This window comes from Macaca mulatta, chromosome 1, assembly GCF_049350105.2.
Source record: "Macaca mulatta isolate MMU2019108-1 chromosome 1, T2T-MMU8v2.0, whole genome shotgun sequence".
In the NCBI taxonomy this organism is placed as follows: Eukaryota; Metazoa; Chordata; class Mammalia; order Primates; family Cercopithecidae; genus Macaca; species Macaca mulatta.
In genome coordinates this window covers 120,141,866-120,430,223 of record NC_133406.1, presented here as the reverse complement: position 1 = coordinate 120,430,223, position 288,358 = coordinate 120,141,866, and the positions used below count along the sequence as shown (strand labels likewise).

The 288,358-nt window shown below is 40.6% G+C and overlaps 2 protein-coding genes, 2 long non-coding RNA genes and 1 pseudogene across 5 annotated transcripts; 2 read left to right on the top strand and 3 right to left on the bottom strand.

The window, feature by feature from the left end:
• Positions 1-33,954: 33,954 nt before the first annotated feature.
• ADAM30 (ADAM metallopeptidase domain 30) lies at positions 33,955-36,384 on the bottom strand. Its single transcript, XM_001114229.5, has one exon. The coding sequence runs from the start codon at positions 36,382-36,384 to the stop codon at positions 33,955-33,957; it is 2,430 nt and encodes an 809-aa protein (XP_001114229.3).
• Positions 36,385-51,978: 15,594 nt separating this feature from the next.
• NOTCH2 (notch receptor 2) lies at positions 51,979-241,610 on the bottom strand. 2 transcript variants are annotated; one of them, XM_015147334.3, is made up of 34 exons: positions 241,296-241,610; positions 169,990-170,071; positions 145,095-145,354; positions 137,373-137,708; positions 127,278-127,400; positions 109,610-109,843; positions 107,865-108,020; positions 107,226-107,414; positions 106,170-106,283; positions 105,230-105,343; positions 103,353-103,586; positions 98,943-99,053; positions 94,609-94,801; positions 93,115-93,260; positions 90,273-90,386; positions 88,550-88,669; positions 87,958-88,110; positions 81,564-81,792; positions 80,593-80,794; positions 77,886-78,039; positions 77,311-77,495; positions 75,533-75,665; positions 69,123-69,359; positions 66,656-66,768; positions 65,452-65,957; positions 63,768-64,115; positions 62,765-62,907; positions 62,364-62,574; positions 61,837-61,933; positions 60,098-60,266; positions 59,170-59,471; positions 58,262-58,409; positions 57,509-57,606; positions 51,979-56,596 (listed from the first exon to the last, which is right to left on the bottom strand). In XM_015147334.3, exons 2-34 carry the CDS (start codon positions 170,025-170,027, stop codon positions 55,208-55,210), a joined length of 7,299 nt encoding a protein of 2,432 aa, XP_015002820.3. In that variant the 5' UTR covers positions 170,028-170,071; positions 241,296-241,610; the 3' UTR covers positions 51,979-55,207.
• On the top strand, positions 210,727-268,083 carry LOC144331827 (uncharacterized). The gene is made up of 3 exons (XR_013399354.1): positions 210,727-210,896; positions 262,249-262,407; positions 266,944-268,083. It is a non-coding gene; the product is annotated as an uncharacterized LOC144331827 (long non-coding RNA).
• LOC114677582 (uncharacterized) lies at positions 261,295-267,345 on the bottom strand. The gene is made up of 2 exons (XR_003728936.2): positions 267,267-267,345; positions 261,295-265,992 (listed from the first exon to the last, which is right to left on the bottom strand). It is a non-coding gene; the product is annotated as an uncharacterized LOC114677582 (long non-coding RNA).
• A 1,165-nt stretch (positions 268,084-269,248) lies between the features above and the next one.
• On the top strand, positions 269,249-269,347 carry LOC114674923 (U6 spliceosomal RNA; annotated as a pseudogene).
• The last annotated feature ends 19,011 nt before the right edge of the window (positions 269,348-288,358 follow it).

The window sequence follows — 288,358 nt, the reverse complement described above, 5'->3', positions numbered from 1 at the left end:
ATCATAAAAAGCAGCAATCAATGAAATAGAAATCAGATAAACAATGAAAAATTAAAGCCAAAGGGTGTGTTTTAAAAGATTAATAAAACTGATAAATACCTACAAAGACAAAGAAAAGGAAAGAAAATGCAAATTATCTTTTTATCAGGAATTAAAAAGGTGATATCCATGGATTCTACAGACATTAAAGGGATAATAAAAGATCATGGTAAACAACTTTATGTCCATAAAAGCAATAACTCAGATAAAATGGGCAAATCTCTTGGAAAGTACAATTCACCTGAAATGACAAGAAGAAATAGCAAGAATATCCCTCCACCTATGAAAGAAATTGCATTTATAATTTAAAAATCTGACACTAGGCAAAATCTAAGCCCAGATGCTTTCAAGTAGAATTCTTTCCTTTATCTACGAATGACATGATATGAATATTAAATAAATTTTTTCAGAATTTAGAAGAAGAAACTTTTCAAAGTTTTTGAGGCAAGCATAACCCTGATGCCAAAACCAAAGCAAGTATAATGCTGCTATCAGAAGATTTTATAAGAAAAAAATTATACACCACTCTTTCTCATAAACATAGATTCAAGAAATCCTACAAAATATTAACAAATCAAACCCAAATATATAACAGGTATAATAAATCCTGACCAAGTCTAGTTTATCCCAGGAATATAAAGTTTCTTCAACATTTGTAAATCAATTAATGTAATTCAGCCCATTAACAGAACAAAGAAAAAAATTATACAATTATTTCAATAAATGCAGAAAAAGTATTTGACAAGATTGAAACTCATTCATGATTTTCAAAAGAAAACAAAACATGTGGCACACTAAGAATAGAAGAAATTTTCTTTAACTTGCAAAATGCATCTATGAAGAACATAGAGCTAATATCTTGGTTAATCGTGAAATGCTGAATGCTTTCCATCTCAGACAGGGAATAAGGGAATGATGTCAGCTATTCCAACATTTATTCACTAACATCCTGGAGGTCTTAGGATGGTCTTGCTGAATAGAATTCCATTCCACAGATACACTACATTTTGTCTATCCATTTAGCAGCTGATGGACATTGAGATACTTCCAGTTTTTCACTCTTGTGAATAATGCTGCTGTGAACATTCCAGAACAAATCTTGTGTAGACATATGTTTTGATTTTTCTTGGATAGATTTCTAGGTGTGAACTTGTTGGATCATATGGTAACCATATGCTTAACTTTTTAAAAAACTGTCAAAGTGGTTTCCAAAGTGATTATTATTTGACCTTCCCACAGGCAATATTAGAGGATTCCAGTTTTCCCACATAATCAGCGAGGCTTGGTATTCTCTGTCTTTTAAAGCATAATCATATTCATGAGTGTATGCAGTATATTAGTGTGGTTTAAATTTGCATCTACCTAAAGACTGATGACACTGAGTACCCTGTTATATGCTTTTTAGCCATTTATATTTCTTCTTTAGTAAAATTGCATCTATACCCTTTTGCTGATTTTTAAAATTAGGTTGCTTCTTATTGAGTTAAAAGAGTTCTTTATATATTGTGAATTCAAGTCCTTTGTAGGATGTATGATTAGCAAACATTTTCCTCCAGTCTATGACTATTTTCTTTGTAAAGGTCTCTTTCGAAGCAGAAAGGTTTTTAATTTTAAGAAAGTCCATTTTATTAATGGTTTCTATTATGGCTTGTGCTTCTGGTATATTATCTTAGAACTCTTTGCTTAACCCAAATTCACAAAGTTATTGTCCTATGAATTCCTTCTGAACTTTTATATTTTAGCTCTTACAACTAGGTCTATATCCATTTTGAGTTAATTGCTGTGTATGTGTTATGTCAAGCAAAGTGCTATCCCGGCCCGCGGGATAGTCGAAGCAGGCCCTGGAGGAGGGGGTGGGAATTTGGGGAACAAGAGATACGAGAAATGGAGACAAGACAGTGCTCTGATCAAGTCTCGTTTAATGGCAGTAATGCAGTGCCTTATATACACTTGGAGGGGAAGGGGTTGGGCCAAGGCAAAAATGATCTCATAGTGGAGGCGTGGCCAGATAGGTATTGGTTTCTCTGGTCGAACGTCATGTTGCACCTGCGCTGTCAGGTAGTAATTTTCACGGGCGCGGGAAAAATGGGTGAAGAAGAAGCAGGAAGAGTGCCATCTTTTATGAGGTATTAATACAGGGAAAAAGGTAAATCTAGGGAGGAGGTAGAAGGTGGAAATGAATAGAGCTCAGGCGTTTTTAATCGTCAGTTATTATTCGCTATGGCCGGGGCGTGCAGCTCCGGACAGGTCCCCCTTTTAATTATTTTATGATGAGAAAACGACCCCTCGGGAACTGCGCCTGTCTTAGGTTGGGTCAACTCATCCCCACCTTCTAGGCCCATCATGGGATAAGGCAGCAGCAAGGGCGGCCCTCCTGTCTTAGGCTCCGATGGAGATAGTGTCCTCTTACCCGTCATTGACTGTCCAGTTCAGCACACAGGGGAGGTGGTCTTATTAAGGGAAATAAGACTCACCATTTTCAGTCATCTCAAGGCGATGATAATGGACCTGTATAGGTTTGGCCTGGAAGGCCTCGATTTGTTGTCTGACGAATGCCATAAGCTTATTAAAGATTATAGGCCCGAGAGTGAGAAAGAGTAGAAGAGTAAGTAAAGGACCAAGAAATGGCAGGAGATAGGGGAGAAGTCCATCGAGTCCAGTCCGCAAGGGATTAGCGACCAGACCTTTTCTGCGCTCTTCTAGTTCTTCCTGTAAAGTCTTTATCTTATCTCTGACGATTCCGGATTTGTTGGCGTAAAAACAGCACTTTTCATTTCCATGACTGGTCTGGCATTAGGTAAGCTGTCTTGCCCGAGCAAGTCACCTGGGTGATTCTGTCTGATGGAGGTTCAGATACCTGTCCCCCTCTGCAATCACAAGGCTGGCCGTATTGTTTTCGTAATAATTCTCTTGCCTTACGAGGGTCACCAAAACCTGCATAGACTGTCACTATGTTATATAGAGCGATTATTCTCCAAAGGAATCTCATGTTAGGCTTCATTTTCTGAAAAACAAAAAGGAAAGAACTTCTCAGGGAGATTTATCTTCCCTGGACTGACAATGGTTATGATTTATTTGTCTTACCAATCTTTCAGGCAGCCATCTGGCTGCATCATTTTTTTGTGAGAAGATGCATACTGAGCCTCTTCCCCAAATTAAAACTGGATCGGGGCCATGCCATGAATTATCAAGTGGATCTTTCCATTTTACCATTGCAAACTGTTTTTGAGATTCAGGATGCCAGAAACGATCGGCAGCCAATTTTCCATGACTGTCCAAATTTTAAAAATTAAGGATAAACAGGGCATGATTGAGTATGTTTCTAGGGGTACCCTTCACGGGGTACCAGCTCCCCCCTTTTAATTTTGTGATAACAGTTTTTAAAGACAGATGAGCTCTTTCTACTATACCTTGTCCTTGGGGATTGTAGGGAATACCTGTGGTATGTTTAATTTGTAGGGTATTACAGAATTGTAAAAAGGTTTTGGCTATATAACCAGGGCCATTGTCTGTTTTGATTTGTTTGGGTATTCCTAAAATAGAAAAGCAATGCAATAAATGAGCTATGACATGTTTGGTGGCCTCTCCCGTTTGGAGAGTTGCACTGACGAATCCACTATAGGTGTCTATGCATACATGGATATATTTTAGCTGACCGAATTCTAAGTGGTGAGTAACGTCCATTTGCCAAATTTCGTTGGGGATGAGTCCTCGGGGGTTAACTCCTAGATAGGGAACAGGCAAATACGTTATGCAGTTGGCGCATTGTTTAACTATTTGTCGAGCTTGTTCTCTGGTAAGTTTAAACATGAGTCTTAAGGTTTGGGCGTTTAAATGATGCAAGGCATGTGCTTTTTGTGCTTGTTGCAAATTGTCTGTAGTGACTGTGGCTATGATTTTTGTTGCCGCGTCAGCTGTTGCGTTACCTTGTGTTAAAGGTCCCGGTAATCCTGAATGTGCTCTAATATGCCCAAGAAAAAAGGGAGTAGTCCTTTTTCGGATAAGTTGTTGACATTGTAAAAATAGGTCAGCTGTGTCTGAAATATGTTTAATTTGAGGCACGGTCTCTAAGAGGGGTATTGAATGAGCCAGGTAGGTGCTGTCTGTGTAAATGTTAAGTGGCTGACAAGGAAAAGCTGATAGTGCTGCAATTATAGCTTGCAATTCGACCAGCTGAGCTGATGTATAAGTGGTCTGGAATTTAACGACTACATTATTGTAAGTGTAAGCGGCAAGTCCTGTGGAAGATCCATCAGTGAAAATTAATAATGCGTCATTGAGAGGTTCTTTGCTGGTAATATGGGGAAACACAAACGCATGAAGTTTACAAAATTGAATAAGTTTGTTAGGTGGGTAATGGTTGTCAATTGAGCCAGTGTAAGAAGCACAAGCAATTGGCCAGGCTTCCGTATTTTGTAATAGCCAATGAATGTGTGATTGAGTGTAGGGCTGTATAATGGTAGAGGGTTCTATTCCAAAGTATTTTCTACTGTTTTCTCTTCCCAAGATAATTAGATCAGCTATGGCATCATAATAAGGCAACAAAACCTTTTTAGGGGAGGAGGGCAGGTGTACCCACATAATGGGATTGTTCTGCCAAAATAGGCCAGTAGGGGTTATTGTTGTGTTAAAAATAAGGAATATTAATGGCTGAGAATAATCAATACTGGTAACAAATTGTGTTGCAATGGCATGTTCTACCTGTTGGAGTACCATTAATGCTTCTTTAGTAATGGACCTGGGAGATTTTGGATTAGAGTCTCCTTTTAATATATTGAAAAGAGGTTTTAACTCTCCTGTAGTGAGTTTTAAGTACGGCCGAAGCCAATTTATGTCTCCCAGTAATTTTTGGAAATCATTTAAAGTTTTTAAATGATCACGACGTATAACGGCCTTTTGATTAATGATTTTGGGTCCATTAATTTGAAAACCAAGATAGGTGTATGGATCTTGTAATTGTACCTTTTCTGGGGCTATTTGTAGTCCAGCTGCTGCTAACTCTTGTTTGAGTTGAGCAAAGCACTGTAAGACTTGTTCGCCAATTTCTCCTGCTATTAAAATATCATCCATATAATGTATAATATACATTTGTGCCCACGTTTTTCTGACTGGCTCTATAGCAGCAGCTACATGTTTTTGACACAAGGTAGGACTATTAGCCATACCCTGAGGTAAGACTTTCCATTGATAGTGTTTCATTGGTTGTTTAAAATTTGTAGATGGAAGACTAAAGGCAAATCTTTTTTGGTCAGCAGGATGAAGGGGAATTGTAAAAAAGCAATCTTTAAGGTCAATAATGATTTTAAAATATTTTTGAGGAATCGCAACCGGTGAAGGTAATCCTGGTTGTAAGGCACCCATAAGGATCATAGTGATATTTACTGCTCTTAAATCTTGTAAACGCAAAGCATGCCTACAAGACCAAAAACCTCATCACCTGGGTACATGGTAGATAAGTAAATAATGGTCTGCACCCCAGACGCAGCAAATCAGAAACTTGGAGGGCAGAGCTCTGCAAGCTGTGATTGAACAAGCCTCCCAAGTGAGTTTCATGCACACTGAAGGCTGAAACTCAATGAGAACCATTGTTTTAACCAATTAAAATACAATCTTCAGGTGGTTCATATACACTGCCAAAATTGAGAAAGCTTGAGAATCACTGAATAGTAATAATTATTTTCAGATGGTACTCGACAAATTTACAAAAACTGCAAACATGCAAGACCCGCCCAGCCATCCGCACATCCACTGGGATCCACTCCCACGATTACCCTCGAGGGAAATGAGACCCTCCTCCGTATCCCATGGAGGCTTTGCAAGGTTAGAACGGGAGCTCACCTTTAAAATATGCTCTGTCTGAGCGACCGCAGCCATGACTTGCGGATCGACCTCCTTCCTATCTATTAAATCTCTAATGAGGTTCCAATAAGAGAAAACGGTCACAGGAATTTTTTCTGGCCCAAAAGTATTATAATAGTCCTGAAGACAATCCCCTACTCTACGCCATATTTTGATATCAATAGTTCCTTCCTGTGGGAACCAAGGGCAAGTATCTTTTACAAAATCAAAAAATTTAAACAAGTCATTACCTTTAACCTTTACTCCTCGTATCTTTAAAGCCTCTTTTAATTGTCCTACATATATTTGATGTTGACTTAATTCTTGTCCCATTTCGGATGCGTCACTTACCTTCGATTCAGACGCGGCAGGTTCCCGCGGTGATCGGTTTAATTCCTTTTGTCTTTGTTAGCGGTTGACCGTCCTTTGGCGTCCTCTTCCTCACGGAGTCCCTCGTTTCCAGGTCCCTGTTCGGGCGCCATGTATCCCAGCCCGCGGGATAGTCGAAGCAGGCCCTGGAGGAGGGGGTGGGAATTTGGGGAACAAGAGATACGAGAAATGGAGACAAGACAGTGCTCTGATCAAGTCTCATTTAATGGCAGTAATGCAGTGCCTTATATACACTTGGAGGGGAAGGGGTTGGGCCAAGGCAAAAATGATCTCATAGTGGAGGCGTGGCCAGATAGGTATTGGTTTCTCTGGTCGAACGTCATGTTGCACCTGCGCTGTCAGGTAGTAATTTTCGCGGGCGCGGGAAAAATGGGTGAAGAAGAAGCAGGAAGAGCGCCATCTTTTATGAGGTATTAATACAGGGAAAAAGGTAAATCTAGGGAGGAGGTAGAAGGTGGAAATGAATAGAGCTCAGGCGTTTTTAATCATCAGTTATTATTCGCTATGGCCGGGGCGTGCAGCTCCGGACAAAGTGCCACGAGGGAGCTTTGTCTGGATAGCAGCAGGGGAACTTGGAGTTAAGTTATGTTTAGAAGTTATCCTTCCCCAGCCCATGAAACTGAGATTTCCTGCTGCATCTGTTAGTGATTGGCTAATGCCTCAAGGGAAGAGAGATAAGTGGGATATATGGATTATACACTCCCATATACGTCCTGTTTGGGGAGACTGGGTGCAAAATGGTTACAGTAGCCCAAGGATAGTCCTACTAGAAGAATCCTTAGGAGCAAAAATGCACCAAAGGCAGGGAAGGATTGTACAGAGGGGCTAACAGGGATCTCAGGTGATGGAGGTTGGGTTCCTAGGAAGTCTCCTCCTGAGATGGATGCAAAGGGGAACTTGCACGTATCAGGGAGTCAGTAAACATGTGTCTTGGGAGTTAGGAGCAGATTGAAGGTATTTCTCAGTTTGTAAACATTTTTGTCAACATGAAAATGGCAGGCATCTAGACTTATAATCTCCTAAAGAAAAGATAGAGAAAGTTGACAACCAAGGGTTCCATCCATTTAAGAACCAGTGATCTCTGAGAGAATCCTAAGTGTTAGCTGATATTACCCTATCCCAGCCCACAGACCCCACACTTTTAAGATTTGTTGGGTTTCCTGTGTGTGGCCAAAGGAACACTAGCCCAGTGAAATTGACACTGTGAGTAAATACATAGTTCAGGGAATGTATTACTTACCACTCTCACTGCAGTAGCCTTTCTGAAAATGAAAAATGAAACCCTTGATAGTCAACTGAAACACATGGTAGTCAAAACAGGGGAGATGGACAAAATTGGAAAGGCTGGGTTTGTAGTTAAAATTATTGTGTCCTCAGCTTGAACGAGGGTACGTAAAGTGCAGATCCCACTGGAATGTCTTCTAGATTTGTGAAGTGAAATGAGGGGTAAAGGGAGAATGCAATTATATAGCTTAGTATAACAAAATCTCTTTCCCACCTCAGAATTTTTTTTAATTTTGTCTGATCTCAGGGTTCCAGGCCCAAGTCTGGCACCAATGCCTAAGCATGGCAGGGAAGAATCGACTTCCCAGGTACCTTCACGTATTTGGGGGCCTGTAAAGGTGGAGATTCTCAAAGGTAGGATTGCTGGCATGTCCTAGATGTCTCAGAGGCTTTTGGACAGGAAATGCCCAAGTGTGCAGGTGAGGGGATGGTCGCCTTTAACAAAGTCCAGCAACGTAACTTCTGAGAGCACATCCTGTACCAAGAACTTTGTTGTTCTGTTTTGTTTTTGAGACGGAATCTCGCTCCGTCGCCCAGGCTGGAGTGCAGTGGTGTGATCTCTGCTCACTGCAAGGTCTGCCTCCCAGGTTCAACCATTCTCCTGCCTCAGCCTCCCCGGTAGCTGGGACTACAGGCATCCGCCAGCATGCCCAGCTAATTTTTTGTATTGTTAGCCAGGATGGTCTTGATCTCCTGACATCGTGATCCGCCCGCCTTGGCCTCCCAAAGTGCTGGGATTGCAGGCCTAGAACTTTGGTACCCATCCCAAAGATACCATATCTATACATTTGAATTTGGAATGTGTATTCCTAACAGTATTTTAGGGTGGAATTTAACTTCACATCATGTAACCTTATGGAAGCCAACTTGGTATGCAACTCAATTACAGGCTTGGTCAGGCTATTTCTTGGCCCCATCCCCAAGTCATACAGTACCTCTAAACCGGTTTCACCACTGGGAAAATGATGTGTGTCCAGGATACAATAAAAAGCATTAGAGACAGATTATTGCACACCATAGGGGTGTTCTTAAGTGTGTAATGATTCCAGATAGGATTGCTATCATGCTATTTCTAAGAATAATACTCTGAACTAATTCTCTGAGATCTGGCACTGACTAATGGCCAATGCTGGAAGGAATCATTGTTCCTTTTCTTAGACAAGGAAATTTGAACTCCTGCTGATTTGGCTAAAATCTCCACAAAATTATTTGGAGAAAAGACACAAAGGACTGTTTATTCCAGTTGCTATGATCTCCCTTTACTGAAGGATAGCCTGGGAAAGGAAAAAAGGTAACCCAGTCAATTTTCATTGTAAACAAATAATGACAGACTGCTTGGTAAATACACCAACGGTCCTTACCATTGGAAACCTTCTTACATGTGGAATGCTTTTAGTAAGATGTGTCATATCTATGTAGGTAATCATGGTAGTCAAACCTGGAATCTGTAGATTTACTTGCTTTTGTTCCTTGGAAATTGTCACATAATCTATGCGACTATCAGCTTTATCAAATGGAGATGACCAAAAATGGCTCCATATTTATGTAAGTTACAATCTCGCACATCACTTACAGAGCTCTTATGTTACATCTGGGCTACATCATTTCCTAATATGGAAGGGAGGCTCTTTGGGGAGTGATGGTGGTGCTCTCACACTTGTGCTTGATTTGTGTGTGTCTTATAATCAGTTTTCTTCTTAAGTACGACAATATAAATTAATAAAATTTGATACTAGGTATGGTTTATGATTCTCATAAGGTTTATTTGCAATCCGATCTTTTGTGTTTTCTCCATTTCAGGTGGATATTCTCTTATGCAATTCCCTGACCTTTCTTAAAATAGAGGTCATGTCCTTTGCAGGAACATGGATGGAGCTGGAGGCCATTATCCTTAGTAAACCAACTCAGAAACAGTAAACCAATACTGCAGGTTGTCACTTATAAGTGGGAGCTAAATGATGTGAGCACACAGACACAAAGAGGGAAACAGCAGACACTGGGGCTTGCCTGAGGGCAGAGGTTGGGAGGAGGGAGAGGAGCAGAAAAAATAACTATTGGATACCAGGTTTAGTACCTGGGTGAGGAAATAGCGTATAGAATATGAGCTTATATAACAAACCTGAACATATACTCCTTAACCTAAAATAAAAGTTAAAAAAATAGTGACCGTTGGCCAAAGTCAAACCAGAGTAATCAGTGTGTAGGGTCATGGTTAGCTTATGGATCAAATACTCAGTGGCCTTTAGGTCCCTATTAAACTAAATACGTTGCCGAAGTTCCTTCCCAAACCATATATTCTTTTGTATGTGCCCATTTGCGACTCCAGAAGCATGATGCCATTTTTCACTGCTGTCTTATGATCTTTGTTTTGGACTCCAGTAATCTTAACTTACAAATTGAAGCTTTCTGTTTTATTACATGGACTGAGAGGTCAAGATAAGTACAGCTTATTGAAGTGCATAAAGAGACTCTTGTTTCTCTGCAGAACAATGGAGTTGAGCAGCACTCTTTGTTCTTAATGAATTATCTTTTATATTTATCCGGAAAGTGGGTGATTTTTATATTTATTATTACAAGTTTTATACAGAGTTATTTATACTGCCCCTATTTATCCTATTGAGAAATGAGTTCATATTGTACCAGTAACTCAAAGAAAATTCATCACTCTGAAAATGTACTTTTGCCCACTGAGCAATTATAGGCTAGGACGCCAATGGATCTTAATAAGCTTGGTACATAATTGCTCAATATATGGTAAGTGATAAGCTTAATTTTATTAGCACTCCTGATAAATCATCATAATGTGATTTTCAGAGGGTAGCCAAATCACTTGGAGCTCTGGCATACTGAACTTTGTGGTCAACAGCTCTACGGTGATGTGGGGTCTTCTGAGGTTTCCTGATAGATGAGAGGTATCTCAGGGGACTCTATTTCAACAGGGAGATAATCACAGCTTCCTCATTCCCAGCATAATTTAAAACACCTTTGTTCTCAATCATTTTATTCACTGTTTCTTTTTCTTCTCACACACTCTTGGGATCCCGCACCTCCCCCTCAAGGCTGTCTCTCTCCTTCTCTCCCATGCACAACAGTCTCCCGGCCCATGGGACTGAGGAAGTAGTTGTCTGGTGGTGGCGCTGAGTTTTTCACTTACAAGCTGCCCTAGTGCTGCCATGTCCCACTGAGGCCTCTTTGGTGATTTGACTTTCTTAAACCATTATTTCACTTCAGCTCATCCACGTAGGTTGGAAGAAAATCGGGCCATTTATAAAATGCGTAAGGCAATTCTTCCTCGTGTCTCCTAACACAGGTAGCAACTGTGACCTTCAAGAAAACTCTTGCCCTGAGCTCCGAAATCCTCCAGTATGAAAAAGAGAAAAGATAAACTGAGGCTGAACTGCAAGGCTGGACTCTGGGCCTTCCAGATAGGACCCCTCCCTGGAGGAGGGAAGTTCCTTGCTAGAGGTCACCAAGGACAAAGGACTTGCACTACACCTGCTGATTCCTTCTATTTGCCTCTGATTTTAAAACAAATTAAAACATGCGCAGGTGCCTACTGTATATTAATTTACAATATAAATTAATAAAATTTGATTTAAAGAATAAGTTGGTCTTCCAGGTTAGCACTGCTTCTAGGGCCAGGAGGATCCCTAGGGCTCTCTGTTTGCAGTCCCCACGGGGGCCACAAGAGTGCGCCATGGTGCTTTCCCTTGGAACTCTGCTGGTTTCAGTTCCGGGGAGACTGTGGCAAATATTAGCCCTACGTATCCAGAGGTTCCTGACTTTTGGTCACACCATTCCAGGGAGCGGCCTAAGGTCTGCACTGCCCAGTCCTCGGGAGTTGGCTGTGGAGGCTCAGAGCGTCAGGTGAAGCAATCTTGCTTGATTTCCTCGAAAACAGACCCTGACCGGAGAAAGATGCATTCATGCTGCTTCTGCTGGTGGAAAATATTCCCTCGTATTTCTCTCAGACTGGGCAAACCTTCCAGTGGTCCGGGGCCTCCTGCTGTGTGCTTTGAGGGGATTCAATTGGGAGAGTGGAGGAGGAGCAGTAACAAGATAGGAGGAGAATGGCAAGAATGGGGAGGTGGAGACATGAGAAAAGGGCCAGAGAGACACATGTGGAAGAGTGGTTGGAGGCGGGGGGTGGGCGAGCTATCAAGGTGTTCTCTTGTCATCCCCAGAAGGGCAGACCCTTTCTCTGGAATGCCCCCCGCCCTACTCTGTGCCCACGCATCCTACCCTGGTCGAGCATCCCCTAGCCGCCTTTCTTTCTACAAAACAGCTTCTCATCCCTTTTCCTTTCCCCTGATTATGGGGACTCTTTCATTTTCCTTTTTTTTTTTTTTTTTTTTTTTTTTTTTTTTTTTTTTTTTTTAGAATCAGGGTCTTATTCTGTCTTCCAGCTCTGTCTTCCAGGCTGGAATGCAATGATGTGATCATAGCTCACTGCAGCCTTGAACTTCGGGGCTCAAGCAATCTTCCCACCTTAGCCTTCTGAGTAGCTAGGACTATAGGCGTGTGCCACTATGCCCAGCCCAATTTTTTTCTTAACCTTTTTCTTAACCTCAAAAAGGCTTAGATTAGTGAAACACAGGGCCTGGAATTCCATTCCGTGTGTGTAACCCAGAGACATTGGTGCTCCCATGCCCCGGACACCGTTGCATGAACAGCCACAAACTGGAAACAGCCCAGATGCCCATCATCAAGCGTATGCATAAACAGATTACAGTATATTTTGTTAGCAATGAAAGTGGGTGAATCAGTGATGACTATTAAATCCGTAACATTTAGTTAAAAAAAAACCCAGGCATAAGGGAATACACGTGTATGATTACAGGTTAAAACCTAGACCCATTAGGAGGGCGTGAGAAGCAGAAAATTGTAAAGAACCAAACATCGTGAAAATCAGGTAATGGTCATTGCTAAAGGTAGGAGAGGCGCTGTGGTGAGAAAGGGGCATGTGGGAAGATTCCGGAAGCTAGTATTTAGTTCTGGCTAGTGCTTGCATGTTAACATATGCAAGAATTTATACCTGTGTTTTATTCAACTTCTGTATATTGCATTACACAATTAAAGAAAAAATATTATTTCTTGTCAGTACATATCCTAATAGCTAATATTAGCAGAGCTTTTACCAGGAACCATACTGTGCTAAGTGTGTATTTGGGTTATTTCAATCGGCACAGCGTACTGAGCTGTGGGTACTATTATGTCCATATGACACACAGGGAAAGGACAGGAGGTAACCCTGGTCCCAGCCAGGCCAGCGATGTCACCAGGACTCCAGGAGGCCCTCTGTGTAGAGATGGTGCTGGCAACCACAGGCCATACCTAATGTCACAGAGCAACGGCAGTGCTTCGGAGGAGCCTGGAGCCCTTTGCATTCTAAAGCCTTGGACTGTGGTGCCAAGTGCTTTCCAGGGGGGAAAGGCTTGTCCTGACTCCTGGGACCTCTCAAAGCAGGAAGTGTGGAAACTGGCACAGCAGAGCACAGCCAAGTTACCCGCAGGTATTTTGTGAGCCCAGAGGATAGAGTTCCTTGAGGACAGGGTTGTCGGAGTGTTCCAGATATCTTAGAGGCATTTAGACTGGATGTCTAAAGGCAGAAGCAAGGGTTGGTAGTCTCCAACAGAGTCCAGAAAATTTGGAGAGAATGGACTGCAGAGATGAGACAGAGCCTACAAGATATAGCATAAGATTCCCACATGTACTTCTTATGTGCTCCTGAAAGATCATTCCTGATAGAAACATGTGGAAGCATGCTTGCATGCACACGTATGCACACACACACACACACAGAGAGCAACAACAAAATGAAAAATAGAAGCTGGCAGCAATGGTGCAGTAACCGTGCTGCAGCCTTTTACTTGAGCCTGATGGCACAGGGAAATGTCCTGACAGAAAGGGCAGGTGGTTTATAAGCCCCAGTGAGATGATGTTCTAGAGATATTCCTGGATACCTGGATGTTCCTTAGGAAATGAAAGTAGTCCTGAGGGTTGGATACAGATGAAGCACTTTATTGAACTGTATTTGGCCTCAGGCCATCTTATCAGAGAATTTCTGCTCTGGTAGATATCCACACAAGAAAGAAAGAGGTTTTAAAGACCCCAAAACTTATTAGAGCAGTGTAGATTAATGTTTTGTCTACATAGATTGTTATCTGATTTTTTTAAAAGGTTCATTTCCTCCAGAATTAAAGTTGACCCTTAGCTCAGCTCACAAATTCCTCTCTGTGGCTGCTTTTGACTTTGGGCTCACTTCTGGGGCAGATGTGATTTATTTTCTTGTGCTTGTTATTAATCCAGAAATGTAATTTCAGCGTGGGCTTGGAATAGTGCTCTGGGACATGAAGCAGAAGTGAACAATGGAAGTTAGGTGGATATGAGTCAAAGAAAACTGACCACACTTTCTCTCAGCTCTCCTTTAGAGCATGATGAGCCTCAAGAGCTGGGGGAGGTTTCCATTGCTGTCGGTGCTCCCATTTCAGTAAAAATGTTTGGCGTGAGTTGCAAGTACATTCGCCAGAGGTGGCGCATCAGCTCCTCGTGTCTGGGAATGGAGACTTTCCTCATGGTGCTCTTATTCTGAGCTGGATGTTCCTGTCTCAGTCCAGCCTCTAGCTGGGGTGAGTTATTCTCTAGAGTGAGGCTTTTCTCACAACCATTTTTCTACTTTGTTTAAGACTGTAGGGATGGAGCTTTTTGATTGAGAGACTAAACTACTTAAATCTGGGACTGGAAAGGTATTCTCATTTGTATTCTGCGTGGAGGAATGGGAAAAAGGTCTCATATTTCAATTTCTCTGCTGTCAACTTGATTGTGAGGACTCTATAATAAGCGTGTTCTCTGAATTCTACCTCCTCACTCCAAATTCAATTTCCTATCAGTTGGGCAGACTGCCACAGTGCTAACCTGAAGCACCCTTGCCCCAGATGTCCCAGAGTTGATTAGTGGCACTGTTGGCGGAAACAGGGATAGTCTAGCCCCACATGCAGGAGGTGAGACTGCAGGATCTTTCCTGCCCTGCAGTCCATGACTCAGGGTGTAGCCTTGGCTATGTTACAGGCATGATCCAGTTTAACTTCGTGGCTCTTTAAGCCCCCATGGAATGATTGTAAGTAGGTTCAATAACAGATATTTATTGAACAACTACTACATAGATTATATTATGCTACAGGCTGTAAGAGACACAAAGAAAAAATTAATTCCTATTTTAAGAGTAGTAAAATTCACTAGGGAGAAATAAGAAAGTCTACACATAGTCACACTAAGAAGTAGAAGATATGTGTGTATGTTAATTTCTATTTTTTAAAATTTTTATTATATTTAAGTTCAGGGATACATGTGTAGAATATACAGGTTTGTTACATAGGTATACATATCCCATGGTGGTCTGCTGCACCTATCAACCTGTCAACCTGTCAACCTGTCATCTACATTAGGTATTTCTCCTAATGCTATCCCTCCCCTAGCTCCCCACCCCCTAACAGGCCCCAGTGTGTGATGTTCCCTGTGTCCATGTGTTCTCATTGTTCAGCTCACACTTATGAGTGAGAACGTGTGGTGTTTGGTTTTCTGTTCCTGTGTTAGTTTACTGAGAATGATGGTTTCCAGCTTCATCCACATCCCTGCAAAGGACATGAACTCGTCCTTTTATATGGCTGCCTAGTATTCCATGTTGTATATGTGCCACATTTTCTTTATCCAGTTTAAAGCTGGAGGCATCATGCTACCTGAACTTCGAACTACACTACAAGGCTACAGTAACCAAAACAGCATGGTACTGGTACCAAAACAGACATATAGACCAATGGAACAGAACAGAGTCCTCAGAAATAAAGCCACACATCTATGACCATCTGATCTTTGACAAACCTGACAAAAACAAGCTATGGTGAAAGGATTCCCTATTTAATAAATGGTGTTGGGAAAACAGGCTAGCCACATGCAGAAAACTGAAACTGGACCCTTTCCTTACACCTTATATAAAAATTAACTTCACATGGATTAAAGACTTAAACGTAAGCCCTAAAATTATAAAAACTCTAGAAGAAAACTTAGGCAATACCATTCAGGACATAGGCATGGGGAAAGACTTCATGACTAAAACACCAAAAGCAATGGCAACAAAAGCCAAAATACACAAATGGGATCTAATTAAACTAAAGAGCTTCTACACAGCAAAAGAAACTGTCATCAGAGTCAACAGGCAACCTACAGAATGGGAGAAAATTTTTGCAATCTATCCTTCTGACAAAGGGCTAATATCCAGAATCTAGAAAGAACTTAAACAAATTTACAAGAAAAACACAAACAAACCCATCAAAAAGTGGGAGGAGGATATGAACAGATATTTCTCAAAAGAAGGCATTTATGCAGCCAACAAACATATGAAAAAAAGCTCATCATCACTGGTCATTAAAGAAATGCAAATCAAAACCACAATGAGATACCATCTCACATCAGTTAGAATGGCGTTCATTAAAAAGTCAGGAAACAACAGATGCTGGAGAGGAAGAAATAGGAAAGCTTTTACACTGTTGGTGGGAGTGTAAATTAGTTCAATGATTGTGGAGGACAGTGTGGCGATTCCTCAAGGATCTAGAAGCAGAAATACCATTTGACCCAGCAATCCCATTACTGGTGTATACCCAAAGGATTAAAAATCATTCTACTATAAAGACACGTGCACACGTATGTTTATTGCAGCACTGTTAACAATAGTAATGTGAATTTCAAAGAAGCAATGGTAGGAACTGGGAAGCATCTAAGTACTTGGTGGGGTAAGGAAGGTGATTGAAAGGAGTGAACTTCTGTTTTAAGTCTGAGTAATGGGAGAATGTGGGAACTATTGACAGAGATAGAGAAATAGGGTAGAGATGATGGTAAGTTGAACATGAGTTTTCCAAGTGAAAAACATGGAGCAGTAATACGCAGGAGCTCAGGATACAAAATCTGAGAGACTAAGATTTTGAATCTTTTTTTGGTTATCATGGAATGTGTCAAGTCTGTGAGGGAAATTGGGTGGAGTGATAAGAACAGAGGATTTGGACCCGAAGTATGAGAAACATCCACCCTTCAGAAAACTGGATGAGGAAAGGGATCCGAAGAAGGAAAGTGAGAAAAGGGGAGGTTTGAGAGGTGGGAAGAGAGCTCAGCCATGATAGCATCATTGAGTCAAAGGGTGCAGCCTTAGAAGCTTGCCCTGAACTCAACTCTAAACGCCTCGGTGGCAGTTCCTGTAATATTTTACTACTCTTACTGGGTTATGTGCTCAGCTTGCCTAAGAGACTATCAGCCTCTGGAAGGCAGGAAACTGCTCTTACTTATTTTGACATTCCCAAGACTGATTTTAACAAACCATGGTTATTAGTAAGTCACAGCCAGGAGACTCAAATACTAGTGATAACTGCAAAATGTTCATCAGAATTTTTGAGTCATTAGAAATCTTCTGAAATGCAATTTTAATACAAAGGAGATAAAGAAGTTGGATTACAGAAAGTTAAAGACAAAAGTAGGCTTGGGGAAGGAGGAAGAGGCAAAATGGGTTTAGATCACTATGTGAAATTTTGCACAACTGAAAAAGAAGAGAGCGAGAAAGAGAGAGACAAGGCAGGGCTATAGGAAGTAGAAACTTTATTCATCTCATTGACCATAGAGCTCAGCTACACTAAGAGCTAAGGCAGCTCAAAGGGCATTGGCTAATGAAGTGGATTATTGGGAGGGGTTTACTCTTACAGGTTTTAGTGGGGAACACATTAGGTAAGATGTCTGTTGGGAATGGGAAACGAAGAAGATGTGAAAGTTATAGTCAGAGAGTGGAAGTACCAAGTTTGAGATCTTTGAGGAGAACAATGAGTGTCTTGTAACGGAGTGCAGAATGTGAGTGTGCCTGTGATATGGAGTGGATGCGGAGGTCTGTAAGGTTGAGAAAAGTAAAACTCCTGACTCAGATGACCTTACTGGTCCTCAACCCAGATGTTGAATTTCATGAGAGACAGGAGAGGAAAGAGCGAGAACATAAGCCACGTGCTTGTCATTCTAGGAAGAGAAAATTGGTTCACAAGAACAAGAGACCACGTTGTGATCATTTAAATTGTACTATGTCATGTGTTTTTTATTTTTAAAGAAGACATGTTTAGAAAAGTTTGAACTTGAATTAATTTCTCTATTTGAGTAAAAAATGAAAGTATGTGTATTGATTCCCTTCTATGTAAAATGCAAAACTAGCATAGGCTTATTTCTCCTTCTCTGTTTTTGCTTCACTCCCCCATATTTTGTTTATATATATGGAATTTAAACATTTATTTTATAGTATTACTATTATGATTGAGTTTGAAAATCTCATACATCTTTTTAAATTTTTTTTTTTAAGATGGAGTCTTGCTCTGCCACCCAGGCTGGAGTGCAGTGGTGCCATCTCAGCTTACTGCAACCTCCACCTCCTGGGTTCAAGCAATTCTCCTGCCCCACCCTCCTGAGTAGCTGGGATTACAGGCGTGTGCCACCATGCCCAGCTAATTTTTGTATTTTTAGTATAGACGGGGTTTCACTGTGTTAGCCAGGATGGTCTCAATCTCCTGACCTTGTGATCTGCCCACCTCGGCTGCCCAAAGTGCTGGGATTACAGGCATTAGCCACCGTGCCCGGCCTTTTAAAATTATTTTTGATATTCATAATGTTTTATAACTCAATTTATAATGGTTTGGATTTAGTTCAGTATGTATTTGGTTTGTCTTAACCATCATTACATTTATGTGACAACTTTTTCATTCCTAAGTTCTTTGATCATTGTTTTTCCATCAAATGATCATACCTTTGAGTAATTTTTGTTTTCCAGGAAGGGCACTTGTTGGCATATTTTCAGAGCTCTTGGATATTTAAACAATCTCTTTTGATCTAGTTGCTTTCATACACAAATGGCATATGCATAATGGCCCGCTTTGGCTACATTCCAGGCAAGATCCAGTTTCACTTCATAGCTTTTCACATTCCCACAGAATGGTCACAAGTAGCTTCAATAAAAAATAATTTTGGAACTACAATTTCATCTAATATACTGTTCTAGATGCTATGAAAGACATAAAGAAGAAAAGATTCCATTTCTTCCCAGGCACTGAATTCTTGGGTGAGAAATTAATCCCATGAAGCTCCTAGACAATTCCTTAACTTCAGGTGGAGAATATTATGGGGACGCCCAATGTCAGACTGGGGTCTTTTCTTTCTTGGTAGGTACCCTGGCTTCCCCACTTTCTCTCTCTCGTTAAAAAAAAGTATTCAACTTTCAACTAATATTTGTCTAAGTATATTGTCTTTTATCATTTTTCTCCTAGTACTGGATTTACCAACTTAGATCTATCCTCAACCTAGAGAAGAGTGCATTCACGGTGTGTTTTCATGCCTTCAGGAACATCTACTACCTTTTCATTGAGTCTTCACTCATTCTTCCCCACAGCCCAAATGTTCTCTTTCAATATTTTAACCTGTTTGTTTTTCCCGTTGTATTTACAAGAGCTTCTTAGCTTTTCATTTCTTGCATTATTTTTTTTTTTTGCATTGACGATTTTGCACTTTATAGCTTCAAATCCTGATTTTTTGTTTAAATTGCATTCTTCTTTTCTTTAATATTTACTCATCTCATCTAGGTCCTCTGGCTCTTAGCTCTCCCTCTTTTCCTCAAAGTCTTATACCCTATATTATTTTTTATTTCTTTATAAACCCTATATACTTCTAAATGTCTTGAGAGTATAGAACTAGTTCTTTCTAAAATGTATTAGCTCCTGGAAGTGAATAATTTTCCCGATATGCTTTTCATCAACATCTTAAGTGCTATGTTCTCCACGTTTTATGTTGTAGAATCTTTTAATAGGTGCCATGTTGTTTTTTTCCATTTTATTCATTCTGAGCAGAGGAACTGCCTGCCCATAGACAGGGGAGGTGGGTACTGTTTGTATCTCCTCACTCTCAACCTGGCTGCAGCTAGTTTTTCCTCCTGGTGCAGCGAGGGGCTTTTATGTAAACTGGCTCAATAACCCAGCAGCCTAAGGAAGTGGGGAGAGCCAGAGAGTGGGGCCTCCCAGCAGGAGACAGAAGCTTGACACCACTTTATTCTCTGTGGCGGGGGTCAGCTTTCTGAATGCCCCGCACTGGCCCAGCCTCCGTGGCAATCCACACAGTGGCTGAGCCTGGATGCTTTTCAGTGCTCCTGCCTCTGGAATCTGCCCCTAGATGCACCGCAAACTTTTTTGTTGCTATAGTGGCCACAGGAGCCTGGACTCTGCAGTGCTTGAAGTTTTTGTTGATCTGGAGGGGTGAGGTGGAGTTCAGTCCATTCTCCTCACTGCAGCAGAGTGAACTTTCTGAAACACGCATTGGATTGAGTCATTTCTTTGCTGGAAACACTTCAGTGGGTCCTCCTTGTCTTTAGATCAAGCTATGCATGTAACTGCCTCTCCAGCCACATCGCTCTGCACTCCCTTAATGCATGCCTTGTAATTCAACTACATGGATATTTTTTCATTGCCTCAAGTGAGCCATGTTCTCTCCTCAATTCAAGTTTATGCACATCACTTCCATCTGTCTGAAATGTCCCCCATCCTACCCCCTTCCCTCAGACGTCCCCACACATTTCCACACTCTCACACAACCTGGCACACTCCTCCTGTGTGCCCTACAGGCTTTCCCCTAAAAGTTCCTCTCTCTAGTTCTTCTCTCTTCTCCCTCCTCTGTGCTCCGAAGGCCACAGGGATCTCTGAGAGCGCCTATCACTCTGGGTCATCCCTGCTTGTTTGTTGGAATCTGCCATCTGTAACTTCTGCAGGGTAGAAGCCATGGCTGTTTATTGTAATAATCCCAGTGTGTGTACGTCAGGGCCTGGCACATGGCGTGTTCGTATTTGTTTAAAAAAACAAATGCACGAATGACTGTGGGTATCAAATTTCCAGTTCTTCCTGGACCTAACTCCTCCCTCCAAATTCAGGCGGTTAACTAAGGTCTGTCAGAGTCTCTTCTTACTTCCCTGAAGTACTTTAGTATCTGTCTTTAGTATGGACCAGGTCTCTACTACATTTGCAAAAGTGGACTAATCCTAGGTGAGGATTATATTTGACAATTGAGGCAAAGCACTTATCACCATGCCTGGAACCCAGAAATAAATAAATAAATAAATAAATAAATTTTTATATAAATAAATCAATATTATACATTCTATTATATACATATATATATAGAGAGAGAGACAGACCTGGAATTCAGTTGTGAAGATTTGAAGATGATTTAGTTTCAAAGGAGGAGCAGAGAGAGGGTGTCCTGATGGAAGTGGCATTGGGTAATAAAGAGAAAACCTGCTGTTTCCCCCCTAGTTTCTTCTTGGTGGCAGTGTTTGAAAGAGGAGGACTGCAGGAGCTCTACCGCAGAGGGCTGACTGGACTGGTGCCTTTAGGGAAAACTCAGGTTTCAGTCAAAGAAGGAAGTTGTGCACCTTAATGTAGAGTTGCCCTTGAGGTGTAGTTGAAGGATTAGTGTGCAAAGGCAAGGTGAATCTGGGTGTGGTATACGAATGAGATGGAGTTTAGTGACACAGGAAGGGGACTGGGATGAGGGGTTTCTGTGTAGATTGGTGGTGTAGACAAGGGTGACAGTCGCTTGGGGTAGGAACAGAATAGAGACACTGTTTGTTGCTATGAGAGGGGTGAGTTGAAAGATGAATATTATTTTGGGATTAGGGTAACTTAAATAAGAGAACTTTGAGCAGATAAACATTCATTTAAGGAATATTTATTTAAGCTTGGGACTGTGTTGCATGCTGGGGATTCAGTGATGAGGGAAACAGCTCCCCCCGTTTCTTCATGGCACTGACAGTCCAGTGAGAAACACAGGCATAGACAATATAGTTCTCCGTAAAATTTTGAACTGTACTAAATGCCTTGCAGGAAACATAGAATGTATCTGGAGAGCATATTAACAAGCAGAACTAATTGTGTTTAGTGACAGGCAAGTAAGGTCTCTTTGAGAAGGTAACATTTTCGACATAGACAATGAGTAGGAGTTGGGGAGAGAGAGGATAAGACTATCCCAGGCACAAGGAATAACATGTGCTAGTCACTGAGGAGGGAAAGAATGTGATCATTTTGAGAAATGAAAAAAGCCCAGAGTGGCTGGAGCTAGTGGTATTTCGTGGTTAGAGCTTAAAGAGATAGGCAGAAAACACAGAGAGGTGTTAGAATTTTATTCTAAATGCAAAGAATTCATCAAAGGATTTGAACAAGTGAGCAGCACAGTCCACTTTACATGTTAAGATCATCCTGGCAGCTCATTAGAAAATACATTGGCCATGATGCAGGGAAACCAGGCCTTTGAGAAGTCCTGAAAAAGATGATGGTGTCTAGAATTAGCGGAGGAATTTCTTGCGTTTATTCTGTATGAGTATCCTTTCCACAACTACATTATCCCCTTAGTCACATCGATACTCCCAGACCATCCTCTCAGTAGGTAGGGCCTGTAGACAGCAGTGTTTATACAGAGTGTTTCACCCAACTTTATTCCCTGCAGGTGATGGGACTCTCAAGCTTGTTCTTTGTTCTTCATCTCCAACTTCAGCAGCGTGATAGAAAGTCTCCTGTGTATAGAGCTGAGGTTTTGTAGGATAGAAGTCACAAGAATGATCTTCTGTGATACAGAAAGAGATGAAACTCCAGAACTCAGGGGCTTGGGGGACTGCTGGTTGGAAGGGTATATTGGAGATGGAGCTCTCTTGACTCAGCCATAGAGGAGAAGGTAGCAGGGTCAGGGCAAGGGCCAGCCAAGCTCATTTTTTATTTGTTCCTCTTGTAGGGATTGTTTTACAATGAGAGTTAACCCTTAACAGGACCAGTGATGTGATCAAACTTTTTCTCATAGACTTCACTGTTGAGAGATGACCGGGAAGGTTGAGCACTGTGGCTCAGCAACCTTTCTTTTTTCAATTCCTTTCTCTTCTCTTCTTTCCTTTCTTTCCCTTTGTTGGCCTCCTCTCTTTCTTTGTAATCACTTGTTGTTCCGAGTCAAACTAGTGGTTTGTGGGTGAGGCCCTTGCCTTGAGAGAGCTGTAATGAGCTGTTTGTGTCCCCGCGTGTTACGGATCATAAATGCTGACTGTTCTGTGGTCCTTGGCTCACTTGGCTGAAGCGTGGTGCTAATGAGGCCCAGGCCATGGTGTCTATTTCAGCACAGACCTCTTAGGTTCGCCCTGTTATATTTACTGCCACAGGCTGTGTCCATAATCTTACTTCTTCACCCTGAAGCCCGAGGATGGAGCAACAAGAAAAGATCAGCATCCTCCTACAAAACCAAAACAGGATACTTCCTTTGCTAATGGTGGGTTGATAATGCCATGTTATCTTCACTTGTAGCACTCTGAGCTTCTTCCCCTTTCCCTATGTCCCTCAACAGTCAGCTTAGATTGGCCTTCTTTATTTTGAAAACTAACTTGATCTGCAGCAATCACACACCCCAAAAGCTTTTTCGTCACTTAACTATTTTCACTTCTAATTCTTTTGCCAGCTAACTGTGCAAAGTTGGACATGTTGCTATACCTCTCAGGTCCTAGTTTCCTCATCTGTGAAATGAGCATGTTAGATTCGATGCTGTCTAAGGTCAGTTTCACCACTGACACCAAGTGTCTAGTGCCGTGGCTGGCATAGATACCAAGGTGAATGGCAGACACTGTCCCTGTCCTCCTGGAGCTTATAGCAAAATGGGAAAGAGACTGTGAAGAGTAAATAAATATAAAATCACAGCTTGTGATACATTCCAGGATGGATTGAATGGAATGATGCAGTGGTGGAGAATCATGAGATGTGCATTTGTAGACCTACTCTATTGATAAGACAGGTACCTAGCCATGTGAATAAGCAGGGAAAAAATGTTTCAGGTGGACAGAGCAGCTTCTGCAGCAGCACTGAGGCAGGAAAGAACTTAATGTTCAAGGAACCAAGAGGAAATCATTGTGGCTAAAGTAAAAAGTATGAACGGGAGAGTGAGGCTAAATAAGATTGCAGAGAAAGAAGAGTCGGCATCATGCAGGATAATGTAAGTCCAGAAAAGTAGTTTGAATTTTAGTTGAAGGATTGGAAGTTTAAGTGGGAAAAAATATTATCTGATTTATATCTTTCAAATATTTTATGGCTGTTGAATGGATAATAGATTGAAGTAGGGCAGGATTAGAAGAGCGGAGGGTTTCTGATTTCCTAGACAAACGTGCTGGCATGTGAAACGGAAGGAGTTAGATTTGAAACATATTTAAGAGGCAGGAGTAAACAGTCAGAAAGCTATCAGTAGCTGATAGTATTTTAAGGTTAATGTATCAGCCAAGAACTGGGGAGGTTGACGTGTCATGCTAGGTTAGCCTAGACTCATTGTGGTATTAGAGAAGGAAATTTTTAAACACTAGCTGGTTTTCATTTTCTCTTTTGCATTTAGGAAGTGAGATGTATTAGCCCACTGCCATAGCCTGATGTTAAGTGATTCTAGCCTGCAATATCTGGCAGGTGGAAATTACTAAGAGGAATTATTGTTGCCTTTAAAAACATGCCTAGTTGAGCTTTGTAGAACATGTTTTGGGAGTTCACCAGCAAAGTTTGCGTGTCGACATATATGACAATTCATGCTCAGCCTTGTTGAACTGAAGATTTTGTAGCTTGGTAGAGCTGGGGAAAACATAGCTCTCTGTTTCCACCAGGCTTTTATATTTAGGTAACTCATCACTTAGTGCTCTCTCCTCCCTCTCTGCCTATTAACAGTCATTTGTCTTTAGTCTTTTCTATGTGCTACTGCCCAACTAACGTTCAAACACATCTTTGATCATATTTTCTGCCACCCATGCACCTATACTCTACTTAGCTTATTGTATCAAGTTCAGAATTGTACTTGACGTCAGATCTCCTAATGATCTCCAACCATTTTCTCCGGTTAAGCCCCTGGCTACCGCCATCAGTAAGCCTTCCTTCGCCAGCCCAGGCTGGTGCTTTCTTGCCATGGAGTAGTGGGATAAGCTCAATGATCTTAGAGCATACACTTAACACCTCTAGGTGATCGCCAAGAACTTTTACCACTCTAATATCTAGTGACCTTCTGCCTTTATTCCTCTGTAATACGAGTATTCCTTAACTGTCTTATGCACCTGTGCCTTCTCAGGGTGCTATAAGACCCTGGGATCAGGGACCTCATCTGTGGATTGTGTTGATCACATCCAGGGCTGAATACTCAACTCTGCTGCAGTCAAAGAGCATCAGATTTGCAGTCAGACCAATCTGGGTTTCAGTGCAGCACTCTCACTCACCAACCGTGTGAACTTGGGAAGATTTTGTTTTTTTAATTCCTGAGCCTGAAGTTTCTTATTTTTAGGCTTCTGCATTGGTTTTCTCCTGTGCCAGGAGGGTGGTGACATGAAGGAAATTGCTGAGTCGTAGCAGATGTTCCACTGGGGCTTTTAGAATAAGCAAGTACAATGACTGGCTGCTGTTTCCTCACTCTGAATTTTAGAACTGGTTGATAGAATTTTAATAGGGAGAAAAAAATCTGGCAGAAGTGAAGCTGGAAGGGAATGTGAATCTGAAGAAATGTGCCTGAACCTTAGAGAAGTGTGATCCATTCAGTAGATAATTACAAGCCAATATCTTCTTGAATCTCTAGGTTTTCTGTCTTTAACAAGCACTATCAAACAGACACATGTTCCAAAGGTGTTCAGCGAAAGTAGTTAATCTTCAAAATTCAGTCTCATTCAAAAACCAGCAAACTTTACCTAAAAATGCATTTCCCTTTTAGGCAGGAATTTGCAGTCACAAGTGTTTCCAGTAACCAGCTGTTTGAGTCATTATTTGAGTCCTCACCTCCTCCATCCCATCGACTTCCCCATGTCTGTGTGCCCTTGGGAAGCCCAAGACATGAAGAGATGGCTTGATATGGTCAGGTTCTCACCTCAGGTCTTTGTTCAGAATTTGAGAGTGAGGCAACCCCAGTTTAAATCCCAGCTCTCCTGCACTCACTGCCTCACACAAATACCTTGGGTGTAACTTAAACTCACACCCTTGCTCCTTGTCATGGGGACTGGGAGCCTTTGCCTTAGACCCCCATCCTTTGTCATTGTAGTGGCCTACCATATAAGCCCAGGTGATCTCACACTTTTCATCCTTCGATGTGCTCTTTTTTTCAGGCAGAGCCAACCTATCCTGTTACATTGTGTGGGCTTCCTGCGTCATATTGCATGAATCCACATCCCTGAAACTAGGGTGCATCTGGGTGAGCACAGTTTGCTCCAGTCTCATCATTCTTGGCTTTACCATTCACAGCAGTACTACACCAGGGCTTTGCATCTTTAATCATTTCTCTCTATCTTTACTTGCCCTAACAGTTAAAAAGTAAACTTCTTCTTCTGAGATAATTTTAGTTTAATGGGCAGTTATAAGAATACAGAGAGACATGCTGTTTATCAGAAGTTCAAATGCAACTGGACAGCCTCTATTTTATTTGCTAAATCTGGCACACTATCTGGAAGATCACTCCATTTTCCTGTCTCCGTCTTCCTATTTTCTGGCCTGTAGATGTCTCTGCCCTGAAGGAGAGGTCTAGCTGAGGGCTCAGGATCAGAGTCTAGGGTTGCAGCTAGGTACTTTGCTGGTAGCCAAGCATGTCCCCAGGGTAAGGTCAGGCAAAGCGGAAGTTGCCTATAAATCTCTATGTTGGTTTCTGAGGAACTGATCATGAGGTTTTCCCTCCTGGGTGAAAGAGAAAGCTCTTCCCCAAGTGAGAGACATTTTCTCTTAGTTCTCCTTTGCCCCACCCTGTGACAGGTCCCCTGTGTCATCTGGATGATGCATGCATCAGCAATCCTTGCCACAAGGGGGCACTGTGTGACACCAACCCCCTAAATGGGCAGTATATTTGCACTTGCCCAGAAGATGTGGACAAGTGTGTCATGGGGGAGTACTCAGAACCTTTCCTATTCCTTGGAGCGTCTGTCAAACTCAGCAAGTGTTTAAACAGAAGCACATTTACCGTTAGAGCAAGTTACACCCAAACCTCGGATTTCTCTTGCTACATCTCCAGTGTTTACAACTAACCTTTCAGCATAACCATAACTATATATTTCATGCTGGTGATTAAACATATGGAAGGTATGCATTTGATTCTTAATATAAAGCCCAACCTCAGTGATAGTTTGGGTAAAAGAATAGCAGAAATGCACCCCTCTCTCTCTCATACACACACACACCTACACACACACACAGCTACACACACACACACACACACACACTTCCCCTCTCTTCTAGTTAAAGGGTAGAATTGGAAATTAAGAATTAAGAATTAGATTATAAAAGGCCTGGCCACTTTGCCAAACTGATATTGATGACTGTTCCAGTACTTGTATCTGAATGGGGCAAAGTGTATCGATCACCCGAATGGCTATGAATGCCAGTGTGCCACAGGTAAGATTCTTCTCGCTCTTCATTCCCTTGTAGGTCCATTTGAACAAACACAGGGGGACCATCCTCTGCTAGCTACTCTACCAGTACCACTCCCAGGGGCTACTCTGTGTTTAGAGAGCTTCCTCCGGCAGATTTTTTGCTGCTCTCACTCTTTTCTTCTCCAACAGCTGCTTTCTTCTCCACCACAACGGTGGTCTGGCCCGGATACTTCCATTTAGTATCCATGTTTTTCTGCGACAAATTTTGGCAGCAATGAGTTTCCAGCTGGCTTGGTTTACTCCCTTGAAAAAGAGAAGATTCCAGTTGAAACGTGTTTTTCACCAGGGCTTCTCAACAAGAGGCCTCTCTCAAGAGGAAAGTGACTGAAAGAAGGCCCAGAAATTTAAGGGCAGAATATGTACAAGTGTAAAGTTTTTCTCTACAAAAGGTTTTGTCTTTCCCTGGACAGATTCTTCTTGTGAAGGATAAGCTTCACTGGAGAGAAATTAAAACCCTTGAATTCATGTTTAAAAGGGATGAAAGGTCAAATGAAGCCTTTTAGCAAAGGTTTAATGTTGATTTATTTAAGCCTTGAAGAAAGGACCTCTTATTTGTTTCTTTTCCTTCAAAATTATCATAACTGGGAGAAGTGAAAAATGGTAGTGGAAGTTCTCAACCCTTCTTCTCCTCACAAACATGATTCAGCAATAATTTATAGACAAGTTCTCTTTGTGAGATATCAGACACACATTGAAAGCATCTTGAGCCCTGGGAAAATACAAAATCAAACTTAATGAAGCTAATACGGAGATTCAGGACACTTTTCACAAGAGACCCTGTCCCCATTTCATCCGTTTACAGTCAGGAAGAGACCATCTAGTTCCCAGCTTCACCTAGGGGAGGGAGGGGGTTGGTGCCAACTTTTCTGAAAGGACTCCATAGAAAACTGGATTTCCACATACTGGTCTTGGAGATCTCATGGATCCAGTGCAGCACAGTCACCTGGAGGCAAACAGAGACAGTCACTTGGTCTAGTGGAAGCCACTGACCTACCCCCCTGCTCAGCACAGAGTGAGCAGGTAAAAACCCCAGCTCTAAGATTCTCCCTGGAGAAAGCATTGATCCATGTGTCCAGTGCTCCAACTTTTCCAAGGATGCTCAAAGACCTAGTATCTGTCACAACAGTCTTGAAATTCTAATGGTTTCAGCACTGTCTGTCTGCTGGGGAGAGAATAGAGATAGTGGCTTGAGCCCATAGGTGACATAGTTTCCCCCCTGGCTTAGCACACAGTGAAGAGCCAATAGCCACACCTATCTGCTTCTCTCTGGGATGGAAAGAGTTGGTAGAGGCCTCAAAAATCTCTGGCTGTGAAGATTGGTACAAACCTTCTCTTGTGTAAGGACAGCCCATAAAGACTGAGAAAGGTGCATGCCCTTTCTGATGTGTAGACATCAACACAGAGGTCAAGAAAGAAAAATTTTAGCAAGGATGTTCTGAATAAAGAAACAAGATAAATATCTAGAAACTGACCCTAATTAAACAGAGTTATATGGTTTATTTGACAGCAAATTAAAAATAATTCTCATAAAGATGCTCACCAAAGCCAAGAGAACAATAAATGAACAAAAGGAGAATTTCAACAAAGGATAGAAAATATTGAAAAGTACTAAATGGGAATCACGAAAGGGAAGAACACAATAACTGAACTGAAAAATTCACTAGAGGGATTTAACAGCACATAGATCAAGCAGAAGTAAGCATCAGTGAACTTGAAACAGGTCACCAAAAATAATTCAGTCAGAGTAACAAAAACAAAATTTAAAGAATAAAGAAAGATTAAGGGAATTATGTGAAACTATCAAATGGATCAATATACACATTATGGAAGTTCCAAAAGGAGAATAGAGAGAGAAAGGACCAAAAAGCTTATTGAAAGAAATAATGGCTGAAAGCTCCCCAAATCTGGGGAAAGAAACACACAGATCCAAGAAGCCCAAAGGACACCAAACAAAAGGAGCACACTGAGATACATTATAATCAAGTTGTCAAAAGTCAAAGACTGAGAATTTTGAAAGCAGCAAGACAAAAGTGATTTGTCACATAAAAGAAAACCTCCAGAATACTGTCAGAAGATTTTTCAGCAGACATCTTGCAGACTAGAAGGAATTGGGATGATATATCCAAGGTCCTGAAGGAAAAAATAATTCTGATAACCAAGAATGCTATAACTGTAAAAACTCTCCTTCAAATATACAAGATAAAGACTTTAACAGGCAAACAAAAGCTGAGAGAGTTCATCACCACTAGGCCTACCTTATAAGAAACACTAAAGGAAGTTTTTCAAGTTGAAATAAAATGACACAAAACAGCAACCTGATAGCATAAGAAAGAGTGAAACTAATTGGTAAAGGTAAATACACAGACAAATATAGGATACTGTATTATTATAACGGTGGTGGGTAAATAACTTTTTGTGTGTGTGTGAGGCGGAGTCTCACTCTGTAGCCCAGGCTGGAGTGCAGTGGCGCAATCTCGGCTCACTGCAAGCTCCGCCTCCAGGGTTCACATTATTCTCCTGCCTCAGCCTCCCAAGTAGCTGTGACTACAGGCGTCTGCCACCACGCCTGGCTAATTTTTTGTATTTTTAGTACAGACGGGGTTTCACCGTGTTAGCCAGGATGATCTCAATCTCCTGACCTCGTGATCCACCCGCCTTGGCCTCCCAAAGAGCTGAGATTACAGGGTAAATTACTTTTCACTCTAGTATAAAAGTTAATAGACAAAGTATTAAAAATAACTATCACTAAAAAATGTTAAGAGACTCACAGTATGAATAGATGTAAATTGTGACAATAATAACATAAAGTATGTGTTTGGGGGGATAATTGAAAGTGTAGTTTTTGTACACGATTAAATTTAAGTTGTTATCAGCTTAAACTGTAATAACAATAAGATGTTTTATTTAAGCCCAAGGTAATCACAAAAAAAGAAACCCCATAGAGGTTACATTAAAAAAGAGAAAGGAATCAAAGCACACTTATACCAAAAAAAAGAACAACAGCCCAACAAAATACAAAGGAAGAGACAAACAGAAGAAAAGACACTGAAAGGAATGGCAAGACTAACAGATAGCAACTTAAAAATGACAATAGTAAATCCTTCTCTATCAATAATAACTTTAAATGTAAATGGGTTAAAATCCTCCCCAGTCAAAAGACATAGAGTGGCTAGATGGATTTTTTTTAAAAAGCAAGGCCAGCCAGGCATGGTGGTTCATGCCTGTAATCCCAGCATTTCGGGAGGCTAAGGCAGGTGGGTAACTTGAGGTCAGGAGTTCAAGACCAGTCTGGCCAACATGGTGAGACCCTATCTCTACTGAAAATACAAAAATTAGCTGAGCGTGGTGATGGGCACCTGTAGTCCCAGCTACTCGGGAGGCTGAGGCAGAAGAATCACTTGAATCCGGAAGGTGGAGGTTGCAGTGAGCCGAGATCATGCCACTGCACTCCAGCTCAGTGACAGAACGAGACTCCATCTCAAATAGTAATAATAATAATAATTTAAAAAACCAAGACCCAACCTATGCTGTCTGTGACAAAGTCGTTTTAGATTTAATGAAACATATCAGCTGAAAGTAAAGGGGTGGAAAAAGAAATTACATGCAAATGTTAACAAAAAGAGACCAGGAGTGACTATATTTATATCAGACAAACTAAACTTTCAGTCAAAAACTGTCTCAAGAGACAAAAAAGGATTTTTACAATGATAAAATATCAATCCACCAGCAAGATACAACAGTCATAACTATGTATGCACCCAACATTAAAGCACCTAGATATATAAAGCAAACACTGACAAAACTGAAGGGAGAAATAGAAGAAATACCACAATAGTAGAAGATTCCAAAACTAAATATGGACATGCAAAAGAAAAAAGCACTTTACCCCACATACAAAAGTTAACTCACAATGGTTCAAAAGCCAAGCATGGTGGCTCATGCCTATAATCCCAACAATTTGGGAGGCTGAGTCATGAGGATTGCTTGAGCCCAGGAGTTAGAGACAACCTAAGCAACATGTGAAATTTCATCTCTGCAAAAAAAAAAAAAACCAGAAAAAAAAATAGCTGGGTGTGGTGGCACATGCCTGTAGTCCCAGCTACTTGGGAGGCTGAGGTGAAAGGATCAGATCACCTGAGCCCAGGAGGTTGAGGCTGCAGTGAACTGTGTTCACAGCACTGCAAACTCTAGCTTGGGTGACAGAACATGACCCCATCTCAAAAAAAAAAAAAAAAAAAGATCAAATACCTGTATGTAAGACCTAAAAGTGTAAAACACTTAGAGAAAAACATACAAATTAGCTGGGCATGGGGGTGCATGCCCTGTATTCCCAGCTACTTGGGAGGCTGAGGCAGGAGAATTGCTTGAGCCCAGGAGGCAGAGGTTGCAGTGAACAGAGATCATGCCACTGCACTCCAGCCTGGGTGAGAGAGCGAGATCCCATCTCAAAAAAAAAAAAAGAAAAGAAAAAAATACAGGAAAAAGTGTATTATGATACTGAATTTGGTTAACTGGATTTCTTAGATATGACACTGAAAAACGGGAAGCAAAAGTAAAACATAGATAAACTGTACTACATCAAAATTTAAAACTTCTGTGCATCAAAGCACAAAATCAACAGAGAGAAAAAGCAACTTACAGAATGGGAGAAAACATTTTCAAGTCATATATTTGGATACAGGGTTAATTTCCAGAATATCTAAGGAACTCCTACAGTTCAACAAAAAAGAAACCAAACAACTCAAACAATGGACAAAAGATTTGAATACACATTTCTCCAAAAAAAGATATCCTTATGGCCAATAAGCGCAAGAAAAGATGCACAATATCACTGATATTAGAGAAATGCAAATCATAACCACAATGAGACACCATGTTATACCCATTAAGACGGCTATTATCTGTAAAAACCAGAAAATACTAGTGTTGGGGAGGATGTAGAGAAATTGGAACCTTTGTACACTGCTAGTGGGAATATAAAAAGGTGCAGCTGTTATGGGAAACAGTATGGCATTCCTTAAAAAATTAAAAATAGAACTACCCCATGATCTAGCGATTTCACTTCTGGATTTATATCCAAAAGAATTGAAAGCAGAGACATGAACAGATGTTTGTATACCTATGTTCATGGCAGCCTTACTCACAATAGGCAAAAGGTAAAAGCAACCCAAGTGGCCCTCAGTGAAGAATGATTAGACACAATGTGGTACACAGAAATATCTAGCTACCATTCAGCCTTACAAAATAAGGAAATTCCAACACAAAATACTACAACATAGATGAACCCTAAAGACATTGTGCTAAGTGAAATAAGCCAATCACAAAAGAGCAAATACTATGAGATTCTATTTATATGAAGTACCTAGATTAGCCAAATTCACACAGATAGAAAGTAGGATGTTTGTTGGGAGGGGTAAAGGGATGGAAGAATGGAGAATTGTGGTTTAATGGGTATGGGGTTTCAGTTTTGCAAGATGAAAAGAGTTCTGGAGATTATTTGCACAACAATGTAAAATACTTAACACTGCTGAACCACACACATAAAAACCGTTAAGATGGTCAATATTATAGTATGTGTATTTTATTACATTCAAAGATTTTTTAAAATCCTAATGTGTAAATATCCTTATGATTTTTAAATAAATGATCTCAACTCAATTTTCTAATGTTCATGTAAAGTTTCCTTGAACAATGTCATTACTTATTAGCTGTGTAACTTCAGGCAGGTTATTTAACCTCGCAGTGCCTCAGTTTCTCTTCTGTAAAATGAGAAAATAATGACACCTATCTCATGGAACTGTTTTCAGCAGTATGCATGTTAGTAATACGCATGAAGCTCTTAGAAGGCTGCTGGCACATACGCTGAGAAAAAAACCGTCTGGGGACCAGCTTTCCCTGTGAGACTGCTGCAAGTTCATCTTTCATTAGAAATGTGACTAAGAAACAGGAGGCCGTGCACAGTGGCTCACGCCTGTAATCCCAGCACTTTGGGAGGCTGAGGTGGGCGGATCACGAGGTCAGCAGATGGAGACCATCCTGGCTAACATGGTGAAACCCTGTCTCTACTAAAAATACAAATAATTAGCCGGGCGTGGTGGCAGGCGCCTGTAGTCCCAGCTACTCCGGAGGCTGAGGCAGGAGAATGGCCTGAACCCCGGAGGCGGTGCTAAGTGAAATAAGCCAGTCACAAAAGGGCAAATACTACGAGATTCTATTTATATGAAGTAACTAGATTAGCCAAATTCACACAGATAAAAAGTAGGATGTTGGTTGGTAGGGGTAAAGGGATGGAAGAATGGAGAATTTTCTTAACAGCCTTGCCCCAGGACACCACCAAGGCCTGGCATCATCTTGTCATCATTGCACTGTGGTGCAATGCAAGAGTTAGGACAGATCGGTGTCATTAACCCACCTGAGATCACCCCAAATACTGAAAATGCTTCTAGAAGCATTTTTTTATTCATAAAATATGTTGTCGGCATTTATTGATCAGCATGGGTGCAGGTGTGGATGATCACATGGACCAAGTTGAGGGAAGAAGAGGGAGAGGCAGACAATTGCTTTGTTCCCTGGGATTCTGAGAAATAAGATTACACCTTGAATACAACAGTAATTCTAGGAAACTCGCTACTTTCAGAGCTTTAGTGTATGGAAAAGCCATTAGAGCAGGATTTTCAAAATACCCACAACTTGATCACAAACTGAGGGGCAAGTGAATACTAGAGAAGTAGAATGCACTGGTTTGTTTCCAAAACAAGAATGCCATTTATTTGCTGATTAAAACTTGTGGGAAAAATTAAAGTAAAAAAATATTGGGAGAAGAATGGAAAGCCTTTGGATAAATGCTTAGCTGGTTAAATAAATGAGCGTGTGTTACTGAATGAGTATGGATTAACTGGTTACTTTTTTTCTTTCTTGACACTCTTTGCTTTGGGTCCTTTACTTTCAGTTTTTGCTTTAGATGCTTCCTGTCCAGTTTTTGCTTTAGATGCTTCCTGTCCAGTTTTTGCTTTAGATGCTTCCTGTCCGGTTTTTGCTTTAGATGCTTCCTGTCCGGTTTTTGCTTTAGATGCTTCCTGTTCGGTTTTTGCTTTAGATGCTTCCTCTCCAGTTTTTGTTTTAGATTCTTCCTGTTCAGTTTCTGCTTTGGATGGTGGCATTTTTTCCTGTTTGGATTTTAAATAGTTTCCTATCTCTTGTCGGAAAAACACAAAAACCGCTGAAAGGATTAATAAAAAAAGGCGAAACATTATGATGGACACAATCCGAATTGACCGGGGAATCTCCCCTCTGAACAGTCCTGGAGGCCCACTGTCAATGCTTCCTCCATACCCCACCTCCTCACAGAATGGAGGTGCCCAGCCATACATGCAGTGGCAGTTTTTTCTGTTGTTGCAAACACCTCGGGTATTGCATTTCTCAGGCAAACAGTCAAACTGCAGGACTGAGCTATTGACGCAATTTTTGTTAAAACATACCCGGTCTTCTCCACAGGAGGTGCCATCATTTATCATACCCAGGTCAGGTATCCCCATGGGTTTCATGGATAGATGATAGCCTGTGCCCCAGCACATGAGATTTTCTACCCCTAAATGAGTAGAAATGATAGTCGTATGCTCTGGCAAATCAGGGATGGTTTTGACATTTATACACTGTAGCCTGCCACATATTGAATTTGCACTTTCACACTTTTTAAAATTTCGAATTCCTGTAATCTCACAGTTACCAAATTGATCACCTATTAAGTTAACTGCATCATAGCACTCACTAGGAGCCTCCACGGCATCAGGCCCAAAAATGCTTTGGCACTGCATGTATCTGGATCTGCACCCCTTCCTGATACAACGGCCTTTGTACTTGCAAGGGGTTCCATCCTGCTTGTAAACATCGTTTGGGCAGGAACTTGAATTCCCGTCACAGTACTCTGCAAGGTCACATTCATTTTCTTCCTGCCTACACATGTATCCAGATGGACGAAACCGACAACCATGACAGCAAAGTCCAGTGCTACAGTTGGCACCTGGTTGCAACTTACAATTTGATTGGCAACACCGATCTTTCTGACACTCCTCTGTGGAACCACAATCACATTCCTCATTGTCTTCCACAATTTTGTTTCCACATCTCTTAAACACATAACGTATTCCTGGGATATTATTTAGACATGTTGCTCCCGAAGAGATATGTTTAAAAAAAGAGATATAACTGCAGTTGCTAAACCCACTGCGTCCTGAGCCCATGATGCAATTAAGCCTACCCCTACATTGGCAGTATTGTTCATCATGTAACATCCCTACAGCATGACCCAGTTCATGAGCAGACCAGGTGGCAGGGGCAAGGATATTTGCATCTAGTAAAGTACTCACTGATCCAGCATATTCTAGAGAACACACTTTTCCAAAAGACCACGCAAGAGCATCATTATATTTTCTTTGAAGATATAAATGTGCCCAATCTGATGACAGTCGAGCATTTAATATACTTTTTTTATATATTACAAATCTGCCTAAAACGTCAGCTAACGCTGGATGTCCAAGGCGTATTTTGTTAAAATCTGTCCATACTTCAAGAGCCTTTAAGTGTATCCTCATACGAACGTCTTGAAAGTAGGTGTCCATAATCGCAGTCAAAATAATGCCATCATGTATGACTTGAGAAAGATTATTGTTCACAAAGCTATACCTACCGTGATCAAAGAGTAGGATCAATTCCAAGTACTTTGGGTGTTTATAGGATCCAGGATAATCCCTTAGCCTCGCCTTATTCTCATAAGGGGCCATCTGCCATTCTATTTCATCATCACTTAAGCCACAAACCTGATTCCCAAACTGCTCTTTCTTCAGGAGATAGACGACATGTTCAAAACTGGGAGAGGCCTTGAGGGGCTCAATTTGGTAATGTTTGGCATCAATGTTAAATACACCTCGGAGGCCCCCCATGCATGTGCTTATAGTAGCTTTAGAGTCCAGAGACTCTTCCACGGAGCCCATGTAGTTGCAGTCCTTGGGTATATAAGGATGATCCTCCAGCAGTTCCCCATGTTCTGTGAAGGAGAAAACGCGCAGATGTCGGGGCAACAGAAGTCTCTTGGGCCACAAATGGAGGACATGCTTCTTGCCTTTTAACCGCAGTAGGTAGGACACGGGAATGACCACACCCTGCACCTCTCCCCGGAAGCTCAGCTTCTCGGGAATGGTGATTTCAAACGAGTCAAACTCCCCTTGAGGGTGAAAAATTACATCTTCGCCAAGAGAGTTAAGAAGGAGCACTGTCGGAACCAGTACAAGGAGCAATCGGCATTGGGAGAGTAAGATCTGCGCTGACCTCATGGTCTGTTCCCTACTCAGCCTCAGTTTGCTATTCAGTCCTTGCAACTTGGGCCTCGCGAGTCAGACTTCTGGGGGCCGCCGCTAGAGGCGCCGGAGCGCAAAACCCGGCTCCCCTGGCAGGGTTTCTTGGGGATCCCCTTGCCTCCCAGGGCTCGGTCTAGCTGGCGTCCCCAGTGCGCGCGTGCCCTGTCCAACGCATCCAGTTCGTTTTCTGGGCCGTACCGTTGGGCGCAGATGGAAGAAAGGAGGGAAACCGTGGGCGAGAATGAAAGAGAAAAGTGGGACTGTTGGCACGTGGGATGGAGAGAGGGTAAAGAACACCATCGGAAATAGAGAAGAAATAGATAAATAGGAAGAACAAAGGAGAAAGTGTTAAAGGCTCACTATATCTTGTGCCTTTAGTCTGTGTCTTTACACCTTAGGACACAGGTTGGAATCCGATGTTTTCTGGGCCACTGTCCTAACTTCATTGTTGGACGTTTCCCAGTTTTCCACTAGGGTTGCTTGCCTCAAAAGAAAGGAGCATCAGAACCAGCAAGAGTGGAAACAGGCTGAGAGTATCAGTGTAGACTCCGCACCCCCCGCCCCACTCTGGGCAGTTCCTCTGGCTTCAGCTGCGGCTTCTTTTTAGAGAAGGCCCTGAGCCTCGGCTGTGGGCCCAGGCAACAGAAAGGCTCTGAGCTCATTTTGCCTGGGGGTGCTTTCTGCTGTTTGTCTTTGGGGTGCCAAGGGTCAGTGTAATTTTCATGTGTCCATGTGCAATAGTGGGGAGAATCTAGAAAAAGTGCCTGTGAGAAGAGCAAACCTAAGTGCTTTCTGAGAAAGGTAGAGAGCTGGTTATGTTCCTAGTCGAGTGATGAGGCTGACTCCACAAAGGAAGAAGCCTCTGGCTCAGAAAACGGAAGGGTTTATCGTCCATAAAAGGGCAAATCAGAAGGTCATGAGGTGATTCTGAGGGATTCTGATAGGAGAGGAATATTTTCAGTTTTGTTCCTGGGGTATTCAATCTGGCTGAATTACAAGGAAAGATTAAAAAGGACCAGGCTTGAGTCAGGGGGACTAGTTAAAAACTCTTGCACTAATCTATGTTGTCTGTTGGCAGAAAGCATGGCCTTAGGGCTGATAATAAACAGTGCTTATGGAAGACTGGCTTCTTCATGCTACACACCCTGCTATGCTCTGCATAAATCAGCCCATTAAATCTTCACAATGACCCTAGGTTGTAGGTACTACTATTATCACCCATACTTTGCACATGAGGACGTGAAAACTGTACCATGGTTCAGAAGGTGGTGTCGGCTGAAGCAATCCCTGTGAACATTTAGGCAACTCTACCCAGAACCTGTGTTATTTTCCAGTCAACTCTGTTGTCTCTTTGGGGAAGGACAGAAGTTGACAGCTTCAACAGATTTAAAACCACTTAGACTGTCCTGGACTTAATGCTTGAATGGATTCTCCCAGAATGAAAGAGGCAAAAATGAGAAAGAATGTTGATGTTTCTGGCTTAGGTGTATGTGTGTGTGTCATGGCTCTAACCACTCAAAGAAGAAAAACGTCAGAACAAATAGATTTAGATAAAGCAAAGAAATATGACAAGCTCTGCTTGCAAAATGTAGATTTCCAGGTGCCAGTAAAGGAGTACTGAAGAAGGGATTTCTCAACTGCAGTCAGATGAGTAGGCAGCTTCCTCTGGGCTGAGATGCCTGAGTTAGAGCTGAACTGGAGTCCTCTGCTCAGTGGTGCTGATTGAAGCCATGAAAGAAGATGATGACGCCTCATGGGATGGTGAGGAATGAGCAGAGAAAGACCAGGTTGGAGCGCTCAGAAATAGTAGGATTTAAGGTCAGGCTGAAGGAAAGAAGCTTGCAGTGACCTGTGAAGGAGTGGATATTGACATAAAAAGAAAGGCAGGATAACAGGTGATTGCAGAAGCACTTCATGAACGATGTCATGACCAACAGGTGAAACGCTGAGGAAAGTTCCAGAAACACTGCAATGAGCACAAAGGAGGCCATAGAAACTTTAGTGCACCCTGTTTCGGGGAACTGCTGATGAGCAAAGCCACATACCAGGAGGTTGGAATGTAAATTGGAGGTTAGAAAGAGGAGATCACAGACCTAGACTGCACTTTCAATAAATTGGGTGAAGGAGAGAGAAAAGGTAAGAAAGTAGCTTGGGAACCATGTGGTAGAAAGAGGGCTTGTTAGAGGAAAGAGTCCCTGCTGGAGCCTTGCTCAGCCTCCGGGAGAGGTTGGGTGATGACGCAGCGAGATCCTCCTTGGGGGCAGCAGAGCAGGAGGCAGGGGTGGAGCAGACAGCAGGGTAGCAGGCAGTGAAGCTATGAGTGCAGTGAGAAAATAAGGGAGAGCTAGTCAGAAGGCTTCGGCTTTCTCTGTGACGTCAGCTGCTGGGAGCGTAGGGGTGACAGAGCTGAAAGAGATGAAGAAGAGAGCTCAGGAGACAGCGGACTAGGGAAAAACAAAAGTATCACCAAGTGTGTTGAGGGCCTAATTCAGGTTGGAAACCAGAAATTGCAGTTTCCTATCTGTAAATTAATTTGATTTTCTCAAGCAACACCCAGCAGCCTAAATTGGGGAGGGCAATTGGAGTATATCTTCTGGATCTATTCTATTTAATCAAATCATCATTTTCATCTCTGTACCATTTTTCTTTGGGCTGTTATAGAATTTCTTGAAGAAAAACACTAATTGATCAATTCCCACTGCTACAATACAATCTGTGTGCTAAACACAGATGTGTAGCATCTGAATGTTGGACCCCAGGCCTTGTGTAAATAGCCTGCTTTGACATATTTCTCTTTATTTATGGAAATTATACATGTGTATCACAAAGGATATGAATAACCCTGAATGATAATAGAGTAACAAATGAAAGCCTCCATTATCCTCCAACCCTGCATGCTTGTCTAATACACTCCCCTCCGCAGATGTGACTACTAAATGTAATTCTTTCTCCATTTTTTGATATGTCTTTACAAGTATAGAAACTATGTAATATTTGAAGGCATTATGCCAAGTGAAATAAGCCATACCCAAAAGGATGAATACTGTATCATCTCACTTATATGTGGAATAAAATAGTCAAAGTCATAGAAGCAGAGAGTAGAATGGTAGTTTCCAGGTCCTGGGGGGAGGATGAAATGAGGTGGTGGTCAAAGGGTACAAAGTTTCAGTTGTGCAAGATAAACAACTTCTAGAGATCCATAATATAGTACAGTGCCTGCCGATAGCCAACAATACTGTACTGTATACTTAAAATTTACTAACAGGGTCAATTTATTGTATTCACACACACACACGCACACACACACACACACACACACCCCAATAATGATAAAGAGGGTGCAAGGAAACTTTGGAGATGATGGCTGTGTTCATGGCCTTGATAATGGTGATATGGTGATGGTTTCACAGGTATATATTTATCCCCAAATTCACTGAGATGTAAATACATTAAATATGTACAACTTTTTACATGTGAATCATACCTTAATAAAATGGTTCAAATAAATAAATAAGTATATACTATTCATATTATTTTACCCTTGTCTTTTGTAGTGAACAACATAGTGGGGACAGGAGTGGTGCCTCACACCTATAAACCCAGCACTTTGGGAAGTGAGGAGGGTGTATCACTTGAGCTCAGATGATCAAGACAAGCCTGGGTAACATAGTGAGACCCTGTCTCTATTTTTTTAAAAAAAGTGAACAACATATTGTAAGTAGTTCTCTGATTTAGGTTATTGCTTCCAATAGATGCATACTGTTCCATATTATGGAAGCAAATATTTATTTAACAATTTTCCTCATGTATGGATGATGTAATTATGTTGTTTAAAATATTATAATTATCTTGTTTATAAGGTTTTCTATATTTTGACGGTAAATATATTTACGACAATTTACACACACACACATAATAAATACACATACATTGTCTTTGCCCCTGAAAAGTATTTACATTGTGATAGAGTCCTAGAATTGAAAGTGTTAGATCCAAGCTAATACAACCTCCCTCTAAAAATCTTCTACTTCTTTGCAAACTATCTATAAAATAGTGCTTCCCAATAGAACTTTTTGTGATGGTGAAAATGTTAATATAGCCCAATACTGCAGCCACTAGCCACCTCTGACTATCGAGCACTTGAAATGTGGCTAGTGTGACTGAGCAATTGAACTTTATACTTTAAAATTTATTTAATTTAAATTTATTTATTTATTTATATTTATTGAGAGGGAGACTCGCTCTGTCACCAGGTTGCAGGGCAGTGGCGCGATCTCTGCTCACTGCAACCTCCACTTCTGGATTCCAGCCATTCTCCTGCCTCAGTCTCCCGAGTAGCTGGGACTACAGGCGCCCGCCACCATACCCAGGTAATTTTTGTATTTTTGGTAGAGACGGGATTTCACCATGTTGGTCAGGCTGGTCTCGATCTCTTGACCTCGTGATCTGCCCATCTTGGCCTCCCAAAGTGCTGGGATTACTGTCGTGAGCCACCGCGCTTGGCCTAATTTAAACTTAAATAACCATTTGTGACCAGTAGCTGCGGTGTTATACAGTGCAGGTATAGAAGGCCCATATTCTCGCAACATTTCCAGTAGTATATAATATCCAACTCTTTAACCTACACCTGCATTGTAAAAAGAAGGCAACTCACTATTTCAATTTGCATTCTCTGGTTATTAGTGAAGTTGAGCATATTTAGTAGCTGAAAACCAATCTACTTTTTTTATTCTTAAATTTGCCTGCTCATTCTTGTATTACATGGTTTGTTCTGCTTTTATGGATTTGTTGGAGCTATTTATATTTTGCAAATCTGTTCTTCCAGTCAGTTATTTGTCACTAACTTTTATAGTGTTTTTCACCATGCAGAACATTTTAAACCCACCCGGTTGCAGAGTTTCATGTCATTCCTCTATCTTTCTTCATTCTATGATTGTAAAATTGTCTGTCTAATATGTGCTTTGATAAATTTATGTTAGTATATCTCTGATTTTTCTTTTATATGGAATATAATTCTGTCTCCCGTCTAAGGTAGGAATCTGTCTTATTATTGGATCAAGATATTGAATAATCCTATAACTGACAAAGGATATTGTAAGTGACTCTGACAAGTCAATGAGAAAAAGACAGATAATCTAACAGAAAAATGAGCAAAAGAGTTTAACAAACACTTCACAAAAGAGAAAAATGTATATGGCCAGTAAACAATTGGAAAGGTTCTCAACCACATTACTAAACAGAATACTGCAAATTAAAGCTTCTATCGGATGTCCCTCAGGCTGAAAATGATTCAGGAAGCCGATTAACATGAGGTTTAGGTGAGGACGTAGAAAAGTAAGAACTCTTATATCCTTTGGTGGCAATGTAAATCAGTAAAAACACTTTAAAGCCCTGTTTAGCATTTCTTATGTATCTGAAAATATGAAGACCCTGTGATCCAGCAATTCCACTCTAGGTATATATCCTACAGAAATGTGTTTGTATGTACACCAGGATACATGGACATAACAATATTCTCCACACTGATAACAATCCAAATTTCTATCAATAGTGACTGTGGCAATGGAGATGATGAATCAGTTACATGCAACAACACGGAAGAATTTTACAAACATGGAGAAACAAAACATAATGAATATAAAGTTCAAAATCTGGCAAAATCTAACTCTGTTTTTAGAGTTTCAATCAGAAATTGGTATTGAGAATAGGCTGTCACTTTAACAAATAATACCTAAAATGTAAAAGTGGCTTTGGAACTGGGTAATGAGTAGAGGTTAGAAGAGTTTGGGGGTACATGATTTCTTTTTAAACTGTACATTGCCATTAATGAAGCATTAAGGATGATTCTGGTGAGGGCTTAGAAGAGAAGAGCTGTAGAGAAAGCCTCAGTCTTCAGAGATTACCTAAGTGGTCATGGTCAGAATGCTGGTGTTAAATAGACATGTGAATGGCAAAGGCTATTCTGATGAGGACATTGTATTAGATGGAAATGAGGAACGTGTTATTGAAAATGAGAGGAAAGACAATCCTTATTATAGAGTGGCACAAAACGTGGCTGAATTGTGTTTTGTGGAAGGTAGAACTTCTAGTGATGAAAGAGGATATTTGGCGGGAAGAAATCTCTAAGCAAAGTGTTGAGGCTTCTTGTGATTGCTTATGATAAAATATGAGAAGACAGAAATGAGCTAAAGACAGATAATCAAAAAGGGAAAAGAATGTAATAATATGGAAAATTCTCAGCCAGGTCATGTTCAGAAGAAAATACCACGGGCGTCACCAAGTCACTCTTTGATAAGGAGATCAACATCACTCAGCCCTGTGTCATTCATCAAGACAATGAAAGAATGACGCTGAACACAATGTGGAGATCTTTGGGACTGCCATTTCCATCACAGGTCCACGGTGGCAGAGCCACGAGGGCATAATGGTTTAAAAGGAGGAGCCCAGGACATATGTGGGGACTTTAACTCACTGTCCAGTGCCACTTCAAATCTCTGCTCTTTGATTCAAATGCAGCACTTCTTGGCCACCCCCGGTGTGGCTCCAGTGGGCCCAGTTGTGGTGCCAGCAGCAGTAGTTGGCCCTCCAGAGGTTGCGGGTAGTAAACCTTTGCAGCATTCACATGGTGCCAACTCTCCAGGCACTCAGAATGCAAGAACTGTGGGAGGATGGCCACCTCCACATAGATTTCAAAGGATACCCCAGAGAGCCTTGAAATCTAGGCTGAGAACTGCCACAGGGGAAGGGCCATCACAGAGAGCTCCCACTAGGGCATTGCTCACTGGAACTGTGGGAGTTGGGTCACCACAGAGAGTCCTCAGTAGGGCAATGTCTAATGGAGCCGTGGGAGCAGGGCTACCCCAAAACCCTGGAAGTGTAAAGCCTCCAGTGTGAAACGACAGACTGAGAGAGCCACAGGCACCTGATTCCAACCCCTGAAAGCTGCTGTGTGGCCTGTGCTCAGCAAAGCCATGGGGGTGAGGTCACCTGGAGCCTTGAGGTTCCAACCTCTGCGCCAGTATGTCCGGAAGGCAGGACATCAAGTCAAAGTTGATTGTCAAGACTTAAGATTTACTGTTGTTTACCTTGAAGGGTTTTGGTCTTACTTGAGACCAGTTAACTCTTTATTCCTTCCTATTTTTCCTTTTTGGAATAGAAACATTTGTCATATGCCTTCTCCTCCACTGTATTTTGGAAGCACATAAGTTTAATTAAACAGATTCACAACCAGAGGGCAATTTGCCTCAGGATGAATTCTAACTTGAGTCTCACTCATATCTGATTTAAATGATGTTTAGACAAGACTCTGGACTTTAGATTTCTGTATTGATGCTGAAATTATTTAAGAGTTTTGAGGTTATTGGGATGTAATGTGCATGTGAGAACAAAATAAATTTTGGGACACCAGAGGCAGAATGCTATAGTCTGAATGTTTATGTCTCCTCTAAGTTGAAATGTGAAAACTTAATCCCCAGTGTGGTGGTATTAAGAGGTAGGCTTTTGGGAGGTGATCAGCAGGGTTCCATGAGTTATGAATGGGATTAGTGCCCTTAAAAAGAAGCCTGAGGGGGCTTCTTTGCCCCTGCTGTCATGTGAGGACCCCGGAAGAAAGCACCGTCTTTGAAGCAAAGAGAGAAATAGTCCTCACCAGACACTACATTTGCTGTTGTCTTTATCTTGGATTTCTGAGCCTCCAGAACTGTAAGCAAGATCTGTCTTCTATTTATATATTACCCAGTGTGAAGTATCTTGTCATAGCAGCCCAGATAGTTGGTAAAATAAATTGAGGAAATTATTACTAAACCTGTCAGGGAGTTATTATTTCTAGGGTGAAAGGAAGGGGCTACACTCAGGAAAAGAAGGGAGGGAGGAAGAAGGGTATGCTTGGTGTAGCTTTTGCTGGGGTGTTGGCAATATATTTCTTGACCGCTAGGGTTTGCTGCACATATTTGTTAAAAATATTCCTGAAAGTTTTATCCTCGTTTCTTTATATGCTATATTTTACAATTATTAAAGAAAAACCTAAGACAGGTTAAATTTAACAAAGTTTGTGCAGGGAACAGGTTTTAGAACTGGGAAGCATTCTGAACCAAAAATTGTTCAGAATACCCCCACCTCCAACATGGTGAGCTATACTTAAAAATCAGAAAACAAGAAATGACATATAGGAGTTAAATGATTGGTACTGTTTGAGGTTTGTTTTATTTGGGCATGGTCTGGCAATTTAAAGCCTGAGATTTGCTGAGGGTTCAGCTACTATAACTGGCTGAGACTCAGTTGGTTTGTTACAAGGGTATACTCCTTGGTTAGTTTACGCATCAAGCTAGAATACTTTCACTATGTTTGAAGGCAACATATAGTTGGAGCATGTTTTATTTTGTTTTTTAATCCACTTAGCCAGTCTATATCTTTTACATGGAAAGTTTAATCTGCTTACATTTAAGATTATTATTGATATGTGAGGACTTATTCCTGTTTTTATTTTATCAATTGATTTCAAGATTTTTGTATATCCTTTGTTCCTTTCTTTCTCTTTTATCGTTTATTATTGTGGTTTGGTGATTTTCCTTAGTGGTAACATTTGAGTCCTTTCTTTTCTTTATTTGTGTGTTTGCTCTACCAGTGGGCTTTATACACTCATGTGTTTTAATGATGGTGGATATCATCCATTTGTTTCCAGGTATAGAACTTCCTTAATCATTTCTTGTAGAACTTGTCTAGTGGTGATGAATTCCCTCAGCATTTGCTTATTTGGGAAAGACTATTTCTCTTTCATTTATAAATAAGTTTTTGGGTATAGTATCTTTGGTTCGCATTTTTTTTTTCTTTCAACACTTTGAGTATATAATCTAATTATCTTCTGGTCTATAAGGTTTCTGCTGAGAAATGTGCTGTTAGTCTGATGGGGGTTCTCTTATAAGTGACTAAACACATTTCTCTTGCTGTTTTTAGAATTCTCTGTCTTTGACTTTCGGCGGTTTGACTATAATGGGCCATGGAGAAGACCTTTTTAAATTGTATCTATTTGGACATCTATGAGTTTCCTGTTATCTAGATGTCTAAATCTCTTGCTAGACTTGGAAAATTTCCAGCTATTGTTTTGTTAAATAGGTTTTCGATCTCTTATATTTTCTCTCACTTCTGAGACACCAAAAATTTAAACATTTGGTTGCTTAATAGTGTGCTATGTGTCATGTGGGCTTTCCTCATTCTTTTAAATTCTTTTTTCTTTATTTTTGTCTGGCTGGGTTATTCCAAAAGATCTGTCTTCAAGTTCTGAAATTCTTCTGCTTGATCTAGTCTATTATCGAAATTTTTGAATATATTTTTAAATTCCATTCAATGAGTTTTCCAGTTTCAGAATCTGTTTGGTTCTTTTATTTATGACCTCTATCTCTTTGGTAAATTTCTCATTCATACCCTGAATTGCTTTTCTGATTTCTTTGTATTGTTTACTTTGTTCTGCTGTATCTCACTAAGCTTTAAAACATCGTTATTTTGAATTCCTTTTTGGGATTTTGTAAGTTTCTTTTTTATGGGAATCTTTTGCTGGAGAATTATTGTGTTCCTTAGAAGATGCTATATTTCCTTGCTTTTTCATGTTTCTTGTGTCTTTACACTGATATCTGCACATCTGGTGTAACAATCACTTATTCCAATTTTGTGAATTTGATTTCATAAGGGAGGACATTTTTCTGAGGATGTATCTATGGTATTGGTTGTGTAGGGCACTTTGGCTTTGATTCCAGGTGCATGCAGTAGTGTAGTCTCTGTATGACTTCTTTGGCTGTAGCTAGCATCAATAGCAGCGGCTTAGGGTGTGGTTGTTAGTGGAGGCTGTGGTGACATTCTGCTAGGGATGGGGACACAAAATGGGCCAGTCCTTGTGTCCCAGTGGTGGCAGTGGTAGGCTGAGAATGCCTGTTGTTGAGCCCCAGGGAAATGTGCACTGGCACCAGTGTTAGCAGGTCTAGACAGGCTGGTTCTTGGGCCTCCAAATGGCTTGCTTTGGTGCTGGCAGTGGCAGTGGTGGGCTGGATAGGTTGATGGGTCTTTGGGCCCCTGCACAGTGAGCATGGCATAGATGATGGCAGTAGCAGTAGTGGGACAGCCTTCTTGTTTCCGAGCAGTCTGCACTGGGGTTGGCAGGGGCCGAAATTTGCTAGTTGGGCCAGTCCTGAAGCCCGTAGGTCACGCATGCAGGTGGGTGCCAGCTGTGGTGGTAGCAGCAGGTTGGATGGCCCATCCTTAGGCTCCTGGAAGGAGTGCTCACATGCCAAAAGTGGTGGATGAGGCAGGGTGATCCCCAGGCTCCTGGACAGTATGGTTGGGCACTGTGGGAAGAGGCACAGCTGGGCGAGGCAGGCCTGTCTTCAACACCCACTGGCAGTGTGTGCAGGCGCTAGCTGTGGTAGACAGGGGCACAGTGATCATGGATATGATGGTTAACATTGTCAACTTCATTGGATTGAAGGATGCAGAGTATTGTTTCTGGGTGTGTCTGTAAGAGTGTTGCCGGAGGAGATTAACATTCGAGTCAGTGGACTGGGAGAGGAAGACCCACCCTCAATCTAAGTGAGTACCATCCCATCAGCTGCTAGCACAGCTACAGAAAGCAGCTGGGAGAAAGGGGAAGAAGCTGACTTGCTGAGTCTTCTGGCTTTCATCTCTCTCTCCTGTGCTGGATGCTTTCTGCCCTTGAACATCAGGCTCCAGGTTCTTCGGCCTTTGGGCTCTTGGACTTACACCAGTGGTTTGCTGCAGACTCTCAGGCCTTTGACCCACAGGCTGAAGGCTGCAATGTCAGCTTCCCTGCTTTTGAGCTTTGGGACTCCGAGTGAGCCACTACTGGGTTCCTAACTCCTAAGCTTGAAGGCAGCCTATTGCGGGATTTCACTTTGTGATCGTGTGAATCAATTCTCCTTAATAAACTCCCTTTCATATATACATATATTCTATTAGTTCTGTCCCTCTGGAGAACTCTGACCAATATACCAGGTCCCTGGAAGAATGCTTGGGTGAGGGTGGCAGCAGATGCCCTGTGACCCTGCTGCTAGGGGGCAGGGTTGTTTTCAGTGGCAGCAACCATGGGCAGGTGGTTGGGGAGTGCATGCTTTGGTCCTAAGTGGAAGATGTGCATGAGGTAGCCTGTCCTTAGTTTGCTTGTAAATGTGTGGTGGCCAACTGCTGGGGGTGGGCAGTGTCACAGCCAATGGCTTACACTTTGGGCCTGGCAGTAGAATTGGGTGGAGGATGTCAACGGGGGACCCAGGATATGGAGATGCAGAGGCTTTTGGGCCTAATGACAGGTTTCAGTCTGCTGAGGGATGGACCCTCAAAATGGAACCTTGTAGTAGCTGCTTAGGATTTGCCAGGGGTGGTGTGTGCGGGACCCAGCGTGAGCTCCCCTCGTAGAGCAGTAGAGTTGTAGGGTCTTCAGGCAGCTTCCTATGTTAGTTTTAAGGTCCTCAAGGGTTGAGGAGATATCTCATGGTTAGGATTGCAAGAATCTGCAGTGGGAATGTGGACTGCTGGGGATCTCTCACTTACCCTTTCCCCACATTGGGGAGCCTCTCTGGGCTCCCAGCTAGTCATGGCTGAGCAGGCTGCCTCACTTCTCTCTTTCTTTGCCTTAGGTGTTTCCGGTCACTTTTCTGTTGAATTCCTGTGTTCTCTTTTAGATGATCTATTTTAAGTGTGATTATCTTCTTGCTATTTTTGTTCTTCTTTGTAGAAAACACAAGTACCAGATGCCTCTAGTTAGCTATCTTGAAGCCCCTCCACTGGGTTTGAATTTTTTTTAAGTTATTGGGGTGTGTGGCTGTGTGTGCGTGTGCACGTGTGCACTATTGTAAATGTGGTCTTCTTTTCAATTACATCCTCCAAATGGTTCTTCTGTGAATTGGTTTTACATCATTTTATTTACTGAATCCCTAATAGTTTATGGTAGTTCTGTTTTCTTCAGTTGTCCAGGTATATAGTCATATTAACCTCCTTTCTAATTATTATATGTAAAACCCTAGTTTTAATTGTAAAACCTAAGCACAGTAACACAGATTCCGATGTAACATGATTAGTGGTTTGAAAGTGGTCTTCAAATCCACTTTCTTAAACCTTTCCTAGGAGGCAAGGAAAAGGGGTCATGGAAGAGAGAAAAAGCAGAGAGACAGAGAAATGTGAGATAATTGCATGACAGAGGGACAGGACTGGGTCCCTACATCTCAGTGCTTGCCCAGCCTAAATTTTCTCAAATAGGCATGTGAAATAGACAGGTGATGTTTTACAATAAGGCTTTTGAAGCTCTTGGAATTCTCAGCCAGGTTACAAAGTCCAGAATCAATCCCACATATATTTATGCTGAGGCACACAAGTGCCACCAAGTGGTGCCAAATGGCAGCCATGACTCAGCTGAGTATGAATTACTCAGCTGGAGCCCACAACTCCTGCCTTGCAAGCTGACTCCATTGGCTTGTCTCACTCAGTCAATTAAATTCACAATTATGGAGTCCCACATTTTATACAATTGCATTTGAAAACAGACTTTTTTCATGGACCAACTATTGCAAATAACAATGTTTTCAAGAAGAAAATAATCCCCACAGACCAAATTTATACAAATAACTAACTGGGAAAGAGGAAGGAAAAAACAGGAAGAGAAATGGAATTAGAGGATGAAATATAGGAGTTTTAAGCCATAAGCATTATGCATCTTCAAAAATCTGAAATAAGTACAAAATATCAACATTTTATGAATTCTAATATTAGATGCTTGTACATTTCTTTAGGTTATTATAGATACATTTTATTGAAGTATAATTTACATAAGTCAAACGCATAAATATCAAGTTAAATTTTACGTGAAGTTTTATGTATGTATACACTCATGTAATCAATACCCAGGTCAAGATACTTTCAGACTCCAGAAAGATTCTTATTTCCCTCACTTCAGTCTAGACCTTTCTCCCAAAAAGTAGCCACTGTTCAGATTATCTATTTACTATTGGTTGGTTTTTCCTAAACTTATATAATGGAATCATACAGAATTACTTGTGTCTGGCTTATTTTGCTCAACATTATTTTGATGAATATACTTCGTGTTGTTGCAAGTTGCTCTTTTTCATTTATGCATAGCATTCATTTCAATGAATGTGCCAGAATTTATCCATCCCACTGCCGATGACTGTCTTCAGTTTGAATACTCAAAGCCAAAGTAGTGAAGAAACACACTACTAAATCAGAAAAAGAAGTCAGGATTCTAAATATATACTTTTTTTTAACTTTATGCTTTCTGCCTAGACACATCAGTAACAGGATACCAGTGGAAATTTCTCAGAAATATAGTTGGAGGGAGAATGTTATTTTAGATAGTGATATGTTTGCCCCTTCAAATTCACTCTTTCCTTCTCCACCAAGCTCTCAGCCAGAAAGTTGACTTACATTGATAGATTATAATCAACAGCTCCCATATTTGCAGGCTTCCACTTGGAGTCGGCAAACAGAAAGCCCAGTGAGGCGAATTAGATCAGGGTATTCATTCATTCCCTAGCTTCTTTCTGAGACGGCTTAAGGCCCACTATGTGCTTTGAAGGAAGTCACAGCTCTTCTTGAGGTAGCTTGCTCTACAGCAGCAGTCTCCAACCTTTTTGGCACCAGGAACCAGTTTTGTGGAAGACAGTATTTCCATGGACTGGGGCCAGGGAATGGTTTTGGGATGAAACTCTTCCATCTCAGATCATCAGATGTTAGATTATCGTGAGTGCGCAACCTAGATCCCTCACATATGCAGTTCACAATAGGGTTCGTGCTCCTATGAGAATCTAACACCACTGCTGATCTGACAGGAGGCAGAGCTCAGGCAGTAATGCTTGCTTGCCTGCCGCTCACCTCCTGCTGTGCAGCCCGGTTCCTAACGGTTCCTAATAGGCTAAGGTATCCAGTCAGTGGCCCGCAGGTTGGGGACCCCTGCTCTACAGGATTCTGCTTCCAGGTCCTAGTGACTTCTCTTGGTCTTTTGGGCCCAGAAGTGGAAATAGCTCTGCTGATGCTAAGGGTTTCTGCATTACTGTGTGTTGGTCCCTGACATTGCATACACTTTTGTAATTAATCCTTTGTAAATCACCCTCTTTGATGTATCCTAATTTGAGTGTGCCCAACTTTGTGGTTGGGACTTGACTGGTACAAATATTTTAAATGTCTTTTGCTAAGTGCTAAGTCAAAAGAAGGAAAAGTTGTATTCTCTTTCACACACACGACACACACACACACACTTCATATACCCTGTGGCTGAAAGGCATAGTGGCAGAGGCAGTAACGGGCTCGCAGTTCCCCCATTGCCCACATCCTGAAAAGCATGTGGGCATTAAGGAGGTTGTTCTGAGAAAGGAAGCAGCCCCTCTCCTTGGGTCGTGAAGCTTTTTAGTTGCATGAGTGAGGCACTAGCCCCTCTCCTGGCATGCTCATGGTCTAGTGTCCAAGCCTAGTGCTCCAGCTTTGTGATAGGGTGACACTTGGCTTCAGCACTACTCTCCTTTTTTGGCTTTCACATTTGGGAGTGTCCTGAGTTCTCCCCGCAAAATCAAAGGCTAGCATTCAAGACTTATAATTGCAGGGGCCGGATGTGGTCAGCCACCCAATGGCCTGCAGCCTGGATCCACTGAAGCAGGTTTTCATTGAGCAATTTAGTTCCCAAATAGTTTGCAAGTGGCAACTTGAGCTCTGAGTGGCCGGCCTGCACAGGTGATCATTCCTTAGCTCTCAAATTCATTTTATTCTTCCACCATTATAAAACCCAGTATGAAGACTTAAATATGTTTTATATAAAATTAAAACATTCTGAACATAATCAATTAATGCTAAATTACGTTAAAACCTTAAGTGTGCAGATCTTGAACAAGGCTCCTTTATCTGCTTAGCAGAAGCATATCCTAAGATTTCAAGTCATTTAAAAAAATACTGTTACCATTTATAATTATGCATGTGTGATTGATAAGTTTCTGCAAAATAATGGAAAATGGAAATAAGATGCTAGGGTCAATATGAGACTGCTAATGCCATACATATTATCAACATCAAGTATTCATGTTCAAATATCTGACTTTATAAATGTATGAATGTGAACTTATAACAAATTTATACACAAAATATTATTTTATAATCCTGTATATTAAGTTCTATGCAAAGTTCACTTAAGGAATATTACAAACCAATTGTTTACATAACAGCGTAATTAATATTATTACTTATATCCCAATTCCCAATTCTTGCTATAGCAACTACTTCACATTTCCGTTGGAAGGCACTTTGTCCCTGAGCAACTGTCTGTTTGTCACCAGCTATAGCTAGTGCACAGAAGAGTGCTCAGTTTTGTGATGTTTCCTATTTGACAGATGCTTTTTTCCCCAGGATCATTTATTTATGATCTAACTAAAGGAAGAAAAAAGGAAGTTTGATGCTAGGCTTTGTGGGATTCAGAAAGAAAAGAAAATTTGCTCTCTCAGCAAATTATGACATCATGAGGTAACACTGCCAGGCCAGGGATGCAGTACTGGAAAATAAAAAATACAACACCACTGAGCTTGGCAAACCTTTTTTATTTTGTGATAAAAATGCTTTCATATAAATTTCATCTTAACTACCTTTAGAATGAAACGGAAAAGTAAAAACAAAGTGTGCATTTTCCTTACTATGTTTAGTCAGGAATATGCGGTCATTTTATTGGTTATTGGGTTTCTCATACAAACAGATATAATATCACTTTTAAGAGAAATGTACACAAGGAAGTAACCATAGTACCAGTTATTAGTGGGGGCCTCTGGGTACATAAATGTATCCTCCCAAATAGTCATCATACATTCACTGTATTCGTTAGGGCCAAAATCCCTAACCACCTCTCAACAAAACATTATACCTTTGGTTCTTTATTATGCAAGAATTACAAATTGTCAAATTCAATAAGATGATACAATGGATTTCAGCAACACAGCCAATTGCTTATACTAAAATCTTTAATTCTCAGACTCTCTTTCCCTCATACCTCTGCCTCCCCCACCTAAGAAAATGATGCTTAAAACAAAACAGAGGAAGCAAATAAACAAACAAAAAACCTATCCCCAAAAGCAGGCAGAAGAGGAGTCAAAGAAAGAATGTATAAAAATAAAAATAAACCAAAAATAACAGGGGAGGATCTATACATGGCATAAAAGATGTATCTCATAAAAACCGAGTCTCCAATTCAGAACCCAAATCAGAAAGTGATTATCCATCTTACCTTCCCTTTTATTAGATACCACACAATTCAAGAGTTCTTAAAATCTAACAGATCAGTAAAATGTTTGAAAGGCAGTGTTGTCCTCCTCATCACTGAAACCTGTTGTCTGTAATGACAGCTTTCACATTCCCTTTCTCCAAACCCAAAGGATCCGAATTAAAGTATTCCAAGAAAAAGAAACAAGCAATTTGGTCTGACATCGTGCTTAGGGAAAAGGGAGGATATAAAATATCCAGTGGCTGGATCAGCAGCTGATATTTTCAGAAGTGGGGCTGGGGCAGGAGGGCAGGAAAGGGCAGGAATGCTGTGGTCCACAGAGGCCCATGCAGAAAGGTTTTCCTCATCTATGAATAATAAATGGGTCCAAGGACAGAGAGTCACCATTTAGAATGGTAAAATGTTTGCACACTCTGAAAGAGGCTGACAGGATGTTGCCACATGGAGAGAATAAAGCAGACAATGAACAAACTTAATCTGCTTATCTCAGGGCAGAACTAATTATTTTTGTTGGTTCAATAAATTTGGACAGGACTGAAAAAACCATTTGTAAACTATCATGCTAACAGACACACAGGGTTTCCATACGGGGCCACCAACAGACATATTAGGTAAGTGGGAAGCACTGATGTATACTTGCAGCCACAGAAGGAATGAGAACTGTCATTCAAACCAAGAGTCAGGAATTCACCTGTTAATAGCTACAAAATGCCCAGGCAGAACTTATTTTGCAGGTGTCATGGGCATCACAGTACCTGACAAAAGTGGCAGTGTAGCCATGGACCAATTATTAACCGGCCCAAGAAGAAGAGGAAGAAAACTATTATTTTTCTACTATTAACTAAAATGCTTCTGCCCTTAAAAGAGAGTCAAGGAAACTGCCAAGAGCATGAATACAAACAGTGGGTTCAGGTGAGGGGCAGTCACAGTGTGAACAATGAGCAAGTCTGTAGTTGTCCATTACCATCTAGAAGGTGACTCTAGGAAAGGAAAACGTTCTGTTGAGTTTCTATGTTAGTTGCCAAAGGGAATGCCATGGCCGCTTCAGAGGAAAAGAAATGGTAGCAGAAAACAGCTATATAGTTCCTCCTTTTCCAATCTTCTTATAGGGCTGTCTTGGACCATAGAAAACAAGTCCAACTTTCCATTTCCTGCACTTAAACACAAAGTCCACGTCTTCAGTGAGAACATACTGGGTATACCAGTAACTCAGACCACAAGTGTGAAAGAAAGATTGGTGAGCAGGTCTTTAAGCAGCAAGATAATCAGAAAGTTGAGACTGATCATCCGACAAAAGGAAGACAACTGTCAATGGGTCCCTTGGGCTAAGGAAAGTTCAGTCCTAAAGAGCAAGGGTACAACATTTGAGACAGTGTCTTCTGTGGAGATGAAAGGAAAAGCTCGACAGTTAAGACTAGTTTCATATGCTGGGTGAGTGAGTAAAACAGGCCTAGAGTGCTCAGATCTGGGACAAATATGTTCCATACACGCAGTCAATGGAATGCTTGGTAGGAAGTAGGGGACCTGTGGGTGGGTAGCCGGCTCTTGCACAAGTTAGCTTGTCGCTTGGTCATTCCAACATTCCAAACCTTTTTCTGGTTTTAAAAAAGTAGGGAGGGTCATAGTAACTAGACCATCAAGGATAAAACGTCACACTGACCAGGCCCATACACAGAAAAACAACAGACTCATACCCTTCCTCCTGGTAAAGTTTATATGAAGACCTGCACACAGACAAGAAAAATTAAGGTGTAGCCTCTTGAAGGGATCTCCTGCCCCCAAAATTTGTGGAAGAAAAATATTCTGCTCCCCTTCTCTCTCCAGGAATGATATATGCAGGAGAACATAATACAGTATGTCCATTTTCTAAAGAAACATACTTGAAAGGTTTATGCTGAGAACCATACCAAAGTAAACCTCGTGAGACTCCAAGAGATACTGGGAAGACAGGAGGGGAAAGGAGACCAAAGTTTCTTTCATGGGCCGGAATGATTAAAAACACAAAGGTCTTGCCCTATAACATGCTGGTAGGGCTACAATCATGGAGAGGTGCAAAATCGAAAGCACCAAATGAAGACAAAAGAATGTCCAAGGAGGAGAAGATGCATAGGTCAATTCAGGCAGAATTCCAGGGCACAATTCCCAACAGGACTCTAGTGTAGAATCTTCTCATGGATATGGCAGAAACCCGCAGGGCTTAAAACACAGTCAAGGCTGCAAGAATGTCTGGGCTTCAGTAAGCATCCATCTTATGCTCCAAATAGAAGAGAGTAAACATGGACTCAAGGCTTGTATTCATCTCGCATTTCCATAAGCTTGTCTTGATTATTATTAGAATAATCAATAAGCCTTGCAGATACCCAGTGAAACTGACAAATTGCTTCTCTTGCATTATCTGAATAAAAGCATCTTCTCTTTCCTACCTCTAGAAGCTGGCTCCAGAGATTTCTTCATTTCTCTCCCGGATGACCTTCATTTGTTCCTCAGCAGCATTTACAAAAGGCAGTTATGTCTCTACACTGGAGGTGGACTCTTTCACGCATAAACCTGCATGTTGTTGTGTGGTGGCTCAGACATGTGTGTCCCAGGTCCCCGCTGACCTCCTCCAGCACCCCCAGGGGTAGGGCTGGTGGTCACATCTGACCAGTCAGAAGCAGAGTGGGGTGATGAACTTGACCACTGGTCAGGAGACTCTGGGGATGGTGTCAGGTAGGGATGCTCACCCTGGAGGTGACCACTGTGACTGGGTGTTCGCTCAGCAGCATTTGAGGAAGCATAACTGTGCTGTGAAGGGGGTGTGGGGTACTTGCCCACAGAGGCTGGGAAAGGATGATAGGCTGGGAGAATGGTCTGAGCTACCTGCCCGTCCTGTTGGGGCATCATGGCAGTGGGGAAAGCCACACTGGGCAAACGGGCCATTTCTGGAATCTGGTACATGGTGGGCAGGGGGCCCGTAACAGCTGGAGGGCAGGTGGACTGAGGCTGGGGAGCCCCCGCTGGTTGGGCAATACTGCCTTTAGGGATGAGCTGGAAAGTCACAATGGGGGGCAAGGGCTCCCGAGGGGTGGTTATGTGCTTCCCTTCAGGTGGCCTGCTCTGGGGAGCTATGCTAGGGTGGGTGCCCTCAGCTGGAGCCAGGACCATACCAAACATCTCATTGTACTGGGTTTCATTCACCTCCATGCGGTTCATCCAGTCTGCTGGGACTGGGACTGGATGGAGCCTACTCAAGCTTCCAGCACTGCCACTGCTTGGGGGCACAATGTGGTGGTGGGATAGCAACTGGCTCACTGAGGGAAGCACAGTGCTGGCCCCATGAGCCAAAGGCTGCATTTCATGAAGGTTAGAAAAAGACAGTGCATGCTGGGCATGGACTGAGGCAGGAGGGGCGGCAGTGGCCAACATAGGGTTGGGTGAGGCCTGTAAGATCCCAGGGGATGTAATCATTGGAGAGGATGTGGTATCGGAAACGTATGTGTGAGGAGATTCTAGGGAATCAACAGGAGATAAAGTTACTGAACTCTCAGACAGTTGGACCTTCTCACTCAGAGACTTCTTCCTCCTACTACCCTTGGCATCCTTCGCCTCCTTGGCAAGGTTAGGGAGGCTAGTGGGCATGGTATTCTTGGCACTGGGCCGTCTAGACTTCTTGCCCATTGGTGTGTGCTTCAGGCTGAGGAAAGATCTGTTGGGCCCACAGATGACAGGTGAGAGAGCAGAAGTCAACACGGTGCCTGGAGGGCTTGGGGTCACATTGTATTCATCCAGGAGGCGCACAATGTCATGGTGCATGCGATCCCGAGCCACATCCCGGGGAAGACGATCCATATGGTCTGTGATGTCTCGATTGGCAAAATGGTCTAACAGGATCTTGGCTGCTTCATAGCTCCCCTCCCGGGCAGCAAGAAACAGCGGTGTCTCTTCCTACAGAAAAGGCCCATCACAGAACACGTTAACACTCTTGAGAATATAGCAGTTTTTCTCAGTCTTTCTTATTATCACCCCCTTAGACATGTTTTCCTAATTATCTCCCCGATGAAATATTAACATCACAGATAGGCTGTGCCTCTACCAGTGTACTGAATGTATATCTGTGATTTATACACAAAAAGAGTAAGATTATTTCACCTCTCCTCAAAAAACAATTTTGCACCTTAGGAGGAACATCTCTTTAGTTGGGAATTCATAAAATAAAGCATGCCCCTGAGCCAGAGACTCACTTAAAAGAGTACTGAGCTTATCAAAATAAGGTTCTAATAGGAAAAGGAGTTAGAAATAAGAAAGGTAGGAAGAGAAAAAACTAAGGCATGCACAGGACTGGGAAAAATAAGGGAAACAGTGAAAGAAAGAAGAGACAAAACGTGCAAGAAAGGACTAAGATGAGGAAAATGAAGAAAACTGAGAGAAGATGAATGACAGAAGGAAGCAGGACAAAAAACTCAGACGGAGAAAAATCAAACAGGAAAACATCAGGGTATCCAAGGATAGAAAAAGCAGCAGCAGGAGGGAAAAAAGAAAGAAAACAAGAGAAAAAGAAGTGACTATGAACAGAAGAGACAGCTGGAGAAAAGGAATGTCAGGGAGAGAAAAGGTTACACCAAGCTATCTATAGCCAGCCTACTGCAAGCTGAATACTGAGAGGGAAAAGAACTCCATCCTGACACATGCCTGGACAAGCCCTATATTCTCATCAAGCTCTCCAAACCCAGTGTCTGCCCAAACTGCTTCCATCTTTGTCTATACATATCACAAGAGAAGCTGTAAGGAGAAATGGGAAGGGGCTTATAACTGAGGCACTGCTATGAGCCTCCTTAAACTCAGAGCCACAAATTGTACCTTGTTGTCCTGCATGTCTCGGTTAGCCCCATTTTTCAACAGCAAAAGAGTCGCCTCCACATTATTGACAGCAGCTGCCCAGTGAAGGGCAGATTTTCCTGAAGGGGAGAAACATTTTTATAAACAGACATATCATACTCTTAGTAAAAAACACCATGACTTGTACAACGAAACTTTAAATTCCCCAGAGATCAGCAGGAAGCAGTTCTCTGTAGGGGTCTATAGGAAAAACCAAAGTAATCTCTTCCTTTTCCTCTGTTCTAGAAATACTTCAGTACAGGCTGCCTAGCCTGCAGAAGACCTCTAGGTGAAAGGATCACTTGTATGAGGTATTCATGTCCCCTACATGGCAGAATCTACCCTGTTACATACTGAAGACAAAAACCTATGTATTACATGTCAGAATTTATATTGAGAATATTCCACAACTCTCCTAGAGAAGTCAGCTCTCATAAATCCTCAAATCAAGAGTGGTATGCCTAGGAAACTACATGGGAACACCTTTCATGTATCTGCTCTGAGGTCCAAGAACCCTCATTAAAAATCCCTCATTTTAATTAGGGATCTCCTACTGGCTTGGATCTCTGAGTTCAGCATGTTAAAGGAAGAATGAATAAATGCATGAATGAAAGAATGAGTGAATCTCCCATGTATATGAATCTCAGACAGTTCTTTAAGGGTCATGTAACCATTCCCCCTCCTCAGAGGCATGCTTTGCAGGTAAGAATCCAAATCCCTGCCTTTCATCCCTACCATGGTCATCCACTGCATTCACATCTGCTTGGCAGTTGATCAGTTCTGCCACCATTCCCTCCACAGCCAGGCGGGCAGCCAGGATCAGGGGTGTAGTACCATCATTCATCCTGGCATCTAGATCAGTTACTCGGTTGCGAATCAGAATCTAGAAGAGGAGAAAATACAGAAAAGAGAGTCACCTGGATAAAGGAAAATAATGAAACTCAGTGAAGAAACAAGGGCATCAGAGCTGAGGCTACACTGTAGGTTCCCAGAGGGGAGGGAAAGTCTTGTTATCTTTGTGCCCAAGATTCTATCGTCATCAATCAATAAATAGTTGTTGATTGAATAAATAAACAAATACGTGCTCAATAAATAATGGCTGATGTAAAGTGAAGAGCCTTCTACTTCCTCAGGAAAGAAGAGGGATGTGGGGAAATATCACAACTTCAGTCAGTCTACAGTCTAAGGTGATTCAGAATGCTTCCGATTTCCTCGTAAGGATAAACAGGCATCAGGGAATATAATAGGAACTCAGGTCAAGAAAACTGCCAATGAGCAGCTGGAAGCCCATACAGTCAGGCCAATCCGTAAGCAGTAGTGGATACAAGTCAAAGGCTCCAGAACAGGTATCACTCTCATCTAATCTATGCATTTGGGAAGCATCTTGGCACAACAAATTATCACTAATAATCAGAAAGACTGCTGTTGTCTGCAGTTGGCTCTATCACTATCTTCCTATATAGAGCTGGGTCAGTTTGCCTGTCTCCCTTCCCACTTTCCCATCTAGCAGGCATGACTCTAATACCTGCCCTAATCTCTCAAATGATTGAATAAATTCAATGAGATATTAGTTCCTTAAAAAAGATAAAACTGTACAGAGCCATAGGAATTATTATTCAAGTGACTCTTCTCATGTTCTTTACCTGGAAGACACCTTGGGCATCAGCTGCCACTGCAGCATGGAGGGGGCAGCGGCCCATGTTGTCCTGGGCATTGGCATCTGCACCTGCATCCAGGAGACGCTTGGCAGCATCAGCCCGTGAGTAGCGGGCTGCAAGGTGCAGGGCCATCTCACCAGTCCGGTCCGTCTGGGCCTGGAGGCTGGCACCTTGGTAGACCAAGTCTGTGATGATGTTAGCAGAAGAGTCCTCTGCATCTTCATCTTCATCACTCAAATCTGAGCTGCCTCCTCGGAGAGAAGCCAACATTAATGGGGTGCAGCCATCTGTAGGAATGGAAAATTCCATAAAGTACTCAAGAAGGAGAAGGCAGTTAACCCTATCTTCAGCTTGAAACAGCTCTATTTTAGTTACTCTTAGGGGCAAAGAATTCCCTGCACTTCTTGTAGTAACTGGTTATTAGTTTCACATTTGCTACGTTTTCCTCTGATAACATCGTTTCTGTAAAGAATAATGGGAAAGTACAAGTCTTTTTAAGCTGGGGGTTCTTCTCTAAGTAAAACAAGTTTTTCTGTTCAAGTTTAAGTGATATGTTATTTTAATTGGACATTTAAAAATATGTAATATTAATAGAGCAATTGATATATTCATAAGGTATTAACTAACTATCCTCTGCTTTGGGATATTATTTTTCTATCCTACTACAATCTAACCCATTTTATCAGCCTGTTTAGTCTCAACACACTGTTCGTGAAGCAATGTGAAATCCTTCCCTTTCTGAGTTGATAATTTCTTCATGGCTACATTTCTTAAGCATTCATTTCCTCAAGCTGATTTACAGTCTGTGAAATTGGGAAGGGGTATATGGCTGGATGGGGCAAACACAGGGACAGCAATGTGGAACCATGGGCAGACACAGCCCAGTGAAGAGGGGAAGAGGCCGGGTGCTGACCTGGGCCCCGGACATTCACATCCAACACATCCACCTCCTGCTCTGCCTGAGGAGGGGTGAGGGCCAGCGATGGTGTCCTACGGATGTCTGCAGCTTCAAGGTGCTGCTGTGTCCATGGCCGTCGATCAATGGGGTCATCTTCTTCTGAGAGTAAGGCTTCATCTTCAGCCTGAAAGGTGAAAACAACGCTCCCTATCAATCTGGCCACCACCAGAAACTGCTAATGAGAAGCTGTCCAGAGCCTCCACCAACCCTGCTTATCTCCCATTGTTTTCTCTCTTCCTACTCCTCCACCTCTCCGGAGGATTACCTCAGCCTTGGTTTCCCACTGCTCTCGTGATGTGGCTCCTGCTTACTTTTCCTGCATCATCTAGGCAATTCCCTTCCCCCATCCCAAACTCTAGGCTTTAGCCTTTAGATCTCCAGAGCACCCAATTCTCACTTTTCCTACCCTCCACTAGAAAGTAAACTTTAATTCTTCTTGTTGGCCCTAAAAAGCATACTCTGCTCACCTCTGCTTAACTGATCTTGTTTTAAGTGCTTACATAGTATTACATGGCCATCTCCACCACCAGGCTGTAAGCTTCTCGAGAAGGCAAAATAAGCCTTGTTCAACATTGCTTCCTTGTACTCAACATAGCACCCAACATGTAGAAAGCACTCAGGAAAGACTATTCAATAATAATTATGATAATTTAAAAGCAGCTACCCTTTACTGAACACTTAGTACATGACAGGAAAGTAGATAAGGCACATATGCCAACACAACAACCCACAGAGGAAAGGGTTATTATTATCTGCATTTTACAAGGAATGATAATTACAAAGAGGTTAAGTAACTTGCCAGCTACTAAGTGGCAGAGTTTTGGATTTGAATCCAGTTCTGATATTAACTAAAGATTAGTTACTATCATAATTTCTTCACGGCTACATTCCTTAAGCATTCACTTCCTCAAGCTGATTTAGAGCCTGTGAAATTGGGAAGGGGTATATGGCTGGATGGGGCAAACACAGGGACAGCAATGTGGAACCATGGGCAGACACAGCCCAGTGAAGAGGGGAAGAGGCCAGGTGCTGACCTGGGCCCCGGACATTCACATCCAACACATCCATCTCTTGCTCTGCCTGAGGAGGGGTGAGGGCCAGCGATGGTCTTCTTAACCATCATGCTCTACCAGCTCCCAGCAATGCACAGCTGTGGATGGATGGTCTCCTTTTTCATGTCAGTCTCAGCTCAATCTACCACTTGCTTTTATATGGTTTTAGTTTCCTGGGCTCAAAGTATGGAGCCTCCAATGTCAACGTTTTGCCATGATCACTGGCTTTCGTTTTGCCAATGTCAATGATCACTGGCTTTCTTCTACTGCTTAATTTCATCTTTTCTTATAGAAGGAGAAGTACCCATAAAGGATAAGGAAGAGACGTGGCCATGAAGGAATTGCCATCTACACACACCATTCCTGACTTGACTACTGCCAGCACGACACTAAAGGAAAGAGATGTGTTTGTTTTAATATTTTTAAAGAGTTATTCTTGAAGAGTATACATAGGTAAACCAAGGTCATCAATGTCCTAAGGATTCCTGCTGTTTAAAAGAACCTAGGATAGTTATTGTCTGGGTAACATATAAAGACTATCACTCTTTACTCCCATTCAGGACACTCTGGAGCTAAAGGACAGAAATTTGAAATGTAATCAGATAATGTCTGACAATGGTGGTTCTACCATGGCCGCCTCACCTTCGCTTTCTTTGGTTGGGGCCCTTCATCATCGACCCAGTGTTCACTTGTTCCAGAACCAATTAGGTTAGCTTCTGAGACTTGCACTGAGAGATTTCTAATACGATTATAAAAATAAAAAATAAGAATGGCGGTTATGTCATAAACTAATAGAGCGGTTTTCAACACTTTCCATCATGACACACTCCCATGGCTCTATTACAATCTTGCAGGGTCTTGGCCCAGAGAAGATGGGCAGTATTTTTGTGACATTCCCTTGGCATTCATCCTTTCCCTTCCCACTGAGCGTGAGCTTACAACAAAAGTGCACCTCAACACAGAAGCTGGGTGGCACTGTGATAATATGCACAGAATAGATGCACCCAGGCTCTGACTGTGGTTTCAGTCACTCACAAGGCATTTAGAATCACGGGCAGTGGGAGTAAATGTCCAGAGCTTAGAATTTAAAATCATGATTCAACAAGATACGCTTTTCTAGTCATCCCTACTTATACTGTGAATAGTGGCTTGTTGGCAACGCCTCTTACTTCAGCCCCACAGCATCCTGTCCCACTGGCTCACGACGCTTGTGATTGCTTGCATCTCGGCGAAGAGTGAAACCTTCAGGCAGCCAGAGAGAGCCATGCTTACGCTTTCGTTTTGCCATGATTACCCCCAGCAGAATAATAAACAGAATGATGACAACAGCAACAGCAAGGAGATAGAGGAGCTGAGTGCGTTCTGGAGTCAGGGATTCACCTGAAAGTCCACAGAGACAGGGAAAGTGCTGAATAAAACATCAACCTCTCAATGTCAGCATTAGATTCATTTAGAGGGCAACTTTGACCTCAACAGTTCTGAAAAAATAAGAGGGCTACATAATGAAAATTGTTCCCCCAACTGACACTCTCCCCCCGCCACCTTTCCCCTTTACACCACTGCCACTCACTGACGACAGACACGAGAGGGTATGACAGGGTCCCCTGTATGGCGTGAGAGGCCAGGAGAGCTGCTGCTGCATCTGTGTTCTTGAAACAGTGGTCTGAGTCTTGAACACACTGGCGGTTGTCAATTTCCAGAAAGACTTTAGAGCTGTGGGATGCCAAGGGAGAAGCAGAGGAGGAGAGATGGGGGTAAAACAGAAGAGTGCAGGTCAGGCAGAATGTGTCATAAAGGGTGATGGGAGCCTTCCTTCCTCCCCTTCAGCATCAGGTCCCTACCTCTGGCATGCTGCTTTAAGACATATCTCAGAAATTAGGATATTGTCCCTTGAGATCTTAAACACTAATTCCCACATAGAGGATGTCCCACCTTCCTTAGTCTAGCTGACCAAAGCCTTCTGGCTGAGGCAATGCATGACAAAGTGAGAAGCTGTTTTCCTCCTGAAGGTTTCAGTGGTCTTCTTCCATTCTTTCCTACCTACTCAGTGGTACTTAGTGCTACTCTAAAAATACATCCCTGTGCATTTTTAGTCCTTATTTTCCTTTGTCTGTGCATTGGTATCTCAGCTAGTTGGAGGGTTGAAAGTTTGAGAATATACCAACAAAGAGTGAGGTGTGAATGACAGAGCAAGTGAAGATCATTACCTGTGTCAAAGAGACGTATATTCTAAAGAAGGGCCTTGACAATAAGGCAATGATTAATGTACAAAGGAATGTCACTAATAAAGGGATTTGAGGCAACTCTGGCAAAAGGTTATGGATTCTGGCATCCGAGAAGGCCTTTCAGGCATCCTGCCTTCTGTGTACCCCAGTCCACTTTTCAGGAGCCCAAGATCAAGGCACATCTTTACATTTAAACATAAGTACTGGGGTAATGGGTTTATCTTAAGTGGTGGGCCATTCTATTTGTCTGATATTTGCATTTCTATAGGTTGAGTTATGACATGTGCTACATATCAAAGTGCTAGGCTTCATAAAATTAGCCTTGAAGTTCAGAAACCAAACACTTACCCAGCCACCTCCTGCTCTTGTTCACCAGGAATGGACCTGCGTGTCATCCTCTGTTTCTTCATGGCAGCTGACTTCTCACCATAATAGGGGTACACCATGAGCTCCCCCTGGGAGTCCCGCTTAATGCGCAGGTTGGTGTGGAGCAGGGTCCCCAGTGCCCGCAAGAAGCTGCGAGCATCCTGGAGCAGCTGTTCAGGTGGCATCAATACCACAATAACCAGGGTACCCTCTGCCAGGTTCTCAGGCTGGTCAGCAGCACAGTCCAGCCCATCCCAACCACACTCCTCACTGTTGCACCCCTGGTCACAGTGGTTGTCTTTGAAGTGGTCTGCACAGTATTTGTCATACCTAGGTAAGGGGAAGCAGAGAACAGGAGAAAGGGGCTCAGATTAGACTGGAGCTCTATTTGCTTTTTCATTTGGAACTAACTGTGGATTTTCCTACCCATTTTCTGTGGCCCACACCCAGGACCCAAATGCCCCACAAAACCTTCTTTGCATCTCCTATCCCTGATGTCATAGAGTATGTATAGTCTACGCCACTCATCCTTGTTGTGTACTTCCTAAATGAAGAACATTGTACTCACTACGCTGCAGGAGCTTAGGGACTCCCAGGCAGTTTACAATCCTGTTAAGTCAGGTTTTCAAACAAAGCTGCATATCTGAAACAAAAGTCAGCCTGGTTCATGCTTCCTCTACTTTGTATCCATTGTCCCCAATAAGGTAACAACGGGCTTTAGGAAGTGAAAGATGCCTCTAGAAACTTGATAAATGACCCTGAACCATTGAGAGTTGCCATAGAGAACCATATTAACATGACCCATTTCTTTCCCTTTCAAGAGCGAATCCCAGCTACAGAAGGTAAAGGGGGATGGGTATGTCCTTGTAGCACACCAGACCTTACTTGTACAGGCTCTTTCAATATTTGCAAAAGGAATTAGAACCCCCAAACCTAAATGATGTACAAACTATTTCATCTACACTCTCCTCTCCTCATACCCTACCCCTTGATATTTATACTACTTGGTACAACTTTTCATGCTATCTCAATCAAAAGATTAGGAGTCAATGAAACAACTTGCTCTGGCAAGTTCTTTAACCCTTGGGCCTAAGTTCTCTCACCTATGAAAGAATGTTAATAATACCTATGCCTCATGGGTTGTTGAGAATTAACTTGGATTAAATTAGATGGAATGGCTAATTAATAGGAAAGTTCCTAAGTAAACCATACAGCATCCTACAACTATAACAATTAAGGAGGGTTCACAGGCCTAATCTAATTCATGCTTCCTGATAAACCTGGGTGGGGAAAAACAGTCTTAGGGAAAGGAATGGGGTGAAGAGAGAGATACAGACCTTTCCATCCATCCTGCAGGCAGGTTATGTGAGAGGCTGCTTGAAGTGGGAAACACCACTTCCAAAAGTTATATCCCCCAGGAGGTCACGAAGGCAGCAGGTGAGAAGGCAGAGATAGGCAGAGAGAGAGGGTCATTATGCAATGAGCATTCCTGGCCCTTTGTCAGCAAGGGAGAGCACAGGGTAGTGTGCGATGGGACAAGGCTGGCACCATCTGAAAAGCAGAGGCAGCTTAGGCTGAAGCACTGGAGTGGTTAGGAGCAAGAACGAGAAACTGAAGTGTGTTAGTGACAGTCCCCTTCAGCTTCTGGAAAACGTGAAGCCCTTACTTGCATGTCTTGCTGTTCCCCTGGCATTCAAAGTTGTCAAACAGGCACTCGGCCGTGTTGCACAGCTCATCACACTGGTTGTTGATATAATCCCAGCAGGGAAGTGGGGAGGAGCAGTTGGCCCAGGGGTTCTCCATGGTGAGAGAACAGTCACCCCCATCCCACTGGCAGGCATGGCTGTTGCAGGCCTCATCACAGACGCCATCACGAGCTTTGTCGGCACAATATTGGCTCAAACAGGTGGCAGGAGGGGTGCTGGGGGGTGCCGTGTAGAGTTCACAGCGGCTACCCCAGAATGGTGGGGCACACTGGCAGGAGTAATAAGGAGGCTGGCGCTGAGGGTGGCAGCTGCCCCCGTGCTGGCAGGGGCTACTGGCACAGCCTGACTCGCAGTCCCGGGGGTTGGGGCAAAAGCAGCGGGGTCCAGAGGCGGTGTGCACACACTGCTCTCCTTTCCTACATTTCACTTGTCCACAGCTGCTCTGGCACCTTGCCCCGGAAAATCCCTGTGGAAATCAGTGAGGAAATAAAAATGGCATTGGTAGGAAAACAGTCATATTGGAAGTTTTGGGTTTCTAGAAAACCTCCACATCTCACTACTCCCTTCTGTACTTCCTGTTCAGCCCAAGCCAAGGTTACTAGACAGGTTTCCTTTTGGTATCTCCCGAGGCATAGGGATCTCTTGTTTTGGGAAGGTTTCAGCCTCTGGCAGTAATAAAAGAATGGGTATAGCAAAGAGCTAAAATTAAGCTTCCCTCTACTTTAAGAGACAACTTGCTTTCAAATGGTTCCTGCTAAAGAATGCAAGCAGAGCAGCATTTCCACCAACTCTGGCCCAACCTGGGCAGTGAGATTACCCTCCAGCATGGGGCCAAGAAGCCACATACATCAGCCCTATTTTCAAGGGGGCATTCCACCACTTTTTATGGTTTTCCCTTAGTTTTTCTTAAGACTGACAGTCATGGATTGGAAAGCTCACTGTTTCTGGGAGTATCTAAACAGCTTTTATTTACTTTTGTTTTTGTTTTGTTTTGTCGCTTGTAAACAGCTTTAAATGGAAGAACCCAAGTACTTTCTTGTGAAAGAGCAGAACTGAGAAATCTTCCCATTTGGAAGACTGATTAAACCAGGTTTAATCTCAGTTCTGTCACAGATTGTATGGAAGAGACAATGCCCCTTCTTAGATGAGCAACAGGGCACTTACCGGGGGACAACGGCAAATGAAACCATCAGGCATGTTACTGGCCACAGCACAAGTCCCTCCATTCAGGCAGGGCATCTGGGGACACACATCGACGAAGGTTTCACAGTGCCGGCCTCAGAAAATAAAAAATAAAAAAAGCTTTAAAAGGCAGAAGTAGTCACTACAAGTTACTGAACAAACTTTGCTGGAATGGGAACTAGCCATAGGTGGAGCAAGTGTGAGAGAGTTCAGTTCTAAGCCTGTGGTAATCTGAGCATAGGAAGAAAACACTCACTGTATCTCAGCATGATTGGCCTGTCACTGGCACAGGCCAGTCCCTTACTCTGTCTTGCCTCCACAATAAGTACCAACTCACACGACAGTATGGGTGAGAAAAGTGACTTAAATCCCACCAAAAAAAGAGAAATCACACTTCAGCTTCTTGAAGTCACTTTAGCTTTCATAAATTGCAGGAAACAGTTGAAAAACTATTCATTGCATTTTGTTAATGTCATCTACTTCATAGGAGAGGCTATACCAGGCCAATATATTTAAAAGGTGATTTGCAGCATAGAGAATTTTCATCTGTGATACCTCATTTTAATCACTTTTTGGCTTTTCTGTAACCTAACTCAATTCCTTAAAATGCAGCTTGATTTTCCTAGAGTTAGTTTCCTCTAGGAATAGTTCCAAAACAGAAGGTCCCTAGGGGCCACTGCTCCAAGATAAAGAACGAGGCAACTGGAACCACAGAGGAGACGCAGGGCACAGCTGGGACTCCTGGTCAATAGCAGGAGATAGGCCCCACCTGGCCTGTGGTCACTCGGGAAAGAAGAGGTAGCTTTAAAAATGAAACAAAAATATAATGTTTTTGGCCAATGAGATCAAGCAGCAAGAGGTATAAATGTTTGTCTCTTCAAATCACAGCAGCAGCCACTAACCAAGAGCAACCACCACATGGACACAGCTTGGTGGACCACCAGTCCCTTGCTGTTTATCTCTGCAACAGCATCCCACAATAATTGTGCTCAATGTATTCAACAGATTTTTTTTTTTTTAATTCACAAATGTGGAAAACACACAAACACTACTTCCTGGCTGTGGGACACTACTTCAAAGTGGTCTCCATTCCTTCCTTCTCCTGCTTCCCCCTTACTTTGCAAATGCTTGTCAGTGTTTCCAGAGAAAAAAGCCTCAGGGGCAATGAAAGAAACAGGAGCCAGTTTTGCTTCGTTGGCTTTCCAGCTGCAGTATGGCCAATACGAGGCTGTAGACAGACTGTTCATACTCATTCTGTTCCACATTGCCTCAATAGCTATTATGTTCACAACGGACTATTTCTTTTTGGATGTTAGTGTATCCAGGGAGCTTCCATATTGCAGAATCCCTATTCTTTATAAAATTCTAAGATGGTAAGGTAGCATATCTTTAAAGTTGGAAGGAAAGATGGCTGAAGATGGGCTCAGGATATAGCAGAGTTCAGCTTGATGAATTGTTTGTAAATAGACTATTAAAGCCTATTTTCTGAATCCCAAGGAATCTGATCACACCCTCCGTATGAGAAATACAACTACAGACCCCAGGAAATGCATGATAATTTTCAAATCTGAGTATCCTGCCACATCTGGATACAAACAACTATTTTAGTTCCCAACAGTCACCATGCTGCCCTCTCCAGAAGCAACTAGTAAGTTCTTGTGACAAGACCCCTATTCTGAGGCAGGGCTTGGTCATCTTCATGCCCTGTGACGAAAGAAAGAAGCTTGGGAACAGAGTAGGAACATGGCCAAGCCTTTACTGAGCAGGGCATTACTTGTGACCACTGCAACTTTTCATTTCATACCCATATCAACGATCCTTGGTTAAAGACACTTGAATTTGGACCTGCTCCCTTTAAGTATCTAAGCAGGGTCCTAAGCTTCTCTGAGTCCTAGGAGTGGAATGATCACGGTGGCAGGAACTACCCTGTAATTCAAGCCTCACATGTCAAAGGAGGCAGGGTGAAGAAACCAGAGTTAGACGTAAGGTTCCTTAAAACAAAATGTTATTTTGTTCAGATGAAAAGAGTTCTGTGAATGAATGGTGGTGATAGAACAACAATGTCAATGTACTAAACAATGCCACTGAACTGTACACTGTACACTTTAAAATGACTCAGTTAGTAAATTTTAGGTTTTGGATATTTTGCCACTATTAAAAAATGTTATTTTGTTCAACTACTTTCAATATACACTGTAAAAAATATTCCTGTCATAGCATGATATAATCAATGCACAACAAAAGAATCTCTCAGGAAAAATTAAAGGTAGACACTGATTGTAACATCCATAGAGTACAGACCAAGAAAAAACTGGCTTTTAAAAATTAAGCTACTGTTTTTCTTATATAAGAAAAGCTTCACTTGGTCTGGGACAAGTCACAGGGCCCAATTTGTTCACTAAAACCATCTTCCAAGGCAGAGTGGCCAGGAGGCTAGAGAGCTTCTCACCAGTAAAGGCACTACGGCAAACACACAGGTAGTCATTGGTGAGCTGTATACAGTCCAGGCTGCCCTCAGAGCTGCAGGGGTTGGAGAGGCACTCGTTGATGTCTCCCTCACATCGCTCCCCAGCAAAGCCAGGCAAGCAGCGACAACTGTAGCCTCCAATCCTATCCACGCACTGACCACCATTAAGGCAATGTGGACCCCTGGCACAGTCATCAATGTTTTCTTCACAGAGTAGGCCTGGAGGAAAGAGAAGAGGCACAGAATTATGAAAATCCTTTTAACCTGCTTTCCAGCAAGGGATAACCACACTTGTTGGCATTTTCACAATGAATCAGAGTATACTCTTCAACTGGTAGTGGGACCTTGTAGTTGGGCAGGGCAAAGCACATGCTTTATTCATGACAGCTGTCATCCTTCTGGTGAGTTGTACAAGTAAAGGAATGAACACACTAGAGCTCCACATGTACTCTCCCACACAATCCAGTGAAGTAGCACCCTATGGTGTAGGTCCTATTATTTGTCCCATCTCAAAGACAAGGAAACTGGAGCTCAAGAGAGGCTCAGTAATTTTTCCAAAGTATAATCTAAAATATAAAAACAGTCCAAAAAAGAACATAACAATAAATACAGTCATGCAACTGTATAATGACATTTTAGTCAATGCAGGCAGCATACACAACGGTGGTCCCATAATGAAGCTGAAGCTGATAAATTCCTGTTGCCTAGTAACATCATAGCCTTGTAATGTCATAGCACAATTACTTTTTAAATAAATTCAGTGTAGCTTAGGTGTACAGTATTTACAAAGTCTACAGTAGTCTACAGTAATGTCCTAGGCCTTCACATTCACTTACCATTCACTGACTCACCCAGAGCAATTTCCAGTCTTGCAAGCTCCTTTCACGGTAAATGCCCTATACAGGTATACTATTTTTTATCTTTTATATTGTATTTTTACTGTACCTTTTAAGTTTTCTACGGTACCTCTTCTTAAATATGTTCAGATACATAAATACTTTCCATTGTGTTATAATTGCCTACAATATTCAGTTCAGTAAAACAAGGTGCAGGTTTGGAGCCTAGGTGTGTAGTAAGCTATACTCTCTCTGTTTGTGTAATTACACTCCATGATGATTGTACAACAATGAAATTGCCTAAGGGCGTATTTCTCAGAACATATCCCCACTGTTAAGTGACCCATGACTATACATAGGTTATGTAAATACACTGGTAACAATTGGAACTGAATTTTGAATGAAATACATTTTTAAGTTTTATAATCACTGGCTTTTTTCTGTAATAGTGTGTAAATGCACCAATGCTTTTTATTTAACAAAAATAGAGGATAAATTTCCTGCTGAGAGTTCAAAAGTTATTCCATTTAAAATAGGACTCATTTAATATACTATAGCTATAAATGAGCCATCTAGTATGAATATCTGCATACAGTGTCTTAGAAAGAAACAAAAGAAATCAATGACTATTCTAGAAATTATTCTATGATTAATTCAAAAAGGTACAAAAGAGGCCGGGCGCAGTGGCTCACGCCTGTAATCCCAGCACTTTGGGAGGCTGAGGCAGGCGGATCACTTGAGGGCAGGAGTTCGAGACCAATCTGCCCAACATGGTGAAACCCCATCTCTACGAAATACACAAAAATTAGCTGGGTGTGGTGGCACATGCCTGTAATCTCAGCTACTCGGGAGGCTGATGCAGGAGAATCACTTGAACCCGGGAGATGAAGGTTGCAGTGAGCCGAGGTCACGCCACTGTGCTCCAGCCTGGGCAACAGAGCGAGACTCTGTCTCAAAAAATAATCATAATCATAATAAAAATAAAAACAGGTACAAAAGAAAACAGTTCTGTATTCCTGCCACTTGCATTGTAGCATACACTAACAAAAGCAAGATTATTTTTTTAAAAATGTAAAATAAGGCCCAATTTTCAATAGCAATTACCAAATTACCAAAGATAAAATACCTAGGAACAATCTTAACAAGAAATGTGTTACACTTATATGAAGACAACTTTAATACTGTCCTAACAGACACAAAAGAGACTTGAATAAATGGAAAGACATACCAGGATTTGGTTAGCAAGATTCCTCATCATGAAATTGTCAGTTTTCTCTATACTGATTCATAAATTTAATGAGACCCCAATAAAAATTACCAACAGGAATTTATTAAGACAAGCTGATTATAAAATTATGTGAATAAACTGTAACTATAACCAGAAAAACTATGAAGAAGAAGATCCTTAATTGGAACAGAAAGTTATTGGTGAATTAACAGAATAACAGAGAAAATAAAGTCCAGAAGAATACCAAAAATACACATGGGAATTTAGAATCTGGCAAAGGTACCATCTCAAATCATTATATAAAAAACAAAATATTCAATAAATTGTGTATTAACAAATGAGTAGCCATATGGAAAAAGTACTTGAAGAAAATATAGGAGAATTTCTTTACAGCCTTCAAGTGTATAAGATGTTGCTAACTACAACTCAAAATCCAGAAGCCATTTTAAAAATGATAAATTCAACTTGATTAAAAAGTAAAAGTGTGCACTAAATATCACTATAAAGAAAATCAAAAGATAAAAAACAACATACTGGGAAAATGTTTGTTTTTTTAATATCATAGACAGCCAATTTCCACAAAAAATTAAATCAACAACTTAATGGGGGAAAAAAGACATACATATATATATAAATATATATATAAACAGAAACTGCAAGAAAAGGAAAAGAAAATGATTCTTAAATGAAAATATATTCTCCACCTTAACAAAAAGCCAGTATGCTGATATACTGAAATTACTGATTAAAATTATGAATGTATGTATTACTCAATCCAGCGATTCTATTTCTGAAAATTTATTTTACCAATATGCTTATATGCCTGCAAGATAACTGAAATATCTATCATGATGACACTGGTTAAGTAAAATATGGCATGCCTGTAAAAGGGAATTCTGTTGCTATAAAAAATATTGAGGAAGTTCGGGCCAGGCGTGGTGGCTCATGCCTGTCATCCCAGCACTTTGGCAGGCTGAGGTGGATGGATTGCTTGAGGCCAGGAGTTCGAGACCAGCCTGACCAACATGGAGAAACCCTGTCTCTACTAAAAATACAAAATCAGCTGGGCGTAGTGGCACATGCCTGTAATCCCAGCTACTCGGGGGGCTGAGGCAGGAGAATCACTTGAACCCAGGAGGCGGAGGATGTGGTGAGCTGAGATCGTACCATTGCACTCCAGCCTGGGCAACAAAAGCAAAACTCCATCTCAAAAAAAAAAAAAAAAAAATATATATATATATATATATATAAAATATATATTCCTACACACATCATAATCAAACTATCAAAAGATAAAGAATCTTAGAGGCATCAATATATATATAATATATATAATATATATAGAGAGAAGTATATATAGAGGAGAGAGAAGTTCTATATTTTGATATGAAAATATCTCCAATTAAATAAAAAAAAATCAAGTGCAAAAAATGTGTCTAATGTTCTATCTTCAGAGTAAAAAGTAAAGTAAATAAAATATCATTGCATTTGGCTTCTCTCTACATAAAGAAAATTTTGAAGGATACAGTTTTTGAAAAATTCTAGAAAGAAACACAAACAACTAAAAGTGGTGATTACGTGTTTGTGGGAGAGGGAAAATTTGCCCACCAGAAGAGAGATGGGAATGAGAAGTATTTTCACTGTATACTTTTCTACGTGTGAATACATTTTTGGTCTATATGCCTATATGCATATCTCACCTTATACATAGAGTAAATTGAAAACAAAAAAGTAAAAACAAAATCCAGTATATGCTCCCTATCTCAAAGAATATTTGATATTTAGGGATTGCTAGTAAAATGAACATAAATGTGTATTTCCCCATCAGAATGGAAACACCAGAAATAAACAGATCTATCAAATGAGAGAGAACTCAACCTCAGCCTGAAGCAAAGTAATAGGAAGAGGCAGAACTGTTACAGTTAGCCCTCGACCTGGGAAACTGGAGGGACATGTAGGCAAAGACCCAAGGCTTAGAAATACGGTGACACATTGTGATGACTCTCACAATGGGGTTACGGGACTTTAGAGTTTCCTGGAATGTTTACCAATGGCCAGAGAAGTTAAGTCAAGATGAAAAAAAAAAATACTGTTCCACATACCTAAACAAGCACACATAGTAAAATAATCCAAGGAACTGTAAGTAGGATAAAGTCAAAGAAATTCATACCTACACATATCATAATCAAACTATCAAAAGATAAAGAAAGAATCTTAAAGGCATCAAGAGAGAAGCAATGTATCACATATAAGGGAACTTCAACAAGATTAACAGCATATTTCTCATTAAAAACCATGGATATCAGAAATCAGTTGGATGACATATTCAAAGTGCTGAAAGAAAAAGACTGTCATGATAATATCGAAACTAGTATTCTAAGCCATCTTTACCACAGGATTAGAAGAGACAAAAATTTTGTTTCCTCCTGAAATGATCCATTCTAGGACTGGACATGTCTTATTAATTAAAAGTTCATGGTATGGCAGTGATTTTAGAGTTTGATGAATACTCATGTATTCTCCTATATTTCCCAGCCTCCCTTGAAGTCATGGAGGCCATTTAATAATTCTGGTCAATATACTGTGAGGGACAGTGATGTGTGTTGCTTCCAGACTGAGCTAGTGAAAGCTGCTGTATGACCCTTCAAGTCTGTCTCTCTTCCCTGTACTGTGGAGGCCTTGGAGGCCAGATGTTTCAAACTACATATCTGAAACACAGAGAAAGGTAGCCCAACACATATTCGACTTTATCTGAGTGACAAAATCAGTGTTATATTAAGCTCTGAGATTTGAGGTTTAATTAGCTGCTATAGCTTGAAGTTTGACTCCTCCAAACCACATGTTAAAATGTGATCTCCAATGTTGGACATAGGGCCTAATGGGAGGTATCTGGGTCCCTGGAGCAGACCCCTCATGAATGTCTCAAGGTGCTATCCTTGAGACAATGACAGCATTCTCGTTCTATTAGTTCCCATGAGAGCTGGTTGTTAAAAAGAGCCTGGGATCTCCCTCCCCTCTCACTTGCTTCATCTCTTGCCATGTGATCTCTACACATATTGGCTCCTCTTCACTTTTCACCATGAGTGGAAACAGCCTGACGCTCACACCAGAGGCAGATGCTGGCACCATGCTTCCTGTACAGCCTATAGAACTGTGAGCCAAATATACCTCTTTCGAAAAATAAATTACTTAGTCTCAGGTATTCTTTTATAGCAACATAAATGAACTACGATAATAGCTATCACCAGAATCATAGCTTGTCCTAACCAGTACAATTTCTCAAAGGAACAAACTAACAATGAATTGGAATTAATTTCTACTCAACCATTGATTTCTAGAATAAAGAACAATTCTCCTTTTTGCAGGACCATTCTTCAAATACTTAAAGACCGTTTCTCCTTAGTTTTCTTCTTCCCATTAACCTCATTCCTCAATAACGAGCCTACTAGTAGGGTACTCTCCTATTTTAATTTAGTCAAACTCTGATATCTGGGAAGGCAAATTATCAAACTTTACTGACACAAAGCTCTAAGGCAATACAAATACTTCTCTGGCACTCTGTTCTCTTTAACACTAACGAGAATGAATTTGTCACCAGTGTGGATGGCCTTTAACATTTTTTTCACAGGCTTCTCAGAGTAGGCCCCATCATAACTACATCTCTTCTGATAAACAATACTCAAAACTCTTTCCAAGGGATGGTTCAAAAGCAGTGTCAATGTTCGCAGCAGAATCATGGCCCTACCACTTAGTTGAAAAGCAGTGGCAATGCCCACAGAAGAATGATGGCCCCATCACTCACAGTCCATGGCTGCATCTCTCATCAGGCCTTACTGCAATTCCTAAGGTAGAACCTTGCACCATCAGTATCCTCCCCTGAGGTGATGAAAATAGGCAGATATTTTCATTTCATTCATTCCCCCACCTTATAGAGGTAAGACTTGGCTAATTTAAAAAATACATAAGCAGGTAAATGTAAATTGTTTATTTTAGAGGTCATTAGTTGCTTTTCTGTGAAGCAACAAGAAATCTTACTGACCAAGCTAATTTTGTTATGTTATGTTAATATTGTATCAGTTCCATATTCTGTGTTTCATGGAATATCAAGATGCCAAACAACCGGATAAAACTGAGAACATAAATCACAACATCAGAGTTAGCAAGAGATGGGAGAATAAAATGGCTTGAATTACTAGGATGCAGAACTAAATGCTTGGAATGAAGCTAGTCTTACTATCTTTGATTTTATAAAATCCCCTGAACACTAAGAATGGTTTTATAACTTAGACAATGCCCTCGATGGAAAATGGATAAGGATGATTTCATACCCCGAGTGCCTGGTGGGCAGGAGCACTTGAAATGGTTCACAAGGTCAATACAGGTGCCTCCATTCTGGCAGGGCTGATTCTGGCACTCATCCACTTCATACTCACAGTTGACACCCTGATAGCCTGGGACACACTGCCATGAGGAAACAAAAAGGACAAGAAATACTGGACCATTACTGGAAACAGACCATGAGAGCAAGTGAGATCTGGAACATTTCTGTGACTCTCTCCCACCTCCCCACTTAGCTTTTGTATGTCTTCTCTGGAGCCATCACACTCTCTGCTAATCATTCTACGCAGGGACAGAAAACCCGCAGCTTACTGGCATTTACCTATTCCTCCTCCAGTTGAAAAAGGCACTTTAAAGGGAAGGCAAAGACTGAATACAATGAAGGATATTTCAGATTTGACTTGTGTGCAAACCTTTTGTTCCTCCCAGGTACAGGTTTCCTCATCTTTAAAATACACATTCCTCTGTATGTGATGAGGACCCTATGACTCAGTCAAAAGGCATATGTGGATGGTAGCACAGACATGCAATTATTGATCTCCAGGTTTAGGAAACTGCATGTATGTGTGAGAAAATGGTTGAGATACGGCTGGGGGTAAAGGGAGGTGGGTCTGGCTGGCTGTGGTGGCTATAGGGGTTGGAAGAATTTCAGGGCTGACCAAGAAAAAGGATATGGCTGTGAGGTGGCTTTATTTGGACACTTTGACAGGTTTGCATGTGGGAGAAGTCTCATATAGCATGAGACCTTCCAGAGGGGTAGGTGGGTAAGAGGAAGACAGCAAGTAAACTCTGGGAAAGAAGGATCAGAGAGGGAGTCTAGGTGATGTCACTCAGCAGCCAGTGGCAGGAATCTCTGGGTCAGAGAGCTCTAAAGGCCAGCATCAGTCTGGGGTCTGTATGGCCCCAGGGTTTATTTTGTCCTACTTATACTATGGCTAGCAGATTTTGGCTGCTGTTTTGCAGGCTATGCAAAGCAGGCAAGCTCTAAATAGTTAAAAATCTGCTTATTTGAGCGCTATGTTTAAAACAACTGGATGTGTCAAAATTTGGGTTTGGTACTGGCAGGCCTTTCAGCTAATGAGTCCCAGCCTGCTGTGAAGAAATAAACAACCCAGGGGCCAAAATACAGAAGCTATCATTGGCTCATTCATATAACAATAGAGAAGCAAAGCTTTTCTCAGTGTTGCTTGGTGGTTTGAACTGGTATCAAATTAATGTCTCAGACATTTTGCTAATATCTTGCTTGCTCTAACCATTATCAGCCCAGACATTAAAATAGTGACATGTCCCTTGAAGACACATACTTCCTCCAATATGTACATGTAACATTTAGCATGATGCTATGGGGAACAGGATGAGCAACATTTTTTTTGAGAGAAAATTGCTAGTTGACTGATTAATGACTACATACAAAGGTGACAGGGGCCAAAGGAATACTCCACAAAGCAGTTTTTCCTATCTCAGCTGCTATTCAGGGAAGTGCGGACTGTTATGTTGGGTGAGCCTGTAAAATGTACTCTGGTAGTGACTCTTGGCTCCGAATCCTAAAAGCAAGCCTAAGGAGCTGGGATGGTTCCATACTAGGGACATGTTAACTTACTGCACAGAGAAGCTGAAAGAAACAGTGGTAAACACTATGATGGGGATTGGTAAAAATCTATAAACTATAAATATAAGATACAAGCAGCTAAATTCAATATATCAGTGCTCAAAACAGTTGTATGATCTCCTGGGAGGTCCATGACCTCTGCTTGTTCAGTGTCCTCACCTCGCATCTGTATCCACCAATGAAGTCACTGCACGTTGCCCCGTGCTGGCAGGGGTTGGACGCACACTCATCGAGCTGTTCCTCACAGTAGCTCCCAGTATAGCCCAGGGGGCACTGACAGTAATGTGTGTTGCCAGCATTGATGCAGACACCTGAGTGCTGGCACAAGTGTTCAACAAGCACACCTGGGAAACCCAGTGAGGAAGAAATGTCACAGAAGAACATGTGACACATGGGGTTCAAATCAACCAATGAGCAAGTAAACCTAAACTGGCTGACACATCAAATCTTATTCTTAGCCAGTTCTTCACAGACCTCAGTACCAGATGTATATTAAAAATAAACCCTGAAAGTGGAATATACCTTAGTTTCATTTCAAATACATTTCTTCCTGGAATGTCTGAACCTATTCCTCTACCCTTACATCTTCTATCTTGAGCCCTTTCCCCAGAGCCCTGCCCACCCACTACTATCTGCCCTTCCCTCTTATCTGACAAAAAATAATACCTGCTCTAAATGCCACTGGTCAGTCAATATTTCAGTGAATGACCTGAGTCCAAGGGAGCAAAGCTTACCTCTCCTGGAGGCTGCTATGTCACAAGAGACATTGGGCACGTCACAATAAGCACCAGCCCATCCAGATGGACATCGGCACCGGGACTCTGCTTTATCCTGAATGCAAGTACCTTTGTTTTTACATGGAGACCGACTGCAGAGGTTCACCAGGGTCTGAAACAGAGGCAGGGGTGTACATACATCAAAATACAAATACTAGAAATGAAGAAAAAGAAGTTCTATTGTGTTACAAGAAATCAAAGAAAAGCACACTGATTAAAAAGAAAAGGAGCCTTCATCTAGTAAAAGAGCCCTTAAACTAGATTCAGTGTTCTGAGGTACATCTAACCATTTTTACGTACCGTAAGTCTTCACTTAACGTCATCATTAGGTTCCTGGAAACTGCGACTTTAAGGACAACAATATATAATGAAACCAATTTTACCACAGTCTAATTGATATAAAAAAGAGTTAAGTTCCTATACTTATTTCTGGTTAAAAAAGTCACTAAACTTCAAATTAACACCCACTTCTAATATTAAACATTAAAATAAGCTATACATTCATTTAAGAAATATTAATAAAAACAAGTAAAATAATTATTTATCCAATTTTTGGTGAATCCGCGAGTAACGGTAGTCCTAGTGGTGGCAGGTCAAGTCAAGGAATAAATGTTTGCAAAGCAAAACTGTCAGCACCTCTTACCACCACACAGTTCAGAAAGCAACACTAACCAATATGGCAGGCTTGCTGGGTGGTTTTGTACCACATCGTTTATTGTTGTGCACCTGGTACGATTATCATAGGCTTTATGAGTTTTCATTTTACAATAATTGGCATATTCATTCATTTATTTTCTTTCTTTTTTTTTTTTCTTTTGAGATGGAGTCTCACTCTGTCGCCCAGGCTGGAGTGCAATGGTGCAATCTTGGCTCACTGCAAGCTCCGCCTCCTGGGTTTATGCCATTCTCCTGCCTCAGCCTCCCGAGTAGCCGGGACTACAGGTGCCTGCCACCACACCTGGCTAATTTTTTGTATTTTTAGTAGAGACGGGGTTTCACTGTGTTAGCCAGGATGGTCTCGATCTCCTGACCTCATGATCCACCACCTCAGCCTCCCAAAGTGCTGGGATTACAGGCGTGAGCCACCGTGCCTGGCCCCATTCATTTATTTTCTAACCCATTTATTCCAGTTCAGGTTCATGAGTGGCCAGAGCCTATTCTGGCACAATGGGACAATGTAGACATGTCCACTTCACCCAACATACATGGCTTTGAGTTGTGGGAAGAAACTAGAGTCCCTGGAGAAAACCCACACAGACATGGGGAGAACATGCAAACCCCACACAGACAGCAGCTCTGGCCAAAAACAGATTTTTTCCACCACTCAATGTTATAACAAAATGACGCCGAAGGAAACAAAGTTATTTGAGGGCCTGCTGCAGTCTAATTCCTCTTAGGTCTTCTATTTAAAAAGTTATTACCAAAAAAGTTTAAAAATTCAAGGAAGCCCAACAGGTTAAGCTATTCCCAACGCTCTAGACATGATTTGCCTACATGTATGGCCACCCCGCAGTGCTAGAAAGAAAGAGTTAAAGCTGTCAGACAGGTTCACACTTTCTGTGCTAATCCTGTGTGAGAAATCCACATGGGTCTTGACCAAATCTATCTTTGGTGAATATGGGTAAAAGGACTTAATGCCTGTTAATAAGCCTAAAACCGTTTAAGAGCTTATTTCTAAGGAAGGCAATCTGAGGCAAAGAGTGCACAAGGACTGGCACTTTTCATCTGAATTCACACATGGAGTGGCTTGGCCCCTTGAGGAGAGGAAGGCCAAATTCACAATATAGACTGTTTGCTGGAAGAAGGGAGGAGTGCTTCGTCAGCACTTCCAATTGACGCTATGAGAACAAATAGGAGCCCAACCAAAAATGCTCTCGGGATCCATGGAATCTGCAACAAGCCGCTTAATTCTGTGGAGGTGGGTGCTCCCTTGTCTAATATAGCCTAAGCCTTACTTAAGTGCGCCCTGTAAGTCAAGTTTGGCCATTTGTTCCTATGTTCTTTGGAGTTATTATTCTATCACTATTAAAGAGGTAGAATAACATAAAATTAAATACAGTGCTGTTTGGTATGCAGCTTTGGAAAAGTTACTTTGCCCCTCTGGGGCTCAGTTTTGCCTTCCATGAAATCAAAGGTTAGATTAGTTGCCTATAAGGGCTCTTTCCATCCTAAAATTTTATGGAAGTGTGTATTTACATATTTGAACTTAAAAGATATGTAAATCGTTTGGTTTTGAGAATGTTACCACATTGTAAGATATAACAATTATCATTATTACCCCCTTAGATGTTGCATCTGACCTTTAAAAGGGTATTTTGATTATTCTCTATTTTCTTCAGTTCTTTCTGTGCTTCCAATGTAAAACAAAACAAAACAAAACAAAACAAAACAAAACAAAAAAACTGTGTTTATTTCCCACATGTATTTTTCTGCAGTTCGTGGTTAGCCTCTTTTCAAGATCTTACGTTTGTGAATCTATATCATATTGCCAGCACCATTTTGGAATCTGCAAGTTATTAAGAAGTTACCTAGATTATCTCAGGCACATCCCTGAGATCCACAATAGTCTCTTTTAGAAGGAACTTATTCAGACTAGAAAGTGAACAGGTATAATATTCAGCTGCTCTAGGGGAGCAGTTTGGTGAATGGGAAGGAAGTCAATTACCTGACAGTTTTTCCCAGTGTAGCCCAGGGGGCAGCTACAGTGGTAGGTACCCAGGCCATCAACACACGTTCCCTCATTCAGGCATGGATGAGAGCTGCATTCATTGATCTCATGGAGGCAGAAGAGTCCAGTGAAACCCACAGGGCACAAGCAAGAGAAGGAGTTAATCCCATCAACACATGTGCCACCATTGAAACAAGAGCTAAGAAGCAAACAGAGAGAGCAACATCAGCTATGCATCTGGTGCCTGTGACTTACTACTAGAAAGTAAGATTTCTGGAATCTAAGATGTTACAGAGGCAAATACCTCTGAGCAACCCATATCCCGTAAACTTTCTTACAAGCTAGATTGGGTGCCAGAAGCTCTGAGGTGCCCACTTCCTTTCTATAATCAAAGGCTCAGAAGTATTTAAAAGACTGAGCTTAGTATAGATACCTAGAGAAAGTGAAGTTTTCTAGGTTTTACCCAGTTCTTCTGTAGTTTTCCCATGTACCTCATTTCATTTTATCTCTAAGTCAATTTATTTGAAAAATCCTCTTCACTATAGATTATTTATAAAAGACAAATAGAACAAATATGTTCATGATATTATAAAAATAAATGAAACAAAACTCCCAGAAATTTCTTAAAGACTGGTAACAATTCCAATCTCTGCAGAGAAAATGGAATTTTCGGATTTTTGAAATGAACAAGAGACCAAGGGAAGAACAGAACAGAATTATAGCTCTTTCTGTTCTCTAAGCAAGAAATAATAAACCATCCCTATAAACTTTGCAACCTCTGACCTTTAACTTTCTAACTACATATGTTTTTCAGGAACCAGTAACTGGGCAATAGGAGATGACTGTGGACTGGGATCCATGGGGACACCTCATCCCTGCTCCACAATTCTAGCACTGTGCTCTGAAGTTTCCTTCCCATTCTCCCTTTCTCTTGTAAGATGCTGATGCCCGAGTGATTGGTTGCTCACCTCTCAGTGCACTCATCGATGTTGTTCTCACAATGGACTCCATCAAATCCTGCCTGGCACTTGCAAGTGTAACTGTTCACGTAGTCAGAGCAGGTCCCTCCATTCTTACAGGGTTCACTTAGACACTCATTCATGTCTGTCTGGCACTTATCCCCAGTGAAACCCGGAAGGCAGAGGCAGGAGAAAGTATTCACTCCATCCACACAGGAACCTCCATTCTGGCAAGGATCTAAGCCATTACATAAGAATTAGAGCTCTGAAGAGTAGCATCAATTTAATCTTAGATTCATAAAAGTGAATGACCTGAACTAAGTCACGCCGAGGGCAGCATAATTCTGACTTTTTCATTGAATTCTGCCAACTCCCCCATTTATGAAAATCAATTCAGTAATACTTGCTTGAAGTTTTTAACCTGTTTGTTAATTGGAATAAACTTCATCTATATCACCACCAACAGTTTTGTAAAACCAATAGTCATAAAACTTGCATTGGTCCCTCACACATTTGCAAATCAAATATGTGCCCCAATACACAGAATATCAATCAATATTTTCAAAAGGTATATGTGATTGTGCAGTGTGTGGGGGAGGACAAAATACACATATTCATGTTTTTCCAGGCATATTAACTATATAAATTAATCTTCTCTCTTCATTTCACTTCTGTCTCCTCTCTCTCTCTTTTTCTCTCTTTTAGATTTCAGTAGCCTTATGAAACAAAGTTTAAATAAAAATTGGAACACTTTATACTCATAGTAAGGAACCAACAAATTTTAAGCGACAGTCATGCCACGGCACTCTACAATCATATGGCATACAAATCAGAACAAGAAAAACAAGCTGTAGCTATGGCTCTTAAGGAACTTAAAAATATAATTGCAAAGATGGGTTATACATGTAAAATGAAAACTAAATACTAAACTAATGGGTAATGTGACCCTTATTTTATTAGAGAAACATTTAATATACCTCATTTATCTCTTGAACTAATTCCCTTATAAGACTCATCTGCAGTCTCTATTAAAAGCAATTGTAAAAATTGTTTCAGTTAAGAAAAAATTGTTTCTTAACCACAGTACACAGTTACTATAATTTCCATAGCATCTTTCAGGAAACTCACCATCCATAATTTACTGAATTATTTTAAACTCATTGTAAATACTGTTGGTTCCACTTCATATAGAAAAATTTAAAAATACTCAGTATTTTGAATGACATGTTACTCAATGTGAGAAAGAAATACAAAGAGCTTGATCTCACTCCCTAAAGTTCTCCATCAATTGTGCCTTGGATACATACTTTTTTACCATTTGTAATACATCATTAAAATTATTTGTCCATATGTCTGTTTTTTTTGTTTTTTTTTTTTTTTTAAGATGAAGTCTCACTCTGTTGCCTGGGCTGGAGGTGCTGTAGCAATCTTGGCTCACTGCAACCTCCACCTCCTGGGTTCATGAGATTCTTGTGTGTCAGCCTCCCGAGTAGCTGGGATTACAGATGTCCGCCACCACGCCTGGCTACTTTTTGTATTTCAGTTTCACCATGTTGGCCAGGCTGGTCTCAAACTGTATCTATATGTCTTTCTTCCCTAATAGACTATGAGCTTCATGAAAATAGAAACTAAAACTTATTTATCTTATCACTGCCAGCACCTAGCATGGTGGCCTCCCTATGATAATCTGAAGTTATATATCCTATAAATTAAGGTGCCATTATTAATGCATTGTGATAATCTCATTTAAAGTTTAATGACTTAATCATTACACAAGTAACTTAGGATTAGTCAGTACCTACGTAATAAAACTATTAAGGCTAGGGGAACAACCACCAGAAAGACGTAGGCAGTATAATCCCTATAGTTTTCATTGGGCTGCGAATAGCTCATGTTCATTCAATAACAATGAAAAAAACCATGTGGCAGTGAGTAGAGTCCCGAGGGACCCCTGTCTTAGTAGTGAGCCATATTAGCCCTCGACTAAAGACTATTTTGGAACCAATTAACAAACTTGAAGTAAGACTCTGAAGGATTGGACTATGTCCAAATAATTGAATATTTGAATAAAGTTCAAAAATGTTTTTTTAAAAAAGATTTTTAAGAAAATTCAGCATGGAACAATGTAAAATGGATGTCTAGCATCCAACAAAAAATTACCAGGCAGGCAAAGAAGCAGGAAATACAACTCAAAATGAGTAGAAAAAATTTGAACAGAAACATACTCAGGAGTTTCTTATATGGTAGAAAAGTAGGTAAGGACAATAAAATATGGTCAATTATTATCAACTATAAAACGATGATACTCAATATGTTCAAGGAGGAAATAAAAGGATGAACATGACAAAGAGGGAGATAACATTAAAAGAAAGACTTGAACTAAACTTTTACCTATAAAAACATAATATCTGAGGGAAAAATATACTAAATGAGATTAACAGTAAACAAGAAACTATAGAGGAAACAATTAGTGAACTTGGAAGTATAACAAGATATCTTCAAATAATAAAATAATCCAAAATAAAACACTAAGTGGAAGAAACACTGAAAAATAAATGAATCAACCTTGCAGTCTAATAAATGCATAATGAACATTATAAAGGGGAGAGGCAAAAACTTTTGAAAAAAAAAAGGTTAAATATTTTCCAAATAATGGTTAAGTATTTTCCAGACCTGGACCCCTAACCAAAAATACAAGTAAATTCCAAACAGAAGAAACATAAAGAACACTACACTAACAGGCATTATAATCAAGTTGGTAAAAATCAGTGGAAAGAGGATATCTTAAAAGCAGCCACAGGAGAGATAATTATATATGAAGGAACAGATAAAAGAATTGTGGAATAACAGCAGATTTCTCCTCAGAAATAATGCAAGGTAGAAGATAATAGGATAGCTTTAAAGTGCTGAAAGAGTAAGTCAATTTAGAATTCTCTTCCCTGTGAAAATATCTTTGAAAACTAAAGCAAAATAAAAACCTTTCTGACACACAAAAACAGAAAGACTTCATCACCAGGAGACAAAGATTACACAAAATATTCAAGGGATTTTTTCAGACAGAAGGAAAATGATACCTGATGGAAACACAAATCTACATAAAAGAATAAAAACCAACAAGACTTGAAAATATGTGGGTAACTTAAAGACTTTTAAATTATTTTTCAAATTTCTTGAAAAAATAATTTACCTTTTAATTATATATTTGGTGGGTTTAACGAGATATACATTTTAAAACAATAATACAAGAGAGGCCAGGAGGAATGCAAATGTGAGTGTACAGCTCTTCTCCTCTATATGAAGTTGCATGATTGAAGGTACATTATAACAAGTTAAAGTTGCACACCAGTAATCCCTACAATAACTACTAAAAAATATATAACGAATACAGTAGTGAATATAGATAAATTTTTGAAATTTATGTATGTAGATAACATATAATCATAAAAATATGCAATTATTTCAAAAGATGTCAGAAAAAGAGGAAAATGGAAACAATAAACAGAAAGAACAAAGATAAAGCAAACAGCAAGATGGCATATTTTGAAGCCAGCCATATAAAAACCTACATTAAATTTAAACAGTCTAAATACCTGAATTAAAAGATGGATATTGTCATATTGGAGAAAAAAGACAAGACCCAACATATGCTCTCTACAAGAAACCCATTTTAGAGAAATAGGTCAGAAGTAAAAGGATTTTTAAAAACACACTCTAATGATAAAATAAAGCTAGAGTAGCTATATCAATATCAGGCAAAGTAGACTTCAGAGAGAGAAATATGACAAGAGTTTAAAAAGACCATTTCAAAATGATAAATGGGTCAATTCCTCAAAAGGACATAAGAACCCTAAATATTTATAAGCACTTAATATTAGAGTTTCAAAATTCATTAAGCCAAAACAAATAGAATTACTAGAGAAACAGATGAATATACAATGATAGTAGAAGATTTCAATACTCTTGAATAAGAAATAAACAGAAAGCCTACTTACTATACTCTATGAATAATAAGTAGACAGAAAGTCATAGAGGACATAAAAGACCTGAATAACACTATTATCCAATTTGAATTAATAACATTTATAGAACACTCTATGAAAAAATCTGCAAAACAGACATTCTTTCCTCTCAAAGAAGAGACAAATTACCAATAATAGAAACATGAGAAGGAAATCGTCACAGATCTTGCAGACTATTAAAGCTCAGTAAGGAAATGTTACGAAACAAATTGATGTTATGTCAACAAATTTGACAAAACAGATGAACTGGAGGAATTCTTTGAAAGACAGATATTACCAAAGTTCAATTAAAAACAGATAACCCATAAGGCAATATATGTATTAGGAAAACCAAACTTGTAGTTAAAAACTTTCCCAGAAAGAAGGTTCCATGTCTAGATATTTGGAAGAAAAGACACCAGTTCTACATAAATTCTCCCAGAAAATAGAAAGAAACACTTCCTGATATGTTCTATGAGGACAGCATTGCCCTCCTATCACAACCAGACAATGATAGTACAAGAAACCCTGGAGAACAATATCCTTCATGAACACAGATATAGAAATCCTTAACAACATTTTGGCAAATCAAATCCAATAATACATAAAAGGAGTAATACATAATGCCCAAATGGAATATAGCCAATAAATTTAAGATTAGTTTAACATTTGCAAAGTATTAAATAATAAAGTTGATGACAATTTACTTATATTAAAAGACCAAAAAATAATTTCACCATGTCAACAGATGTAGAGAAATCAACTGCACACCAAAAAATAAACATTCATTCATTATAAAAATACAAAAAGACCTCTTAACAAACCAGAAGTACAAGGTCTCTCAATTTGATAAAGAGCCTTTATGAAAACCTATAGGTAACATCTTACTTAATGGTAAAAGACTACATACTTTTCCCCCAGGATCAAAAACAAGGTAAGGCTGGCTTCTCTCACCACTTCTATTATGCATTTATTGAAGATCTTAGTACGATATCACACAATATGTAAAAATTAACTCAAAATAGATCATAGGCCAAAATATAAGAGCTAAAATTATACGACTTTTAGAAGAAACCACAGTAGATAAACCTTGAGTTTGGATTAGGTGAAGATTTGTTAAACAAGAAATATGAAGCATGAACTATAAAGAAAAAACATGCATACACTGAATTTCATCAATGTTAACATCTTCATCTTCAAAAGAAATCAAAAGAGAAGCTATAAATTGGAGGGAAGTCGTTGGGAAGCAAATACCTGTCAAAGAATTCTTATCTAAAAATATAAAGAACTCTTTCAACTCAAGAAGACAAACCACCCAATTATTTCAAATGGGCAAAAGATTTAAATAGACATTTCACCAACGAAGATATGCAGACGGGCAAAAAGCACATGAAATGATGCTTAACATCATTGGCAAAGATAACACCAATTAATATCACAATGAAATACCACTACACACCAACTAGAAGAGCTAAATTTAAATGACTGATATCACCAAGAGTTTGTGAGCATATGGTTCAAATAGAACTTTCATACAATTCTGGTGAGAATGAAAATAGTATAACCACCTTGGAAAATATTTTGGCAATTTCTTAAAAAGTGAAACACACACTTAGCACATGATTCACCAATTCTACTCCTAGGTATTTACTCAAGAGAACTAAAATCATATGTCCACCCAAAGACTCATTCATAGCAACTTCATTTGTAATATCCCCAAATTGGAAAACACCCAAATGGCCATCAACCAGTGAACTGTAATATGTCCATACAATGGAGTACCGTGCAACAATAAACTAGAATGTACTACTGGTATAAACAACATGGATGGATCTCAAATACTATGTTCATTAAAACAACTCAGAACTTCTCCTGACTTATGCTTATCTGATTGCATTTATATGGAATGATAAAAACTGCCAACTAATAATCTATAGTGACAGAAGGTAAACCTGTGGCTCCACAGGCAATAAAGAGAGAGAGAAGGTTAAATTGCAATGGGATGAAGATAATTTTAGGGTGATAAATATGTTTATTATTTTGGGTGATAGTTTCACTTACCATATGTCAAAATGTGTCAAATTGTACACTAAAAATATCTGCAGTTTAATGTATATTAATTATACCTCAATAAATCTGTTTTTAAAAAAACACTATCATAGCATTGTCCTCACATTTTCAATGTTCACAAATTAAAGGGAATACTTAAAATATATTCTACTGCCTCAACTCCAAGACACTAGCTTCAAAAGAAAGAGTTAAAACACTACTGTTAAATATGCTGGATAAATGACCGGTATGCCCAATGTCAGGCATGAGTGGTGACAGCCTCCACTGCGCTCTCCTCTGCTCCCTGTGTGCTTTCCTTTCTTCAGGGGGGCTTAAGAGCTGACTGGCATACTCACTGGCAAGGCAGTCATCGATGTCCTCCTCACAGTCCATACCACTGAAGCCTGGTGGACATTCACACATGTAGCTGCCCTGGGTGTTATGGCAGAGACCATGGTTCATGCAGGGCTTGGAGATACACTCGTCAATGTCAATGGTACACCTCTGACCTAGGAACACAAGGCCAATAAATGACCTAGTCCTTGGAAGGTGATTCCCACAAAAACCTATGCAGGACCTGAGCTTAAGTTGGGGTGCATGGAGCTATTCCACAAACTGGTTGGTCCCCTACTTTAGGAAGTTTCAGGAAGACTTCTGTGGCCTAGGAAGTTGCTGCCAAGGTGTTAAAACTCCCTGAAGAACGAACATCATGGCTTGAGAGTCTGCGGTAGCAGCCTTCCAGCCGCCAGGGGGCCCCAAAGACACGGACAATGGAAAGGCTTTCTAAGCCATTCCAATTAGCAGCTCCTATGCAAAACCTGTGTGCTCTTGACAAGACAGACAGGCCTCAGAAGACCAGCAGGGCCTTCCACATGATCTGATAACCTGACCACTTTGTTTAAAGCTCAGAAATGCATGTTCTTGGCTTCTCCACACCCATGTTGTTACCTTGCCAGCCAGGAGCACACAAGCAGGTGTAACTCTCAAAATTTGGTGACTCTTTGCAAACAGCAGCATTCTCACAAGGGTTTGGGGAACAGGGAGCCAATACTGTCTGACAGTTCTTGCCTGGAAAGTAAATGACAGAGTTTATGACACATAAACAGGTAAGAAAACGAAAAATTTCCCAAGTTGTATCCCAAGGATGTTCTCTGAATTTAAGTAAGAAGTCCTGATTAAGAGGCTTTGAAAATGGAGAAACCCATAGTCTTTTCAGCATTGGCTCCGATATTGCTAACTGTGTAACCTTGGGCAAGATAGTTAGGGACCTCCTACAACTGTGATTTTATGAACTAGGCCTGTTAAATGTAGTTTTCCTACATTACTATTTCTTTCTTTCTTTTTTTTTTTTTTGAGATGGATTCTCACTCTGTCACCCAGGCTGGAGTGCAGTGGCATGATCTCAGCTTACTGCAACCCCCACCTTCCAGGTTCATGCCATTCTCCTGCCTCTGCCTCCCAAGTAGCTGGGACTACAGGTGCCTGCCACCACGCCCGGCTAATTTTTTATATTTTTAGGAGAGACGGGATTTCACCACGTTAGCCAGGATGGTTGCAATCTCCTGACCTCGTGATCTGCCCACCTTGGCCTCCCAAAGTGCTGGGATTACAGGGTGAGCCACCGCGCCCGGCCTACTATTTCTTCTAGAGGGGAAAAAGTAACAATGTGCTATCAAGTCTTTCAGGTAACACAGTCATGCTATGGTTATTCTGCTACTCTACACAACTTAGCGTCACTATCAACAGCTGCTATCAACAGCTGAAGACTCCAGGGAAGTAATAACTCAGCCATGCTCCTGACTGCATGCCGCAACCTGATGAAACAGACAGTTATTGTCTATGTTTGTGTTTTGTTCCCTCTGAATGAGGAAAATAGATGAAGAGGAGATAAACAAGCCATAGAAATATAACCAATCACAAGAAGGCAATAATAAGCCAGTAGAAAACAAAGAATAAATGTCCCAAGCACACTCCAAATGTAACACCTGAAACAAAGAACAGCTATGTGGCATGCAGTCACACTCACGTCTTCTCAGTTGTAACAGCCGTCAAAGGGGTGACACCTCTGAGTGAGATGTAGCGGTACTGAATGTGGGAAGTAAAAAGGTCATTAAGAGGAAAAACTTCAGATTCAAAGAGACTTACAGGTAAATCCTAGATGTACCACTTACCTATACGACCTTGAGCAAGCAAGCTCCCTTTGCCTCAGCCTCCTCATGTGTAAAATGACAATAGGAACTTCTACATTGTAGAATTATTGAGGAATACATTAAATAATCCAAAGTACAAAAAGTGCCTGGCACATAGTAAATTACCAATAAATGGTAGCTGTATTATTGAAACTAAGACAAATAGCTAATGTCCTGGAAACGGTCAACTGATAGACAACCATCAGCTATGTGCCTGGTTCCAGTCACATACAATTAAAAATTTTTTTTCTTTCAAATACTTAAGTACAATGTAGGCAAATGACTGTCTACCACTTGCATCTTAGGAGGCCACAATGTTTCCTCAAAGCTCAAGATCCAGTCAGTAAGGGCAGGAAGGACAACTGAGGAGTGAGCCCTTGGAGCAGCACTGCAGCCCCACAGACCTGGGCACTCAGACTCAGGCACTGACAAAGCAAGGCCAAGTATCCCCTCTGGTCCCTGCTAGTACTTCCAGGACCCACCTGTGTATGGCAGCACACAGTGGCAAGTGTAGCCACTTATGTCATCAAAGCAGGTTCCTTGGTTCAAGCATGGATTTGAGGCACATTCATCAATATTCACCTGGCAGTTATAGCCTGTAGACAAAAGGGAAAAACCAAAAACAGTAAAACTTTCTGACAGTCTCATTATCTCAATTTCTAACCAATTCTCTTTGGGGGTAAAAACTGAACACACCAGAAAGTGCATTCCTTTCTTCAGGCCACTGAAATATCTGTTCATTCATTTCAGCCCCATGTCCCTGACATACAGTCAGTAAATGACAGCAGTCAATTAGTTGAAAAGATGTATGGAAAAACAGTCTGTTCTAACGGTCTGAAAGCCTAATGCCCCTCCAACTACAAATAACTTCTCAATAATGAAGTTCTTGGTTCAAAAGCTTGTTGCATGATCTATTTATTATTTATTTTTGAGACAGGGGGTCTCACTCTGTCATTCAGGTTGGAATGCAGTTGTGTAATCATGGCTCACTGCAGCCTCGACCTCTTGGGCTCAGCAATCCTCCCACCTCAGCCTCCTGAGTAGCTAGAACCACAGGTGCATGCCATCATGCCCACTTGACTTTTTAAATTTCTTGTAGAGATGAGGTCTCATTATGTTGCCCAGGTTGGTCTCAAACTTCTGGGGTCAAATGATCCTACCACCTCACCCTCCCAAAATGCTGGGATTACGGGTGTGAGCCATCACACCCAGCCAATAGCTTGCTGCATGATAAACATAAGCCCTTTGTATATAACATTTCTGGTCAGGAAAAGGGATGATGTTTTTGAATACTTTAATCAAAGCCTCTGGTTTACGCCCATTTTTTCATAGGCACAGTGTCTATCATCCATGTGGTACTTCCTGAAGTTACAAAGCTGTTTTCTCCTGATTCAAGGCATGAAACCTTCTCCCACTAAGAAAAGGATAAAAGGAATAAAAGATTAGTGGAGATAGCACTGTACCCAAATACTGCACACCTTTGCATCTGCAATAGGGCCTGGCACAGAGCCTTAAAATAGAGAAACTATGGCACTGTGGAAAAGAAAACATGGTCTAGGAATGCAGAGGTATGGGTTCAAGGAGTATTCTGCTGCTCACTGGGCATATAACTTGGGATCTTACCTTTTGAATTTTATTTTGTTCACTGATAAGCAAGTCTCATAAGATAAAGAAATAAAAGTGTTTTGAAATCTACAAGTTTCTTTGCCAATGTAATACAATATATCAGAAAATTAATGGCTGAAATATGGTCTCAGAAAAGTTTCAAGTAATCAAATAAAGTGGCTCTAAAACATGCTGATGTATGACAACAGCATGGTACAATATTTGAGTGAGGAAATCAATGAATAAGTAGACAGATGAGTGCAAATATAATGATTTATCCACACAGGTCTCTTTTGTGAGTTTCCAAGAGAAAACTGATGGTAGAAATACAACAGTGATAACTCAGAAACAGAATTTACCCAACTCCCATGACTATACATTTGTTGGGTAGGCCAGCAGTCCCCCAACTTTTTTGGCACCAGGGACTGGTTTCGTGGAAAACAAATTTTTCCATGATCCGGGGTTGAGGGGATGGTTTTAGGATGATGATTCAAGCATATCCCATTTATTGTACACTTTATTTTTATTATTATAATATTACACTGTAATATATAATGAAATAGTTTTACAACTCATAATATAGTAGAATCTACATTATAATGTAGAATAGGTGGGAACCCTGAGCTTGTTTTCCTGCCACTAGACAGCCCCATCTGGAGGTGATGGGAGACAGTGACAGATCATCAGGCATTAGATTCTTATAAGGAGCACGCAACCTACATCCCCCACATATGCAGTTCACAACAGGGTTCGCACTCCAGTGAGAATCTAAGGCCACCACTGATCTGACAGAGGCAGAGCTCAGGCGGTAATGTGAGTGATGGGGAGTGGCTATAAATACAGATGAAGACTGGCCCCCTCGCCGGCTGCTCACCTCCTGCAGTGTGGCCTGGTTCCTAACAGGCCACGCACAGGTACTGGTCTGTAGCCTGAGGGTTGAGGACCGCCGGTGAAGACCAAAGATGACTAAGTAACTAAGAATATCTCAATGTGTTGAAAGAGTTCTGAACATGTGGATTCTTCCTTGATATTACTACTATCTTAATTACAGTAAGCATAGTATTTTCATTCTACTTTCATATATCTATTTGAACTATTATAGACTCAAACCTGGACCAGGCAGCTTATAATTGGACACTTGGCCAATGCTGTAAAACTGGAGTCTTAACTGTTCATCTCAAATATGACTATTTCAGGTCGGGTGTGGTGGCTCATGCCTGTAATCCCAGCACTTTGAGAGGCCGAGGGGGGCGGATCACCAGAGGTCAGGAGTTCGTGACCAGCCTGACCAATATGGAGAAACCCTGTCTCTACTAAAAATACAAAATTAGCTGGGTGTGGTGGCGCATGCCTGTAATCCCAGCTACTAGGGAGGCTGAGGCAGGAGAATCGCTTGAACACAGGAGGCGGAGCTTGCAGTGAGCCAAGATCACGTGCCATTGCACTCCAGCCTGGGCAACAAGAGCGAAACTCCATCTCAAAAAAAAAAAAAAAAGAAAAAGAAAAATTACTATTTCAATAGGTTACCTCACTGCTAGGCTGAAGGTAGAAATTGTATCTATTCATGTTTTACTTCCCAAGTGCCTTAGAAGTTCTAATTGTTCAATATGTTTGTTACATGAATGAATGAAAAGAGAAAAGGAAACTAAGAAGTGAGTCAAGCAGTATGCAACAAAAAGAAGACAGAGCAGACACAGAAAGATGTACTTTTGTTTTTACCTTTAAAGCCCTTCTTGCAAGTACACCTGTATCCATTCACCAGATTGTCACAAGTTCCTCCATTCTGGCATGGATTAGAAAGACATTCATTTTTGTCCACTTCACAGTTGATGCCAACCCAGCCTGCATCACAGAGGCACTTATATCTGAAAGAAGACAAAACTTTTTACTATAGGAGGTATATAAATGTACAATTGAGTCATAGAGTGAAATACAGGACTTGGTGAAGAAATGGGGTAAACTGATCTCATTTCTACTTTCATGGAACTATCCTTGCATCACCTTGCACATGGTGTGTACCATGTGGCCCTATCAGGTGTATCCAGTAAAGAAACCTTCTTGGTGCTTTCCTGGCTCACCAAGTTAGTGAAATTACAATGAAATTTCTTATGTAAACAATGGTTTGTACAATATATTGGGCCACTCTGAAGGAAACAATATCATGGATAAATCTGCACAATGTATTTTATTATACATAAAACTAAAGTAAAGCAAACATTAAGATCATTAGTTTTTGGTGCAAAATAGATACCTAGGTTACTATCAGGGACCCTGAGCCACTCTAAGATGCTCCTGGGATATTTCATATCTTAGTCATGCTTTGTTCTGACCTGAAACTTGGCTTCAGAAAGCACCTAGGGTATTCTGCAAGAAAAGGCACAAGAATGAAGGTATTTGAAATGTAAATATAATCTCCAATTTGAACATCACTAACACCTAGAATGTGATATCAGGAAATGATAGCTTTCTTATCTGGAGAATTTTAAGAAAATGAGAGATGGATAAGGGTGCCTTGAAGGCTGCTATACTCTGAAACAGCAATACTGAGTTAATTCATTTTAAAATAACTATTTACTATTTACTTCTAAACACTTTATTCTTTCATCTTTCAAAGTTTGCAAAGGAAAATGTCCAAAGCCATATCCTATGGCAAACACAGCAAGAGTATAAAAGCGTCTCATGAGACCTAATGTCACTCTATGGTTCTAGAAAATCACTAACACATCACACAAGTCTGCGGGGCTTAAAAATTGCAAATGTTTTATCAGGGACATTTCTAAAGTTGGCTGAAGTGGCCCTACTTCAGAGCACACACTGGCACTGTGACAGAACAGAGCTGAGCTATGTTTAAGCAGGGGAAAAAAAAACAAAGGCTAGAACATTCTTCAGAAATCATTCCAATAATACATACTAAAAACATAATTGCCAAAGATTCACACAATGAGTCTGGGTTCCTCCCATGAGGTCCTTGCTAATGACCCATATAAGGGAGACATTCCTCCTTATGTTCCATCTAGGTCCTCACTTACGGAAGGGAGGTGCCAGCTTCCATGGATTAAGTGGTAATTCAGAAGGCTTTGATGCAGACTACCAAATCTTCAGCAAAGTTTCAGCTCAAGGTCCCATTTGACGACTTCAGGCTGTCACCAGTACTACAATCCAATTGGCTTAACACAGGTCAATAAGAAGCTATTACATGGGGCAGCTACTCACCCACTGAGACCTCCAGTACAGTTTCCATGGATGCAGGGATTACTCAGGCATTCGTTCACCTGTGAGTAGCAGCTGGGGTGATGGGGCCCCTCAGGGCATATACAGCGGAAACCATTCACACCGTTGATACATGTTGCACCCTTGCGACAGGGATTGGAGGCACACTCATCGATGTCAATGTTACATCTCTGCCCTGTGGAGAAGGGGGACAGTGTTATTTACATCCTAAATGCTCAGGAAATAGACCCAGAACTATAAGACACATTATGTTTTCACCCTTCATCTGCTCAGGCCATAAGGTGTTTTGGGGCACCAAATGACAAGATGTAAGGAATTAGATACCCAATAACACTTAATGCCATGCAAAGAAGGAGCAAAGAGCATTGACTTTTGATAATCAAGGAAAGTTAACAAAAGGTTGGAAAAGTGTTATAGCAATTTGGTATTTTCTTTCAACTCAGAAATGGGGAAACTTTACCAGGTTCTAAGAAGAGAACTTCAAATGTCAGCAAAGAAGGCTTCTCTTTTTAATGCTGTCCTGAGTACAACTCAAAGAAGCATTCATTAACATGCTTTGTGCTGGTTTACCACAAATTCATTTTCTCAGTTAGCCTCTTACATTTCTATTTATGGTAAATCCAAATTAACTGGAATGCTTAATGAATGGGATAGTAACTTAATTCAATAATTAAACTGATTGTAAAGAAAAGCTATTTTGTTTTCATTCTTAGAGTCGTATTAATCCATTTTTTTAACCTCAGGAAGTAGAGTCTCAAGGTATAATTTTGTTGTCCTCTGATATTGGAGAAAATAATGCAGATTCCGTCACTTTAGACCTATGGTTCTTAAACTTTAATGTGTAAAATCAACACTTTAAGTTGTTATTTTAAGTGGAGATTCCTAGGCCCTATCACCATAGCTTGCGATGAACAGAATCTAGCAAACCATATTTTTAAAAATGTAGGTGGAGTAAAAACTAGATTTTGAGAAATTCTGTTCTAGACAATTATTACTTATCATCATATAATGCAGATACTGGGAGTAAGTGAAATTGAAGTGGATATGTTGTTCCTCTAAGACATAGCCAAGATTGCTCTTTAAAAAGACGTCTGTTATAACCTTGATATTTCTTAGGCTGAATAAAGTAACACGGGCAGTTATACAAGTGTTTCAATTTGCTACATTTTGAGTAACTGAGATTTAACTATAAATTCCAAAATGATATGAAATGTCAAAATTACCTATAATTCTATAAATGAGTGGGATCAAGCAACTGCTATGAATTTATAAATTTCAAAGAATACAAGGTTCTGATTCAGATTTTGAAAACATGCATTTTTCTCATTTAAGAAAGAGCAATCCTGTATTTAGAACAGGACATTCCAGATGAAATAGATACCCACTCCTATGAAGTATGAGTATTCACATTTTTTCACCCTCCATTGCTCTCTAAACCATTATTCGTGGTTCTTGTGGTAAAAACCCATAATCTGGAAGTGGCTGCTGTTTTCCTCTTAAGTGTTTTATTAATAGCTTATTTTTAAATACTATTTCCTTGGCCTCAACCACTGGTTCTTTGAGATGTTTGTCAGTGGCACCAAAATATGAACCAGAGCTCTTCAACCACACAGTTAGCCTTGGCCTATAATATAGTGGAGGATGACAGGAAAAAGCCTTTCTCATTTTTGGCCTTTTCTTGGAAGCATCTCCTCAGAAGCCACTCCTCCCAAGTTTTCTTTGTTTGCTTTTAAACTCTTTGCAGAATAAATTTTCAAGCCATCTTTACCTGAAAGTGTTAAATGCATTCTACTATGTTGATTGACAGCTGTTCCATCAGCAAGGTCCTACCCTCAAGGAGTTTCCACTGAGCATCAGAAAAGTCCAGTGGAAGGCCAAGCAATTTGTTGGGCTAACTGAAATGAGAAGTTACCCAGTGTTTCTTCTGACTCAGGTACTCAGTAAATTGGTGCTTAATAAATGAAAACATGGTATAGTCCACACTTCAGAGTCTGGATTAGCTAGCAAAAGTGCTGTATTTGAGTCCCCTTCATTCGTTCATTCAGCAACATTCACTGAGTGTTTCCTGTGTGCTAGACATTGCTTTAGACACTTGCTATAAAGATGATTAAACGAGGTCTCCACCTTCTGGGAACTCACAGTCCTCACTATGCAAATCACTGGCAGGCCATGAGTATATACATCAAGGTCTGTCTCTCAGTTGCCTTATTTGTTAAATGGGGATAGTAGAAATTCCTTTCTGGATTGTTATGAGAATTCAGGAAGATAATGGGTATGAAGGTGCTTTGTAAAACTGAAAAGCAGTTTATAGAAGTATCACATAATTCCTTACCTTCCCCCATTTAAAAAGGTTCTAAGAGAACAGATAACTTAGTATTAAAACAAACAAAAAAATATCCTTTAAAGCTGTCAAAGCTATTGTTAGAATGATATGGGAAAAATATATTAAAACAAGAGCAAGAATAAAACTCCTTACATTTACCACTCATGAGTATATACCACAGTCATCTCTGACGTTTTCAGCAGCTCATTAAAAAAACCATCTCAGACACAGACAACAGTTCCATGAACAGGGGACCACCTAGTAACCAAAACATTCCATTTCTTGCTTATAAGGTTTCATGCTACACCTTAGGTTTATTTTAGAATATATTTAGCCTATGTTCTCCCTTCTTGACCTTTCTGGTTTGCTGAATGTTAATAAGAGAAAGAATATGATTCATTGGCATTTTGAAAAAATGAGTCCAGTAGAAGCCTTACATAAACACACACACACACACACACACACACACACACACACACACACACACACACAACAACAGGCCCCTAATCAGGATGTCCAGTGTTGTGGGAATGAGCATGGGCTCTGGGGTCAGATTGCCTGGGATATAATTCTGGCTGCTGTGCACTGGTAACATTACTTAACCTCTCTGTGTTCTCAGTTTCTTATAAATTCTGTAGGTATTCTCAACAGCAGTGACAATTGAGACTAGGCACATAGTGCCTAGTTCAAAATTAGTTCTTCATAAATGTTACCTATTCTCTTTGTATTACCCACTTATCAACAATGTGCCTATTATCCTATCTAGCAGGGATTTCTGTGTATTCACTTGACTGCCATTTGATCTTGGAGTCACAAGTTTCAGGATGCTGAACATCAGGCTACTACAGCAGCACTGGGCATTGGGCATGACAGTTTTCATCAGATTTGGCTTCTCAGTGATCTTTCACTGAACAGGGATCGCTGTGACCCATTTGGGCTGCAAACTTTCCTCTCTAATGTCCACAATCATACCAAATAGGAGAAATTCTTGTGAAATAGAGAACAAAGTACACTCCTGGCAAATGAATGGTGGACATTCACTTCGCTTTGCTCTGGCTTTTTGCAGACTCTATCAAAAACTTTGAAGGGTGTTTCACATTCGGGTACAAACAACCACATGGAAATTATTAAATGGTAACATGTTAGTGGCTGCTTCTGTGTGTCACTGTCCAGAAAGAACAGAATGTACAGTGTGTGCCTTCTGATGATGCCAATAAGAAACTCAGGTGTGTCAGTGAGGGGCCTCAGGTTTCTGCAGTAGTAGCCTCTAGCACTTTTTGATCAGGAGGGTAAAAGACAAAGTTAATATTAACAAATAGAAGATGTGTGTGTGTGTGTGTGTGTGTGCGCGCGCGTGCGCATGTACACGCACATGTGTGTATGTGTAAATGCTTAGGCTGTTCATACTTTAAGAGGAGTTACATTCAAAATTCTTCTAGCTATTTACTTTCTTCCTCCTGGGCAGAAATATCTCTCTCATGCTACCCCAATTAGGGAGGTCTCCTCAAGCTCTGACCTCATCTAACAATATTTCAGAGAAGGAAGTACCCAGAAATAAGCATTCAGTATTTTCATAGAATTCTACCTTGAGTATGTCAAAGAGGAAGTACCCAGAAACAAGCATTCAGTGTTTTCATAAGATTTTACCTTGAATATGTCTTTATGGAAGGCCTTGACTACTACCTGTAGTCAATAAACATAGCTTTGGAAGCAATATAACTCAAGCAAAGCAAAGGCAATTTATGGTCTGTCTAGGAATTATTTTCTGGTAGCAATAAACATATAATCTAAAAACTCTAATTAATGAAAAGTATGTTTCAGTTTAGAAAAGGTCTGTGAACAGAAAACTGATCTAGAAAAGCAGAGAAACAGACTACTAACCTTCCAGAGAGACAAAGAAATAGGAAACACTTGAAAAGCAATATTCCTTTGGATGCTATATTCCCAAAGTGATAAGGCTGAAGGAGGGGCCTTGCAGTAAAAGGAGCTTTACCTGTGAATCCTGGTGAGCAGACACAACTGTAGCGATTAATGCCATCCATACAGATTCCATGGATACAAGGGTTACTTGCACAGTCATCAAAATTAATTTCACAATTAACCCCTGGAAGAGAAAACCAAAGGGAAACCATTCAATATTACCACAGAAATACTAAGGCTTTCTGCTTGTGATGCAGCAACGTGTAAGAAATCTAAGGTGAATTCCAGCCAACCCCGGACAGAATAAAGCAGCAGTTCTCAAAATGTAGCCCACTCTTTCAGGAAGATATAGAGGTCCAAAGGATTTTATTAATCATACTTAGCCATCATCTTTCCTTTTCACCGTGCTAACATTCAAACTGATGGTGCAGAGGCAATGGGGTGAAATTGATCGCATCAGCATGAATCAAGGCAGTAGAACCAAACTGTACTATAATTATTCTACTGCTCACCTCCATGTGCCACAGTTAAACAAGCAAAAACACCAGTTTCACTCAAGAGTGGCTTTGTTGAGGAAGTTAAAATTAGAAACTTTATAATTTTAATAAATCTCGAACCTTGAGTAATGTCTACTACTCCATGTGATGAAATAGAAGTATACATAAAGCATTTCTGTGGCATGCCAAGTATGAAAGTTGTCTCCAGGAAGAGCTATACTGCTATTGTTTGAGCTGTGCGTTGAAATAGCTGCTTTCTTCATGAAACCACATTTTAATTGAAAGAGCAGCTGACAAGACAAACCAGGGTGAATCACAATTGAGTATTGAGCAAATATTAAGTGAAAGCAGCAAGCCTGTCATTTTGAGGAAAAGTAAATTAACAGTATTTTTGCCAAAGATAAAACTTAAGCTTTTGAATCAAAATTAGAATTTTGGAATTTTTATCTATCACAGTGAGCTTGACACTGCCTGTCAGTATTACAGGCTAAATTTCAGGATAAATCTTGAGTCTAGTAACTTCCTCCTGAGGTAAGCTGCCTTATTTTTGCTCTGCTGCCCAGATGAATGGAAGAGTTTCGTTATATTAACAGTATACAATCATTATTGCTACCATTATTTGTAAAGAGATATTTGTGAAATATATTTGTAATATATTTCACAAATATCTTTTTACAAATAATGGTAAGGATATTTTTTATTTTTGTATGAATTAAGTGATGCTTTCTGAGTATCATACAATAATATTTTGGTAGTTTAAAAGGACTAAAAATAAAAACTGGTAATGAGAATAAAACAAAACAAAACACCCAGGATAAAAATGCCATACTTGTGATTCACTCATACTTTGTTTTTCTTTTTTTTTTTTTCAGAGACAGGGTCTTGATCTGTCACCCAGCCTGGAGTGCAATGACAAGAGCACAGCTCCCTGCAACCTCAATATCCCTGGCTCAAGCAATCCCCCACCTCAGCTTCCCGATTACAGGTGTGTGTACCACTTTACCTGGCTATTTTCTTTTTTTTTAAGAGATGAGGTTTTGCTATGTTGCCCACGCTGGTCTCAAACTCCCAGACTCAAGCAATCGTCCCACCTCGGCCTCCCAAAAGGTAAGGTATACACCTGTATGTATACTTCATACAGGTATGAGCCACTGTGCCCATACTCTGCAATAATGTTTATTAATAATAATTACTGAGGAACAGTTTATTGAGCTCTTACTATGTGCAAAGTACGCTGCTTTGCCTGTCACGTAAGTTTTCTCTAACCCTGTCACCCAACCTGCATATTAGTCTGTGTTACACCCATTTTATAGACAACAGGGCTGACATGCACAGTGCCACCATTAGGGCAGGAAAGCTGGGCTCTGTACCCTGTTTGTGTGGCTCCACAGCATCCTCTTTCTGCCACACTGTACTGTCATTCCGTGATTAATGAGGCTATGCTGCCTAACTAGCCATAAATGAGGGAAAGATTTCCATATTCCCCGCAGAGAAGTGGATATCTTTAGGAGATGTTTCTAACCTTTGACTGACAAACCCCCTCTACCCTCAAACCAAGACGGCAGCACCCCCTCCCAATGAAGCCCTGATGATCCAATGTGACTCTAGTCCCCTGTCCATTGTGTACTTGAGTAGGAAAAGACACCTGGATCAAGCCAGGCCAATGAGATTCTCTCATTACAACACTGAAACACAGACTGTGTGACCTCTGGTCTAAAAATGCCCAGTTTCCTGTTATTTTCTCCAAAGCCTTATTATTCAATTGCTTGGAATCTATAAGAGGCTCTGGGTGCTTTAGTTAAGCTCTGTTTCTCTGTTTTGTTGTTGTTTATTTTTTGTAAATGATGACTTAAGCTAGCTCAAGTTGGTCTGTTACTTGAAACACAAAGAAACTTACTTAAAACTTTACTATCATAAAAGCACAGATGAGAGAAGGCACTGAAAGTAACTCTGGGTAGTATATCTCACTTTAAGTACCCAGTGACTGACTACCACAATTTTAGCTGGCAAATTGTAAAATATTTCTTCCACCCACTCCCCTATCCGAACACCAAACTACCAACTTAGGTCATATAAGTGGAACAGGAATTCTTACTCTAGAACTTGAGACTATTCATAATGCCTCGTTTAATGGATTTTCCACCCAGGTCCCTGATACATGCCAGCTCTTTCTCCACCCATTACAGACCAACATTTTTTTAAATGTTGTCTGACTGTTGCTTGCTTTAATTCTCCAAATAACTGCAGGAATGTCTTTGGCAGGTTCTGACAGATTCTGGGCCTTCCTTTCCATGCTGCCTACAGATCACTCATATTGACTTCTCACCTTCTCAGTGACAGCTACTTACACCATACCCTCTCTGTCCTCCCCAGAAAACACCTGATATATCCTGATACAATGATATAATCCCAGAGAAAACAAAGTGCTTGCCAACCCACCACTCACCCAGGTTTCCAGTATGTTTACTATGATGGGAATGATAGCAAAGTCTAAAACAGCCCCTCCATTCTAAAGGCATCCAGTCAATTGCTTGTAAATCTCTCAAATTTCTTTTCCTACTATAATTTCTCATGTCTGAGGAACAGCCCGGAAGCAAATTGCTTTTGGAAGTTTTCACAAAGATCTATTCAGCCCTTTTAGTGAGTTATCTAAATGGGGGAGGGAAAGGCATTTTCAGCTGTGACGGCATGGGATGTTTTTCGTATGCTTGAGCAATTCAAAAAGGACTTTGTTTTCAAACTTGGCATGTATGAAGTCTTGGATAAAGACCAGAGCCTTTGACAAGTTTGAAGAAATGGATTTGGAAACAATAAAAGAAAATGAGGGCAGCTAACTACCTTCTCCACCTCTGCTCTCTACATAGGTCATTTTCCTTACATCCAGAATGAGTTCTCAATAAATCACTCCTTTATATTGGCAGGTTTCCTTCTAACAAAGGCACACATTGGTTAATCTTCCACTAATACATTTTCCTTTGATCTGGAACATAAACTTCTCTGTCCATTAACCATAGTTATGACCATGATCATTCATCTAATAAGTAAAACAGAACCATTCAAACCTGTGAGATGCTGCTCCCTGAGAAAATAATACCCCATTCCCCCAACAAGGAGCAGCATGTCCTCACGACCAACAAGGAGTCATTTAACCAAGGCCAGAGAACAATGATGAACTCTGAGGACAGGAAATGACAGCTCTGCGTTCTACTTTAGTTACTGTGGTGTGTTGTAAGGTATCTCCTCTTCCTTAGAATCCCCCAAGATGGCTAAGGCCCCACCAGAGACAAGTGACTGAAGAAACATGACACACTAAAAAGACTGAACTGTGAAAGAGAAAATACACTGAAGGAAGGGAGGCAGGGCGGGAGGAAGGGAGGCAGGGCAGGAGGAAGGGAGGCAGGGCGGGAGGAAGGGAGGCAGGGCGGGAGGGAGGGAGGGAGGGAGGGAGGGAGGAAGGAAGGAAGGAGGGAGGGAGGGAGGGAGGGCAGTTCCGGGCTGTTCCTCAGACATGAGAAATTATAGTAGGAAGGAAGGAAGGAAGGAAGGAAGGAAGGAAGGAAGGAAGGAAGGAAGGAAGGAAGGAAGGCAGGAAGGCAGGCAGGCAGGCAGGCAGGCAAGAAAGCAGGCAAGAAGGACTGAATTTATTAATCTGGGTGGGGTGGAACTTAAAGAAAAAAAGATAATATAGCCACAAAAAAGTGGGTTTTCAATTTTAAATAATTAATTTTAATTTTTGAAGTCGTATGCCTCTATTTAACAAAACACACACACAAAATCATCAGATTGGCAGAGCTATTGTCTCTGACTTCTCCACTGGCTAGGGCCATCTGCCTTGAGACATTTATGTTTGTAGCTTTGGCTGTGCTTCTCAGAATTAGGACTGTTTTTTAGGTATCTGAGCATATGCCAACCGTCTGAAACATCCGTGTAAATCGATCTGAGAAACAGTGAAAACCCCATACCAAACATAAACGGAGTGGGCTTACCTGATGTGCCCGGCTGGCAGTTGCACTGGTAGCCATTGACCAGGTCGATGCAGCGACCATCGTTCAGGCAAGGGCTGCTATAACATTCATCAATCTGGTCACTGCAGATGGCGCCCATGTACCCAGGATTGCAGATGCAGGTGTAGGAATCAATACCATCCTGACACTGACCATGGTGGCAAGGATCGGGGTCACAGTTGTCAATGTTCTCCTCACACAACACACCAGTGAAACCTTTGGAAATAATTTTATCAAGGATTCTCAAAAACCACGGCAGATACTCCACACCAGAACACAAGTGTAGCTACATCCATTTACTCTACACATTCCATGTGTGGTCAATTAATACTGCAGGTCTTGAGCGGTAGAAAATGACTATCTGCATTGATTTAGAAAGCATGCCTGGAGAGAGGTGCTTAAAATAAAGATTTCCAAATCAAATTTTAGAATTGAAATACGTTTGCAACTGATCAATAGTTTCATTGCAGAGATGCTTTAACTGCATCTTCATTTTTTATTAGGCTTCAGGTATAACAGCTCAAAACATTTTTCCTCTATATATTTATCTTTGTATTTCTTTCTTCCCAGCCCAATTTACAAGTTAATGATTTTATGTATCTTATGTTCCCAGTTCAGACTTTGGAGGTAAGAGAGCTTTATTTTACTCCTCTCAGCTCCTCGGACGGTATTATGCATATATAGTAGTTTTAAATAAATACTGGTTGAATAAAATGAATGAACCTGTTACGAGCATTTAAAAGAAAAAGAGACAAGAGTTCCTTTCTTTGAGGCTTAAATAGACAAACATTATATCTTTCCCTAGAAGACTCCAGGAGACCTCTCCCCATTTTTAAACCTGAGCTAAAGGTTTTTAATCCCTTTGAAACTTATCCTCTACAAGAAGAATCTGGCCAGGGAAAGACAAAATTTGGATTCTCCAACAAAGGGCAACTATTTGCAAAAAGAAAGAAAGTGGCTCATCTGAGTTGTCCTAACCTAAGTAGGTCTAATACTTGAAATATTAACTTTTTGTACTAATTTTCACAACTAAATTTGCTTTTCTGTGATCAGAAATAAATTATATGCATGATGCCTGTAATCTTTAAGATTCCATTCTCTAAAATTAGATAATGTCTTCAATTATATAAATAACTTCTTTCTCAAGCAGTCAGACGATAAAGAAGTTCACTTCTAATAATTTCTAACCTTTCTGTATAATATTGGCCTGTGTAAAAGGAAATGTGTAATAGGGAACATCTGGCTTACTGAAATCCAATCCCAAGTACAAAATGTGATTACAAACCCAGAAATGCAGAATATTTGTGCACAGATCGTTTTTGACTCTAGTTGCAGAAGTCAGCAAAGAGGACCCAAACTTTCCCAGTTAAAGCTTTCTCTCCTGTCATTTACACACTTGATTCTCAATCCTATTTGGTGTCTTTTATGCAGAATACCCCTGCAATTGTATACATTCAGCCTTTAAATTTCTGGGCCTTCTCTCAGTCACTTGCTTCAAGAAACACAGAACCAGGCCTCCTGTTGAGAAGCCCCAATGAAAAATAGCTTTCAACTGGAATTCTTCTCTTTCCTAAATGAGTAAATCTAGCCAGCTGGAAACTTACTGCTGCCAAAGTCTGTCCCAGAAAGACATGGATACCAAATGGAAATATCTGGGCCAGACCACTGTTGTGGTGGAGGAGGCAGGTGCTGTAGAAAAAGAGAGCAGCAAAAAATTTGCTAGAAGCAGCTCTTCCTAAACACAGAGGAGCCCCTGGGAGTGGACTGACCTGGTAGAGCAGCTAGCAGAGGACAGGGACAAACACCCTATTTTGTTCAGATGGACCTACCAAGGAGACGAAGAGTGAGAAGAATCTTACCTGTGGCACACTGGCATTCATAGCCATTTGGGTGATCGATACACTTTGCCCCATTCAGACACGGAGTACTGGAACAATCATCAATATCAATCTGGCAAACTGGCCCAGTAAAACCTCAAAAAGGGACAGTGGTAACATGAGTTGAAGGATTATCTTGCATCTTCCTTTACTATGAGAATGATGTCCAGGGAGGGGTGGGTTAGGTTACTGGCAGGGCTTATACCAATGGGTCAATAAGCCTATGCTTTATTATTCTCCCCAACAGGTAACTGGAATAACCAGGTGACACTCAGGGAATCAGAGGCAGTTGTGGTGTGTCTCCACCATTGCTTCTTCACAGACAGACTTCACTTATAAAGGAAGGATGTAGGAAGTGAAATTTATAGGTGGAAACGTCAAACGAGTAACTGTAGCTTCAGAGGCAATGGAAACCTTCTCTCTGAAGATACAATGGGGTAAGATGCAGTCTATGGAGGACAATTTGGCATATCTTCAAAAATAGCTTGAGGAAAAAAAAGGAGAGACACAGAATCCTGGAAAAATTGGCATGTGTTTTCTGTTCCTGAACTCATGGGTGAAATGTCTAAAAATAACAGTCTCACAGAGGGCCTTCAAGAATACGACCCATGGGAAAAAAACAAAATCCCGTATAGCCTACAACTAAGGCTTCTGTGAGGTATGAACATTCTGAAATATACACACAGACGAAAAGGTCATGGGCCATTCAAGAATAGACTTGGACTTCTGGCCACAAAGGATTTGTAAGATATAGTAGCTAAAACAAATTCTCTATTTCTGTACACACACACTCCTATCACCAAGCACTTACTCTAATGATTTCCTCATGCACAGCCCACACACGTTCTCTCCCTGCTTTCTTCCCTGTGGTCAGTTGGCTTTGTGCTTTAAGAGAAAACAGGGCCAGGTGGTGGGCACTTACCAGGAGGACACAGGCACTGGAAACGATTGACTTTATCCACACACTGCCCATTGTTCACACAAGGGTTGCTCTGACATTCATTTATTTCTAATTCACAATGCACACCTTTGAAACCTAAACAAAACAGACCACACAAGTGGCTTAAAGAGACAGAAAGGTGTATTCCAGACAAAGAAGCACAAATTTGCAATGATAACTACATTCTCTGCGAGTCCACACACTCCTGCAGAGAGAAAAGGAACTCTGCCATGATGAGAAATAGTCACTCCAAGGATCAAGCAGGACAGGGCATACTGTGAGATACCCATGTTACTGTGAAAAGCGGGAAGGGATTACTGTAAAAGACGTTGGCAAGACCTAGCATATAAACAAGGACTGCTCCACATTTTCTGTGATAAATCCATACTTCCTGGACTGTGGAAGGCCCAAAATGTCCCCACTCTATGTTCCCAAAGACAAGCCGAGCTGGAGCTGGTGTTGCCTTCAGGGTGCAGTTCAAGGTCAGGAGTGCCTTTCAAGGCTGAAGTAGCTGGCAGCCTTCATCAGGCAGAGCAGCCAATGTTAGCCATCATTTCAAGCTGGATTTGGCTGTATCCTCTGAAAATTAAAGACATGGTCTCTGCAGAAGAGCTCCAGAATACAACTAAACATGTACTGCACTTTAGCTAAATGGAAACTTCCTATATAATTGTGGATAAAATTTATTTCTATAAATGGAATGGTATGGTATTTATAATTACATGAAGGTATCAGAAAAACTTGCTATTTAAAGGATTCTTATAGTAAATCATTTTTGAAATTTTCTATTACATGTGGATTTTGATATAACAGGCTTGTTTAACTTGGTCTACATAGCTTGGTGAATTCTAGCACTGCCTTACTCTTTGAGGAAGGAAGGTTTGCTTGTGAACCCTGACTTCCTCTAGTCCCCAGTCAGCAAAGGAAATCAAATGCTGACAGAGCTCATCAGATTGCAATAGTATACTGAATGCTCTACCAGAGAAGTTCAGAACAGTCCCTCCTCTCTAGACCCCACATGCTGATGGGCCCACTTACCTGGCATGCACAGACATGTGAAGCCTCCAATCTTATCCAGACAGGTAGCATCATTCTGGCAGGGATCTGAATGGCACTCATTGATGTCCATCTCACAACGAGGTCCTGCATAACCTTTCAGACACTCACAGTGGAAGGCGCCATCTGTGTTCACACATTTTCCTGCATGCTCACAAGGATTGCTATTGGCTGAAAGACACAAGTACCAATTACTGGGATCAAAGCACTTGAGTTTCCACAAATGTGAACAACAGAAGAAGATCTGATGGTTATAGCATCAGGGCCAGGCCTTTTATAATATCATTCCCAATATTCTTTTTTCCTTAATTTAAAAAGAAATAAAAGCAGAGTATCCTCAACTGTTAGGCATTTCTGCTATTGCAGTTTCTGCCCAAACTGTCATTGAGGTATGGCTTTATATTAAGAATCAAGTACATACCTTTCATACATTTAATCCCCAGAATGGAATATATGGTTATGGTTATGCTGAAAGGTCACCTGTAAACACCGGCCACATAGCAAGAGGAATCTGAGGTTTGGGTGTATGTAACTTGCTCCTACAGTAAAACGTGCTTCAGTTTAAACATTTGCTGAGCTCAACAAACACTTCACAGAATAGAAAAAGTTCTGGGTACTTACCCATGGCACACTCATCCACATCTTCTGTGCAGTCAGCCCCTTTGTAGCCTTGTGGGCAGGTGCAAATATACTGTCCATTTAGGGGGTTGGTGTCACACAGTGCCCCCTTGTGGCAAGGATTGCTGATGCAGGCATCATCCAGATGACACAGGAGACCTGTCACAGGGTGGCGCAAAGGAGAACTAAGAGAAAATATCTCTCACTTGGGGAAGAGCTTTCTCTTTCACCCAGGAGGGAAAACCTCATGATCAGTTCCTCAGAAACCAACATAGAGATTTATAGGCAACTTCCGCTTTGCCTGACCTTACCCTGGGGACATGCTTGGCTACCAGCAAAGTACCTAGCTGCAACCCTAGACTCTGATCCTGAGCCCTCAGCTAGACCTCTCCTTCAGTGCAGAGACATCTACAGGCCAGAAAATAAGACGGAGATAGGGGCCGGGCGCGGTGGCTCACGCCTGTAATCCCAGCACTTTGGGAGGCCGAGGCGGGTGGATCACAAGGTCAAGAGATGGAGACCATCCTGGCTAACACAGTGAAACCCCGTCTCTACTAAAAATGCAAAAAATTAGCCGGGCGAGGTGGTGGGCACCTGTAGTCCCAGCTACTTGGGAGGCTGAGGCAGGAGAATGGCGTGAACCTGGGAGGCGGAGCTTGCAGTTGCGTCACTTCACTCCAACCTGGGTAACTAAGCGAGACTCCGTCTCAAAAAAAAAAAAAAAAAAAAAAAAAAGAAGACAGAGATAGGAAAATGGAGCGACCATCCAAATAGTGTGCCAGATTTAGCAAATAAAATAGAGGATGTCCAGTTGAATTTTAGATAAACAAGAAGTAACTTTTAGTATGTCTCAAATATTCCATATAGCCTATATTTTATCTGGAATCCTACTTCCCCAATATTATGCTACCTGATGATCATGGGGCCACCTGAACACCATCAGCCTCTACTAGAGTAACCTTTTAATAGCACCAACGTTCCTGATTCAGGTGGCCCCAGGTCTCTGAAGATATTACTAGGCTTCCTGTTTTATATAGTTCACATGGGAACTGGATTTTCCAGTCTGCAATTAACTTAAGAACAGGTAACTAAGGCTTCTTCCACAAAGCTGGAGCTAGGGCTTTTGGAAAGGCATCCATGAAAGAACATTTCAAAACTGCTGGGCAGAAAGTTCTCCCAGCTAAATTATCTTCTCCCATCACCTTCCTCCTTACATTGCTCTCCTTCTTCTAGAACTAGTAGCTGTTAAATTGAGAGGTGAGAGGAATGTTAACCTGGTAGCATGTAAAAATCTTCCCTGAGGGGAATATTTTCATAGACATTGAGGGTTAGAAGGCACTTAAATGTTTCTCTCCTGCCAACTTCTTCTGAGTAAATAGATGGTTTCTTCTTAAAATGAAGCCTGCGGATCCATTTCTTAGCCATTTTATCTTAATAGCTGAGGTGCTTTTCAGTCTAAGATCTTAAGGACTTCAGCAGATGCTCCAAAGACAATAGTTACTAACTTTCCTTTTTTGGAATGAAAAACTAAAGTATGAAGAGTTGAGAAGAGAGCCTAAAGTCCTAAGGAGGAAGACTATCTTCACAGCACTTTGGTTAGCAGGTTACATTTCTGGAACAGTCCTGAGTGATATGTTCCCACAGATGGTTAACTCAAAGAATACAGCTATTTGGGATGAAAGAGAAGGCAGAGTCCTGAATGCCCCCGCCCCTTCCCCGTTTCTAGCTCCGTCCTTCTGCTAACCTACCTGCCTTCCCCTCTGGGCACATGCAAGAGAAGGAGGCCACACGGTCGATGCAGGTGGAGCCTGGAGTACAGGAGGCGAAGGCACAATCATCAATGTTCTCACTGCAGTCATCTCCACTCCAGCCGTTGACACACACACAGCCATAGCCTCCATTGCGGTTGGCACAGGTGCCCCCATTCTGACAGGCATTGGGCTGCAGCAGGCATTCATCCACATCCTCTGTGCAGAACTGTCCTTTTAGGGGAAAATTACTTTTGATTAGAGCTCTTGAGTCTCAAAGGATTAGTACCATACCAGCCCCCACACACACTTCATCTTCAAGTGACCTGTCTGAAATTAAGGCAAGCAGAGCTCACAGAAGGCCAGGTCTTCACATGAATTTTAAGGCCAACTTGAGCCATCCAAATGACATTTATTCTAGGCAAATCATTTCAAGATGAATAGAATAGTTCCTACCGCTAGAAACTCTAACAACATGAGGGTTTAGCCAACCTATCAGAGAGAAGGTAAAACCTGTAGGACCCTTGAGTTAACTAATCCCTGGGTCAATGAACATATAAGTAAGAAGAGCAAGGAAAGAAGAGGATAAAAGATGAGTAAGAAAAAAAAAGAAAAGGAACCTATATGCCAAACATTAGGGTAACTGTTCTATATCTTGACTGTATCAATGTCAATACCCTGCTTATAATATTATGCAACAGTTCCATAAGATGATGTTATCACTGGGAGACACTAGATAAAGGGTACAGGAAATCTTTCTGTATTAATTCTCATAACTGTGCAAAACTACAAGTATCTGAAAATAAAAAGTCTAATTTTTGAAAATGTTAGGGCAAGCAACATAGGGCAGAGAGAAGACATGAAAGATGTTGAAAATCTCTGATAAAGTATGGATGTGAAGGGCAAGGCCAAGAATAATGAGACTGGAGCAAGCTGTGCTCAGCCTGAGGCACTCCATACTTAAAGGATGGGGATTTGTGGAAGAAGACATGGAAAGTCCACCCAATGTACTAGGAGATGAAAAAAGGACTGGTATGCACTGCCTGAAAAAGACCACACTAAAGGAAGCTAAACATGAGCCCACATCTGGCTAGGTTGCAGGCCACCAACTATAGCAACAATGGAGACTAAGGCAAAGGCTCTTAAGTCCCTTAACAAAGAACAAGAGAATGTCTTCAACTTACAACCCAAGAATCTGTGGTTAACAAAAGCAGTATAGGGCCAGATCATATGAGCTATAAAATAAATTGGTGGTTGGTTTTATTTGAGGTCTTTTAAAAACAGTTTAGAGAGCTACCAAAGGAACTAAAATTTAGATCATCCGAATTCTCTAAAACATGGTAAGTTGTTGAAAATAAAAAAATGTCAAGGTGTCCTTCATTCTTCCTTTGTAAATAAAACTCAACAAATAATTTTAAAAGGCACTCTGATAAAGAGACCTCCTAATAAAAAAAAGAACACAGTATTTGCGCTTAGAAAATGCCAAGGCTATCTCCAGACTCGGAATACCTAGCAATTTGACTGGCTCATGTAACTGTAGAAGGCCTGTTAGCCATTATTACTCACAGATGCTAGTTGTATCTGACTTAACCTGACTGCCTGTTCTTTATTCCTATCTAACATGTACCTCCATTACTATAGAACCAATATCACTCTATCACACTTATTTGGTTGTACTTCTGTCTCCCACTACTTGGTTGCAGTTTAGAGGTTTTTTTTTTTGTATTCCCAGCCAAGAGCCAATTGCCTAGGATGGCAGGATGGGTATGTGGATGTCTCTGGAACTCTGTGTTCAGCATAACCCTTCCATGCTCCTCTCCTAAGTCCAGCCATATAATTCTTGAAGAAGCAACCACGTCTTTACATGATCAAACCCTCCTGGCCATAGCTGACTGACCTAAGATGGGCATCTGATCCAAGCTACATCGCTGTATCTCTCCCAAATTATTGGAGTAGGACCACTTTGCCACATAGACCAAAAAGATGAGGAGGCTGGTCTGCAGAGAAAGTGATATGGGTGAATAAGCAGTGCACAGAGAGCCAGGCACAGTGGCTCACACCTGCAAACCCAACATTTTGGGAGGCCAAACAGGAAGATCACTTGAGCCCACAAGTTAAAAGACCAGCCTGCAGGCACTACTCGGAAGGCTGAAGTAGGAGAATCACTTGAGTCATGATCATGCCACTGCATCCCAGTCTGGGCAACAGAGCAAGACCCTATCTCAAAAAAAGAACAATAGAAAAGATGTGCACAAAGGGAAAAAAACACGGTGGCATTCAAGTTGTTGGTTCCAATTGTTACTGAAGCCCAACTACTAGTAAGCCTACTCAGTGGCATAGCCATTCTGAGAGATGCCCCTTGCAACAGGTCTTTCTAATTTGAAACGAGGTTGTGTCAACTGCAACCCAAAGTATTAACACAGAAAGAGTGAATGAGGGATGAGGCAGTGAATGGGGGAGGTAATGAGGGAAATGAGGGAGGGAGAGGATGAATAAGAAAGAGAGAACACTGAGGTAGTGAGTGAGGGAGTGACTGAAAGGAGTGAGCGAGGGAGGCAGTGCGTGACAGAGTAAAAGATGGAGGGAGGTGAGAAAGGGAAGGAGGGAGTCAGTGAGTGAGTGAAGGAATCAGAGAGTGAAGGAGGGAGGGAGTGAGCACACTGGCAATAATCTCCCTCAGGGCAGATGATGTCATTTATTACAGAAACTCTGCTGTCTTATAGTGCTAGCAGAAATGGTACCTCAAAGTAATGAGAGCTGTGTTATTAGGATGCAGGTGGGATTGAGAAATGAAAACATGACCAAGAAGTAGGTGAAGAGTTACTGCAACATGAAAATTGCTGAGTCTCATCTATTATATTTATGCTAACTCAAATATCCACAATACCCACCAACCAAACTGACTTGCTGAATGTGAACAATTTAGATGTAATTTTCCTTTATTGAAGCTTTGTGATAATTTTGGGTACTGTAAGACACAATGTGTTTAAAGCTATTTTGTATACATTTCTTATGCACTATAATAAGCAGACACTGAAATAATGTAGCAAGACAAAGTAGGTAAATAAAGGAAAGGAAATGTGGCACTCTTGGGAAAGGAAACCAGTAGCCATTGACTGCCTACTGAGAAGCAAGCACTGTGCTTGGACTCTCATAAAAATTGTCTCATTTAAATCTCAGGACACAGTCTCAGAAAGGTAAAATAATGTGTCTTTGTAAGACAGTGAGTGGAGGACAGTTGAGATTTGAACTGGAGCTGCCTTACTCCAAAATTCTTAACAAAGACCTGAGGTGAGAATCTGACCATATCAAGCCATCTCTGCATGTCTTGGGCTTCCCAAGGGCACACAGGCATGGGGAAGTGGATGGGATGGAGGAGGTGAGGACTCATCATGACTCAAACAACTGGTTGCTGGAAACACTTGTGACTGCAAACTCCTGTCTAAAAGGGAAATGTATTTTTAGGTACAGTCCACTGTTTTTTGTTTTGTTTTGTTTTTTTCTGAAACGGAGTTTTGCTGTGTTGCCCAGGCTGGAGTGTGGTGGTGCGATCTTGGCTCACTGCAAACTCCACTTCCCAGGTTCACTCCATTCTCCTGCCTCAGTCTCCCGAGTAGCTGGGACTATAGGCGCCCGCCACCACGCCTGGATAATTTTTTGTATTTTTAGTAGAGACGGGGTTTCCCCGTCTTAGCCAGGATGGTCTCGATCTCCTGACCTTGTGATCTGCCCACCTCGGCCTCCCAAAGTGCTGGGATTACAGGTGTGAGCCACCATACCCGGCCAGTCCACTGGTTTTTGAATGAGACTGAATTTTGAAGATTACCTGTCTTCACTGAACACCTTTGGACCATGTATCTGTTTGACAGTGCTTGTTAGGGACAGGTAATTTAGAGATCCAAGAAGACACTGGCTTATAAGTAATTAGCTACTGGATGGATCACACTTCTCTAAGGTTCAGGCACATTTCTACAGATTCACATTTCCTCCTAGTCCCATTTCTGCCAGATTATTTTCTCCCTATTAAACTTCTATCAACTGGTTCTAAAATTCGGATTAGGAAGAACAGTAACCAGGATGGCCATAACACTTGCTTATTCTAAAATTCCCAGTGGAACATCTGCTACGACACAACAACTTGCTTCACGTCACCACCCTCCTGGCACAGGAAAAACCAGTGCAGAAGCCTAAAAATAAAAAACTTCAGGTTCAGGAAGGTAAAAAAAGGAAACAAAATCTTCCCAAGTTCACACGGTTGGTGAGTGAGAGTGCTGCACTGAAACCCGGATTGGTCTGACTGCAAATCTGATGCTCTTTGACTGCAGCAGAGTTGAGTATTCAGCCCTGGATGTGATCAACACAATCCACAGATGAGGTCCCTGATCCCAGGGTCTTATAGCACCCTGAGAAGGCACAGGTGCATAAGACAGTTAAGGAACACTCATATTAGAGAGGAATAAAGGCACAAGGTCACTAGATACTTGAGTGGTAAAAGTTCTTGGCGATCACCTAGAGGTCTTAAGTGTATGCTCTATGGTCACTGAGTTTATCCCACTGGCGCAAGAAAGCACCAACCTGGGCTGGTGGTTGAAGATTTACAGAGGAATACAGGATTAAGTCTTAAACATATTAAAATAACTGGAGTGTATTCTTTGGCTGGGGTTTTAAAAGAAGAAAAATTTGGAGGTCATTGAGGCTTTGAATTTGAGTATGAATTCAGAACTTGATACAACAAGTAAAGGAGGATGAGGAAAGACATGATCAATATTGTGTTTGAAGGTAAGTTAGACAATAGAATATAGAAGGGATTAAAAGCAAATGAGTTTGTTAGTAGGGAAAGGAGGAGGGAGCACTAAGTTATAGGCTACCTAGCAAATAAAAGCCTTTGGTGAAACAGGAGAGCTGTATTGTTTCCATGTCCTACCAAGCTACTAAATCTTCAATACAAACAAGTGTCAGCATGTGTCATCACCTGTGTCAACATACAAACTTTGCTGGTGAACTCCCAAAATGTTGCACAAAGCTCAGTTAGGCAAGTTTTCAAGGGCAATAATTATCCCTCTCACTAATTTCCACCTGCCAGATATTGCAGGCTACTGTCATTTTTTTAACATCAGGACTGAGGTAGAGAACTAGGCTCTTATTTCCTACGGGCAAAAGAGAAAGAAAACAACTTGTTTTTAAAAACTACCCTCTCTAATGCCACAATGACTCTGGAATAATCAGAAATGAAATGTTAAACTAGCATATCCTTGGCTGATACCTTAAACACTGAGTGCCACCTGTAACTACTGACAATTTTCTGGTTGATCACTTTTGCCTTGTAAATATACTCAAATCTATACTCTCCTTTGTACAGTTTATGCTAACCACAATAACTTTTGTTGATTCCTCAAACATTAAGTTTCCTCCTGCCTCAGTGCTGCTGCAGAAGCTGCTCTGTCCACCTGAAACATTTTTTCCCTGCTTATTCACATGGCTAGGTACTGTCTTATCAATAGAGTAGGTCTACAAATGCACATCTCATGATTCTCCACCACTACATCATTCCATTCAATCCATCCTGGAATGTATCACAAGCTGTGATTTTATATTTATTTACTCTTCACAGTCTCTTTCCCATTTTGCTATAAGCTTCAGGAGGACAGGGACAGTGTCTGCCATTCACCTTGGTATCTATGCCAGCCACGGCACTAGACACTAGTGGTGAAACTGACTTTGGACAGCATCTAATCTAACATGCTCATTTCACAGATGAGGAAACTAGGACCTGAGAGGTATAGCAACTTCTCCAACTTTGCACAGTTAGTTGGCAAAAGAATTAGAAGCAAAAATAGTTCAGTGCTGATAAAGACTTTGGGGTGTGAGATTGCTACAGATCAAGTTAGTTTTCAAAATAAAGAAGGCCAATCTGAGCTGACTGTTGAGAGATGTAGGGAAAGAGGAAGAAGCTAAGAGTACTACAAGTGAAGATAACATGGTATTATCAACCCACCATTAGCAAAGGAAGTATCCTGTTTTGGTTTTGCAGGAGTAGGGTCACCTCTATGCTGATCTTTTCTTGTTGCTCCATCCTCTGGCTTCTTCAGGCTGAACAAGTAACATTATGGGCATAGTTGGCCAGGCGCGGTGGCTCACACCTATAATTCCAGCACTTTGGGAGGCTGAGGCAGGTGGATCACGATGTCAAGAGATTGAGACCATCCTGGCCAACATGGTGAAACCCTGTCTTTACTAAAACTACAAAAATTAGCGGGCGTGATGGTGCATGCCTGTAGTCCCAGCTACTTGGGAGGCTGAGGCAGGAGAATCGCTTGAACCCAGGAGGCGGAGGTTGCAGTGAGCTGAGATCATGCCACTGCACTCCAGTCTGGCGACAGAACGAGACTCCATCTCAAAAAAACCAAAAACAAAAACAAAAATTATGGGCACAGGCTGTGGCAGTAAATATAACAGGGTGAACCTAAGAGGTCTGTGCTGAAATAGAAACCATGGCCTGGGCCTCATTAGCACCACGCTTCAGCCAAGTGAGCCAAGGACCACGGAACAGTCAGCATTTATGAGCTGTAACACGCGGGGACACAAACAGCTCATTACGGCTCTCTCAAGGCAAGGGCCCCACCCACAAACCACTAGTTTGACTTGGAGCTACAAGTGATGGGTAAAAAATAGAGGTGGACAACAAGAGAAAGAAAGAAAAGAAGAGAAAGGAATTGAAAAAAGTAAGGTGCTGAGACTCGGCTCTCACCCTTTCCAGTCATCTCTCAACTGTGAAGTCTGTGGGAAAAAGTTTGATCACATCACTGGTCCTGTTAAGGGTCAACTCTCATTGCAACAACAATCTCCACAACAGGAACAAATAAAAAATGAGCTTGGCTGGCCCTTGCCCTGACCCTGCTACCTTCTCATCTATGGCTGAGTCAAGAGAGCTCCATCTCCAATATACCCTCCCAACCAGCAGTCACCCAAGCCCCTGAGTTCTGGAGTTTCATCTCTTTCTGTATCACAGAAGATCATTCTTGTGACTTCTATCCTACAAAACCTCAGCTCTATACACAGGAGACTTTCTATCACGCTGCTGAAGTTGGAGATGAAGAACAAAGAACAAGCTTGAGAGTCCCATCACCTGCAGGGAATAAAGTTGGGTGAAACACTCTGTATAAACACTGCTGTCTACAGGCCCTACCTACTGAGAGGATGGTCTGGGAGTATCGATGTGACTAAGGGGATAATGTAGTTGTGGAAAGGATACTCATACAGAATAAACGCAAGAAATTCCTCTGCTAATTCTAGACACCATCATCTTTTTCAGGACTTCTCAAAGGCCTGGTTTCCCTGCATCATGACCAACGTATTTTCTAATGAGCTGCCAGGATGATCTTAACATGTAAAGTGGACTGTGCTGCTTGCTTGTTCAAATCCTTTGATGAATTCTTTGCATTTAGAATAAAATTCTAACACCTCCCTGTGTTTTCTGCCTGTCTCTTTAAGCTCTAACCACGAAATACCACTAGCTCCAGCCACTCTGGGCTTTTTTCATTTCTCAAAATGATCACATTCTTTCCCTCCTCAGTGACTAGCACATGTTATTCCTTGTGCCTGGGATAGTCTTATCCTCTCTCTCCCCAACTCCTACTCATTGTCTATGTCGAAAATGTTACCTTCTCAAAGAGACCTTACTTGCCTGTCACTAAACACAATTAGTTCTGCTTGTTAATATGCTCTCCAGATACATTCTATGTTTCCTGCAAGGCATTTAGTACAGTTCAAAATTTTACGGAGAACTATATTGTCTATGCCTGTGTTTCTCACTGGACTGTCAGTGCCATGAAGAAACGGGGGGAGCTGTTTCCCTCATCACTGAATCCCCAGCATGCAACACAGTCCCACGCTTAAATAAATATTCCTTAAATGAATGTTTATCTGCTTAAAGTTCTCTTATTTAAGTTACCCTAATCCCAAAATAATATTCATCTTTCAACTCACCCCTCTCATAGCAACAAACAGTGTCTCTATTCTGTTCCTACCCCAAGCGACTGTCACCCTTGTCTACACCACCAGTCTACACAGAAACCCCTCATCCCAGTCCCCTTCCTGTGTCACTAAACTCCATCTCATTCGTATACCACACCCAGATTCACCTTGCCTTTGCACACTAATCCTTCAACTACACCTCAAGGGCAACTCTACATTAAGGTGCACAACTTCCTTCTTTGACTGAAACCTGAGTTTTCCCTAAAGGCACCAGTCCAGTCAGCCCTCTGCGGTAGAGCTCCTGCAGTCCTCCTCTTTCAAACACTGCCACCAAGAAGAAACTAGGGGAGAAAGGGTGGGTTTTCTCTTTATTCCCCAACATCACTACTAACCTCAGCAGTAAAAACATATGTACTGAGTTATTTCTAGGTTCCAGATGTGATAATAAGTGCTTTACATTGATTGTCAAATGTAGTCTTCATATGTAATTAGTCTAGATTTACAGATTTAGTACAAACTTGGTGCACACTGAAGAAAAATACTAAAGTATCTTAGAAAGGTAAGAAGAGCTGTGAATTTGGAGATGAAGTTGGGCTGGGAACAACTGGAAAATTGAATGCTGTAATTCATTCATTCGTTATCTAAAAAATATATATGTATACACACACACACACGCACACAAACACAATGTGCCAGGCTCCGACTATACACACTGGGATTATAATGGTGAACAAAACAGCCATGGCTTCTGCCTGCAGAACTTACAAATAGCAGATTTATAAACAAACAAACAATGATGACACAGAGTGACAGGTGCTTTCATAGATACCTATTGCCTTGGGAGTACAGAGCAGGGAGAATAGAGAGGAACTAGAGAATGAAACTTTTAAGAGAAGGCCTGGGAGGAGCGTGCAAGAGGGAAGAAGTGTGTGAGAGGGTATGTAGAAAAAGGGTGGAGTACGGAGTATTTCAGGCAGAAAGTATAGGCTTGAGTTGAAGAGACAGCATGGCTCACTTGAGGCAATGAAAAAAAATTCTTGTGGTTGAATTATAAGACATGCATTAGGGGAGTGCAGAGAGGTGTAGCTGGAGAGGGAGTTACATGCACAGCCTTGGGACTAAATCCAAAGACAAGGAGGACCCACTGAAGTGTTTCCAGCAAAGAAATGACTCGATCCAATGCGTGTTTCAGAAAGTCCACTCTGCTGCAGTGAGGAGAATGGACTGAACTCCACCTCACCCCTCCAGGTCAACAAAAACTTCAAGCACTGCAGAGTCCAGGCTCCTGTGGCCACTATAGCAACGAGAAATACTGCAGTGCATCTGGGGCAGATTCCGAAGGCAGCAGCACTGAAAAGCATCCAGGCTCAGCCTCTGTGTGGATTGCCATGGAGGCTGGGCCAGTGCGGGGCATTCAGAAAGCTGACCCCCGCCACAGAGAATAAAGTGGTGTCAAGCTTCTGTCTCCTGCTGGGAGGCCCCACTCTCTGGCTCTCCCCACTTCCTTAGGCTGCTGGGTTATTGAGCCAGTTTACATAAAAGCCCCTCGCTGCACCAGGAGGAAAAACTAGCTGCAGCCAGGTTGAGAGTGAGGAGATACAAAGAGTACCCACCTCCCTTGTCTATGGGCAGGCAGTTCCTCTGCTCAGAATGAATAAAATGGAAAAAAACAACATGGCACCTATTGAAAGAGTCTACAACATAAAACATGGAGAATGTAATGCTTAAGATATTGATGAAAAGCACACTGGGAAAATTATTCACTTCCAGGAGCTAATACATTTAGAAAGAACTAGTTCTGTATGCTCAAGACATTTAGACATATTTATGTTCTACAAAGAAATAAAAAATAATATAGGACATTAGTCTCTGATCAAAGGGGCTGAGAGGCAGGCAGAAGAGGCTACAAAGGACTGACCTGACAATGAAGAAGTATAAGTCAGTGTTATAAAGAAGAACCTTAAGAGAGCTCTCACAGAACACAAAACAAAAAATGAACAGATTAAAAATCAAGAGAGACTTTAGCTCTGCAGACGAAAGAATGAAGATCTAATACAAAGATAATAGGTTTTCCTGACAACTGTACAACAAATGAAAAAGAGAGCAGGGAGCCCAGTGTTACGTATGAAAAAGAAGAAACACTCAACTGGCATTGCATTTCCCTAGAATAGTAACTGGAAGACACAAAGGAACAATGTGTAAGAACTTGATGAGATTAATTCGTGACCCAAGAATTTGATATCTAGTCAAGATACAACTTGTGTATGAAGACAACTAAATCAAGACATTTTTTGAATAACCAAATGGGTCCAACATGTAACTCCTCTGAAATAAAATTATTCAAAGATACTTATTTAGCTAAAATGTGAATGAAAATAAGGAACTCAGAAATGAAAATGCTGTGACATAATTGCACTAGTAGTTAGCACAACACAAGTAACACATAAAACAAAGTCGAAAATATTATAAATTGGGTTATAAAACTGTAAATATCAAGAATAATTTTAAAGAATATTCATATGTTTATAAATTTGATAACAATAATATAAATATTGAAACTCAGATTATTTATATAAAATCTAGGGAGTGAATGAAAGATATCAGAAGTATGCTAATTCCTCATCTTCAAGAGAAAGAAATCAATAAATACATTCTAATTTCTGACATTAAAATTAGATAGATAGATTGAAGTCCTTTAAAAATTAAAAAAAATACATAGTATAATATAAATTATCACACCATGGTCTGTTGTTCTCCTGGACCAATTTCCTCTTCCTAGAATGTGGCTTACGTTCTTGCTCTTTCCTCTCCTGTATCACATGAAATCAATATTTGGGTTGAGGACCACTAAGGTTATCTGAATCAAGGGTTCTTACTTTTCTCAACCTTACAGACCTCCGCATCCACTCCATATCACAAGCACACTCACATTCTACACTCCTGTTACAAGACACTCATTGTTCTTGTCCAAGATCTCAAACTTGGTACTTCCACTCTCTGACTATAACTTCCCCATCTTCTTCCTTTCCCATTCCCAGTAGACATCTTACCTAATGTATTCTCCACTAAAACCTGTAAGAGTAAACCCCTTCCAATAATCCACTTCATTAGCCAACGCCCTTTGAGCTGCCTTAGCTCTTAGTGTAGCTGAGCTCTATGGTCAATGAGATGAATAAAGTTTCTACCTCCTATAACCCTGTGTTGTGTGTGTGTGTCTCTCTCTTTCTTTTTAGTTGTGCAAAATCTTACACAGTGAGCTAAACACATTTTGCTCCTTCCTCCTTCCCCAAGCCTACTTTTTTCTTCAACTTCCTGCAATCTAGCTTCTTAGTCTTGTTTGTATTAAAACTGTATTTCAGAAAATTTCTAATAACTCAAATACTCTAATGAACATTTTGCGGTTATCATTCATATTTGAGTCTCCTGGTTGTCACTTATTAATAACCATGGTTTGTTAAAATCAGTCCTGGGAAGGTCAAAATAAGTAAGAGCAGTTTCCTGACTTCCAGAGACTGATAGTCTCTTACGCAAGCTGAGCACATAACCCAGTAAGAGTAGTGAAATATTACAGGAGCTGCCACCGAGGCGTTTAGAGTTGAGTTCACGGCAAGCTTCTAAGGCTGCATCCTTTGACTCAAGGATGCTATAATGGCTGAGCTCTCTTCCCACCTCTCAAACCTCCCCTTTTCTCACTTTCCTTCTTTGGATCCCATTCCTCATCCATTTTCTGAAGGGTGGATGTTTCTCATACTTCGGGTCCAAATCCTCTGCTCTTATCACTCCACCCAATTTCCCTCACAGACTTGACACATTCCATGGTAACCAAAAGACTCAAAATCTGAGTCTCTTGTCCCTGTCTGTATTCTGAGCTCCTGGGTCTCACGTTTTTCACTTGGAAAACTCATCTCCAACTTACCATCATCTCTATCCTATTTCTCCATCTCTGTCAACAGTTCCCATCCATTACTCAGACTCAAAACAGAAGTTCACTCTTCTCGATCACCTTCCTTACGCCACCAAGTACTTAGATGCTTCCCAATTCCTACCACTGTTTCTTTCAAATTCACATTCACACATACTTTCTACTTCCTAGTGTGGTTATGTGTGGACTTTCTTATGTGTTCCTAGTCAATTTTACCACTCTTAAAATAGGAATCTTTTTCTTTGTTTCTCTTACACTATCTAGCATAATATATTCCGTGTAGCAGTTGTTCAATAAATATCTGTAAGTAGGTCCAAGAGATAAATTATTGAACCTACTAACAACCATTCCACGGGGGCCTAGAGAGCCATGAAGTTAAACTGGATCATGCCTGTAACATAGCCAAGGCAACACCCTGAGTCACCGACTGTAGGGCAGGAAAGATCCTGCAGTCTCACCTCCTGCATGTGGGGCTAGACTATCTACTCATCCTTGTTTCCACCAACAGCGCCACTAATCAAGTCTGGGACATCTGGGGCAAGGGTGCTTCAGGTTAGCACTGTGGCAGTCTGCCCAACTGATAGGAAACTGAATTTGGGGTGAGGAGGTAGAATTCAGAGAACACGCTTATTATAGAGTCCTCACAATCAAGTTGACAGCAGAGAAATTGAAATATGAGACCTTTTTCCCATTCCTCCATGCAGAATACAAATGAGAATACCTTTCCAGTCCCAGATTTAAGTAGTTTAGTCTCTCAATCAAAAAGCTCCATCCCTACAGTCTTAAACAAAGTAGAAAAATGGTTGTGAGAAAAGCCTCACTCTAGAGAATAACTCACCCCAGCTAGAGGCTGGACTGAGACAGGAACATCCAGCTCAGAATAAGAGCACCATGAGGAAAGTCTCCATTCCCAGACACGAGGAGCTGATGCGCCACCTCTGGCGAATGTACTTGCAACTCACGCCAAACATTTTTACTGAAATGGGAGCACCGACAGCAATGGAAACCTCCCCCAGCTCTTGAGGCTCATCATGCTCTAAAGGAGAGCTGAGAGAAAGTGTGGTCAGTTTTCTTTGACTCATATCCACCTAACTTCCATTGTTCACTTCTGCTTCATGTCCCAGAGCACTATTCCAAGCCCACGCTGAAATTACATTTCTGGATTAATAACAGGCACAAGAAAATAAATCACATCTGCCCCAGAAGTGAGCCCAAAGTCAAAAGCAGCCACAGAGAGGAATTTGTGAGTTGAGCTAAGGGTCAACTTAAATTCTGAAGGAAATGAACCTTCAAAAAGAAAATTCAAATAACAGTCTACGTAGACAAAACATTAATCTATGCTGCTCTAATAAATTTTGAGCCCTTTAAAACCTTTTTTTCCTTAAATGGGTATCTGCCAGAGCAGAAATTCTCTGATAAGATGGCCTGAGGCCAAATACAGTATAATAAAGACATTTGTGCTCTATCTTCATCCAACTATCAGGTCTACTTCTATTTCCTAAAGGAACATCCAGTGTTCAGGCTTACCCCTCTAAGACAATTCCTATAAAGAAATAAATCATCTCCCCACACCCACTCCCGAAGACCAATTTCTTTTTTCCATCTGAGCTTAAGCTAGTCCACAAGAGTGGTAGTTTTTGAAGGCACAAACAAACACTAATTAGACAGCCACTGTAGGTAAAAACGCCTGCAGTGGGGTATAACACAGTTCTGCCCACAGGCCATGGGGAAACCATCTATTCCTCTACCTCAGGGCTAGAACAGATGCTTCCACAAAGCAGCAGCAATGGTAATACCGATAGACCATTTTTGTATCTGAACTAATGCTGTCCAACTGAAATGTAATGAGAGTCACAGATATAACTTCAAATTTTCCAGTGGCTACTAAAATATTTAAATTAAAAAGGAAATAGGGGAAATTAATTTTAATATTTAATTCAATGTACCAAAATGTATTATTTCAGCATCTACTCAATATTTAAACATTATTAAAAAGATATCTTTTTTCCATATGAAGTTCTTTTTTTTTTGAGACAGGTTCTCAGTCTCACTCTGTCCCCCATGGTGGAATGTGCAGTGGCGTGATTAGCCTCCCAAGTGACCAGGACTACAGGTGCACGCCACCACACCCAGCTAATTTTGTATTTTTTGTAGAGACAGGGTTTTGCCTTGTTACGAAGGCTGGTCTCAAACTCCTGGGCCCAAGAGATCCATTCATCTCAGCTTCCCAAAGTGCTGGGATTAGAGGCATGAGCCACTGTGCCGGGCCATACTAAGTCTTCAAGATCAGTTATTTGACAGTTACAACACATCTCAATTCACATTAGCCATATTTCAGATGCTCAATAGCAAGATGAAACTAGGGGCCACCGTACAGAATAGGATGGATTTAGAATGTTTAGCATAATAGCTGTTTGCAGAACAAATGAAAAAATAAACTTTTTATTGCATTTTTTTATTGTTTCAATATCCCAAGAAAGAGATAACAGCAAATAAAGGCTGCTGAGAAAAGGAGGCTGGCATATTTATCTTAAATCAAACCATGAATAGAGCTGGAAAAAATTCTACTCATCTTGAAGTGTAGAACTTGCTACAAAAGACCAAGCCTTTTATGTATATGTACTTACAAAACAAAGCTGTAACTATCAGGTTCTTCTCATTAAAAGAATGGCAAATTTCGAAATCTCCATTTATTTAAAATTAATGCCTATCTTTTCTCAGCCCTATAGTCCTACCCATTCTTTTTCAGATAGCTGGCAACTTCATTTCCTTCATTTCCTCAACCCACTACTCCAACCCCTCCTTTTCCATTTTGTCAAAAGCCAGACCAAATAGTTAATGCTTCAAGTCTACAGCTGGAAGTTGTAAAAGGAATTCTGAACAAAGTTGTAGTAGTCTCTTAGGTGTAGTGAAAAAGCATCAGACTGAATCTAAAGCATTTACATAACGTTAACTTCTAACCTCAAAGTAACCAGCTAGGTTCTCTAAAAGGGAAAACACAAGGAGTAAATCACCAAATCTTAGGATAATGAAATTGTAAATGAAATTTTCAGTCTATTAAGAAAACCCAAAAGTTATTCAAATAAAACAAGATAACTCATAAAATCAATTTCACATAGAAAAAAGACCACAGATTTGAGCACAGATTTGGAGTTCAATAAGCCTAGATTCAAACCCTAACCTAACCACTACAGGTCTTGGGCAAATTATTTAACCCTTTTGAATATGCATCATTATCTGAAAAAAGGATATTTAAACTCTGTCTCTAATACAGTTACTGCAAAGATTGTACAAGATAAAACATTGTAATCAGCACAGTATTTGGATGCTAACAAACATTAGTTAACTCCTACTAGATCCCTGCTCCATTCACTTAATTCGTGTAACACAGAAAATACTAATCTGAATGTATACATCTAATATCAGTAGAAATATAAGCCCTATGACACAAAATTTTCCTTCTGCTTTTCTCTTTACAATGGGATAGGGGCTGGGATGGTAAATAGCTCAGCTACATGCTACTGAGAACAAAGGTCTGTAAGGAGTGCTAGTAACTGCTGTCATCAATAGTCCAACCGCCCCCATAACTCGGTACATCCCTCACATCAAGCATATAATAATATCAATACAAACGTGGTAACTGTTATCACAGGGGGTACTAAGGGAGTCCAGAGTAGAACATTCAGCTCAGCCTGGAGAGAGATCACAGAAGCCTTCCTGAAGGAGGTAACCACTTGATCTGAGTCAAGCACACCAAAAATGATGAGAAAAATGGGGGAGGAGTGGAGAAGGAAGCCCTAGAGAAAAGGAATGGTGTCAATGAAGACACAGGATGTGAAGTACTACGCAGTATGTACAGGAAAACTGGGAGCAGAGAACTGCTAGGGCATGCCGCTCGATGCATGAGGAGACTGGGGAAGCAGACAGGGCTGAGGCCATGAAAGGCTTCATATAACAGGAGAAGGATCTTAGACTTTATCCTGTTGATGATGGGCAGGGCAAAAACAAGGCTTCTCATTGGGAATCAAAGAATTGGTATGAGTGAAGAAGAAAACCTGTGATGAATAACAAAAAAACTGAAGGTCACTCTAAATGACAGACAGCAAATCAAAAGAAATAAAATTGCCACATTAAACTTATTCATGATCTCCACTACCCTTTTTGGAAAATATAAAAAAGAAACATCTTATAAAGACTTCTATCAAAAAGAGGCATTTATTAAATGTCCTGGGATAAGAAATTTGAATAAAATATCATTTCACTGGGAAAGTTTTCCCCAAGAGCAGGCCTTCCTAATTAATATCAAAGCAAGAAACCAAGTGTGGTATCAAATAAAAACCAGCAACAATGTTACAATGCTGTTTAATCTTCACTGGCATCAGAAGCCTCAGCACTACACAGTTACTCTCACACAGCAAGGAAGAGATCAGAATGTGGTCAAGTTCTTAACAAGTGTCTCATCCTGTCCAATACTGTAAGGATCATTAAGAAGAGAAAAAAAAAATTTCCAGTTACTATATGTCATGTAAATAACTTTACAGTAATTTTTTTAAGTTGAAAAAATGGCCTCTGAAAAGTCTACCACAGAAAAACGGCAAAAACTAGAAGGGAGAATGTGACAAAAAGTACAGAGGGCTAAAAGTGTAGTTCTAGGATGAAGACACCATGAAGAAATTCTAGGGGAACTCCCAATTCTAGGAAAACCTGGTGGGAAAGTATTAAAAGGGACAGTTTGGGGATTAAAAGTAGAAATGTTTGGCCTCCCTATGAAGTCATGTGATTGAGTTTTTAAATGCTTTCCATCTTTTTCTATTCATAGTCTATAGCTTTAAAGAGTACTCTAAATAATTAGATGCTATAGATAAAGAAAAGTAATTCAGAGACACTAAAGAATACCAGGTAGTAACGACTGCACTTCAACATTAAGATTCTTTGTAGGAGATAGCCCCACTACTGGTGCTGTAATTTTTTCTTATAATACTAACTTCCTCTTGGGTTTCCACATTAAATTAATTTCTCTCAAAAAGGCCCAGCTCTTAGTCCCTTAATCAGTTCTTAATTGTCTCTACTTTCAGTAGATAAACAAATATAAAGAGAAATTAGAATCAAATGTCTGCATAAATCACTCAACCTTCCTAAGACTACATGAGAAACTTCCAAGATGCTGTAAAATTAAGCAAGACTACCCTTCTAATGTTAGAGGCAGAAAAATCTATTTTTGTCCTGTGTGCAAAAAGGGATAGAAGAAAAAACAAATGTAGGATGCATATCATAAAAATAATGTCATTAAGAGTACCTGCCCAACACTTTGCCTAGTTATAGGACATGACATTAAGATGGAACAGATCTCTGTCCATGAACAAATAAGCTCTGAACTCTTGTAGCCTGTACAATTTATTTTAGCATTTCAGGAAATTTTTCCTCTTTAATATTTATTAAGCATCAACTACGTTCCAGGTAATGTCCTGCTTTTCCCAGATAATAAGCTTAGAGTGTAGCAGTAATGCTCTTCTCTCCTATCTGCCACAGCATCTAGCATGATGCTGAGTTCAGAGTTGCTGATAATACCTGTGAAAATATGTCTTTGAGTGAACATAGGAGAATGTATGAGGTTAGTACAATAAGCAAAGATCTAGCATGGAGATCCTGCTCAGTTCACATACTGGTTCCAGAGCAGGCCTAAGATTTTTGTTACTGATATTTTAAAAAAACAGTCTGCCTCTGGTCACCAATCCATACCCCATTCTGGCGGATTCTCCACACTGTACATACCTGTCCATTGCGGGGGGCAGCGGCAGTTGTAAGTGTTGACCCCATCCACACAAACCCCTCCATTCTGACACCTGTGGTTAGGGCAGTCATCAATATTCCTCTCACAGGTGCTCCCTTCAAAACCTGGTAAATAAAGAACAAAACAAAATGGTGAAATCTCATACAGAAGAAATGACCTGCTCTGTTCCCACAGAACATGGTTATTAGAATAGACCCACTTCATGACTTCAGTTCAACAGCTGCTCACCCAGGACTCACCATATGAAAAATCCCCAATTCTCTGTCTTCTCTGGCCTCAAGCATAGCTAGACAGTGAAAGTGATTCATTGTGCCAATGGCATGCCTTCATAGTTACCTCACAAGTATTTCAAAATGTTTTCAAGAAATAAAATCCCAGGGATGATAAATGTCTACTTGGGACAGAGATATTCAAGGGTTCTGAAAAAACAGGGTATTAGATTTTCCACAGCTCCATGCCAGACTAATGGGAAGAACAGATAAAATATTACCTAATTAACTTTAAGTTCCTTTTATTTTTTTTCTTTGAATGATTGCTAGGAGGCCTCCAAGCCAGGTGGGGAAGGGAGTGGAGGAGGATATAGGAAAAACACTGAACTTAAAGTATGAAGACATGGGTCAGTCCCAATCTCACCACCTGCAAGCTATTCGTACATGGTAAGCTAAAGCACCACATCAGCTTCCTCACCTGTAAAAAATGAGGCTAATTCCACTTGCCTATCCTGTCTTTCTAATTATAAGTGCCACATCATGAATTAAGTGCTATACAAATGTTAAAAGGTATCTGAAAATTGGGTGGCATTATTACTAATTAAGCTTACCAGCACTTCAAATTCATCAGCCTCTTCTCTAAACTTATAGCATTGCTTCCTTCCCCTTGACTTTTTCTTTTATGAAAAATGAAACTAGTACACCACACTTCACTCTAACTGCCCACAGTGTGGTCCTTTGTAGTTTATATGTTGGGCCTCTTCCTTTCTCTTTCCTTGCTACCAAACTCCTGAGCTAATTAAATAGAAGACTACCAGCTTCTATTATAAATATTCTCCTATTTGAAATATAGTATGATTACATATTTGGCTTCCTCAAAATATCCCTTAAGGTTCTGCTCTCTCACTCAAAATACTTACTGGGCCTTACATTAGGCACTGGTGATACAGCAGTGAGTCCTTGCTTTTGTGGCATTTACAGCCTGGTGAGTGGGACACACATCAATCACACTTTGCTTTATTCCTCACCATAAGTTATTGTGACATTCTACATCTGCTCTGCTACATTGGAACATGGCTGATTTCTCTTAATACAATGGCAGTCATATAAATAAGTATAAACTGAGTGACCAAAAACATTAGTCAAAAATCACTCCAGGGAAGACAGAAATCATTGAAGGCTTTATTGAAGGAAATTATATTTCTCTAAGTATTTGGTACTCAGTCCATTCAAGCAGATGAATCACTAAGGAAGCCTGAAAGAGACTATGAAAATATACTCAAATTTCAAAAATGTATATTACTCATATTTCATATTACTCATACAGAAATATAAGTCTTACAAATAGACTAATGAGCCAGAAAATGATAAGCCATTGAAGCCCACCCCTACAGAATCTATGGGATCTACTAGGTCCTTGAATAAGAACTAGGTTCAGAGTTGCTGCCCAGTAATACCTGTGAAAATATGTCCTTGAGTGAACATAGGACCAGCCCCTAGTCTGAGGCTTTTGATGAAGATATTCTTTGGAAAATTTAAAGACATAGTTTTAGATTGTTGGGAAAAATGGGGCCCTGGCCTACAACTGCTAAACTTGACAGGTCTGGTGGTGTACTAAAATGTCAATGATCATCCTCTCCCTAACTCGATCTCTCTGATGAGCAACACTAAATACAGTTGACTAGGGTGTCAGGGAGGTAGTAAAGCCCTTGTAGCTAAACTATAAGGAATAGAAACTGTGACTCTAACTTTATACTAGCCAATGTTACAACTAACTGAATTCACCAACCACAGACAAATTAAGAAAGCAGAAGCATTTCAGCAGAACCACAACAGAAAAGAAATAAAGTGTTTTCTTTTTACAACTGATTGACTATTGTTGAGGTACTTCTTCCCTGTCAATAGGTAGGTAGGTAGGTAAGAGGGGAGGTAGGTAAGACAGCTATTTCATGGCTAAAAGCATGGCTTCTGGGGCCAAACTGTCTAGGCTCAACTCTCAGCATTGCCATGCAATAGCTGGGTGAACATGAGCAAGATACTTAAACTTTCTTGGGGAATTAACAGGACCTACCTTAAATGGTTTTGTAAAGATTAAATGAATTAGATAAAAACAGCACTTAATTCAACAAATGGTCCTGGGACAACTAAATATCCCACATGCAAGAGAATGAAGTTAGACTCCCTCCTCGCACGTAAAAATTAACTCAAAATGGATCAGAGACCTAAAGGTAGGTGGCAAAATTATAAATCACTTACAAATAGTAAATCTTCGTAATGTGGGACAAGCAAACTTTTCACAAATATGACAGAGAGCACAAGCAACAAAAGAAAAAATAAATTGTATTTCATGAAGTTAAAAACATTTGGGCTGAAAAGGATATTATCAAGAAAGTGAAAAGACAGCATACAGAATGACAGAAAATTCTGCAAATCATATTATCTGATAAGAGACTTGCATTTAGGATATATTTTTAAAAACTATTACAGTTCAATATTAAAAAGATAAACCAATTATAAAGTAGGTAAAAGATCTGAACAGACATTCTCCAAAGAAGATACATGATGACTAATAAGTATATGAAAAGATGTTGAAAATCATCAACCATCAGTGAAATGTAAATCAAGACCACAATGAGATACACACTTCACATTATGGATGAATATAATAAAAAAGACAGACAATAACAAGTGTTGATGAGGATGTGGAGAAACTGGAATTCTCATATACTGCTGCTTGGAATGTAAAATAACGTACCCACTTCAGAATAGTCTGACAGTTCCTGAAAAGGTTAAACAGCATTACCATCTGACGCAGCAATTCTGCTCCTAGGTATATACCCAAGAAATATGAATATATGTGTCCACCAAAAAATTATACAAATACTCAAAAAGTAGAAGCAACTCAAATGTCAATCAACTGATGACGGATAAATAAAATGATAAAATGTGGTAAATCTATATGATAAAATATTATTCAGCCATGAAAAGGAATGGAGTACTGATATATGCTACCACATCAATGAACTTTGAAAACCTCATGCTAAGTGAAAGAAACTGTGACAAATTACTACATACTGCCTGTTTCCATTTGTATGAAATGTCCAGAAGAGGCAAATAGAGACAGAAAGTAGACCAGTAGTTGCCTAGGGCTGGGAGGGAGTTAGGAGGAATGGAGAGTAATTGATAATGGGTAAAGGGTTTCTTTTGATGTATAAAAATATTCTATAATTGATTGTGGTGATGGTTACTCCTATCTACAAATCTACTAAAAGTACTGAATTGTATACTTTTTTAAAAAGTAAATTGTATGGTATATAAACTCAAATCTATTATATGGTATATAAATCTCAAAGCTATTGTATTAAGGGAAAAAACACTAAACACACTGCCTTACACATATTAGCTAATATTATTATTTGTCAGTAGTATTACAGCATCCCTTAGAGATTGTCTACTCTAATCCTTTTATGTTACAGATGAGGAAGTTGAGAGCCAGATGGCTGACTCGCCCAAGATTAAATAGCTAGTAAGTAGGAATAAGTACTGAACCAGAAACTTTACCGAATTGCAGTCTATACGTTTTCTGGGATCCCAGAGTTCCCTTTTGACAATGTAAAATACAAACTTAGGTCAAAAGTTCCCATGTCTGAGAAAACCCAAGCCAAATCAGTTCTCCTCCAAAGTTAAGACAGGATTTATGCTTTAAAAATAGAGATACGGAATTCTCTTTGGAAAGATCTACCAAATTCTTGTAGGAAACAGTCTACCCAAAGTAGGGGAAAGACTATATGAAAAGTTACAAGGCACTTCTTAAAAATATATCTTAAGTTTTTAGGGAAAGGTAAACAGACAAGTTTCCAGACCCGTGGGTGGAATGGGTGTAGCAGATTCACCGAGAGGCTCACAGGGCCATACTAAAGGGAGTCTACTGTTTAAAGCCAATTCACATCCTTAAAAGGTCAAATGGAGAGAAATTAAACTTGGGAGAAGCATTTTAAGACTGTGCTGTTACAAAACCATGGGCCACTTAACTGATTAATGATGGCAATGAGGGCAGGGACCAGAAAAGAGTCTTTCGAACATGTCATCCCCACACACAACAGCAACTTTCAGGGAAACACCCTTATCTTTCCATTTTCAGACCCTGGGAGGTGTGAGGGTAGAAAGGCTAGGTAGAGAAGAAGAAAAAGTGAGCAGAAAGGAGATGAGATGACACAACCAGGATTCTCCAAAGCTGGGCTCAAAGTCCTCAAGAAAAGCTCCCATGAACAAGGAAGAAAGAGTGAAGAAAAAAAACAGGGATACCTGGAACTGGACAAAGGTAAAAAGATAAAAGGATACTTTTTTTTTCCCCCAGAAGAAGTCTGTCACAAAAGCAAACCTGCAAATATACAATCAGTGTAACACCCAAGAAAATGACATATGCAGCTGGGCATGGTGCCTCATGCCTGGAATCCCAGCACTTTGAGAGGCCAAGGCGGGTGGATCACCTGAGATCAGGAGCTCAAGGCCAACCTGACTAACATGGTGAAACCCCATCTCTACTAAAAATACAAAAATTAGCCAGGTGTGGTGGCAGGCACCTGTAGTCCCAGCTACTTGGGAGGCTGAGACATGAGAATAGCTTGAACCCGGGAGGTGGAGGTTGCAGTGAGCTGAGATTGTGCCACTGCACTCCAGCCTGGGTGACAGAGCAAGGCTCTGTCTCAAAAAAAAAAAAAAAAAAAGAAAGAAAGAAAACAGAATGACACACGCCCCCATGTGTGAGAACGCAAGAGGGAATCCCTGACCTGTCCCTATCCAACCAGTTTTCTTGGCATACACTTTCCATTCTCTGAATGAGCCCAGATTAACTCACTGACCCCTGTGCCTGTGCCACGCATCTCCCACCCCATCACCTGCACAGGCTCGCTGTTCCCACCTACTTCCCTTCATATCTTCCTATTGACCTCCACTTTTTTCTAACGTTGTCACCAAAGAAGTCAAAGAAATAAATCGGAGGATTCAAAGACAATAATTTCGGTACATTTTAAAAAATTGTAGAATATAGGAATTCTCATCTCTGTTTACCACGTTCAATTCATTCATTTTTCAAGTATTCATTGATGCACCATTTTATGACAGGCACTATGCTGGGGACGCTGGGGACTAGGGCAGGGAGTTAAAATGAGAGTGCCTACTTGGAAAGATGAACAGATAAATAATCACCGTGATAAGTGCTGTGCTAGAGATATGCAGATGTCAAAAGACCTTAGAAGGTCTCCAATCCACTTGGAGGGTAGGGAATATAGAAGACATTTCAGTGAAATAGCGCGTCTTTGACAAATCACTAAGAATAAGTTCTATATAAAAAAGGGGAAGAGGGTGATAGAAAGCTGAGGAGGCAGCATAGGCAAGAACATCCAGCATGAGAGAACAGTGACGGACATCAGGAACACCTTTCAGGAACATCAGGTAAAACGGACTTAGGGCCCAAGTTAAAGGAGCTAAAATAATACACCCTGGAAAGTGGTATGATCATTTCTGCATCTGCTCCAGAGAAACCTGCCAAAATATGATTAGCGTAATACCCAAGAGAACGTCACATTCCCCATGTGTGAAAATGCAAGAGGGAATTATTTCTAATAGTTCTTAAGCTCAGCAACAACAGAGTAGACACAAAAGCCAAGAATGTGCTTAGGCTTTACTTTAATGATATAGGGATATCACATATCATCAGCCTGTGGAGTATAGAGGTGGTTTACAAAGGATAAACCTTCATTGTTTGGAAAGGAAAGATCAGAGAACTCTTTATGAAGTTTAAACAAAATCAGAGGAATAAAGAAATGTGGGAAAGAAAGAAAAAAAGAAAGTACACTGAGGACAGTCCAATCCAACTGTGAACTCATAAGGGACAGCCAGTAAATTCAAAACAGCCTACTGTTTTCTGATTACTTGTGCTACTTTATTAAAATTGCCACAAACACAAAACTAGTCTACCTCTTTCTCTCCTCATTATTGGCCCTAACCCAAAAATAGTGGGAGTAAATGATTTAATCATTTATTTTCATGCTCCATTTTGTTCTTAAAATTACTGTGGTTGGTGCCCCTCCTTTAGCTTCTACTGAAGACTTTACATAATGAAAGTTCATGAAGTGTCTGGATTATTAACAGTTACTTATCCAAAAAGATGAGACATGGTTCATTGATTTGATTATTAGTTCTCTCTTGGAGATATTTTTCTCCTCCCTCTGTGAAGAAACATTTCTTTCTGTGTCATACAGGATGAGTCATTTTTGTAGTTTTAATTCCCTCTTGAGTCCTACAATAATATTAAAATACTCACAGTGACTACAATATCCTTTGCAGGAAAAGAATTGTAACTTAACCATTTAAATACAGTCACTAAGTTATGTGGCATTCACTGACTCAGAGTTGAAAAAGACTCCAAAATTCTTATCCAGTATTATTTGAGTATACAAGGACAAAAGGAGAGGCCAAACTAAGTCTAGGATGCACAATACAAAGAAGAAAATGAGAAGACCAAAGTTACAGTCTCAATACTATGACATGATACTAAACCATACAGTCAGTCAGCCAATATATATTTGCGGGCCTAGTATATACTGGGCACTGTTTGTAGGTGTTTGGAATACAACAGTAAACAAAAACAAAGATCCTAGTTTTCATTCTGGAGAGGGTAAGAGGCAGTAGAATTTGGAAAAGACAGACAATAAACAATAGACATAATGAAGTAAATTATATGGTATAAATTATATAGTAAGAAGATAAGAGCTACAGAAAAAGAAAACAAAAAGTAGACCAGGGTTAGTAATTAAGGGGGTGGGGGACAGTTACAATTTTAAATAGGGTGGTTAGAGTAACCCTCAATTAGAAGTGCCAAGACGTGAAATGCAGTGGAAGCAACCATTTGAGAGTTGCATGATACTTTAACAAGCTACTTTGCCTTCTGCTGACTTTGTTTCCCCATTTTTAGAACTGAAATAATAATTCTCATTAAATAAGGGTGCTATTTACATTGAGATAGTGACTATTACTCTAAGTAACATTTTAGTTTCCTGACAAGCATGGAAAGCAACTGAATGAAGGGCAATGGAAGGAAGGGCACTGCATTATGAAAGGGACTTTTTAAAAGAAAACCATCTCTAGGCACCATTTCCCTTTGCGGAAATAAAGTGAATACTTTCTGAACTCCACCTGGGACACATGAACAATAAGCATGAAATCTTACAAACTGTATAAATAACATTTATTCACAGTGTCACTGCATCATCTATTGTTTTGAATTCTCTTTAAATTTCCTTCTATACTTTATCCAAAGTTGAAGTCATCTGTTTTAGATTATGGGACCCTGAAAAGCAAGAACTAGTCTATGTAACTACTTTTAAACATCTGCACAATGCCATACACACACACACACACACACACACACGCACGTTGACATGTAACAAGTACTATTTGATTATAATTAGGAGTGTCTTGGTTTTCTCACAACATGAACATGTATTTTTAACCCAAACAGCTTAAAGCATTTAACGAAAAGTTTTACACACCTACAAAGTGCTTTTAGGAAGCAGATGTGCAGTGCAGTGTGGCACAGTAAGATGCACAAAGCAAAGGCTTTGAAAATAAACTGCCTGGGTTTCAGGACCCAGCCTAACCACATATTAGCTGTACAACTTTGGGTGAATCACTTAACATCTCCAAACTTCAGTTACTTTATGTGGGAAGACTTGAAACATAATACCTGCTCCCAAGATTTTTGTGTAATTGAGCTAATAAGCATGGAAGTACCTGGCACAGTTCCTGAGCCACCAAAAAAATGTTAAGTTTTCTCTTCATCAAATCTCCCCATTCCCACCCCTCATACTAATCTCCCCTCCCCCCCCCACACACACCCCATCAGTGAGTAAATTAAGTGTCTTGCGTTAAACTACAAGCAGAGAATAGAATAATAGACAGCCAAGATTTCCTTACTCTATTTCACTAGCCCTGGCAGCCTCTCAGTGTGGAATCCTTGGTTATTTCCTTTCTCAAAGAGGAGATACTATTCTAGTTTGACAGATCCTTTCCTGGACACACTCTCAGAATTCCCTAAGGTTCTTATCATGGCTAATGGATAACAATGCAGAGGCTATGGGAGTGAATAATCACTCTCTCTCAGCTAAAAACTTCCTTTATTGACTTCTCTAACTTCCCGTCAACATCTTGCTGCCAAATCAACCTCTTGTTCTAGGCAATTATTAAAAGCAATTTTCTTGAAACTGAAAAACACATTAAGCCTTCAACAATAAATCACACTAACATCAATTACTAGCCAATTAGATTACTAGAGTATCAGCCTCAGACAATATTTGCAATATTGAAATATTTTCAAAATAAAGTTGTTTACATTTCTGTTTCTGTCTTTAACCCTTAAAATGCAAACAAATACAGGAGTGAAGACAGATGTATTTTAGTTATTTCTTTTCTACAAGATAAAGTGGATAGTAATATTATGTTAAGAAAACACTTATTTAGTATCTAGAATGATAGCATTATCTATTATTTATTAAAAGAGAAACTAAAAGTAATACAATTAAATGCTTGTTCTTGTGACTTAAATAATAGAAAGTTTTCATTTCAATTATGTGGCAATGCTTTGTATAGCTGTATTCCAAAAACATAGCACGGTGCCTAGAACATAGCAGGCAGTCAATACATTTTTACCAAATGAAATGAATAAATTACCAGTTGATTTTATACTGAGGACCAATCTATGACCTTTAATCCCTCCAAAATAAAACACACAATCCCATTATATGTGAACCATATCCACAATACCAGAATCTAAGATTCCCACTCTGAAAGAGTAACTAGAACAACTTCTTTTTGAGGCAATTCTGCTTACTTAGCACATTATTCCCCCCTACAGTTTTCCTTCTTTTGTTTTTGTACTAAGGATATTTGTATAAAAACAGGATCTTTGTTGCTTAGTAATTCATCTGCTCCAGCTGCTTGTATTCTGTTCCCAATCAAAATTCTTGGTTTTCAGCCTCCTCATGGTTTTTATAAGGAGCTGAATGAATTGGCCAGGATTGTTCCTTTCTCCCTCTCCATGGAACACCAGGCCTCAAGCTCCCCGACACTGCTCCTCTTTTTGTTTCTATCTTTGGGTTGTGTGCGTACTCTAGAACACTTTTATCAGTGAAGAGTGTATCAAAGTATTGTGCCATATATAGTCTCTCATATATCATCTATCAGCTCATCAAAAAGTGCTCACTGATTAACAGAGGACTCCCTCCTCAGTTTCAGAATTCTCTAGCTTTAAGTTAGGGGAGGGTTACACCAAGGTCAGAGAGGGTACATGGGAGCGGGTTGTGAAGGCCAGTAGCCCAGAGAAAATCAAGGGCAGCTGGGTGCTTTTAGGTGGATAACAAAGAATTACTCCATCAAAAGCAAAAGCACATACGAAAGTTGATCACCTACTGTTAATGTCAATTCAGTTTAAAGCACTTTATTAACCACACATACATATTTTCCAGTGTCTAATTCTCATCGTGTTCTTTTTCATTCCAGACTTGCCTGTCTCTTTCCCAGAGCTCTGTTCCTCTTATTTCTCACTGTTTCTACAAAAGGGACAATAAACAATTTTCTAGCCACTCATCATCATAAACCCTGACATGCTAAATTACCCCCTGCTCAGTTTATGGACCACAGTGGGCCCATAAAACTCCTCCCTCACTAGCAACCCACCCTACACAAAATTCTCACTTCCCTTTTTCCTTGCTTTAGGAAGCTTCCTAAAAAAAAGCAATTGAGCCACACCCACTACCTCCTGTGCTAGGGGTTTGTCCCCTAATCCTGGGACACTAGGGAGCTCCTTACCTGGAAGACAGTTGCACTCAAAAGTGAAGTCACCAGTCTGCCGACAGGTGCCTCCGTTGACACAAGGCGAGGGTGCACAGGGCACATACAAGCTGTCACAGTGCTGGCCTGTGAAGCCCTGAGGGCACTGGCACTGATAGGAACCAGGCAGGTTGAGGCAGGTGCCACCATGCTGGCAGTGTCCTGGAATGTCACACTCATTGACATCAGTCTCACACTTTTGCCCTGTGAAGCCTGTGAGGCATTTGCAGGAGAACTGATTGGCCACAGTGGTACAGGTACTTCCATTTGCACAGGGATGAGACAGGCAGGCATCAGTCCATTGGCACTCCTTACCTAAAGGAAGGATAACAAAACTCAGTGCTGGCCACAGAAATAGGAGATGGTCCCATCCTCAATACCGCATTGACATCAGGGAGCTCTTGCATGGAGAAGACGTCAACTCTTTGCATTTTACAAAAGGCTAAATCAGAGCCTCCTCAAGGTCATCTGACACAGAGCCCTCTCCAGTAACTCTCAGCAGAGACACAAGGACTCAGTGGGTGTAGCACCTGGAGGCAACTGTAGGTTAGTCACATTGAAGCCCAACCCTGCAGGATACTATCAGCAATAGGAGTCTGGATCCATCTACTCTCTCAGAGCTCACTGTCTTTGCATATGCTGCTCCTCTGTTTGAATATCAACCTCTGGGTCAGGTGCCATGGCTCATACCTGTAATCCTAGCACTTTGGGAGGCCGAAGCAGACAGATCATGAGGTAAGGAGTTCAAGACCAGCCTGGCCAATATGGTGAAACCCTGCCTCTACTAAAAATACAAAAATTAGCTGGGCATGGTGGCGCGCACCTGTAATCCCAGCTACTCGGAAGGCTGAGGCAGAAGAATCACTTGAACCAGGGAGGCGGAGGTTGCAGTGAGCTGAGATTATACCACTGCACTCCAGCCTGGGCAACACAGAGAGATTCTGTCACAAAAAAAAAAAAAAAAAAGAAAAAGAAATATCAACTTCCCTTCTGTTTTCCTAGTGAACTCTTACTTATCTTGGCAACTCTGCTCTAAAGTTCCAACCTCTGTAAAGTCATCCTTAGTGCTCCCCACACACATACACACATGCGCAAACACAGATACACCGAGTTTGCTGTTTCCTTCTATTATACCACCTGCCACACTGGCAGGGTTGGGTCTCCATGGTATGCTCTCAAATCATATCTGTTGAATGGATAAAATATATCGATATTTTCCACAAAATATAGTTACTAAGTAGACCTCTGGTGATAGAAACAAGTGAATACTATTTCTGTTTCCTCTAAATGTAACATACACATATATTCTGGGAAACATTTTATTAATTGTGGCCTTGCTATAAATATCACTTGATGTGTTTGAAAATGATGAAGGACCTCTGGGTCCCTATATAGCAAATGAAATAGCCATCAGGAGGACAGAGGTCTAGAAAGTATTCTGTGGACTTTCTCAAGTAGGCAAGTACCAGCAGCAGTAGCAGGAAGACTTTGACGGGTTGAAAACTAAATCACGATGCCAGGGGAAGCAAAGCAGATTATTTGAGGTAGAAAGAGAAAGAGAAAAAAATATGCTCACAGAACTAGAAAATTTGATATGTATATGGCTGGCTTTTTGTTTTCATTAGTCTAAGTCTTTTATTATTTAAACTACAGAGATGAGAACTCCTTGAATTTGTTAATACTCCAATTGATTATCTGGGAAAGTATCTAAATCTCTGACCCCACAGAAAGGTAAATGGGAGACACAAGAGTTTTTCCATAAGGGAAAAAGATGTGACATGTGACATATGAGCACAGAAAAGTGTTCTCTGCCTATCAAGGAATGTCAAATCAAAGGAGAAAAGTGTAACACAAATTTAGGCACAGCATATATATCTCAGGGAGCTAAGACAGAAAATGAAGGAACTGCAATTCTTCCTGTCTTTCCACTCATGCCACTAAGAGACACTTACAGTGGAGAAGAGATATAAATGCTCACTTCTGGCAAGTGTGATTTTCAGAGTGATGCCCACAACTGAAACAGAAAGATCCCTGGGCCAGAAGTGGTGGCTGACGCCTGTAATCCCAGCACTTTGGGAGGCTGAGGTGGGCAGATCACTTGCAGTTAGGAGTTTGAGACCAGGCTGGCCAACATGGTGAAACACCACCTCTTCTAAAAATACAAAAATTAGCCAGGCTTCACGTCACATGCCTGTAATCCCAGCTACTTAGGAGGCTGAGGCACTAGAATCACTTGAACCTAAGAGATGGAGGTTGCAGTGAGCAGAGACTATGCCACTGTACTGAGCAACAGAGTGAGACAGGGAAGGGAAGGGAAGGGAAGGGAAAGGGAAAGGGAAGGGGAAGCGGAAAGGGTAGGGGAAGGGGAACAGGAAGGGAAGGGAACAGAACCCTGAATTTGGTTTCCATATATATTATGTATAAGCACTAACTTGCTGCCTCTGCTTCTTCATCTCTGAGTGGAGATGAGCTAGTAAGGTCTCACTGAGCTATAGAGCTATCACAAAGACCAAAAGGATGACCTTGATCTGTGATGATTCCTAAAGTGATAGACAAAAGTAGTAAATGTATAAAAGATGATCAGAATTGGCCGGGTGAGGTGGCTCACACCTGTAATCCCAGCACTTTGGGAGGCTGAGGTGGATCACGAGGTCAGGAGATCGAGACCATCCTGGCTAATACGATGAAACCCTGTCTCTACTAAAAATACAAAAATTAGCCGGGCGTGGTGGCGGGCACCTGTAGTCCCAGCTACTCAGGAGGTTGAGGCAGGAGAATGGCGTGAACCCGAGAGGTGGAGCTCGCAGTGAGCACACATGGTGCCACTGCATTCCAGCCTGGGTGACAGAGCGAGACTCCGTCTCAAAAAAAAAAAAAAAGATCAGAATCTTGCAGAACACACCAAGAAGAGATCCTTTTTAACAGCAAAGGAAGAAGTTTTAATCTGGGGACTATTTCAGAGTGGCATTTTAATTATGAAGAAGGCATTAGTGTCATTTCCACTAGTCAAAATTAAAATATTTTAAATAGGTATGTGTGCCCCCACTTTGCTTCATAATAGCAAAACAACTCAAAACTGACTATCAGGAAGAAATTATTCTTATAACCATCAAATATTTTCAATGACTTACATCATCAATGCTATCATCGTCATGATAGAGATAATGGATCATCCTAACTACCCTCTACCCCACCAACACATTTTGATGAATGATACGGTTTGGCTGTGTCCCCACCCAAATCTTAACTTGAATTGTATCTCCCAGAATTCCCACGTGTTGTGGGAGGGACCCAGGAGGAGGTAACTGAATCATGGGGGCCAGTCTTTCTTGTGCTATTCTCATGATAGTGAATAAGTCTCATAAGATCTGATGGGTTTATCAGGGGTTCCACTTTTGCTTCTTCCTAATTTTCTCTTGCCACCACCATGAAAGAAGTGCCTTCTGCCTCCCACCATAATTCTGAGGCCTCCCCAGCCATGTGGAATTGAAAGTCCAATTAAACCTCTTTTCTTCCCAGTCTCAGGTATATCTTTATCAGCAGCATGAAAGTGGACTAATACAGTAAATTGGTACCGAGAGTGGGTTTTTTTGCCAGAGTGCCAGCTATCCTGAGGGAAACTTTGGAGGGAACCAGCTTCTAGATGGTAGATCTTTTGTCCCTACACCCAGGTTGGATGACTGATTTGCACATCAGGACTGCTACGGACCTCCACCAGAGTTTCCTCTGGCTTTGACCTGCCCAGGCATAGTTCACCACCTTTCAGGTCCTAACATTTGTGCTCATGCTCCACCTTCCCAGTGAAGAAAATAAGATGGGCCGGTGCAAGGCTGACCTGGCTACTGCCACTGCAGAGTGCCCAATTTGCCAGCAGCAGAAACCAACACTGAGCCTTTGATACAGCACTATTCCTCGGGGTCATCAGCCAGCTACCTGGTGGCAGGTTGATTACATTGGACCTCTTCCATCATGAAAAGGGCAGATGTCTGTCCTTACTGGAATAGACACTTACTCTGGATATGGGTTGGCCTATCCTGATGCAATACTTCTGCCAAGACTACCATCCCCGGACTCATGGAATGCCTTATCCACCGTCATGGTATTCCACACAGCATTGCCTCTGATCAAGGCACTCACTTTATGGCTAAAGAAGTACAGCAGTGGGCTCATGCTCATGGAATTCACTGGTCTTACCATGTTCCCCAACATCCTGAGGCAGAACGGTAGAATGGCCTTTTGCAGTCACAATTACAGTGCCAACAAGGTGAGAATACTTTGCACGGTTGGGGCAAAGTTCTCAAGAAGGCTGTGTATGCTCTGAATCAGCGTCCAATATATGGTACTGTTTCTCCCATAGTCAGGATTCAGAGATCCAGGAATCAAGGGGTGGAAATGGAAGTGGCACCACTCACCATCACCCTTAGTGATCCACTAGCAAAATGTTTGCTTCCTGTTCCCGCAACATTAAGTTCTGCGGGCCTAGAGGTCTTAGTTCCAGAGGGAAGAACGCTGCCACCAGGGAGACAAAACAACAATTCCATTAAACTGGTAGTTAAGATTGCCGCCAGGACACTTTGGGTTCCTCCGACCTTTAAGTAAACAGGTTAAGAAGGGCGTTACAGTGTTGGCTGGGCTATCAAGGCTATCAAGACCCAGGCTATTAAGATGAAATCAGTCTACTACTCCACAATGGAGGTAAGAAAGAGTATTCATGGAATACAGGAGATCCATTAGGGTGTCTCTTAGTATTATCATGCCCTCTGATTAAGGTCAATGGGAAATTACAACAGCCCAATCCAGGCAGGACTACAAATGGTCCAGATCCCTCAGGAACGAAGGTTTGGGACTCTCCACCAGGGGAAAAAAAAAACCACAACCTGCTGAGGTGCTTGCTGAAGGCAAAAGGAATACGAAACGGGCAGAAGAAGGCAGTCATCAATACCAGTTACTACCATGTGACCAGCTGCAGAAACAAGGACTGTAATTGTCCTCAGTATTTCCTCCTTCTTTTATTAAAACATATCTGTGCTAGTACACACTTGTACTAAGAAAGTATCTTCATTTTATTTCCTTTCTCCTTTATCATGTGACATAAGATTTACTGACTTCATGTAAGCATTTAAGTATTGTTAACTTTATGTAAAGAGTATTTCAGTTGGGGATTGGTACGTTTCCGGATGTACGAAGAATAGTTGTACTACACGAAGAATAGTTGTACTACATTAGGTGTAATTATGACCTAATTATTGTCTTTATTTGAAGATCATGTATGATCTCAGAAGAGGTGTATGGGTTCAAGTTGACAAGGGGTAGACTTGTGGTGGTTAAAACTGAGTCTGTCAACTTGATTGAATTGAAGGATACAAAGTATTGATCTTGGGTGTGTCTGAGAGAGTGTTGCTAAAGGAGATTAACATTTGAGTCAGTGGGCTGGGAAAGGCAGACCCACCCTTAATCTGGATGGGCACCAGCTGATCATCTGTCAGCAAATATAAAGCAGGCAGAAAAACGTGAAAAAGTGAGACTCGCCTAGCCTCCCAGTCTACATCTTTTTCCCGTGCTGGATGTTCCCCGCCCTCAAATATCGAACTCCAAGTTCTTCGGTTTTGGAACTCAGACTGGCTCTCCTTGCTCCTCAGCTTGCAGACAGCCTATTGTGGGACCTTGTGATCATGTGAGTTAATACTTAATAAACTCCCCTTTTTATATATATATATATATAAAATATGTAAATATATATAGAATATATATAATATATATATAAAATATATATATTAAGATTGCCACCAAGACACTTTGGGTTGGAATATATATACATACATATACATTCCATTAGCTCCACCCCTCTAGAGAACCCCAATACAATGAAAAATTAATATAACAGTATGCTACACTAACTAATCCAGTATAGTTTTCTGAGTACATTTTTCACTTTTTGCTTATTGCATTTATAGAACTCTTGGTTTAGTGCTTAAAGCAGGAGAAAAAATGAAGAATGCTTCTCCTTTTCTCATCTAATTTAATAAACACTTTTGAATAAGGTTAAAAATCCACCTAGAAAAACCCACAATCTATTCAGGTGAGAGATGCGCAAAAAAAATTACAACAAAATGTGATGCATAAAAATAGTATAACTTAGAGACCATTTGCCTAAAGGAATCATGAAAGGGTCACTAAGACACAGTTTTAAATAACATTGGACAATCACCAGTTGTAGAAAGGGCATTCCAGGCAAAAGGGTGTGTAACTGTATGGAAGCAATAATAAGTACAACATTTTCTGGAAATAAGGAGAATTTGGTGTGACTAGGCCTAGATGCTTGTGGGGAGGTCAGGTTACAAAAAGATGTAAAGTCTAGGCTGTAAAGAGCTATGGAAGCCATGTAAAAGAGTTTGCAGTTTATTCTGTGGATGATGAAAAAACATTAGACATTGTAAGCAGGAGAGATTGTTGGAACATTTGCATTTATAATTAAAGATGTAGTAATATCATGGGTGAATGAGATGGGGAGAGAAAAAAGGCAAGAAAACGTATTCAGAAACTACTTCAGAACTCCAGGTGAGAGATAACATGGCCCTCAACTACAGGGTAGCAGAGGAAATGGGAGGAATAGATAGGTGAGAGGTAATTCAGAGGTTGGCTTGGGTGACTGAGTTGAAGTGAGGTAAGAACAAGCGACAGGGAGTTTCTAGCATGGATATTTGGGATGTACATTGTTGCTACGTATTTCTATCAACATGGAGAGCTGAAAGTACCTGGAGAATATCTCCAAGGAGAACATGCAAAGGATAGCTAGACACATGAGCCTGAATGTCAGGGTTGGGTGGAGCTAAGGGAATGATGGTGAGATTCATCAGCAACTGATGAAGACAGTGGCAGTGGAGGTGAATAAAGACAGTGAAATTCCCTAGGGAGAGCTGTGATGTGGCTCAAAAGAGGGCACAAAACAGTGCTCCAGGGAGCACAAACATTTAATGGATAAGAACAAAGCAATGAAGAAGCAAAAGGAACAGTGCCCTGAATGTCTAGGGAGGGAGATTTCTAAAAGCAAATAGTCAATAACATTAGTAACTTTTCCTCTGGTGACAGTGTAGTTATTTCTTTTAGTGAAGTAAATTCTGATTCCCCATCCTGGTATACATTTTTTTTTTTTTTTTTTTGAGACAGAGTCTCACTCTGTCACCCAGATTGGAGTGCAGTGGTGCAATCATAGCTCACTGCAGCCTCAAACTCCTGGGCTCAAGCAATTCTCCCACTTCAGCCTCCCAAGTAGTTAGGACTACAGGTGCATACCACCATAAGTGGCTAATTTTGTTTTATTTTCATTCTTGTTTTTTCTTTGTAGAGATGGGGTCTTGCTATGTTTCCCAGGCTGGTCTCAAACCTCTAGCCTCAAGTGATCCTCCTGCCTTGGCCTGCCAAAGTGCTGGGATTGCAGGTGTGTGCTACCGCACCTGGCCCTGACATATATACTTTAAGCTGTCAAAGTATTTGGTCCTTTTTCTTTCTCTTTCTCTGCCCCTTGAAACTCTTAAAAGGAAGTTAGGGATAGTTGTCTGGAACATCCCAGTTCCTTACCATAATGTTAAATGTGCACCAGAGCTGGGGGACACTTAAGAGCCAAACACCATGATCTAAAAGATGCTAAATAAAGGTATCTGCTGAAGGCAGGAAAGCACTGGCTTTGGTCTCATTAGTTACCTGTAAACCCAACTTGGCAGGTGCACTCATAGGTATCTCGGCTGAGCATATGGCATGTGCCGCCATTCAGGCATGGGCGAGACACAAAGCATGGGTGAGATGTCGAGTACTGGCAGTCCTCTCCGGTGAACCCTGAGGCACATCGGCACGTGGCTTTCCCCAGCATGGCCTGGGCCACACAAGTCCCACCATTCTGGCAGCGGTTCTTCTCACAGGGGTCTCGATGTTGACAATATTCTCCCAAGAAGCCCTCTGGACATCTATATGGAAAAGAGAAAAGTCCATTAAAACACCTGACTTCTTGTAAGTACAAAAAAATTACAGTAATACAATACAGTCCAATCAAGAAAGCATGAGATTGTGAATCAACAGACCTACAAGTACCACCTATAAAACTTCTTCCCTTTAGAAGAAGGAGTCCTTAGAGAACTTAACTTAACAACATATTCCCATGCCCTTTTGAGTCTGAGCAGGTGATAGAATACCAGGTGTATGGTCTAGCAGGGACTGCCATGACCAGTCAACATGACCCTTATTCAAAGGCAAAATGCACCACAGCTTTTTTTCATGTGTGCACAGGCTGGGATGGTGTAACAGCACTTTTTTTGAGCATTGTTCATAGTTGTCTGCTTAAATTCATTAACTTTCTCATTTTGACAAAGCCATTTGATAGGATTAAGATGTCTAAAAGATAATGCATGAACTTGACCCTATTATCCCCTTCAAATTTAAAATATGTAAGATACTATGTGCTTTTCCTCAATTAAGCACAGAGAAATAGTAAGTTCTTCTTTCTTTTACTTCCACTGAAACATCAACTGGCCAATACCTAGTTTTCTGGGTTATGTTCGGGTGGTTGACATTGCAACAGAAAAAGGGAAAGGAGGTACAGGAATAGGGAAGGGTTCAAAGGGATATTTAAAAATCTGTTAATATTTAAGTAGTAGGTATTTTTAACCAAATAAAAAGGCATAAAATATAATTAAAATAACATAAAATATCTAAGATACCGTATAAACACCAAAGTGAAGGAAGGAAACAATTGAAGAATAGCATTCTATGATATTTTCCACATTGAGGCACTGAGGAACCTTTTTATATGCCACCCCTTGATTCATAAGATGCACAACCATTTCAAAACTGTGTGTATTATTTATGACAATTTTCTCTGAACAGTATCAAAAAGGCATGGTAAGTCTCCATTTTCATAATGAAGTTGTTTAAATGGAATCTCTGAGAAGCACTTAAATTAAGAAACACAAAGACTTTGATTCTAACTATAAATGCTGCTATATATTTGGCTGGTGCCCCAAATATGTGATTCAACTTATTCCTCGTTTTAGTTTTCAGGGACTAGAAAACTGAATCTAGTAGGCTGTTCCACCATTACCTCAAATATTACACATTTAAACCAAACTCTAAATCCCTCCCTCAAAAACCAGCTCTTCCTGTGCCCAAGCCTTGTTGTCCTGATTTTCCTAATCATTGTGACCTGAAACATTGGGGTCATGAGTGCTTTTGTCTTTGACAGTCATATCCAAGACCTTTCATTAACCATTGGTTGGCAAGGTATGCTCTGCAGAGGTCATAGTTACTGAGAAAAGAAGGAAGGCCAGATACCAGGGAACTAAGACAGAACATGCCCAGAAGAATTGCATAGTAGCTAAAATGGCTAGAGAAAACAGGGCTGGTGAATAGCTACAGTGGTAGTGAGGTAACTGGCCAGAGCCTCTTCACACCTCCCAAAGCTACATAAGATATGCATGGCAGAGCCAGGAGAAGCTAAGGCTCTGGGCATCTTCATGAGTAGGTGAAGCTAGAGACCAACAAGCAGTGAAGAAAGTTCATAGCACTAAAACCAAAGATGGCATGCAGGTGACTGTGAGGAGTCTATATCTAAGAAGGTCAGAGGGTCTTGTTTGGAGTTCTGGTGCTATGACCTTGGACAAGTTATTTATCCTCACTGACTATCCATTTTCTCACACTGTAAACAGTTAATAAGGTCACCTACATCATGAGATTATTGTAAGAACTGAACAAAATCAAGTACGTAAAAAGCCTTATAAATATTAAAAAGTTTTGCAAGTGGGCTGGGCATAGTGGCTCACACCTGTCATTCCAGCACTTTGGGAGGCTAAGGTGGGGGGATCACCTGAGGTCAGGAGTTTGAGAACAGCCCAGCCAACATGGTGAAACCCTGGCTCTACTAAAAATACAAAAATTAGCCCGGGTGGTGGTGCACACTTGTAATCCCAGCCACTCGGGAGGCTGAGGCATGAGAATTGCTTGAACCCGGGAGGCAGAGGTTGCAGTGAGCTGATGAGATTGTGCCACTACACTCCAGCCTGGACAACAGAGTGAGATTCCGTCTCAAAAAAAAAGTTTTGCAAGTGAAAACATTTTTTCTCTCTTCTTTATGCTTACTGAGGAAAATACAATGCCCCATCCAAATCACAGCTTGATTTGAGAAAAGTTTCTTGTGTTCGTTTTTTGAAGTGGAGGAGCAAAAAGTGCCAATGTAGCATAGCTAAAATTAACTCTAAGATATATTATTAAAAGCATTTGCAGCTTATTCAAGAAATGTGTTATGAATGATGTTAAAAACTGCAACACAATTCTCATTCACAGTGCAGTTCTCTGGGCATTATCAGATGACTCTTGATTCTCCCATACGGGAATTATGCACCTTCTAAATAATGGCAAATTGTTAAATGTGGGTGGGCTTTGCCCAGCTTTGCTCCTGAACTATTACACCACCCCAGCACTATCACGTGGCATATGTTAAGAGAATGCAAAGTGATTTAAATGGTAACATCATAAACATATAATGGAAATATAAGGTTCCCAGGAAAACAAAAATGAAGCAAAATGGAAGTTTTTAAAGATAAACAGACATATTTCTGAATTATTTGTTTCTAGAGTTTAATTCACATTGTTGCTCCCTATCAAGTATGGAAAAATAAGTTTTAACCTAAGATATATTTAAGAAATCAGTAAAAGCAGAGATTGGCAAATTATAGTTTGCAAGTCTAATTTGGACCACTGCCTGTTTTTGTTTGGCCTGTGAACTAAGAATAGTTTTTACGTTTTTAAATGATTAGAAAAAACAAAAACAAAAGAAAGATATTTTCTGACATTTCAAAATTATATAAAATTCAAATCTCAGTGTCCATAAATAGTCTTACTGGAACACAGCCATGCTTACTCATTTATAGACTGTCTATGGCTGATTTTCCACTACAACAACAGAGACAAGTAGCTGTAACGAGACCACAAAGCCAGCAAAAATAATTACTCTCTGGCACTTTACAGAAAAAGTTTGCCAACTTCTGAGTAGAGAATATATGAAGCCTAATTCTATAAATACCATCAAATATGCTTATTAATAATGATCAGTTTCCGATAGGAAATCAACCTTATTAGTTTCCACAAAGAATATTAAACTCATAATCATTCATTCATGCAACAATTAGTAAGGGCCTATTATGTGCCAGGCATTTTTCTAGTGCTAGAAAAATTCTTACACTCACGGAGTTTAAATTCTAATAGGGGAAGGTGAAAACAAAATTACTAAGTAAAAGATGCATGGTAGATGTAGTTAAGTGCTGTGAAGAAAAATAAAACAGGAAGGAATGGAGTTGGGGATGAGGGTGTGGGGTGAGTAAAGAGAAGTATCTCAGTTTAGAATAGGAAAATCAGAGAAGGCCTTCACCGACAATACTTGAGTTGAGACCTGAACGAGGTGAGAGTAATCATGCAGGTATCTTAGGGAAACACATTCATGAGAAAGGGAACAGCAAATGCAAAGGTGATAATACAGAGAGCAGCCCAGGCGTGTTTGAGAAACAGCAAGGAGACCTGGAGCAGCAGAAAATAGATGAGAGCTGTAACTGGGATGTGGATCAGTTGGGGCCTTTAAGCCACTGTAAAGAAGGACTTAGGGTTTTCCTCTAAATGGGATAATACTTAGATATGAGGTACAATAGACTTACTCTCCTAAAGCCCGTGTACAGAACCACATATTTGCTCTATGTGAAACTAGACCTACTGTTAGTATTAATACAATAAAGATTTGATTTATATTTAAAATGTTCTAGAGGGTTGGACATCAGCTTAGTTCTTTCATCTTAGAACATATACAAGTCTCTTTTAACCTACATTTTCACGAAGTTCCATTTTCCTTTCCAAATTATTGTTTCACAAAAACCTTCCATGACTGAAGCCTAATTTGATATTTCTCTTTCTTTTCCATCTACTTCTTACTTATCCCTCTGCAACAAAACTTTAATTCTAATTATTGCTTAGAAACTGTTTTCTAAAACAATGACTTTCCTCTAGTTAAGCTCAGAAGTCTCATCTGAGACTCAAAAGGAAATTCTCTCTCCTATAGGGAGAATTGCTAACCACTCCATGCACTGTTTTAATCATTTTACCTTGGCTTGTTTGACTCCCTCTGCTAACTTAAAGCCCAGTGAAGTCTTCTGGATTGCTGATGTCTCCTTCTTCCCCATCTATTGTGGCCACCTTAATGTTTAAGTCTGGACTGCACTGCTCTTTCTCTCAAATGCATTTGTTACTGTTCTTCTTCACTTGGTTTTAAATAACTTCCTTCCTGTAACTGACTCCAAAATACACTGCTCTAGTACCATATGTTCAGTTTTCTAAAAGTCATCTCTCTACCCTAGTATGTGCTGCCACTATTTGAAACTAAACATTTGAAAAAGGAGATCATTTTCCCAAGAAACTTTAATTATTCCATTTTTCTAAGGCTTCCACACACAATTTAAAGTAACTTAATCTCTTTAAGTTGTATATAATTTATTACCACATTCTGACAAGACTTGTTAACTGAATTCCTATAATACTTATCATTCATGTTCACAGTTTCCTTTTTGATATAAATTCTGATCATCTTAAAAGCCTCAGGGCAGACATCATCTTGTTGCTGGCTTTTCCCGCATTTCCAGCCACCCTTGGAATAACAGAACCTTGAGATTCAAGAAATTTAATTTCTATCCAATTAAGTAATAATTTCTAAAATATTTCTAAAAGATGATCACCAGCCTCTGTTTGAATACGAGCATGTAGCATGGTGCCGGATAAATCTTAAGAATTTAATAAATGGTTGGAGTTATTATTGTTTCTGCTCTTAAGAGTATAGACTCTGGAACCAGATCACCTGGATTTCAATCCCAACTCCACCATTTACTCAATGTGTAATCTTGAGCAAGGTACTAAACTTCCCTGTTGTAAAAGAGATTTAATAACAGTGCCTACTTCATAGGATTTTTAAATAAGGGTAAAGCACTTAGAACACTATCCAGCGCATAGTAAACACTATGTATTTGTTAAGTGAAATTACTGGCTCACTACTTCAACAAAAGAACAGTCTTCAGTGTGGCTGGATCCCACTGTGAGAAAGCTCTTTCTTTCTTAATTCTTCAAATTCTACCTTCCTTCCTAGGTATATACCCGAGATAACCGAAAACATATGCCCACATAATAAAAATGTTCATAGTAGCATTATTCATAATAGCCAAAAAGCAGAAACAACCCAGATGCCTACAAGCTGATGAACAGATAAATAAAATGTGGTATATCCATAAATGAAATGTGTGGCCATGAAAAGAAATGACATTCTGATACATGCTACAACATGGATGAACCTTGAAAACATGCTAAGTGAAAGAAGCCACACACAGAAGGCCACATATCATATAATTCCATTTATATGAAATGTCCAGAATATGCAAATCCATAGAGATAGAAAGTAGATTAGTGTTGCCAGGAACTGTAAAGAAAGGGAAATAGATAGTGACTACTAAGCAATAGAGAGTTTCTTTCAGGGTGATAAAAATATTTTGAAATTAGAAAACGGTGGTGGTCTCACAACTCTGGAAATACTAAAATCTACTAAATTATACACTTTAAAAGGGTAAACTTTATGATACATAAATCATGTCTTAACTTTTAAAAGAACACACTTTGTCTCTCTACAATTTCCAGGTTATCTCTACCCTCCAGAACAGAAAAGAACAAGCCTTCTGCTTCTCTTACACATAGCCCTTCAAGAATCTGAAGATAGTTATGTGGGCCTTTTGTTTTCTTTTTTCCAGGATTCAATGCTTTGGCATATTCCTCAGTATAAAGTTATTTCCAGGCTTCCTCACCTTTTTAGTGGTGCTTCTATGCTTAATAGTAGTAATAATAATCAGAATGACCAAAATTTTCTGCCTCCCTTCCCAGGTATATACCCGAAGTAGCTGAAAACGTATTTTCTAAGTACTTAACTATGTATTATATATTTGCTAAGCATTTGATAGCTATTGTTTCTTGTATTATTCGCTACAGTGCTATATTATAATATCCATTTTATATATGAGGAACTCAAAGCTTAGAAAGATTAAGATTTCACAGCCAGGCTGGGCACGGTGGCTCACCTGTAATCCCAGCACTTTGGGAGGCCGAGGCGGGCGGATCACGAGGTCAGGAGATCGAGACCATCCTGACTAACACGGTGAAACCCTGCCTCTCCTAAAAATATAAAAAATTACCTAGGCGTGGTGGCAGGTGCCTGTAGTCCCAGTTACTCGGGAGGCTGAGGCAGGAGAATGGCGTGAACCCAGAAGTCGGAGGTTGCAGTGAGCCGAGATTGCGCCATTGCACTCCAGCCTGGGCAACAGAGCAAGACTCTGTCTCAAAAAAAAAAAAAAAAAAAAAAAAAGAAAAAAGAAAAAGAAAAGAAAAGAAAAAACAAGATCACAGCTAGTAGATGGGAGAGGCAGGATTCAAACCCAAGCAGACTCTAGAGTGCATGTGCTTCAACACTAGGCTATCCTGCCTCCCCGTCACTGGATGACTCCAGTTCATCAAAAACCTCTAAAATGTGAGGCTCAAAATGGAAAAAGGCTTAACACATGTTCTCACCAGTGCAGCACAGAGCTGAACCATGACCTCCTGATCTGGACACTATGCTTTCACTATTTTATGGTAAGCTCTTAAACTGGGGAGGCATCGTGAGAGCGCAGTTCAAGAAAGAGTAATGCTCCCACTCATACCCAATGGATATGTGTGCTTTTTTAGAAGCCACAAAATACTACTGTGTGCTATGGAATACACACTCAGCTAAAACCTTCAGAGCCTTATTTCACTTGAACTACTAATGTGCCCTATTTTTCTCAAAACACTTGTAGCACATGTTTTTTGAACCCAGTAATTGGAACTGTCATTTATTCCTTTTAAATTTGTCATATTGAGTCTTTACTCTAAGTTTCCTTGATTGAGACAACTTTTACATTATACTCATATAATCACAGAATTTCAGAACTGATCTCAGAAACCAAATGGTCTGAACTCCTATAGCACTGAAAAGCACACCAAAGTTAACTGATCTACCCAAAGCTGGTTATCTGTGAATCCGCAATTTCCCCAGTTTTACAAATATATCTCTATCTTCACCTAGACCTTGCAATGAAATAGCACTTAACCGAAAGTGCATGACTAAGTCTTGCCCCAAGACTAGCACCTATTCAATCAATAATAACATCCTAAATGGACCAGTATCCTACCCATACCTCTCCCTCTCCCTAAGGACAGTCTGGAAATTCCTTGCTGAACCTGAGCGTACGACTAAAAGAATAATCTTTCTTAAGCATAATTTTGATGTCATTCTTCTACTCAGAAAACTAGCAACAGTATTAATACCAAGCCTTTCAAATCCAAGTTCTTTACAATCTCTGATCTGCTTGTCTGTCTCATTCCAATCATCTAACCATCTTACTCTTTAGTAATCCATAACTCGAACACTCCATATTATTTCCACAATCTTGTCTACTGTCCCCTATATTAGAATCTTTTTAATTTCCAGTGAGAAACATCATGCTTCCTTTCTGGTATATCTGGTATATTTCCAACTTATGTTCTTTCCTTCCATCATTCTTTCAAAAATCTGCTGTAAGATTCAAAAATCTTACTGTTCTACAGTAAGCCTTCTCCAAATCATCCCACCTATCTCTGATCCTTTCAACAGTAGATGCAATGCCATGTAATGCACTACATTGGCTCCACTGGTACAGTTCTTCTTTATTTAAGCCACTGTTACGTCTTTGCTGTACCTTTCTCAAACTTCCATCTAGTCACAGTTTTTGTGGGGAAGAGCTTGTCTTGAACCCTTGGTGTAGGTTCCCTGAATACCTGAGTACCTAAACCCCACTAAGTAGCTAGTTCCAAAGCAGGGTAAATTTCATGTGATGGATAAAGTCAGTCTCTCAATCCGAATATTCTACAAAATCCATCTCTACTCTGTGATCTGTCTGGCAGAATAACAGGCCAAATCAACCTAATAGTCATCCTGAGGTATAGAATTATCCTTCACACCCCAGGAAGCTAAGCAGCATTACGGACATGGGAAGAAACGGGAGTAATAGGTGAGATAGTCAGAAATAACAGACCCTTGTTTCCTAAGGCAGGAGATCTTTGAACCTGCAAATCCCTACTCAACTGTGGTATAAGGAGAACATATACTCTGTTAGTCTCGGTGAAAAATAAGGTTCTCTGCTTAAAAACAAGGGCTTAAAAATAGCTGTCTGCTTGAGATGCCTAAAGTTTAATTTGGTTAGAGGGTGAAAACATGGCTAAACACCCAACATTCCTTACAAATCTATAATTCTATTAAGCTGCCCAGTACACATTTTGGAAAATAGTCTTACCACTTGAACTAAAGGTGTATATTCTAAAAAATAACCACAAAAATCTAACAGATGCCTTTCATCTCCAAAATTATATGAATGTTTCCCTCCTGTAGGGAATTTATTATTTTCATAATTGTCTCTTCAATGTCTCTCAGTGACTTCTGCTTACTCTCTCTTCTCTAGCATTGGAACTCTGAAAGAACATACTTCACAGATGAGGTTGTGAATACAGAGAAAGCTTTGGGGCGGGGGGAATTTTTCCATTTTAAACTCCATAAACTAATCTGAATACTTATCAGGTCCATAAAGATAAAGATGTATTTATGACTTTTTCTTTAAAAGTCTCAACTGGGCACAGTGGCTCACACCTGTAATCCCAGCACTTTGGGAGGCCAAGGCGAACAGACTGCTAGAGTGGAAGTTCAAGACCAGTCTAGGCAACACAGGCAACATGGTGAGACCCCCCATCTCAAAAAAAAAAAAAAAAAAGTGTCATTTCTGACATTAAGAGGTCCACATTTTCATTGTTACTGTTCAAACATACACATGGGGTTGGGTGTAGAAAAGTAAAGGAAGGAAGAAAACAGAGAAAAACAAGGGATTCCTCCTAGTGGAACTAGAAAACATTCCATTTGAAGGATACCCCTACAGTTCCCTCTCACTTAAGCAGATGAAAACCAGACCCCAACTCTCACATCTCAGCAGCAGCCTGGATTAGTTTACATGTAGCCACTTTACAGATTTCAACGAAGCTGGGATCTGAATAGCAATTCCAATCTATCTGGCAATGGCTGCAGTTCGGGATCAGTCTCCCTAGTAATACATTTGTTCTTTCACGTTTCCTAAGTGAATAGCCACTCGTCTAGAGAAAAGCTTAAAACAGTGTAGCAGCTTGTGTCAGCTCCAAGATGACTGAAGTCTGAGCAGGAAATAAGCCCCTTTTCCAAATAAAAGCCAGTGTTCTCTCCCCTTGTTTTTCCACCGAATGTTCTGTATCAGCAGGGTGAGGCCAAATTGCATCCAGGGCTTTGCTGCAGCTCTGTCTTTAGCCTTTTTTTTTTTTTTTTTTAACGAGGATTTGGCCATTTAAAAAAAAAAAAAAAAAAAAAGCAAAATCCTACCACATACAAGAAGAAAAAGAGAGGCATGCTTTACAAAACAGCTATTTCAAAATCATGATTTTTAAAAAACTATACAGAATGTGGAACGAAGGGGAAAAAAAATGTCTCATGTGGGTTGCGTCGGCACTGCAGCTGCTCCTCATTAAAGCTCCTCTTTACTCCCTCTGGGCTAGTTTCCAGCAGAAAATTCTTTAAACAGAACTCTGCTTTCAACCCACTTTCTTCTTGCGCTGGGCCTCTTGGCCCCCCAATCCGCAGTGGCAGCCTGCCCTAGCTGAGCTCTAGAGGGGGGAGCGGTCGTTAAGGTAAATGAGGTAAGGGCAGGGGAAAAAACTAACAAAACCCAGAAACCAAATTAAGCATCGGTCAGTAACAAAGGTCTGTAGTTTGAAAGGCTCCAAATCAGTCTGTTCTTTCCTGTGACCATAATGCCAGCTTAGTTTCCTGCCCCCCTTCTTTGTCCCCCCTGTTAAAGTAGATAAAAATAATTGCTAACAGCCAAGGCTAGCTGTAACCAGTGAAAGTTCCTATGTAACATTCAATTCCCAAGGCTCTGACTACAAACTTATAGGTACCTCAGAGCCTATAGAATCAAGTCTAAACTTCTAGGCTGGCATTCAGGAGGCCTAACCCACCTACTGGTCTAGCCTCACTGGTCTCTCTCCTTTCAGTACCTCCTGGCTGAGGTCTGATGGGTTTGTCAACTTTTTAATTCTGTCACTCTGTGTAAAGGTAACTAACTAGGTTATGCTAATTACCGACTTTGTTTTAAAAACATGCCTGAGGACTTCTAGTTAACTTCCTGGTAAAGAGGGGAAGAAAAGGGAAGAAGCTCTGTCATACCGACTATTTCTTGCCATTCCCACTCTACTCTGAACCCCACCTTCCCTCAAAAAAAGAAAGAAAGAAAAAAAGGAAATACTATAGCTTACTCAGCAAAAAGGAAAAACAAAAAGAAGTTTTAAAAAAAAGTATTTGTGTATAGATTAGTGTCCAGAACTGGGATGCTTGTGGTAAAACACACTTTCTAGTGTAGTTTCTTTTTCTAGGGCCTTACTAGTTCTATGTGAAGGAAACAAAGTATACAATCTCTCACTCTCACACACGCGCGCGCGCACACACACACACTTTTATCACAACTAATACATAAAGACTACCAAATACTGCAGGGCAGCTCATTTTTCTACTATGTAAATTCAGCTTCCTGGACAGACCATTTCTGCTTTTCTTGTAGAAGTATTTCAGAAAATGTTAATCTTGGTTCCCACATTAGGTTGCATGCTTCCAAATTAAAAGTTTCCCACAGGAAAAGAACTTCACGGGGAATTGTGAGGCTGGGAATTATCTCTGAAACTCCACCTCACTTAGTTTACATGTGTTCAGGTTTTTCACCCCCTCATCTGAATAAAGCATTAAATGCACACTGATTTTAATAAATCTAAACCAAAAAGAAGCTGAAGTGGCACGGACTTTAAAGCTGTTGAATCACAGCATCATTCATCTTCACTGGAGACTATGAAATCAGTAACCACTGCAATGAGAAACCATGCTTTATTTATACAAGAACTTTGCAAACATCCTTATCTTCCAGTTTACAGTCTAGGCTCATTTATCAGAACTCAAAGCCTGAGCTGAGCACCTAGTCTCTTCAATCATCACTTGAAAGATCGGGAAGGGGCACACAGTGTTAAAAGACTTGTGTTGTTGCTATAACAGAAGGTGGTCTTTCCTCTGTGTTCCAGAACACAATCAGGATCTTACCATACTTCACTGCACTGGACCCTGAGAAAATATCTACTTATAATTAAAACATGGTAAACACATTCTAGACATATGAGTTTATAAAAAACACCCTTCAATGTAATGGAAAAAACTGAATGAGTTAGCTCAGTTGTTCCCAAGCTATGGGCTGTGGAGTTATTGCAAGGGATCCGCAGTCCTTATAAACCACTTTCTAAACTACTAAACAGTGTCTTGTCCATATTTAAATATATGTATATGCTGTTATGACTAGTAAAATATAAAGATATATTAAATGATTCCTGAATTCTTAGATTTTGACAGTATACATTGTATTCAAACAACACACTAAGAAATTGTTTCATCTCAAGTTCTCTCCTTTATGCACTATACTCTTGCTAAACACTTTTCAGCTCCTAGAAAATGCTACAGTACACCTAAAATTTCATTGTCTCAACTTAAATGTTATTTCCTATGAAAAACAGCCTTGACACCTCCTCTGTTCTTATAACCCTGAGACTGTGTCACTCATTAGCCTTTATTATGATTGTCAACAGACTAAAATTATTAATTCTCATACTCCCAGTGTAACACAATGATTCGGATATAGAAGGCATTCAACTATTCAGTGCAGAAGCAAAAGGTCAAAATGAAGGGTTCTGTGGAATCTTTACTAACCATTAAAAAGACCCTATAAATACACTTGAAGTTTGGGAACAACTAGGTTGAGCTATTTACCTAAAGGATTTTCAAAACTAATTAAGATTCCTGATATATAGACTACTACTTAACCCGCGCTCACCCCTAAATCAGTCAAATTATGCCAACTCCATGCAAAGTAGATTATTTTTTAACCACTTTCCCTCCCACCCCCCAAATACGAAGTTAACCAACACACACAGAGAGGCATGTGTGCATATGCAGGCATACACACACACACACACACACAAACAGTCCTCATTCCCTCTTGCACTTTTATTAGTCTTTCATCAGTGTTGATAAAAGACTGACTACATAAACCACCAGGGACCTGGATCCCTGACTAAAAAAAAAAAATCCTACAAAGTGGCCTCAATAGCATGAACTGCTAGATTCTGTAGTGACTGCCAGTGAAAATTAAAGAAGATCTCTAGAAAGAAAAATAAGTGTTGGAGCCTTCTTTCCATTCCCCAATGTTGGTGGATGACCACCTTCAAAGTTCTGAAGTCCAAAAAGTATTTAAAAGCAGAATAATTTAAAAAGCTTACGTTTGGTCTGAAAAGATTTTTCTAGTTCAAAAACAACTGTATATTTGGATACCAAAAATGAGAAGAAATAGTGCAGAATCTTTAGATTGCCTAATGGGATCTAGAGAAAGAGCTCTTAGTCCCAGTCTACATTCTAATGAGTTATGTAATAAAGGCTAATTCACTTAGCTGTATTACGCCTCAGGCTCCTCACTTATAAAACAAAATGAGTGACAAAGGTACTTTCCAAAGTCCCTTTGGCCTCCTAAGTGTGATGACTCTATAATCTTGGCCTTTGAGGTCCCTTGGCAATATCACCCAAGGATGTAATGATGCTTGCTGATGTTAATGTTTGGGTGTTTGTGGTTGTATATGTCTTGACCACTGTTCCACTCCAAGCAGGGGATCCTAGGGCAAGAACTGTACTGCGTCTCTTTTTTAATATCCCTCAAGGTGCCCGTCACCCTCTAGTTGCAGATAGTTCAATACACACTTATGTAAATGAATTGTTCCACAACTCACACTTTCAGCTAGCCCCTCACAGATGCATAAGAAAGCAAAGAACAACCAAACAGAAGGAACAATATATTTAAACAAGATAAGGGGAATGAAAAAAGAATCTTGCGTTTAAAGGGGATAGAAAAGCCTAACCATCTTCTCCCAAACAACTGGCCAACATGAGAGCCTGTTTTCTTGAGCATAGGATGGTGGTAGATATCTCAGTCTCTATGGAATCTGACCTGTTGAGTTATACAAGGCTAAAACTGACTGAAGTGTGTATGTAAGACAACAGTCTGGGAAGAGAAGCACTAAATTTAAGCTCACAGGGAATCAACCACTTAAGTAAACTCAGATAGAACTTTATCCAGATCTCATTTTTACGTATCCTCTCTACAAAGCATAAACACTTATCTTACTCACTTCCCATCTCATGATGCTATCATTAATTCTTGTAAAATTTAGAAAAGAATAGGTGATGTCTCCTAATGAGAGAGTTTGCTTCTGTCACGAACTGTGACAGTCAGTGTCAGCCTTTGCCTGGAAGAAAATGAGTCACTTTTTCATTAGTAATCAAGTTATGTCTATTTTTTAAGAGTGACCCAGAAATTCAAGGCCATGAGTTTCAGCAATACAAGACGGAGAATCAGACACCACAAACATTGTATACAAATAGAATTAAGACAGAAAAATTAAAGTCAAGGAGGTACAGAGTTACTTTGCAGGATGACTGAGGTTTCAGAAAGGGCAAGTTGCCCCGAAAAATAATTCCTCAAGATGTGTCTGGCTTACACAACAAGAACCAGTATTTCAAAATCTTAAAGTGACAGGCAGTTAAACAACTAAGGCACTACCATCATCTAGGCAAGAGAATCTTAACCACCATCAAATGTTTTCCACACAGAATAGGCAGCCCTAGTTTATTCTGGATAATTGAGGGTTTGGATATGTACTATATAATCAGAGGAAACAAGCAGTAAAGGACCTGAGCTAATTTGGGGTAACCAAACACTTGGCTAACAGATGCTTCCTTACTCTGGATCCCTCATATGAATCAGATCTGGCCAGCGATATGCTGGACAGAAGATATTTGAGGTTAAGATACCTGAATTCTCAACTAAGGGAATGAACTATGTAGTACATGAAAACCAACCCTCTTCTTAGTGCCTCTGTTTTTCTGTTACTTCCCCTATCCCAACCCATTCTTGCTCTTGCCTTAGAGATTCTTAGATTCTGATTTCCCTTGCAAAATATGGTCACAAGCCTACCTGGCTCTCGGTCTGGCAGAAGTACAAGAATCAAGAGTCAAGGCCAAAAATGTCTGAGGGAAGGAAGGTAATTGCTCCCAGCTTCCCTCTCTTCCTGTCCCCGGGTCCTCTCCTTTACCCTCACTCTAGGCATTCTACCTCCAAACATTCAAGTTAACATGTGCTAAAAGAATGATTTTCTAAATCACTTACCTGTCACTGTGAAACTAGATTAATCCACATACTGGTTTAGTAAAACCTCATACAAACTGGTGGATACACAAAAGAGAGCAATCAAGATGTAGAAAATGTTTGAAACTGTGTCATTAAGAAAAAGTGATGAAGAAATTGGTTATTATTCCAGGAAATAACAGTCCCTTCTAGTCTCCTCAGCTCCCTTCCTCTCACCCTTCTCCTACCTATCCATCTTCTAAGGGACCACTAATATTCAAAGATTTAGGATCTAAGCAGTGCACCAAAAGTCCTCTGATTTTACTCCTTCGTCCCACAGCAGTTGTTCCTTTGTCTGATTCTCCATAGTTACTATCTGTGCCCCTGCACTGGGATAGTACAGACTGTTTTATTTTACACATCTCTGTATGGTTCATCTCCCCAGCAAGACTTCAGAAGACTGCCGCCATGTCTTACGCAGGAGAAACTGCGTTCATTGTCAGACACTCTCTGGGTACGTATACTTGTGAATAAAGAAGTCAGGTAACACAGGCCTTTTGGGCTTTTCTGTCTATTCACAATACCCAGTACAGTGATCAGTTAGAGTAGGCTGCTCAGTAAATACTAGTGTGATAAAAGTGAAACTTTTGTTTGAAAAGTGAGGATTCTATAGTGCTTAGAGTCAATCTAACCTTCAGTGTTCAGCATACAGGATTATAGACAGTGACTGCAGGAAAATGACCTGAATCTATACAGATTTAATACCCTAAATGCTACTGTTCTACATAAATCCTAATCAGATTATTTTCTTATTAACACCTACCTTTCTCCTCATATTTATGTGAAGGCAAAAAACTAGATAGAATGCTCTAGTTCAATGTGTTCGCTGAATAATAGCACCCATCACTTAAATAATGCTTTTCTTAGTCTTTATTTTCACTTTTCTTTCATAAAACCCTTTTCATAAAGATCAAGTAGAAGACTGTTTAGGAGAAGAGCATTTCTTTTTTTTTTTTTTGAGACAGAGTCTCACTCTGTTGCCCAGGCTGGGGTGCAGTGGCACAATCTCGGCTCATTGCAAGCTCCGCCTCCCAGGTTCACGCCATTCTCCTGCCTCAGCCTCCCAAGTAGCTGGGACTACAGGCGCCCACCACCACGCCCGGCTAATTTTTTTGTATTTTTAGTAGAGACGGGGTTTCACCATGTTAGCCAGGATGGTCTCGATCTCCTGACCTCGTGATCTGCCCGCCTGGGCCTCCCAAAGTGCTGGGATTACAGGCGTGAGCCACCGCGCCCGGCTAGGAGAAGAGCATTTCAAGCAGAAATTAACTGCATTACTTTTTCATAGGGGAAGGCTGATGGAGTTAAGAATTGGCAATACATTTTTGGACACAGAGCACTAAGTGCTAGTGAAGGTCACTAACAGTGAATAAACAGGATCTAGAAAACGTGCAGAAATCCAAGAGATAATTTAATTTACCTTACATTGGGGTGTAAGGTAAAACTCAACTAGGAGAAATATGAAAACAAAATGCATAACACAGTCGCATGTGCACATGTGTGTGCATACACACATATGACAGGAGGGCGAAGAGACACTAAACTTCATTCCTAACTACTGAATGTTGAGAGGGCCTAATGAAAACCTCTATCACACCCACATATTTATGCTAGCTTAACAAATTTCAAAGTGCTTGGAAATTTTTGGATGATTACTTTTTTTCATATTTTGATATCCCCCATTTCTTTGCTATCCTTGATAAGGGCAGATATAGACAAAATAAAAGAATTTAATTAAGCTTCTCCAGATCCTAAAAGAGAAATACTTCTCATTTTGCTTAGTCACAAGAAAAGGGAGAAAAAAAAGAATTCCTATGTGAAATTAATGGTGCTAATGAGACATGCCTGAACAATAAGAAACTTCACATAAGATTATGATTAACCTGGAGACTGTGTTGAAAGAAAGCTAGCTAAATTCACATCTATTAATGCCAGGCTGCAGGCCAAAATTTGTTGATTTAATTTCTTGGCAGTAACCCAAGACAGCTAAAAGGATACAGGCAGAGTCTAAGAACCAGATTCTCCTACTTCTTCACTGAACACTGAAATATATAAAGGTACCAACTGAAAGAATAAAAATTAGTTGAAAAGAGTATGGAAATTATGTTGCTATGTGTTAACAAGCTATTAACTGGTGAGGCACAGTGGTTCAGGCCTGTAATTCCAGCCCTTTGGGAGGCATAAGTGGGAGGATCACTTGAGCCCAGGAATTCAAGACCAGCCTCAGCAACATGTGAGACCGTGTCTCTATAAAAAGTTTTAAAAATGGGAGAATGAGGCAGGAGGATGGCTTGAGCCTAGGAGGTGGAGGCTGCAGTCATCCATGATTGCCCCACTGAACTCAAGCCTGGGTCACAGACGGAGATGCTAGTAACCAAGATTTCCTTTACAAAAGACCCCTTAGGGACACATCATATTTGATAAAGGATTTTAATAGGACATAAGTATTAATAAGAATCACTTAGGAATGGTACTGTTAAAGGGTCCAGATCTCAAGTCCTAATACAACGAAAAGCCTCACAGGACATACTCATATGCATCTGTAACTCACTATGCAAATGTAAGGTGCCATATTCAACAACTTGTGACTTTTGTGCTGGCAACAACATTTATCAGAAATCACTGAATTTAACCTGTCTCAATTTAACAACTGCATAAATCTGTCTGGACTTGCTCCTGTTCCATTAGTAAAAAGAAAGGAGAAGTTTCAAATTAGTTCTCTCTACTGAAGCACACTTTCATAGACAATATCCTCTATCCCTACCTTCACTGCCCTCTTCTCATATTTCATCCATAGTTATTACATAGAGCTTTCATGCAATATTCACCAAACCTGGCCCATGTACACTCATGTAACTACATGCAGATTCAGTGTTCTAGTATGACATGAGGTACTCAAGCCTACCTAATGCTACTGTCTTTAAATTTAGAAATTACATAAAGCAGTGTTTTAATCATATTCCTGATCTGAAAAGTCCTCCTTTCATATACTTTCAAATGTTCCACACTTCCTTTTCAGAAGGTTCCATTTGAACTACCAACTTAAAACAGGTAATTCTGTCCCATTTTATTGATAGGGAAACTGAGACTCAGGGTGACAGCACATTTTCCACGAGTATATCTCAGGTCCACTAAAGAGTGATGGGATCTTGAGCAAATTATTTAACTTCTCTTAGCTTCTATATAGTCTCTCTCTCACATAAGGACTAAAGTAAATACATGTAAACTACTTAATTGAGAACAGACCCTAAAATGCAATAAGTGCTCAGTAAATGTTAGCTAGCATCATAGACTTTAACTTGCCAAAGATCCAATTGTTAATAGGAATCAGGACTCAAACTTAAGTCTATCTGGCATAAAACGCATATGTCCTCAGCTGGGTGCTGTGGCTCATGCCTGCAGTCCCAGCACTCTGGGAGGCCGAGGTGCGTGGATCATGAGGTCAGGAGATTGAGACCATCCTGGCTAACACGGTGAAACCCTGTCTCTACTAAAAATACAAAAAATTAGCTGGGCGTGGCAGCAGGCGCCTGTAGTCCCGGCTACTCAGGAGGCTGAGGCAGGAGAATGGTGTGAACCTGGGAGGCAGAGCTTGCAGTGAGCCTAGATAGCGCCACTGCACTCCAGCCTAGGTGACAGAGCAAGACTCTATCTCAAAAAAAAAAGAAAACCCACATCCTCTTCATGTCATCAGTCAAGGATCTTCCATGACCCTTACTCCACTCACCAGTGCCAGGCTGAGCCATGCTAGTTCATGAGGCAAAAGAAAAAATCAGGAGTACTGATCTCCTTATTTAAAATTTTGATAATTTTCAACTTATTTTGCATTAATTTTGATTTTTTGAACAACTACATACAAATATTATTGATTTCGATTACTGGGTTGTTTTGGCACTCTCTTAAATTTCACAAGTGAGGCCAGTGCCTTACTCGCCTCACCATGGTCCCAGTCCTGCCATTCACTGGTGGCCCCGTATAGAAGGCCACATTATAGTCAGTTTATTTCATACTTGGCTTTACTTTGAATCCCCCTAAGAAGTCCAGGTTAATGAACTGGTAATTATTTTATGACTTCCCAAAGAAGTGTGAAATAATATGATAACAATATTGCAACTACTACCACATACTTGAGTTATCTGTTATATGTTGTATACATAAATAGCATGCAATAAATAATCCTTGAATTAAGAAATCCTGAACGCATTACATTTTAAGAAGAGATTACTCTAGGTATTTAATGAGCCAAAAAACAGCATTCTTTTTTTTTTTTAAATTTATTTATTATTATTATACTTTAAGTTGTAGGGTACATGTGCATAACGTGCAGGTTTGTTACATATGTATACTTGTGCCATGTTGGTGTGCTGCACCCATCAACTCGTCATTTACATCAGGTATAACTTATTTTATGTTAAAAAGATTAGCAAACTATGGAAGAGTGGCTAAGCTTCTGCTATCATATTCCAGAAAAACTATATACACAATGTTCAGCTAAATAGGCACCCTACTTGAAGGAACTAGGCTGGCAGAACCAGTTTCAGCTGAGAAGAAAGAGAAAGTGATTTAACAGCTGATATTTTTCCCTGTCTATTTCTTTGATCTGACAATGCCCCTGTGCTTCCGTGAATGCACTCACAAGAAGGTGAAGGAAAGGGGAAAATGCTGAGTCAGCCATGACTTCTGAAATGCCTTTCTGGGGGAGAAGCACCACAACACAAACATTGCCAACACATCCTCCATAAAAAGCTAGGTTCTAAGGGATTATGAGTGTCTCTACCCGCTACTTACTATATAGACATCTACCAAGAAGACAAAGAAAGCAATGGCTCTAGTTTTTCTTGGATGGATTCAGGAGATCTGGACCACCAACGTGACTCCCTAATCCTGGCAAGGAAAATTGTTAGCTGTTAATGTTTAATGTTTATTACAGCTAGCAGACAAGTTTTAGATAAAACGTGACACAAAGTTGTATTTTATAACACTTTATATTTATAATAATTTACCTTAAAGTGTAGTTTTTAGATCAGCACTTTGGCAAAAAATAGACATTCTCAAATGCAAGCACCCATCTATAGGAACGTATACAACGCATGGTGACTTTCTGCTATTACACAAACACTATGTTAGATATTTACCAAGTGGTATGTAGGAAATTCTGAAAGGCCCCTTTATATTTCCAATTTTCATCATTAAAAACAATTGCAGAGTAACTTATATCAGACTAACCCTCTTGCTCTGGACAAAATATCAAAGGCACTTGGAGAATCACTAAAAGCAGGCATAAACTAGAAGGGATATAAGCCTCAGAAAAAGCGAAGTAAACTATATGAAATCCACATTTACAGTTTGTTTTTTTTTCCGTGAAGGTACAACCCAGTCCATCCAGCAGAAGAGGAACAGTGTGCAAGCAGAAAACGGAAGTCCTGCTATGCTGAGGAGTCAGAGGTATCTGGAGCTGTCACAGCAGCTAGAACATGAGGAAAAATCCTGGAAAAGGCAGAACCACAGAGTGGGTAGCTTCAAAGGATGCATACAACTCTGCTCAAATCCTTAAATAATTCCTGACTATGCATGAGCAAGATAAGATTCAGAAACCCAAGAGGAAGTAAGAGCTGGACAGCTGAAAAGACTAAGTAGAAGGCTCCTGGGGCTGGGGGTTCCGTTCTGCCTTAGAGGGGCTTAATGAACACCTCAGGGCTTGGTAGGCCCCTCACACTTTCCACTGAACCCCCAGAAGGGTCACATCTTGGGAATAAGAGCCCTATCCCATGACTAAGATTTATATCACTGAACTAAGGGCAGAACAGAAGTAGGCCCACCCTAACGTGTCCTAAAATCTAGCATCCATAGGATCAAGATGATCTGCCAATCTTGACAAAATTCAACATTCTTTAGTGGGAGACAAACTTTAAAATCTGTCACCCACAACGTCCACTAAAATAATGTAAAAGTACCATACATGTGTAAAGTAAAGGGAAACTGTACCCATTGTCCAAAGAAAGAGCAGTTGATAGAAACAGAAACACATCCATAGACAACCCAGATTTTAAGAACTAGCAGACAAAGATTTTAAATAACTACAATAAATATGTCCTTAAAATGCACATTTTGTCAATTATACAAATCATAACCTAACCTACCCCCAGAATGCTAGTGAACTTGAGTTGTCCATGACCTTTAATCAAATTGGGATTTAGAATGGTTTATATTTGAAAACCCGAAGCAAACAACTTAAAGTAATTAATGACATCAAATTTAATCATATATTTACACCTCCCAGAAGGACAAGAGAAAGAATAAAATATCTTATCTCTCTGTAGTGAGAGGGCTTTATTAAGATTTGACAGTAGTTATTTAACAGCAATAATTGAGTTTTATGCAAGATTACACAGGTTCTCCTTATCTGGCATCAAAATCTAATCACAGACTGATAGGGTACTTAGGCTCCTAACAGTGAGAAAAAACAGTTGAGCTGAGTACAAAACTAATCTTCAAAAGTACTTATCTTCATCTGTCAATGTGATCTTATCAAGGATTTTTATAATTTCTATAAACAATCATTATATTTTAGCTGAATCAGTAGCATTATACTGTCTAAACAGATAGTCAGATTCCTTCTATTTTAAAACATTTTCTACCAGTTCCCATCCCACCACTCACCACTTACCCCCACCCTGGCCCTGTAAAAGGAATTTGGCTTCAACTTTCTTTTCTTAATCCACTAAGCAAGCTCATGAATAAAAAGATAATCGCATGCCCTGCATGCCTGATAGAATTTTTTATAAACCTTCTAAGTGTTTTAATATTTATTTACTATTTTGTGAAAATAATATTTACTGAACAAGCTAGATCATCTTCTTTCTCCATAGAAAAAAATGTAACGTTGTTGAAAATATACTGAAAGCTCTGCTAAGTACACATTATTTTTGCATAAAATTTTGCTTAAAATTCTGTGGAGGTAGGCAAAGCACTGTAGAATGATTGACATGGCTGCCTTGATATTGTTCTTGCTTTTTCTATGTCCACTTATGTTGACCCTGCCACTCCTAAAGATGCTAATATTACTTTTGCTGAGGTAGGGAATCACTCTCTTTATACAAGTTTTGTTGTTCATCTTGGTCTCCCAAAAGGATGGCCTCAGCAATTTTTTTCTCACTCTCTCTCAAGGAGCTTGTTTCCCTCAAAACAAGAAAGACATCTGAGGGACACACCCAGAACTGTATCCATAAGTATTCCATCCTATCAACAATTAACAAGTACCCAGGGACAGAATTTAGGCAGCTCCATTTTCATCAACCACAGGTGCCTGCCCTCAGCAGTGTTCTCCAGGAACTGGTGGCAACTTCATCTCTCCAACCTTGGTTGGCAAGTATGAGGCTAGTAACCCAACAGTCCAACAAAGAACGACTGGACTTCTTCCCAACAGTGACCCTTAGGTGTCCTCTCCTGGTAAATGCTCAGAGATTGGTCTCCCCTAGAAACCTTCTCTCCCCATGTCAGACCAAAAATATATAGGCAAACACTTAGAACCTATTCGAAATTCTCCACATATAAGTCACCAAGTTGAAAGACCTTCAGATAGAACTAATTTACCTCTCTGTGTGGTATTACCATCCTGAATGCTATGTGAAGTAAATATATTTTTTTAAATTTTATTTTTAAGTTCTGGGATACATGTGCAGAACATACAGGTTTGTTACATAGGTATACATGTGCCATGGTGATTTGCTGCACCTATCAACCCATCATCTATGTTTTAAGCTCCACATGCATTAGGTATTTGTCCTAATGCTCTCCCTCCCCTTTCCCCCCATCCCCCAATAGGTCCCAGTGTGTCATGTTCCCCTCCCTGTGTCTATGTCTTGTTATTGTTCAACTCTCACTTATGAGTGAGAACATGCAGTGTTTGGTTTTCTGTTCCTGTGTTAGTTTGCTGAGAATGATGGCTTCCGGCTTCATCCATGTCCCTGCAAAGGACATGAACTCATTCTTTTTCATGGCTGCAAAGTATTCCATGGTGTATACGTGCCACATTTTCTTTATCCAGTCTATCATTGTTGGGCATTTGGGTTTGTTCCAAGTCTTTTCTACTATAAATAGTGCTGCAATAAACATACATGTGCATGTGTCCTTATAGTAGAATGATTTATAATCCTTTGGGTATATACCCAGTAATGGGACTGCTGGGTCAAATGGTATTTCTGGTTCTAAATCCTTGAGGAATCACCACACTGAAATTTTTAAAGGAGAGAACCAGTGTCTTCTTATTTAACATAAATAGATAAGAAACATGTGCATGATGATATCTACTTAGCAACTTTTAGTTTAAGAAACACATTGTTATACAATAACTATACTAGGCACTGTACTAGGCATTAACTATGCAAAAAATGCATAAGACTAAGACCTCACATTCTAGTAGAAGAAACACATCAACAAATGACCATAATGCAATGGGGTTAACTACCATAAGAGTTGAATAACAGAATAAAGCAAGCAACTAAGGCACCAAATGCCACAAAGAGACTGAACAAGATTTTAGTGGCCAACTCTAAGGTATTAAGTTCCCTCCCTTATTATCTCCAGTTGTATCTCCATTCTTAGAGGAGAATACACCACACTTTTTTCCCCTAGCTAGAAAAACTAAATGAGCAGCCCATATTAAGCTACATAAAACCTTTATTTCCAATGTTATCTTTATTCCAATCCAAACAACCTATTGTTAAGCTTTACTGTCATCACAGCTTAAAATATTTTCACTTTAGTGAAGAAAATCATTTGACGTGAAAAAATTAATCTTGTTTATAACATTAAAAAACTAAATCCTGGTGTCAGAACAGATCTCACTGGAAAAAAAGCTGTAATTACATTTCTGGTAAGAAATAAAAATGTGTTGGATAAACTCATGTAAAATGCTTATTAAGCAAGTACCTCTACCAAAGCAAAGAAAAATTACTCCTCACAAAAGTGAAGGAAGAGAAATTTCGTATTACCAAATCTTATTTCTCCAGCATCTTCCCTGAAATAAATAGAATGGATATATATTCCTCTCAAAAATTTTCAATTGAGGTAGAAGAAAAAAAATTATTTGGAGGAAACCTAGAAAAGCTATCATGAAATTATCTCACAGCCTTCTCCAAACAAACAAAATGTCTTGGCTAGAGCAGATGGTTGGAGAAAAAAGGAAAAAAAATGCTCTTAAGAACTAGCCTGCATTTTCCTTCATCTTTACTCTTTTATCCCCATATAATAATACACACTCACAGCCCCTCCTCCCCGCCCCATCTACACATATGCATACATCTTCCTTTCTCACTGTCTCACTTTCAGAATTAGATTTTTTACACTAGAAAACAAATATGAATATAATATTCACTTATACTGGGCAGAATATTAAAGTTGATATCTATTTGGTTTTACTTAAAAACAAGATCATAGTTAACAAGTTAAGGGGAGACTCTAAGAGTATGCCTTAAACTGAAAAACACAAGGGAATCTACTATACATATATATATGTGTGTGTGTGTGTATATATGTATATATGTGTATATATACGTGTGTGTGTATGTGTATATCTATATATATATATATATTTTTTTTTTTTTTTGAGACGGAGTCTTGCTCTGTCACCCAGGCTAGAGTGCAATGGCATGGTCTCAGCTCACTGCAACCTTCGCCTCCTGGTTTCAAGTCATTCTCCTGCCTCAGCCTCCTGAGTAGCTGGGACTACAGGCATGTGCCACCACACCCAGCTAATTTTTCTATTTTTAGTAGAGATGGTGTTTCACTATGTTGGCCAGGCTGGTCTTGAACTTCTGACCCTGTGATCCACCTACCTCAGCTTCCTAAAGTGCTGGGATTACCAGTGTGAGCCACCACACCCGGCCTACCCCATATATATTAACTAGCCACCCACTGAAAAGTCTTTTTCATGGTGAGAAAGATAACAGTAAGATAGTAAGAAGTTCTTATTAACTAATTATCTGGCATCCACATCCTTCCATCCTCGCCCCCAACCAAAATCTACCAGGAAAGCTCAAGAACCAGTAACATTCCACAGAAGTATTAAAAATAGCGGAGTAGAGCCAAATCTTGTCCAGTGTTCTATCGCAAAAAGAAAACATACGAAGAGAAAAACTTACTTGCAGTATCCTGTGCCATTGTGGTAGGTAACACACATTCCTTCATTTACACAGGGTTCATAGCCATCTCGACACTGCAAGGCTAAAAATAGAAACAAATGCACATTAGAAGTAAGTCACTAATCATAACCCTAAGACACCAAAGAAGAGTAATCCAATCCAGATCAACATTCATTCCCACCTAATTTGTGTTTCTTTTTAGAGTTTTAATCAGCTTTTTATTTTTTGGCTTCTAGCACAGAAGCCTATTCCAAAAGTATCTTCCAACAACAACCATGTTTGTGGTCTTGAATGATGCTCTTACTTTTCTGTGTTCCAATATCTCCAGCTGTTACATCTCCTTCTCCCAATTAAAAATTAAAGCCATACCATCTATGACATGACAGATCATCTTGGGATTTAGATACTTCAGACGAGTATTCTAAGGATTCATCAATGAATGTCTAGGAAAATGTTAGATAAATAATAGATCACCATTATATTGATGAATTACTTAGCCTTCAGGTGAAGTTTTAAAACAGACCACTTCAAGAAGTAATCAGAAACAGCAATAACAGTCATTCAACAAACTGAAATTGAGAGCCTAGTATGTACCAGGCACAAAATTAGGATCCAGAAAAAAGGAGAAATGGAATACATAAATGAATAAACATAATCTCTAGCTTTAAGGGGCCCATAAAAAGATGGGGAGTAGAACATGAATACAGATTGTAGAGAGAGTATCAAAATAAATAGAAGGAGATAAAATAAAAATTCTCAAACTCTTGATTCCCCCATTCCCTTTAAGAGACAATGAAAAGGCACTTTACCATCTGAGGCCCTCCCAAAAACAGACTATTCAGAAAAAAGAACAAAAACAACAGCAATAGTAGAAATTTTCATTGATTACAGCCAAGAATGGAAGAAGTCTACGCAAAATCTGCCAATCACTTGCTGGATAATTAGAGTATCTTGATTGCTTAGCTTTTAGAGTTGAAATTTTCATCACCAAAATACATATCGAGAACCCTAACAACTGGAAAGGTAAGACAGAAAGAAACTTAGTCAAACAACAAATATCAAAATTGAAGCTCATGAACTCTTCCTTGGAGGTTATTAAGATGTCCATCTCTTATGATAGTTAATGTATAAAAACCTGAAAGCAAAACTGAGAAGTTCCCACTCCAAGCTTCCTCTAACCACAGCACTCTATGCATAAATTGTGCAAGATCAGAGACTCTAGGCCTGCCCATCCCTGGCATCAAAACCAATAGCCCAGGTGCAAGCTGGATGCCAGAACAACTCCTCCACCAATTACTGCATAAAAGCCCTTTATTTGCCCAGTATTGTATCCAGTAGTGGAATCATTTGAGAACATGTTTACAGAAAATGCATCCCATCCTTAAAATAATATTTTTAATGGTAATAGTAATAATAATAGGAGCTAACACATAGAACTTACTAAATACCAGGCACTGTCCTAAGTACTTTACATAAATTAGCTAACTAATTCAATCTTCACAACAACCCTTAGAAGTAAATTTCATTATACCCATTCTCAGGTGAGAAAACAGGGAGGATAAGTGGCCTGCCTACTATCATACCAGTGAGTTAGAAAGCCAGAATTTGAATCCAGAGACTCTGCCCTTAACCACCGAGATACACTGCTTCCCACTCCCTGAAATTTCTCAGGATTGGCAGGGTGGATATTATTATACCTATTTACCAATAGTGAAGGCCAGAGAGAATAAGTGGCCTCTTCATGGGGCATTGTACCACTAGCTAGTGGGCAGTGCTGGGCCTAGGACCCAGGTCTCTGCTAAGTCCAGCCCATCTCTATGACAGCTGTTGGGATCACACACAGAGTCACCAGGCTGCAGGCCCAAACAGGCAAATTCAGGAAGAGGGTCATCTTGCTGTCCATATCCCACTTCCCTGTAAGGCTCAAATGCTCCCTCTTCCCACACTGATAAGCCCAATGCAACAACTATAATTAAAACATTTAATGTCAGGTTATTTCCTCCATACCAAAGTTCTCAAACTGATTTTTTCATTCTCTTTAGACACTTTTATTAGTTTCAGTGAGAACTTCCGGGGTTTTTTCTATTTACTTTTTTTCTTTAAATAAAATGATAAATAAATAAAACCCTCACAGTAGGAAAGGAATGTCCTGTAGGCACAGAAAAAGCTGTAGCTCTGTCCCCCTGCAGGAATCCTGGTGCAGTGGAGGGACTCAGGAGACCTGAAATCCTGTCTGTACCTCTAACTGCAAGCAAAGCACAACTTCACGGGGGCTCAATTTCCCCACCTGTAAACCAAGCTGAGAGTGAACTAAATGTCCCTGAAGATACCCTGTGATCCACCAGCGACAGCTCCCACCTTAAAAGTACATGAATGGCATGCCCAGTGCCTGAAGAAACCTATCCTGGAGTGCATAAAGACCCAGCCACCCATGACTCAGAATGCCATGGGTGCAAAAATCACGGCCTATTCCTATTAAGTGTCTTGACAAATCATTACAGTGACAGGTTCAGAGAAATACAAACAACCCAAAGTCAATATGTAGCAATCAATCTAGCAAATAACTTTACAGCCTAGCCTTAGTGAACCAATCAAACTCAGTGACTGAAAAGAAGGTGGGCTTACCAGGCTAATAATTAATGCCACTTGGCTGATTTGTGGGATCATGCTACCTTGAACCTTTAACATTTACTGAGCCATGGTTCTCAAATTTCAGCAAGCACTGGAATCACTTGGAGGGCTTTTTAAAAAAGAGTGTTGGACTTGACCCCCACAATTTCTGATTAAGTCCATAGGGAGCCTAGGAATCTGCATTCCTAACAAATTCCCAGGTGATGTTGACACCACAGGTCTGAGGAACCACACATTGACAACAAATATATGAAAGCTTGAGTGTCCACTTTTAAAAATACTCAAAAGATATATAATATAGAGGTCATAGATGATTTAGATGATAATATACTGCCTGAATAAACAGGATGTGGAGAAATGGAACCCTTCTACTCTGTTAATGGGAATGTAAATTAGTACAACCATTGTGGAAAACAGTGCAGAGGTTCCTCAAAAAACTAAAAATAGAATCACCACATGATCTGGTAATCCCACTGCTGGGTATCTACCCCAAATATTTTAAATCAGTTTATTGAAAAGATGTCTGTACACCCATACTAAGTTATGGAAGTGTCCCTCAACAGATGAATGGATAAATAAAAGGTGGTAGATAGGCCAGGTGCAGTGACTCACGCCTGTAATCCCAGCACTTTGGGTGGCCGAGGCGGGTGGATCATGAGGTCAGGAGTTCAAGACCAGCCTGGCCAAGATGGTGAAACCCCGTCTCTACTAAAAGCACAAAAATTACAGCGCGTCTGTAATCCCAGCTATTCAGGAGACTGAGGCAGAAGAACTGTTTGAACCTGGGGGGCGGAGGTTGCAGTGAGCTGAGATCGCGCCACTGCACTCCAGCCTGGGTGACAGAGTGAGACTTTGTCTCAAAAAACAAGAAAAAAAAAAGCAGTAGATTGTATACAGAGTGGAATACTATGCAGCCTTTAGAAAGAAATTCTGTCATTTGAGACAACATGGATAGAATTGGAGAACATTATACTAAGTGAAATAAGGCACAGAAAGACAAATACAGCACGTTCTCACTTATATGTAGAATTAAAAACCATCAAAATCATAGAAGCAAAGAGGAGAATGATGGTTACAGAAGCTACGGGCCTGATGGTCAATGGGTACAAAGCTACAGTTAGACAAGAAGAATATTTTTTTTGTATGTTTGAGATCTATTGCATAGTGTGGTGAATATGGTCAATAATATTGTACATTTCAAAATTGCTAACAGAGTAAATTTAAAAAAATGTTAAATATTTGAGATGAAGGATACAATTGTTCTACATTGTATTTGTAAATTATAACATCACTTTGTACCCCATAAATGTATACAACTATAAATTGACAATTCTAATTTTTAAAAAAGAAAAATAATCTTGAGACTCGTGGCTTTACTCAGGAGCAAAAATGAATATTATAATTATCTTCCATACAAAGAGAAATTAAAACTTTGATAACCTGAAACCATGAAAGTGAGACTGGGAAAGACCTCACTTTAAAATTCAATTTACTTTTTTCCAATGTAAAACATTTAAATTTAACAATAAAATTGAAGGCAGCTTCATGTTTATAAAGTAAAAAAAGAAACATTAAATCATACCATAGAGAATTGATGCTTAAACTGATGCGTTAATAGACTCCAAGAAACTAGTCACTCACAAAGAGTCACTTTTTCCCCCAATTTTCATGTCAATAAATACTTGCTGGCTGAAATAAATCTTATTTACTGTGTGTATCTGCTGCTTGTAGAGGCCCTCCTCTACTCCACCAAAAAAAAAAAAAAAAAAGGGCAAAAAGCAGTAGATTTCAATCTCATCACTCCATCACTTGGCAATGTAATACAAAAAACTAGAAGCCAATTTCCAATTTTCATATTTTCAGGGCCGTGCAGTTGGGAACTAGCTACCTAATATTCAGAACATATTTAGAAAGCATCTACTATTAGCAGGCACAGGTCCTGATGTCAGGGATACCGTAGTATAATGAATAAACTCCCTGTCCTCAGGAACCTTATTTCTATAAGAGAAAGGTGGCTAAAAAATTAATAAATAAAATCATTTTGGACAGTAATAAGTGATAAGTTCCACTGGAAACAAAACCCAGTAATGGGATAAAAAGCAATCATGAAGGCTGGGGGTGCAGGAGCATACCTCATATAGTGTCTAGGAAAGGCCTCCCTGAGGAGGTATGCTTTGAGCTACACTGTAAATGAACAAGTGTCATGAAGATATGAGGGAAGAGCATCCCAGGCAGAGGAAACAACAAGTGTAAAGGCCTTGAAGTGGGAAAGAGACTGGTATTCCAGGGTCATATGGCTAGAGGTTATTAAGCAAGGAGACTGGCCAGGGAGGCAGGCTGGGGTTAGATCACAAGAGCCCATGATAAGGATCACAGCTCTAAGTAGGAGAGTAAACTACTCAGCTGTTTTAAACAAGAAAAATGACACAGATTTATGTTTGACAAAAGTCAAGATTATGAAATGGTCCAGTGAGTAAAAAGGCTTTTCTTTTCTTTCTTACATAAGCTTATTCAAATCACCCCTTTCTAGACTAGACTGAAGACATCCATTTTCCCAGCTCCCCAAAATGGCAATGATTTTATTCTAATAGCATCTAACCTTCCAGAAGCACTACCTGTAACATGTTGCCCCCACTACTTTCTAACCCACAATGGCTGTCAGTTCTTACTTAGTTCTCAGAACTTAATCTCAGTTTGGCTCTCCTAAGAACCAGTTGGGAGGTCTGTGCAGTACCTTCACACAGTACCAAGTCTGGCACGTTTTCTTCCAAGGACAAGCCATTTCTTACTTCAACCAGTCTAGGCTCCCATGCTGGCCTTCCAGATCAGAGCTTACCTTACCTGCCCAGTATTACTCCCCACCACTTCCACTGCATTCTCTGCCCAGTTTATGCCCTCTTTCCTGAACAAATCACCATTGAACTCAGTTCCATTCCTCCATATATGTCTGCTTCCTCTGATTGCTGCCTTCCTCATTACCATTTAAATTCTACCCATTCCTTCAAGGCCCAGTTCACCTCTTGCCTCACCCAGAAAGCTTCCCCTGGAGGGTTCTGGTCCTCACAGGGCCACCACCCCCTATCCTTGTAACACTCATGACTCTCAATTCAGCACTACATGGTCTTCTAGCTCTCTGCTTTTTCACTTTTAAGTTCCTGGGATATAGAAAACATTTCTTCTTTTCTGAATATTTGAAGCAATGCAGATAAGCAGTTGAAAGCACGGATGTAGAAATTAGACGAATCTGGGTTTGAATACTAGCTCCACCATTGACCTTTTCTGTTTCTTCTTTGTGCTTGATATAATTTGGCTATTTTGTCCCTTCCAAACTTCGTGTTGAAATGTAATCCTCAATGATGAAGGTGGGGCCTACTGGGAGGTGTTTAGGTTATGGGGGCAGATTTCTCATGAATAGCTTGGTGCCCACCTGCAGTAATGAGTGAGTTCTCACTACCATGTGAGCTGGTTGTTTGAAAGAACCTATAAATTGCTCCCTCCTCTCTTGCTATGTTGCATACCTGCTCCCTCTTCACCTTCAGCCATGAAAGTCTTTTGAGCCCTCACCAGAAGTAGATGTTGGCTCTAAACTTCTTGTACAATCTGCAGAGCTATTAGCCAAATAAACTTATTTTCCTTATGAATTATTCAGCCTTAGGTATTCCTTTAGAGCAATGCAAAACAGACTAACACACTTCTTTTAAAAAAGTATAGCACTGAAGGCATAAAGAGAAGTGATCCACTAAAGGTAAAATAAACAATATATGTGAGCAAAAACTCAGTTTTAATACAGTTCCACTAGTATTTGTTGAGCAACTATTGTGAGCATTGTCCCCTACTAGGGCACTGCATGAAAATTAAGCACAAATAAAACAAACAATGTCTGTCCTCATGGTCCTTACAATCTAATGAGGAGAAGTTGGGAGTAGGGGCAGAGAGAATGTGACCTACCCAAATGACTCTAAGATAAATACAAACAAAATAAAAATTGCCAATACATACCCTTGGCATACCCTCTTAATACCAATCTCAGCATCACTCCAAAAAGAACTTTGAAGAAATACAATATGAACCCTTGATGTTCAGCACTAACTGTAACTCAATCCAGACAAGGTTCTTTTATTTATTCAGGTTTATCAGCCCCAATTGTATATAAAAACCGCAAATAACACAGTAAGCTGCCATTGATTTTAACCAGTTCCAGTGCCTCAGAAATTTATTCATTTAAGGATAAGGCTAAGGTATCCAGACTTGATAGAATCTTCCTTAAAATTTCCTTTAGGCATTTACCTAGGTTTTCCAATGCTTTTCAATGTCATACCAGCTACGTATTACTGGCTTAAAAGGCTCCCTTTGTTTTAGGCATTTCTAACATGAGTAATTAAGTCTGTACTTCAGCCAGTGTAATCTGAGCAGCCTTCAATGTGTTTTACTTGTTGCCATTAACATGTAATCGTTTTAAATTGGCATTACTTGTTGCTTTGTAGCCTCTTCAAATAAGCCTCTGTCTGTTGTCTATCTCACATGATTTTTTTTCATATCTTCCTCCCTGTCTGCAGTGTGGTATCTGTGCTTAGATCCACTGCTCGATCAGAAGAAATTTTAATGTCTTGACTGTCTGGGACTCCTAAAATACATGAAGAGGAGTTATACAGGGCTCTTTTAACTTTTTCTTCAACGTTTATGCAAATTTCAAGTAGCAATATTTGAGAGAGATGAAGTCTGAGTTTACGCCCTAGGATCTTGGCTGTGGTTGGCTGCTGTTGATTCTGGCACATGGCCTCTGGAAGAGGCTCAGTAAAATGAAAAAAGCAAAGTTTTCTAAAATGACTGCCTGCATTATTACCAAAAATAGGAGAATTGAGGGCAGACAAGGAGACATCAGGGATTTGCAATAATTCTCATAGCACCCTGCAATTTCAAACAACAAAACTTTCACTAAATTTTTCATTCCATTTTTTGGGATCAAGCCATGAAAAAAAAATCCAAACAAACAGAAGAAGTGCGGAAGTTTCAAATCCCAAGTGGTACATTTAAATAAAAACGAAGTGGAGAAACATCTGTCTTCCTCCTTGAAATCTGTCTTGATTAAAAGGAAAAAAAAAAAGAGCAATAAGAGAGACATCAATTTTGTTTTCCTAACAGTGTTCCAAGGATTTTTGTGCTCTTTACAGATATTATCACATAGAAAATGTGTTTCCTACCTAAGAGATGCTAATATCAGATCCCAAAGTTAAGAACTGGGCTATAGGGTCACAGCAAATTATTATTGCTTTTCAAAAACTGAAAATATACCTTAATTTAAGAAAATATAATCAACAAAAACAACTTATAAATGAATATTTTATATTACTAATAGAATTTTCATACTATAAAAAAATCATTCCAGTTAGCTGATAAATCTAGAATAATTTTTGGTTTTAAAAATTCCAATTTTGTTCTATTTTATAATATTTAACTTATTGCAAAAAAATTCATCAATGTTTGCTGTGCTATATTGAAATCTACTACACACTGTGTGGTTTTTTCCTTTTATTTTTCTCTTATTAAAGACTTCAGAAAAAAATTCAGTTTATGCATGGGTTAAATTTCAATTCCTGGATTTTGGAGATGAGACTAATGCATTCAGCTTTTCTACATGAAATATAAGGTTTGAAAAAAATCCACAAATACTTACAAATCAGGATGTAGCCAATTTGCTAATAATGATCACCTCCGTACGTATCCATGTACATTCTTTCACCTGAAAAACATTTTACCTCCTTTTCCTTTTTCTCTGTCTTGCTAAATTCCAACTATACTTCAAATCATAGATAAAGCATTATTTTCCTGAAGAAGCATTCAGGGACCCACTGATACAGATGTTCCTCTTCCGTGCTCCCATTTTATCCTAGGTAGATGTATTATTAAGTGCTGGCTCACTCATCTCTCTCTCTCCCACTTCTATGCAAATTCCATAGAGGCAGTAACCATAATTGGCTCATCTTTGTACACCTGGGACCTAAGAAGGTGCCTGGACCACAGCAGGTACTCAATATTCAATAAGATATTCAATAAACTAAATAGCTATAATTAAGACAAAACCTATGGATAAACCCAACCTTCAGCATGTATGTTTATGTGTGCAATTTCACTTTGTGTAACAAATAGAAAAGTAAAATAAGAAAAAAAAAATGCAAATTTCCAGGCCTTTAACAAGGACGAAAAGTTGAGAAAGTAGAATTGTACTTTTCTAATCTTTGCAAAACTAAAACAGCTTTGAAAGTTCCTTTCTTACAATTTGTATGAATGAAGATACACTCTCCACTCTTAGCCTCCTATAAATCTTAAGCCATGTATATTATGGTAAAAACTGACTGAAATAGGTTGAATGCAAGCCAAAATAATTTACATCTAAATGAAAAACATAGAAAACAGAGTAATAAAAAAATTCCAACTGAATGGGAAACTAAGATAGTCTGTTTTTATTGTATAGTATTATCTTCCCCATGAGTAGATTCACTAATACACATCAGCAGAACAATAAGCACCAACGAGATCCAAACAACACTTCAGTATAAGTATCTAACTCTTTGTAAAATGACATTGACCAATAAGATCACAGAGTTTACATGTCCAAAAGGTTCAAGATCTCAGTGTAATAAAATCCAACAGTGAGGAAGAAGCTGTATCATATCTAGAAATTAAATTATTATCTACAAAAAGGGCTACATATTTGTGTGCTGCTTAGTGGTCAAAAAAGGTAAATATGAAGTGTTATCCCATTGTCTTGTCTCATATCTTGTATTATCTGTTCTGTTCCACTATCTTTATCTGTACTATTATCAAGACAAATTTTGCCTGTCACCAATTTCCTGTGCTTTTAGTAAACCCTCCCTTTTTAAAGCTTTCTAAAGACTATTTTGTTAAGTACAGCTTAGTTTTTTTAAGTCCTTAATTTTAAGTACATGCTTTTAAATACCCTTGCTGGAAAAAAATTTATAAATATATATAATCTTCTTGCTATACACCCAAAAGAAACAACATACTCTTTTAGCTTAAATTGTTCAGAACACTTTTTTTTTTTTGAGATACAGTCTCAGTGTCGCCCAGGCTGGAGTGCAGTGGCGCGATCTTTGCTCACTGCAAGCTCCACTTCCCGGGTTGACGCCATTCTCCTGCCTCAGCCCCCCGAGTAGGTGGGACTACAGGCACCCGCTACCACACCCGGCTAATTTTCTGTATTTTTAGTAGAGACGGGGTTTCACCGTGGTCTCGATCTCCTGACTTTGTGATCCGCCCGCAAAAAGTGCTGGGATTACAAGTGTTCCGCGCCCAGACCAGAACACTTTTTAAACGGAGCCGACAATTTCTCGTGTTTGTTAATTTAGAGGTAGACACCCAAAGAGAAATTAAAATTAAATCAAAATTATGTTAAAAATGAAAATAGAAAAACCTAAGATTGCTACATATTATTATATAAAATCACAGATACTTCCCAAAACAAAACAGGGAAAATCCAAAGAAAAGCCTCAGATTTCCCCACATGCATCCTTCCTCACAGCCTTTTTAAAGCATCCTTGGATGGTAGCAATGAAGGCTATTCACAAAGCTGGGTAGAAAAGTAAAATAAGAAAGAAAAAACTGCTGCAAATTTCCAGGTCTTTAACAAGGATGGGGACAGAGGTCATCAGGGATACCATAATCAATGTACTGTGCAAAAATAGTGCAGAGGAGATTGGTTAGTCCTACATAAAGTCCAACTACATATATGGCTAACTATTCTCAAGTCAGGGTTCGCAGAAGCTAAGGTTCTAACATTTGGATTATTTTTATATTATTATCTGGGTCAGATAATATGCCTTCAGTCAAAACCAAACTCTGTTCACCTGTGAATAGTATTCCTGTACCCAAATTCCTGTACACATCACTGAGAACTGTCTAAACCCAAGTGCTTCAAAAGATCCTAAACCCTCAACTCATACCCAGGATATTTCAAATAAGCTCAGAAACTAGCACTGTGAGGAAAATATCTAAATATGAAGATATTAATGCCCATCATTGCCATTTCCAGAGAACACACCTGAGGCCAAAAACCTTGGAACAGAGGAAGGCAGATAATAGAAAAATATCAAATCTTTATTAAATACTAAAGGGAGAAAAAAACATAAAATATAGCCCTAAACGGCCAGGCACAGTGGCTCATGCCTGTAATCCCAGCACTTTGGGAGGCCGAGGCGGCGGATCACAAGGTCAGGAGATTGAGACCATCCTGGCTAACACGGTGAAACCCCGTCTCGACTAAAAATACCAAAAAAAAAAAAAAAAATTAGCTGGGCGTGGTGGCAGGCGCCTATAGTCCCAGCTACTCGGAGGCTGAGGCAGGAGAATGGTGTGAACCCTGCAGGCGGAGCTTGCAGTAAACTGAGATCACGCCACTGCACTCCAGTCTGGGCAACAGAGCGAGACTCCGTCTGAAAAAAAAAAAAAAAAAAAAAAATATATATATATATATATATATATATATATACAGCCGTAAACTTCAATTTTTATTTATTTTATTCTCCCTTGCTTTGCTTCTTCAGACATACATCTATGTCCCACATCAACACAACTTGGGCCTCCTGGTCAACAGAAAAAATAAAAATGTGTACTTAATGATATTTGGTGAGAAGCTGATAATCTCAATGTCCAAATCAGTTCCTCTTAAAAACACCAGTCCTCCAACTCCATCAGCCTTTTGATTACTCATATTCTTTCTTTATTGGAAATGTAAGCAAGAATTTATCTTCAAGACTACTCAGATTTGTGCAGAGCTGTAGCAGTCATTTTAATAAAAAAGCAGCTCAACACACTAACAGTCACAATCTGGTTTGCAAGTGCTCACAATCATTCTATTTGCTCATCCAGTTGTTGCTGGAATGACAAAGACAGCAAAGACAGAAAATTTTGTATATATTAAGTGACCATATTGGAACTTAAACTTTCCATGTTTGTGTCTTTAAGCACAGAAGAGAACTCTGAGTTACTCCATTTGCAGCAACACCTAATTTGCCAAACTCAAAAAGTTACGTTGTCTTTGATAAAGGCTTTCTTTGTTCTACAGAGGTCAAAAGATTTCTCTCCAGCTTCAGTCTGAAGATCTCCGATCAAAAGAAACAATATAAATTCCAATATATTAAATTTTAAAATGGGGGGTAAGCCCTAGAAGGAGTGTTGGCTTTCTTGAGCCCAGTGCTTCCCGGACTCTCACAAATGATTCATAAACTTCTAGAGGAAAGAGAGAGAGAAGGAAAGGGAAGGGGAAGGGGAAGGGGAAGGGGAAGGGGAAGGGAAGGGAAGGGAAAGGAAGGGAAGGAAAGAAAGGAAGAAGGAAGAAAGAAAGAAAAGAAAGGAAAGGAAAGGAAAAGAAAAAGAAAAGAAAAGAGGAAGGAAGGGGAAGGGAAAGGAAAGAAAGAGGAAGGAAGCAAAAGAGAGAGAGAAAGAAAGAGAGAGAAAAGAAAGAAAGAAAGAAAAGAAAGAAAGAAAGAAAGAAAGAAAGAAAGAAAGAAAGAAAGAAAGAAAGAAAGAAAGAAAGAAAGAAAGAAAGAGAAAGAAAGAGAAAGAAAGAGAAAGAAAGAAAAGCAAGCTAGCAGATGCCCTGGCCTATCTCCCATTTCATCTGCTTTGTTGCCACTCCTCCTGTCTGGAAGCCTAAGGGAATTCCACCAGAAGACAGATTCTAGAGCTAGGCAACACCTAAGTGATGTCTGCTCCACCTAGCCTCAGCCCAGCTATAATACCATGGTAAGTGCTTGAAAAATGTCAGCCAAGCTAAACTGTTAAGGAGCAGGCCCAGTAGTTTTCTCTCTCTCTCCAAGAGAGGATAACCAAGTCCTTAATTTCCCATAAGACAAAAAGAAAATCTGCCAAGTGACAGTTTATTCTACTCTTTAATGGTCACAATGACCTGGCAGAGGAGATATTTCCATCTCTTTTGTTTATCACTCTTAAAATTCTCTCCAGTAAAACTCCATTCTACTTTAGGGACATGGGAGTGACACTCATGCTGAACAAAAGGGACTTACAAAGGGAGTTTTACCAGTTTCACCACTTCGAGCTCGATGGGAATGTCCTTCCCACCATCACCTCATCACATTAACAGGATTAAGTCCTTTGGAAAACCAGTATAAAAGCAAGTAACCCTCAGTTCAAGCAAAGGGACAAAGGATTTAGTAAATGTGGTTATTAGTGTAGTGCTGGTGATTAAATAACATTTCTCCTCCCCACTAAAGCACACATTACCTCACTGAAAATATTAAAACCAATGCCTTGTAATCACTTTGGCTATGAGCCTAAATATATGTTACCGCAGAAAGTCTCAAATACAAGGTTTTAAATTAAAAAACACTAAATAAATCTAATATCCTCCCCTCCCCCAATCCAATGTACTCTGGCTTTAAAATTGTTAAGAAGAACAAGTTTATAAATTTGAGCACAGTGAGTTTTTGTGTGTGCCCACCCACCTCCACAGAAAATACCGCAAAAGCAGTAACCTTCAGAAAATACAAGATTTTACTCTCAAGGAGTAACTCTAATGTGAGTTTCAGAAGTTAGCCAGCCATATCCTAAATCAGTTGGCTGGTCAGTTTCTTCAAGTAAAATGAGAGTAACAGGCACCTATGCTACCTGAAGATGGAGCTAATATGGACGTGGCATCATGAAGAAAAGCATAGCATCTGACAGCACTCCATAGAATATATTTAGGATTAACATCTCAGCTTCTAACCGGCAGGGATTTTCAGCTGATTTCCATCTACATTCCTCCACCCAAGCCTACAAAGCATTCTATGGCTTGTGTGAACACCTCAGCCAAACAAATCAGAAAGTCAGCTCACAACCCTCAATTTCTCACTCCTGAGAAGGCTGCTCATAAACAGTGATCTCATTTGATCCCCACAACAACGCTATGAGGCATGCAAATTGGTATTAGCACCATTTTACACAAGAAACTGCAACTCAAAAAATAAGGGCCTTGCCCAAAGTCATACACAAATCAAGATGTCTGAACAGGACCAGAGCACAAGTCTTTTACCTACTGACCCAACATTCCTTTCACTCACTACATCTGTAAATATACAGTTAGAAAAACCTGATATCCACCATCATCTGCAAACTTCCATAACACACATTTGTGACTACAACATTCTCAGGTAGATAACCACCCACATACCAGCTATGCACATCAAAAACATTTACACCAAAGATCAGCTAATGACCTGCTTATTAAAACAAAACCAGGAATTGCTTATCAAAAACAAAACCACGACTCAGTTCCAGGGACAGAGGGGATGTCAATGCTGTATCTGAGAACTACCACTCATACACATGCCCTAATGACTAACGCCCATTCATTAGCATCACCCCTACCTACACAACAAAAGAACCCCACTTTTGAAAACCTGCCAACTCTAGGATTCCGCATACTACACTATGCATTATTTCTCCAGGAAAAAAATAAAATAAAAAAAGCTACCCTATGACTGAAATTGTTTAGAATTATTTATTTGTAAAATTGATACTGACAAGATACCATTTCTTCTCAATAATAGAGTCGCATCACAGGAGCAAAAGGAAATTATGGAGTTAGAGATGGAACCAGATCAAAGTATGATATACCCTATATACAAGAGTATACAAGAGTTTACTCTTAAAAAAAAAATGATGGCCCTATTAAAAGTAGGTAACCCATCATCATTTTATCCAAGTACCCATAATTCAATTGATTAGAAGTAAATCCCTCCAACAACACATCTGCAGTTAAGTTAGTGAAAACTGAACTACTGAACAAGAGAAGCATGGCTTGCTCCTCAGAGAAGACAGGTCATAATTAATGTGGTAAACCAAAAATGCCATAAGAGATACAGTATTTTCTTCATCTGGTCTGCTTCTTTCCAACTAAAGAAATCAACTCAAGAGGGGGAAAAAAGACAAAAACTCACCTTCCCAAACCAATAAACAAACTATCCAGTCACATACCCTTCATGATGTTGAATCTCAATTTAGGAAACCTCAGACAGCTCACAGCACTGTCTTATCCACAAGGCTGAGAATACAAGACTCTTGTCCTCCAAAATTAAAAGTATAAATTTTATCACTAAGTTTGGTATACTGTCCCACAAAATGCCACCTTATTCCATGTTCACACCACTAAAGAATTATAAAAAATAATGACATATTAAAAAAGATCACTCCTCTGTTTTCCTTATGGCATTTTTATTATCTGACACATATAGCAAACATGGACCTTGAAATGGGAGATAAATTACAACAAAGTTTTAAACTACAATAAGTCTATAATAAATAATATACTCTATAAATAAATTATCAAAATTCAGGGTATTTGGTTATAGAAATCTAAGGAGGAAATGAATTTTTGAAATGTCTCAGGCAAAAAGAAAACTAAAAGGCTATAATCAAAGGAGATGGGCAATTTCTTTTTGTGCATCTAAGCCCCACTTCCGAAAGAACAGCTGTCTTTGCTCAGCTGTAGGAAAACCACAGGACTTGGAATAACTCACTTAATGTACTGTCCTTCTTATGTTAAAATGACACTGTTGACTCACCCTCAGTAGGATATGTGCTTGGTTAAACTTGTTTTTCCAGTAACAGTAATGAACCGAGTTACTCTACTATTGAAATGATTTGCATCCCCACAACTGAAAAAAAATATTTGGAAACACCTACATATCTCATATGCATGTCCTTGAGTAGTAGGTCTGGTTTGACTATGTAGCCAGAGCTTTATCCTTCTTCAGAGTCTCTCCACAAATGATGATCAGTGTAATAAAAGAATCTCTCACTGCATTTGCTCAGTGAATAATTGTCTTAGCTAATCCCCACAGTCTTGGGCTTCCAAAGTCTGAAATGAAATAAACTGTCTAATTTATTTTCTTACTTTTAGTTACATATACTGCACAAATTTGGGTACCAAATCCACAACCCTTGCATGCAGCAGTATCATTCAACAAGGTCCTGTAGGACAGTCTGGTAGATTCCCCATTCTACTGCTCTGTCATTTCTAGCCTACTCACTAGTTAAGGCTGAAAGAATTTAAAAAAAAAAAAAAAAAGGAGCCTTTACCAAGCCCTAACTCTAGATTATGAATCACACTAATCACCATATGGGTGGGAAGGCTTAATAACTTCAAACAAGGATTTTTACTTATACCAACCCAATGAAAGGGAGGATTGTTAGTGCTGCTTAGATCAAAAACAGTATTCCCTCTTCAGGAGAGATATAACCTAATTCATATATATCTTCTATCCTTATCTTTTCCACCTGAAGAATACAGTTTTTTAATTGAAAACTTTAACCCAAAAATTATTTTGCAAAGGGATATCTGAAACATGGGGAGTAAAAGATAATCTACTAACAAAAGAACAAACATCTTAGACATTAAACTCTTCAATTTACATTCTGGACCAGTGGTCTGCAAAATTAGGTGTGTGTACCCCAGAAGTGGGGGAGGTGTACGATCATCCACTGGGGCACTGGAAGAAATTTTAAAATATCTCCATATTTATGGTCTAAAAAACATATAATTAAGCTTTACTTAGAGTTAACATATGCATATATGGTTTAATAGCTGGACATTTATATATAATGTATAAATATGTATTTACTTAAAGGAGGAAGGATTTATGCTTTAAAAATGTTTTTCTTAGGACATACATTTTTTAAAGGTTTGAAGGGTTCTGCTTTACCCCCAGATTTCACAAAGTAGGATACATATGCCCTCAAGAGTATACAGTATGCCAGAAAAATGCAAAGAAACTGGATAAACCTGGTGTATCTTCCTGGCATCTCTATTTCACCCACTCTAGGGTAACCAACATTCATTCTTCTCTATAATCAGGTGCTTTGGAAGATATCTCTGGCTAACATGTCTTTAGGATAAAAGAGGCCACAAAATGATGGCCTGGATTCTGGGTTCTACACCTGGCTCTCTATCATCTAGCCATCTGACCAAGGGCCAATCACTTCACACTTCTAGGCCTTTCCAGCTCCTACTGAAATTTTGTGATTCACGAGTTAAGTTTTTCATCCCATCTTCAGTTGCTTCATGACCCTGCACATGTCATTCTTCTAATTAGAATGTAACAGCCACTCCTCTCCACCAATCTCAGCCTCCTTTCCACTCTCCAATGAGGCCTTGACTTTGCATTCTCTCAGCTTCCCATGATATGTTTATATGATGCGAAAGGGCACTTTCTGGAAGGCTCTGTAAGTGTTCTCAGGTTATTACCAGTGTCCCCCAGTACTTCTGGACAGACTATAGAGCTCCTTTGGCTAAGTGCTTGGGGAAGCATTCTGCATGGGGGACCAACATGTATCATCACCTGACCATGCTGACAATCTACAGCCCGGCCCCTGATCCAAATCAGCAATATACTAATATTAAGGAAAAAGTAACAGAAACCAAAATCACCCACCTAATGAAGATATATGATCAAGCAAAAGAAAATAAGGCTGAGAACATCCGCAGGTAAGCCAGGCTATGAGAAAAATAGCTCTGAATTCAGAAGGAACAAAACGAGGAACCGGGGAGAGTATAGAGAAGTGTTAACTCACACTGGTAGGATGTCCCCTCTCACTCAAAACAGCTTAGTTCATATCCCAGGCATGGCCACTCTATCAAAATAATTAGTAATTAAACAAGTTAATATATGCAACATGCTTACAGCTTGGCACTGTTAAGATTATTACCCTCTTTCCTTCAAGCACAGCAGAACTAACACGAGAAATGTCACATCTTTATCTGCAGACTTCGGGGGCTCCAAGGCAGAATTTTCACCTACTCAGAGCAGGCTGAGATTCAACTTCCCTTTTCAGGTTTCACCAACATCCCTAAAGGTTCCATAGTATATCTGCCATCATGTGGAAAGAAAAAATTCAATTCCCAGGCATTCCCAGGTACACTTCTAAGGAAGTGGTATGGTGTGAAGGATAAAGCAGTGGACCAAGGGCTAAAAAGTCAGACTTCTGGCCTGGCACAGTGGCTAACACCTGTAATCCCAGCACTCTGGGAGGCCGAGGCAGGTGGATCATTTGAGGTCAGCAGTTCAAGAGCAGCCTGGCCAACATGGTGAAACCACATCTCTACTAAAAATACAAAAAAATTAGCCAGGTGGTAGTGGCGCACTCTTGTAATCCCAGCTACTCGGGAGGCAGAGGCAGGAGAATCGCTTGGGCCTGGGAGGTGGAGGTTGTGGTGAGCCAAGATCGTGCCACTGCACTCCAGTCTGGGTGACACAGTGAGGCCCTGCCTCAAAAAAAAAAAGTCATCTTGTATTTGTACTGCTACTATTTTTGTGCTCTTGAAAAATTACTTACCTTGCTTTTTTTTTTTTTTTTTTTTGAGATGGAGTTGCTCTCTATTGCCCAGGCTGGAGTGCAATGGCGTAATCTCAGCTCCTGGCAGCCTCCAACTCCCAGGTTTAAGCGATTCTTCTGCTTCAGCCTCCAAAGTAGCTGAGATTACAGGTGCACGCTACCATGTCTGGCTAATCAGGGTTTCACCATATTGGCCAGGCTGGTCTTAAACTCCTGACCTCGTGATCCGCCTGCCTCGGCCTCCCAAAGTTCTGGGATTACAGGCATGAGCCACCACACCCAGCTGAAAAATTACTTACCTTTCTAAGGCCTACAGTTTGTAATCCGTTTTTAAAAAGTGATTAGATGACCTATAGTCCCATAGCCAAGAAAACAGTAGCTTACCAACAGGTTTTACTGTGACCTACAGTGAGAAATATATCTTGTACTAGACCTCAATACTCACATATATATGTGCATAGCAAAAAGAAGAATTTCAAGAAACAATGCTTATCCATACTACATTACACTCTCTATTCTACCCTTTTTTTCCCCCAAAGTGCTGTTTGAGACTTACCAAATTGGCTTCATGACCCATTTGTGGTCATAACCTGCAGTTTAAAAAACACTGGACTAAAGCATGTAGTAAAGAATGTGGCTTTGCAATTAGACAGACCCAATACCACTTTTGTTTTCTGGTTTTTTTGTTTGTTTGTTTGTTTTTTTTTTGAGACAGGGTCTTGCTCTGTCACCCAGGCAGACGTGCAGTGGCACAATCATGGCTCACTGCAGCCTCGACCTCTGGGGCTCAAGCAATCCTCCTGCCTCAGCCTCCCAAGTAGCTGGGATCACAGGTGTGCACCCCCACTCCTGGCTAATTTTTTGATTTTTTGTAAAGATGGAGTCTTGCTATGTTTCCCAGGCTAGTCTCAAACTCCTGGTTTCAAGCAATCCTCCTGCCTCAGACTCCCAAAGCACTGGGATTACAGGTGTGAGCCACCAAGCCCAGCCCTAGCACTACTTTTAACTAGCTGCATAATCTTGGGTAAACTACTAACCTTTCCAAAGTACATCTTTTAAATTAAGACTAATACACCAGGGTTTTTTCTAAGGACTAAATGAGATTTTATATATATATTATATATATATAAAGCACTTAGCCACACTGTCTGACATGAAATACACACTCAATAAAAAGTTATAGTGATGACTAATAACATCAATATTACTATTATTAAATATTACTATTATTAAATTCAAGAATTCCAAAAGAAAGTAAAGTAAGTGGAAGAAAGTTAGAAAAAGGAATAGGCTCACCTATAAGCATCAATAACCAGTAGGACTGTTGTCAGGTTAACCCAGGACTATGCTCATTGAAATTTCACAAAGGGGTTTTGCTTACTTTCTTCACAATATCCCCTAGCAACTTAAGCAGTGCCCAGCACATAATAGGTACATATATTTGTTGAATGAATGAAAACATCTGGAGGCTCACCTGTGTGCTGTGAAGAGATCCCAGCCATACCTACATAGCACACCTGCCCAAAAATCCAAACACCTGGAGATTGCTCTAAGCCAGTGGCTCTCAAAGTGTACTTCCCAAAACAGCAGCAGTATTACCTGGACACTTTTTAGAAATGCAATCTACTACCAGGTCCCACTCCAGACCCACCAGATCAGAAACTCTGGGGGTGAGCCCAGCAATCTGTGTTCTAACAAGTCCTCCAAAACTTGATGTGCACTCAAGTTTGAAAACCAGCATTACAAACTGTGATGATTTAGGGACCAATAGCAATTCCAGGGAGCTACATGTACAATCAAAGGGACTCCTGCAAAGATTATTGATCCTTGGAATTAGTTACTTACCTAGTTCAACCCAGACTTTTCAGAGTTAGCTGCAACTTCCAAGGAAGTTATCAAGAATTGCTTCTCCTCTCTGCTTCTCCTCAGTGCACCAATAAAGCCTAATTGGTGCAAACTCTCTGAAACAACCACTCTAATATTCAGCAAAAAGCCTGATTCCTAAAAAAATGCAAAACCTCTTTGTTAAATGATCTTTTATCTAAGCACATACCCTGGGCTCGCACTATCCATACCGGAACTTCTGGAATGCAGGCTCAGGGTGCTTTTTCAAACTCTACATTAATTCTCAAAAAATGAACAAGGTCCCACAGCCAATCTGCACGCAGCAACTTTGCAACAAAGTTATAACAGTACTGATCTACCAATACCTTGCATTTGACTATTTGCCAAAACAACAAGACCTTATTTAGCATCAATTTTGTGTACATACACTTCAGAAAGAAGATAACCAGATGTTAAAGATAATCAGATATTAAAACTCCAAAGTTAAGGTTTGTAATGTGTTGATAAATCAAACAACACATATTTGTATCACTAGATTGAGCCCAGTAATTTCTACATAACCTTAATTTCCCAAAAGGTACCTTAATCAGACAGATTCTAGTCAAACACAACAAGATTTAGAAAAAAACAATGTTTTTTTAATCAAAAGGCAGGAAAATATAACTATCTTCTTTCTACTCTGGTAAAGGATTTCTAAATATACCTTCCATGGGCAAAAGGGTACCTTTCAAAAATAAGATTCCTTATTTCTGTCAACAGAATAATGATCCAGTTATATACCAAAGAGCAGATAGAAGACCTAGCTTTGGAGTCATGTGACTCTGCATTAGATCTCATGGGGTCTCTGTCTCAGTCTCTACAAACAAAAACATGGCCTTGTCTCTATAAAAGATACAATGTACATAGAAGTGTTTTGCAAACTATTATATATAATCTTCTCAACATGCAAATTTATCCCTGTGAACTGATTATTTCCCTCCCACTCACAGTGGCAAAAATAATTTATATTAGAATGTGTCTAAAGGTGGCTTAATAGCAGTTGTGACAAAAGTGTAAACTAGAAAAGATACCGAACATTTACATACACGTAAAGCAGCATGAAGCCACAGAAGGCTTCAAATGACAAAGAAATGAGTTAGAAAAATCACCGACAGTACACTGGCCCTTACTGGTTTTGGCAAGGATTTCAGCTGGAAAGCCATGGTATTTAAAAAGAAAAATTAATAAAAAGAAAACATAAAATGAAATCTTTCAGAACTTCACAAAAGGTTATGTTTAAAAAGAAGTTTGGGAACAAGGGGATGCAGAGGGCTATGTTTTTGTCAGGTCTGACTTATCCTTTGCTATGGGTACACTGTCTTTTCATGTGGCCTCAAAGAAATAGTTGAGCCATTATTGTTGTTGATAATGACGAGCAGATGCTGATGGGATGATTGCACATCAACAGTTCTCAGACTCAGGTCTTGTGTAATTGGGTGTGTCAATCTATGTCACTCCACAGATGGTTATTAAACTAGTTACAACTTCCCTAAATCTTTTCGCTAGATCTATGCAGCATTCTGGACAGCTATTCCTTGCCAACTGAGATTAGGCACTATTATAAAAAAAAGTTTTGAAAAAACAATTCCAAGGTCTATTCCTCCTCCCAACACGCGCGCGCACACACACACACACACACACACGCACACACACACAGAGTTAAATCAGAGATGTTTAATTCAAATATTCAAATTTTTGAATTTGAAAGTTAAAATTTTACCAAAGCCATAAATATTCCTTTAATGCAGTGAATGTAAGAAATCTATTAATTTCAACCTGTCTTGAATAAAAATTATAATACATATATAATATTCTAAGAAAAAAGTATATGTATTTTGGATAATCTATGTACCTCAGGAGCAGCCCTGCTACCAAAGCTCTTCTCAGGATGGTGGAGAATGGTGAATCTCAGTTCTCACAACATAAAACCGCCAAATTCTTTCTAGTGAAAGAGGTGTATAGCCGTGATGTGCTAGATAAAAGTGGCCTTCAGAGCAGCTCTCCATGGACCACGGGGCATGGTCAAATGTCCAACTGGATTGCTGTGGGAGTGAAAATGATCCACTTGGCATTTTGTTGATATTGAGGTGTCAAACCTTTAACTAGTTGGCCACTCCTTGCAGTAAGCTTCTGTACACTGGACAACTGAAAGAAAGTTTAAGAAGGCTCCCTTAAACAAAAGGTACAACATATAAAATACACTGTTGTGGAAAGACAAGTATAGCTTCATTATCATATAGATGTAAACAAGGCAGAGGCTAGGATAAACTAAAGTGTAAAATGTGAGTCTGTTAATTTTTCTTTCCCCATAAACATTTGGCAGAGTTAAAAGTTTAGCCATCATACATTTTCTTCCCTGAAATGTATCAGTTACAGTTCCCACAGACTCTAGGTACATATTTCCTTGTGGGTGTATGTGTAAAACTACCATAACAAAACATTTTCTATTTCCTCATTTTGATTAAAAGGAAAGAAGAAATGCTAAACTGCACTTACATAAGTGACAGTGCAATACTGACACACCCATCTGTGCACACAATTTGTATTCTGTTTAAATTTAAAGTTATAATGATAAGGTGAGAAATGCTAAGAGCTAGGAAATAAAAATACATTTGGAAGTGGCCTATGTTTTACGCTCTTGAGAAACCTTAAGGAAGCTTTAGAGAGCAGCAAAATGACTTCAGGCCACTCAGGAAGAACTATGGCTTGAGACATTGAAAATGGCTGAGGAAAAATACTAAGAAATAGATATCAGAAAATTAAAAATGCCTGTAAATGACAGTGACATCATGGACCCACTAGCAGGACATATGAAAGTTGTGATGAGTTAGGCTGAGTCAGTCACATATTTCTGCCTATTTCACATCTGATCAACATCCTGTCTAGGAACCAGGGACAACTGATTAACAATGCAAGCACAGAACAGCTTTAAGAAAAGCTAACTGACCCATCTGGGGGAAAGAATACTCAAAGTCTGCTCCAGTACTGTCGTGCTCTGACACAGCTAACCAAACATAAACGAAGGGAATCCTTTCACATCATGAGGAATGAAATTCAGATTTAGGGACATTATAAAATTATGTGGTATAATGAAATAAGAACTGCTTTGGAAATCAGAACCTGGGTTCTAGCTCTGGCTTTCCCATACACTAACCATATGGTCTAAAGGAATTCCCTTAAGCTATTTGAGACTGATTATTCTCATCTGTAAAACTAAAATAATGTAACCAGCCCTCCATTCTTAGCAGAGTTCATTTGTGGCTCAAATAAGACCATGTCTATTAAGGTGATTAAAATCCGGAAAGTATTATTTAATGTAAAATATTATTTTATAATAGTACAATTCCCAGTCTAAAAATCTGTGAAACAGAAAATCCTTACCATCTAACCCAGAAACGATAAATGATTACATTATTCAAATTAGATCACAAACACCTATATTATTATTAGATCCATTCCTCCAGCCCAAATGGGGGTGGTAAGTATACATTGTCAGACCAGTGTAACTAACTTCAACAACTTTTTGTTTTGTTCTGTTTAGTAAATCCACCCAAGAACGCATTAACTTCAACAACTTTTTAAAAACAATTTCCACAGTCCTCTCCCTGTGTCTCAACCATGCTCAGGAATTACAAGTACAATAATCTCCTCAACCTCCCCTAGCCTTCTCTAGCCCAGAAATCTGACATAGGCCACTTCACATGCCTGATTAGATAAGCTTTCCCAATGCTGAAAACCAACTGCTTCTAACATTTCAAACCTGATTTCCATGAAGACTCAGGGGTGAAAGATAGAAACAAATAATCCAACCAAATAAGTTCCTCCTTATTGAAAGAGTTCTTCATCTTTAATCTGAAATCCTAAATAATTTTTCTATGAATCAATTGCTTCTGAGATGAGAGGTACAAGACACTACAAACTATGACCACACAAAAGATTTTTAAAAGCTTTTGATTCACAGTGAGTTAATCTACAAACTTGAAGTTACTAGACGATAGTACTTTTAGTCTACACTTTAGGTGATCCATAATCTTGCCTTGGCCATGGAGCAGAACCTAAAGGGAGTCATTAAAAGAAACTGAAACAAGAAGGTCTGGAGACAAATGTTCCCAGACTATATATTTCAAAGGAGGAATTACCATGAAAGTAATGAACTTTAAAGTTCAGGGGCCCTTACACTCAGGTGCCTATTTTGTGCCAGAACCACGAAAGCACAATTAAATATGCTGCTTTCAATCTTTACAAACAATCCTGCAAGTCAGATATTACTATTATTCCCATTATATAAATAAGGGAACTGAGACTTAAAGAAGTGGCTTGTCTAATATTCCTAGCTAGTACAAATCAGAGCTCAGTCTCTCTGATTCCAAAACTCACCAGCTATGCTAAAGCAAAAATCAAAATGTAGTAGGGAAGGGTATCTAATAGTCATTCTGAGAGATAATTAAAAATCAACAATGTTTACTGTCACTTATCTCTTTTACCGTCTTTAGTATCCCTTGGCATCCTCTCCTTCATCATTCAACTACTGACTAACACAACTAAAACCTAAGGAGGAAGTCCAGTATGTTTGAAAGAACCCACATGTCTGAGCATGCAGGTGAAGGACTGTGTTTTAAAATAGCAGGGATAATCTAAGATTAGGTATTGGTGTCAAACACACTTCTCTTATCTATTAGTATAGATGATCACCTGTTTTCAGTAACAAAAGAGATGGTAATAAGAAAAAAAAAATCCACAGAACAGGAAAAAAACAAGGTTGTCTTTATGCTTGTTCTGTAATGGTATGTGTAGAAATGCTACCCACAGTTAATTCCATAGTTCCCAAGCTAAGACAGGTTAGTACTGGGTAATTTTAATAATTGGCTATGTCCATTGTTCAGAGGCTGAGGCATTCCAATCATTTTACATGGTCTCTTACACCACTTTCAGAATGGTACTTTCATAAGAACACAACTGTACAGTCAAGAAAAAGCTATTTGTAACTAAAACGGCTGGCATCAAACATTTCTGAACATAAATCTGGCTCTGAATTGCTAGTTTCTATCTCTCTCAATTTTTTATTTAAAAAAAAATCCGCACATTCATTCCTGGTCTTAATCTACTAAAGAATTTCTTTTTGGATCAAAAAGTAACAGGAAAGAATGCTAACCAACTTTCCTTGGATTACAACAAACATAAATCCATTCTTCTTCCCAGTTACAAAAAGATTTAAAAGAACTACAACTCTTCAAAATGGAAGTTTGCAATTTAGATCATTCTCCTATTATGCAAATGCTCATTCAGAATTAAAATATTGTTTTAAAAAGTAAAATTTAAAAAGCACAAAATGTTTACATTAAATACAAAATTACGCTATCTAACGGACTACAGGATTCCACCAGACAATGGCATTATTTATTATGGTTAAGTATGTTGGCTTTGGATCAGGAAAGAGGGGTTCCAGTGGCTGCTCTATACCACTGACTGACTAGATCATGATCTGGATGAACATTCCTTAACTTTTCTGTAAACAAGAATCCTAACATCTATTTTAAGGACTAAAGGAAACAAGTTAAGTATTTTGAACCCAAGCATCTGTCACATAATAAACCCTCAGAATATGGAAGCTATTGATATTCACATAAACTTCATGAAAACAGAAACTTTCGTCTGTTTTGTTCACTCTATTAACAAGGAGGCATGACTTGATCGGTGTTCATGCAAATACTTCCAGTTCCTCCAAAGTGGCATTCATATTTATATTAACTACATCTAAATTCTTCTATCCTTCGTGTATACTTCTCTTTTACTATAAGCAGCTTCAGCTACTTTTATGGAAAGATTTAAATTATTGGAAAATATTTTAAGGGTATTTAAGTTAACATATGGACCATTTACATATTCTATAAACTGTGTGCTTACACATAACTATAAATATCTCAGACTGTAAAAGAAAACCTTCCATAGTGTTCCCACAATGGAAAAATAAAGTCTTAGAAATAATTACAGAGGGAGCAGAAGGGAGTGGCAGGTAGAGGATAACTTACTAAATCTGCAAAATAAAATTTGGAATTTTTTCTTAAAACAAAACAAAATAAAAACCTGACAACCATTTGTTCAAGGTTGCCAAAACTTGAGAAGAAGCAAACTGTCAAGGGAAACAAATGTTAAAATATAAAGCCCTTTTCTGAGAAAGTAACTCCACCAGTCCAGGCTAATCCAACTCTGAATCACTAATGACACCAGACCTGCCAGGTTGTCTCAACTACTACGAAGAAGTCCAAAGGGACAGGCAGAGGTTCACAGGCAAATTATTTTCACTTCTGTCATTGAAATTTTAAATATAGACACACCTCTCCCCTCCCAACACCCTTTCTACTCTTACTGTTGTTGACTCTGGCACTAACCCTTTCAGACCTCAAAAAACAAGGGCCGACATATTGATACATAATTTGAGTACTGAGCATAGTGGAAAAATCACTTGACTAGAAGTCAAGAGATTGGATTCTGGTCCCAACCCTGACCCAGCTCTAGGTACTTGGGCCAGTCACTTTGCTTCTTTGGTTTTCTCTTTTTAAAACAAGGATAGATTAGATGGGTGGTTCCCAACCCAAGATCCCAAAATCTCCAGTAGCCCCTGAGGTTGTAATAAAAGATAATGGGATATTTTTATTATTTCAAAATGTCTAACAGAGATAGTTCATTAACTGCTTTAAGGCTAATTAAAACACCAAGTATTTTGGCTTCACATTAGTATTCTGCATGGTGACACTGGATGGCATATGATTATGTTTGTCGTATCATAGGAGATTTGGAAACAAGAGTGTTAGACCTGATATTGTCCTCAAAGCTGTACCTTAGAAAATCACAATATCTGTACTAAACATAACACCCAACCACAAATGTGTGGTTAATAAAAAATGGGAAAATGATTTAACACCTATCAATGCAATTTGCATAATACAAGCATACCTTTGTGATATTGTGGCTTCAGCTCCAGATCATCGCAACAAAGCAAACAGTACAATAAAGCAAGTCAAAAATTTTTTGGTTCCCAAGGGCATACAAAAGCGATGTTTACAGTATACTGTAGTCCATTAAGCATGCAACACCATTATGTCTAAAACATAATGCATATACCTGAGTTTAAAAATACTTTATTGCTAAGAAATACTGACACAGGGACATATAGTGAGTATATGCTGTTGGAAAAATGGTGCTGATACATTTGCTCGACATAGGGTTACAACAAACTTTCAATTTGTAAAAAATAAAATAAAACAAAATCTGTGAAGCACAATAAAAGGGAACACACAATAAAATGAGGTATGCCTGTAGATATAATCTCCCCAAACAGAAAGTGAACCTCATTAAGGGAACAGACTCAAATGCAAAACCCTTAAATATTTATTAGATCACAGGAAACCAGTGAACAATCCACATGCTGCAAAGATGATGTTCCTATTTCCTCATGAAGGTTCCCAATCACTCATCCACTTTTGATTAAAGAAAAGTGAATGTACCAAGAAGCCAGTCTATACTGCAACATAAAATAACACCACTACCAACGATAACTACTATTTACTGCACTTTTACTATGTGCCTGGTACTGTCCAATGAATCTAACATTTATTAACTGACATTATCTTCATAACAACTCCAAAATATACTGCTACTATCTTTATTTTTAAAATAATAAAATTGAGGCACAGCACGCTTTAGAAACTAACCCAAAAACAAGGGGCTAGTAAATTTAGAGCAAGGCTTGTATGTATTCCAGCCTTCTCCCCACCAAAGCTGGCATCTGCCTTTCAAAAAGATGTCTCCATAAACACAAACAGAAATGTCCCCAAGCAGAACCCAGAGGAGAAGGGCCAACGCTCCGGAGAGCAGTCCTCTGAAGAGTTCGTCACTGTGGCCCGTTCTGGCTTAAAGACTCATCCTTAATGGGAACTCCCCTTTTTTACCTCCAAATTATATTTGCCTGTCCTGGTAATGGAAATCAACTGATAGAAGGTTAAGAGCCATCAATGTATCGGTCAGTTAATGTCCATCCATTTCTTACTTATTCAGAAGATACAAAAGAGTCCTAACTGGTTGACCCTTCAAAGAAGGTAGTTTGTTGAATTAATTTTTACTTATACATATCATAAAAATAGGCATCTGCAGTATCCTGGAATGAGTGAGGGTTACGGAGACAGATCTAGCTCTGAATCTCGACTAAGCCACTTACTAATTGCATTATCCTGAGCATGTTAGAAACCCTAGTTTCCCCAAATACCTACCCCTGTCTCTTAAGGTTGTTGCAAAGTGTTAAGTGTATGAATGTGCATAAAGCGCCATGATTTACTGCAGCAGCCCTACAGCCAGACAGGGGTTTGAATCCTGGCTACACCCCTCACTTACCATAGGCCAACATCCAAAGCTGTGAACCTAAGTTCCAAATTCCTTATCTGTAATGTAGAAAAATATTGTCTACCCCAAAGGACAGCCATATGAATTAAATAAAGCAATATTTGCAAAGCCCCTAGCAGAATGACAGACACATAGTAAAAACTCAAAAAACAAAAAAAAATCTGATGTTTAAAAAATCAAGCTGCAAGGACCAGGCACGGTGGCTCATGCCTGTAATCCCAGCACTTTGGGAGGCTGAGGCAGGCAGATCACCTGAGGTCGGGAGTACAAGACCAGCCTGACCAACATGGAGAAACCTGTCTCTACTAAAACTACAAAAAACTAGCCAGGCATGGTGGTGCATGCCTGTAATTCCAGCTACTTGAAAGGCTGAGGCAGGAGAATCACTTGAACCCAGGAGGTGGAGGTTGCAATGAGCCGAGATTGTGCCACTGCACTCCAGTCTGGGGAACAAGAGCAAAACCCTGTCTCAAAAAAAAAGAAAAAAAAAGAAAAAAAATGAAAAATCAAGCCACAAGTTTAAGTACCAGCTCTGTCATTTATTATGTATGGCGTAAACAATGTATACAAGTCACCTAACCCCTGTGCGGCTCCATTTCCACCAAGTTTGTGAGGATTAAAGGAAACCACTGTGTAAGAATACTCTATAAACTATAAATTTCCACAGAAATGTTGGAGGTTGTTTGATTCTATAAAAGTATTTTTTATATTAATTGTATTTACTGGTCCTTCCAAACACTATCTTCATCTGGAAAAAACTGAGGCAGAGAAATGTTGAGCCATAGAGGGAAGGCTAATGGTTTGAAATGTAGGGTGGAGACAAGGGCTGGGCCAAAATAAATTTAGACCAGGAAAAAACAGAAAATTTCTGAATGCTTCAAAGGAGAAAAATGAGACTACTCATCAACCTATGTTTTTAATCAACAGCTTCACCTGCTGGTTAAGCCTCTCAGTGCAAAGTCTGGGCATAATAATTCTATTACTTCCTCCCAGAAACAGTATTAGACTTCAGAGTGAGAAAAAACCTCACTATCAAATCTCTTTTCCTATTCATAAATTAATTTTGGGAGGACGCACAGAAACAAAGACCAGTGGACACAAATTTGAGTCTCAGTCTAACTGGCATTTTCTGAACTACCCCATTTAAAAAAAAAAAAGTTGTAATCCTTCAAATAGGTTTCCTTCCTTGGTTGATCAGAAATGTCCTCATTCCCCAGGTCTCTTCATGCTAAATATGGTAATAGCTGGCAGACAGCCAGTCCAGTAAATTCCAATGATACTTAAGAAAGCATTCATATGGCCTGAAATTACTCTGAACCAAACACTTGAGACCTGCAGGGCTTCAGCATAGAGCAGTTCAGCTGGAGCAACGAATGTCAAAACCAGTGGGGTGCCTTAAAAACACACAAGCTTGGAAAAAAAGCAATCTACTCTTCTTTATTGCTACATTCTTTAGCAACAACATTGATCTCCTACCCACTGTGCACACAGCACTGCACTAGGGCAGTGGGAGGCTGGACGGAGGAATGGAAGAAACAGGTGGTGTCCATGGGTTGCCAAAACAACAGGCTGCTTCAGTCAGTTCTGTCCTACAACTAATCAATTTGGTGAAGAAAAGGGGAGAGGATCTTAGTCATCTTGTTCTCTGACCAAGCTAACTGGCTAGACCCACTGTACTGGCTTATCCATTAGGTCAAAGTGTCAGAATTAGCAGTGCATGGTAGACATAGCATTAGTCCTGCCTTTCAGGGATGTTAAATGCTTCAAAAATCTTGGCTATCTAGAAAAGAAGGACAGTAGCAGATTACCCCTCACCCACCCAAAATCATGTATTTGACTCCAGAATACACTGCTTTCCTCCAACATATTTTTTTATTAAGTATTAAAGTAAATGTAAATTTCCTGGACACATACAGCTGAAAGCATGCTGATTTATAATACAGTCAGTTAAGAACTTTAAAGTAGCTACAGAAAATATCAGTTAACAAATGAATTAACCAATATCATTAGAAACCAAAGGATAAAAAAAAAATTAACCTATGAAATGAACAATTTTTATATCAACATTGGTAGCAATTTGATGTTATACACTGCTAATTATTTCCATACATATTGTGACATATTTAAGACAAAAGACTAACACCCTTAATATTTAAAGAGCTTTTTCAAATCAGTAACAAAATAATTGAATAAGACACAATTTACCAAAATAAGTAGAAAAAAAGCAATACAAACCCCACTGATATGAAAAAACATTCAATATCACTGTAATCAGAGAGGCAAACTAAGATTAAGTAATATTTACCACTTATCAAATGGTAAAGATTTTTAAAAATAAAACCCAGCGTTGACAATAGTATATTGTGTGTGTGTGTGTGTGTGTATGTGTATACATATATAGACACACACACACACATATGTAGGTCTGTTCATAAACTAAATATATATATATATAAAAAATAGATCAACAGCTTTTCTAAATCTAACGATAAAAGAAACAAAGATGTATACCGAAAAATTAACGGCAGCATGATTGTGGACATTTTATTTATGCTTTTCTAGATTCTTCAAACATCCTTAACTACTTTTTCAAACATAATTACTTTTTATATTACAAAAATAAAAAAACCTTGTAAAGGTTCCAGAGAAAATCAACAAAGTATAAATATGAGTTAATTATGTATAAACAGAAGGAATAATTCTGTTGCTATGTAAACCTACCTTAAACTGTTTCAATGTTTGTTTTTAGTTAAAACCATTTTCCTTAACTCTCTTAGAAAGAACATGTCAGAGGAGCCACTCATATTGTTACTTACTTTAAATAGTAACATAATGCCAAAGACTTGCATGATTCTCAGGATATGGTCTTTTCCCTAAAAATCCTCATGAAGATTAGAATGCGCTTTAAATGTTGTAATAAAGTAAATGCCCTTAATGTTTCTAACTAAAGAAGATCTAGCAAATAAATAAAGCCATATTCACAGCAAATAAAAATATAATAAAAGTAATAATCAAACTATACATGTCCTCAAACTTCAATGTGTCTTGGCAGTGTCTGAACCAAAGCATGTGAAAGAGAGAATTAAACAAAAATGTCTTTGCTGCTTACCACATTTACCATTTAGAGAAGTTAACATATCAGCACTATCTAGTTTTGTGATTATTCATACTTAGAAACTCAACAGATTAGTGAGTAAACAGTATTCAATTATTCTTACTTGAATGTTGGTTAAGTATACCAATAGAACAACCTCTCCCTGCTAGGTACCAGTTAAAACAGATTATTGAAAATATTTGAGGCTTAAAAACGTCCCGAATCTTCTCACAAAAAAAGATGAAAATAAAAAGAGATGAAAAAGAAGCCAACAACATTTTTTTTTTTTTTTTTGAGACGGAGTCTGGCTCTGTCACCGAAGCTGGAGTGCAGTGGCCAGATCTCAGCTCACTGCAAGCTCCGCCTCCTGGGTTTACGCCATTCTCCTGCCTCAGCCTCCCGAGTAGCTGGGACTACAGGCGCCCGCCACTTCGCCTGGCTAGTTTTTTTGTATTTTTTAGTAGAGACGGGGTTTCACCGTGTTAGCCAGGATGGTCTCGATCTCCTGACCTCGTGATCCGCCCGTCTTGGCCTCCCAAAGTGCTAGGATTACAGGCTTGAGCCACCGCGCCCGGCTGCCAACAACAATTTTAAAATGTGCCTGCCTCAGAACAAGGCAGTTTATTTTAGAATGTAACCATAGCTTCTTGTACAACACCTTATTCAGCAAGCACAACTGTATTTTAAAGGAATGCTATTTGTTAAAAGACAACATATTTAGGATACAATATCTAACTCCAACCACAATATTATCATCATGTTTCCCTTACTTCACAAAATACACACATACATTCATCATATGAATAAACATATATAAGGGTGAGAGAGCTACTCTTAACCCAGAAACAGGTTCTGCAACCCCCATAGATCCAACCTGTCTTTGTGCAACAATGAGTCCGTCTTGGCAAGATGTTTGGCTGATGTATTCAAATAACCCAGAGTTCTGCCGGCTGCCAGTATCCTGCAGAAGGAACTGACTCGGAGACCAGAAACTGCCCTAGGCAAGCCTCCAGGGAAAGGTGCTTCAGTTCAATGGGAAGAAAAACCCGGCCCCTCACTGCCGGCCAGAAGACCCAGGGTACCATGGCTGGAGCGACACAGCTGGCTGGAAATGCAAGAGGGGCAAGGGACACTAAGGTGAACCCCCAAAAGCTGGTTCAGTCATATCTAGTAAAGGCCAAACTATTGGGGAGCTAGTAGAACAGGGTTTTGCCAAGACAAGTACAAAAGGGTGAGGGAGATATTAGTATGATTAATCAATGCCACCTGAGGCAGCAACTCTGGGTGTGTCCACACCACACTTCAGTCACTGCCTGGCTGTGACGAGAAGTTCCTTCAGTCACTGTCACTGAGAACTGTATCTGCCGAAGAAATTTCCACCATAACTTGTCCTAGATCAGGCTTGGCATCCGGGACTAAGAACACAGCACTCTCTCTTGCCACAAACCCACTAACAGACATAATAGACACCACAACATGTGCCAAATTTATATTTACACCCTCACCAGACAAAGGGGTTTTTGTCTTTTCCCCAAGCCAAGTTCTAATACTTCTAAATTACAACTCAGAAAGAGGAAAATGGCAGACAGCTCACGACAGCAGACAAGCCCAGCAAGGGTGAGCTGGAGGTCGCCTTGCCCTGGTGGTATTAAGACCTGAAGTTTACCCCCAAGACCCTATAGCTCCGAGTCACCCTGACTGCAGGAAACTGCTTTCAGAGAACATAGATAAATGATGAAATAGCTGTATTTCATATTCCTAATTGTGTGCTTATCTGTCTTGTCTCCATGATGATGTCAGCTCCTTGGGGGCAGGACCATATTTTCTACTTGGTCAATGATTCCCACACATCTAGAAGAGTAGAATACCCTGTACTTGCTACCACATGATGCCAAGGGAAACACACAAATTAAGTGTGACAACACACCACAATGCTCCCCCAATATGCCACTAAGACAGCAGAGCTACAGAGATAGTAAATCTTAGAGCCAAGGGCTAGTGATCCTACCAGTGAATTACTTAGAAATCTATATATTTACATACACAAATACAATAATTCCTTTGCTTTTCTTACTCCAAGCTATGGCTTTATCATCCCCCTTTCTTGGCTTTACTCTCCTTTTTAAGGTCACAATGTTCTGCCATACAGATAACATTCCTCTCAAAAAGGAGAGAGAAGAGAAAAAAACAGATCTATGGCAAACCTCCTACCACTACCAGTGATGCAGTTTGTCCTGTCTAAAGCCTATGTCCTGTCTAAAGCATATCCTTTCAGATCTGAAGCCACTTCCTTCTTCCTATCAAGGACAGTAATATCAAGTGTCTTTGTGAGAGGGGCAATCCTGTGCCCCTTCTTGCAGATTGTTTTGTTCTGCTCAAGAGGCCCTAGATTCCTCCTTTATTTTTTCTTATTCCATTTGCTGCAGCAGCCCAGACACCCCAAAAGCAGGACTGCCAGAAATGAGTGACCTTTATATCTCTTCACCCTAACACATCTGAGGGAAACTGCTGACACCAAATATGTGTTCATGAGCTAATGAAGCAGAAATCCTCAAAGGAAGCACTATTTGCAACAGCTGAGGACAGAATTCTTTAGTGGACACCAAAAAGGCTGTGGAACTCCTATGAATTCTATCATCTCAGATAACATTCTAATGGAGGAATAAGAAATAAGGAGGCTTCCAACAAAGCCATACAACACTAACAGAAGTCTGAAAACACTGGATTTCACAAATTTATTTTGAGAGAAAACAAACAACTTTACTAACCTTATACCATAGCAGCTTCCTTCTCTGTACTAAGCGAGGCCAGCAAGTAGGAGGCATTTCCAAGGGGGAAAAATGACCACAGGATCCAGTCAAAGCAACCTGTCTCTAATACGCTCAAAAAACAAACAAACAAAAAAACAAACACCTTGATTTCCCAGATTCACGCTGCAATGATTCTAAAACTTTCCTAATGTAAGAATCACCTGGCTATTTCTTAAACATACAAATTCCCAGATGTCATCCCAGATGCACTGAATCAGAATCTCCATGAGAACACCTGAGCTATTCTTATCATAAGACAGGTTAGGGAAACACTGCTTGATAAATGTTATTCTCCCACCAGTGCCCACCTGTGCAGAGAGATATGAAACAAGTAGGGCTAAGATGCTTTACCTGAGCAATCACCCAAGATGGGGTCATCTTCATGCTCCTCACTGGGTTTGACTCCTTTTATGGAGAGTTGGATGTCAGTTCAGTGAAGTGTACAAATAAGCACCTCTTTGGGTCCCTATCACCCGCACAGGTCTCAGGACTCCGAGACAAATTTCTGAGTAGATGTCAATGAGGACAAGTCATGAGGAGACAGATTACAGCTGAATATAAGATCTTTCTAAGAATTAGAGCTGGCCAAAGATGGAATAAACTGCTGAGGCAGAGCTGTCTACCAAAAGAGATGTTCAAGAAGAGAGAAAGTATGGTACCTCTTGACCAGAATGTTGTAAACATCAGATCCAGCATGGGATGGACAGAAAGACTAGATGAATTTTAAAGTTCCTGCCAATGCATAAGTCAACAAAGAGGAAAATTTCAGCCACTCCTTAATTAATTAAAACGGATAGCATAAAAGTCTGTGGGTAGGGTCAGCTTTCAACTGATCCTATCCCTTCAAAGGAAAAAAGAACATAGAAACACACTCCAACTCACTATCAGCCTCTCCCGTAGAATGTTCTAAAGGTGGGAAAGCAGGAGTCACAGAGGCTGTGACTAAGACCTGCTGCTCAGTTGACTCTGAATTTGGGGCACATGCCAGACAAGTTCTGTAGCACAGAGAAGAAATGTATGTAGCACAGTCCTGGCCCTCAAGGAGCAAAATCTTGTGGCAGAGACAATTCAACACTATGTGATTCTCTCAAATATTTATTCATCATATTTCACCTTTAGTTTTTGTCAGTAGGGTGTTCAGGGGACTCTCTTGGTGGGGAAAAAAAAGCAAATATACTTTACTAAATGTACATATTCTCAGTCCAGTACAAGTTTGCAATATCCCACTCAATGAAAATAATCTCAAAAAAAATTATCAAAACAAACACAAACCTAGTTAACTCTAATTTTAAAAATAGTATTCCAAAAATGACTAGTACCCAAAATGATGAAATTACAAAAAGGTGTGGCTATTCTGGACAAAATAATAGAAATTGCTGGCCTAGTAATATAGTAATACAGGAAGCAGTGGAAGCAAATTTGAGTGAGAGGCAGGGGGTGGATGGCAGTGCCTTTGAAGTGAGATTCCAAAGTCAAAGTGACCTTTATAAATTGCAGAAGTGATCAGAAAAAGAGAGAAAGAAACCCCACACACAAAGAAATTCAAAATTACAAGTTTAAATGAAACATCTGGTGAAGGGAAAAATTTGGTTTTTCCCCAAATGTAAGGTAAGCATGACTCTTGCAAATACTATTTTTAAAATATCTAGGAGTACCACAGTTGTCCAAAATAAGAAAATGGCTAAAAGGAATTGTCCGACTGAACAAATATTTATTGTGTGCCTATTAGATGCCAAGGCATCATGCCAGGTACAGGTGTAGGGGTGTGGGCATTAGAATAAACACATAAATGAAAAGACACGATTCCTTCCTTATGTACGTATTAACAATAAGCACTTGAGGATGTTATAAGAGTTTTTGTGTACATAAGCTCATTTGTACATGAGATAGAAGCAGTGTGGACAGTCAATGAGGCACTGGACACCAGAAGACAGAATTCTAGTCTCAACTCTAATTGGCTCTGTGACCATGAACAATGTACATTAGAAAATGAAGTACCAAAACAGTGGCTCTCCTACAAGGTCACCAAACCAATTAATAACAGACCTGGAAAAGAATTCTGGTCTTCTGGCTCCTAGTTCAGTGATCTGTCCAAAATACTATGCATATGGTAGACTGACAAAGAAAGAAAAGAAGACCTTTTGGTTTCAAGTCATTAGCAGAGAAAGGGGGAAAAACAAAAACAGGAAAATCAGGAAAGGGTAGAAGGAAAATTAATAGTTCAGATTTAGGCATTCTGACTGAGACATCAAGAAAGGAAGCATGTGGCCAGGCGCGGCGGCTCAAGCCTGTAATCCCAGCACTTTAGGAGGCCGAGATGGGCGGATCACGAGGTCAGGAGATCGAGACCATCCCGGCAAACACGGTGAAACCCCATCTCTACTAAAAATACAAAAAACTAGCTGGGCGAGGTGGCGGGCGCCTGTAGTCCCAGCTACTCCGGAGGCTGAGGCAGGAGAATGGCGTAACCCCAGGAGGCGGAGCTTGCAGTGAGCTGAGATCTGGACACTGCACTCCAGCCAGGGCGACAGAGCGAGACTACGTCTCAAAAAAAAATAAAAAAGAAAGGAAGCATGTAACTATGGACTGTGACCACAATATAAAGAAAATGGTGTCAAATTTCTTATTATATGCTTATTCAAATCATGCCTTGCAGTTTTTTACTTTAAAATCATTGCAGACATACAGATAAAGGGTCAAAAAATGACATATATGAATGACACAAGAAAAAAGAGATAACAGAAGAAAAGGGAAAAGGAGAGGTGGAGAATTTATAATATCATGCAAATATATGAAGCCCTTCCAAAGAGTCAATGCAGACACATTGCACCCAGATAAACAGAAGACATTATATTCTATAGCTCTTATGTTAGCAATTTTAAAATTCCTTCAGTCAGAAGCATTAAACACTGGAATGACTAAGGTCACATTCATTACGGAAATTTCTTAAATTTAGAAAGACCTCATACACACACCTGAAGGTAAAAAAAAAAAAAAAAAAAAAAATTACTGAATCAGTGGGTTGCAACCAAGTTACTTGTCAAAATCACCTGTAAACCTTGAAAAAATATGGATTCTCAAACTTACCTTATCAGAATCCCTGGGTGCTGAGTCCAAGATTCATCCCAACAGATTTTGATGTAGCCAGGACACAGAGCTTTTTTCTACCACAATGGAAGAGGTAGGGAGGAGGATCACTAGGAATGGCATCACAGAGTGGGAACCAGATCAATGCAAATGTTGTGGGTAAAATAGAATTTCTGTGGGTGTGATATTTTTAAAATGTATTGTAAGGCTGCTCTGAAGCATCCAAGCATATCCCACTGAATTTAAACATTCTTTAAAGGTCCTGAAGTCAGCAACTACAATACCGGTGAACCAAAAGTTGCTCCTCTATGCCATAGAAGCCTACAGGAAAGGCAGTAGGGTGGGAATGGAGCAGAGAGATCCCAAGAAGTTATGGGTAAATATCTTTTAAATCTAAACATTCAGAAAAATAAGAGAGACTAGGAATAATCACTCTCCTCCCCCTACCACCAAACCAAATTAAGGAATAATAATAATGTAGAAAGAACAAGAAAGTGAAAGGAAAAAGTTTTAGGTTAAAATTCATCTCCATCTGAAAGAAAATTACTCCGATTTTGTTTAAGCAAGAGAAGAATTCAGCTGAGAAATGATCTAGCAGGCAGCAAAATCACGGAGTCACTTCCCATTGCAAAGCAAAAGAAAACAAGGAGCAAGAGGGTGGTCCTGGATAGCCGTTTAGACAATCAGACATAGGGGCTGACATCTCCTTGCCTTAGAAACTCCTTGATGTTTAAATTAACAATTGGCCACAAGCCAAACACAGGAACACTCAAAAGTTTAGAAGGGTGTGCTATAATTGGTACCTTGCAAAACACAATAAATTAAGAGGATTCAAGAAGCCTTCACTGTAGACTCTAAGAAGATTTAAGATTTGTACCAAGAAACAGGCTTCTAAATCTCTTCTATTGCATTAGTTTAGCATCTAAAGAACACCTGTCTAAAAATCAAAACATCCAAATCCTATCCTTTGAGTCAACTTGACTAACACTCAACTTGACTACCTAAACGCTAGCTAATGATCACAGCACCTCAGCACAGCAGAGGTGGAGGGCATAGTTTTATGCACCGAGATCCTAGAATGAAAAAAGCCCTATGTGTCAGAGTAATCCTATTTCTGACATCAGTCAGATTATTTAATACTTAATTTTGCAAATCACTTTACAATCATATGTATTATTCTCTACAACTCTCTAAAGCCGGTTATTCCTTTAGTCCTGCTTCATAGGTGAGGAGACTACATATCATGAAGATTAAGTTATTCATCAAAACAAATTAAAGGCAGACCAAGGATTATGACCCTCAGACTGTCTCATTGATTATACTCATCTCTATCCTAAAGCTACACTTAAAGCTTTCACTCAAAGAAACCGGAAAAGCAAAAACACCATCATATGCTCTTTATTAAATGTTTCAGAAACAACAGCTCTGCTTCATCATTACAAAGCCTCCTGGTCCACTTCTGAAATTCTTAGTGACCTAGACGTGTACGAAATTTGAACTTTCCAAGAAGTATCTAGTTGGTGCTGAACAACCCACTACTGTTTTCAGGTGATAAATAACCTTGTTCTCTTTTTAAACATCTGCGATTGACATGTCGACTGCCTGTTAACAATGAACAAAGACCATATTTTTCTGAAGCTCATCATCTTCCTAACCTTTTATCTGAAAAAAGATGTAGTTCACGTACTAGTTTTTTGGTGAAGGTAAAAATCTTTGTTCGGATTAGGCTCAGAAAAAGAAGGGGCTCCTTACTGTTCAACAAAAATGCACAAAACACCATCCCACTGGAGCATCAATCTCAGAAAGAGTAAAACACAGCCTCGGCCCTGAAAGGACTTTATGAACACCTTTAGAGTGTCATCCGTTTAATATACATTATTTTAATTAATCCTATTAGCTGGATAATTTCATCCCTATTTTATTGGTGAGTTCATACAGCAGAGCTAGATTTGAATCCAGGATTACAAAGCAGGGCTCCAAAGCCCAAGTTACTTCCACTATAGAGTCTGAAGAAATGAAGAATCTAAAAGTGTGGGTGGGATGGGGAAGACACGATTTGATTCCCTTTCCTTGGTCCAACCGTGTTAGAAACATCCAACCATAAAGAAGCTTTCTAAGGAAGCCCTTTGAATTAACGTATCCACTTTTCCTCACCCGCCCGTGCCCCACCCCCAGCCATGCCAAAGGAGCAGCAAATGCTGCTGCCAGGTTGGAGGAATTGGTGATCGTCACACCACATTCCTGCGTCTGGACACAGCCTGAAAGAGCAGCAGAGCTCCGCGCCTCGGAAAGAATAACAGCAGTTGAGATTTTTAAATCATGTGCCTCAGCATGCAGCCACACCAGTTGCCCTACTTCTCCTGCCTCCACCTTTCAAAGACACGAGCAGTACACCCGGCTCCTCCGGACTTTCGGTGGGATCGGAGTGTCAAAACTCAGGCGCGCCGCAAAACCCAGTCCCCATCCAAACCAAGCCCACACACCCGGCCCGTGTGCCGCCCCCCGGCAAAGCCGAGGCTGGCTGCGAAGGTGCAGGCCGTTTGGCTTGGCGGCCCTGCCCCCGCTCTCCACGCCAGAATCTGGCATTCCTTCGCTCAGCCCCTCCGAGGCCCGCCGTCGGCTCTCGCTCGACCCCAGGAAACGCGGAACCTGAAGGGCAAAACTGCCCACCTCTCCGCACCCTGACACTAGGAAAAGGGAGTTTCTGAGACTTGCTGCCGGCCTCCCTCCGGCCGAGGAGGCGTGTGAGGGGTCCCGGGCCGCGGGGAGCAGAGGCGGCGGGGAACCCCGGGGGTTGGCGGGGGCGCCACGGGAGGGGCCCCCGGCGATGTCCAAACTTTCGGGAACCCAGCGAGTGGCCTCGCTCCGCGCCGACGGCCGAGCCTGGCCTTCCCACAGAGAGGAGGACCGAGGGGGAGAAGGGTCGCCCTAGGTGGCGGCCCCGGGCGCCGCGGACAGCGCCCCTCAGCCCGATACTCACCACGCGCGGGGGCCGCGCGGCACAACCAGAGCGCCAGCAGCGCCCACAGCAGAGCGGGGCGCAGGGCGGGCATCTTCTCGGTCGCCTCCTCCTCCGCCGCCGCCGCCTGGGCAGATCCACATGGGGAGGGGGTCCCAACAGAGGAGCCCCACTCTCTCCTCCCCACCTCCTGCTTCAAAGGCTCAGGCCCTGGCGCTACGCTCCGAAGTCCCGGCGCAAATGCCTCGACTCCCCGCGCCCCGAGTCCGCCTCTCCTCCGCCGCCGCCTCAGCCGCCGCCCGAAGTTTGGCTGAAACTTTCTCGGGTGTGCAGCGAAGCAGCCTCGTGTGTCCTTCCGCCTCAGCCGCCTCCTCCCACCGCAAGCCCCGCCCCACTGTCGCCGCGGCCTCGGCCCCGCCGCCTTGGGCACCCAGGGGTTTCCCGCAGGAAGAAGCGCCGGCCCGAGCTCCGCGCGGAGGGATCTACTACGAGTCATCGGTGCCGGCCGCATCCTTCTCCAGCCGCCCCGGGGGCCGCAGCGCCTTCACTCGATCAGGGCTGCAGCGCCTCGCTGGCCGGGCCCGTGCCGAAGGGGCGTTGGGGCGGAGGGGAGTGGGGTAGGGCTCTGAACTTCAAGCACTAGAGTTTGCCGGGATCGTGAACTTGCAGGGAGAGGCGGCCCTCATCCAGTGAGGTCTGTATCGCCCCCTACACCCACACATTCACACACTGCTTTGCTAGCTAGAGGAATGCGCTGGAGTAGGACCAGTGCTGTCAAAGAAGAAAAGGGGGCCAAGGCGCCAAAGTCCATTAAAAAGGAATAGAGCCATCATGGAGTGGTGCTGCCCCATTCATTCATTCATTTGTTCATCCGTGTAGCAAGTATTTCTTAATTGCCTTACTTTGCGTAGCTGTGTGTTTGGCAGTGGAATGATACCAAAGATGCACAAGCAACTTTGAGGACCAAGACTTTGCCGCTGTGGGCTGGGGGATTCAGGGAAGGCTTTCACATAGGAGCTGGGATGAAAGCAGGATCTTGAAAGGTCAGTAAAATTTGTATAAGACGAGACCAGCTAAGCTAAGGATATTCATTGTAACACTGTAATAGCAAAACCTTGAAAACAACATAAATATCCACCCTCAGAGGAATGGATGAATGATGTAAGGTACATTTATAAAATGAAATGCAACACACTAACTGAAAAGACTATATTTATGTCAATAGGGGTAAAGCTTAAAAACTAGATGATAGTGACAAAACTAATCGCAGAGGGAGACAAAGTATACCATTTATGCATATTGTTTTCAAAACAATACTACACATTATCTGTGGATGCATGTATATAGATATAGATATTAAGAGACTATAACCAGAATAGTAGTTACTTGCAGGGCAGGAGAGTAGGGTGTGTGATCAAGCCTGGGTACAAATGGGCTACTAAGAAAAGAGCTAAAAGTAAGAACAACAGCAATAGTTGTATGGACATATCATTCCAGGAAAGAGCCCTCATGAAAGCAAAGGTACAGTCAAAAGAGTAAGTAAACGAGTTCTGGCTCTGTTAGCAGTGAGAGGAGTCAAGGAGGGAAAGGGGATTGGAACCAAATTATGCAGCCTTGAATGGCAAGCTGAAAGGGTGGGGAGGCAGCTACCTCTTAGGTCACAGAAAACTATTGAAAGTTTTTAAACAGAGTTGAGACTGATGGAAAGGAAGATTGCTCTGATAATCCTGTACAAAATTGATTGTTGGGAGCAAGAGGTGAACTGGAGCCCCAGGACCAGTCAAGAGTTAGTGAAACAGTCCAGGCACAAATTTAAGAAGACCTGAACTAATGAGGTAGATTTCAGAAGGAATGGATCTGAGACAATGTTAAAGAAAAAGAAAAAAAAAAGTGGGGATGTGACTAATTGGATGTGGGAGTTTACAATCCTGTTGGGATGGGAAATCCTACCCTGACTCCTATAGGGTAAAATTCAAACTTCTAAAAATGGTACATACAAGGCCTTTTCGTCATTGGGCCCCATCTCCTGTCCTCCCTGCCCCTGTTGTGAACTTCACACAATAACAGTATTGACTAACTTGAGATTCCCCCAAACATATCTTGCTGTTGCTGTCCCAGTACCTTCTGTTCCTTTGGCTTCGAATGACTCCTGTAGTCCCCTTCCCTCCTCCTCATAATGAACTTCGAATCATAATTCATCCTTCAGTCCAAAGAAGGCTTTGCCGACATCGCAATAAATTCCTACTCCTAACAGACAGTCCCTCCACTGTCTTCCACTGCCACTTCTTTATCTTACACCGATATTTATTTTTCACACAGGACACTTTGTATTTCTGTGTTCTCAACTACATTTTGAGGTCCTCATGGGCAAGGACCACAGCCTATTCATCCCCAGTGTCTATCACATAATAGATGTTGAACTAGAATGTAAAACAACACTAAGCAAGTGCAAATCAGTATGGGCATAGACCTATGAAGTTCCAAAACTGTATGTTAGCAGGCACTTACGGTAAGCAAGTACTGTTAGTGAAAGTGGTCACATTGGAATACTAGAAACTCTTTTCAAAAATAGCGTAGTCAAAACATTTTTGGAATTTCTGTTGTGCAAATATGTTCAGAGAAAGATAACACTATTTTTCAGTTGTTTACCCACAGTGTTACCAGTTTGATCTTCCTCTTTACTCACTAAAGATAATTCATAGTGACTTGGCTGCATACAAATTTTAAAAATCACTTGCAAAGATAAGTTTTGTCACTATTAAAATATATTCAGAAGAATATAAGATAGTTATCCCCAAAGAGCAACTCTAGAAGTGACTGTAGCTATGACAACATTATTAAAATAAATGTGCAGGCCAGGTGTGGTGGCTCATGTCGTAATGCCAGCACTTTGGCAGGCAGATACCTGAAGTCAGGAGTTCGAGACCAGCGTGGCCAACATGGTGAAACCCCATCTCTACTAAAAATACAAAAAAATGAGCCGGGCATGGTGGTGGGCACCTGTAATCCCAACTACTCGGGAGACTGAGGCAGGAGAATTGCTTGAACCCAGGAGGCAGAGGTTGCAGTGAGCCAAGATCGTGCCACTGTACTCCAGCCTGGGCAACAAGAGCAAAACTCTGTCTCAAAAAAAAGAAAAAAAATAAGTATGCAGTTTCTCAAAGTAACCGTTTTAAAGAAAGCAGCTATTATGTTCACATATAACTTTTGTTAAATGTGTTACAATATGAAACTTACTGCATACATTCTGGTAAGGACAAGAGAAGTAAAGAGTAAATAGTATGAATGGAAGTAAGGGAAAAATATGACTGAAGACATGTTTTAAAAATAAGTTTTAATGATAGAAAAATATGAATAAGGGCTACCAATTGTTTTAGTTTTAATCAAAACTAAAAATGTACATCTATATCTTTACTAATTTAAACTTACATAAAACTACCTTCCAAAATAAATGCAGAATTGGGCACTTATTTGTTCTCATGTCTGTCCTCTCAGAGCCAATAAGCTGTAAAAAACTCGCACAGGCAGGGGCTCTGTCTTATTTTCTGTTTCGCCCCAGTTTCTATCACGTAAGTGCTCAATAATATACGTTTTACATAAATGCTGAATGAGGAACATATATATCTATATAAACTGGGGAGCTATGCAAGACTGGAAGAATGTCTTACTGTGTTGGAGAAGTTGAAGAAGAGATTCTGGGGTAGCTAGGACGCACAGATTGAGCTACACCACGAATCTCTCCATGTAACCCAGGAACCCAAGGATATGTGATGAGATGTTTGTGGAAGCAGGAATTAAAAGGAAGATTTCTTTTAATAATGCCTTGCAGTTGTGCAGTGATTTAGACGTTCCAGAAACACTTTTAAGTATATTATCTCATTTGATCCTCAAAACAATCGTGGGAAATAGGCACCCCAGTCATTATTATCCCCATTTCGCAGATGAAGAAACTGAGATAGAGCTTTAAGTATCTTGCCCAAGGTTAAATAAGTAATTAGTGAGCTGAGACAAACCCCCCACTATTTCTGTCCTCTTACTCAGTCTCACTCCACTGCCCCTTTGTGCAACAGTGTGAAGCACATCCAAGATGATATTTAGCATGGGGACCTCTGCATAGAGGGACACCAGCTTCCTGTCACTTCCATGTTAGTACAGAACAAGCTGACCCACTGTAACTGGGAAACATAAACAAGTGAATACATTCTTTTAATTTAAAATATTTTTCAGAGCCTGTTCTCTACAAAGCACATACTAGGCTCTGCTGCAATGCAGAAATAAATAAAACCCAGCCCCTGTTCTTTGGAGATCACAGAGCATTGAGGGAAGCCAACATACAAATAACATAACTAAAACAGAGATAAAGCACAGGGATATGGGAAAGTAGAGCGCATGGGATTAATTTTGAGTCCACTTTCATCTCATCCAGGCCCTAGCCTGAAAGATATGAACTGTGGTGGCCTACACAGCTGGACTGTAAACCATGTGACAAGAGTCATTTCTTACCCCTTATTGATGTTTGTAAACTCCACAGTAGTTGGTTCTTTGCCTTGCATAGAGTATGTGCTCAATAAAGACCTACTTTCTGAAAGGTTCACAAAGTTCAGCCAAACACAGGACAAGTTCTAGAAGGCAAGAAGTTAACCTCAGGATTCAAACGAGCTCTGAGAATTAAGAACCAGCCAGACCCTTCCACTGATCCTACACCCAATTAATTACCTCTGCTCTAATTAAGGGAATCAGTAATATAAGTAATTGTAATATGGGCGATATAGTTTGCCTGTGTCCCCACCCAATATCTTATTTTGAATTATAATCTCCATGTGTCAAGGGAGAGACCAGGTGGAGGTAATTGAATCATGGGGGCGGTTTCTCCCATGCTGTTCTCCTGATAATGAGTGAGTTCATGAGATCTGATGGTTTTATGTATTTGGTAGTTCCTTCTGCATTCATTTTCCTTCATGCCGCCTTGTGAAGAAGGTACCTTGCCTCCCCTTTGCCTTCTGCCATGGTTGTAAGTTTCCTGAGGCCTTCCCAGTCATGCTAAACTGTGAGTCAGTTAACCTGTTTCCTTTATAAATTGCCCAGTCTTGGGCAGTTCTTTACAGCGCTTTGAAGACAGATTAATACAATGGGCTTCTTGACCTAGTTTTGCCCTTTTATGAAAGTGATTATCTCAATTTGATTGATGTTAAGGAAGGACACAGTGGCTCATGCCTGTAATCCCAACACTTTGGAAGTCCGAGGCAGAAGGATTGCTGGAGCCCAGGAGTTTAAGACCAGCCTGGGCAACAAAGTGAGACCCTGTCTCTACAAAAAATCCAAAAACTAACTGGGCATGGTGATGCATGTCTCTAGTCCCAGCTACTCGGGAGGCTGACTGATCCCAGGAGGTTGAGGCTACAGCGAACCATGTTACCACTACTGCGTTTCAGCTTGGGGGACAGAGCAGGACCCTGTCAAAAAAACTTACCTAGAAATTTCACATCTTCTGCTATGCATGAGATAAGCAGGAAAATTCATATAGGAATGCCCACTGTATCACTACCTTAAAATCTTCTTTTAATTCTTTTAAGCATTTTATGCTAGGAGGTATTACACTTCAACTCCTAAGTAGGTGTGCACTTTTTGCGTATGATGTATGAAAGCGTTGACCTGTATGCACCAAGATGTCTCCCCAATTTTACAGTATCATAAATTCACAACTGTGTAATTATCAAACCACAATATTATTGGATGAGTCTCAGTGCTTTAGTCACTAAAATGGTTATGCAATTTTGAATATTTGTTCTCAGGGACTGTTGAATTGTTTTTACTCACATTCTTATATTCTTCCTTCATGATTAGCCAAGACATTCTTGACAGCAAGATTCAGGCACACAGAAAGTTTCTACCTTAAAATATGGAAAATCTTCATACCATCTAGGTGCAGATTATATCTAAGTCCCCCGAAGAAGAAGAAGGAAACTTTTCTTATTAAGTGGAATTCAAAATGGTTAACTAAGTATGAGAGTAGGGGCATCAAAAGTAAGGAAGAGAAATCCCATTACAAGAAGTAGTATGCACAGGCCAGGCACAATGACTCACACTTGTAATCCCAGCATTTTGGGAGGCCAAGACGGGAGGATCGCTTGAGCCCAGGAGTTCAAGACCAGCCTGGGCAACATGTTGAAACCCTGACTCTACAAAAAAATACAAAAATTAGCTGGGCATGGTGGTGCACACCTATGGTCCCAGCTACTTAGGAGGCTGAGGTGGATGAATCACCTGTGCCCATGAAGTCAAGACTGCAGTGAACCATGATCACACCACTCCACCACTCCAGTCTGGGTGACAAAGTGAGTCCCTGTCTCCAAAAAAAAAAAAAAAAGAAAAGAAAAGAAATCTCCTTCTAAGTAAGTAATTCATCGGGAGATAATTAATGGCTGGCAACAGGTATTTATAATGGAAGCATACATGGCCTTAACGATAGGGTTTGCTTCTGAAAACACTCTAATTAAAAAGGGAAAGAGTAATTTTATAGGAAAGTACAAATCAGTGGTGTGTATGTCTACTAGTGTGTGCAAAGAGACAGAGGTGGTAATTGCTGGACTCAGACCAGATATCAGCAACAACTGAACATAATGACCTTATAAATATGCAAATAGGATTTCTGACAAAGCTAAAAGTACATCATTATTATTATTCATCAATGTGGAATGGAATGTGAAATTGGAATCAGCAGGTGAGGGGTGGTTGTACCTGAATATCCTGGATACCAACGTGTTTTTGTTTTTAATCATTCTAATCTCTGTTAAGAATAATGTCACATGACTACTTTATCCTCTTTCTCAGACAACTGATCCAATCATTTTTCTTTCAAACCTTTGCCTCCTTTCCTCTTGTAACACATACTAACAGTCTAAGCAGAAAGAGAAGAACAGATGGTAGTAAGACCTAGAATGTTTACCCCATTAAGATCTATATCTGAATCCAGAAGGAACACCTCATTGCTGAGAAGAGCCCTGCAAACAGTTCACACCTCTGTTTCTTTTGCAAGATGTAGCTACCTCAAAAAATCCTTCCTTAATCAGACTCTTATGGCCTGAAATCCTTACCTTTCTGCTGATGACTGTCATTTGAGAGTACTTACCAAAGACAATGGTTGGGGAAATAGATATTTTAAAAATAAGGGAAGAAGTGGATAGGGTAAACCCGGGCTTACTTAGGTAAAGCTGAAGTTAGAAGACAACCTTTAAATTATATATATATTTAAAAAGGCAAAGTTAGAACACACAAAAGGCAGTATAGTTCCTTACCCATCCACCACTTGGTTTTGAGGAGAAAAGGGAAGAAGAGTTGAAGAGAAGAAAAACAGAACAGAAGAGTGGGAAAGGAAGATGTAAGGGTGCTCTGGAGTACTATGCACCTGTTTAGAAGTGGGGAAGTAGCACAAACAGTAGCAAAAGAAGAACCACCATGGAGTTCCTCCTTGCACATCTCTCTCCCCTCCCGAAGGCCTAGGGTGAGCCCACAGCATTGTTCCAGCAGTGAGGGAGTCTCACTGCCCCCCTGAGACTCTCTCACGGCCCTTAAGATACCTCCCTGAAGTCCCTCCAAAGAATTCATTGTGCCCCTAGTCCAAATCAGTTTCTTCCGTCATAAATACTCATACATAACCACAACAATAAAGCGTTAATAATGATAATGGCAATTTTGTGTGTCAAACATTATATTAAGCACTTTACCTGCTTTACTGTTGGTTATGCTTCAACAGCTTATGAGTAGGTATTATTATTTCTACTTCACAGTGCAAAAAAGTGACACCTGAGTAAGTTATCTGAGCTCACACAGCAGCTAAGCAGTGGCACAGGGATTTAAGCGCAGGTCCATCTGATCAACTCCGATGGCACATAGTTGACCTCTGCATTGTCCCACCTGCCCACAGGTTGCTGCTTCAGTGATCCAGTCTCATCCATTTTTTAGATGACCAACTTAACCACTGAATAAGTTATCCTCGAATCATTTATTGTAAGCCTAGTCTCTCAAGTTCATTGTGAGTCAAGGGCTAGGTCATATACCTCTTTTGTGCTCTTCTATATTGTGGCATCCAACCTCTTGCTTGTCAGCTTCCAACTCTGGGGCTACTTAAGGACTTCTTTTCCTGGCATCTGCCCCTCATATGGGAGATATGTTCAGACAATTCTATTGATTGGTTTCACCTTACAACTTTTTATTTTGAAATACTCTCTTCTAAGTGTTCCTAATACATTTTTTAAAGCCAGCAAGGAAAGAAATTCTGTTTATTGCCAACTAATTATAAACATTAAAACATCAGTTTAAAATTTAAAGGAAAAATGACCTATAATGCCACCACTGATAGCATTTTCGTGTGTTTTATTCATTTGTTCTTCATATGTATATTCTTACAGAGTTGTAATCAAGACATACATAGAGTTTTGTTTTGTTTTGTTTTTTTGAGTTGGAGTCTTGCTCTGTCACCCAAGCTGGAGTGCAGTGGCACGATCTCGGCTCACTGCAACCTCCGCCTCCCATGTTCAAGTGATTCTCCTGCCTCAGCCTCCCGAGTAGCTGGGATTACAGGCGTACACGACCACGCCCAGCTAATTTTTGTACTTTTAGTAGAGATGGGGTTTCACCATGTTGACCAGGCTGGTCTCGAACTCTTGACCTCAGATGATTCACCCGCCTTGGCCTCCCGAAGTGCTGGGATTCCAGGCATGAGCCACCATGGCTGGCTGACATACATATAATTTTTATCCAGATTTCTTAGGTAATTCATATATCATAAATATTTTCCTTTGTTGTCCATAGTTGCCATACCTATAGTGTTGTTATTGTCTGCAAAATATTCCAGCCTTAATTAATATATAGAGCTAGAATACTTTCTATATTAGTATTGGGATCTGTATCCAGAAGTTGTCCATCTTGTTTCAAAGACAGCCTTTGGGGACAATCCCTCCATACTTCTTTTATTGCCCATCACAATGGGATGAATAAGTGGACTCTTTCTTTATAATTGAATCAGGGCGATCGCTCAGCCCAAAAGAATCCCCTGCTGTTGCTCTCCAATCCCCTCCCTGCATTTACAAGTCTTCACCACTCTCCTGGAGCCTCTTTCCTTCTTTCTGTTCCCCATTTTCTTCCCAGCAAAAGGCTTCACTTCCTACTTCACTAAAGACATCTCCTAGTTCAAATATCACCTCCCCTGCAAAACCTTCCCTAGCCGTCACCATTGCTACACTGACAGGCCATCTATGGACTCCCTACTATCTCCCCTCTCAACCTCACAACTTATCACTTATGTACCCACCTTTACTTCCTTCCGTTGTATCTCAGAAAAAAAGAGTCTTTCCTTCTTTCAATGCTAATTTTTCAGCACTGGCCATTGATTTCATTCCCTTCTGCCTTTTCCAGGACCATTTTGCATTCATTACCCACCGATTCCCACTGTCTCATCATTCATCTTTCCCTCTCTACTGGCTTTATCCCTCAGTCAACAATTTTCTTCCAGACACACACACATACACACACACACACGCGCGCACACACACACATACTTTCTATTGTATTTCTATTTCAAATTCATCTTTCACTTCCAAACCTCTTAAAAGAGTGTTTTTCCCTTGCTGTTTTTATTTCTGCAATTTATTACAGCTTCCTCTCCTTACATTTATTGAGCACTTACTATGTAAAAACAATGTGGAAACAGAGATCGATAAAGTAGTCCCTACTCCCGAAGAGCTTCTAGTTGGTAGGGAAGACAGTAAACCAAATCAACACAACACAATAAAATAAATTTTATGACATAAATATGTGCAAAAGTATCCATGGGGGGCTGCCTGGAGGAAATTGGAGAGACTTCCTAGGGAAGTGACATTTGAGTTAGGCCTTGAACAATGAGTGCAATATTACCAGGCAGAGACTGTGCATATATTGCACATGACTGACAGGAACAACTTATGCAGATAACTGAGAAACTATATTAATGATTACTTAGGAAGTACCAAATAGTTCAGGTGTCATAAGAGTAAGGAACGTTTGGGGAAGAGATGAAGAAAGAGTCATTTAGGCTAGTTGTTCTCAAACTTTAGCATATATCGGAATCACCCAGAAGACTTATAAAAATGCCAATTGCTAGGCTTCATTCCCAAAGTTTTAGAAGGGGTGCAGATTGAGCCAGATAATTTACATTTATAACAAGTTCCCAAGTGATGCCGACGCTGCTGATCTGGGGACCACACTTTGAGAACCACTGGCTTAGTAATGCAGCTTCTGCTTCAGTCGTTACAGTGAAATTACTTTTAGATGTCATCAGAGATCTCTAACTGACGAATGCAATGAACTCATTATCAGTCTTCATTTTCCTTGATGAGTTTGCAGCATTTGACATCATTGGCAATTTCAGTGACCTCTTAACTGTCTCCCAGCTTTTAGCCTCTCTTTTAGTCCATTCAGTACCCTGAAGCCCACAGGATTGTCCAAAATACAAGTATAAACCCATCACTTCCTACTTAAAACCCACCAATGGCTCCCCATTCTCTACAGTTAGAGCCCAAACTGGACAGACTGGCATGGAAAATCCTTGGCAATCCGACCACATTTACCTCTCCCGCTGTTGCTGCCCAGGATTGCATAGCCTTTGTTCCAAGCACATCAAGCTACTAGCCGGTCCCCAGACATGCTGTGGGCTCATGTTCTCTTCACCTCCATATGTGCACTTCCCTTGCTCCCTGCCCTCCCCTATCCCGTCCTCCCCTGGATCTATAGTGGTATAGTGGAGCCATAGTGATATGGTTTGGATGTGTGTCCCCTCCAAATCTCATGTTGAAATGTGATCCCCAGTGTTGGAGGTGGGGCCCAGTGGGAGGTGTTGGATCTTGAGGGCAGATCCCTCATGGATGGCTTAGTGCCATCCCCTTGGTGATAAGCAAGTTCTCACTCTGTTAGTTCACAGTAGACCTGGTTGTTTAAAAGGAGCCTGACACCCCCTCTCTCTCTTGCTCCCTCTCTTGCCATGTGACACATTGGCTCCCCTTTGCCCTCCACCAAGATTGCAAGCTTCCCGAGGCCCTCACCAGAAGCAGATGCTGGCAATATGCTTCACCTACAGGCGCAGAACTGTGAACCAAATAAACCTCTTTTTTTCTCTTTTTTTCCAGACAAATTCTTGCTCTGTCACCCAGTCTGGAGTGCCCTGGTGCAAGCTCTGCTCACTGCAACCTCTGCCTCATAGGTTCAAACAATTCTCATCCCTCAGCCTCCTGGGTAAGTGGGATTACAGGCTTGCACCACCACACCCAGCTACTCTTTGTATTTTTAGTAGAGACAGGCTCTTGCCATGTTGGCCAGGCTGGTCTCAAACTCCTGACCTCAAGTGATCCACTCACCTCAGCCTCCCAATGTTCTGGGATAATAGGTGTGAGCCACCACGCCTGGCCAAAATAAACCCCTTTTTCCCTTAAATTACCCAGTCTCAGGTATTCCTTTATAGCAATGCAAAATGGACCAATACCTATGGAATTTGGGGTGAAGGCCTAACTCCAATGTCATCTCTTGTCCAAAGCCTTCCTCAGCTTCCTGGCTCCTCTTCCTGAGGCCCTCCACGGTTGGTTTCTAAATATTATATATACCACTTAACAACTAGTTGAACATGTGATTACTATATGGGGACTTGCTTCAGTCTCTGAATCTTACTGTGAATCTATCGTATTATTTTCGTTATTGTCATAAAAGGCTTTCAATATAGGTGTATTGAATGAATGTTGAGAACATAGTACACATTTGATAAATAATGATTTGAGTAGGCACTTGCTGCTTGCCCAGTGGAACAGGCAAGCAGGCAAAGAGGAGGAGGAGGACACAAAGAGAAACTTTGTTAATGAGCAAGAATCAAACGTGCCACCTCACAGCCTCCTCACTCCCTGCCTTAGAGGGTGAACCACAGGCTATTTCCCATGATTCCCTCTTTCTTTGATGACACAGTGGTTTGTCAGCTCTGTGGACTGGGCAGTTATGCAGCTGTCTTTCTTGCTTTCAGCAAAGTACTTGCTGGAGGACTTATCTAAAGCTGAGAAGCAACACCTGTGGGGACTGGGCAGGAAACACTTTAGTAGTTTGTCTTGGTGCATGCACCACCAGCAGACAGCCATTTGCCTTCCATTTGGTTTCTGCAACTGAAGGAATGCTGGGGGGTTTCTCTGCTGCCAGGAAGAAGAGATTGCCCCCACCCCCATTCTTCCTCTCTCTCTCTTCCTTAGTCTTACCCCTGCACATTCTGATTCTTGTGGTGACCAGATCCTGCAGAAATAAAACAGGCCTGAGTTCCTATGTGGCTGGCTGTATCCTCTTCATTATCTAATAAAACTATGATGTTAAGGAAGCATCTATCAACTAATGAGCTCAGAACGCCCATGCCTTTTTTCACCTAGCCGTTCTCCATCTCTGTGCAAATGGCTACTAGAACAGCCATTTATAAAGTGACAACTATGTGTTGGGTGTTTTGCATACATGATCTCATTAGATCCATACAACATTCCTGCAAGATAGATATCTTTATCTCCATTTAGCAAATAAAGAAACTGATGCTCAAAGAAGTCAAATAACTTATCCAAGGTTGACAAGCTAATAAGTGGTAGGGGTCAGACTTGAACCTATGTTGCAACCATTTTAAAGCCCTATATGTTTTCCATTATTTATATCATCTTGGAGAACTAAAAAAGGTGAAAGTTACAGAATCAGCCAATGTCATAGCAGGAATTAAATTCACAGTGTTCTGATTTCCAGGGCGGCCTACAAATACCCACCATATTGAAAGAACTGTTTGAATGGGTATGTTTAATGTTCCGAGAATTTATGAAACTTAAAAATATGTGTTGATACTACAGTTGGAAAAGGACCCAGAATTGGAAAAGCTGCCTGATTGTTCATGAGTGCCCCTTGTCTCTACTGTCCTGTAGTCAGTGCCCCCTCAAAGTTGGATGCACCTGAGTGGAGGTGCTTTTCTGTCACCTAAAGTCACACATTTACCTTTGATCCAGACCCTCCCCAGAAGCAGTGCTTTTGAAATCTCTTCTCTTCTTCTTTTTGTTTGACAAAATATAAATGATAGTTTATTTCTAGAATGATGCCAAATTCAATAAAACAGTGATGGAGTTGTGTTTTGTTTTCTGGTCAAGTTGACACCATAAAGTGGATTTTCCTGAATATTTCCCTGTTCCACTGGTGCTCTTGGCATTGTGAATAAACAGAGCTGGTGATAACATCCATCATAGAGTTAAGCACATTGAGTGGGTGATAAAGTCAACAAGAAGCTGAAACAAGATTTACCACGGGTAAGCTGCCAAGAGTTGGCTGTAGATTCTAAGTGGACACTGTGGCTCATTCATCTTCACCCTTCAGCTTTCCACCCCAACATCATCCCTGCCTCAGCACTCATGACAAGAGTAGGAAAGCAGGAGAGAAGGAAAGCACAGGGGTCAAGTTCAGGGGACAAATACATAGCATTGATCTGCCTGAGATAAAACATAAAGACTCAGTAGTAAATTCTTAATGAGTACAGAGAGAGAACAAAGAAAAATGTTGTGGGGTTTTTGTTTGTTTGTTTTTTGAGACAGAGTCTCGCTTTGTCACCCAGGCTGGAGTGCAGTGGCGCGATCTCAGCTCACTGCAGGCTCAGCCTCCCGGGTTCACGCCATTCTGCTGTCTCAGCCTTCCGAGTAGCTTGGACTACAGGCACCCGCCACCATGCCAGGCTAATTTTTTGTATTTTTAGTAGAGACAGTGTTTCACCGTGTTAGCCAGGATGGTCTCGATCTCCTGACCTCGTGGTCCCCCCACGTCGGCCCCCGCAAAGTGCTGGGATTATGGGTGTGAGCCACTGCACCTGGCCGAAAAACGTTTTTTAAGTCAAAATGAACCAACTAACAAACAAAAGTCATATTCCAGAAGTGCAAGTAGACACAAATGATCACTGGGCTTCTTTTAAGCAACATTCTGTTTTCTTGTCCTAACCTATCTCAAGCTAAGGAAATTCTAGGGTCTATTGTTCAAAGACTTCAAATTGTTTTCCTTGGATTATTCCCACTCTTATATTTTTCTTTCCTCTTTCCAAAAGTGGGTTAAAAATGTCCAGGTTTTTTAACTCATTAAGATGCCCATCAAGCATCTTAATGAGTTAGTCACGATTACAACTGCATCTTTTAAATTACCCAACCTGTTGAAAGGCTGCCGTGAAAGGAGCTTCTACAAACAAAATCTGGGCTGTGTTTCTCATTATCTTATGTTGCAAAACGTGAATGAGGAGTTACTTCCAAAAGAGTAATTAGCATAAAGGCTGCTGAAGCAGAGAGGTAGGTGGGCTCCTGTCTCAATGGAAAATGTCGCTGTTGTTTCTGCAAGGAATATGTACCTTACTACTAAAGGAGAAGCTCTTTGCTAACAAATGTGAAAGGGTTTCACACAGTTCATGGCACATCATAAGTGCTCATAATTTGCTGCATTGGAATTCTTTCAATAGTCTACTTCTCAGTCACATAATCAACTGTGACTACCTCCATTTCCTCACCATCCAGTCTCCTTATGTTCCATTACAGGAACTGCAGCCTCATCACCTATCACAGTGTTTCTCAACCCTTTTCTTTTCATCATTGCCTTCCTAAGGAGGCTTTTCAGACATTTTTAAAGATTGCTGTCCTCTACGAAATTTTGGTACCATAGTGTGAAGGTTAATTTTATGTGACAACTTTAGCGGTCTAAGGATTGCCGAGATGAGATCACTGGTAAAACATTATTTGTGGGTGTGTCTGGGAGGTGTTCTTGGAAAAGGTTAGCATTTGAATCGGTAGTGAGTAAAAGATCACCCTTGGCAGTGTGGGTAGGCCTCATGCAATCCCTTGAAGGCCTGAATGAAACAGAGAGGTGAAGGGAGCACAAGTTCACTCTCTCTTCTGGAGCTAGGACATCCATCTCCTCCTGCCCTTGGATATCAGTAGTGTTTCTGGTTCTTGGGCCTTTGGACTTGGACTGGGACTTACAAGATTGGCTCTCCTGGTTCTCAGGCCTTCTGGCTTGGACTGGAGTTAAAATGCACCATTGACTTTCCTGGGCTTCCAACTTGCAGACAAGCTGATCATGGGACTTCACAGTTTCCATAATTGCATGAGCCAATCTCTCGTAATAAATCTATTTCTGTATATCGATATGCAATATATGCTATCAGTTCTGTTTCTCTGGAGAGCCCTAATACACACAGATATATTGTGATATCAGTTTATGCATTGTATGTATATCTGCACTTTGTGCATTTAAAAAATTAAGTTGTGTTTTATCCCCCAAGAACACTTCTCACTCCCATTGAGAATGTGCAACCTATCAGACCACAGCAGACTGATTCAGGACACAGCAGAAGTAGAAAACAGAAATAGATGCTAGACAAAATCGATTTGGGCAAAAATTGATGCAGATGTCAGGCATAGAAGTTTGTCTAGATCAGGCTTAGTAAAGGTAAAGACAGACAGTTGGCCATACTGGTTAGCCAAACAGGGCACAGGTTGAAGAATACAGCTGACAGCAGTGTTGATGGAAGATAGGAGGGCAAGGTTCAAGGCAGGCAGAGATGTGAGAAATATTTGTCCACTGGGTCAGAGAATGCCTTATACAGAGAAATCTCATCGTCCAGAAAAGTTCCATGAAAGAGAAATTATTCTCAGGTCTGAAGCCAGATTTAGACATTTTGCCTTTGTTCCTCAGGAGCCTGGACTACCCAGTCGACTGTGCCCTATTGATGAAAATCTCTGATTATTATAGGGGAACACATTATGTTGGCTCCTGTATTCCCTGAGAACCATCTACATCTCCTAGTACTTTGAAGTCGTGGTATCAGATGAAAGAACCAAGCCTTCCAAACTGACTTGGAGCTGTGCTGAGGTATTCATGGCCTCAGGCATTCAAGCAGGTTGATCGGATATAAGGTGTGATATTCCTTTTCCTTAAGTCATTTATCCTCTGGAGATCCTAACCTAACGTAATCTCTCCTAACCTAAAACAGGAGCAGACCCAGGGTCCTGACTGGACATTCTCATTATGCTTCCTAAAACCATTAGGATCTCTTCATGGTCACATCCAACAGCCTTCCTCTTTCTCAGGGCTGCAGCTCATTGCATGTGGTGCTGCCTCTCACGTTCTCCTCTTTAATTAGAGGTCAGCCACTCTAACTGCAGCCTTCATCACACTCTGCCTCTAGAGTCTTCTGAATGCTGTCTTTGAGGGTCTTCTCGGTCTCTTCCTTCCTCTTTATCTTTTATCAAAGGCACTCTTTTAATCTTTTGGTTCCTTTCTGTTGCCCCTCCATTCTCATCTGTTTATATGTTCGCTTTAAGGTCATAAACATAGTTGAGTGCTTGCTATATGCCTAGCACTGATATAAACAAGATACGACTTTTGCACATTCTTATGATGGAACAGATATCTATATATAACCAAGCAAAACACAAGGTGAAATATGTAATACAGATCTGTACAAAATCTGTAGCAACTCAAAACAGGAAGTGATTAATTCTGTCTTGAGAAAAATAAAAGGCATTGCAGAAGGAAAAAGTTTTGATTTGTGCTCTGAGAATGAATTAGGGATTTATGAAAAGAAAAGTTGGAAGAAGGGCATTACAGTCAGAGAGATGAGGATGGGACAGGAACAGCATGACCAAGGAAGGTTAGAAAGGCCATGTGACTGGAGGGGAAGTAGGCAAGAGGGGCAGGGGGAGTGGTAGGCAATGACCCTGGAAAGTTAGGAATGTACCGCAGCTGTAGTCACCATTTAAACCTACACGTCTAATGGATCATTGCACTGCTTAAAGTTCATCTTTAAACAGTAAATTTAGCTCATACTACTTACTATATACCATGTAACATGCTTACTGCTGGTAATACAAAGATAAATAAGCTGTCCCCTCAAGAAATCAAAATATAATAGAGAGGTAGATGTGTTTTAAAACTTATTATGTGCAATACAAGCCGACACATGCAGTGAAGGTAGTATGTATATGACACAAAATAGAGAGTGATTCGCTCTGAGCAGAACATGTTTCAGAGAAAAAGTGATAGCAGAGCTTTAAGAGATTAATTGGGGTTGGGTGGTGTGGTAAGCAGAGTAATGGCTTCCCAAAGATATCCACATCCCAGACTTGTAAATGTTACCTTTCATGTCAATGAGGACTTTGCAGATATGACTAAGTTTAAGGAAGATGGGAAGATTAGATTATTCAGATGAGCCTGATGTAATCACAGGGGTCCTTATAGAAAAAGGAGGTGAGAGTGTCAGAGAAAGAGATGTGACAATGAGGGGCCATCAGCCAAAGCCAAAAAGAAACAAACAAGAAAACCCAAAAACTGTGGCTAGAAGCTGGAAGAGACAAAGAACAGAGTCTCTCCTCCAGCTCCAGGAGGTATGCAGGTCTGCCAATGCCTTAATTTTAGCCTCACGAAATAGCCTCATTTCAGACTTCTGACCTCAAAAAGAGTAGGTTTATGATAGTTTGTTACAGCAGCAACAGGAAATGAATACAGATGGAAAAGCAACCAGGGTGTTGGGGGTGAGAGCATTCCAGGCAGAAGGAATAGTACAAGCAAAGGCACAGAGGCATGAAATAACATGGCAAAACCTCGGAGCAGGGGTTACAAGTAGTTTAGTGTTGCTTGGGTTTAAGAACCACCAAGTAAGGAGCAGAAGAATACACTGGCATGCAAGGCAACTGCCACAGGGCCTGGTAAGGAGCAGCCCTACCATGAAGCTTAGGTATTGCTGAAGTTTAGAAGGTAAATCAGGAGCCATTTTATGGTTTCACACAAAAAAGGAAAAACACTGAATTTTCAGTTTTGGAAGAAAAGCTTAATGGGGAAGAGCCCAGGGCAGGGAGACTGTTGAAGGAAGCTGTCACAAAGTTCTGGAGGGACGAGGTGGGGCTTGAACTAAAGCAGTGTGAGTAGTAGGAGAAGGCAGGGTAGTGATATTTAGGATTCAGAAAGTGACCAACTATGAGGAGCAAGGAGAAAGGGAAGAGTCAAGGATGACCCCACATTCCTGATTGGGACTTTGGTGAATGGCCATGTGCTTACTGACATGGGAAAAACTGGAAGTTCCTCCCAATATTTCTCAGATTCGTATTTTCTGAATTTCTGTATCCACTAGGCTAATCCGCCCATCAACCTATGTCTAGTCAGTCTTTAAAGTCTTCCTAGCCACTTTTTCTGATTCTAGCCTTTCCCCTTCTCAAGCTATTCTCCACCATGTCGTTAGAACAACTAATTCAATATTCATAAAATATTTATTTAGTGCCTATCATGTTCCAGGTTCTGTTATAGACTCTGTTCATATCATAATGAATGAAACAATTTAAAAAATAAGCTACTTTACATTTAATGTAGAAGATCCTTATAGAAGGTAATTTTGGGTTGTTCCATCTCCAATTCATATCTTCTACAATGGCTTCAAATTTCCTCTCACTTTATATCTGAATTTTTTGGTGTGTGCTCAAGCTGTCAACTTCCTTGCACCAAACAAGCTGTAGGGACTCTTAACTTACAAACTGGTTGTGATCTAAAGCAGTGCTTTTCAGACTATCTGTGTGGTTAATTTTTTTTTAAATTTCCAAGCTTGTGGTCTAAGTGTCTTCCTGCATATGACTAGTGCACAGGTCATGCCACCTGTGACTCACTATGAGAATTCCACGACACCCAAACCAGTCCATACCCTGCTCATTGACATGAGTCCACTGACAGTGTGCTTGTATGTAACAGCATTCTCGATTTGCTCTAAAAATTTCTAAATGCTTACTCTCAATTTTAGCACCATCCACATAGCACATTTGAAATCTCCATACTTAGTAAGTCCCTTACTAAAAGAGTTTTGAGGGATTTGGAACACATTTTTTATAAGTGCCTAATTTTTTTTACTTTTTTTTTTTTCCTTCAACTTTTAAGTTCAGGGGCGTAGGTGCAGGATGTGGAGGTTTGTTACATAGGTAAATGTGCGCCATGGTGATTTGCTGTACGATTCATCCCATCACCTGCGTATTAAGCCCAGTATCCATTAGCTATTCTTCCTGACACTCTCCCTCCCCTCACACCCCCCTCTGACTGACCCCATCGTGTGTCGTTCCCCCCATGTATCCATGTGTTCTCATCATTCATCTCCCCCTTATAAGTGAGAACATGCAGTGTTTGGTTCTCTGTCCCTGTGTTAGTTTGCTGAGAGTAATGGCCTCCAACTCCATCCATGTCCCTGCAAAAGACATGATCTTATTCCTTTTTATGGCTGCGTAGTATTCCATGGTGTATATGTACATTTTGTTTATCCAGTCTGTCATTGATGGAAATTTAGGTTGATTCCGTGTCTTTGCTATTGTGAATAGTGCTGCAATGAACATAAACATGCATGTATCTTTATAATATAATGATTTCTATTCCTTTGGGTATATACTCAATAGTTGGATTACTGGGTCAAATGTTTTTTCTGCCTCTAGCTCTTTGAGGAATTGCCACACTGTCTTCCACAGTGGTTGAACTAATTTACGCTCCCACCAACAGCGTAAAAGCATTCCTTTTTCTCCACAACCTCGCCAGCATCTGTTGTTTTTTGACTTTTTAGTAATAGCCATACTGACTGGCATGAGATGGTATCTCATTGTGGTTTTGATTTGCATTTCTCTAATGATCAGTGATGTAGAGCTTTTTATCATATGTTTTTGGTCACATGTTTGACTTCTTTTGAGAAGTGTCTGTTCATGTCCTTTGCCCATCTTTTAATGGGGTAGTTTTTTCTTGTAAATTTGTTTAAGTTCCTTGTAAACTCTGAATATTAGACCTTTGTCAGATGAATAGATTGCAAAAATTTTCTTTCATTCTGTAAATTGTCTGTTCACTCTGATGATAGTTTCATTTGCTGTGCAGAAGCTCATTAGTTTAATTAGATCCCATTTGTCAATTTTTGCTTTTATTGCAATTGCTTTTTCCTTTTTGGCCATGAAGGCCTTTTTTGTTGTTTTTTCTTTTTTGCTCGCCCATTGAAACCTATATTGGTCATGCTAGCTTATGTTTTTCCTGTAAATAGACCTTAGACTATGTGGAGACAGGAGAAGGAAGAGCTCTGGGACTACTCTTTGGTACATCATTTTCCTTTAGAGAATAAATACTTCTTATTGTGCTTTCCTTTTCATGTTTTTCTTTTACTTCTCCTTAACCCATCCCATTTCGCGCAAATGAAGATTACAATTAATATGAAAGACTCTCAAATTTTTATCAAGTTCTTGCCAGAGGTATTCCAACCACTTCAATTTTACCAGCCCTAATTAGGTGAAGCTATTTAGCATAAATCATAGTTGCAATTCAACCTCAGGCTTATGAACTGGCTGGGACTAAAAAAGAGAAGGAGCCTTTTGTCTCTGATTCACTGGCTCAACTCTGGCGCTGGCTTATGTTGGACTGCCTCCAGCCCCAATGACTATGTCTGCAGCCTTATATTACAGTTCTTTCAGAACCTTTTTTTCAATCCATATCCTTTCTTTGATTTTTAACACTACAAACTCTTTCTTCTGTGTGAATAAACTCTTTTTCTATGGCTCTCATGACTCTACATTGGATTTCTTTGTTGTCTCATTCTCCTCTCTCTCCTCCTTAACCAAGGGCCTCATCCTAGACCTTCTTCTCTCGCCCTCACATGCTCTCAGATGCTCTCATCCTCTCCTATGGAATCAGTTATTACCTAGAGAGACTCATGCCCTCAACTCTCCTGAGTGTGAGACACATAATTTCAACTGCTTTCTCAACATTTTCATTTAAGTATTTCATAAGCATCACAAACTCAACTCAATGTTATTTTTCTGCATTCCATATCAGGACAACGCCATCTGCTTAAACATTCAAGATAAACACTTGGGATCATTTTTGACTCCTCATTTCCCTTCATTCCCCCACCTTCAACTGGTTGCGACTCACCATTCCACCACTGCTGTGTTTATTTCTCCAGTCATTCTCATTTTCTCCATCTCCACTGCCTTGCCTCAGGCCCTCATTAGTTTTCACCTGGACCATTCTCAGTTCTCTGAACCCTCGGACCAGCAACGCCCCACGCAGACTCTGAGTTGCAGTCCCACTCCTCCCTGGAGCTACCTCTCCTCGTCACTGCATTGTCCTTGCTCTCTGACAGGCACATCCAATCATCCTTACTCTTGAATACTGACCTTCAAAACTCTTCTTTCTCTAACTCTTTGTTATAGAATCAAAACTCCTTTCTCAGCATGAATTGCCAGGCCTTTTCACACACAGCCCCTGACTAGCTCGTAGCCTCTTCTTCTAGTTTAACAATAACAACAACAGCAAACCACCACATCCCACAGTCCATCCTCTCAGGTATCCTCAAATTTCCCAAACCTGCCAACCTTTCTACCACTTCTTAGGCCCCTGTACCTTTGAGCATTCTATTCTGGTGACCAGCTATGAACCAACCCCTGCCCTTCCCTGATGTTCCTCTATTTGGTATACATGCTTCAGCTTCCAAGGAAACTCTTCCAAGCACAGTTCACTGCTCCTTCTGTTGCATTCCCATAGCATGATGTAAGGGCCTCTATGGACGGTTCATTCAAAGGAGTTCGTCTGAGCCAGGCACTGAGCTAGATTCTAGGGGTACAAAGGTAAAGATGGCCCTTACAAAGATGGCTCTTAAGGGGTTTATCTTCAATTAGTAGAGAATGACATAAGTGTAAATGGCAAGTACGTTTATGTATTTTAAAACAATCGGCTGGGCATGGTGGCTCATGCCTGTAATCCCAGCACTTTGGGAGGCCGAGGCGAGTGGATCACGAGGTTGGAGATTGAGACCATCCTGGATAACATGGTGAAACCCCTTCTCTACTAAAAATACAAAAAAATTAGCTGGGCGTGGTGGTGGGCGCCTGTAGTCCCAGCTACTTGGGAGGCTGAGGCAGGAGAATGGCGTGAACCCGGGAAGTGGAGCTTGCAGTTAGCCAAGATCACACCACTGCACTCCAGCCTGGGCGACAGAGCAAGATGTCATAAAACAAAATAAAATAAAATTAAATTAAATTAAATTAAAATAGTTACAAAGCACTATAGGTGCTGTAGGAGAAATATGGGCAGGACAAATAAACGAAGAAAGGAGTGGTTAATTCTCCCTGTGGGGTTGGAGGTGGAAGGAGAGAAACCTAAGGAAATCTATTACAAGAGAGATAACCCTCCTAGAGGGTAATGAGAGGAGGTCATTCCAGGCAGAGAACAGCATAGCAAAGACCTGGAAGGATGAAAGAGCCTGATATATTTAGGGAAAAGCAATTGGTTCTGTATGGCTAGATCCTGAGCATGAGCATAGACCCAGTTAGACAGGAGGCTGGAGAACAAGGGGAAAGCTTTACCTTATAGGCAGCAAGGAGCCACTGCAGGGTTTTACACAAGGATAGATACATTACAATTTGCATTTTCAGAAAGATCATTCTAGCAACAGTGTACAGAGTACAATAAAATATTGAAGGGTCGTCTACATGTAAGTAACTACATGTGTACTTACTGGATTTGATGTCAAGTATTGTGGCTCTCTAATTTCTATCCTCCCAGCGCCTAATACATTTTTTCATCAAACAATAAGAGAGAGGATCTTCAGCCTGACCAACATGATGAAATCCCGTCTCTACTAAAAATACAAAAAAATTAGCTGGCCGTGGTGGCAGTATTCCTGTAGTCCCAGCCACTGAGGAAGCTGAGGCGAGAGAATTGCTTGAACCCAGGAGGCAGAGACTGCAGTGAGCCAAGATTGCGCCACTATACTCCAGCCTGGGCAACAGAGTGAGACTCTGTCTCAAAAGAGAGAGAGAGAGAGAGGATCCATGATGTTGGTGCTGGAACACAGGGGAATGTAGCTCTAGGCCAGGCTGTGCCAGCTTGGTGAAGCATTGGCAAGTCACTCTGTGCTTTTGTTTCTTCATCTATAAAATGGTGGCCTACACGAGATCATCTTTCAGTTCTCTTTTGCTCTAACGTTCTGTAATTGTATAAGGGAGGTTCCTTTTTCTTTCTTTCTTTCTTTTTTTTTTTTTTTTTTTGTTTGCAGTCAATATTTGGTAATGCAAATAAAAGTTTACAGAGGTGGATGTCAAGAGGTAAGTGCACTGGGAAGCACAGGTCGGCCAAAAGGTTACATGAGCCATTTCCTGAAGAGTGGGCAATGACTCTGGTTCAATTATTCACACGGTAAAAGGATGCATTTCTCCTGTTGTGGGAGTACAGAATTGTCTCCTCAAACGTTGACTCCTTTTTAAAGGAAGTAAACAGAACTTGGACTAGTCTTCTTCTTATTATAAGCCTTTAAGTTTTCAAATACATTTTGAAAACATTAGAAGCCTGAGAGATACCCAGCAGTTTTGTCCACCTTAAGTTAGTTCTCTATTTATTAATTCAGCACAGTACACAGAGCTCTACCAGGTTCTCCATGTCCCTTTCATAACTTTTGCCTATCTTCGACTTAGTAAAATATGTTGTGACATTTCTGCTTCATCAGCTGGCCTGATCACCAGAATTTAAAATTCAAGATCTCCAGCAACAGAGCCAATATCTATTGACCACCTCCACAAAAAAACACAGGTTTATTTTAGCCTCCATGCTATTCGATCTTTATCTTGATGATGCTATAGCCCTCAACTTTCTTGATGAAAATCTCTTTTTGCTGATATAATATTACTATCTTTTACCCAGAAGTTTGTTTTCTTAAAGAACAAGTTTTCTCAATGTACTTCATTACCATGAACTGTCTGCATTGATATTGAAATGGAAATATTTAAATTTAATTTGTTAGAGATTTTGTGTTCAACTTTGAAAATTTAATGATGTATTAACCTTTTCCTAAGAAATACTATTTACTGTCTAGTATCAAGCTCAATGATATCAATCTAATTTTGTAATATAATATCTATATTCATAAAACCAAAGAAAATTCTCACTTTGACCACATTTTCTTAATAAGCTATGTCCCTGGGTTTCTTTTTACAGTAAAACATAGCTGCTAAATTTATACCAGGGCATAACTTTCCAGAGTGACTTGTAAACCAGCCACAGTAATTTCAAGATATTTCAACTGAATTTAACCTCCTCTAAAATGTTTAGAGGAGGAAAAGAGACTGTTTATTATTATAATTTGGAGAACAGAAAGAGAAAGATAGTGGTGACCCCACCCACCTCTTATTCTCTCACAGACGTTGTCATGCTCCAGGTGGGGTGGGTGATGATGCCAGTAATCCCCTGGGCTTTGACTTAGCTGAGCGTGGACTCAGTTCTCAGTTGCTTGGCTTGTTCTTGAAGAGTAAGCTGACAGGGTAGATTTGGTTCTCAGCATATCATCTAAACATCTAAACAAGATGTGCAGGGTGTAGTTCCACCTCCAGTGAGGGGCTCAGCCTTCTTACAGAGCACTTTTCTCCACTCTCAGCCTCCTGTGCTTGAGAAACAGCAGCAACTGGGCCTGGCTGGGCAAGCTCTCTGAGGCTGCTATACAAAAAGCATGTATTCTAATAGACTCATTAACCCCCAAACGTATTCAGAGCATCTAATTTTCATGTGTTGAACTACACATGAAATATATTTGGGGATATAAGATTAATATTTCTTAGGAATCAAGAGTCTCCTTGCTAGTTAACTTTAACACAATAAAAAGTTGTTGTTTTTTTTTTTTTTAGAGACGGAGTCTTGCTCTGTCGCCAGACTGGAGTGCAGTGCCCGGATCTGGGGTCACTGCAACCTCTGCCTCCTGGGTTCAAGTGATTCTCCTGCCTCAACCTCCCAAGTAGCTGGGACTACAGGCGCCCGCCACCATGCCCAGCTCATTTTTTTTTTTTGTATATTTCATAGAGACGGGGTTTCACCGGGTTGGCCAGGATGGGCTCGATCTCCTGACCTCGTGATCTGCCCACCTTGGCCTCCCAAAGTGCTGGGATAGCAAATTTTAAGCCAAACACACTATCTGAGATTTACAAAAAGCATAATTTTAGCTCCTCTTTTGTTTCATGAAGTCTAAATAATATTCTCTAGAAGAATTCCCAATATGCAGGCTGATATTTACTGTTGCTTTCTTTATCTTCAAAGAGAGATGATGCCAAAAAAATTGTTTGTAAATATCATGCAAGAAATAATAATGGAAAAGAGAAATGTTGTCACTCCAAACAATTTTTCCCCATCCCACAGAAGTTGGAGAAAATAGCATGAAAAAAGTCACTGAAAGGCTAAAATATCACAAATTAATAAATAATAAGTCTGAGTGCTTTCCCATTCACTTATTTTGCCTGTTCCCCTCCCCGCCGCCCCCGCAAAGTATCAATTGTGAAAAGCTAACCTCATATCAAGCCTGGGAGAAAGAAGAGGGAATTGTGTACTGACTTAAGAAAAGTGGCAGATAAAAATAAAACATGCCTTTTGTTACGTAGGAAGATTTTAATGTATATAAATAAATTTTATGCTTTTATTGAACATTAATTACATTGGTATACCTTGTTGCTTTTGCATACTGACAACTGATACCTGTTAAAAACAAGTTCTTGAGTGAATGGCCCTCCACCATTTATTCTCACAGAAGTAGCTCTACTTCACTTATTTTGGTTCTCAAAAGGCTACTATCCAAACAACTACCTCTTGTGAAAAAGAGAGCAGAAGAAGATGAATTGTTTTTAAAACTAAGCTTGTCACTTTTAGAAACAAACTTAACAAATTTCAGTGTGTAGTAGGTAATCATTCAATAAATGAGTGCCAAACATGTAAACAGGTCTAAATGTTGTCATGATAAACCATTTACTTGGAAGATGCATATGGAGATAACTAAGTCTGTAGTTAGCATGAAACATGTTAAGAAAGATTAACATAAATGACAAGTGAGGCCTCCAGAGTCAGATGGTCTGAGTGTGAATCTTACTGTCATTCACTAGCTGTGAGATCTTGGGCAATATATGTGCCTCAATTTCCTCATCTGTAAAATGGAAACAATAATTCATAGAGTTTTGTAAGATTTGGATGAATTAATACCTGTACAATGATTAGAAAAGTAAAAGTACCTGGCATACAGTAAGCACTTAATAAATGTTAAGATTTAATTACATGGATTGATTCTGCTTTAAAATTCTTTGTAGCAATGAAATGCCCTAAATTTTTCATGGTGTATGGGACTGAGACTGAAATAATACAAACTACAGTTCCGGAAACTTTTTAAAGTGGCTCCTAAAATTACCTTGTCAGCCAGGCACGGTGGCTCACGCCTATAATCCCAGCACTTTGGGAGGCTGAGGCAGGTGGATCACCTTAGGTCAGGAGTTCGAGACCAGCCTGACCAATATGGTGAAACCCCATCTCTAGTAAAAATACAAAAATTAGCTGGGCATGGTGGTGGGCACCTGTAGTCTCAGCTACTTGGGAGGCTGAGACAGGAGAATTGCTTGAACCCAGGAGGCAGAGATTGCAGTGAGCCAAGATTGCACCACTGCACTCCAGCCTGGGGGCCAGAATGAGACCCCCCCTTAAAAAAATAAAATAAAATAAAATAAAATTATCTGTCTTCTGGAATACTTATAATTTACATTAATGCAGACATTGAAATATTTTCAGCCAGAACCTATACCTGTAACCATATAGCCAAAATTACATTTGTTTAAAAGTGAATTTTCATTTTTGCTCCTCCTCTTTTTCATTCTCCTGTTCCCCCCTCCACCTTTTCTACTGGTGTAACATTTTTTTCAATTAATATAATTTTGACTTCCAGTTATAGTAAAGACACTTGACTGGATACCATACAAGAGGCAACTATACATAACTATATAGTTATATGCTATATATAACTATATATGTGTGTGTGTGTATGTGTTTGCATGTGCATGTATGTATATATTCTAGATTAAATAGGCTATAGAAATCTTAGTATTACATACAGCATTGTTACTAGGGAAAACACATTCCACAATGGCAAATAATTGCATGTTCATTTTTATTCTTCTCAGTAAGACAAGGGCCTGGGGTTACTGATTAGACCAGCTTTGTCTTTAATACCCTTCTAGTAATGAAGAGGAATACTCTTGCCTGAGAGAACAGGGTGGTCTTTCAGGCCTACTTAAGCTGGGTGAGATGGAGCACACACCCCAACCAGGAGGTGTGGAGGTTCACTGCCAGGACGCCCTTATGAGTTAGGTGGTTTACCAAGTGTCATGTCTTAAAGGGTTATGAGTGGGATCATCTCTCCAGATTAGCTGCTGCACTGACTGACCTTAAATCACTCTTGCCATGATTTAAGATCCTTATACTCCACTGTGGCTTCCCCACTGTGATTTATGGTTTGCCAGTATAAAGTAGTAATCCGAAGTAGTAACAGATCATGTCCTTTCCCCTATTTGCAGCCACTCCTATGGAGTGATTTGAAATACACTTATTTTAGGTGATTGTCAAGCCCAGCAATACAGACACACTAATGCTTTTAGGATTGAAAATCAAAAGCCCTCCCCTGCAAAATGTCCTAACTGTGTATCCAGGAATTACTTAAAACATAAAATAATTAATTTGCTTATCAAATATAAACACCACCAGGTTCAAGATAGAAAATAAACACAGATTTCAGGTAAATTATAAGTATTGTATCAGCCAGGGCCTGCTGTCCCCAACCTGACCTCATTGCCCAAGCTGATGTCTGCCTCTTGCAGATGGCCTTGCCCAATCCCCGTGCCAGTGAGAACCATACTTTGTTCCAATCCAATTCTTTCTCCAGAAGAGAGAAGAGAAATCAGGAAATAGTTTATTATTTCAATTCCCAGCACCTAGCCCAATGTCTGGCACAGTGCCTAGAATATGAAAAGCATTCAGTAAATATTGATTGAATTAACAAATATGCTGTCACCAGGCTGACCCCCCACCGCCTGCCTCATCATAGCCAGTATCCAGAGTGACCTGGGATGGATTTAGCCTCCTGAGTCTTCCCATATGCATTAATCTTCTGTTTCCCTATCTGCCCCTCACATGTGTGGCTGACTATCCTCCCTGGCCCTTCTGATCTGGAGAGTCATCTGCCCTGGTTCTCCCTCTAAAACCCCTCGGAGTACTACAGTGGAGTCTGCAACACCAGTTAATGGGCCGGGGGTGAGAAATGCCAAGGGAGCCAGACCTTCTTACTTAGGTCCTATAATTCTTTTTTTTTTTTTTTTTTTGAGATGGAGTCTCACTCTGTCACCCCAGGCTGGAGTGAAGTGGCATCGAATCTCAGCTCACTGCAACCTCTGCCTCCCAGGTTCAAGTGATTCTCCTGGCTCAGCCTCCCGAGTAGCTGGGACTACAGGCACATGCCACCACACCCGGCTAATGTTTGTATTTTTTATAGATACAATTTTGTATTATTTACAGAGACGGGGTTTCATCACATTGGTCAGGCTGGTCTTGAACTGCCGACCTTAGGTGATCCACCCACCTTGGCCTCCTAAGGCATTGGAATTACAGGCATGAGCCACTGCGCTTGGCCCCTATAATTCTTTTTCCCTAAGCCAAGGTCTTTTTCAAGGGTCTCTTATGTTGCCTAGGAACCGCATCACTAACAACTCTGAGTCCTAATATTGGCAATCCCTGCTTCCCAAAGCTGTGCACTGCTCCCTGGTCTGTTCTTTGAATACTATTGCCAGAATAGTATCGTCTCCATATTATGACTCAAGTTTTACTCTTTTTGTCATAAGGCATTTTACTCTCATGTGTTGCGCAGTTATAATCCAAGTATGAAATCCAATTAACATAATTTTATCATAGATGTGTTAGAAGCTACAAGGACTTGGTCTGTTTCTTTCTTAGTTTTCAGTTAGCCAATCTTTCCTGAAAGAAATTGAAGCCACCCTCCTCTTAGAAAAAAATCCTTCTTTCATTTTATTTTCATGGGCTGCTTCTAATAGTACATTGAATTCTGCCTTCCATATTTCTAATCAGCCTTCACAATTTCTTCGTTTTCTATCCCTTTCTCTCTGTTCCTATTTCTGCCATATCAACTAAGGCTTTCCTTAGATCTTGCTTTACCTATAGCAATGCCGCCTACTTGGTCTTCTTACTTACTACACCGGTTTATATTGGCTCTGGTCCTTATTATCTACGGGAGCTGAGGCAGGTTGCTTTCACTCTAATCCTCGGTTTCCTCATCTGTAAAATGGTCATATTAGAGTATGGACCTTGTAAGGGTGGTATAAATGTAAGCAAATATCTTTGGTTCTCCTGGGCTATACATCCAAATGTGATCATGTTAATTAAAAATCTTAACAGTTCTCATCCTTCCCCAAATATTTATGAGAAACTCATGAAATGGATTAACTCAATAAATACTGAGCACTCTGTGTGAGTCAGTGATGTGGGCTCTGGGGGCACAACGATAAACAGACAGGCCTGGACACTGCTTTCTTGGCATTTGCGTTCTAGGATAGGAAAAACGATGATTAAAAAAGAAGAAACAGAAACCAAAATTACAAAACACGAGATGATGATAAGTGCCATGGAAAGAAAGTTGAGGTAGGCAGAGGGTGAGGAGGCACAGGGGTTGTTCAGTTTTTTTATAGGGTTGTCAGGGAGGGCCTCATTGAGTAGGTGTTTTTGTACAAAGACATTTGGGTGTCATCAGTGGACAGATCTTACCTGTGTTCTTAAGCCAGTGCCGTCATCATGTGTATTGTTATAGTTAGCTTAGCCAGACACCAAGATGCTGGCACTGACAGTGCCACTGTGGGCTAGAAGTCCACAAACTGTGTCAGTGTGGAGCCCTGCACAGCTACCCTAGCCAATAATGCTTTTGAAAAACAGGAAGTAAGAGAATTGACTTTTTCAGCATTAATGCTCAAGATAAAGTGTTATTACTGAATTAACTGAAATCAACTACTATTTCCTTAATGCAACTTGGATAAAAACCTTTCTCTGCAATCACAGCTGGCACTGTGGTGCTGGTTTTATGGGAAATTGAGGGCTGTGATAGCCCCTGTGATGTCTGTCAGCATCCTCTTTCAAAGTGGGAAAAGAAATCTCTCTTCCTTAATATTACACTGAGTTACCATTTACTGGGTGATAGGACCTAGAGCATCAAAGAGTTTCATGGCTCCATGACTCAGAGGCCCTTCTTTGTTTTCTTTTGGGAAGACACATGCAAGGAAGCTGGGTTAGGCCCTTCCCTGTGACAGCCAGACTTACCGTGACCTTCCAGGTCTAAAGCCCAGTCTCACCATTACAAACTCCTTCCTCAACCAACTGTGCTCTCTTCAGGGGCCCCACCATTCCTGCCAGCACTGCCTACCTCTGGAACTCTCTCCAGATATGCCCATGAATGCTGAAAACCCTACTGAGGCAAATATTTCCATTTTGCCCCCAGCAAACTTCTCAGGCCCCTTATAAATCAATGGATGCCAATCATTGCTTAAAGGGAAGAGACATTGTCTTATTCTGCATCACAACCATATCTGTCTGAATTCCGACCCAGCTGGGACATTGTATTGCACAAGAAATAGAAAAATAATTCATGAAGTTCCTGGCATACTTCTTCTGTTTAGTAGGTATTCAAAAAGTGGTAACTATTGTAATTATTTAGGTAGTAGTTTAATGGGCAATTGTAAACATATTGTTTACAATTTTTGTTTTTTCAAAATGTTTCACAAAATCATGTGTTATATAATAAGAAGCAAATTCTTTCAAAACACACACATACACACACACACACACACACCAAACTCTTGACACATAGCTGTTTTCTTCCCCTCCTTTTCATCTAAACTTCTCAGAAAAGTGTCTTGCACTCACTATTTCCACTTCCTCAACTTGCTTCTATCTAGCTTCTGCCCCGATCATTCCTCTAAAAATTGCTCTCCCTGAAGCCACCAGCTGCTTCTGAATGTTCTTCCCTCGGGAGTATGTTGGTGGGTCCGGGAAGGGAAGGCACCCTCAGGTAAATAATAACCCAGAATAGAGTGGATCGAGTAGAAGGGAGAGGACAAGGATACAAGAGGTGAGGCAATGTCATCCAAGTTGAAAGAATGGCGCAGAACCAAAGTTGGATCCAAACACTCACCTTCTCCAAGAGCCAGGCATTCCAGTTAGAAGTCTGTTCACCTGAGCAGAAGAGAGAGTCCAGAACAAGCCAATTCCAAACACGTAATAAACCGAAAAACCAAAGTAGTCCCAGAAGGAAGAGTGCAAGGAGTTGGAAGGCCAAGAGGAATTCCAAATTCAGCAACTAACAGCTGCACTTGGCTGGGCTTTCCTGGGAATATGTGATGAAATGTACAGACCTACAATGTTATCTCTTTCAGAAATGAGAGATGGGCTCCCAGGGCACTCCTGTACTGGATATGTCAACACAGTGCCTGCCACACCCAACTTCCTCTTTGAGATGAAAGTGCCCCACCCACAGCCCCCTGCTTTGAAAAGCAGAGGTAGGTTGTTCTTTACCCAGGGATGGCTCCTGATTGGACCAGTGATTGGTTCTTGACATTAGGGGCTGCCTTTCCAAAAACCAGGGCTTGAATGGAAAAGATAAGTTTCCTCAATCAGATTCTCTGCTTCTGGGATTTGAATTGGGAAACATGGATAGAAAGAAGCAGTTAGCCATGGGAGTTGAAGCTGAAAGGATGGCATACAATGGAGCGGGGTCATGGAGGATTATAGCAAACCAAAACTATGAGGAAGCAGAACAATGTGATAAGAAGGCAGAATTTATGAATAAGCAGCAATTCTGAGGTAGAGAAAATACATGAAAAGTAAACAGAATTTGTTAGTTGGAATAAGACAGCAAGAAGCAAACCTGCAGAGTCGTAAGAAATGAGAAGTGGTGCACCATTGTCATTAAGATCCTATCAACTGGCTCAACTAAAAGCCAGTTTCAGACCACCCAGGTTTACTAAGATTCCTGTGCTCTTCATCGGATCTACCCCAGTTTTCTGGGTTTCCATGCTGGTATTTCTTGGGCTCCTACTATGAGCTAGGCACAATTCTAGGTGTTTGGGATCTATGGGTGAATGAAACAGGAACACACTTAAACCCCTCATAACGTGCAGCAGGGTCTCTGTTTCAAAAGGCCAAGTTAAAATAACTGCTCTTGCCTTCACCATTTCCCATGGTCCAGCTGGTGTCATTATGGTGTCATTATGAGTCTACACCCGCTTTGGCATGCAGTTCATATATATCACCCTGCACTGCTAGGGTGGGTAACTGGAGAATCAGGAAAAGAGGAAAAAAAAAAAAAACAGAAGTTGGGAGATGGGGCATGAAGGAAGTCAGATGATGTATGATAATGGCAGCAAAGTGGCTGAATGCCCAGGCTTTAGATTAACTTGGGTTCAGATTTTGGCTCTATTACTTATTCATTGTGTGACTTTTTTGGCAGGTCAGTTTTCTAGGCTGTGAACTAGAGATAAAATGGCATTCTCCTCAATGCATTTTTTGAGAATTAAGTGAGAAAATACATGCAGAGCATTTAGCGTAGTACTTGGCCCATAGTAAATGCTTGATAAATGGTAACTATTTTTGCTGATGATATTGTTATCAGCAATCCTCTTGTTTTCCCATTAGCTGGGTAGAATGAATGGGCTGGGGGGAATCAGATGGCATCCTATACTCAAACCTCTCTGAAGGCTGCTGCCAGCCATAACATGGTAGGCTCATTCAAGCTCCTTCTAGTTGGTACATTCCTTCCCGGGTACTGTCTAACTGAAGGAGTATCAATAATACCAAGAAGAGGGCCGGGCGTGGTGGCTCACGCCTGTAATCCCAACACTTTGGGAGGCCGAGACAGGTGGATCACGAGGTCAGGAGATCAAGACCATCCTGGCTAGCACAGTGAAACTCCGTCTCTACTAAAAATACAAAAAATTAGCCAGGCGTGGTGGCAGGCACCTGTAGTCCCAGCTACTCAGGAGGCTGAGGCAGGAGAATGGCGTGAACCCGGGAGGCGGAGCTTGCAGTGAGCCAAGATCACGCCACTGCACTCCAGCCCAGGCCAAAGTGCAAGACTCTATCTCAAAAATAAATAAAATAATAATAATAATAATAATAATACCAAGAAGAGGTGTAAAAAAAACCAGTAAGGATAAAAACTGTTGTATGCAAAAAAGCAGTTCTGGAGGGCAGGAAATAATAATTCGTGAAAGCAAAGTGTGCAGCAGTGATATTAGCCAGAGCAGTCAGTTGTGTGAGGGAGGCAAAAAAGCACATGTGTTTCTTAAGCACTACTTTTGTCACCTGTCTAGGGGTGGTGGATATGTGGATGTAGACCTGATAGGCCCAAACTGAGGCATAGCTGAGGGCTGTGTTTGGACAGCAGTGCTTTAAGAGATCATGAAAGTAGAAGCCCTCTTTTACCCATCAGGGTATAAATGACTGGCGTGAGTGGAGGAGCAACACAGGGAGGGAAGAGGGCAGAGTCAGGGAAGAGGTCAAGAGGGGTAGGCAGACCTCTCAGTGACTTGGGAGGCTGAGGTGGGAGGATCACCTGAGTCCATGAGTTTGAGTTCAGCCTGGGCAACATAGCAAGACCCTATCTCTAAAACAATCAATCAATCAATCAATCCAGGAAGCATTGGCAGACAACAAATAGAAGTCCCAAAACTAGAGTTTCAGATGTGAGTGTGGATCAGAAAGAGTCACTGCTGCTCTTGAGGAATCCTGAGTTATCTTTGCTTTGGGTCCAGGTGCTTTTGTGGTAGTGTACCAGACCGTGTCACCTCAGGGAGGGCTAGTGGCTGCACTGAGGCTGCATTCTGGCCTTGCCAGCAGGGATGAGTACTACCTTACTCCTATAAAGACCTTCGAGGCATTTAACATCAATCCAAATTGCCCCCAAGAGGCCTTGTGTCAGGATTAAGACCATGCATAAATGTCTGAAATACATCATTTGAGCAGAATAATTGTGAAATACTCAAGCCATGGTCTTCCAGAGCGAGTCTCTCTGTTACCCCTTGTACTCAGGCTTTCAAGATAGAGCATCTCTCTGGTCTGTGATTCTGAGTGCTGGGCACACAGCTGATGGAGCACCCAAGCACAGATAAGGTGAGCTGCCCTGCATAGCATGAGCTGAGCTTTCAGGCTATGGCAGACTGAGGTCCCTATCGTACATTGGACTCTCTAGGGCTTGAAAATATGCTTGACCTCAGTCCTTTCCCCTTTCCAAGCAGGGATAATGAAGTGTGGCATAAAGCTTCTCTGGGTCAGGGTTGCCCACTCCACAGTATTGGCAGCACCAGTCTCAACAGTGTGATGCTGAACCAAGCTAGGTTGCAGCTGTGTAGAGCTGGCATGCAGGAGCAGAGGACACACTGTGCCGCTGAGTTGCTTGCATTCATTTTTATTTCTTAGTAACTTTTTTACCTGTATGGCTTTATAGGAGCTACTTTATCACTCCATGTTTCCGTTTCCTCATCTGCAAAACAGCAATCATAATAATAGCATATACCTCATAGGGTCATCATGAGTATTAAATTAGTTAATACAGGCAAGCCCTTTCAACGGGGCCTGGCACATCGTCAGTGCTTGCTCGTGTTGTCCTGGAGCAGAGGTGCAGCGAGTCTTGACTTGCCAAACATAGTGTCAACCTCAGCACATCAGGCAAACTTCCTTCTCTATTTTAGGAGGTCATTACTAGTGCAGTTGCACAGAAAAAGACAAAATGGTGTTAGACATCTCTTGAAATGTCTAGGTAACCTCAGTGACAAGGGTGTCTCTCACTCCAGAATCACAGATAACTGGCTACACTGAACTTGGTTCAGAAATGTCACACATTTCTGTGCTATTTTGAAGGTGCTAATGTTTCAGGTAACTCAGAACTGCTGGGACTAGAGTATCATGTGACGCATAGCTGGTCAGGTTGTATGTGGATGTTTCAGGGTATATTAGGATGTTTTCCAAGAAGAGCAAAAAGCATCCCCTAGAAAGTCCTGCAGGACTTTCAAACTGTTGTATGCAAAAAAGCAGTTCTGGAGGGCAGGAAATAATAATTCGTGAAAGCAAAGTGTATAGCAGTGATATTAGCCAGAGCAGTCAGTTGTGTCAGGGAGGCAAAAAAGCACATGTGTTTCTTAAGCACTACTTTTGTCACCTGTCTAGGGGTGGTGGATATGTGGATGTAGACCTGATAGGCCCAAACTGAGGCATAGCTGAGGGCTGCGGTTGGAAAGCAGTGCTTTGAGAGACCATGAAAGTAGAAGCCCTCATGCTGCTGCCAGAGGTCAAGAGGCATTGTGTTCTCTGTAAACTCTTTGTCATCCAAATGCAACAATGGAAGGCAGACAAGGTTCTAGGCACTCAGAAGATCTAATTTTATGGTCCTTCTGAGCTGGCCCAGGAGAATGAGGGAAGCAGACAGTATTAGGATCCCAGTAATCTTAGCAGAGGCCCAGTCATCTGCTTTTCTTCCTCACAAAGTGCTCCACTGCCTTATTGGGAGAGATAGGGCCCCAGTGGATTTCAAGGCCTATGAATTCCTACCAAGTCTTAAGTTATGGGTGCTGTGGTGGCCACAGGGATGCCAGATAAAATTCAGAACACCAGTTAAATTTGAATTTCCAATAAATGATGAATAATGTCTTGATATAAATATATCCCAAATATTGTGTAGCATATACTTATACCAAATATGTATTTGTTATCTGAAGTTCAAGTTTAACTGGGTATCCTGTATTTTCACCTTCTAAGTCTGGTAACCCTCACTGAGGGGTATAGTCAGGGAAGGCTGATGGATGGTGCAACCTCCAACTAAACAAAAATAATAGAATCGCTACAGGATTCTGGTGCCCTCACATCAGAGGTGACTCTCCTTGCAGGACTTTCGAGGGGATGCTTTTTGCTCTTCTCCATGATACTGGCTTATTCGGTTCAGCTCTCTGAGAGTGAGGCAGGTCTGGATACTTACCCACTCTAATGCTGTAGTTGGCTACTCTACAGATTTCAAGGACTCTTGCTGATCAGTCAGAGCTGTGAGAAAGTCCCAGTGGTGCCCACACAGTGTGGCCTTCCAGACTATAGCCAGGCCACTGTCCAGAAGACATGAGAAGTCCCATTTACATAAGTATCCTCTTGCCCCTGGTTATAAGCCTTGTATCTCCATAAACTACTGGAGCTGGGACAAAAAATAACATGGCAACTGAGAAGGCTCACCTGAAGACAGAGAGCTTGCTCTGGTAACAGGCAGTGCAAGACTTGGCAAGTCTGACCAGCAACCTGTGATCTCAAAGGCAGCAGCCCTGTTGTCAGACATTTGCTACATCTACAGAACAGATACAGCAGCCTCCAGCTGAGACCACAACTCATTTCCCTTATGGAGGCTGAGTTTCAGAGAATCAGCTGGAGATACAGTCCTGTGGATTGAGGGCCAGTGCCCAACCTCACTGACTGTAGGTGGGAGTGGGTAGTAACCAAGAGTAAGGATGTGGTGTAAGGCTGGATTTCCTAAGCTGAGAGAACAGTCCAGAACCTCAGAGAAGTGTACATAGGTAGAGTCTGAAAGCCAGGTCACTAAGACTCAGAAACAAAGATCTACCCAGGCAGGTAAAAAAGTCAAGGCAGTCTTGAGAAACAATGTTCAGAGAGTGAACCAGCAACAGGTTGATGTGTCCGAAGTCAGTGTGTGACTAGCCACCGTGTTTTTTTTATTATTATTATTCCTGGGTTGTGGGTGGGGAATAGGCTGGTTACAGATGCTTCCCTGAGGTTAGAGATGCTTTCAGGGAGCAGACCTAACTCTCACCACCAAGGAACATTTCTGAGGTCTGCTCTTCAACTACCCTGTCATCCCTGACTCTGTTAGACCCTCCCTTTCGTTGTCACTCTGCACACTTGGCTTCTGAGACTGTGCTCTTCAGGTCTCCCCCTAGCTGCTCCTTCTCTGTCTTCTTCAAGGACTCTTCTTCTTCCTGCTCCTTAAGTGTTCATATTCCTTAGGGTCCTGCCCTTGGCCCACTGCTCTTCTCTTTTCTTTCTATCTTTGGTTCCTGGATGTTCTCATTTGCCATCATGGGTCTAACTGAGACTACAACCGGCTAAAATGTCCATTGCACAGATTAAACACTTGCATCTTTTTTGCAACTTCCTAGCTGTGAGACCTAGGCCAAATTATATCATCTTTTAAGCTTCCCTCCTTTTTTTTGAGACGGAATCTCGCTCTGTCGCCCAGGCTGGAGTGCCGTGGCACAGTCTTGGCTCACTGCAAGCCCTGCCTTCTAGGTTCACACCATTCTCCTGCCTCAGCCTCCCAAGTAGCTGGGACTACTGGCGCCCGCCACCACGCCTGGCTAATTTTTTGTATTTTTAGTAGAGACGGGGTTTCACTGTGTTAGCCAGGATGGTCTCCATCTCCTGACCTTGTGATCCGCCCGCCTCGGCCTCCCAAAGTGCTGGGATTACAGATGTGAGCCATCATGCCTGGCCCTAAGCTTCCCTCTTTTAAACTCATCAGCCAAATGAGTATAAATAACATCTACTATATATATATATACCCAGCTTATATGGTTACATGAAAATTAAATAATAAAACATATGCAAATTGCATGAACATTCTTAGCACAGTGCCTGACACATAGTAAATACTCAATAAATGCAACCCTAATAGTGATTATTATTATTTACATGGTCTTGCAACTCAGAGCTTTGTTTCCAGCTTAGTACTCTCTCAGGAGCCACACTCGTATATCCAGCTGTCCACTGTATATTTCTACACAGATGTTCCAAAGACATCTTATATTCGTTGCGTCAAAAATGAAACTTGTTTTGTCTCCTTCTAAACCTTCTTTTCTTCTCTCTTCTGTACCTCGCTTGTTGATGCTATCATTTATCAGTCACCCGACCTGGAATCTTAGAAATTATTTTTCATTTCTGTCTTTTCCTTGGCATTGCCACCCAATTCTACTCCTTATCAAATTAACCATTAGAATCTGACAATTTTACTTCTTTGACTTTTTCACTTTTTATTCGCTCCCCATTTCTTGATAAAAACATCTTTAAAAAGCAATGATTCAAGGCTAAGTCCCTGGCTCTTAGGAAGTTAGTGACTTTGATGGCAAAAACAGACTCTTATAGCAGATTATCGTATTGTTTAAAATATTTGCTGCCCCTGCCTATGGGGCCTATGGAAGGAATTTGGCCACGGACTTGCATTGGCCAATGGAATGCAAACATATGTGATATATGCTGAGCAGAAACTATAAGAGCCATCATGTGGTTTCATCTTTCTCATTTCCCTTGCTATGATGCAACCATATCCCAAATAGGGCCAGCTCCTTCAGTCTAGATTAAGAATGCAAAAGACATGAAGTAGATCAGTGGCCAATTTGTGGTGTATATGTAACATCAACAAATACAAATCTATTTTGTTATTAGGATATGGAGATTATCCATTACTGTATCACAACCCAGATAAAACTGACAGATACAACTCCTTTGAGGATTATAAACAGTCTTTGAAGCTAATGCATGATGATATGAAAATCAGTGAGTCTTGATGATGTGACACACAGTATTTTCTAACAAAGTAAGAAAGCTCAGTGTGCTGCCAGGCATCACAGATGCGCCACACATGCATCGGGTACCAAGGGTGTTCTGTTGGTCAAAGTTCTGTTTGACAAAATAAAACTTTTATCATTTTGAAAATGTCAGTAGCTATAGGAGTTTTCAAAAGGGGCCAACAAAATTAAACTTTAAAAATCTCTTTGGTGTGTACATAACACACAAAACAAGAGCTGACTGCACTGAAAGATACCAGGGATTCATAGAGTTGCATGCTGAAAGGAAATGGCATTGCTGTGAGTTTATTTATGACCTACTTCAACATGTTGGAAGAAATGTCAGCAATTTGGAGGTTGGTAACATAATTTAACAGCAAAACAGCTTCAATTTTCTAACTCTACCACAAGCCCCAAATCAGCCTGACCATTTCTAGGGCACACATCTGTTTTGCTTGGTAACAATAGCAGCAGCGACAATAAGTAATGACAAATGATCGCATATAAGGAACCATGTTAATGTATCACTAGATATTAAACAGGGCATTACTTTACTGGTATATGTGTCCAATTTGAATGAACAAATTGGTATATGTGTCAAATTTGGATCCATCAGGGCACTTCAAAACTTAACTAATCTTGACTCAACTCTAAATACTCAGTTTTAAAGTAGTTTCTAGACTTCAACATATTGACATTTTGGGCCAGATAATCCTTTTTTGAGGAACTCTTTCTGTGTAGGAAGTTTAGCAGTATCCCTGGCCTGACCCCTCAGATGCCAGTAGCACCCCACAGTTGTGACAACCAAAAATGTCTCCAGACATTGCCAAATGTCCCCTGGGTGACTTCGTGCTGTACAGCAATGAATCTAGTGGGAAGAAATTAGAAACCAGTACATACTACATAGAAAATATTTTTGAGTAGACAGGACTTTTGACTTATCTAATTAAGTTAGCCGATCACTTTGCTTGTAATTCATACCAACCCTTCCCCAATTCTTAGTAATAGCTACGGATTGAGTGCCGATTGTGGACAGTAAACATAATTTGCATACTCAATATAGCGTGGAGATTAAGCACTCCGCTCTGTAGCCTGGGTTGCAATCCTGGTTCTGCCATCTGCTTGCTGTATAACCTGGGGTATGTTTCTTTACCTCTCTTCCGTTGTTTCTTTAACTGTACAATGAAATAATGATAGCATGCATGAAATCACTCAGACATGTTGTGAGAATTCAATGAACATAAGGTGCTTAGAACTGAGCTTAGAGTATGGATAACAGGGAATAGATGTTTGTTGGTATTCTTAAACCTTACAACCGTTCACGTTAGGCAGCATTATCTGCATTTCATACATGTGGAAGCAAATATTCAGGGAAATCGAGTCCCAAATACACAACTGCTAAATCATTTGGTTAACAAGAAGAGGAATCAGATTCAAACTCTAAAACTGCTGTGTTTCTCACAACACGGCAGGCTTGGGTGGAAAACAGGTTAAACCTGGGAGAAAGAGTCCTCTTTTAGGGATAAAAATTGGGATTGTTCAGTTGGTTTGGGGTGTTTGCATGGGGTAGCGCAAAGCCCCCGTGAACATGACTTTTACTACTAACTAGCTGTGTGAATTTGGCAAGCATCTTGAACATCCTGGGGCTGTTTACTCATCTGCAAAATGGACACAAAAAACACCTGCTCTGCGATCTTCACGGGTGGTGGTCAGAGTCATGTGAAAAGATGCAGGCAGTAGAGCGCTGTAAAACTCTAAAGTGCTCAGCAAATATAAGGTAGGCCGGGTGCTGTGGCTCACACCTGCAATCCCAGCACTTTGTGAAGCCGAGGCAGGCAGATCACTTGGGGTCAGGAGTTCCAGATCAGCCAGGCCAACATGGTAAAACCCTATTTCCACTAAAAATAAAAAAATTAGCCAGATGTGGTGGTGCATGCCTGTAATCCCTACTCAGGAGGCTGAGGCAGGAGAATGGCTTGAACCCAGGAGGCAGAGGTTGCAGTGAGCAGAGTTTGCACCACTGCACTCCAGCCTGGGCGACAGAGTGAAACTCCATCTCAAAAAAAAAAAAAAAAAGTAAGGTGGAAATATAAGGCTGGGCTGTTGGGTAGTGATGTCTAAGATCTTTCAATCTCTTGGTCATGTCTTGTTTCTCCTGCAAAAGCATGTTTTTCTGGGGCCCCATGTTGCCATCCCGGCCTCAGGGGCAGCTGGCCTTGCTGGGGAGGCATCATGTGCAAGCAGGCAGGGATGAGGGCTTCTCCCCTGGTTCCAGGGTGGGCAGACTGGGAGGTAACCCCAACAGGGATGTGGCAGCTGCTGCTTATCTGTAGTTAGTCAACGGCCCAGACAGATGAGGTGTCCGTGGTGACCTTCCTGCCTCAGTGAGTGTGGGAACTCGGGGCTTCCCAGGGCGAAGGAGTGGGAACATAAACAAAATGGGTCCTGCCGGAGCTCGGGCATCACATCCTCCCTCGGCCCTGCCCGAACCTCGGAGGAGGCGCCCAGGAGGTCATCCAGGCACCTCTGCCCAGGGCCGTGCAGGGGAGACGGCCAGGGCTCCAGGATCGGCCTCGGTCACTGTCAGCGCCCCGCATGATTCTCACTCCCCCAAAGGTGGGTGCTTCCTGCCAAAAGTCCCACCACCGGCACCCTTTGTTGTCAGAGGGCAGAGTCAGAAATATGTCATCCTGGTGGAAACTCTCCCTCCCTCTTACCTTGGCAGGTTTATCCCTGGATTCCGTGGACTGCTGCAGGGGTTCGTCTCCTGGAGAGAGCAGGGCCCCTGCATCTCTTTCTGACAAAAGATGGCAGACATAAACAAGAGGAAGTTTTAAAGAAAGAGAAATGGCTAATTCTCAGCAAACTTTCATATGTCTTCGGAAGGCTTGGCATCCACGGCTCCTTCAGGATGAACACCTGTGTCTGCTATGCTTTGCATCAAGTGACTTCTCCACGCCTTTCTTGTGTCTTTTTTCCTCAGCTCCTTTCCATTGCCTCCTTTATGTTTTCTCACTGCCTAGCTCTTCCCAATAGCACCACCCCGAGTGGTTCTAGGGCAAAATAGTAAAGCATTCTATGTTTGTTTTCATGACTTCCCACCCTTTTTTCAGTCTCATTCCTTTCCATCGTTATGGTGGCCAGCAGCTGCTCTGCACTTGAGAAACATGCCAGACACTGCTGCTAGGGAGACATCAGCCGGCAAGCAAGGGAAAGCTGCAGACTTCTCAGTGCTGACGTCCTAGCTGGGAAGACGAATATTGGACAACTATTCTCTAAAGGAGGCATTCAGAGTGCTGTGAGTGCCTGTCAGTAGATGCAGACAGGGGCTCATGGAGAGCCTTCTGGAAGAAGAGATGTTTGGGTTGAGCCTGGAAGCGTGAGTGTTGCTTGGGTGAAGTGTTGGGAAGAGAGGTGAAGACAGAGAAGAAGACAGGGGAGAAGGAACACATTCTATGTGAAGGTGCTGAGGGAAGATAGAACATTTGAGGAACCAAAAATGAATGGTACAGCTGCCTGTGGTACATAGCCTGGGCCTCACCCTCCCCCCTGAGCACTTGACAATGCACATAAGGTCCCTAAACACTTCTGCCTACTCACCCACCATAAAACCTGTCATGTCTGCTCTGCCTTTAAGGCTCTGTTTTTTCGCCTTCCATAATTGCAATCTCAACTGATAGTTTCCTAAGACAGATTTGGGGTCTGGAAACAGACTTTTAGCTGAATTCTACTACTTCACTGTGCGACCTTGAGGAAGTGACTTAGCTTCCCTGAACTAAGGTATGTCATCAGTAATATGGGCTAATAACTGTGCTAATAGTAGCATTTCATGATTGTTTACAGTGTCAGCTTCCAGTGCTAAGCACTTTTGCCTTTTATTGTATGATTCTCACAAACCTCATAAGGTAGGTAATGCTTTTATCCCTTCCTCCCTTCTCAAAGGATTCTTAGGAAGCCAGGTGTGACACTAATTATAGATGTACTTTGTAACCATTAAGGGTTAATGCAAAAAACGAAATATTAGCATGATGTTCAATAATATTACCATGATGTTCAACAAGTACATATTTAATGAATAACTGCATTTGTTGAATGCCATGACAGTTGTGGGCTGTAATTAAATGAGTCTCAAAATCTTTTTTTTTTTTTTTGAGACAGAGTCTCGCTCTGTCCCCCAGGCTGGAGTGCAGTGGCGCGATCTTGGCTCACTGCAAGCTCCGCCTCCTGGGTTCATGCCATTCTCCGGCCTCAGCCTCCTGAGTAGCTGGGACTACAGGTGCCTGCCACCGCGCCCCGCTAATTTTTTGTATTTTTAGTAGAGACAGGGTTTCACCGTGGTTTCGATCTCCTGACTTTGTGATCCGCCCGCCTCGGCCTCCCAAAGTGCTAGGATTACAGGCGTGAGCCACCGTGCCCGGTCTCAAAATCTTTTGTGTCTGTCTCCTGAACAAACCAAACAAAAAGCAACAGAAGGAATGAAAAACATTGTCATCACCAATTTGCTAATTGTATGCCATGCCAGACCACAGAAGAGAGAATTCCACAGATGTGACCCTGAGCCTCCAAAGTTTACAGTCTGATGACCACCACTACCTGGAATGCAGATACAGATAACAGAGTGAAAGCTCAGTATCAGTTGATGAAGAGACACTGGGTTGTATCAAGCTCATTTCCTACCAAGGGTAAGGATCTTTCAGGAGACCAAGTGAGCAGGAAAAAATTCATAAACTTGTATTAAAATTCAAGGTGGGGGCTGAAGCCAGAAGGTTCTAAGTCTGTTGGTATTCTCCTTAGTACGTGTCTCTTTGCTTTCTATCAGTTTATCACAGCGTTTTTTTCACCTAACCCCAATTCTGGGGAATTATTTATACATGATATATGCACTGTCATAATAACGACATGTTCTTAAATTGTCAATTTCTGAAACCGCATATGTGTATCACAAACTAATATGAATGTGTGTGTGTGCATACATGCATATTTATGTGTGTGTGTGACAGGCTTCCTACACTTACACTCCCCTACTTGAAGAGAAGTGGTGCCGGCTCCCCCTGAAATCAGCCAGTGTGGGAGGAGTACTGACACCAAAAACAAAGGAAATGAAATAGGATAACTGTGGTTTGAGGCTCACAGATCAGATGAGAGGCAATGAATGAGAAAGTCAATGAGCTGAAAATGACAAGTACAGGCACCTCCTAGGGATCATGCCTCTAACAAATGACTGTATTGAACATTTGTTTAAACTCCTGTAAAGTACTTTGAAGTTTAACATCCTTTCCCTCCCTCACAATATTAAGTAGTATAGCTTGGAGGTTGAAAGCAGATTCTGGATTCAAATCCAGATTCTGTCAGATTCTGCCACTTACCAGCTAAATGACGTTGGACAAGTCACAATATCCCTAAACCCTTATTTCTTTACTTGTAATGTGGGGAGTACAATCTGCCCCATGAAGCTCTTAAAAGGATAAAGAAAAATAAAATGTGACAAACGTTTTGCATTCAATGTATAGCAAATGACTACTTGATGGTGTTTTATAGGTGACAAAATAGATGCCCAGAGAAGTTAACCTCCTCTCTTGGGTCCCCCCGAGTGTTAACAGCAGTGCAGGGAAGCAGTCAAGCATCCTGTCTCTGGCCCATGGTTCTTTTATCCATGTGGAGCACCAGTCCCACACAGAAATCGTGTTTAGGCTACAAGTGATTTTTCATATATATCTTCTTTAATTTGCATCTGTCTGCCAAATCCACATATTAGCAAGCTCAAAACTCCAATGGAAAGGTGTATATAGGATCTTCTGGAAAATTAGATCTGGGATGATCCCAGGAGACCCAAAGAACTATGTGTGAGAAAAAACACAATACCCTGTCACACCCCCTTCAATTGTGGGCAAGTAGATTATTTACTTTGTGGGTTGATGTAACACAATTTTTAATCCCATGTTGGCTACGCTCTGCCACTTCCCCCACCATTAGTGGGTGTGTGCTCAGGCAGTGTAAACTCAGGAAGGTAATGCAAAACCAGGAAAGTAAATCTGATTCTTATACCTCTCACCCCGCATCAGCCTACTTCTGTCTTTTTACTTCATTCTCTTCAGCTTTAAAAAACCAGAGGTAAATGTATTTTCAGTTGTCTTTGGCACAGCCCTATTTTGGAAATCATAGACAGCCAGCTGGACCAGGAGTCAGGAAGCCAGAGGCTTTCATCTGGGTCTGACATTGGTTAACTGTGGGCCTTCAGGAAAGTTAGATCAGTCCTCCAGGCTTTTGTTCCTTTTCTGTAAAAGGAAAAGAAGACTACAGTATTTATGAAGTGCTCACTGTGCACCATGTGACTTCCATTTTGTTACTTTATTTAATCCGTAAGAGAAAGAACTCTACTAGCTAGGAATATAGATCTGTACCAGGCAAATTTTAAAATGCAGGAGCAGGCCGGGCGCGGTGGTTCACGCCTGTAATCTCAGCACTTTGGGAGGCCGAGGTAGGCGGATCACGAGGTCAGGAAATCAAGACCACCCTGGCTAACACATTGAAACCCCGTCTCTACTAAAAATACAAAAAATTAGCCGGGCGTGGTGGCAGGCGCCTGTAGTCCCAGCTGCTCGGGAGGCTGAGGCAGGAGAATGGCGTGAACCCAGGAGGCAGAGTTTGCAGTGAGCTGAGATCGTGCCACTGCACACCAGCCTGGGTGACAGAGCGAGACTCTGTCTCGGAAAAACAAAAAAAAATGCAGGAGCAGAGAGGCCAAGTTGCCCAAGGCCACAGAGGTGGCAAAGAGGAAGCTGAGGTGGAATTTGAACCTAGGACCATCTGATTCCAAATTTTTATGCTTAAATGAGTTATCCAGTACAATCTATAATTTTCTTTTCTGTTCTAATATTATGCTGTTATGTGAGCACCATTAATCAATATTTAGTTGGCTTAGTTTATTACAGTGAGTCATTCTTCCATGCCTTGGGTTCTTACTCTATATAGGCAGAAGCTCTGAGTAAACTTACTACATTCCTTATTTAGTCAGCTAATACATTAATTGTACACTCTCATATTGTAAGTAGTAGTTTTATTGCCATTAGTGAAAATTAGTGAGCCACCAGGTGTGGTGGCTTACACCTGTAATCCCAGAACTTTGCAAGGCTGAGACAGGAGGATCACTTGAGCCAAGAGTTCGAGACCATCCTGGGCAACATGGTAAGACCCCATCCCTACAAAAAAATGTGGTGGTGGACGCTTGTAGTCCCAGCTACTTGGGAGGCTGAGGTGGGAGAATCACTTGAGCCCAGCAGACTGAGGTTGCAGTGAGCCGAGATCCATGCCACTGCACTCTGGCCTGAGTGACAGTGCCAGACCCTGCCTTAAAATATATATACACACACACACACACACACATACATACATACCTACATACATACATAAAGTAATGCTGCCTTCATCTGATATGCTTCTTCCAATAAGAAAAAAACTTTTCTTGGAAACTCTTCCCCTATCCTTCTTTGGAAACTTTATATAATTGATTTTACCTTCCATTATTTAGATTGTTTATTGACAAACCAAAGTTATTTGATGTGTATGTCTAACCCATATAGAATCAGGGCATAATATGAAGGGTATTTGGTTCCTGAAAGGGTGTTTGCACAAGAATATTGGACATGAGGCTACCAGCTACTCAGCATTGCAGTGGAGATTTGTCCTTTTATTCTCAGGTGCCTCTCAAGTTGGACTCACATAAGAACTAAATATGTCTCAGCTATAAATTGACTACATAATGGCTGGAAGAGGAGTGCATTGGCGTGCACCCCACTCGGTGGAGGAGAGACAGGAATACTTAATATTTTTTCTGTAGTCGACCAGGTATATCATTGAGCCTAGTTCTTCACATTGTAGTTATATTCTCTAAAAGTAAATACGATGCTTATTTTAGTTGCTATTGCATCCTTAGGCTAGTCCAGTGCCTAAGGAGCACATGGTAGGTGCTCAATAAATATGTGTTAAATAAATGAACAGGACAAGACAAACCAATAGGGAAGATAATTAGGAGCACCTGGACCTGGGTTAAATGTCGGTTAGCAATTTCAATCTGCCTAAATCTTGTGATATGAGCTCCTTAAGAGCAATGACTTTTTTACTCATCTATGTATTCCCTAGGATTTAGCCTTCATAATAGGGGCCCGAAAATTTCCATGGGATTAAATCATCTTATAGTAAAGTTATTTTAGAAGATAATATAGTGGAGGGATGAAAGAAAAGTCAAGTGATTTGAAAGTGATAATGATAAGGACGATAACAACAATCACACAATCATACAAGGTAACAGTGGAAGACAAGAGTGCTCTTGGAAAGGAGTGACGCTGTTGCTGGTGAAACTGCATCAGAAGTTGTCCAGGTAGGGGTTGTGATTCCTCTTTCTGCTGCTTTCATGAGCGCCAAAAGTAGAGTCAATTTATATTGATACTGTAGAGAAAGTGATTCCCTAACATTCCTCTCACTTTTGCCCTCATCATCCCCTAATAGGCCTAAGTCCAAAATACCATAGCTCTCATTGATCAGTTATTGATTTTTCCCTCTGTTCTCATAGAGAGTCACTTCCTGGGTACATGAGACCTAAGATGAATTCCAGTATCTTCCCTTCCTGGACCCTGTACTGCATCCCTCCTTCTCTCCAATGACCATGTCTCCCCAAAGGGTGGAAGGCATTTTCACTGCACCCAGGACTCCTGTCCCTGCCCCATACTCTCTTAAAGACAGCCATGCTCAGTGATCCAAAGCTGATTTTCTGTTATATACTGTGATGCCATAACCGATTATTTCTTCTATTAAAGAAGATAAAGCTATATGTTTTAATTTTAGTGAAACATCCCCTGTGGTTAAGAGGACATCCTGTTATATAAGAAGCCCAGGAGTGGGAGAACAGAGGATTTAGTGACACTTCATAGATTTCTGGTTGTGGGGTCAACTTAGAGACTGACTCAAAATTGACGTAAATAGGAATAAAGTAATGGCTTTGAGGGGGAATGAGTAAGCTGGTTTAAAGTCTGCAGGGAGCAATATCCTACATAGATGAATAAGACAAACAAGAAATAGTCTTGAATGGAGCAAGAATGTGGGAAACAATTTAGATGGGAAAATGGAGATCAACTAAAGAAATGCAGAGAGTTTTGAAGTCCACATAGAAGACTTTAGAAGATAGTAATAACTAACATTATACACCCAGCACTCATCTAAGCTCTTTAGATATATCACTTTATGTCATCTTCACAAGTCTATGAGGTAGGTACTAGTATTATCCCCATTTTACAGATTAGGAAACCAAGGCACAAAACGATGGAGTGCCTTACCCAAAGCCACATAGCAACTAAGTGGTGAAGAGAGTTGAAATTTGAAGCATAAGCTCTATTCTATACTAGCATTCATTTGTCACTAACTGTGCTAGACAGTATGCTGAATCTGGCCCTAGGAGTCTTAAAGAGCTATGTGCAAGAGAAAAAATATTTTTTCTACCCCTTCAATTGTCGACATGTAGATTATTTACTCTGTGAATTGATGGAACACAATCTTTAATCCATGGGGGGTTTTTCGTTTTTTTCGAGATGGAGTTTTGCTCTGTTGCCCAGGCTGGAGTGCAGAGGTGCAATCTCAGCTCACTGCAACCTCCGCCTCCCGGGTTCAAGTGATTCTCGTGCCTCAGTTTCCCAAGTAGCTGGAATTACAGGCGGGGGCCACCATACCCCAATAATTTTTGTATTTTCAGTAGAGACGGGGTTTCGCCATGTTGGCCAGGCTCATCTGGAACTCCTAACCTCAAGATATCCACCTGCCTCAGCCTCCCAAAGTGCTTGGATTACAGGCGTGAGACACTGCGCCCGGCCAACTCTGTTTTTTATACACATTCTTCTCATAAAGTATGTGCATCTATACACTGTAAGTGTGTGTATGTTGTGGTATTTATATAATCAAATACAATTTACCACCATTCTTCAAGATCGCAAGATCCTGCTTCATTCTAATCTCTAGTTTTTAGCATGGTTTCCATTAGCTATTCCTGAGAGGAAATTCACAGTCCTTGCATTTTACAGATGGTGAAAGTGGTTTAGAGGAGGTCAATGGCTTAAGCAAGGTCACAGATCAAGTTTTAGCAACATTTGGCTTAAATCGGGATCAATAACCTCTGACTGTCCAGCCTGATCCTTACAGGGTCTGCCTGTCCTGGGGCCTGGGCCACATTCCAAATTGGGTCATCTGGTGCATGCTGCCTGTCTGAAATTCCCCTTGTGGTTTTGCTCACATCTGGTGTTTTTCACTTCTCTTTCTAAACACGTGCTTTGATCCTATTGCTGCTACAGCAGAAAGATGTCCATGGTTCCAAGGAGCATAGCTAATTTAGTGAGAGGTGAAAGATACTCCTCTCAACAGGACTTCTAAAAATAAACAGTATTATAGCCTCACAATGTCATGCTTGAAGCACTTCCCAGAAAACCCCCAATGTAGTAACTTCTACAGTATCTCTCTACAGCCCCAAAACCTCTAACATGCCTGGACTTCTAGCCCCTCTTCTCAAATCCTCAACAGGTTTGAAGTCTTCCTCATGTTGTTCTTCCTTTTAGTCACTCTTGGAGTAGACTGCAAGGGTGACAAATGGTTAAACGCCTTCCATAAGAGCTCTGTAGTCGTGTTTCTCCATCAGTTCACACACACTAAGCTGGAAGCTACGTATATTTACTTCCATAAAACCTTATCTACAAGCTTTCCTGTTTTATTTGTTTTAGCAAACTTTGTTCCTCATTCTGCCCCTATTTTATTTTAGTAAGTCTGTTTCTTAATTATAAAAGTATTTTCTTCTTACCTTAAAATTTTTAGGTAAATAGAGAAGAATAAAAAAAAAAAAAAAAAAACACAATCCCAGCACTTTACCATAGCCATTATTCATTTTTTGTTTTGTTTTCTTCCAGTTTTATTTTCCCTGTATGTGTGTATGTCTCTTTGTTTGTCTATTTGCTCAGTCTTTTTTTACATAGAATCATAATTTACATGCAATTTTTGTGTCCCCTTCTTTCACTATTTAATAGTATAAATGTTTCCCATGTTGCTATGTAATCTTGCAGATAAAAAATTAGGAATGAAAAGAGATACAGATTTTGACAAAGTAAATGGGGAAAGGGCTTCAATGACCTCCCATGAAGCAACAGACTGTGAATATCATTTGTGGGACCCAATTCTTCTCTGAGTTGCTGGGATTTGGAATTAAGATAAAGAAGACATAAGTGAGTAGAAAGAGGCAAAACAGCCCAATGTTTTTGGAGACGAAAGATTAATATGAAGTCACAAATGGCTAAATTCAAGATTCAAGATAACTAACCTGCCCTATTAAGTAAGTCAGAGTCAAGGCTACCTAAACAGTCCCAGAAAAGAACAACTTATCACAGATATGGCCAGAAGGAGGGATGTTTGGGAAACACTCCTCCTGGGGAAAGAACATCTTCCCAGGGGCTGTGGAAAATGATAATAAGTTACATTGTCCACTCCCATTTCTAGAGGGGTTTCAGAGAAGAAATGAAGAGGCAAGGCATTCTTCCTGTAGGAAGGGATTGTTGGGCTTTGTGGCTATGTCTTCTAATCTCTCTCAGTCCCTTTTTCCTTTTCAGTTGCCCCATTGGACCCCACCCCAAACTAAGAAATGTTACCCCAAATGGGTTGAGTTGTCCTTACCTAGCCAACATTCTTCAATCAAACTTTTCCCTCTCTTGCCTTTCTTTGCTGACCTTCCCAAAACCAAGACATCGAGCTAGCTCCCCTGTGCCATCTCATCTCTGCACATCCACCCCTACCACACAGGGAGGCCAGTGCTGAGCAGCATCTGCATGCCTGCTTAGCAGCAACAGTGAAGCCCGATGATGAGTAGAGAGAGGTACAGAGGTCTGTCCAGGTTTACTCCTTTGGAGCTGCTCTCCCTATTCCAGGAAAACCCACTGAGCTGTTATTTGTGTCAGGCACTCTCATCCTCACAACAGTGCTGGAAGATTGGTATAGCTATTCTCCAATTACAGATGAGGAAACTAAGCTCTGGGGATCTGTCTGTGTCAGAGGTCCCCAAACCCCAGGGCATGGACAGGCACCAGTCTGTGGCCTGTTAAGAATAGGCCGCATACCCCCTTGAACCCCGCCTCCTGGGCAGATCAGTGGAAACATTAGATTCTCATAGGAGCGCAAACCCTATTGTGAACTGCACATGCTAGAGTTCTATGATGCATGCTCCTTATGAGAATCTAATGCCTGATGATCTGCAGTGGAACAGTTTCATCCTGAAACCATCCCCACTGCTGCCCCCCGGTGGAAAAAACTGTCTTCCACAAAACATATCCCTGGTACCAAAAAGGTTGGGGACCGCTGGTGTATGTAATGCATAATATTGTAGAGAGGTAAGAAAACTGAGAAAATACCCAAAGGTGCAGAGAAAAGTACAAAGCAAAATTACTCAGCATCCATTATCCCCAAAGAAGTATTGATAACTTTTAAAATATATTGCCTTTCATTGTTTCTATGTGTTCATCTATGTGTATGTGTATGTGTATGTGTGTATGTAAGATGATAACCTGTAATACATGAGTTTATTTTGCTTTACAAGATCAGGATTCTGTTATTTCTATGAGCTTGCTAGTACTTCCATAACAAGGTACCACAATTGAGTGGCTTAAATAACAGCAATTTGCTGTCTCACAGGTCTGGAGGCTAGAAGTCTGAGATCAACGGGTTGGCACGTGGGTTCTTTGTGAGGACTGTGAGAAAGAATATGTCCCAGGCCTCTCTCCTGCCTTCTGCTGTTTTGCTGGAAGTCTTTGGTATTTCTTGGCTTCTGCTTCATCACCCCAATCTCTGCTTTCTGCTGCATCACCCCATCTCTGCCTTCCTCTCCACATGGCATGTATCCTTGGTGCGTGTCCACCTCTCCACGTGGCAGTATCCTCCGTGCGTGCCCGCCTCTCCACGTGGCAGTATCCTCGGTGCGTGTCCACCTCTCCACGTGGCAGTATCCTCGGTGCGTGTCCACCTCTCCACATGGAAGTATCCTCGGTGCGTGTCCGCCTCTCCATATGGCAGTATCCTTGGTACATGTCTGCCTCTCCACATGGCATTCTTTTTATAAGGAAATAGTCATTTTGAATTAAGGGTTCCTCCTACTTCATTATGACCTCATCTTAACTTGATTGATTACATCTACAACCTTATCTCCAAATAAGGTCACCTTCTGAGGTAACGGGGGTTAGGACTCCAACATATCAATTTTGGGAGGACACAATTCAACCCATAACAACTATTTGTACAATATTGTCTCTTATTTTTTTTCTACTTACCATTCTATGTGGACATTTTTGTCAGGGGAAAGGACTGGCACATGCAAATGTGGGCAGGGAGAGAAGGCCCGAGGGGAGTAGCACAGTGGGGAGCAACCCACAGCCTTGGGGAAGGCACGGCAGGAGAAGAGCATGGAGAAGGAGGCAGAGGAGCTGTCAGAGCATTGACCATCACCGTGGTTTTCCTCCTTCACAGGCTTCCTGAGGGATCCTCAGAAACATGTGTTAGAAAAGAAAAGCTTCCAGGTCTGTCCAGTCTCCTCCATGACCACAGTTTCCCACCCACGTACCATTATCTGGCTTGGAATGGATCCTGGAAGGACTCAAGAGAAACCATAGAAACAGACAACAGGAAGTAAGTGTGAGGGAAGCTTTGGACGGTGAAAGTATTAGATTTGTCAACTGGGAAGCGGTATAGTAATTAAGCCCTACATAGAGTCAAACAAATGTTTCAAATCCTACCTCTGACACTCATTTTAAAAATATTTTATTTTTTACATTAGTTTCAGATTCACAGCAAAATTGAGCAGAAAGAATGGAAATTTCTCATATACTCCCTGTCCCCATCCATGCACAGGCCCTCTCCATTATCAACATCCCCACACAGAGTGGTACATTTGTTACAGCTGATGAACCTACATCAACATATCATCATCATCCAAGTCCATAGTGTACATTAGGGTTCACTCTTGGTGTCGTACACTCTGTGGGCTTGGACAAATGTATGACACATATCCACTATTATATATCATACAGAGTATTTTCATTCCTTAAATATCCTCTGCACTCTGCCTATTCATCTCTCCCTTCTTCCAACCCCCAGCAACTATTGACCTTTCTACTGTCTCTATATTTCTGCCATTTCCAGAATGTCACATAGTTGGAATCATACAGTATGAAGGCTTTTCAGATTGGCTTCTTTAACTTAGTAATATGCAGTTAAGGTTCCTCTACATCTTTTCATGTCGTGAGAGCTACACTTATTTTTCTGTGAGATTTTGGGCATATTGGTCAGTCTCTATAAGCTTTCATTTCTTCATCTGATAGTAGTACCTATGCATAGGGTTGTTGTAAGAATAAAAATGAGGTGATATATGTAAAGTACTTACTGTAGCACCCAACAGGTAGAAGTACTTACTGTAGCGCCTGGCTCTTTGTTCACTCATTTATTCAACCAATATTTGTCATCTGCTGCTTTAAGGTCTGTGTTGAATGCTAAGGATACAGTGTTAAACAAAACTGACAAGGTTCCTGTCCTCATGGAAATTACACTCTGGAGAGAAAGGTAGAGATTTAAGCAAATAAATACATAATTAGTCTTCCATTTTAAGCCATATGATAATTTGATAAAAAACTATTTCTAAAATAGAAAAAAACAGGGAAACAGATTTAATTTGGAGGGGTGGGGAGGGGATGCACTTAGGGAGAGCCACTCTGAGGAAGCAATATGAAGCTGAGACCTGAAAGTTAATATGGAAATAGCCAGATGAAGCACTTTGGGGGTGGGGGGAAGTGGGGGAGAGTGTCCCAGGTAGAGAGAGTAGGTCCTAAGGTAATAAAGAACTCGTTGGCCCATTAGAGGAACTGAAACATCAGTGTAACTGGAGTGAAATGAACAAGGGGGAACAGGGTGCATATGAGATTGGAGACATAGGCAGATCCCAGATCTTGCAGGGAGTCATGGGATCTCATTGGATGCCTATTCTTAAGAGAATGAGGGGGACAGAAGAGCCAAAGGAAGAATAACAAGGGAGGAAGGAAAACCAAAAGAGAGGAAAAACACAGAATAAGGGGGCTAGAGAGTGGGTGGGTGAGAGAGACAGAGAGAAGAGAGACAGAGCAACAGAGAGAGAGACACAGTGAGACATTTTGAAAGTCAAAAACAGAGAGGTTGAGGAGGATGAGGGCTAAGCAGGACCGAAATTTGGCAAGTAAGAAGTCCTTTGAGACCTCTGAGACAGTAGGTTCAGTGCAATGGTCAAAGTGAAAGCTAGATTACAAGGAGTTAAGAAGTAGTATGTGGTGAGGAAGTAAAGGAAGAGAAGGAAGTTAGCATGTATTTTTTTTAGAAGTATTATGATGAAGGAAAAGAGAAAGTTTGGGTGATAGTTTAAGTGAGAATTTCTTCTTTATTTTTATTTTAGATTGAAACTTTCTGAAGGATCTAGTAGGTAAAGATTGAAGGTAGGAAGAGAAAGGAGAACTGATTCTGCCTTCAGGAGGCCTCATTCCTGTAGTTATTTTGCCTGCAATCAGAAAGTAACAAACTCTGGGCATCATGATCGGGCCAGAGACCTAAAGAATGTGCAATTTCTCTCTCTCTCTCTCTCTCTCTCTCTCTCTCTCTCTCTCTCTCTCTCTTTTTGAGACGGAGTCTCGCTCTGTCGCCGGAGTGCAGTGGTGGGATCTCGGCTCACTGCAAGCTCCGCCTCCCGGGTTCACGCCATTCTCCTGCCTCAGCCTCCCGAGTAGCTGGGACTACAGGCGCCCGCCACCACGCCCAGCTAATTTTTTGTATTTTTAGTAGAGACGGGGTTTCACCGTGGTCTCGATCTCCTGACCTTGTGATCCGCCCACCTCGGCCTCCCAAAGTGCTGGGATTACAGGCGTGAGCCACCACGCCCAGCCACAATGTGCAATTTCAATCATAGATATGGTTAATTAAAAGACTGTACAACGTACGCCCATGGTTTTTAAAATTAAAACTATAAATCAAAATAGTAACATTTTTAATTTCTGTATTTTAAAACAACTGGCATTTAAAGAATTTAAAGAAATTCATATTAGACATAATTAAGAATGCATTCTGCTTACACTCAATTGCTGTTACTAGCTCCCTTAATATAATCCTGGTTTCATTTTTGCATTTGAAAGAACCCTTTCTTTGTACTTATCCTGGACTATTTATTTGGGCCAAAACCCTCTTAGGGTAGCCCCAGATTTCAGGTCAGTTTGGCATTAATGGCTCTTTCAAAGGAATTTAAGTTTTAATTTCTCAGTTGCTCATAGCTTTTCTTCTGCCTCAAGAAGATTGAAAAGACATTGACCCTGCTGGGCTGATGGACTCATGGAACAAGCAAGTTTCATTTTGCCTGCCCAGTTTCCTTATCAGCTAGGAATGATGCGCATTTTCCATCTCACCTCCTCCCTTTTTCATACAGCAAAGGAAAAATGATTACTGAGTTTTATTTAGTTTTTTTAAACATCAAAGTTAAATATGCACATAGTTTAAAGAATCAAATACTTCTAAATTACTAATTACAAGAAATAGCATTCCCCCACTCCACCCCTTCATTTCCCACTCCTCAGAGGAAATCACTTTCAATGCTTTCACTAAATCTTTTTTTAGGGGGAGGAGAGAAATCATTGTATCTCTAAATAGCTACTTCTTAGTTTTCTCTATTGACTTTCCACTGTGGAAGATGGGGATTCAGTTTTCGCCTCTTCCTATACTGCATGGGCTTATATTTCTATGTCATTATTAAACTGACACTCAGTGTTTATATTACTATGATCAAATAAATACTATTCACACCTGTGTTGTGTAATAAATTATGATCACTTTCTTCAAAACGGTTTTGCTTTCTCTGGGGTTAATAATGGTCTCATTTTTCATCTGCCTAGTTTTTCTGTGCATATGTCACTAATTTAATCCATACTCCTCTCTAGCTGTTTAAGTCTCCTCTCATTATGTCCGAACAAACTTGGTATTCCATCAATTTTATCTGGAAGCGAGCTCTTCCAGACCTACCGATCTGCTCCTCTCTGAGCTGACTGACCTCTAGGCCTGCTGTACATCTGTCATCTTGGGACTTCCCTTCACCCACATCCTGGGGACTCTCTTCACCTCTGTGTTGAGTGCTCTGGTTCCTGAATTCCACCTCTTCCTCTTTCTTGACTCACAGCACTGTTTTGGTGGAGCACATTCTTCAGTAGTTTCCTAAGAGAGAGTGCAGGGAAGATATAACATTTGCCATCAGTGCCCTGCCCGAATTCTCTTGTCACTTAACATCCAGGCCTTCAAAATTGCCAGCATGTATGTCTCTTTGCCTGAGGGCTTAGAAAAAGCTACTGAAAGTTTGCTCAGGAAGTGTTGGGGAATTAACCCCCTTTTCCCTGGGAGAGCCCCTTAACCAACGACTGATGAGAGTTAGTAGATAAATATCCCAGCTTGCTCAACCATGAGGGGGTTTAACCCTGAAGCATGCTTTCAACACAGGCCTCCCAGACTTCCCCGATGGAGTCAAGTTCCACTTGTCCACAGTAACTTGCTAGATATATTAACTTCCGTAGGATCCTTTTCTCATTACTTTACTCCCCTACAGATGTTTCCTGGGGTCATCTCCCAAATAAATTAATTTTGCTCTTATATTTTTTATTTTCCATCTGTTATCTTTCTGCTTTCCTCTCTACTTTCCAAACCTAGTAAGCTTTTTTATATTTTTGCTATCGTATTTGAATTTCTAAGTTTTTTTTTGTTGTTGTTCTCTAAATGTTCCTTTTAAAAAATAGCATTCTGGGCCGGGCGCGGTGGCTCACGCCTGTAATCCCAGCACTTTGGGAGGCCGAGGCGGGCAGATCACAAGGTCAGGAGATCGAGACCACGGTGAAACCCCGTCTCTACTAAAAATACAAAAAATTAGCCGGGCGCGGTGGCGGGCGCCTGTAGTCCCAGCTACTTGGGAGGCTGAGGCAGGAGAATGGCGTGAACCCGGGAGGCGGAGCTTGCAGTGTGCCGAGATTGCGTCTCTGCCCTCCAGTCTGGGCGACAGAGTGAGATTCCGCCTCAAAAAAAAAAAAATAGCATTCTGTTCTTATTTCATATATGCACTAGTTCTCTTATTTCTCGGGAGATATTATTAATACTTCTTGTTTTCTTTTTCTTTCACAGATGCTGTCATTTCTGCGTTATCTTTAGAGCATTTCTCTCCAGTGTGTCAGAGTTTCGGAGAAGGCTTTCCTAATATTCAGGCTGGATGTCAGGGTTCCCTAAGTAAGAGAAGACAGCAGAAGGCAATGTGTATAATCTCCTGTTTTTTCCCAGCGTGTTGTCCTTTCACACAATAGTGCCTTGTCCCTTCTCTGTCTTACTCTCCCACCAGAAAAACCTCCATTCTTGGACATTGTGGGGAAGGGGCAATCCATCTAACAGCAAGAGGAAGAGGGGGCCTGGGGCTTTCATTGTTTCCTGAACTGATTTTCAATTCAACTTACTGTTTTTAGCCACAACTTCATCCTTGTTTCCAAAAGTACCTGGTGCCACCAATTGCTGAGCATTTGGAGGATTCTGAAATGTAAAGTGAGTTGCTTTACCTTTTCTCATCTTCAGGCTTAGGATTCAGCTTTCTCAGGTCTCTTGATGCAGTTACCATTCATTCATCTATGTTCTAGCTTTTATTTGTTTATTTGTTTATATTTTATTTTATTTTATTTTTGAGACACAGTCTCACTCTGTCACCCAGGCTGGAGTACAGTGGCGCAGTCTCGGCTAACTGCAACCCCTACCCCCGACCTTCCCAGTTCAAGTGATTCTCCTGCCTCAGCCTCCCAAGTAGATGAGACTACAGGCACCCGCCACCATACCCGGCTAATTTTTGTATTTTTAGTAGAGATGGGTTTTTACCATGTTGGCCAGGCTGGTCTTGAACTCCTGACCTCAAATGATCCACCTGCCTCAGCCTCCCAAAGTGCTGGGATTACAGGCGTGAGCCACTGTGCCTGGCCTTATGTTCCAGCTTTTAAAATTATCTTTCTTACTCTTGTCCTTTTTATAGTCTTTTGTCCTTGTAGGTTTCTCCTTCAAAAAAAGTTTACCAAAATTCTTACTTGCTTACATACACATAAAGAAACTCTGGAAACACGCATAAGAAAGTATAACAGTCCTTATTTCTGGACCGGGAGAAAGTGGGAACTGAGCTGATGGGAGACATAGATGAGGGAAACGTTTCAGGCTGTGCCTCTTTGTATTTTTCTGGTTTTAAAACCATGTGAATGTATCACTTAATCAAAACATTAAATTTTGGTTGAGTTCTAGGAGGGAGTGGAGCATGTGTTTAATCTGCTGTCTTTAACCAGAAGTCTCAGTGTTGTTTTTCTAAATTAGCAGCTTCAATGTTGAAACCATGAGAAGCTACCCAGCCAAAAGCCATTCCAAACAAATCTAGAGCCATAAGCAAAAATATAGACAAATTTGGCTTTGTGAAAATTAAAGATTTATGCAAAGCAAAAACCAAAAATCAAATCAAAGTTTAAAAGGTCAGAAAACCAAAAACAAATTGGGAAAAAAATTTGCAACAAGTATGACAATTTACTTCATTAAAGTAAATTTACATAATTTACTTTAAAATATGGAATTTTGACCAGGTGTGGTGGCTTACACTTGTAATCCTAGCACTTTAAAAGGCTGAGGCAGGGCTGGGTGCTGTGGCTCATGCCTGTAATCCCAGCACTTTGGGGGAGCTGAGGCAGGCAGATCACTTGAGGTCAGGAGTTCAAGACCAGTCTGGCCAACATGGTGAAACCCTGTCTCTATGAAAAATACAAAACAATTAGCCAGAAGTGGTAACACGTGCCTGTAATCCCAGCTACTCGGGAGACTGAGGCAGGTGAATTGCTTGAGCCTGGAAGACGGAGGTTGCAGTGATTTGAGATCACGCCACTGCACTCCAGCCCAGGCGACAGAGTGAGACTTCGTCTCAAAAAAAAAGGCTGAGGCAGGAGGATGCCAGACTGCAACTCCAGTCTGGGTGACAAAGCAAGAACCTACTTCAGAAAAAAAAAAAAAAAAGATGAAGTTTTTACAAAGCAGTTAAACACAGATAAAAATCCAATAGAAAACAACAGGCAAAGGACATGAATATACTACACAGGTGAATACATACAAATGGCTTTTAAATACATGAAAAATGTTCAACCTCACTCATAAATTAAAGAATGAAAATCAGAACAATGAGAAAATCAGTTTTTACCTATTAGAACAGCAAAATTATAAAATCTGATAATATACATTGGTGAGGTAAAGATTTGGTGAGACGAGGAGTCTAAAATATTTTTAGCAGGATTAAAACTTGTTACTAAATTTGCAGTGCATTTTGGTGCTATCTATCAAAGTTTTAAAGTTACATTTACCTTTTGACGTTGCAACTTCACTATCAGACAGGTATCTGCTTGCACTGGACATTAAGACATATTTACTTGCTCACTTCAGCTACACATATGCTAAAATTGGAAGGATACAGAGAAGATTGTCATGGCCCCTGCACAAGGATGACATGCATGAAGCATTCCATATATTTTTTAAAATACATATTTACAACGATATTCATTGCAGTATTATTTGTAGCCACAAAAACTGTAAGCAATCCAACTGCTTATAGGAGGAAACTGGCTACATAAATTATAGTATATTCATTCAGAGGGATACTAAGCAGCCAATAAAAAGAATGAGGCAGGTCAGGCACAGTCACTCACACTTGTAATCCCAGCACTTTGGGAGACCGAGATGGGAGGATCAATTGAGGCCAGGAGTTTGAGACCAGCCTGGGCAACATGGCAAGGCCTGACTCTACAAAAAATAAAAAATTAGTGGGGAGTGGTGGCACGTACCTGTTGTCCCAGCTACTTGGGAGACTGAAGCAGGAGGATCCTCTGAGCTCAGGAGTTAGAGGTTGCAGTGAGCTACAATCACACCACAGCACTCCAGCCTGGGAGACAGAGCAAGACCCTGCCTCTAAAAATAAAAATAATAAAAAGAATGAGGCAGCTTTATATTTATGGAATTATCTCTAACATGTAGTCTTAAGGTTACAAGCAAAGTATGGAACAGTGTATATGCAGTGATCCTATTTGAGTGATTTTTAGTAACTTTTCTTCAATACATAGATGTGCTTGTGTACATACAAGATATCTCTGGAGGAATACATAAGAAACAAATCGTTATGACTGCCTCTAGAGAAGAAACTGGGAAAATAAGGGATCAACAAAGGGAAGGGAGGAGAGTTTTTTTCCCTTAAAAACGTATGTGTGTGTGTATATATATAATCTCCAAGTGCATGATTTAAAAAAAATAACAGGTGCATTAGTAAACGTTTTTGGTCACAAGCAATAGAAACAATCTGTAGTTAATCTAAGCAGTAAATGAATTTATTTAAAAATATTAGGTAGTTCACAGGCTCTCCAGGAGGACTAGAAACCCAGGTTTAGAGGCTACATAGCCAGAAGCAACACCTAAAATTGTACCGCAGAACAATATCATGAAGTCATCAATGCCCCCACTGCATGGAAACCACTGCTCAGTGAATGCCCCAAGCCTGGATGCTGGTCCCTGCTGCTAGAACCACCAGAACAACCACCGCTGTAGCATCTGGAAAATGAATGTTGTTATTACAACTAATGCCACTTCCTGCTGCAGAACAGATTCAGCAGTCTTTGCTATTTGAGGTCACTAGCTCCTGAGTCAAAAAGCAATGCAGATCCTTATGCCTATGCATACCTGTAAGGGAAGCTGGAAAATAAGTATCTGACATTTTCCGCTTCTCAAGTAAAATGTTGTCCTCTGTATCCCATCAGGGCCTATAAAGTGATGAATGCTTCAAATATAGAGCATTTAGATAACAGAGGTGGAGAGAGAGAGAGAGAGAGGAAAATAAGGAAGGAAGAAGGAGTTTCACATCAGTTTTCACTTTGCTTTGGGGGAAAGTATCCTGGCTGCCACAGGACATACTCACTTTCCTGTGTCTTTTTCATGTCCTGTTGTTAAGAATCACAGGACTGCCGGGCGCGGTGGCTCAAGCCTGTAATCCCAGCACTTTGGGAGGCCGAGACGGGCGGATAACGAGGTCAGGAGATCAAGACCATCCTGGCTAACACGGTGAAACCCCGTCTCTACTAAAAAATACAAAAAACTAGCCGGGCGAGGTGGCGGGCGCCTGTAGTCCCAGCTACACGGGAGGCTGAGGCAGGAGAATGGCGTGAACCCGGGAGGCGGAGCTTGCAGTGAGCCGAGATCCCGCCACTGCACTCCAGCCCGGGCGACAGAGCGAGACTCCGTCTCACAAAAAAAAAAAAAAAAAAAAAAAAAAAAAAAAAAAAAAAGAATCACAGGACTTCAGAGTAGAAAGTTCCCAATAGAGGATTTAGTTCAAAAGTATTGTTTTCTAGTCGAGAAAACCAAACTCGGGTAAAGTTTGGGAAAACTCAGATTGCCCAAGATTACTCAATAAGAGTTTCTGATTATGTGATTAGGGTCTCCCAGTCCAGGGCCCTATCCTCCATAGAATGTTCGGGTATTATTAGTACTTCAGCCAAGGCTCTAATGCAGTATCAAGATGCAGATTTGCTTCTGGTAGGGCCTCTTGAAGAAACTGGTGCTACTTATTACAAATATTATTAAACATTTGTATAGGACTTTAATATTTATTTTTTAAAATTTTTATTTTTAAATAGTAAAATAGTTTATTTTTTAAAAAACAACAAAAATACAGGAGAATTTAAAGTAAATGGTAAAATTCATACCTTCATCTTGCTTTCCTATTCCCTAGGAATAATCACCGTTGAAGGTATGCTGAGTATCTTTCAGTTCTTTTTCTATGTGTATGCACATACATCTGTATGTATTTATAGACATATGCATACCACATATATAATCTTTCGTATCTTGCTTTCCCACTCTACATGCATTATGGACATAACTGATACTTGAAGTGGATTCATGCCAGTAAGTTATTGCTAGGTTGGGAAGCACCACATGGAGACACGGTGCCTGAGGAGAGGATGTCACAAACCATGAAAGGCTTGGTGGTAAGGTGATATTTTTGGTCCAGTGAGCTTCATGGTGTCACTTGAAGTATACATTGCCTCAGGAAGAAAACATGGGTTGCTTCAAAGCATGAAGGAACCTCCAGAATCATCTAGCTCAACCTCGTTTGTAGGTGAGGAACTATTTTTCTGGGAGTGGGGGTGATTAGGGACCTTGCCCAAGATCACCCAACGAGGACAGTGACAGAGTTGGGACTTCTTTCTTTCTCCAAGACCCTGGCTCGTTGCATTGTGTTGCATTGCTTTCTGCAAGTTTCAGAGGAGCGGGAGGGCAATTGTTAGTTTGAAAATACACATATGCTCAGATTACATCTGATTTCTCAGACTGTAGTGCTGGGGCTCCCAGCCTGACTTTGTGTCCATGAGTTCTTCCATGAAGTTTCACATTTAGCTTTTCTTTTGCCCACTATATGCCTTATTGACTACCATTAACCATCTCCTTGGGGACTATGAATCTTGTATTTTTCAGTCTTTTTATGGCAATTTGCACTCTTTACTAACACAGCTTTATTATTTGTTCAGGTCTTGGGACCTGAATATTCTTATATTGAATAAGACATAATATTATATCAGATGGATGACAAAAGGAGAGGAAAAACAAGAAAGACAATCAAGTTTACATAGATGCCAAATTCATTTAATCAGGGAAGAGTCATTTAGTGCTAGGTAATGAGGGAGGGGTGGAATACACATTAGAAAAAGACACAGCTTCTGCCTGTAGGAGCTTACTTTCCAGAACAGTTACCTCTAGTCTCTTTTCTTCATACCCCTCCATCAAAAAAAAAAAAAAAAAAGAAAAGAAATATAAAGAAAAGAAAACCAGCATACATGCCTAATAATTGCATGTTTACTATAAATTATATATGCTCTACTGTGATATTTTAATATTGGTAAAACCTAATTTTCTTAATATTTTAGATTTAAAAATAAATAGAAGCAAGTATTCACATATGTTTTTCTCATACCCCTATGTACCATTTTGAGCCCTTCACTTTGGAGTCCACTGTTTCAACAGGAGAATCAGATGGACACCCAAAATACTAGAACGCTCGAGAGTGTGAAGAGGGCTGTAATATCAGGGTAAGCAAAATATTCTTAGGGCATCAAGGAAGCATTGCCAGAGGAAAGGAAGGCTGAGGATATTCAAGGACTTCCGACCTACTCCGTCCCTGGGACGTACCTGGGCTTGGGCAAGGGATTAGTGCCAGGCTTGATTTCCTTGGCTGGAATCTGCACATGAAGGCTGCACATGAAGAGCCTACCTCACCCCGGAAGCATCCATTTTCTGGCACCTCAAGCGTGTGTGGACTTAATAAATAACATGTCGTTCCATGATGATGTGGACAGACATATTTGACCCATAGCTTAGGGCCACCTCAGTTGTCTACACTCAGTGGTGGGGCAGCAAGTACTGTGGATATGGAGCTGGGAGGCTGAGCTAAATCCTAGCTACCTTACTAACCAATTGTATGGCTCTAGCCCTTAAACTCTCTGAGCTTTAATTTTCTCATCTGTAAAACGGGAATGATAAATGCCTTCCAGGACTATTTACAATTTCTAACATTTGTTAAGTTTTTCAATGTGCATTACATGTATCATCTCATGAAATCTTCATGGCAAAATAATGAGGTGGAGTTTTATTGTTCCCCTTTTGCAAATGTGGAAACTAAGTTTTAGAGTAGATAATCTGCTTACAAGTTTACGCAGCTAGAATGTGCAGAGATGGGATTCTGAGACTTGCTGAACTCTGAAGCCAATGTCCTACCCACTCTACTTGGCTGCTGGCCATGAATACACTTCATGAACTCTGAAATACGAACAAGGTACACAGAGTGTAAGATTTAGTCCTTGTCCTCAAGTCTAAATTCAAAATATGTTTATCTACAAAGCATTTTTTGTTTGTTTTTTGGTTGTTTTGTTTTGTTTTTGTTTTTGTTTTTTTGAGATTGAGTCTTGCTCTGTCACCCAGGCTGGAGTGCAGTGGTGTGATCTCAGCTCACTGTAACCTCTGCCTCCCGGGTTCAAGCAATTCTCTGCCTCAGTCTCCTGAGTAGCTGGGATTACAACCACCCGCCACCACACCCAGCTAATTTTTTTTTTTTTTTTTTTTTTTGTATTTTTAGTAGAGACAGGATTTCACCATCTTGGCCTGGCTGGTCTTGAACTCTTGACCTCATGATCCACCTGCCTCGACCTCCCAAAGTGCTAGGATTACAGGCATAAGCGACCATGCACAGCCTATCTATAAAGTTGTAAAGTTCAACAAAGTAGGATTTGTTTAGAATGAAAAGGTGGAGAAAGAGAACTTCAATGTTAGTTTCCTTATCTTTAGTCCCTTACAACAGTATATGATTACCTGGAAAGAGCTCTTGGTTAGCAAGAAGAAAACCAGTTCTGTCCCACACTTGCTCTCCACTTTAGGCACTTCATGTAAGCTGTTTACTCATCTATTAGAGGTCCTAATGAATGAGCTCTAGAGGGTCTTCTTGCCTGACAATCCTCAAACTCCATTCTCAAAACTTCCTGCAATCTGGAGTCTCCCTCCCCTCCATGGAGAGGGCGGGACAGAGGCAGGACAGAGGCACGTAGACAGGGAGGCGATCCTCAGGTCAGCTAGGGCTTACTCAAACAAGGTCCTGTGGGGGCAGGGAGAATGGATGGGGACTCAAGCCAGAGCCCTGGTGGGATGGGCCGGTAATTATAAAGAAACATCGCAGAGAAAGTTTCTGTTGTGGTTGTTCCCTTTGTTTACTTTAGGCAGTTCTGTCATTTTTTAACTGACCCTTCCCAGATGAGATAGTCAGTTTTCAGCTGGGTAAAGTCAGGGCCTTGCAACTGATGGGGTATTTGAATCCTCTGTGGCTCAGTTGCTGGAGGGAGGCCAGGGCAGCTGAAACTCCCCCGCCCTTTCAGGGAAGTGAAGCCAGGGCTACAAACTTGCTGACAGTGGCTGGTGGCCTGTAAACCCAAACATCCTCCTCTCCTCCGCCTCGGTGTAGCAATGTGAAAAAAACAAAGCCACGAGCTTTCCAGAGCCAGGGAAGGCTCTAGCCAGATTCCCTTCCAGCTACTCCCTCCTGTGCTTCGGCTCACAGCCACATGGTACGAGGTTATAGTTACAGTTGAAAACTGCTGACGTCTACTTTTTGGTTGTTGTACAAATAATAATTAATAAAACACACACACAAAAGCAGTTTTCTTCATGGCTAAATATTCACGTAGTTGATTCAAACCTAAATACGTGTACTTGCTTTTCTTTTCCTGTTTTCTTAAGTTTGAATAATAGTCATGTAGTTGTTTAAGAATCAGACAGAAGGAAAACTCATCTGCTTAGTACTTTTCCTAAATTGTCCAGTTTCTTTTGGCCTCTGAATACCAAATACAGTCTTTTATGCGTAAGATTAGAAACATCTGGCCAGCACGCCTGAGTAAGGCTGGGCTGAAGCGGGATGAACCTAGGTGGAATGGCCTGCCTTTCTGAATTATAGAATTTTAAGCACTGATGGGACTCAAACTTCCTACATTCTACCTCTTCATTGTGCAGATGAGAAAACAGTCCCGAGAGGTTAGGATTTGCTTAATGTCACACAGCCTGTATCAGAGGTGAACTCAGAACCCAGGTCTCCATACTCCTAGTCTGGCACTCTTTTTATATATATATCCATGCTTAGAGAGGACCTGTGTATTAAAATTTTTTCATAAAAGTGCATAATCCCTATCTTTGAAACACCCAATTATTTTGCAGTTCTTTTTTTTTTTTTTTTTTTTTTTTTTTTTTTTTTGAGACCGAGTCTCGCTCTGTCGCCCAGGCTGGAGTGCAGTGGCCAGATCTCAGCTCACTGCAAGCTCCGCCTCCCGGGTTTACGCCATTCTCCTGCCTCAGCCTCCTGAGTAGCTGGGACTACAGGCGCCCGCCACCTCGCCCGGCTAGTTTTTTTTGTATTTTTTAGTAGAGACGGGGTCTCACCGTGTTAGCCAGGATGGTCTTGATCTCTTGACCTCGTGATCCGCCCGTCTCGGCCTCCCAAAGTGCTGGGATTACAGGCTTGAGCCACCGCGCCCGGCCTATTTTGCAGTTCTTACCCACTGGATATATGTTCTTTAGGAGAATGTTAATGTGCGTAGAACGCCTATTAGGTGTCAGGCTTTTCCCTCATCTTCTCATTTAATTTTCACCATTCTGTGAAGGAGGCATTATTCTACCTGTTCCATAGGTGATAAAACGGAGAGGTTAGGTACACTTGCCGAAGTTCACATAACTAGGAAGCAGTGAACTCAGGATTCAAATCCAAATCTCTCTCATCTGCAGTTCCCAGACTGTGCTACACCACATTGCCACAGCCACTGTGCATATCACAGCTTACAGTTACATACTTTCCATTTTTCAAATTATGACCTAATGTTCATAATCACTACTTTTGTGGATGTATTCATTCATTCAGTAAATATTTATTAAGCAGCTACTCTGTGCCAGGAATAGTCAAGACACTGAAGATACAGTAGTGAGGAAAATACATAAATCCTTCCTCTCATAGAGCACAGGTGGCAAGGGGAGGAACAGCCCAGATAAATAAGTCAGGTAAAATGATAAGCGTTGGAAGAATAAAGCGAGGAAGAAGAACAGGATATGCTAGAGGCTGAGGGATGGGAGGAAGATAGTGAGTTTAAATAGGATGGTCAGGAAAAGAAAGTATCATTGGTTGCATTTGAACAAAGATCTGAAGGCAGTGAAGGAACAAACTAATGGATATCTGGGAGAAGATACTCTGAGGCAGACAGAAGGTCAAAAGTCACTGGGGCAGGAGGAGGCCTGGTATATTCAAGAAACAGTTAGCAGGCTATATGTTCAGAATGGAGTGTACAGGAAGAAAAATATCAGATGAGGTCACAGATGGAAGCCAGATGAGGTAGGGCCCAGGACTAATCAAAGACATTGGCTTTTATACTAAATGAGAAGGAGCCATGGAAACTTTTGAGTAGTGGATGACACATTTAGGTTTTCTCTTTTAAATTTTAAATATATTTTTATTTCAATAACTTTTGGGGTATAAGCGGTGTTTGGTTACAAGGATGAATTGTATAGTGGTGAAGTCTGATATTTTAGTACACCTGTCACCCAAGTAGTATACATTGTACCCAATATGCAGTTTTTTATCCCTCACCTTCCTCCCAACCTTCCCCTGTCTGAATCTCGAATGACCATTATACTACTTTGTAAGCCTTTGTGTACCCATAGCTTAACTCCCACTTATAAGTGAGAACATATGGTATTTGGTTTTCCATTCCTGAGTTATTTCACTTAAAATAATGGCCTCCAGCTCCATCCAAATGTGCAAAAGACATTATTTCATTCCTTTTTATGGCTGAGTAGTATTCCATGGCATATATATACCACATTTTCTTTATCCACTCATTGGTTGATGGGCTCTTAGGTTAGTTGTATACCTTTGCAGTTGTCAATTGTGCTGCGATAAACATACATGTGCAGATGTCTTTTTGATATAATGACTTATTTTCCTTTGGGTAGATACCCAATAGTGGGATTGCTACTTTTAGTTCCTTGAGAAATCGTCATACTGTTTTCCATACATGTTATATTAATTTTACATTCCCACTAACAGTGTATAAGTGTTCTCTTTTCACCACATCTGTGACAACATCTGTTGCTTTTTGGATTTTTAATAACGGCCATTCTGGTTGGGGTAAAGTGGTATCTCATTGTGGTTTTGATTTGCATTTCCCTGATGATCAGTGATGTTGAACTTTTTTTCATGTTTGTTGGTCATTTGTGTATCTTCTTTTGAGAAGCATTTATTTATGTAAATCGCCCACTTTTTAATGGAATTATTTGTTTTGTTTTGTTTTTTTCCTGCTAATTTGTTTGAGCTCCTTGTAGATTCTGGATATTAGTCCTTTCTTGGATGGATAGCTTGCAAATATCTTCTCCGATTCTGTGGGTTTTCTATTTACTCTGATGATTATATATTTTACTGCACAAAAACCTTTTAGTTTAGTCAGGTTCCATTTATTTATTTTAATTTTTGTTGCACTTGCTTTTGGAGTCTTAGTCATAATTTTTTTGCCTAAACCAATGTCCAGAAGAATTTTTTCTATGTTTTCTTCTAGAATTTTTATGGTTTCAGGTCTTATATTTAAGTCTTTATTCCATCTTAGGTTGATTTTTGTATGTGGTGAGAGAGATGGATCCAGTTTCATTCTTCTATCCAGTGGCCATCCAGTTTTCACAGAACCATTTATTAAATAGGGTGTCCTTCCCCCAATTTATGTTTTTGTATGCTTTGTTGAAGATCAGTTGGTTCTAAGTATCTGGCTTTATGTCCAGGTTCTCTAGTCCGTTCCACCAGTCTATATATCTACTTTTATATCAGTACCATGCTGTTTCGGTTACTATAGCCTTGTAGTATAATTTGAAGTTGGGTAATGTGATGCCTCCAGATTTGTTCTTTTTGCTTAGGATTGCTTTGGCTATTTAGGCTCTTTTACGATTCCATATGAATTTTACAGTTAAGTTTTTAAAGGACTGCTAAGAGTGCTGTATTGAGAGTAGACTGGGGGTGGGGAACAAGGCTGAAAGCAGAAATGCCAGTTGGGAGGCCATTGCACTAATTCAGGTGAGGGATAATGGTGACTTGATCCAGAATAATACAGAATGCAGTGAAAAGTGATGCAATTCAGAGTATATTTTGACAGTGAAGCTAGTATTATAATCTGCCATCTTTACATGCCATGATGTCATAAAACATGATTCTATTTTGGAGATTTAGGTTGTTCCTGTTTGCACCATTATAGATAATATTTTCATTAACATTCCCACTCACACTTTTTGCATGTCTTATTTTCTTACATAAATTCCCAGGAGTTGGATTACTGAGTTGAAGATGTGATCATCCTTATGGCTCTTGCTACAAGTCATCATATTATTTAGTAGTTTCCACCCATAGTACCTTAGGGATCTTTAATTTGAAATGCTCCAGAATTCCTCCCCTATCCCCAGCATCTCTAACCCTCTCTTCCACTATGGTTTTCTTCTTTTTCTCTCTCTCCTCCCTCTCTTTTTGGGGAGCTTGTAAAAGGGAAGGGTAACAAAGATGGACAAAAGTTAGGGCTGGCCACAGAGAGAGGTAAGAAAAGACAGAGGGGAATTTCTTCATTTATTTCCTGTCTTACAGCCCTGAGAAAGGCCCAGCTGCTTCCCTTAGTTGGATGAAAATCTTCTTCTATAAGAATCAACAAGCTAACAATACTGCTTACTTAGAGACCTTTTTGTCTTCTAGGGAGATCAATGGACTTTACAATTTCAATTATCTTTCATAATATTCCCTGGTGTTAGAACAAACTGCCTCCTCTGAACAAACATTCCTCTCACCAGGGTGGGAAGTTTACCAAACTTTGTGGTTCCTTTATTCCCCTCCTCCATTAGGTTGGTCCCCCTTTCAAATGACCCATCCCCCATCTCCACAACCCAAAAATGTACCTGCTCAGTCCTCCTTATCCAATTTCACCCTGGGTCGGAAAGAAAATATTTTAATTGTTTCTTAGAAGTGAGAGTTTTTTATGAATTTTAGAAACAGCTTGTCAATTTCTGCTACTCTTAAAATGTATATGGAAATGCATGGGACTCATAAAAGCCAAAATAATGATGAACAAAGTTGGTGGATTCACACTTCCCAATTTCAAAACTTACAACAAAACTACAGTAATCAAGACAGTGTGTTACTGACTAAGGATAAACATACAGATCAATGGAACAGAATTGAGAATCACAAATAAACCCTAAGAGTTACAATCAATTGATTTTCAACAAAAGAGCCAAGACAATTCAATGGGGAAAAAATGGTCTTTTCAACAAGTGGTGCTGGGCAACTAGATATCCACATGCAAAAGAATTAATTTGGACCCCTAAGATTGTACACAATAATTAACTCAAAGTGAATCATAGGCCTAAATGTAGAAGCTAAAATATAAAACTTTTAGAAGAAAACTAACTCTTTTGACCTGAGTTAAGCAGTAAATCTTTGTGACTTTGAGTTAGGCAGTAATTTCTTAGATGCAACATCAAGAGCACAAATAATAAAAGAGAAAAAAAAAGTTGATAAGTTGAACTTAATCAGAATAAAAAACTTTTGTGCTTTAAAGGACACCAACAAGTGAAGAACAGCCCCACAGAATAGGAGAACATATTTGCAAATATACTATCTGATAAGGGACTAGAATATAAAAAACACAAATCAATAAAAAATGACAAATGATCTAAGTTAGAAATGGGCAAATGATTACAAGATATTTTTCAAGAGAAAAATATGCAAATAACCACACGAAAAGTCACTAGGAAAATGTAAATCAAAAGCACAATGAGATATCACTTCTCACCCACTGGAATGGCTATAATAATATAGGCAGAAAATAACAATTGTTGCTAAGAGTGTGTGGAAATTGGAAAGCTCATACACTGCTAGTGGGAAAGTAAAATGGTGCAGCCACTTTGGAAAAGTTTGACAGTCCCTCTAAATGCTAAAATTAGACTTCCCATATGACCCAGCAATTCTTCATCTTGGGAATCTACCCAAGAGCCATGAAAACCTATTTCCATACAAAAACTTGTGCACAAATGTTGTCATCTTTATATCCACGAGCACCCAGTGCTTAACTCCCACTTGTGAAAACATACTAACACATTTGGTTTTCTGTTTCTGCCTTAATTCACTTAGGATAATGACCTCTAGCTCCATCCATGTTGCTCAGAGAATATGATTTCATTCTTTTTTATGGCTGTGTATTATACAATACTATGTATATATCACATTTAAAAAAATCCAATCCACTGTTGATGGACACCTAGATTGAGTCCATGTCTTTGCTATTGGGAATAGTGCTGTGATGAACATATGAGTGCATGTGTCTTTTTGGTAGAATGGTTTATTTGCCTTTGGATATATACTCAGTAATGAAGATTGCTGGGTTGAATGGTAATTTTGTTTTAAGTTCTTTGAGAAATCACCAAACTACTTTCCACAGTAGCCGAACTAATTTACATTCACACCAACAGTGTATAAGTATTCCCTTTTCTTGGTAGCCTCGCCACCAACTGTGGCTTTTTGACTTTTTTTTTTTTTTTCTTTGAGACAGTCTTGCTCTGTCGCCCAGATTGGGGTGCAGTGGTGTGATCTCAGCTCAACGTAACCTCTGTCACCTGGATTCAAGCAATTCTCCTGCCTCAGCCTCCTGAGTAGCTGGGATTACAGGCATGTGCCCCCACACCCAGCTAATTTTTGTATTTTTAGCAGAGACAGGGTTCCACCATGTTGCCCAAGTTGGTCTCAGACTCCTGACCTTAGGTGATCCATCCTCCTCGGCCTCCCAAAGTGCTGGGATTACAGGCGTGAGGCACCGAGCCCGGCCTGACTTTTTAATAATAGCCATTCTGATTGGTGTGAGATGGTATCTCAATGTGGTTTTGATTTGCATTTCTCTAATGATTAGTGATGTTGAGTATTTTTCCATGTTTGTTGTCTGCTTGTATGACTTCTTTTGAAAAGTATCTGTTCATGTCCTTTTCCAACTTTTTAAATGTATTCTATTTATTTATTTATTTATTTATTTATGAGACGGAGTCTTACTTTGTCACCCAGGCTGGAATACAGTGGCGCCATCTTGGCTCACTGCAGCCTCCTCCTCCCAAGTTCAAGCGATTCTCCTGCCTCAACCTCCCGAGTAGCTGGGATAACAAGTGTGCGCCACCACGCCTGGCTAATTTTTGTATTTTTAGGAGGAGAGGTTTCACCATATTGGCCAGGCTGGTCTTGAACTCCAGACCTCAAGTGATCTGCCTGCCTCAGCCTTCCAAAGTGCTAGGATTACAGGTGTGAGCCACAGCACCTGGCCTGCCTACTTGTTAATGGGGTTGTTTTTTGCTTGTTGAATTGTTTAAGTTCCTTTTAGATTCTGAATAGACCTTTATCCCATGCATAATTTGTGAATATTTCTAAAATTTTCTCCAAACATTAGATCTTTTTAGAGACATGTTGGATTTGACATGTGTCCATGTTTTAATTAAGATTTTAAAAATAAGAATACAGGGCAAGTTAAAATAAATAATACAGTGGTAAATCATTCCATCTAGTAAGTCACACACATATACACACCATCCTCCAAAAGCTCAAAGCACGTCAAGATACAAATCACACCAGTATTCGCCTTTTATGTGTCTTAGCCCTGCCTACTCAAGAGCATGTCTCCTCTTGACAGTCCTGTCATATAGGGTAGAAAAAATAGAATAGCTGTGACCAGGGCTTACTCATCTGTACAGTCACTAGATTATAATAGTTATAATAATTAACATGTGTAAAGGGCTTTGCGGCATATAAGCCACTACTGTGCATATGATTTTAATTTAATTTTAATCTTTATAGAAACTCCTCTCCTCTCCTCCTCGCCTCAGATGGGGGGTATCAAAACTTAGGAATGAAGTGACTTGTTAAGATCTCTCACTATGCTTTTTCCTCAAGTATATAAACATTCCTGAACCTCTCTCAAGTAAAAAATGAAATTCATTCCTTATTACACATACTGTCTAGCCAATCTTTCTTCTTTCATAACTAAGCGTTTTAGAGTAGCTGACACTCTCTGCCTCCCCTCTTTGCATTCATATTGCTAATTTTTCCTTGTCTAAGGAATGTAATGTACTACATCAGGTCACATGCTGAAAGATTGCACCTGGGGAAGGCAGTCACCCACCTACTGCAGTTTGGATCATGCATAGGTATTAAGCACAACTTGAGGAATGTCCTTGACTACTGAAGAAAGTAGGCAAACTCTGAGCAGGCACTCAGACTTAGGAAGCTTGCAGCATTCCTCTGAGGCCTAAGGAGCTTCCCATTCTATGGCTATCCTCCCTGACCTTTCCTTTCTGAAGGGAAGGAGGGAAGGAAAGAAGGAAGAGAGGGAGAGAGGAAGGGAAGAAAGGAAGAATAGTTTCAAAACAAAGTCGTCTGGCTACAAATTCTGTTCTGTTTCCTTTATTAGATCCTTTCCAATTCACTGTTGTTGTGGTTGCTAAAATAAAGCACAAATTTTTACCACTTATAGTAGAGAGGCCTTGTGAGAGACGGTTCCTCTACTCCAGAATTGTTACTCCGTCTCCTGTCACAATGCCTAAGATTCTTCCATTTAAACTTTGGTAATGATGTCAGTCTTGGAAGACTTTCTGGGTTGAGCAGATTGAAGAAGCTGAACATGATAGGAAGGGCAAGAAAGCTGCAAGGAACAGGAACTGGCCTGATGGCTTGCTTCATCTATTGCCCAAGCTCCCCACAGCCAGTTCTGGTCCCTTGTAGGACAGAAAGTCCAACACAAAGAGGTGACTAAATAACTTAATGGTCTTGGATACACAGTCAGTCCTCTGCTCTCCCAGCTGCACTAACAGTATTTCCTGTTCTGTTATCTGAAGTATGAGGTTGGCGCTCTGTGATGACACAAGCACCCACTTCCAGCCAAGCCAAGCAACCTTTCCTCCAGACTGAGTCAGTCACCTCCATTCTTTGGGTTCTGACCTTCCAGCTGCAAAAGTAGGGCCCAGATCTCACCTTCTGAAATTCTGAGGTAGTGAACCTGAACAGGTGAATTATAGAGCCACTGTGAAGCTCTAGAGTTCCAAGGAGTTCTCCACCTTACCAATGTTTAAAATCTACACTTAGTTCCTATATATTTTTCTGCACTTTTCATTCCCTTTCCTATAATTCCTTAATATCTCCTTTGATAGCAAAGGGGACAAATGTAAACAGGGTAGGCCATGGGCGAAATCATTAAGTAGGTAACATATGTCTTTGCTGCTCCATCTCCTTCCTTTCTCCTCCCTCCATTGAAGTCAGGAAATAATCTAAAAATAGTCATCATACCTTAGTGTAAATTTAAAGTTCTCTTAACTGTATCTCACAAGGGCTTTATTTTTAGTTATAAAATTTGTATAAGTTGTTTTGGCCACTACTAGAAGCAGCCTTTCAGGCAGGTAGCAAAGGCAATTTTTAGGGAACATTTTTAGGAGTCTTCATCTGGGAATCACTCCAAGCAGTGAGCTCCTCAGAAACATTCTCATGCCCCGGACCTTCGTGCTCACCACACTGAACTGTGTAGGGAGTTGGAGATAAAATGGTTTACATTCATTCATTTCGGGCACCTTCCTCCGGCCTCTACATTTCTGGTCACTTTTCTGTCATCACCCAGCTTCTTAGGTCAGTACCTGGTGATACTCATGGTGACCCAGGAAGGCTGGATCAGGGAAGTGGAGGACAGGCTGTGCTGATGGTTTATTAAAGTCTGTGGCTTCTTACTCCTCCACAAGACTCCTCATCAGAGGGTGCGGCTTGGGTCATGCTGGGCACTCAGCAGCTTTGTGGTGGGTATCGGTTTGTGCTTCCTCCCCTTTGCTTTCGATTCAATGCTTTCCTGTTGCAGTCTGAGCAGCTCTATTTAACCGCAGCCTCACAACAGCTACCACTGCATGCAAACTGGATCCATCTAGGGGCAAGTATAGGGCAATCAGAGGGTAAGGGGTTGAGAGGTAAGAAAGGAGTCTGCAAGAAGTCAGCTGGAAATGAAAAATTCCAAAGCTAGAATGTCATGATGAATAACAACCAAGAAAACATTCCAGTACCATGAAAAACAAATGTTCCAGTTTACATTCAGCTATGATTTTTGAAAACTGAACCCTAAGTTAATTAGTTCAAATACAGTCTCACTGGAAAATACCCTTGTCTGCAGTTTTCAAAGAAATACATAGGATAATATAAATCCTGGTTTTAATTCAAGAATAAAAAATTAAGTATCCAAGTTCAGTTCTGATTCAGGAATAAGATAAATGATAATTTGAGGCTAGAATTTAGTCTACAGATGTTAGAGGCCCTACAGTAGAATGCTCCGAGCAGAGGAAACAGCATCTATGAAGGCCTAGAGGCAAAAGGAAGCAGGGTGTGTCTGAAACACTGGAGGTCAGTGTTAATGGAGTTCAGACTGATGGCAGGTTACTGATCATGAGAGGCTTATGAACCGTGATAAGAAGTTCGGACCCCATCCTAAGGACAGTGAGAAGCAACTAAAGGATTTTAAACACAAGTCGTGAATTTACAGAACTGCATTTACATAAAGAACCATCTGGTTTGTGGAAAATGATCCAAGAGGAGAAACCTGGGGGCAGGAAACTAGAAAAGGGATGTGCAAAATGCCACATAGATGGTGATCACTTAGGCTAGTGGGGACAGGGAGAAGTGGGTGGATTCAAATATGTAGATTATACTGAACTTGGTTATTGACTGAATTTGGAAGGTGAGCAAAACAGTCATTAAGGATGAATCCTACATTTCTGCCTAGAAAAACTGGGTAGGTGGTGTGGCATATGTTTGGATAAGGAGCATTATTAGAGGAATAGGTTTGAGGGAGGGAGTTAGTTAATATGCTTTCAGGAATTTCCAACTGAAGAAGTTCTGGAAAGCAGTCGAATATATAAATCCAGAGTTTAGGGAAGATAGAGATTTGGAAATAATTGGCAGATAGATCCCAATAATGCCATGGAAAGGGATAATATTTCTCACAGAAAGTGTTTAGAGAGAAAAGAGGCTGATGAAGAACAGGGTTCTGAGGAACACGAGCACTTTAGGAGTAGATAAAGAGCAGCTGGCAAAGGATGTTGAAGACCCATGACTGAGATAGGGAAAAAATAATAGTGCAAAGGAAGAGTGAGTCTATCAAAGAGGATGTGATCAAAAGCATCAGATGCTACTCTGATGTGAAGTAAGATAAAGACTGATGTATTTACTGGATTTAGTAATATGGGAGGTGAGAGGGCATTAGTGTCCTGAGTGAAAGACCTTTCAATACAATGGGAGCCAATGCCAGATTAGATTGGGTTAAAAATTGTGTGAGAAGTGAAGAAATGGAAACAGCAAGAGCAGATATCTTATTCAGCAAGCTACACATACTATTCCTTTTCCCTCTACCTCTACCCGCTAAATTCCCTTTCACGCTGTCCCTATTTGGTAAATCTTGCTCACTCCAGTACAGGGCTGGAGTGAAGGAGATTTGCAAACAAACAAACAAAAATCTGAGGAATAGATATATGTTTTTCCAGAAGCAAATTTAGCCAGGGCTGAAATTCAGGAAGTGAGTGACTTATTCCATGCTCACCAGACAAGAACTTTCAGCCAATAAAGAAGGGCTACACACTCCCTGGTGCCAATGTGGGGGTGTTGGTTACGTTAAGCCAAGAATGTGATGCAATTCTCAAGAACAGGAAGAGGTTTGGCTGGAATAGAAAGAGGACTCTGACTTGGTGGTGGTGGTAGCAGAAGTGGAGTGGGAAATGGTAGTTTTTTCAAAAGAGCAAAGCTAGAGATTAACTGGCAAAAGCAGAAGGAATTGATAAACTGTAACGGAAAGCCTTCCTATTCCATCTCTGGTTGAAATAAAGCAGACGGAAAAAGTCTCACATTCAGAATTGGCTCTTCTAGCAATTATGAAAGAAATTACCCACCCGCTGGAGCTCTCTTGACAGATAGGGTGTCCCTCTAGACTTTTTCTTCAAGCAAAAATCAGCTATTTTGATTACAGATTAGAACATTTGTCTGTAAAATGGGGGATAGTAGCTATCAACTTCACAGGGCTATGGTGAGTATCAAGGGGAAAACATGTCTGTGATGGCACCTTATATGCTATTAATATGCCTAGTGTTCCATTATTGGAACGCTAAGCTTGTGGGAGTTATTTATATCCTACTGCTCAAGTCATCACCAAGGTCTGATTTTTTGACTAAAAAAAAAATAAAAATTGCAACCTCTGGCCTAAGTGAGTTAAGAACAGTTCAAATGTTAGTTGCTCTTGTCATTACAAGATAGTTCAGATTAAATAGAAAAGCACGGGGATATTTGAATAATGAAAGAATGAGAAAGATTAGATGTACATAACATTTTATCTGAATGACAAACGTATAGTCTATGATAGGAACATATTTAGACACTGCTTAGTACCATTCTTTGGACTTAGGTAGGCATCCTAAACTATAAATCAGGACTGAACACCTTTTCTCTTACATATACAAAACAATTTATTTAAAAACTGGTACTAAGTAAGATCTACGAATCTAGGGTTAAATGGAAAAACATGGGTAGGAGTTTCTGAAAGTATAGGTCAAATTATTAACATGAGATTAAAGAAACAGTCAATTATTTTGTTCACAGGACAGAGAAAAGGAAAAATGTTATTTGGAATGAATGATATGATATTTATTGTAGTAGGATTAGCTTTGTCACCAAAATACCATCATTTTAAAAGGGCTATTCTTTACAGTATAGTTCTTTTCCTCTCAAGGAAAAGCTGCTTTAGTCACTCTAATTGAGGAAGAAGCAGCGCCTTTGGAGTTTTGCTGCCCTCTTCTGGGAACATGAAGTCATAGCCCGAGAAACTGACTGCCAGAGGATCCTAAATATTGCAGTATATAACAGGAATTAATTCCCTTTTCCCTATCAAAAGTAAAATAACTATGAAACTGGATGTTAGTCTCCAGAGAAAAGGCTGGATTGTACTGGTCACAAATGCTTTTTTAAAAAGTTATAATAGTAATAAAAGTGGTAGAGTATGGTATACTTGTACATCACGTCAAGGTTTATAAAATATTCATGACCATTATTGCACTTTACCTTCTTTTATCCTCAAATAACTCACATGAAGTAGGCAGAACAGACATTATTCTCATTTTCACATGGGGAACCTGAAGTACATAGTGCCTAAAAGCCTTCCCTAAAGTTCTGCTACAGTACTGAGCTGGGCCTTGAGGTCATCTCCTGACTCATAGTTCAATGCTCTTTTCACCCACTTACCTACTGCATGCAATGTAAGTAATTTGTTTCTGTTGCAGTAACATCCCTCCTCAGCAATGTCTATTTTACACCATAGTGTCCAGTAATTTATAGAAAGAAATCTGCTGCTTTGTACATGATTCTAGCAAGGCTATGCTGTTATTGTGGCAAAAATGGATATATTTAAATTCCACAAACAAGTGGATGGGCTATAGCAGAACTTCTTAAACTTTTGCTTGGAAGTTCTTTAGTGTCTTTTTCTTCTTCTTCTTAGAAGATTCTTTAAAGCAAGCAGAGTTTTGTAACATTAAGTCTCAACTCTGCTACTAGGGAAAAATGAGTTTGAGAAAGACGGAAGAAAAAGTGGAGTATAAAAATTTTTTAAAATCAAGAAAAAACAATTTGAAAGTCAAAGTTATTTTATTCTAAAGCTCTAACTGTGCAAATAAGCCCACTCCGCATATTTATGCAAATAACTAAACAAAAGGCAGATAGATATTATCTTCAGTCCGTGTATTGGCCTGCTTGTCCCTGCATGCCCAGTCCAACAAACCTCACTGCCTACCTACACAACCAGCAAGTAAAAAACTGGGAGTTTAGCAGATACAAATTGCCATCAGTTGGTCA

Bases quoted from the DNA above. Each gene is read 5' to 3' on its own strand.
- ADAM30 (XM_001114229.5), bottom strand. From the start codon at position 36,384: ATGAGGTCAGCGCAGATCTTACTCTCCCAATGCCGATTGCTCCTTGTA.
- NOTCH2 (XM_015147334.3), bottom strand. From the start codon at position 170,027: ATGTGTGTTACCTACCACAATGGCACAGGATACTGCAA. The intron at 69,360-75,532 runs GTATGAAATCAT...TCTTTCCTCCAG, and splicing joins CTGCCCACCAGGCACTCGGG to GCCTACTCTGTGAAGAAAAC. The intron at 59,472-60,097 runs GTCAGCACCCGG...CCATTCCTACAG, and splicing joins TGTGAATGTCCGGGGCCCAG to ATGGCTGCACCCCATTAATG.